We start from the raw sequence: 288,358 nt of genomic DNA on the forward strand, positions 1-288,358 counted from the left end.
ACTGGTCCCAGGATGCTTGTTTCTGGTCTAGGGAGGACCTGGTCTGGTAGTTCGGGCTGGACTGTTCCCATGGGGAACAGGGTCAAAACTGATTTGCATATGACTGGGTCCAAACTGGAATGGCATGGTGGGCAAAAAAACTGATGGATTAAACCCAGATCTGTGACTGGGGTGAATGTTTGATTTGTTCTACATTCCGTCCATCAACTGTTCTTTTTGTGTTTGTTGCATTTTAACAGCTGCCAACCTGGATAACGACCAACTCCGTGCCTTTCAGAAGAGGGCAGTGCGCTAAAGGTACATATTGGCAGTGAAATCTGGGTTCAGCAGGATGGCACGCCGCTATCGCTCAGAGCCATCCACTAATGAGCGGTGGGCATCCAGCCAAGGGGTACACACGCTCCCCAGGCAGGCTGAACCAAGCACCACAGCTGTGCAGGGGCCCACAGCAACCAACATAAATATTTTTACAGCTGCTGCACCCTCTAGGACCATCTCAGATCCAACCACACCTGCTGCCATGGGCATGAGTGCCATCACTGATTTACAGAGGGATGTACAACAGGTCCTCCAAAAGTTGGACTCCATTGAAAAGGAGGTGGCAAAGAATACAAAGGCCCCCAAGAACATTAAGAAAAGACTGAAAAGGGCCAACCTCCGAATGGCATTATGTTACTCCTCCCAAGTTCACTCCCCTGCCTCCTCTTTTTTCTAGTTTTTTTGTGGGCATTAGGGGGTTAGTTGTAGGTTAGAATAGGTTAGTGGGTTAGTTAGGATAAGTAGGTTTGTGGCTGGGTTTTCTACTTTTTATGTTTCACTCTGTGGGTGGGTGGGTGTGATAGGGCTTTTATGTGTTTATAAATAAATATATATTTATATGTATGTATGTATATCTATCTATCTATCTATCTATCTATATATATATATACCCAAAAAATATATATTTGTTTAGTCATAGTTAGGTGTGCGGGGCGATTGTTTAGAGTGGTCGTTAAATGTGTTAGGTAAGGGTAGCATGGAGTAGTTAGGGTCCGTGGTGGGTTATGTATGGTTAGGATATTTTAGATTAGGATAGGTGGTAATAACTTTTTTAAATTCATTTCATGAACATAATAAATAATATTGGGTACTCCCTCACTTCATGTGTCATATGCTTGGGTCTCAGGGTCTTCCCATGGGTATACAGTGAAAATTGTGTGTTGTCCTGGGGACTCCATCCTGCATCCAAATCCCTCTCTTGACATGTTCAACACCTCCTTATGTCTGAGCTATCACATTGGCAGCTACAACACATCTATTTACCTGTGCACCTGCCATCCATTGTACCCACCACCCAAGTTGACTATGTTGACCATGTATAGGACAGGAGAGGTGTGGGAATTCAGCTGACATTGTATGGGTTTTGTTTTAGAATGTTGGGCACTGTGGGACATTTTACAACAGCCTACTTGTCATCCCTATCCTGCTAAACTGATCAGTGGCAATAATAGATGAGTTTGAGTCCCTCTGTTTCACACCAATGTGTTCTACTGGTACTCCCGGCTGACGATATTGCCCGATTACTGTTTCACACCCATTTCTGCAGAATGTAGTGGGTGTAGCATACATGTGTTCAACATGTATCACATATTCAGTGAATTGCTCATAGGGGATGAGGCCAACAGTGACGTACAATGTGCACAGATATGTGCCCACATATTCATGCACTCTTGTACTGACACTCTGTGACCTGAGACATGTTACACCATCACAAATACTAGGCATAGTAAAAATGTCACAACACACATAAACATGCTGGTTGTGTAGGTGGTGTTTATTAACAAGTGTAACAGTGCTAAATATATCCAATGTCCAGGTCTGTGAAGACATTCGTGGATCCATCCAATAGGGACACACCACAGGCCCACGGTTGAGGGACACGTCATGGGACATGTTTGGGTAAAGTGTCTTTCAGTGCAGGAGAACATAAATTGCCAATTGAAAAGTTAGCGACAATAGCAGTCCATAGCAGAAAGGTCAAAAGTGTGTTGAGGAAGAGTGCATATCTGTAACAGTGCTAACACTGGCATGATGTCAAGCAAAGGAGTAAGGAAAACACTGCCCATGTGGCATGGGCTGGTGCTAGCAGGAACTCCTACCGCTGAACATGATCTGTTCCACATCTTCATCCTCCGATGTGTGTGGTGCCTCCTCTACCCTTGATGGTGGTAGTGGGGAGGTAGAGGGGACCACACACACCTCAGTGGTTGCAGATGTGGAGTCCCAATTCCCAGCAGCTGCCATCTGTGGCACTACATATAGCATCTCTGCAGCAAGGAGAAGCTGCTGGTTTTTAAGTATAGCTGCAACATCCCTGTGGTAGGCAGCCATGTCTGCCCTGAGGGAGACCATGTGCATGGAGTCCTTTTTGTCCTTCAGACACTCCTGAACTCCACGCATTGGGGAGTGTGTGCGTCGATTGGCTGCAGTCTGTTCTGTTGCCGTGACCATGCACGTCCGCATACCCTCAAGGCTGGCTGCCATTGCTTGCATCCCCACCTGCACCTGATTGGTCAGCTCCCGCTGGACTCCTACCACTGTCCGCTCAAAGCTGGTGTCTGGGTCCTCAGAGTCCTCTGCTGTGTCGGTGCTGGCAGGTCGTACTATTGGGGTGCTAAGTGGAGCCTGTGGGATGTCTGCTACTTCAGTACTCCTCTTTGTGACTGGAGGTGGAGTCTGCAGGTTTACAAGGACTTCTTGGAGGGTCTCTTGGCTGATATTTGCCAGCTGGTCATCCAGGTCATCAGGGAACACCAGGACAGGCAGATCCGCAGGAGAGACATCATCCTCTGCAATTAGATGGTGTAAAAACAGTCTATCTGTTTTTTGGCAGTTGACAAGTCACGTCACAGACTTGATATTAGAGGTTCATTGTCATACTAGGCCCATGTTGATGTAAATGTGGTGCAGCACGGTGCTGTGCAAAAATAATCAGCGCCACACCTCATCACTTTGGTAATATAAGAATGCACCATATGTAAGTGAATACGGGGCACCCCTGTGTTGTCCCCCACGCTTGTGTAAGATTCAGCTGCCAGCGTCATCGCAGGCATCCTTGCACCATCATGAAAGGATGTATGCATTGAGGGGTGTGACTGTTTATGTGCATGAAGGTGTCCCTTCTTGCACATTAAGAATCACTAAAGGCGCTTTGGAACTTCTGTGTGAGCTAAAGAATAGAGCACATACAGAAGAGACAGATCATCATGTACATATGAATGTTTATGTGCATGAAGGAACACCTTCATGCTCATAAACAATCATTTCTGGCATTTTGCTCTTTGCAGAATGCAGCACACATTGGAAAAGCAGAAAAGAAGGAGGTATAAATGTATTCCTCTTCTTTGCACCCTGCTAATGCCACCCCTGGGGCTGGCGTTAGAGTTTTGTCCCTACCTCAAGTTAACAATATTCCATTTATCTGAGGCAGCATCAAAATTTAATGTGTGTTGCTGTGGCACGCCCACAGCAACACCCACTGCACCACTTTCCACGCACAGTCATGATCAGGAGGGTACGTATTGACAAGTTGACATAATGCCACAAAAAGTGGCTTAACGCTACCCTTGTCAATACAGCGCAGTGATTAGCACCACAGGAGCACTACTGAAAGTGACGTTCCTGTGGCGCTAGAGGCCTGTGATGAGCGCATTAGTTCCTAAGGATTGGTCCAGTACATCATAGCTGCGGTCTACAGCCCTATGCCCCACCTGCATGTCACTTTAATGGAAGCACAGTTGCCACTATTGGCTACGTCATAGCTTCTAAGTGTTTTGTCTATCCTTATTGTGTCTTGACGCCCTCTTATCTTGTCCTACCCTCCCTTTGCATCCATTTGCATGCTGAGGTCTTGCAATGTGTGGTGCTGTGCTCATGCCACAGCACACACATGGCAATTTTCACCTGTCACAGTCTTACATGTTTCACATACACCCATGCTGTGCTGAGACCTTGCACCACCCCTGGGATGGCATTGTCAGGACACTGTGCTCTTGTAGCCATTGATGTCTCATGTTGTCATTTGTGTTTGTGTGCTACTTTGCATAACACTCATGGACCTGGCAGAGTACTGTTTCAACTCCTGTCTACCTTACTAAACACCTATGTCCTCCCCCCCAATGCTGCCCTCCTTGCACGATGATACATGAGTGCAGCATGGTGACACTATAGCTCATGTGACAAAATCACAGGGTTGAACCCACGGATGGGCAGTATGAGTATGAAGTTTCTGCTGTGTACATCATTCTGTATGTGACAGTGCCTGATGGTAAATGTGTCTATGGACATAGCCAATTCACAGGAGTTGTACTTAGGTCAGGGCCTGAGGCAAGTTCATATTTAATTTGCATCAGTCAAAGGGGCACCTGACTGCCACTGTGTAATTGATCACCCCCTACAGCCCAGGTGTTAGTGGCAACTGTTGTCAATGTGTAATGCCCGTGGACCAATGGCCTGGACATGGCAGGTTACCAGCAGCTTACAGACTGGCTATGGCATCTGTCCTGTGACACCATACTAGTGATACATTTAACACTACCCTCCAGGTATGTTTCCACGTTTCCTTCAGCCTTTGCATGGGGGTGAACCCTCATGAAATGATTGTTGGTGAAGTTGTGTGGTGTGCCCCTGGGTGCCCCTGCACAGCCCATGCACTTGGTATGGGCAGTGCAGGGTGCCCCATACCTTGGCCCTTTGCCCTTTCCACTGCCTGATTTGCAGGGCTGAGGGCAGCGTGTCGTGTTGCACCCAATGCAGGCCACAAGTGGCACTGACTCTATTTGATCCGTCAACGTATGACTCATACTGACGAGTGCAATGGGTACACTGCACTGGCAGTCTTACCAACACCAGGCTTGCCCATGCACCAACCCCTGCCCTTTGATGTGGAATTAACCGCCATTATGTGACAGCCATACCTCATGTGTTGTAAGTGTGTGTTTATTTCCCCATTCCCATGTGTCTGACATGGTTGTGTCAAAATAGTTGTTGGCTCAGCCTGTGACTGTTGTGATCTACTGTTTGCTATCTGTCATACATATTTTCTGTAGTGGCACATTTCAGTTCAGCATCAATATGTGTGGCTGAACACAACTTCAGTTTAGTTGGTTTGGGTAGTGGCATGTTACCAATGATACCAGTCCAGCCTGCTATTCCCCCAGCACTTGTTGAGTTAATTGTTCCAATGCACCCAGGGGACACCCTGGCTGTGTGATGTAGGGATGGCTGCCTCATGTGGATGTGTTGCCTAAGTGTGATGTGGTAGTGCTATTGGCACATGCCTGGATATGTTAGGACAGTTGCAATGACTTGTGTGCTGTGAGATGCAGCACAAAGGCGTTTGGGCAATGAGGCAAGGCAGTTGCAAAGTGTTACTGCAAGGGACACCACTATGAAGTAACCCCAGGAATTATGTTGACTGACTACCTGGTCTCTGAGGTCTTGGTCGTGTTAGTGGTGCTGATGTGACTACATGCAAGGGATATTGTGATGTCACAACCAGTGGCCTAGATTATACATGCTATTCATCCCATGTGCTGCATTTGTACAAGTAGGTGTTTACGCCTGGTGTTCTTAATATGTTCAGGTTGTGTATGTGTGAATGGTGCATGGCACTCCCAAGGCGTAGGTACATGTGTAGCTTACGTAGGCATGGTGCAACTTGCTTAATGTGCATTGTATCCCTCTGAGCTCCTTTGACATGCACTGTGTGAGTCCTATGTGCCTCCCACTTCTTGCACTTGACATTTAAGCATATAGGGCCAGATGTAGCAAAGTTGGGAATTGCGACTCGCAAATTGCAAGTCGCAATTTCCAATGCAGAACGGTGTCTCAGACACCGTCTGCGACTCGCTATGGGGTCGCAATGACCCACCTCATTAATATTCATGAGGTGTGTCGCAAATTGCGGCCCCATAGCGAGTCTAGGCACTCGCAAACATGGAGGCCTGCTGTAGTCAGCAGACCTCCATGTTCGTGACTGCTTTTAAATAAAGCAGTTTTTTTTTTTAAGTGTAGCCCGTTTTCCTTAAAGGAAAACGAGCTGCCCCTAAAAAAAAATCCGAAACCTTTAGTTTCGTTTTTTTTTCAGGGCAGGTAGTGGTCCCTTGGACCACTACCTACCCTGAAAATATATTTGTGGGTCCATTCACAAAGTGGAAGGGGTCCCATGGGGACCCCTTCCAATTTGTGAGTGGGTTACCATCCACTTGAAGTGGATGGTAACTGCGACACCATTTGCGACCGCATATGCGGTCGCAAATGGTATTGCATACCACTCCGAATTGCAAATAGGAAGGGAACACCCCTTCCTATTTGCGATTCTGAAATGCATATTGCGAGTCGGTACCGACTCGCAATATGCATTTCTGCATAGGGAAACGCGATTAGCGAGTCGCAAACGGCAATTTTTGCTGTTTGCGAGTCGCTATCCGTTTCCTGCATCTGGCCCATAGTTCCTCCATGCAACTTACTCTGCATTTGTGGTGTTTCCTGGTATTCTGCGCTGTCCTGTCTTTGTATCCCTGTGACTATTTCCTCCGGTATGACCGTTGCAGCCATCTCCTCCATCTCATCCAAGTCCTTTTGCGGTCCTGGACTCCCACCTCCTGTTTGCAGTGCTGCCTTCCTGTTCCGTGCCATTTTTTCCTTGCTTCTTCTCTTGCAGTCATGCCAGTGTTTCTTGCACTCAGTCACAGTTTTCCTGACCTCTGCCACACTGTCAATCTTATCCACAATCTGCTGCCAGATTGCCTCTCTCCTTCCAATTGCCAATTGTGAGGTGACGAAGAGTTGATTTTGATGCTTCGTCACCTCTCTCACCAGCATTTCATGCTCCTCTGCGCTGAAACCACACTTCCTCTTTTTGTTCTCCCTCCTCTGGGTCTTGTCTGTGTACTCCTGGCTGGGTCCTGGTTGAATGGGGTCTCCCTGGGGTCTCTACTGGCTTCTGGGATCCATTTTGGGGCTACTTTGCACTGTTTGCTTCGTTAGCATCTGTTTTTGACACTATTGCGGGCAAAGATGGTGCATTTCCGTTTTGCAATGTGTTTACATGTCGTAAACCGGATTAGAGTCATTTTTCCTCCTTTAACGTAATTTTGCCTTACGACAAGGTGCAATGGTTAACGTGGGAAAATGACTCTAAACATTTTTTAGCGCCACCCAGCGTCAAAGTATAAATTTGATGCCCGAGTGGCGCTAAAAATGTCGCTAGTCAGCGCCAACCTTTTGGACGCAAAAGTGCGTTAGTGCAGTTTTGCATCAAAAAATATAAATCAGGGCCTTAGAGTGACAAAAGCAAACAAAACAGAGGATGGATGGAATGCGGAACAAATCAAACATTCACCCCTAGTCACAGATCTGGGTGCCAGTGCACTACATGGCAGCTTCTTTGCATCTGCACCCGAGTCTATAATACGGTGATTGCTCTGCCATTATTTGTGTGCCAGTGCTCCCTATATTAAAAAAGGCGGCCCTTTCTACATTATCATGGTGCCCCGGGAGTGCGTAAAGCGAGTGCACATGCCCCTTGCTCCCTCATGGCACTTTTCATAACACAGCCCCAGGTGCGATAAATACCGCCTATTATGAGTTCCCCGTCCAAAATCGGGAGAATCGAGAATCTTGGTGCTTTTCGCCCTGAAATCTGCTTGTACTGCTAGCATGTTCTGTCTCGCGTGATCTGTCAATATCGTAGTGTGCAATTTTTGAAGCACTCATAACTCAGAATTCCAATGTGTGTAAGAATTCCAGTGTGTGGACAAAAACACCCCGAACCATTGAAGTTCTATGGGACACTCGTAATTAGCCCGATAACCTTAATGCTTCCATTTTTACCATCTGGGAACAGGCAATCTTGGCAGAGAATGTTTTACAAGTAAAGAGGACATCCACCGAAACGTCCATAAAATAACTGAAGCCATCTTCAAGAGCAGGGCGCCTGCTTCCTTGTACCCTTGTATGGACAACACGATTATTCATATTATGTTTGTTTTATGTGCAGTAGAAACTCCTTTATGTCACAGAAGCAAAGGATTGCTGAAAGCAAAGAATCTGTCAAGCCTAATGAAAATAACTTGCCTTCATTCAAGTGCAAGCATGTTAAGCAGACTAGTGAGCACGATCTGTTGTGACATACAGTTCTGGAATTTAGGTCAAAGGCTGTCATAATGACCCAGATTAGAATAAATAGGAGTTATGTTTTATTTTCTTACCGCATAAATTAAGCTCATGCATACCGCTTTCTATTGCACTAATACTTCTGCCAAACGATGTCAATGTGATCACGGTCTTGGGGGGAAAAAAAGAACACATAAGATATATATGTAAAAGCAAACAGGTCTAAATATACTGGTTTTAAAATAAGGAACTTTGCTTTCACTTTACACTTTGTATTTTTTTATCGAAAATATTCCTTCGTACATTGTGGGTTTTTTGGTGCCGACAGTCATAGGTGCAAATGAGCACTTCACATTTTACATTCCTTCTTGTTTAGACATCGTTTTCTTCCAATTCTTTTTTGTTTCTACTTTTGTTGTATGTAAGAACACATCGCTCCCCTTTGAAAAATGTTTCTTTGAGGAATATTGTTTTAGCGTTTGCAGTCAGAAATAAAGAACAGAAAAACAAGCACTGGCAATGCCAATCTACCTAATCAGTCACTGACGATTTAGGTACTTAGGGCCAGATGTACGTACCTTTTTTCTTGTCGCATGTACATACCCTATTTTGTGATTCGGTAATCTATTTACTGAATTGCAAAGTAGGTTGGTACGGGCAAGATGTATCATGTTATCCAATAGCGATTACCTAATTGCGAGTTTTTGCAAATCGCAATTAAGTAATCGCTATTGGAATGTGTGAAACTCCAGGAGTTTCATATAGAGATTGACAAGGACTCGCAAATGGACCTACCTCATCAATATTCTTGAGGTAGATTGCAATTTGCGAGCCATTGCGAATGGCTACAATCACAGGGATTGTGGTCTGCTGGGCTCAGCAGACCACCATGTCTGTGATTTCTTTTCAATAAAGCAATCTTTTTTTAAAAAAATGCAGCCCATTTTCCTTAAAAGAAAACAGGATGCATTTAAAAAATGAAAAATTAAAAGTTTTCTTTTCATTTTTTAAGAGTAGTCAGTGGTCCGCGGGACCACTGCCTGCTCTTCAAAAACGTTTTTGCATGCATTCACTAAGGGGAATAGATCCCTTGGGATGGGTTACTACCTACTTGAAGTAGGTGGGAACTGCGATTGTTTTGCGACCGCATTCACAGTCGCAAAACAATCAAACATACCTCTGCGATTCGGTATTAGGAAGGGACGCCCTTGACATGCTCCTTCCTAATACCGAATTGGTATGTAGTTGCAAATCGAATTTGCGATTCGGTAACAAGTTACCGAATCGCAAATTGGACTTGTTACATATCAAAACGCATTTTTGCGGGCCGTTTGCGATTGCAAACATGTTTGATACATCTGGCCCTTAGTCACAATTAGGAAGGGGAGCTCCCTTCCTAATTGCAAGTCGCAGTGCGATGTAGGATTGTTTTGTTGCCATGAATGCAGTCACAAATATTTATGAGGTTGGTCATTTGCGACCCTATTGGGAATTGCAAACAGTGTCATTGACACTGTTGTACATCAGGTTTTGCGACTCGCAATTTGCGAGTCGCAAAACCTAATATTTGTACTTGTGGCTCTTAGTCACATATCCTAGATCCAGTTTGACACTCACCCATGCACCCATACACCCACTCGTCCACTCATGGACTTATTCTTGTATTAAACCACTAATCCTCTCACTTACAAACTTAACAAGCACATACAAGAGAAATATAAATAATACAAATAGAAAAAATGAAAGAAAAAGCTGTTAGCTGAAGTTGGTGTGCATGCAATAAAAAGGAATAACAGCAATGAAGATCGTAGAGCCTGTAGGCATACCCCTTGTGCCAAATACCATAAGAAGCACTCTAATTTGTGCAGAAGAATTTTAAATAATGAAAAATGAAAGTAAGTAAACATAGAAATTAATGCGTCTGCCTTAAACGAAAAGCTGTATTTTAAATGGAATGGCAAGCACTAGGCTCTTGCAGTTACACGTTTTAATTTCTGTAGAATGTTTCTTCATGAATAGGTTGTGTTAGTTGATGCGTTAAAACTATATGATTTCACTTAGAAATGCAGAGGCTTAACCATGAATTGTTTTTGTCTTGTAGTAAGTGAATGGTGGAAACCTACATCAACAATCAAAATGTAACTATAGCATTTCTTGTTAGAAGTTAAATATTTAATAGCAATTGTCTTCAGACTGCTTAGATGGCAGAAGCTTTTCTGTTACCACGATGACACTAGTGCCTGATTGGATGAGCTGCTGAGAGATGGCAACAAGTTTAGCGAACTGTTGATATGAGACTATAAAAATGCATGGTCCTGAAGTAGGCTGGAGGGACAGATTATTTCTAATTTCAAGACTCTCTGCAGAGCCCTTTGCAGATCTATCTCAGATTTAATCTGGGAGACTCTTTTTATTTTCCGTGCCTCAATCTGTGTGACTCAGAGACTCTAATGAGTTCTTGCACCTCTCTTTATGTGAAGTTCTGCTTTATAATATGAGATTTTATGTTAAAATCTTCATGCTATCACTTCTCAAAATTAGAGCTCTTTATGGGTTCTGACTAATGCTTTTCTCTCATTCTCCATAGATTATAATAGGGACTTTCCCTTATGGAACAAGCTTAATGCATTTGCTCTGAGATTAATTTTATTCATACTGATGAACATTTGATTGATTTTGTGACTGGCCAATAAAGATATACTTATGAAAGATTTTAAATACAGCTTTGAAGGTCACACCTACTCTCATCATTGACTCCCAAAGACTGAAATTGAAACTGTGACAAATGAATTGATTTTGATGCGCAGTTCTTGATCAATTCTTACTTTCATCCAAGGTCGCCTACCTTGGGTCCAGTAATTTGAGCGGGGATTTTATGTCCTGGATGAGTTGGTAAGATTTACTCCATAAACCCAATATTTATTCAAAGTCCCTGCTACACCAATATTTATCTAAACAAAACAAGACTAAAACGACAAACATCCACAATACACAAGTCAAGTTATCAATTAAAAAGCAAAAAGAGTCTTCAGGTAGTTTTAATCACGCACTAACACTTTTAGCGTGAAAATGTAACTTGGGTGTGTCAAAAATAACCCGCACGGGCGAGTGTGCATCAAAAAGGGCTTGGAATGCGTCAATTTCACTCACGAGCGAGACCTTGCGTCGTTCTCCTTTTGTCGGGTCGGGGCGCGTCGTTTCTTCTCTCTGCAGGAGAGTGATGCGTTGATCCGGTCAGCACTCTTGGGTCCGGGCAGGCCTTGCGTTGTTTTTACACGCCCAGCGGTGTTTGCGTTGGAAATCCAGCCGCACGATGATCCGAAAACCACACAGCGCGAGTGGCGATCTCACCAGCCTCCGTCAGCGATGCTGTGCTTCGTTTCTCCAGCCCTGGACATTGATCTTTGGGATGCGTTGCAGGCGAGCATCGATTTTCAGCCACGAAGCCGGCAGCGCGTCGATTTTTCAGCCGCAGATCAGAGTTGCATCGATCTTTTCCCCGCACGCCGTTCTGTGCGTGGATTTCTCACTCTTGGGCTGCAAGCTTCTCCTTTCAGAGTCCCAGGAACTGGATGGGTACCACTTGGCAGGGTAGGAGTCTCTCCAAAGACTCCAGGAGCTGGCAGAAAGAAGTCTTTGCTGTCCCTGAGATTTCAAACAAAAGGATGCAAGTTCCAAATCCAGCCCTTGGATATCTTCACAGGAAGGAAGGCAACACAAAGTCCAGTCTTTGTCCGCTAGCACTGGCAGAAGCAGCAACTGCAGGATAGCTCCACAAAGCGCAGTCACAGGCAGGGCAGCTCTTCGTCCTCAGCTCTTCAGCTCTTCTCCAGGCAGAGGTTTCCTCTTAGTTTACAGAAGTGTTCTCTAGTCTGTGTTTTTGGGTGCCCTTTTTATACCCATTTTCTCCTTCGAAGTATGGCTACTTCAAAGTAAAGTCTCTCTTGATTGTGAAATCCTGCTTTGCCCAGGCCAGGCCCCAGGCACACTCCAGGGGGTTGGAGACTGCATTGTGTGAGGGCTGGCACAGCCCTTTTAGGTGTGAGTGACCACTCCTCCCCTCCCTCAGGAAGTAACTCTACCATCATTTGATACAACTTTCTTTAAAACAATCGAAACAGTATTACTTATACCCTTACCCACCTACTAAATGCTTTGGGATACACTGTATTTAAAAAATAAAATTTGCTTAAATGATTGAAAGATTAGCATTGCATGAATGATGCAAAAAACATAGGCGTTATACTTATGTTTGTAAAAATTATTCTTACAGAAGTGAAAGTTGTATGGGAAAGGAAGCTAAAGTATCCGATCCTTTCTATATAACAAGACAATGCATTGTCTATTGTTGCAACATTTCAATAATTTCATAACAGTGTTAACAATTGTATCAATCAAATTTATTATTAAAGGTAGCCTAGGGAAAGAGAAGGGGGCAAATCTTCTAGAGAGGATGATCGAGAGAGGCTGAGAGATGACCACTGTGCCCTTTGCCTTGAGCCACTATTTCTTGGCTGCTGCTGCTGTTGGAGCTGAGAGCTACAGGTGACTGGGAAGCATATATGAACTATAGAGGTACTGAGATGAGAGTTTTTGCGAGAGACCATACTGAGTGGATCACAGTAGCTTAAGGAAATAGAATTGAGTGTAGAGAGCATAGTAATAACTGTTCAGAGCTACTAGATACAACTGAGTCATTCATTTTGCTGCAGAGATTGTATTAGGTCTTAGAGAGAGAGTGATATATTTTTTCAGAATAGTATGATAGCTGTAAACACATGAGACAGATAACTATAAGAATCTTGGTTAATGTAACTGACTGACTGTTCTTTTCCAACTTTCCTAGACTAAGAAAGAGTATATGGACAGAGGTACTACGTTTGTGTGATGTAGGTAAATAGAGTAGGGACAGATTGAGGACACTCTTCATGTGCGTTTCTGTCACTTGATATTTTGGTTAATAAAACAATATTAATTCTAAATATTTCAAAACTAATACAACCCTCTTTAATGGCCCTAAGGGAACTCATTGACCAAATAAGTGATTGTTGCTGCAGCATTATGATTTTTTTTTCAGCCACTCTCAGATAAAGATCCATATTGAGGGTCCTGATAAAAGTAAATAAGATAATGAAAAGGAGATGGTGCACCTAGCAGTAATTCTGGTAGAAGAGGAAATTGTTGAGTGCTAAGGAAAAATTAAGCTGCAAAAGATTAAACAGACATTGGAAGGTAGGTAAAAGATAAAGTAATGATTGAAGCCCAACTTCAGTAGGCGGACGAAGAGGAGCCAGTGGTGGTCACAAGTGGCAGCTGCTGAACCGAAAAAGACTTTCAATGGACGTGAGTATTAATATGGCTGCTGTGCCAATGAGTATAAAAAAAATTTATTATTGTTTTCTTGTAATAAGAAAAGAGATTATCAGACTGAGAAGTAGTCTAAGACCCAGGGATAGATAGTAAAATTTTGTCTGCTAAGGTAAAATGTAAATTGTGAGACGTTGTCGATTACACAAGATTAGGGAAACCAATTTTGTTTTGTGTGGATGTACTTAAAGGAATTGGTGATTAAGGAACCTAATGCACAAAGAAGGCTCATTGCTAATTAGGTGATTTCCTGCAGATCGAGAACTCACTTGAATGAATTGTGGATTTAAAACTCAAGGAGACTCCTTTTTAAAAAAGTGTCTTACTCTGAAAGGGTGAGAGACTATGGCGGTCATTATGAACATGGCAGGAAAGACTGCCGACCGCTGTGGCGGTGGTGAACAGAATCCCGCCGTTGGCGGTGAATGGAAACCCGCCATATAATGAATGAAAATCCTAACCCAGGCAAAAATCACTAGTCCACCACTCCCTGCCATGACTCTGTGGGCGGGAATCCCGGACCTCCCCACCCCACCTCCGCCAAGCACACCCACAACCCGCCCTCCAAATAGTGATGCAGAAATCACCTCGGCGGACAGTGGAGGCCGGATGACCATTGGCTGCTGCGACCGCCACGGGCGGCAAGTGGACTCAACAGCAAGAAGTGCACCAATTGGTTAGGCGTATGAGCCCGCCCACATGACACACATCCAGAACCCCATAATACACCCCCAGACACACCCCACAATTTCTTGCAACGAAAGCAGGACAAGAAGACGGAGAGCACCAGAGCCAGACAGCGAACGCCAGCATACAGGACACGCACACCGACCCACAGGAGAGCACCCCTACCTCGTTCCCAGCCCCAACACCATTCCCCACACTCACCATGCCCCCCCAAACATCCACGCTTCACCGAAAGGGAGTTAAGGACCATGGTGGATGAGATCTTGAAGGTGGAGCCACAAATAATCTGGGCCGAGGTGCAGCACACGCCCATCTCAAGGAAAATGGAGCTGTGGCAGACCATTGTGAACAGGGTCAATGCAGTGGGACACCATCCACGCACCAGGGACGACATCTGGAAGAGATGGAATGACCTGCGGGGGAAGGTCCGGGGCATGGCATCAAGGCACCACATCGCAGTGCAGAAGACTGAGGGAGGACCGCCACCAACACCACCCGACTACACAGACTGGGAGGAAAAGGTACTGGCCATCCTGTACCCAGAGGGACTCACTGGACTCACTGGAGGAATGGACTTGGGTAAGTCATCTACAATTACCCCATATCCACCACACCTGTAATGCATGCACCACCCCGCCCCACCCACACCCACCAGGACCTACACCCCACCCAGGCATCAGCCACTACATCCACCCCCCTGCATGACCACAAACCCACTAACAGGCCCACATCCCTCCCCCTGTGCACAGTCACCCACCACTGCACGTACCCACAATGGAACAACACCCCCACCACAATGCAACCCCACACTGGCGCAAAATGCAATGTCAGCCACACAAAGGCACCCTGGAAGGCCACTGAAAGTAACACTAACACAAAATAGCCCAGTCCTGTTCACCTCAAATGTTCATGCACATATAACAGACATGTCTATGTCCCCCAACAGGCACCACCACCCATGCAACCCTAACGGACGGGACAAGGGGTGCCAGTGCCCCCTAGGGAGACAGAGGCACCTCACAGGACACTGGTGAAGGATCCTTGGCCACCGATGAGCAGGCAGGCCCCTCCCACCACAGTCCTGGACTCTCACCGTGCAGCAGCCCCACCCAGGAAACCACTGTCACCCCTACCACCCAGTCAAGACCAGTAGTCCAGGGCAGGCATCACCACACCAGTGTACCCAGGGCACAGACTGGTGGAACACAGGTACAGAGGCCACAGTCTTCCACTCCCAACATGCAGGAAGGTGAGGGTCCCAGTACAAGTGGTACTGCCAGACCTGTGCAGGGGACACAGGCACAGAGGGCTAGGGCAAGTGCAAGGGTCGCAGTGGGCCAGAAGGGAGGCCACAGGATGGATGCAGCAGCCCAGGACGTCATCTCTGAGGTATTGGGGGCCTACCAACATGCCCATGACAGGTTGGCACAGATTGTGTCCACCCTGAAACACAGTCAGAGGATGGAGCAGGAACACTACCAATAGGCCATGGAGTAGTGAAAACAGCACAACACCACAATGGCCACCATAGCAGGGGCCACCAGTGGGGAGCCCAAAAAATTATCTAGAAAAATGTACTTATTTTTCTGGGCATGACACAAGAAATTCAGAGTTATATTTTTTCAAATTGCCTCGTTCAAAAATTAGGAAAGTTTTGCTAATAGATACAAAACTGATATATTCAGATGCCTTTGTTTCCCGTCTTACCATTGAAGGTTACGATCACTGGAAGAACAATATTGATTTAAAGAGTGTATGGGGGACACAGGATTGGCAAATACAGGGTAGGGAGGCCTTGTTTAGAGCATGCCTGATTCCTGTACAATTTTTTTTTTTTAAATGACACTGTTCAACAGACGTCCTGCCTCGGGTTAGCAAAAATAAAAGAAATGAACACGCCCAGTATCCGCATACTGGCTAAATTCAGTGGTTGTCAATTCTTTCTGAATAACACCGAAGAAAAGCTAGATGCAAAAGTTCAGGCTGGTACCTATAATTCTTCACTTTCAAGTCCCGGCAGGTGGTTGGTTTGGCCAATAGACACCAATGGATGTCAGGCTCGTTTTTTAAACTCCTCGGGGGGTTTTAAGATTAGCCAGCCAGATCCTTGCTTCATCTTGGGTCAACACACTGGGATAGTTACTACATACAGTGTGGGTAAACTGTGTCAACAATGGGTACAGTCCAACACATTGGCCGCAGTTAAAGAATATCTGAAACACTTTCTGAAGATATAGACTTGCAGGACTTCCTGTTAGGTTCTAGGAAACAGTGCTCTAAAAGATTTGTATATGCTATGTATAATGAGATATGGAAACTTTCTCAGATAGAGGCCACTGCACGTTTATGGCAGTTAGATAAGGAAAGCTTGGAAAAAGCTTTGGCTGTTGTCGATAACAGCATAAACACCTTGTCCAACAGAATTTATTTACTCACAAATATAGTGTTGTCTACGATTGATATCATTCAGTCAGACATGTCCTGTTTATACCATGGACAAAGTCAGCTGCGTTCTATTATGCAGCTTGGTTGGACGGTACAAACATTGAAAAATGGCTGCGTTCCATGGAGAAACATTAACGGTAGTGAATTGTTTGCTGCCTTTAATTTGTCCGAGAAACAACAGACAATGGCAAAAGGGAAGTGAGTTTCACCATGCTTCATATAGTGAGGTTAGAAAAGTTACCTTTTACGATTGCAGAGTCCTTCGACTGTCTGGCTCAAACATGGTATTATTAATCTGCCCATATCCACCTTTCGTTTTTCGAAATGCCTGAAACATCTTGCTGTGGGCAGGTATGAGCGTCTGGGCAATTTCTATATTAAAGAAGAGTGGGAGTTTCCTTTTGATTATAAATGTCTGAACGGTGGAACAGAGGTCTTTCTTAGCAGAAGCGACTGTGAGACTACTGTTATTCATCCAATGATCTGTAAGCAGGTGCTCCTTCATGGCCACTGCAATGCGAGGGTCGCAAACTTGGCCTGTTTTCTGAAGGGTACTCCAGTTTCTTTGATTCGACTGGCATTTCATTTGCTTTCCAATGGCAGTTATATGGTGCTGAGCGATCAAAGCTGTTGCGGTATGCAACCGGGCATTGCCCACACAATTTCGGTCTCTAAGGTTATTATGTGCTGTGGACATGTTTTATTCCCCCCCACACAAGAGATTAAGGTATCAGAAATGTGGCCTCACATTGATACTATTAATGTAATTTATGAGAAGCTGAGTAGGCTAAAGGTGCTACTGGGATGATCCCAAGGTTGATCCCAAGGTTGTGAGCCTGGATGGAGGGTCTGGGTGGATTGCCGAGGGCGGCAGGCCACCACGAGTCATCCTTGGGGATGGTTTGTTGCAGAAGATGAGGATTTCTCTTTTGTCATAGTTTAGTTTGAGGCAGTTGCCTCACATCCAGTCAGCGATGTTGGTCATGGTGTGTTGAAAATTGGACCATACAGTGGTGGTGGCATTTTTGAGGGAGAGAAGGAGCTGGGTGTTGTTGGTGTAGGAAATGATGTTGAGTCTGTGGGTGCAGGAGAAGTTGGCTAGGGCGATAATGTAGGTGTTGAAGATGGTGGGACTGTGGGAGGATCCTTGTGAAAGGCCACAGATGATGTCTTTGGGTTGGAGACATAAGGTGGGAGATGGGTCCTTTGTGTTCAGCCAGAGAGGGAGGAAGATATCCAGTTGAGTGCATTCCCTTGTATGCCAATGTTGTGGAGTTTGGTGATAAGGGTGTAGTGGAATACGGTGTTGAAAGCTGCAGATAGGTTGAGGAGGATGAGGGCGCTGTTCTCCCGAGGTCAAGAAGGTATCTGATATTGTCTGTTGCTGTGGTTTAAATGGAAGATGGATTGGAAAGAGTCAAACAGGTTGCTATGTTCGAGGTAGTCCATGATTGATGGCTTTATCCAGGATATTGGCAGGAAAATGGAGGAGCGAGACGGCAAGTAGCTCTTGAGATCGTTGGAGTCTGCAGAGGGTTTTGTAAGGAGGGGTTTAATATTGGTGTGTTTCCAGGCATTGGGAACAGTTGCTGTGGTAATCGAAGAGTTGAGGGCTTCTGTGGAGGATGTTCTGATTTTCTTTTTCCTAGGTTGTAGAGGTGGTGAGAACATGGGTCAGGGGGGAATCTGGAGTATATGGAGGTCATGATGGTGATGGTTTCCTCGGAGGAGAGCTGCTTCCAGTCGGTGATCTGGTAGGGGAGATTTTCCTGCTGGTTTTGTTTCTGTTGGTGCTCTTTAGGGGTGCAATGATGTCGGCAGTGGAAGAGAGACAGCTGGTGTGGTTTTGGACGTGTTGTTCAACAGTGTCTGCTGGGATGAGCTTGGGGTCCTTGAAGGCGGCAATCCGGGGGTTTCTATGACTTTGCTCCAGTTGCAGTGTGGGAATGTGGGGGCTTTCTTTGAGGAGTTCTGTGGTCGGTCGATGACGAAGTGTACAATGTTGTGGTCGGTCCAGGTTAACTCAGTGGTGTGTGAGAATTCGACAGTGCTTTTGGTGAGAAGATGGGGTCCACAGAGTGGCCTGCACAGTGGGTAGGGCTGGTGACCATCTGGCAGAGGTTGATGTTGTTCATGTTTTCAAGGAATGAGGTAGAGTTGGAATTGTTCTGGTCTCCTAGGTGGAAGTTCAGATCTCACAGGAAGGTGTAGTGATTGGAGTCAATGGCCAGGGGGGCAATGAAATCTGGAATGTGGTTTCAGAAGTTGGTGCACACCGCTAGGGTCATTTAGGTGAGGGTTTCTCTGATAGTGGTGTTGACGTCTGGCTTCATCTGGAAGTTGAGGTTCCATTATCTGAGCTGGGGTGACATCTGGAGTGGTGCAGCATAGGTAGTCCTTGTGGATGATGGTGATGCCTCTGCCGCATCTGTTGGGGTGGGTGTGGTAGATTATCTTGTATCCAGGGGGAGTTGCAGTTGCGATATCTGGAGCAGAGTCGGGGTGAGTCAGGTTTCAGTGGTGAACATTATGGCCCTCATTATGATACTGGTGGTAAACAACCACCTACCGCCGCAGCTACGGCTGCCAAAAGACCAAAAACTGTTGCCGTGGCTACCAGCCGTCCGCTGTATTATGACCACAGCTGGATTTCCACCAGAAGGATGGTGAAAATCTGGCTGTGGCCATGCCGGCGGATGGCGATAAGGTGGCACTGCTGTCATTATGAAAATAATACGGCCTGGTGGTATTCTGCTGACGGACGCTGCTGCTGGCAGCAGCGCCCCATCCCGTCTCCTCCCGGAGGACCCTCTACACAAAGGTAAGTGGGTACTCCGACAGGGGAGTGGGGTATTGTGTGTGTGTGTATGTCTGTGTGTACGTGTACGGGTGTGTGTTGCATGTTGTATGTGCGTGCATGTCTGGAGGTGTGAGTGCGTGTATGTTGTGTTGTGTGAATGCGTGTCTGTAAGTGTGTGCGGATGTGTGTGTGTGTGTGTGGATGTATGCATGCATGGATTAAGGTGGGAATGGGTGTATGTATGCGTGTTTGAAGTGAGGGGCATGTATGGGGGGAGTCTGAAGAGGAAGGGGGTGGGGAGGAATCTGGGGAGGGGCCTGGGATAGGGAATACCCCTATCAGTGACAGGGAAGAGATTTGTGGCGGTAAGGAAGCCACGAAAACCATGGCGGTCGGTGGGGTCATAATCCCACAGACAGTAAAGTGACGGCCGTCGGGCTGGAGATTGATATCTCCAGCCCGGCGGCCATTACCGCCATGATGGTCGGTGTGGTACATTGGCGGTTTGGCTTCAGCCAAACCGCCAATGTCATAATATGGTGGAAAGTACTGCCAGCCTGTTGGCAATACTTTCCACATATTACCACTGACCGCCAGGGTCGTAATGAGGGCCTGTGTGTGGTGCAAAGGTGGTAATGATGTCCCAGATCTCTATGGCATGTTTGCAGAGCGATCGGACATTGAGTAGTAAGCAGGTGAGTTGTGTTTCACAGCAGGTGGTCTGTTTTACCAGAGTTGAGGTAGTTCCTAAGTTGCAGGAATAGCGACAGTTGCGGCAGGACAAGGGTCCTTTTGTCGACTGAGGTGAACAGAGGATGAAGAGGTGTTCTGGGTGTTTGACATGAGGCTTCAGAGTTCATCCGGGGTGTAATGGAGCCAGGCTGTAGATCCAAGGGTCTTGGCACTGGGCACGGTCAGGCGTGGACAGGCACAGATGGGCTTGCCTTTGGCATGCTTTCAGCACGCCGGTGGTGTACCCGATGCGCGCACCCGCTACACGGTTGCATAGTGAGCCCCATTAAATAGGTCCTGGGGGGCATGGCACAGTGAGAGTAGGGCGGGCGAATCAAAAAATGTCGGGAAGCAGGTGGTGAGGATGGGGTAAGAGGAAAGTGGCAGACAGAAAACTAAAAACAGCAACTCATACAAGAAAATAGATGCAAGATCACAAGAGTAGATAACAGAGACAAGATAAAAGGCAATCTGATGATGATGAACAGAAATGTGACCACACGGCAGAGCCAAGAACAGACAGCGGGATTGCACAGGAGAAGGACAATATGGATGGCAGTAAAGTGCAGAACAGTACTAAACAACTACAGAACAACTATTAAGTGGCATCAATAGCATGGTGCAGACTCAGAACACGTGAACAGAACACAGAGAAGCACGAAGGGGTAAGGCAGAACTCAGGGGCAGCAGCAGATGGAGCAAGGGCTCCTAGGCAGCTGGAAAGGAACAGTCAAGATCTGAGGAAGAGCAAGGTGCAGGACATTCTTGTTGAGCCAGTATGAGTGAAAGTTAATCCAGATGTGATTTTTCCAAGAACACCTTCTCATCCAATGACACCAGAAACAAAAGCAGAAATTACACCCATAATAAATGAAATGTTGGAGAAAGGAATATTAAAAGAACTGATTGTGAGCCCATGCAACTCACCAATCATGGGATTATGTAAACCAAATGGCAAATACAGATCAGTGTAGGATTTGAGAAAAATCAATGAAATCGTAATCCCATGTTGTCTCGTGGTACCGGATCCAGCCAACATATTCTATCAGATAATGTGTACACCTGAATGGTTCATGGTGATTGACCTCCGTAATGCATTCTTCTCCATACCTTTACATGAAGCCAGCGTTTCCATTCTAAAAGAAGGTAATCTTGTGGTGTCATGTCCCAAAGGTGTATACTGAGGGTCTGTCACTTTCTAATCAGATTTTGGTGACAAATTGGAACTTTTGAAATTGCCAGGTAGGTCAGTCCTACAATCAACAATCTACTGATAGCATCAAGTACTGAAGAAAAATGTCAAAAAGATTGCCCACTACCTGAGATTGGGCACAATGTGCCACCCCAGAAACTGCATTATTATCAAAAAGAAGTACAATATTTTGGACACATAATTGAGAAAGAGGCAAAGAAAATGTCCAAACACAACATCGAAATTAATTTAAAAATGAATACGCCAAGAACACAAAAAGAGGTCAGAATGTTTCTTGGAATGGTTGGCTACTGTAGACAGTGGATGCTCAACTTTCCCTGGTGACAAAACCTTTGTTGAAAATGACGAACAAGGATATTACTGATCCGATTCCATGTGACAATGAATGCATGAAAGTATTCCTGGAATTGAAAGAAAGTCTCTGTCATGCACCTGCATTGGGAATGCCAGAATATACTAAAGAATACATTCTGTTCTGCAGCGAGAGGAAGGGTGGGCTCTATCAGTGCTAACCCAAATTCATGGAAGTTACAAAAGACCAATTGCATACTTCTCTGTGACTCTTGACCATGTAGTGTCTGCTTTGCCTAGATATTTTAAAGCAGTAGCCGCAGTGAAGTTGAGTCTCAACAACCATGACAACAGTGTGATGCGATTTTCCTTAACTGTTATGGTCCTGCATTCAGTTGAGGTGTTACTAACTAAAACTAAAACACAGCAGCTCATGAATTTGTGACTTACTAAATATGAGCAACAGATATTATTTTCAAACAATGTGGTACTGAAAGGGTGTATTGTTTGAAACCCCTAGCCAATACTTGAAGAAAATTAATCTGATCATTACAAGCATGATTGCCTTGATGTCTCCGATTTATGCACCAAACCCAGACTACACATAAAAGATAAGGCTTTGATTATTCCATATCATGTGCTTTTTATGGATGGCTCATGTTTAAGAACAAATGAAGAATGATTAAGAGCAGCTTATGCAGTTTGCGCTTTATAAGAAGTAGTAGAAGCATCTTGGTTACAGGTAATTACATCTGCACAAGTTGCAGAATTAATTGCTCTTACTAGAGCATGAAAATGGACCAATGGAGTAAGAGTGACGATTTTCACAGGTGTGGGTTAGGTGTTGTCCCTGACTATGGGCAATTGTGGTTGCAGCGAGGTTTCATGACCTCTACTGGAACACCTATTAGAAATGGGCAACAAATGAGAGATCTATTGGAGGCTTTACAAGAATCCATTGAGATAGCTGTTGTAAAATGCGTGGCCCATAATAGTGACTGTAGCTATGTCACAATCGGCAACAGGGATGCTGATGAAGTGGCACATTACTGTTCGACTATATCATGCACTTACAATGGATCATAAATGATTGGAAATCAGGAAGGGAGCCTTCTTGCAGTGATTCTGAGAACTGCAGACAATTGGGATGAACTGAGACAAATGCAAGAGAATGCACCAATTGAGGAAAAGCAATGTTGGATCAAGGCAGGATGTGGAATTGATGACAATAACATTTGGATTTCACTGGAAGGGCAACCAATATTAGCAGATAGCTTACTGATTCCAATGACAGAACATCTCTGTGGTCAGCACATTTCGGTAGGAATGCCATGATTTGAACATTCAAGCAGTATTGGTACAATCCAAGGTGTAGAGCAGAAAATGTTCACAACAGATATGTTGAATGTCAGCAAATTAATGTGGGATAAAGGACACACGTTACACAGAGTCATGTAAGAGGACCCTTAAACAGAAAGCAGATGGATTTCATTGAAATGCCAACGTGCAAAGGGGTAAGGTATATTTTAGTAATTGTCTCCATCTTTTCCCGGTGGGTGGAGGCATATCCACCTAGAAGAAAAGACAGTCTCACAGTGGCTAAATAACTATTGAGAGAGCTGATACCATGGTACGGTTTGCCTGTTTCTTTTGAATCAGATGGAGCATGGTTGTCTTGAGGTCCCAGATGTATGCACCAAACCCAGTCAGATTATAAACATGTTGGTGGTCAGAATCAGCAAAGAGAAAGTTTGGGTGCAGAAACTCTAACAGATGAAGTGGTCCAATTGCTTGACATCTCACAGAGTGGTGACAATTATCAGTTGCATACTGTAATTGTCAGAAACCAAGGTTTAGAAGGAAACACAGAAGCACCAAGAGAACTTGAGGATCCAGGAGAAGGCACAAGTTCAAAAGACAGCCACAATAACAAAAGAACAGTATCTAAGATCTTGAGATCTGGTAGAGGAGTGTCAAAAAGAATCTAAGATTGAGAGTGAGCAATAACCTATCACCACTGGAAAGAATCAAAGAGGAAGAACAATCAAGTAGTGCTAGTGAAACAGAAGAATTATCAAACACTCTCAGAAGGTCAAAAAGAGCATGAGTACCTTGTTGAAGATATTAATCACCAGAATGAACATACTTCCCGGGACTAATACTGAACATACCAATTTCTGACATACGTGAATGGAGCACAGATCAGCCTGAACCTTCTTGAAAGAAAAGAGGATATCTGAAAGAGAAAAATGAAAGGCTTGAAATAGCAAAAGACAACTGAATGAATAAAGAATAAGAAATAAGAAATAATGAGAAGAAATTTACCTAGAGCCAAGAATAAGAAGAATACCTGTAGGGATAACAACTCAGAAGAACATTGAGTAATGTTCGGCAAAGCTATTACTAACAAAGAATTTGAATCTTTTTTTAAATATGTTTTCCTCATTGCTGGCATTAACAATTGGTATGTTAGTAGATCTGATTGCAGGGTGTAGAGAAAATGTGTACTGTAACTAGAACCAGAGTTAAGCTATTCCTAGGAATTCTTCTTATATTAAAAGTAGTAATACCTATAGCAATTTTACTAGTGATCTATTTTACACCAGAGACCAAGAAGACAGTGTCTTTACTACAGAATGCAACACATCATACTACTACAGACAAAGACAGACTGAAAACATCCTTTGTAAACTATATGAAAGATGATTATGCAATGAATGCTTATTCAAGATTAGTACAAGAATACGCTAGAGCTTTAGATGTTAAGGATTTCTATTTTTATCCACACATGCCTTCTTCAGCAGATGAACAAGTCTCATACCATCACATACCACTCATATATGCTACTTCCTGCAGTATATTGCTTAGCCTCGTACACAGATTACAAAATTTTGAGTATTATTTTTCAAATTATGAAATGGTGCTTTCAAAGACACCAAAAATGAAAGACATGAATCTACACCCAAAGGCTAAAGAAATTGAGACAGGCTGGCACTATTTTAGACCTTAGTTCCCTACAAATACTGTTAAGGCACATCACATTTGTTTAACATGCCCAGGGAATATTCAAGATCAAGTTTTTATACAAATGTTAGAGGAAAGAAATAAAAGGCTTACAAAGACAGAGAAAAACAAAAATGACGTGCAAACGAATGTGTGGAAAAGAGAGGAAGGTGAATTCAGGAAAGAGATAACTGTAACTTAACTATGGTTGGAAGAGAGATTGAATGGAGAGATATGTGTATACCAATGACAAATACAAGAAAAGAAAATATTTGTGGGAAAAGTAAGTGTGAGAACACTTTTGAAGAATTGTCATGAGGTGAATGGCACATTTTGCAAGAAGATGATCAAACAATAACAGGAGTGTATTTTATTTGTTGAACAAATGTTTACTTCAAATTAATTGCATTTTGGGAGGGAATATGCTGATTCTTTGGATGAACTGACAATGACGCCTGCAATAAAAAGATACACAAGAGCTCTGAAAGAAGGACACAAATGGTGGGAGACATATTTGGAGCAGTTGTTCTAGCTGTGGAAGTGGTACTGAATGATGAGAAAGTAAGAAAACTCTCCACAGTTGTGAATAGATAAGCAATGGGTACACCTGGAGCTAAATTATTGCAAAACAATGAGCCTATTGCTGTTAGAACAATGTTTTTTACAAAATTGATATGCTTTAGACACCCTTTTAGCTGAAAAGGGCAGAGTCTATAAAATGTTTAGTACTGTAATTTGATGCAGTTATATCCCAGATGAAAGTAAAAAGATAGAAGCATATACAAGCAACATTACTGGTTTGAAACTAGATTTAAAAACCTCTGGAGACTTCAACTACAGCTGAAAGTATCTCTAAAGGTTTGGCTAAAGTGGTAGCATGGTAAAAGGACGGGGAGGAGGAATACTGTGGGCCATATTTATACTTTTTGACGCAAAACTGCGCTAACGCAGTTTTGCGTCAAAAAAATTAGCGCCGGCTAACGCCATTCTGAAGCGCCATGCGGGCGCCGTATTTAATCAATGACGTTAGCCGGCGTGGAAAAAAACGACGTACACCAGGCAGCGCCGGCGTAGGGGGATATGGGGCTTGGGCGTCAAGAAATGGGGCAAGTCAGGTTGAGGCAATTTTTTCGCCTCAACCCGATTTGCGCCATTTTTTTCGACTCCCAACCCCCATAGAAATGACTCCTGTCTTAGCAAAGACAGGAGTCATGCCCCCTTGCCCAATGGCCATGCCCAGGGGACTTATGTCCCCTGGGCATGGTCATTGGGCATAGTGGCATGTAGGGGGGCACAAATCAGGCCCCCCTATGCCACAAAAAAAAAAAAGAAAAAAAACACTTACCTGAACTTACCTTAATGTCCCTGGGATGGGTCCCTCCAGCCTTGGGTGTCCTCCTGGGGTGGGCAAGGGTGACAGGGGGTGTCCCTGGGGGCATGGGAGGGCACCTCTGGGCTCCTTCAGAGCCCACATGTCCCTTAACGCCTGCCTTTTGCAGGCGCTAAAAAACGGCGCAAAAGCGGCCGTATGTCATTTTTTTTGACCCGCCCACTCCCGGGCGTGAATTTTGCCCGGGAGTATAAATCCGACGCACATGCCTCGGAGTCGATTTTTTAGACGGGAACGCCTACCTTGCATATAATTAACGCAAAGTAGGTGTCCACGCTAAAAAATTGCGCTAACTCCATTGACTTTTGCGCTAGACGCGTCTAACGCCAAAGTATAAATATGGAGTTAGTTTTGAATCGAAATTGCGTCAAAAAAAACGACGCAATTCCGGCGCAAACAGAGTATAAATATGCCCCTTAGTTATATACTAATCTCTTTTGTAGTAGAGATAATGGGGGTCATTACGACCCTGGCGGAACAAGTCCGCCAGGGCCGTGGGACGCGGTGGCACCGCCGACAGGCCGGCGGTGCCCCGCGGGGCATTCTGACCGCGGCGGCTCAGCCGCGGTCAGAGAAGGGAAACCGGCGGTCTCCCGCCGGTTTCCCGCTGCCCCAAAGGAATCCTCCAAGCCGGCGCAGCATGCTGCGCCGGCATGGGGATTCCGACTCCCCCTCCCGCCATCCAGTTCCTGGCGGTTCTCCCGCCGGGAACCGGATGGCGGGAGGGGGAGTCGCGGGGCCCCTGGGGGCCCCTGGCGTGCCCATGCCTATGGCATGGGCACGGCAGGGTCCCCCGTAAGAGGGCCCCTAAAAGTATTTCAGTGTCTGCAAAGCAGACACTGAAATACGCGACGGGTGCAACTGCACCCGTCGCACCTTCCCACTCCGCCGGCTCTATTACGAGCCGGCGTCATCGTGGGAAGGGAGTTTTCCCCTGGGCTGGCGGGCGGTCTTGTGAAGACCGCCCGCCAGCCCAGGGGAAAACTCGGAATACCCTCCGCGGTCTTACGACCGCGGAGCGGTATTTCGGAGGGGGGAAGCCTGGCGGGCCAATGTGTATTATTTCTTTTTCTTGCTTCTGTGCAATAATACGATTTCTACTGAAGAAACAGAGAAAACTAATTAAAAAGAAGAACGAAAAAGGATATAGAAATGAGTGAAAGAGTGAGTTAAGAATATAAGAAAATAAAACAAAAAGGACAACTAAAATGAAAAAGACAAGATCTGACACAATTGAAGAATAATTATTGAAATAGGATTATGATGGTTTCAAACCATCACAGGGGGGTTGATAAGGATCCAACAGAAAATTAGAAAATGAATAATCATAATGCTAATGAATAACATGAGAATGAATAGCAAGGCCCAAAACTGTCATTGTTCCAACTTTTTGAAGCATACTCCGAAGATTGACTAAACTGTGCTGCATCACTTGCAAAACTTGCTAGGCTGGCACACTTTTTTTCTAAAATTAGTTTATTTTATAACCTCATTTGGGATTGTGATAAAATACAACTTTCTTTAAAACAATAGGACCAGTATTACTTACACCCTCACCCAACTACTAAACTGCTTTGAAATAGCTGCCGTACTTAGAAAATAACATTTGCTTAAAGAATTGATACATTAACATTGCATGTACGATGGCCAAAAAGTAGGCATTATAGTTATGTATGTAAAAATTGTACTCAGAGAAGTAAACGGCGTATGGGAAAGGAAGGTTAAGTGTCCGATCCTTGCCATCTAACAACACAGTTCATTGTCTATTGTTGCAACATCTCAAAAATGTCACAACAGTGTTAACAATTGTAGCAATCAAATTATTTATAAAAGGTGTCCTAGGGAAAGAGAAGGGGGCAGATCTTCCTAGAGAGGACCTACTGAGAGACTGAGATGACCTCTGTCCCATTTGCCTTGAGCCACTTTGCAGCTGCTGCTGTTGGAGCTGACAGCTACAGGTCACTAGAACACATATGTGAACTATGGAGGGACTGAGATTACATTTTAGGAAGACCATACTGAGTGGATCACCTTTCCGTAGAGAAATAGAATTGAGTGTAGAGAATGGTGTGAGAACTGTCAAGTTACAAAAGCTACTATATATAACAGTCATTCATTCTGCTGCAGACACTGTATTTGTTCTTACAGAGAGTTGATAAATTGTTTCAAAATAGTATGATAGCTGTAAGCACATGAGATGGATAACAGTTAGAATCTTGGTTAATGTAACAGACTGAGGCCCTCCTTACAACTGTGGTGGTCTTAAGACTACCACACTCGCGGTGTCAGTCTTATTGCTGCAGTCCTGGCAGTAAAGACCGCCACATTACGAGTTCAGCACTTTGGCCAAAGCCAAACCACCAAAATGCCTCCAGTCCCGCCGGTGCGAGGCAGCAAACCGCCTGACTTTTCGCAGCAGTCACCCCTCCATAAAAACCCTGGCGCTAATGCACCCGGTGACAGGAGTCCCCATTCCTGCTGCCAGCACACGCACCCCCACATGTCCACATACTTGCAGACACACATCCCCGCTTGCCCACACACTTTCTGACACACCCCCCCACATGCCCACACACTTCCTGACACCCCCCACCCAACCGCACACATACATACAGACACCCCCACCCAACGGCACGCAAACATACAGATAATCCCACTCGCTTGCACACTTACATCCAAACACCCCCACCCAACCGCATGCATAAATAGAGACTCCCCCACTCGCTTGCACGCATATATCCAAAACTCCCACCCAACTGCACGCATACATACAGACACCCCACTCAACCGCACGCATACATCCAAACACCCCCACCCAACTGCATGCATACATACAGACACCCCCACCCAACTGCATGCAGACATACAGACACTCCCACTCTCTCGCACACAGACATGCACCCACCACTCGCTCATTCACACATAGACATGCACCCTCACTCGCTCTCACACAGACATGCAACCCACTCGCTTGCACACAGACATGCACCCAACTCGCTCGCACACAGACATGCACCCTCACTCGCTCACATGCATACACACCCCCTCCACATTCATACGCATCCCACCCTCTGCATTCAGACACCGCCCCAAACTCTGCATTCATGCACACACACCCCACCCTCTGAATTCATGCACACACCCGCCCCCACACTCTGTATTCATGCACATTCTCACCTTCCGGATTCATGCACACCCCAAGCCTCTGCATTAATTCACACCCCCACCACCATGCACACATACAGTCAGACACACACACGCATGCACACCCATTACAACACACACACAAACATGCTCACACACATACATGCACATACCACACACATGCACCTACCACACACACCCACCCACCCCTTCTGGTCGGTCCATCTACCTGTCGAGGTGGTCATCTGGGAGGGGGTAGATTTCGGCTGTTCCACTGTCAATGCTGCACCGCCGTGCAAGGACCACCATGTCATATTACTACTCGTAATATGGTGGGCAGAGTCCTTCCAGAGGGGAACTTCCTCTCACCCGCCGTCTGTCAGGCCGACAGTGTCAGATTTCTGCCTGCTTATGGGCGGAAATCAGTAGGTGACACGGCAGACTTCGGACTACCAACACCAGCGGTCTTTTGGCACCTGCTTCGATGGTGGTCTTCGCAAAGGATTGCCGAAGTCATAATGAGGGCCTGAATGTTCTTTTCCAACTTTCCCGGACTAAGAGACATTATAATGGACACTCTTCATGAGTGTTTCTGTCACCTAATATTTTAAATAATAAAACAATATTAATTCTTTAAAATAAATATTTAAAAACTACTGAAAGTCTCTTTATTGACTCTATGGGAACTAATTAACTAAATAAGTGGTTGCTGTTGCAGTATTATGATTTTTTTCATCCACTCTCAGATAAAGATCCATACTGAGGATCCAGATAAAAGTAAATGAGATATTGAAAGGGGGACAGTGCACCCAGCAAAAACATAAAGAAGCCTTTCAGTACTATAAAGGAATTTCCAAAAAGAGAAATATATATATATCTATGCAAAAAACAAGAGAGAACTCTGGGTAGCTCCCAAATGTAGGTGGAGAGCAGCTCCTGTAAAAAACACTCTACAACACCTGCAACACTCTAGATTTGCTCACCTTAAATGTCTGTTTATCTAGCAAACTTTTTAAGCATAGGATCAGCACAGTGCTATCCACACCGAGTTAGATAGGGACAAAGGCGGTCATTCTGACCGCCGCGGTCGGCGCCCGCCAAGCGGTTCCCGCCGAAAGACCGCGGCGGCCATTCCGGCTTTCCCGCTGGGCCGGCGGGAGACCGCCAGAAGACCGCCGGCCGGCCCAGCGGGAAAGCCCCTTCAACAATGAATCCGGCTCAGAATGGAGCCGGCGGAGTTGCAGGGGTGCCACGGGTGCAGTGGCACCCGTCGCGATTTTCACTGTCTGCACAGCAGACAGTGAAAATCTTTGTGGGGCCCTGTTAGGGGGCCCCTGCACTGCGGGCCCCTGCACTGCCCATGCCAGTGGCATGGGCAGTGCAGGGGCCCCCAGGGGCCCCACGGCGCCCGTTCCCGCCATCCTGATTCTGGCGGTGGACACCGCCAGAAACAGGCTGGCGGGAAGGCGGTCGGAATCCCCATGGCGGTGCTGCAAGCAGCGCCGCCATGGCGGATTCCCTGGGCCAGCGGGAAACCGGCGGGAAACCGCCGGCTCCCCTTTTCTGACCGCAGCTTTACCGCCGCGGTCAGAATCGCCCAGGAAGCACCGCCAGCCTGTTGGCGGTGCTTCCGCCGCCCTCCGCCATGGCGGTCATGGACCGCCAGGGTCAGAATGACCCCCAAAGTCTTTTGCCATTTGTACAGCAAATATTTTAGGCATAGGATTGACACAGTGTCATCCTTGCCAAGCTGTAAAATGAAAAAAGCCATTTACCACTCCAGGCACAATAATACAGCTTTGAACTGGTCAAATACCATCCAAGCCAACCTGGAATGAGTAAAGCAATTCCTGACACGTGTTTCACTCTCATTAGAGCTCATCGGAGGGCTGTAGCTTTGACCAGAAACAAGGGAACACCCAGTATAAGTCAAAACAAGACCCTTTCAGGGTTAGGGTGATGCATTAATTATGCAAAAAACAGGAGAGAACTCTGGGTAGTTCACAAATTTAGGTGGAGAGCAGCTGCAGTAATATATACATATGAAAAAAACTGAACATGACTGATATTGAAAGAAACCTGCATAAAAAGATATATAGTACTCAGTTGAGCCACTGCGTGTTTATTCTAATTGTGCTAATGTTATTTGGCCAGTTTGAAATGCAAAGAAGGTTTTTGGAAATGCAGGGTCTTTATGTTTATGGGAACCCACATTATATAGCATCTGTCCTTAACTTTGCGAACTTTGCATGCCAAGAGGAATTGTTTTCAGTTTCTGTAATAGTCTAATACGGCCCAGTTAACTTGTACGAATTGATATATTGTAACCTTAGCTCCGTGGATGATGAGCATTGCCAGACATTTTAGCATTTTTACCATACTGCAATATGGCCCTGTGGATTAGTACATGTGAGGGGATCATTGGTGCATACACCGCCTCCCGATGCCTGCCATATTTGTAGATAAACATCAGTTACCATTGCAGCGTGCAGGCTTACTTGGCTTGCCGCATCTTCTTTATCTAGCTGGATTCTTGTGCCTCGGTCATAACATTGCTTCAGCGTGCAGAGAATCACCAACTCTTGTGAATGACTTGGGTATCTGAAACAGTTAGCAGGAGGGGAGCCTCAGTGATTAGCTACACTACTTAGCAGGTAATACTCCAATTGATTTAGATTGTTTTTGACACATATTTAATATTCCATAAGTGTCACTCTCCACTGAGGACTGTCTTTTGAATAGAGTGTGGCAGCGATTAATTCTAGGCCTGGGTGGAGTTTGCAGAGTTCTGCTATGCGGAACTCCTTGAAGTGCTGAAAAAACTATGCTGTGCTATGCGGAGTTCTGCGAGCGCCAGAGTTTGGGTAAATTGCACTGTCCTGCTAATTTTCAGTGACAGCAATTTCTCCTGCACTGTCAAATCAACGCGAACGGCATCATGCGGAGTGCCAGAGGGTGCTAACTTCTTCCTGCTTCTTAAGTAGATTTTCTACTCGAGCTGCAGCTTCCGCAACATTAGCAGCAGCTTTCTCAATGTGAGTGGTAGCATTCTGCCGCAACCACCTGCGTTCAGAAATCTTGCTCACCAAATTAGCAATTTCTGTCGCTCACCAACGTAACATTGGCGAGCTGCGGAAGAGAAAAAACTCCACTCTGCATCACTTTGTGGAGTTTTTCAGAACTCCATACAGAGGGCAGAGCGCAGAGTGGGAAAAACTCTGCAACCCCGCCTGCGAAGTGGAATTCTTCACCCATCCCTAGTCTATTCTTGACCATGAAGGTTTCCATGCAGCACATTAATTAAACCTTTTTGGAGCCAAGGTTTTGTGAGCAGTTCCTCTACAATTTGTCAGTTTTGTTTGCTACTGATGAATGAGTTCCTAAAGTTTAGATTGAAACAGATAATCTACCTGTCTCCTTTATATGGCAATTGATATACATGTGGCTTTTGCAGGAGTCATCCTCTATTGAGGACTATCTTGAAATGAGCATCTTACTGGTGCACTTTTGACCCAGGAGGCCTCCGGGGAACACAATTATTTGATTCCATTAAAGACGTAATTCGATTCCAGGTGAGTCATTTATGTACTTATATGTTCTTTTATTTCCTTTTATTTGAGTTCAAAAGTTTTGTACACCAATACTTGAGATCTAACACCAATATTATATTTCGTTACACAGGCTGCTTTCTTTCCTAGCACTAATGAAGACCCATATTGGTGTTCTTTAGCAACCACGTCTTACAAGGGTCGAAACGTGGAAGATGTACATAGTTTGTCGTGTAGGTTTTCATTATCCTAATGAGGCTACTGGAATTGGGCTGTAGGATTGCAAGGATTGTGGGGTACTCAGTACAGTTCCACACAATGTGACACCTGTCAGCCTAATCCAGGTTTTCCGGCTAACTAGCAGCGCCTCACCTCTGTCCTATAACAGGGATGATTTTGGCAACCGGGCGCATGAGAAGAAAGACTCCTCAGGGGAAACGTGATTGATCAGATCTCATCCCTTTCCCTCAGTTACGTTAGTCTCACACAGGCAAGGATAAACTGAGGCAGAATATAGTTCAATAAGGATTTATTGAAGTAACTGCATCTTAGATTAAATGGCATGTATTGCAATAACTAGGATGATAAAGCACAATAAAAGCAAAATTTTGACAAGGGGAGTGAAACACAAAACAGTCCCACCATACTGTCACCAGGAGTGATTTATAGTTCTCCTACCTAAGCTATGTTAGAGCACAGCATATTAAGCCCTAATGTGCCTTTCAGGGTTCCCCCCGGGAAGACATCATCCCTCAGACCTGTATAAGGAAGCCTGTAGACTAAAGAGACACTGTCCCCATGTAGGCCAGGGTTTCGGCAGTCCAAGCAAGCAGCTGTAGCGAGGCTATCAGCAATATATTGATGTTTAGTGCCCATAGCTGGTTGGGCTGAAGCATCAGTGTACATAATTGTTTGATATTGTTCAATAGGCAATGCGTATGCAGGAACTGGATATTCAAGTTCATATTGCAAAAAATCTTGGGTTTGTAATTTTGAGTCAAGGATTTAGGCCCTCGTTATGACTTCAGAGGTCTTTTTAGAACACCGCCAAAGCTGGTGGTCTTCTGACCACCATATTATGAGTACTGAAGGATTTCCGTCACACTTTGGGTGGAAATCCTCCAGTAGTCGTGCTGGCGGTCAGAGGCGCATGGGTGGTTCCACCACAGACCCTGCCAAAAGGACTCAGCCAGCAGTATTATGACCTGTAATACGGCCTGGCGGTCTCCTGAAGGAGGGGCACTGCTGATGGTGGAAGCACCTGTTCCCGTTTCCTGCCGCACAACCCTGTCATCGGACAAGTTGATCGTCCGATAGGGGTGGGGTGTGGGAGGGTAGGGGGTGTTGTATGTGCGTGTGTGAGTGGGTGTTGTCTCCGTGTGTGAATGTAAGTGTGCATGCGTGTGTGTGTATGCGTGTGTGAATGGGTGTTTGAATGCATGTTTGAATGCATGTTTGAATGTGTGTGTGTGTATGTATGCGTAGGTGCGTGTGCGAATGGGTGTTTGAATGCGTGTATGATTGCTGAAGTGAGTGCGCTTTGGAATGATGGTGTGCATGCGTGTGAGGGAATGCGAGTAGGGATGCGTGTGAGTGAATGTGTGTATGGATGCGTGTGTGTGATGCGTGTATGTAAGTGTAGGTGAATGAGTCGGTGTGTGTGTGTGTGCACGTGTATGTGGGGTAGGGGTGCTGGTATTGAAGGGAGGTGCTGGTATGGAAGGTAGGGGTGGGGGTATTGGGTTTGCAGGAGGTTTTGGGGACTCGTCTGCCAGTGACAGGAAGGACATTTCCTGTCACTGGTAGCCTTTCCACCAGGGTTTTTGTAGTGGTGCTACTGCAGCAGAAACCCTGATGGAAAGCCGACTTGTTAAACCGCCGGTGGTCTTCAGTGGACTGCCAGGTCAGAGATGCTAATCTCCCACCCGGCTGTCCAACCGCCCTGGCGGTATAAGCGTGGATGTAGTGGGTTGGCAGAGACCAACGCGCCACACTCATAATGTGCCAGTCTTCACCGCCGGAGGTGAGACTGCCACTGTGGCCCTGGTGGTCTTCGGACCGCCAGGGTCAAATTGAGGGCCATAGTCTACATCAGTGGCCATCAGAGACATTGCTTATTGGATCCAACGTGGATGTAATGCTTTGGCATTAGGAACGCTAGCTTTAGTAACAGCCTCAAGGGCTGGAATCGGGGATACAACAATAATACGTTTTCCCTGAGCCAGAGATCTCTCTTTAATGACAGCCATCTGGACAGCAGTGAAAATTTTCCCAGTGGGAGAAAAGGGTTGTTCAGCTGTAGAGTACAAATATGATTTATATGTAATCAGGACGGTCTCACCCTCATTGAATGTTACATAGGTGAAACCAATGGCACCAGCAATTACTCTGATGATCAGGTGTTTTTTGTTGTTCCTTGTATGTAGGTGTTTTGCTTCAAGCATGTCTTTTTGTAATGCCCTGAGAATGCGTGTATGTTCAACTGTCCAGTATTTACTGGTAAAGTCAGGACGTATTAAGTCAGGACGTTTTAAGTCATATAGGGCCTGATTCTAACTTTGGAGGACGGTGTTAAACCGTCCCAAAAGTGGCGGATATACCACCTACCGTATTACGAGTCCATTATATCCTATGGAACTCGTAATACGGTAGGTGGTATATCCGCCACTTTTGGGACGGTTTAACACCGTCCTCCAAAGTTAGAATCAGGCCCATAATGGCTTAATGCGTTGTGCATAGTCTGGAATGTATGTTCTGCCAAAATTTTAAAAGCCCAATAAAGACTAGAGCTTTTTGATAGTGTTTGGAGGTTGTATGCAGGAGGCTGGCCTGGCTTATAGTGGGTACCTGATGGTATGTACACCTTGTGCCAGGTCCAGTTATCCCTTATTAGTAGATTAGTAGTGTTCTAGCAGCTTAGGCTGATGGAGGTAGCTATGGCAGAGCAGCTTAGGCTGAACTAGGAGACATACAAAGCTCCTACTATACCACTTATATCATATAGCACTATATCATAAGAAACACAATACTCAGAGGTACTAAAAATAAAGGTACTTTGGGCCATATTTATACTCCGTTTGCGCCGAAATTGCGTCGTTTTTTTTGACGCAATTTCGACGCAAAACTAACGCCAACTAACGCCATATTTATACTATGGCGTTAGAGGCGAATAGCGCCAAAGTTCCCGGAATGTGCGTCATTTTTTAGCGTGAACCCCTTCCTTGCGTTAATGATATGCAAGGGAGGCGTTCCCGTCTAAAAAATGACTCCCAGGACTTTACGTGGTATTTATACTCCCGGGCAAAAGAGACGCCCGGGAGTTGGCGTGGCTAAAAACGGCGCATTTGAGCCACTTTTTAACGCCTGCTCAGGGCAGGCGTTAAGGGGCCTGTGGGCTCAAAATGAGCCCACAGGTGCCCTCCCATGCCCCCAGGGACCCCCCCTGCCACCCTTGCCCACCCCAGGAGGACACCCAAGGCTGGAGGGACCCACCCCAGGGACATTCAGGTAAGTTCAGGTAAGTTTTTTTTTTTTTTTTTTTAATAATATTTTGTGGCATAGGGGGGCCTGATTTGTGCCCCCCTACATGCCACTATGCCCAATGACCATGCCCAGGGGACAGAAGTCCCCTGGGCATGGCCATTGGGCAAGGGGGCATGACTCCTATCTTTACAATGATAGGAGTCATGTTGATGGGGGATGGGCGTCGTTAAAAAATGGCGCAAGTCGGGTTAAGACGATTTTTTCGACGTAACCTGACTTGCCCCATTTTAAGACGCCCATGCGCCATTTTCCCCCTACGCCGGCGCTGTCTGGTCTACGTGGTTTTTTCCCACGCAAACCAGGCAGCGCCGGTCTGATTGCGCCGTCTAACGCCATTCCATAAATACGGCGCCCGCTTGGCGCTTCAGAATGGCGTTAGACGGCGCAAAACTTTTTGACGCTAAACTGCGTTAGCGCAGTTTAGCGTCAAAAAGTATAAATATGGGCCTTTATTTTAGTGACAATGTGTCAGAAATATATCAGAGGATATACTCCCTTAGGAGGTAAGTAAAATACACAAAATATACACACAAACTAAAATCAGGTAAGTAAACCGTTAGAAAAGTAGTGCAAACACTGTAAAATACAATAGGATGCAATAGGCCTAGGGGCAACACAAACCATATACTCTCAAAGTGGAATGCGAACCCCTAATGGACCCCAGGCCTAGTGTAGTGTGTAGATGGTCGCTGGGAGTGTCAGAAAACACTAAGGGTGTCCTAGATACCCCACCCCAAGACCCTGAAAAGTAGGAGTAAAGTTACCCTACTATCCCAGAAAAACACTAAAGTCGTGATAGGAGATTCTGCAAAGGCAACAACTGGCTGCAAAGCGCTGAAGATGGATTCCTGGACCTGAGGATCTGTAAAGGAAGGGGACCAAGTCCAAGAGTCACACAATTGTCAGGGAGGTTGGAGCCCACTAAATCCTGGATGAAGGTGCAAAAGGGCTGCCTTCAGGTGGAAGAAGCTGAAGATTCTGCAACAACGGAAGATGCCAGGAACTTCTCCTTTGCACAAAAGAGGTACTACGGTGTGCTGGAGGATGCAGAGTAATTTCCACGCAGAAAAAATGCAAACAAGCCTTGCTAGCTGCAAGAGTCACAGTTAAAGAAAATGGATGCTGCCTGGGCCCAGGAAGGACCAGGAGGTCGCCCATTGGAGAAGAGACAGAGGGGGTGCTCAGCAGTACAGAGAGCTCATGCAGAAGCAGGCAGTACCCACAGAAGCACCTGAACAGGCATTCAAGAAATCTGAGCACAGCGGTCATCTCAACACTACAAAAGAGGGTCCAACGAAGCTGGTGGTACACTCAGCGAGTTGAGCAATGCAGGACGGAGTGCTGGGTACCTGGGCTGTGCTGTGCACAAAGGATTCCTTTCAAAAGTGCACAGAAGCCCTAGCAGCTGCAGATCATGCAGTACACAGGATTGCTGTCTGGCGTGGGGAGGCAAGGACTTACCTCCACCAAATTTGGACAGAAAGACCAATGGACTGTCGGGGTCATTTGGATCCAGCTCCTGTGTTCCAGGGACCACACTCATCAAGGTGAGAGGGGACCCAGAGGACCGGTGATGCAGAGGTTTGGTGCCTGCGTTAGCAGGGGGAAGATTCCGTCGACCCACAGGATTATGATTATGGCAAACGGGCGCATGACAAGAAAGACTCCTCAGGGGAATCGTGATTGCTCAGATCTCATCCCTTTCTCTCAGTTATGTTAGTCTCACACAGGCAAGGACAAACAGAGGCAGAATATAGTTCAATAAGAATTTATTGAAGTATCTGCAACTTAGATAAAATGGCATGTATTGATAAAACAAAATAAAAGCAAAATTGTGACAAGGAGAGTGAAACACAAAAGCAGTCTCATCATACAGTCACTAGGAGTGATATATAGTTCTCCTACCTAAGCTATGTTAGAGGACAGCATAATAAGCCCTTATCCTCCCCCTAGGTTTCCCCCTGGTAAGACATCATCCCTCATATCTGAGTAAGTAAGCCTGTAGTCTAGAGAGACACAGTTCCCATGTAGGTCCGCGGTTCGGCAGTCTAAGCAAGCAGCTGGAGCAAGGCAAACAGCAATCAGCATGCAGTCGTGGTCATCTGGCGGGATTCTCCCTCTAACATGTTTGGGACAAAAGAGTGTTTTTTAAAAAAAACAGTTGACATTCTAAGGAAGGGTCCCCACGGAGGAATATGTGTGTTTATGTGAATTTTGGAGACACAGGGGGTCATTCCAACCCTGGCGGTCGGTGTTAAAGCGGCGGCCAATCCGCCAACAGGCAGGCGGTAAAAAAAATGGAATTCTGACCCTGGCGGGAACCGCTAACACAGCCCGCCACTTTAACACTCCGACCGCCATGGCGGGACAAACAAACAGCACAGCGGTCACCGCCAACAGACAGGCGGCAGACAATGTACCGCCCACACTATCACGACCCACCAATCCGCCACCTTTTCCGGGGCGGGAGCCCCGCCGATAAAAACACGGCGGAAACAGACTACGCACGGGAAAACGCTCACCTCTATACACTCCACGAGGAATCTGGACAGCATGGAACCCGAATTAAACATCCTACCAGCTATTGTCTACCTGCTCCTCTACCAGGAGCACGAACGCCGGCGCAGACGACAATGGTGAGTACTGCACCTACGACACAGGGGAGGGGTGCTTGAGATGAAGGGCCCAGTGGAGCGGTGCTTGACAGGAAGCTCCCAGCGGAGCGGTGCTTGAGATGAAGGGCCCAGCGGAGCGGTGCTTGACAGGAAGGGCCCAGCGGAGCAGTTCAGAGACGGCGGTGCCCAGCGGAGCGGTGCTTAACAGGAAGGGCCCAGCGGAGCAGTTCAGAGACGGCGGTGCCCAGCGGAGCGGTGCTTGAGATGAAGGGCCCAGCGGAGCGGTGCTTGACAGGAAGGGCCAAGCGGAGCAGTTCAGAGACGGCGGTGCCCAGCGGAGCGGTGCTTGACAGGAAGGGCCCCGCGGAGCAGTTCAGAGACGGCGGTGCCCAGCGGAGCGGTGCTTGACAGGAAGGGCCCAGCGGAGCGGTGCTTGAGATGAAGGGCCCAGCGGAGCGGTGCTTGACAGGAAGGGCCCAGCGGAGCGGTGCTTGAGATGAAGGGCCCAGCGGAGCAGTTCAGAGACGGCGGTGCCCAGCGGAGCGGTGCTTGACAGGAAGGGCCCAGCGGAGCAGTTCAGAGACGGCGGTGCCCAGCGGAGCGGTGCTTGATAGGAAGGGCCCAGCGGAGCAGTGCTTGAGATGAAGGGCCCAGCGGAGCGGTGCTTGACAGGAAGGGCCCAGCGGAGCGGGGCTTGACAGGAAGGGCCCTGTTCAGCGGTGCTTCTCACGGCGGGGCCCTGTTCAGCGGTGCTTGTCTTGGTGGGGCCCTGTTCAGCGGTGCCTCTCACGGCAGGGCCCTGTTCAGCGGTGCTTCTCACGGCGGGGCCCTGTTCAGCGGTGCTTGACAGGAAGGGCCCTGTTCAGCGGTGCTTGACAGGAAGGGCCCAGCGGAGCAGTTCAGAGACGGCGGTGCCCAGCGGAGCGGTGCTTGACAGGAAGGGCCCAGCGGAGCAGTTCAGAGACGGCGGTGCCCAGCGGAGCGGTGCTTGAGATGAAGGGCCCAGCGGAGCGGTGCTTGACAGGAAGGGCCCAGCGGAGCAGTTCAGAGACGGCGGTGCCCAGCGGAGCGGTGCTTGACAGGAAGGGCCCCGCGGAGCAGTTCAGAGACGGCGGTGCCCAGCGGAGCGGTGCTTGACAGGAAGGGCCCAGCGGAGCGGTGCTTGAGATGAAGGGCCCAGCGGAGCGGTGCTTGACAGGAAGGGCCCAGCGGAGCGGTGCTTGAGATGAAGGGCCCAGCGGAGCAGTTCAGAGACGGCGGTGCCCAGCGGAGCGGTGCTTGACAGGAAGGGCCCAGCGGAGCAGTTCAGAGACGGCGGTGCCCAGCGGAGCGGTGCTTGATAGGAAGGGCCCAGCGGAGCAGTGCTTGAGATGAAGGGCCCAGCGGAGCGGTGCTTGACAGGAAGGGCCCAGCGGAGCGGGGCTTGACAGGAAGGGCCCTGTTCAGCGGTGCTTCTCACGGCGGGGCCCTGTTCAGCGGTGCTTGTCTTGGTGGGGCCCTGTTCAGCGGTGCCTCTCACGGCAGGGCCCTGTTCAGCGGTGCTTCTCACGGCGGGGCCCTGTTCAGCGGTGCTTGACAGGAAGGGCCCTGTTCAGCGGTGCTTGACAGGAAGGGCCCTGTTCAGCGGTGCTTGTCTTGGCGGGGCCCTGTTTAGCGGTGCTTCTCACGGCGGGCCCTGTTCAGCGGTGCTTGACAGGATGGGCCCTGTTCAGCGGTGCTTGTCTTGGCGGGGCCCTGTTCAGCAGTGCTTCTCACGGCGGGGCCCTGTTCAGCGGTGCTTGACAGGAAGGGCCCTGTTCAGCGGTGCTTGACAGGAAGGGCCCTGTTCAGCGGTGCTTGTCACGGCGGGGCCCTGTTCATCGGTGGTTGTCACGGCGGGGCCCTGTTCAGCGGTGCTTGTCACGGCGGGGCCCTGTTCAGCGGTGCTTCTCACGGCGAGGCCCTGTTCAGCGGTTGACAGGAAGGGCCCAGCGGAGCAGTTCAGAGACGGCGGTGCCCAGCGGAGCGGTGCTTGACAGGAAGGGCCCAGCGGAGCAGTTCAGAGACGGCGGTGCCCAGCGGAGCGGTGCTTGAGATGAAGGGCCCAGCGGAGCGGTGCTTGACAGGAAGGGCCCAGCGGAGCAGTTCAGAGACGGCGGTGCCCAGCGGAGCGGTGCTTGACAGGAAGGGCCCAGCGGAGCAGTTCAGAGACGGCGGTGCCCAGCGGAGCGGTGCTTGACAGGAAGGGCCCAGCGGAGCGGTGCTTGAGATGAAGGGCCCAGCGGAGCGGTGCTTGACAGGAAGGGCCCAGCGGAGCGGTGCTTGAGATGAAGGGCCCAGCGGAGCAGTTCAGAGACGGCGGTGCCCAGCGGAGCGGTGCTTGACAGGAAGGGAACAGCGGAGCAGTTCAGAGACGGCGGTGCCCAGCGGAGCGGTGCTTGATAGGAAGGGCCCAGCGGAGCGGTGCTTGACAGGAAGGGCCCAGCGGAGCGGGGCTTGACAGGAAGGGCCCTGTTCAGCGGTGCTTCTCACGGCGGGGCCCTGTTCAGCGGTGCTTGTCTTGGCGGGGCCCTGTTCAGCGGTGCCTCTCACGGCAGGGCCCTGTTCAGCGGTGCTTCTCACGGCGGGGCCCTGTTCAGCGGTGCTTCTCACGGCGAGGCCCTGTTCAGCGGTGCTTGTCTTGTGTTCCTAGGGAACCAGATCTGGCCAAGAATTCCCGCTCAGTCGACATCCGACCTTTCGCTTGCGGGGCCCTCCTGTGCTGGAGTCCTGGGCCCGTGGGTGTCCTCCGTCACACCAGAAATGGGGCTGGTGGGGCCCTCCTGGGCAGCTCGCCTGCTGCCGGACTTGTCCGCCCTGCTGCCCTTGCCCTCCTTCGCCGAATCTCTGGGGCCCTTGCCTCCCTTTGGGGATGTGCCAGGTGATGGTGCAAGGGTAGTGTCCTTGGGGGCTGCCGTCTCTGGCCTCTCGCGCCGGCCCTTCCCTTTTTTAGTTCTTTTCCCAGGGGGTGGGCTGGCTGTCCCCTTGCTGCTGGCCGATGTTCCTGCCCTAGGTGCTGGTGGACTCCAATAGCCCTGAACTATGGTCCTAGTGGGTGCAGGGCTTGTGGTGGCTGTGGTGCTGTTTGGACTCTTACGAGATGGATGGGGTGGGTCAGGTGATGCAAAGAGGTTAATTTTGGAGAGGAAAAACTTTTTAGGAGCAATGGGAAGGGTAGGTGCAGTGGGTATGGGAGTGCGGTTGTAGGAGAGTCAAGTGTGCTGTCTTTGGGTGCAGGTGCTTGTGCTGGAGGCTGTCGTGAGGTGGATGGCTGTTGGGTGGGTGGCTGCCTGCGTTTGTGTGGTTTGGAAGAGGGGGTGACAGACACACTGGGAGAGGACACAGGGGACGTGTAAATGGCAGTGGGGGTGGTGACTGCACGTGTGCGGAGTGTTCTGATGGGTGTGCTGGTGATGGACCTACTGGCTGATGGTGGTGTGCAAGCAGGTGTGAGTGGAGACGTCACAGGGAGGGAGGAGGGAGACGAGGAGGAGGGGGACACAGAGGAGGCAGTGGCTGTTTGCATGTCTGCATGTGGATGTTGCTTGGGTGAATGCTTGTGTGATCTGTGGTGCTTATGTCTGGATGAGCTGCCCTTGGGTGTTGAGGTGTGTGCAGGCTGGTCTGTAGGTGTGTCTGGGATAGGCAGAGGAACAGGGGAGTGGGACTGGGTGGAGGGAGTTGGAGGAGGGAGGCTGGAGACAGGGACAATGGCTGCCGTCAGTGCTGAGGCCAGAGCGTTGAACGATCGCTGATGGGCAGCCTGACCCGAATGAATGCCCTCCAGGTATGCATTGCTCCGATGCACCTCCCTTTCCACCCCCTGGATGGCATTCAAAAGGGTAGACTGCCCAACAATGAGCGTCTGGAGGAGGTCAATGATCTCCGCACTGAGGGCAGCAGGGGTAACTGGGGCAGGGCCTTAGGTGCCTGGGGCGCAGGAGATGCCCGGCTTCCTGGCCGAGCGGGCACGGGGTGAACGCTGAGGTGCTGCTGGGAGGGCCGACTGGTGCGCTGGGTGGCGGCTGTACCTGTTGTTGCGGTGGGCACGGATGTTGCCGCCACCACAAGGTAGCTCCCTTCCGAGGACGTGTCGGTGTCGCTGACGTCTCCACGGGTCCCCGTTGTGGAGCTCCCCTCGCCCTCCGTCTCACTGGTGTACTCGGAGTCGGTTGCATGGCCCTCCGGGGCCATGTGAGATGCAGCTCCCTCGTGCGCCGATGCCACTTCTCCTCCGCCTGATGATGCTAATGCACACATGAACAGGAAAACCAAAAAAAAGGGAGGGGAGAAGAAAGAAAGACATGTTGAGTGCATGCATTGGCGACACCGTTGGCCGAGAGGACAGACACAGGGTACACTACTCAATTATTGTGACTTGGCCTACAAGTCTATGGACGACAAATGCACACATAGGTGAGCCCGGGCCATGGATAGCTGTACTTAGCACCCTACAGAGGTGGGGGGCGGGGGCACAGGGCCATGCCTTATGGAGGGGCCTAGCCTACAGAAACCGCCCTGGCCTAGAGATAGCCACAGCCCTCCTCCCCCACCCAGACACCTCCACTGTGCGCTAATATAGCAGAATGTGCTGATACTCACCCCCTTGTGTCTGCTGTGATGTCCTCACGCGCCCATCCAAATCGGGGTAGGCCACCGCCAGGATCCGGGACATCAGGGGGCTCAATTGCCGTGTGGCACCCCTCCTAGGTTGGGAGGCCATCCCCATCAGAGCCTCGGCGGTCTTTCTGCTCCCGCGGCGGATGTCCTCCCACCTCTTGCGGCAGTGGGTGCCCCGTCTGTTGTGGACCCCAGGGCCCGGACGTCCTTGGCGATGGCACGCCAAATGTCGATCTTCTGATGGGCGCTGACCTGTGTGACATGTACAGGGTGGGAAAAGAAATATCAGCACTTTTCTGCATGGTCGATGTGAGTGGCCCCCCCTCACCAACCTTGCCATGTGGCACATGCTCTCATCTGTCGTGCGTTGCATTCCTCATTCGCTCCCCTCCCCACCATCTTACATCCACCCCACTCAACACAGGCATAGCCCATACAACGTGCTCCCTGTGTACTTACCTGTTGGTCTGGAGGACTGTAGAGTAGCGCATACTGGGGGAGGACCCCATCAACAAGTTTCTCCAATTCCTCAGATGTGAAGGCAGGGGCCCTTTCCCCAGTCGCAGCAGCCATTGTCTCTTCCAGACCGAGGTCACAGCAGCACTTGCAGTATAGGTCCTATCCTGTGGATGATCAGGTCTCGAGTGATTAAGCAGATAGAAAATGGCGGTCACGTCCGCGGCGGTGCGTACCGCGGCGGTGCGTACCGCGGCGGTGCGTACCGCGACCGCCGGCGCACTTCGTCATTGGCTCCTGAAACCCATAGGGTTCAATGTTAACCAATGCGGCTTTGCGCCGCGGTCTTCGTCCGCCTACCGCCACGGTGTGCCACGCCAGCGCATTGACCTCACATCCCATTGTCACACTTCACAGGTCAGGCAGCCGCCATTTCAAGGGCCCACATGGCTTAATTTCTACTGCGTCACACAGGCCTAGGCCTTGCATTGCCAATCATACAAGCCATTCAATGCATAGCGAATCGTGTACTGTGCAAGCTGTGGTTACGTACCTGTGGGTTGCTTGACTCTGTGCTCCATGTTGTCCTTCCTAGGCACCGTCCGCTGGGACTTGCGAGGAGATGGAGGAATCCTCCCGTGTACAGACCGCTGGTGGACCTGTCAACAATGGAAGAAAGACATGTCATACTGACATACAGACTTGACCGAGCCACTATACAGGAACTGTGTGCCCAGCTGGAGCCAGACCTGATGTCCCCCATTCGCCAACCCACAGGGATTCCCTCTCTGGTGCAGATTCTGTCAGTACTCCATTTTTTGGCAAGTGGATCATTCCAAACAACAGTGGCCATATCATCAGGGATTTCTCAGCCTATGTTTTCTAAGGTTTTGTCCAGAGTGTTGTCTGCCCTGATGAAATACATGCGGAGCTACATTGTTTTCCCTGAGGTGGGCGATTTGGCTACAGTGAAGGGTGATTTCTATGCCCTTGGCCATATCCCCAACATCATTGGTGCCATTGATGGGACACATGTGGCTTTGGTTCCCCCCAGCAGGAGTGAACAGGTGTACAGGAACAGAAAAAGTTATCATTCGATGAATGTCCAGGTGGTCTGTTTGGCTGACCAGTACATCTCCCATGTAAATGCCAAGTTCCCTGGGTCAGTCAGTGCATGACGCCTACATCATTGGCCTTGGCCTACGCCATTGAAAGCATCCCTTATGTGATGGGATAGCTACAGAGACACCGTGTGTGGCTAATAGGTGACTCTGGTTACCCCAACCTGTCGTGGCTACTTACCCCAGTGAGGAATCCCAGGACAAGGGCAGAGGAACGCTACAATGAGGCCCATGGGCGAACTAGGAGGATTATAGAAAGAACCTTCGGCCTCCTGAAGGCCAGGTTTAGGTGCCTGATTATGACAGGTGGATCCCTAATGTACTCACCAAAGAAGGTGTGCCATATCATCGTGGCCTGCTGTATGCTTCACAACCTGGCTTTGCGACGCCAGGTGCCTTTCCTGCAGGAGGATGGTCCAGATGGTGGTGTTGTAGCAGCTGTGGAGCCTGTGGAGAGTGAAGAGGAGGAAGACGACGGGGACGACACAGACAACAGGGACACAGTGATACAACAGTATTTTCAGTAGCACACAGGTATGAATCAACCCCGCCATTTTACATTTACTTAAAGTCTCCTGCCTCTCTACTGTCTGTGTTTCCCCCCAGTTCCTGTTCACTGAGTTATGACTTTCCCTTCCGTTTTCAGAGCTGTGGGCCCCACTGCGTGACCTCTGCTTTGTTTGTCCATGGACTACAGCTGTGTGACAGTGGTATGTTGTCATCACAATGTAACTGAACATTTTGGCACCGTTATGTCTAATACATTTGTTCAAAATACAAGCAGACTCCAGATTTTTTAAGTGCAAGAAGTGATTTAATTAAAGTGCTAAATTTAGGAACATGATTGTAAAACGGTGATGGGTGATGGTGGAGTAATATCCATGGCAGAGTCCAGTTTTCAGTCTCACAGGTGCATTGTCCATATGCCTGTGGAAGGATGGAGCAGGGGCAGTTTAAGTTTGGACAGGGTGACAATGTGGGACAGTAGGATGACATCAGGGGGTATCCTTTGCTGGCGGGGGTCTTGGCATCCTACTCTGTCTTCTTGTGAAATCTCAGGGACCGCTTGCGGGGTGGTTCTTCTTCTGCAGGAGGTGGGGTTCTGGTGGCCTGTCGTTGTGTGGGGGCCTCCTGTCCACTAGCGCTGGCAGAGGTGGTAGGCTGTTCCTGGTCCATGCTAGTGACAGGGGCCCTTTGTGGTGCCACATGGTCCCGCAATGTGGTGACTATCTGGTTAAGGGCTACGACGATGGTCCCCATTGCGGAACTAATGTTTTGCAGTTCCTCTCTGAACCCCATGTACTGTTCCTCCTGCAGTACCTGGATCTCCTGGAACATGGCCAGTACCGTAGCCATCGTCTCCTGGGAGTGGTGGTATGCTCCCATGATGGAGGAGAGGGCCTCTTGGAGAGTCGGTTCCCTGGGCCTGTCCCCCCCCTGTCGCACAGCAGCCCTCCCAGTTCCCCTGTTTCCCTGGGCCTCTGTCCCCTGGACCGTGTGCCCACTACCACTGCCCCCAGGTCCCTGTTGTTGTTGGGGTGGTGGGTCAACCTGGGTGCCCTGTAGTGGTGGACACACCGCTGATTGACGTGTCCTGGAGACAGAGGCATGGGCCCGCTGGGTGGGAGCTGTGCTTGTGTTCCCAGAGGGGGTTAGGTCTGCTGTAGCCTGTGGCTGTCTGTGGGGAACCGACTGTCCCGAGGTCCCCGATGGGCCGGGCTGGTCATCTGGGTCCAGGGAGACAGAGCTGCTGTCATCACTGGGGGCCTCTTCTGGGGGTGGGATGGACATCTCTGGACCCTCCGTGGTGGTGTGGTGGCGTTCGGGTCCTGCAGGGGTATAAGAGTATGGTTATTGCTTCTGTGTGTGCCATTTCGTGTGATGGGTGGGTGGCCGTGTCCCCCAGTGCTGGCATTCCCTTGTGGGGGCTTTTGTGACGGTGCCTTGTGGGGGTGATGGGTGTGTGCAGTGGGCATGCTTTGGTGATGGGTGTCCATGCTTTGGGGACGCATGCAGGGCTAGGTTTTGGGATGGATGGGTTGTGATGGTGAGCCATTAGCAAGGAGTTGGTGTGATGGGGGTGGGGGTGAGGGTGGGGGTATGATTTGGCATGCAGGTGGGGTGGGGGGAATGAAGTAGTGAAGATTTGACTTACCAGAGTCCATTCCTCCGCCTACTTCTGCAAGGCCCTCAGGATGCAGGATGTGCAAGACTTCCTCCTCCAATGCTGTGAATTCTGGGGGAGTAGGTGGGGGTCCGCCGCCAGTCTTCTGCACCGCAATGTTGTGCCTTGATACCATGGAACGCACCTTCCCCCGTAGGTCGTTCCACCGCTTCCTGATGTCGTCCCGATTTCGTGGATGCTGTCCCACAGCGTTGACCCTGTCCACTATTCTTTGCCATAGCTCCATCTTCCTGGCAATGGTGGTGTGCTGCACCTGTGTCCCGAAGAGCTAGGGCTCTACCCAAACTATTTCCTCCACCATGACCCTGAGTTCTGCGTCAGTGAACCTGGGGTGTCTTTGGGGTGCCCTGGGGTGGTGTGGATGAGGTGAGGGGTGGTGTATGTGTTGTAGAGTGTGGTGAGTGTGGTGGTGTGTGGTGTTTTGTGCGTGGATATTGTGTAGGTGATGTTGTGATTTGCCTCTGTGTGATGGTGTACTCTATTCTGTGCTGTCTCTCTCTGTCCTTCAGTCGCAATTGTGGTCGTAGGGGTTTGTGGGTGATGTGGGTGTGTGTTTTATATTTAATTGGGTGTGTGGGAGTGGTGTGTGTATGTGTCTCAGGTGTGTGTATTTTGAATTATCCAATGTGGATGTGTTTTGTAAAGGTGTGTGTATTTTGAGCGCGGCGGTGTGTACCGCCAATGGAATACCGCGGTTGAAAGACCGCTGCGGGGATTTGTGGGTCGGAATGGTATGGGCGTATTTCTGTTGGCATGACGGTGGAGGTTTGGTCATCGCCAGTTTCCCGCTGACCTTTGGTGTGGTGGACTTTTGTTGAAGTCGGGTTTTTGGCGGTTTGTCAGTTGCGGGTCAGAATGACCGTGGCGGTTTACCGCGACGGCGGCGGTGTTATGGTGGTCTTCTGACCGGCGGTAAGTGCCTTTTACCGCTGAGGTCAGAATGACCCCCACAGTGTACCACTTTTGCTTGCAACCTTATCTGACTGCAGCCGTGAGGAAAGCACAAAGTGAAATGAATGTCCTGCTGAGAATGTAATGCTTTCATAGGCAAAAGAACAACTAGATAGAGAATAATAAAACAGTACCGTAAATGTGGCTACTGCTAGAAAAAAAAAGCAATGCTGAATAAAATGTAACTGGGCTAAAGTGCACACCAGCAGGCCTAGTTTGCTAAAATAATCGGGGTCATTTTGACCCTAGTGGTCAATAGACCACCAGGGTCACGGTCGTGGTCGGATCGCCTCCAAAGTGGTGGTCAGACCACGACATTTTGACCGTGGCAGAGCTGCCACGGTCAAACCGCAGACACCGCCAGCCTGCACCCTGGCAGTCCAAGTGAGCAGCGCTGCCCTGGAGATTATGAGTCTCCATCTGCCAGTCTGTCCATAGAGGTAAACACCGCCATTGAAAGGTTGGCGGTAAGGGGGCCTCAGGGGCCCCTTGGGGGTCCCTGCACTGCCCATGCACTAGGCATGGGCAGTGCAGGAGACCCCATACACAGCCCCATTTTGCATTCCTCTGTCTGAATTATGGGCAGTGGGTTGCAGGACAGGTGCTGCTGCACCCGCTGCAAAGCCACATTCCCGCCGGCCCCATTAAGAGCCGGCTGCAATGTTAAGGCTTTGTTCCCCACTGGGCCCGCGGGCAGAAACTCTGTATGGGAAGCCATAATAGGGCCGGCGAGGTTCACATGAAGGGGCAGGTAGGACAGCTTCCGAGAAGCCTGTGTCTTTGTCACTATAGGAAACCAGAAAAGCTGTAACTTTACTAGAACTAGTGAATGTTCCAGGGCCTGATAAAATTCCTGGTGACTTGTACAAATCTGAAAAACGTATTTGGGTCAGTTATATTAATATGGTTTCTAATGCTGTAGCTGCGGATGGTGCTATCCCTGGTACTTGGAGAGGGACAGAAATTATTCCTGTTTACAAGAAGGGCGACACAAGTATTCCTTCAAAATATAGACCAATCAGCTTGCTTGATAACCTGCAAAATGTTTTGGCACAGCAGGTTCTTGACAAGCAGTTATCCTGGGCTGATTCAAATCTTGTAATATCTCAGTTCCAAGCTGGTTTCAGGCCTAAGACCAGTACCTCCGACTGAGTATTTTGCTTGGCTCTTCTTTATTGGAAATATGTGTTTCTCTCTAAACAGAATCTGTATGTGGCTTTTGTTGACCAGCAGGCCACATTTGATCTGGTCCGTAGGGAAAAGTTGTGGTGGGCTCTATGTAGTATGGGAGCCCCAAGAAAGTTGGTGCGTTTATTAACACAGTTACATGAGGAAACTTATGTCCAAGTTAGGTATGGCAGAAAGGGTGAACTTACCAATCGTATCACTCTCCAATGTGGCATCAGACAAGGTTGTGTTTTGGCACCTACCTTGTTTACATTGTATAATAGCAAGGTGGTGCAATTATTGCTTACCTGCCAGAATGATGCACTCATCTTGCTTTTAGTGACAATTCCCTTTTGATTTCCAAAACACCTAGCATCCTTTAGACTCTTATAGATAGGTGTTTAATGTTTTGTAGATCAAGAGGATTGGGCCTGAATGATGCTAAAACCAAGTTTATGGTTTTGAGTTTAGGTTGTGTTAAAAATTGCTCTATTAGAGGGAATAATGTTCCCCTTGAAAGAGTCAGTTCTTTTGACTATTTGGGTGTTAGGGTATCTGATAGATTTTGATGGGGCAACCAGCTTTCTAAGAGTTCCCTTCTTATTCAGCATAGATCCCATGTCATCCTGTGCTTCTGCAGAGATACAATCTCAAGAGTAGTATCTCATACACTTAAAGTTTATCAGGCAAAAGTTCAGAATGCAGCAATTTTTGGAGCTGAAAATTATTTTGTTAGATCGCTGCTTGCCTGCCAAGTCAGTACCCCACTAACCCCAATTTATTTTGATTTAGTTTTAAATCAGATCTCAGACTTGGCTGCCTTGAGACCTCTGACACTTTGGATTTGTCTTTGGTCCACTGCAGAACTTGCTGAATACAGAGATTGTCTTAGGAGCGCGGTCTCCCTCTGCAGACCTCCCACAGCTGGGTGAAGCGCACCACACTGTGTGTACCTTCCAACTCCAAGCAGGTGCTCCTCCACCGCACCGAGTGCTCTTTAGGGCCGCACCTGTGCAACTTGTTTGTCCGGTGGAAATTGTTCTTTCGCTGGTGCTTACTGGGCGCTGTGGCTGCCCCGAAGGTTGTCCGGGTGAAGACGGGTGGTGCACTCTCCCCCGCAGGCCCTGGATCGCCAGTGACAGCGTGCAAAGATACTGAGTTGAGCCCTGTCCCCCACTTACTCTGCTGCTGGATGCGGGGCAGGTTAGAGGTGGGCAGCTTGTTACACAGGAAGTTTTGGACCACAGGCTCACCTTGGACTGAGGCAGCGGCAAGTCAATAGAAACTGGTCTGCCAGCGATGCGCTGCTTTTCGCTGGGCACTTCCTTGGTGGCACTCCTGGGGTGGGACCACATCCCCAGGCTCCACTGCTTCCTCAGGCACTCATAAGCGCATTAGACTTGCGCAGTTCGGGATGCGCTGCTTTTTGCTGGGCACTTCCTTGGTGGCACTCCTGGGGTGGGACCACATCCCCCAGGCTCCTCTGCTTCCTCAGGTTCTCATAAGTGCATTAGACTCGCGCCTGACAGAGGGTGGGCTGGGTGCACCCATCTAACTCCTGGGAAGTAAGCCTTTGTTTTTGGGAGTTGCCTTGGTTACGCTCATTGTTTCTGATTATATCATCGACTGAACAGATATGGGGAAATGTAAGGCTGTGGATGTACCCGCACATCCCAGTGGAATAAAACATAAAATAAAATGGTCTAATAGTAAAACGAGCTGCCTGTCTAACAAAGAAAGTAACCCTTTTGAAGACATTGATATATTATTTGAAGGTGGAAGCCATGTTGAGAAGTAATTCCAACATACCATCCACAAAACATGGTACTTCTGATACGTCTGCTAAAAAGATTCTTGATATATTTAGGAAAAAGCCACAACTGTCCAATCCCCCAATAGAGGATGAACTAAACATGCACCTCAAGCTTTGAGACCTAATTCTCCATCCGTGTCAAGCATTCCCCTGCGCAATCATCTGGCCATCATAGGTGGCTCTCCGTCCTCCATTAAGTCCTGAGTTCTTTGTGACTTCCAATATCCCATGTTTTCATCATTATAGGCTTCTGTTAGAGATTGGGGTGTCTTATGACTGTGATCTACACTTACATTCTGGAGCTTGTACTGATGACAACGCTGTGACTAGTTTACCCGTGGACCTGGACAGACTGTCACAGCCTTGTGGGAAACCTGATCTGGCCTCCATCCTTCAGAAATTAGACAAACTAAGGAGCGTGGTATTGTTGATGATGGAAACATTTACAGGTGAACTGGCACAGAGGTGTGCGTTCAAATGCTTGAGGGCAAACAGGGGTGGGATATTGCCTGCTCCAGGGGGCTTGCCCACTTCTCCCCCTGTGTCTGAAACCAGCACTTGAGTGGACAAGCTTCCCCTGGGGCCGGCTATTATATCCCCTCCTGAAAGCTCGCCTGTACCCCATGTAGAGGGTCTCCCGGTTGTGCCAGCAACTGTAAGCCGGAAGTATAATTCTGGTTTTAAGGACAGGAACATATGTGGGCCAGAGAGGCCGTATAAAGCCCAGTCTGCCAATCATGTTAAGGGCCTTCGGAGGACTACTGGTACCCAGGTGCAGGCTGGAACAACTATCTCCTCTACTGATTTTATTAAGCTATCTGATGATGCTTTATATCGGGCTGGAACGAGTCAACCTGTTGTTAAGAACCAGGGTCGAGGTTTGTGGAGCAAAGGAGGTACTATTTATATGGTTGGGGTACCAAAGCTGCTCATTGGCTCTCTGGAAACCCAGGATTCCCTCATAAATAAGGTCATCTATTGGTTACGAGTCCAGCGAAACCTCCTCTCTGTTGTCCGTGCAGATATTCTTGAGGTTTGCAGATACAGTCAGCTTGGTTCAAACTTTGATTTCATCTCTATTCGTTTTGTAGATAGGCTGCTGGTGGATAACCTCATTGATTTTGAACTGCGCAGCTGTTATCTCAGGAATTCCAGGGGGGTTGGTATTAGATTTAAACTCCATCCGCCCTCTTGTAGGTCACCAATTTTATGTGATGGCCCAGCGGGCGGGATATGTGATCCTGGTCAAAAGTGTGCTTTGGTCCCACATGCAAAACATCTTCATACACTATCAGAAGTAGATTGACTACTTACTGATCCTCACCTAATGTCCCCAACTGCGATTCCTGGGACTAGTTTTGGAGAGGGGTCTGAAAATCATAGAGAAGCCCAGTGCTCTAGGCCTAGTGTTTTGATAACTAGTTCAGAACTTTCTATTATGTCTTGAAATCTGGCTGGGTTAGGCAGAAAGTTGGGAGACCCGAGTGGGTCAATTATATAAATCAGCAGGACATATGCCTATTCTATGAAACTTGGACCGAGGACCCGGTTTACCTGGATGGGTTTCTGTCATATTTTTCTGCGGCCCAGCCAGCAGCGGGGGGCTTTGGCCGTGCTAAGGGGGGGGCTCATGATCCATTTAAACAAGAAATTACAGTGTGTTCATTTTGCATTTAATATAGATCCCCCCTACTTATTGGGTGTCCAGATTGTATTTGACCATGATTTTAAGATGACTACAACTAACGTATATGCCAGGTCTGTCTCCGACACTGGCTCAGCTGTCTGATTATATGGACACCCTGCATTCTTCAACCAAATTAGTGGTCGTAGGGAATATGAATTGTACTTTGAACCTCTCTGTTCAAGTAGTGATCTGAAGGCCGAAGAGGATGAATTCTGGGGCATTCCTCAATTGATGAATAAGCCACAGTGTACTCGCTCACGTGCTGCCTTACAATCAATCAATCAAAAAATGTATTAAGCGCGCTTCTCACCCGCAAGGGTCTCAAGGCACTGGGGGGGGGACAAAACAGAGGGTGGGATGCCGTTTTACTGTTCAGTTCCCTTACAGTTGACTTCCCTATGCTTTAAATATGGACTTAGGGCCTGCGATGGATGCACCTGGTCTGATTTAGATATTGCACCTACTTTTAAGCGAGGTTTGTTCTCCAGAGTTATTGACTATTTATTAGTGGATGTTAGGCTTTGGCCATTATTAATAGACATGAAGGTGGATTTTCGTCAAAAGAGTGACCACAATCCCCTGCTTCTTACCCTACATAGTAACGTATTTAGGAGATCGCAGAACATCCATCTCACTGTGGTTCCAGGTCTTTTTTTTAACAATAGTCATACTCGTGTCAGCTGGCCAAAAGTAATGTCTAATCCTTATTTGATCAAGAAAATTTATCAACTGTTTATTGATGTTATGGCTGATTATGAGGAGCGAGAGGTCAGTGACATTCCAATCCTCAGCATTCATGAAGAAGTGATAAGGAATATACAGGATATTTTCTATAGGAAGACTAGTACTAGGCAATCTCCTGATAATTACAAAACTAGGGAGTGGTTTAATAAGGATTGTTCTAACGCCAAATCAGCTCTAAAATCAGCCATTTTCGCTCGCTCACAGGGAGTGATTAGAACAGCTAGATTTGCCTATAATAAAACCCTAAAACAGGCAAAGAAAAGCTGGGAAGACATAACCTGGCAGAAATTGCTTGATGCAATGAAAATACAATGATAATGTGACTTTCTGGAAGCTATTGTCCAATGGACATAGAGGGGGCAAAGGCATAATCCGCACTTATATCCAACCCGAAAGTTGGGTGGAATATTTTTCCAAACTTTTTGTCCCACCTAGTACTTTAGTGATGCAGGAATCCCCCCCACCTCACGCAGCTGGCTAAAACGTGCTAGCTGCCTGACGATCAAGGAAAATACATTTCTAGTAAGATGATTTTATTGTTTTTTATGCTGGCGGAAACCACAGCTGCTATTAACTCTCTAAAATCTTCCAAAGCAACAGGCCCTGACAAGATATTAGGGGATATTTTTAAATCTGAACCAGTAATTTGGTCCTGGTACATAAATATGATCTCAAATGCCATAGCTGCAGGAGGCCCAATTCCTAACACCTGGAAAGGGGCCGAAATAATCCCCATTTACAAAAAGGGAGATGTGAGCTCCCCTGCCAACTAGAGGCCAATTAGCCTTATTGACAACCTTCAGAAAATCTTTGCCAAACAGCTTTTAGATAGGCTATTGGACTGGGCACAGGACCATCAGGTTCTATCCCCACTTCAGGTGGGCTTTCACCCGAAAACCAGTACGGTGGACCAGGTTTTTAGGCTGACCCTCCTATATTGGAAATATGTAGTCCTGGCGAAGCAAAACTTATATGTTGTTTTTGTGGATCTTCGGTCTGCCTTCAACATGGTCCCCAGAGAAAAACTATGGGATGTTCTGCAAAGAATAAGTACCCTTGCCAATATAATTTATTTACTACAACGGTTGTACGAGAACACATATATCCAGTCGAGATGGGTTAGTCTGGGAGAATTAACCGACCATAAAGCCATTCAGTGGAGGGTTCGTCAAGGATGTGTTCTTGCACCAACTCTATTTACTTTATTTATAAATGAGGTGGTGCATGCTGCGTCCTCCTGTCAAAATGACACCCCCTCCCTTAACGCGCAGACAATTCCCATAATACTTTTTGTAGATGACTCCCTCCTCATCTCTAAAACTCCTATGGGTCTTCAGATTCTTGACATGTTGACTGGTTAAATGCTTCATTTTTTTTCAAACGTGGCAGTTTTTGCATGGCTCTGATGTAGCTGTGCAGGTCAGAAAACACCAGGAGGAGTATCATGAGTAAGCGGCCATCATGGCGTATGGCTAGGTCCATCCTGTTATTTAAATTTAAACTGGTCAATTGCAACAATTGACGTTTTCTTTCAAGACATGATATATGAACTTTATCTGTAAATGTCTGAATGGCTGCCTACTGTTCAAATTGTGTGGGAGGAATAAGAGCAATGCAGCAGTATATAGCATCCGTTTCACCTTAAATTTCACATTGGACTATTGATTGCTGCATTCATTCATCTGCTGCAGTAGCCTGAATGTAACCTCCACAGGTTTGAATTCAGGCTCCTACTTAGTCTTTCATTCTGATGCAGATAATGTGAGTGCTACTGACATAGGTAATTTCAGTCTACCCCCGAATTCCCCAGATTGTGTGAAGTCAGCAGGCAGCGCCAGGATGTTTCACAAGTGGGTCTACATGTGATGCAAACTAGCTTATGTGCAAGTATTTGAATTCCATGTGGTTAGACTCCTTAGCTGCAGCAGCTCACCTATGGCAGCAGTGGCCAAGCAGTTGAAAACCTAAACTCTGTAGGAAATGCAGGAGTGTCGGTACCAGACTACGTACAACAGTCATCATTAGTCAACGAATAGGAATGTACGATCAGTTATTTACTTTTTAAGGATATGGGGGTCATTTCGACCTTGGCCACGGCCATTATGAGATCCCCGCTGGGCCGGTGGGCGGAAACCTGGTTTCCGCCCACCGGCCCAGCTGGGATCTCGGCCGCAACACAGGAGCCGGCTCCAAATGGAGCCGGCGGTGTTGCGGCCGTGCGACGAGTGCAGTTGCACCCGTCGCTCTTTTCACTGTCTGCATAGCACACAGTGAAAAGCTGCACAGGGCCGTGGCAAGGGGCCCGCTTCTCCCCTTTCCGCCAGCCTTTTCATGGCGGTGCAAACCGCCATGAAAAGGCTGGCGGGAGGGGGACTCGTAATCCCCTGGGCAGCGCTGCCCTGGAGGATTACTCCTGCCGGGACTAAAGTGGCGGGAAACCTGCTGGTGGTGAAATCCACCAAAACAACCCTGGCGGTCAATGACCGCCAGGGTTGTAATGACCCCCATTTTCTCTTTTTATTCATACCAGAATTAATGTCCAGATAGAAGGAGATTCTTGCAAGAATAGCATATCTCTTACTTCACAGATATATCTGCATACAGGTCAGAGAAAGCTATGTGCCATATGAAATCATGCATTATCCCCTGTGTCAATTGTCAGTCACTTTGATGATTTGATGATGTTTACCAATTGGCTAATGCTTTGGGAGCAAACCACACGCAGGACTGGACGAGGCATTCATGTCTGTAAGCATGGGAAGCAGTATATGTGGTGAATGGTTGCTTGCAAAAAGTCATTAGAAGGGGAGCAGGTACTGTGGTGACTGCTCCCTGATGGTAAGGCATCCCTGTGGTGACTGCTCCCTGATCATAAGGGGTGTGAGACAGCAGTGGGAATTGTCCACCAGGCTGCATTGCCACTTTGGACTTGGCTAAGAATTAAGGATGTACTATGAGGACCTGATTAAGTTATTTGCTAGGCAGGATCACTATTTTCATCCTTACCACTTCTTAGTTCTAGTTATGAGTGACTGTAACAATGTAGCTTTATTAGACTTGGGCAGAACGTTTGTGTCTCAGCATAGGCAGCAGGCTGTTGGCGCATGGATAATACAGGCACCTGTCAGTTCAATTAGCAGGCAGATGCAAAATTCATAATTGACAAGGCATCAACTGCCCTGTTGTAGAAGGAAGTTTTCACCAAAGCCTGACCCTATTCTGTAAATTTCACAAGAATCTTGGTGAGTCACCAGTTTTGCTTAAAGGCCCAGATTTGTAGCTCCTGGGGTTATAGAACTTAGGCATTGCTTTATTGAAAGATTCAAGGCCAGATTTACTGAGAATTTGCTTTGTGGTTATTACATTTTTCCGCACAAAATCCATTTTGAGATTTATGAAGCCATACAAATTTGATGTGCGTAGCCTTGCTTGGCTTAGTAAATGAAATTGTGCATGAGTGCAGCCTTGTATTACCTTACATCAGGGAGGCATTCCATGAGTGATGCAAGGGCATTCTGGTACATTCACCAATGGCCACTGACACAAAACCAGATTAATAAAGTTCAGTAGGCCTAGGGTTGCATCAAAAAGATGCACCTACCCAAGGCTGGCGTAATGAAGAGAAATATCTTTATTTCTATTCTTTACTTCCTCTTTGCATGTGTGCTGACTTCTGCACACCATTGCCTTTTTTGTGAGGAAGAATATTAAATCTGGGCCTCAAACATTACCTTGCATTAAAACATTAGAGTCACTGCTGGCCGTGAGCATTTTTCAGTGAAAACGTGGAAAATGCCCAGACTGTTTGCAGGAAAGGTTTGTGTAACATCCTCCATGCAGAGGACTTTCACATTCTCCTGCTCTCTGTAGGCTGGAGGAGGAGAAACAAAGGGCATTATTTTGTCTCTGTGAGACAAGAGTACTTGGCGGGGGTAGGTGTACTAACTATAAGTGGCACCTTTGCTTCCCTTGATGTATGCATACATGGAGGCATACAACCAAGCTAAAGTGGCACCCACTAGTTTCCAGGCTGACTTCAAGGTAATATAACTATTAGCGGAATCTATGTCAGTGGTTCTCAAAGTGCGGCCCGGCACACCTTCTCTTGCCGCCCACAGATCTTCCTCTGAGTCCCCTGGAAAAACGAGAGTTGCTTCAGCAGAGAAAACTGTTCGAGTGTTGTTTTCTTTGTTGCTGGTGTTAACCAAGCAATATGGTTTTGAAAATCTGGGCTTGTTTCTTTAGTTAGTGAAGCTTGTTTTATTAGCAGGGATGACCTGCTCATAAAGCTAGCTGAAATGACTGTAAAAAATGATTTTTTGAGGGCATGTTTTGTGCTATTTTGCTATTAGGGCCCAGTGAATAGCTGGACGCAGTCCAGTCTATTCATGGGAGCTCTCGGGCCAGAAGTAGATGGCCTGGGAGTGGATAGGTGGCTTGCTGGGCAGGGGTGGGACATTAATGGTGGGTAGGGGGGGAATGGCCTCTTTCGGCACCAGAAAATCATGCTGTGCGGAAGTTGGCCGATCGGGAGGGTTTTAATAGCGGGCGAATTTGTAGAGTGGCAGGCAAGTGTTGTTAGGTCCCGACGTCGGTTACACCACAGTGTTTTTCTTTCTAATTTAGGATGGACATTTTTATTTCCAATTTTCAGTCATCTAAATTTAGTTCGGGTCGGGCGCGCGTTTAAGTATACGCGCGCCCGAGTGTTTCTGATGTGCGCCATGGCCGGGGGGCCATGATATTGAGGCGGTAAAGGCCGCCTTGCGAATCCTCGGAGAGGCGGGCGCGGGGACCTCCTGCGGCCTGGCATTTTAGAGGAAGCCTGGGTCAGCATGACGCGCGCCGTGCGCAGCGGCGCGGGGCTTTGCAGCGGCGACTGCTGCTTGTTTTTCCCCGGTGAAGGGAAGTAACAAGAAAGGCAGGAAAGGACGGGGGCACGGTGCGGCTACCCCTCCTCCTTTGTTGCTGCATCAGGGCCACAAAGGGGAGCCCCAACTGGTTTCAGACCAGGTGGGGGGGCACAGATGGGGAGGGACAGCAGGAGTCCAGGGCAGGTCCTTCAAGGGTGGCTGAAGTGGGACAGGGTGCCCCACTGCAAGCAGTGCAGGCGATAGTGGGGCCAGTGGAGGCAGAGCAGCCCCTTGACCTTACCATGGTGGGGCCACAGTGGAAGGGACCAGTTTGGGCACGCTAGACAAAAATGGGGACATTGCAGGACAGGTGCAAGGGGGAGGCAATGCAGCAGCAGCCAGGGGGAGCGCAGTTTGCGCTGGAGGTAATTCAGGTAACTTGGGTGATGAGGGATGTTCGGTCAAGTTTGGGTTCTCACAAGACAGTAAGGTGGCCCACCATCAACCGTCTACGGACTGGGCGGCTGTGGATATTGAGGCGCGAATTCAAGAACAAAGGCAACTGGTGGAGGAGACAGAGTGCAGGTGGGAACAGTTGTGTATAGATAGGGGCGAGGCGTAGGGCAGGTCCAAGAAGGCAAAGAGGAAGGCAGGGGAGGTGGGTGGTTGCCCAGACGAGGGTTTTGGGCCAGAAAAGGGTAGTTGGATATGGATTCCGCAGGAAGAGCAGGGGCCAGTGCAGGAGGCTGGTGCGGCCAGAGGGTCTGGCAGCGTGACGGCAGCGCCTGGCGCCCACGGCCAGTCGTAGCGCAGAGAGTCGATGCCTGCATCTGAGACAGGCAGAAAGGTGGCGAAGCCAAGGGGGCGCACTACGGCCCCTGGACGTTGGTCAGAAGCATTAGAGGGGTCCTCGGCGGCCTCCTCTACATCGTGGGACCGCAAGAAGGACATGACTGGTTTGCGCCAGAGGGGCCCCAGTACGGGGGTGGAATACTGCATGGAGGAGGCGAGTGGCCTAAATGAAGGTATGGGAATGGATGGAGAAGTTGTGCTTGAGCTCGATTACGATGAAGAGCTGGATGATTGGGAGGAAGGCGAGATTCAGGAGAAAGAGGTGAGCGGGGTACAAGGGAAGGGGCAAGGGCGCAAGAGGGGCGCAACCCACTCTTCTGTTTCTGTTTTACAGGTGCCTACGTCGGTGCAAGGACATGTGGTCTCACACAAGGAGGGCGGCAGGCGCAAGCTAGCGACAGACGTTGGAGCAACGGCTCAGGGGCTACAAGGTAAAGGAGAATGGTGGGCACCATGGGAGGCCAAGAAGGGTCCAGGGTGCGCAGCCCAATATAAATCAGTAGGTGTAGGGGAGGATACCGTGCACCTTCATTTGGAGTCAGGAGTCGGTGTTGCAAGTGGAGCAGATAAGGGGACAGATAAAGGAGCAGCAGCAAAAGAGGGGAGTGAAGATAAAGGGGAAGAGGGGAATAAAGAAGATGAGGATAAAGAGTTGGCTGGGCACAGGAAAAGACTACCTTACATGGGTCTCGCAATGGCGTTAGGGTACCATGTGGCAGAAAAGACGAAGGCAAGGATTTGGAAGCACAAGTATGTCGATGTTTTCAAACTCCTGCATAGGGATATACAGGCTAAAGAGGGTTCCAAGCAAGAGGAATGGGAGTTGGCACGGAGGCCCAGAGTTCCGATAACCATGGACAATTGGACTTCGGCTTTCCTCATTTATGCCAGTGTCTATTGTGAGAGATCCCTTGACCGGGCATTGCCATGTTCAAATACATGGACATAATTCGGAAAGCTCAGCTACATTTTGGGGGTTTTGCCTGGCTGAACTAAGATGAGGAGTGTCGAGCCAGAGTTAGTATCAACCCGGAGAAGCCATGGGGAAATGTGGACTCTGAGTTATGGATGCAGTGGATGGCCTTGTCGCATTCTGCTGCAGCAACACATACAGTTAGTGGTCTCCCAGTGGTGTATAAGCCGTTTTAGCAGTATCCCGCTCAGGGAGGGGTGGGTGTGCCTCAGACAGCGCTGGGAGCTACATCAGGAGCCTGTTGGAATTTCAACAAGGGATTCTGCTCTAGGCACTCTTGTAGGTTTAAGCACGAGTGTTCCAAATGTGGGGGCAAACATCCAGTCATGCAATGTTTCTCACTCACTAGTCCTGCAGAACAGTGGAGAGCGACAAGGGGTAGAGGAAGTCAGGACACTACTGCACCAAAGGGCACCTACTCCTATTAGACTCAAGACATTAGTGCATTGGTTGGGCGTGTACCCAGACAGAGACACAGCGCTCAAATTGGAGTGGGGTTTCAGAGAAGGTTTTCGAGTGGGTTATCAAGGTCCACTGCAGAGGAGATGGGCATAGAACCTGCAGTCAGCAAAATCTATGCCGGAGGTAGTGTCAGAGAAATTGCAGAAGGAAGTGGCGGAAGGCAGGATTGTGGGCCCCTTTTACGGGTGGCCATTGGAGGACTTGATGATCTCACCATTGGGAGTAGTGCCGAAAAAGACCAGAGGGGAATTTAGGCTGATACACCACTTGTCTTGGCCCGAGGGGGCGTCGGTGAATGACTTAATCGCACCAGAAGACACCAAGGTGGTATGCGCCACAGTGGATGATGCCATACGGATCATTCGGGGGTTTGGGAGGCATGCGGAGATGGCAAAATGTGACATCAAGGCAGGTTTTCAGCTGCTCCCGATCCATCCAGAAGACTTCTCTTTGCTAGGAATGCAGCTGGGGGGACGAAATATGTGGACAGAGTCCTTCCTATGGGGTGCGCGATCTCATGTGACCTTTTTGAAGCCTTCAGTACGTTCCTGCAGTGGGTTTCTGTGCAGCTGAGTGGGCATCGGACGGTGTTACACTACCTGGATGATTTTCTGTTTGTGGGAACAGCACAGTCAGGTTCCTGTGGCAGGGTGCTTAGGATTTTTGAACAGATGGCACAGGATTTCGGTGTGCCTCTGGTGCCGGAGAAAACAGAGTGACCCAGTTGTGTTTTGACCTTTTTGGGGATTGGATTAGACACACGGGTTTTCATTGCTCGCTTTCCGGCAGAGAAGGTGGAGGAGATGCTGTCTTTCTCAAGGGAGGTCAGGGTGAGGCGAAAAATTGAACTTCGAGTGGCACAACAACTGCTGGGTTACCTAAATTGTCAGGTGGTCCGAGGGGGCAGGACTTTTTGTAGGCGCAGGGGCATCGCTCCTGCACCACAGGATAAGATTGACGGTAGGATTGCGGGAGGAGATAAAGATATGGGAAATGTCCTTGATGCAGTTTAATGGGGTCTCCATGGATTTTCGAGAGGAGGACACGGTGTGGCAGGTACAGATTTTTTCGGATGCGGCTGGAGCAGCTGGTTTTGGTCTGTTCTGGGATGGGCGTTGGTGTGCAGAGCCATGGCCTGTGCAATGGCTCAGCCAAGGTAGGAGCATTGCGTTCTTGGAATTTTTCCCTCTGTTGGTGGCACTGGCGGTATGGGGAAATGAATTGGCAAACAGGACGGTGATTTTTCATGTGGACAATTTGACAGTGGTAGAGTTGGTTAACAATCAGAAAGAAAGGGATGTGAGAGTACTGAAATTGCTCCGAATTTGTATGTTCCGTTGTTTGATCCTGAACATAATATTTAAGGTGGCACATATTCCTGGGGTAAACAACTCCATTGCAGATTCCTTATCTCGTTTGCAGTGGCAGCGTTTCTGACAGTTGGCACCCGGTGCGGACAAATTCAAGACAGCAGTCCCAGCGGACATTTGGGAGTGGGGGGCGTGAGGTCAGGAGACTGGTGGAGAGGTCGCTGGCAGAATCCACCCTTAGAAGTTGCCGCCTGGCTTGGTTGGAGTTTCAGGACTTTGAAGCTTACAAGGGGCAATTTTGGAGCCAGGAGCGGGTAGTATTGGAGGCGCGAGTAATGCGTTTTGCTCTGTTATTGATTCGCATAGGTTTATCGCCCACTACGATTGGGGGCAAGTTGGCAGGAGTGTCTTTCTACGGGAAGTTGTTTTTTGGTTGGTGTTAGACTTTTCATCCTTGGCGTGGTCTCCCTTAACTTTTTGCTTCTGTTCCCCAGGTTGTTGATGTGTGCTGGACTCTGATTTTATTGTGTTTGTTACTCTGGGCACTTTACCACTGCTAACCAGTGCTAAAGTGCAAGTGCTCCTGTTTAAAATGTGTACGTAATTTGTTCTCCATGATTGGCATATTTGTTTTACTGTTAAGTCCCTAGTAAAGTGCACTAGAGGTGCCCAGGGCCTGTAAATCAAATGCTACTAGTGGGCCTGCAGCACTGGTTGTGCCACCCACATAAGTAGCTCTGTAATCATGTCTCAGACCTGCCACTGCAGTGTCTGGGTGTGTATTTTTACACTGTAAATTCGACTTGGCAAGTGTACCCACTTGCCAGGCCTAAACCTTCCCTTTTCTTACATGTAAGGCACCCCTAAGGTAGGCCCTAGGTAGCCCCAAGGGCAGGGTGCAGTGTATGGATAAGGTAGGACATATAGTAATGTGGTTTATATGTCCTGACAGTGAAATACTGCTAAATTCGTTTTTCACTGTTGCAAGGACTGTCTCTCTCATAGGATAATATGGGGGCTACCTTTAAATATGATTAAAGCGTAGATTCCCCTAGAGAGTAGATGGACAGCGACCTTTGACCCAAGGTTAGGTCGCTCCCCCTGCCGCTGCAGCTCCTCCAGGTTCCTGAGTTCCTGAGACCCACCCCACAGTAAGTACCTCCCAGCCCCTCGTTCTGCCCCGCGCTACTCACCCTCTCTCCTGCTCCTGCTTCTTTTCCTCTTTCCTTCTTCTCTGTTCTTCCTCCTCGCTCCTCGTCTGTATTCTTCTTCTGTACTCCTCTTCTCCCCGTCTTCTCTCCTCTTCTCTTCTTCCTCATCTTCTGCTGTGGTATTCTGCACCCTGTTTCTTCGTTTTTTGTATCTCCCTCCGTGTTCTTCTGTGTTCCTCTGTCTTCTTCTGTCTTCTTCTGTCTTCCTCTGTCTTCCTCTGTCTTCTTCTGTCTTCCTCTGTGTTTTTCTGTCTTCCTCGGTGTTCTTCTGTCTCCCTCTGTGTTCTTCTGTATTCTTCTCTGTTCTTCTGTCTTCTTCTGTCTTCTTCTGTCTTCCTCTGTCTTCTTCTGTGTTCTTCTGTGTTCTTCTCTGTTCTTCTGTACTCCTCTCTGTTCTTCTGTGTTCTTCTGTGTGTCTTCTGCTCTTCCAGTCTTCTGCTCTTCCGGTCTTCAGTCCTTCCGGTCTTCTGTTCTTCTGTTCTTCTGTTCTTCTGTTCTTCTTTTCTTCTTGTCTTCTGCCTTCGGCTCTTCTGCCTCCTCCGTCCTCTTCTCCCCGCGCCTGCCCTCCTGCTCCTGTCTCATCCCCCTCCCCCACTCGCATCCCCCCCTCTATCTCCCCTATCTAACCCGTTCACTTTCTACCTCCCTCACTCCTCCTATCTACCTATCTCTCCATCTCTCTATCCCACTATCCAACTCCCTCACTCTCCACCTCCTCCGATCTTCCTATCTTCCTATCTCTCTATCTTTTTCCCTATCTATCGATTTCTCTATCTACCTTTTCTCTCTACCTATTTCTCTATCTCTCCCCCCCTCCCGCCACCCCCTCTATTACCTATCTTCCTATCCCCTCACTCTACCTCTCACCCTCACCCACCTCTACAACCCCCCCTCCCCTATCTTCACAACCCTACACCTATCTTTCTCCCTAATCTCCTAAACCTCCTAACACTCTCCCCCCTCCACCCTTAAACCCCCCTCCCCCAGCTCTTCTCACTCTACCTGTCCCCCCCTCCCTCGCGCTTTCCCGCTTCGACCTCCTGCACACCCCCGCCCCCCAGCTCCCATTCGCCCCCAGCTGACCCCTCCCCCCCTCCTACCTCATATGGCGGCCGCTGTGCGACCGCGCAGCGGGCGCGTGCAGCGGGTGCGCCGCGGGCGCGCCGGAGGCCCACCAGAGGCAAGCCCGTCTGCGCCCGTCTGCGCCTGGCCCGCGCCCAGCGCCATGACCCCTGGTCCCCAGCGCTCCCAAGCCCCGATGATCCGCTATGACCCCACCACCCTCCATGCCCTCAACCCAGGACGCTCCAACACCTGCTTCCAAGCTCACCCCAAACGCACCCATGGACCCTTCGCCTGCAACTCCTGCAAACGCATCTTCCACCACGCAACAACTACGACCACAAGCCCACGCGCCATCAACCACCTCAAGTGCATCCTAGTCAACGCTCGCTCCGTTCACAAACACGCCGTTGAACTCTGGGACCTCCTAGACTCCACAGCACCGGACGTCGCCTTCATCACGGAGACCTGGATGAACGCCTCCTCTGCTCCAGACATCGCCACCGCCATCCCCGAAGGCTACAAGATCTCCAGGAAAGACCGCACCAACCAAGTAGGAGGAGGCATCGCCATCGTCTTCAAAGACTCCATCAGCGTCACCACCTCCACTGAAGACTCCCCTCTTGCCGCTGAACACCTGCATTTTCAGATTCGCACCGACCCGAGGACCACCCTCAGAGGATCCCTCGTCTACCGTCCTCCCGGACCTCGCGCCCCTTTCAGCGACACCATCGCCGACTTCATCTCCCCGCACGCCCTCGCCTCACCGGACTACATCCTCCTAGGCGACCTCAACTTCCATCTGGAACAAAACAACGACCCCAACACCACCACCCTGCTCGACAACCTCACCAACCTCGGCCTCAAACAACTGGTGAACACTGCCACCCACATCGCCGGACACACACTCGACCCTATCTTCTCCGCCAGCAAACACGTCTTCTTCAGCCACGCCTCCGCCCTTCATTGGACCGACCACAGCTGCGTCCACTTCACATTCCGACGCGAGACCCGCCACCTCCGCACTCAACCCATCCCTCGCCGACAGTGGAACAAGATCCCTGAAGAGCAACTGTTCGCCGCACTCGCCACCAACCAACCCACCCTCACCACCGACCCCAACGTCGCAGCCCTCAACCTCACAAACTGGATCTCCAACTGCGCAGACAACCTTGTTCCCCTCAAACGCTCGCAGCGACAGAACAACACCAAGAAACCCCTCTGGTTCTCTGACACCCTCAAAGAATCAAAGAAAACTTGTCGCGCACTTGAGAAAGCCTGGCGCAAGGACCGCACCGCTGACAACATGACCGCCCTCAAGAACGCTACCCGCAAACACCACCACCTGATCCGCACTGCCAAAAGGAATTTTTTCACCGACAGACTGGACAAAAACAGCCACAACAGCAGAGAACTCTTCAGCATCGTCAAGGAGTTCTCCAACCCCAGCGCCAACGCCAACGCCGTCACGCCCTCACAGGATCTATGCGAATCCCTCGCCACTTTCTTCCATCGCAAGATCAGCGACCTCCACGACAGCTTCGGACACCAGACCCAACCTAACACCACCGAACCCACATCCCCGACCATCACCCTCAACAACTGGACCCACATCAGCACGGAAGAAACCAAATCCATCATGAACTCTATCCACTCCGGCGCCCCTTCGGACCCCTGCCCGCACTTCATCTTTAACAAAGCCGACAACATCATCGCCCCGCACCTCCAGACCGTCATCAACTCTTCTTTTTCTTCTGCTACCTTCCCCGAATGCTGGAAACACGCCGAAGTCAACGCCCTACTAAAGAAACCTACGGCTGACCCGAGCGACCTGAAAAACTTCCGCCCCATCTCCCTTCTGCCTTTCCCAGCCAAAGTATTAGAGAAGACCGTCAACAAACAGCTGACCACCTTCCTGGAAGACAACAACCTGCTCGACCCCTCACAGACCGGATTCCGAACCAACCACAGCACTGAAACCGCCCTCATCTCAGTCACAGACGACATCAGAACCCTGATGGACAACGGTGAAACAGTCGCCCTCATTCTTCTTGACCTCTCGGCTGCCTTTGACACCGTCTGTCACCGTACCCTAATCACCCGCCTCCGCTCCACCGGGATCCAAGACCAGGCCCTGGACTGGATCGCCTCCTTCCTCGTAAACCGCTCCCAAAGAGTCTACCTCCCTCCGTTTCGCTCAGAACCCACTGAGATCATCTGCGGCGTACCTCAAGGCTCATCACTCAGCCCGACACTCTTCAATGTCTACATGAGCCCCCTCGCTAACATCGTACGCAAGCACGACATCATCATCACCTCCTACGCCGACGACACCCAACTTATACTCTCCCTCACCAAGGACCCCGCCAGCGCCAAGACCAACCTACAAGAGGGTATGAAGGACGTCGCAGATTGGATGAGGCTCAGCCGCCTAAAGCTGAACTCTGAAAAAACTGAAGTCCTCATCCTCGGCAACACCCCGTCCGCCTGGGACGACTCCTGGTGGCCCACGGCCCTCGGCACCGCACCGACCCCCGCAGACCACGCCCGCAACCTCGGCTTCATCTTGGACCCCCTTCTCACCATGACCAAGCAAGTCAACGCCGTGTCCTCCGCCTGCTTCCTCACCCTCCGCATGCTCCGCAAGATCTTCTGCTGGATCCCCGCCGACACCAGAAAAACCGTGACCCACGCCCTCGTCACGAGCCGCCTGGACTACGGCAACACCCTCTACGCTGGGACCACCGCCAAACTCCAAAATCGCCTGCAACGCATTCAAAACGCCTCAGCCCGCCTCATCCTCGACGTACCCCGCAACAGCCACATCTCCGCACACCTGAGACACCTGCATTGGCTCCCAGTCAGCAAAAGGATCACCTTCCGACTTCTCACCCACGCACACAAAGCCCTCCACGACAAGGGACCGGAATACCTCAACAGACGGCTCAACTTCTACGTCCCCACCCGCCCCCTCCGCTCCTCTGGCCTCGCACTCGCCGCCGTCCCTCGCATCCGACGCTCTACGGCGGGTGGGAGATCTTTCTCCTTCCTGGCGGCCAAGACCTGGAACTCCCTCCCCACCAGCCTCAGGACCACCCAGGACCACTCCGCTTTCCGGAGACTCCTAAAGACCTGGCTGTTCGAGCAGCGATAACCACCCCCTTTGTCCCTAGCGCCTTGAGACCCGCACGGGTGAGTAGCGCGCTTTATAAATGCTAATGATTTGATTTGATTTGACATGTGGAGTTTGGGGTCCCTGAACTCACAATTTAAAAATACATCTTTTAGTAAAGTTGATTTTAAGATTGTGCGTTTGAAAATGCCACTTTTAGAAAGTGAGCATTTTCTTGCTGAAACCATTCTGTGACTCTGCCTTGTTTGTGGATTCCCTGTCTGGGTCAGTTTGACAGTTGGGTTGTTTTTCACCTCACCCCAGACAGTGACACAAAGGGAGCTGGAGTGTAACCTGCATTTCCTGATTAGCCATCTCTGCTAGGAGGGAGGGGTGGAGTGGTCACTCTCATCTGAAAGGACTGTGCCTGCCTCTAACAATGCCGGCTCCAACCCCCTGGTGTGTGTCTGAGGCCTTGCCTGGGCAAGGCAGGATTTCACAAGTAGGTGCGAGTCCCCTTTGAAGAAAGGTGACTTCAAAGACTAAAATGGGTATAAGAAGGGCACCCAAATCTACAGACTTTAGAAATACTTCTGGAACCAAGAGGAACCTCTGCCTGGAGAAGAGCTGTTAGCTGAGGAAGAAGTGCTGCCCTGCCTGTGACTGTGCTTTGTGGAGCTTTCCTGCAGTGCTGCTTCTGCCAGAGTAAGAGGGCAAAGACTGGACTTTGTGTGTCTTCCATCTTGAGAAGAAATCTCCAAGGGCTTGATCTAGAGCTTGCCTCCTGTTGTTTGAAGTCTCAGGGACAGCAAAGACTTCTCTCTGCCAGCACCTGGAGTCTCTGGAGAGACTCCTACTCTGCCCTGTGGTACCCATCCAGTTCCTGGGACCCTGAAAGGAGAAGCTGGCAGCCTAAGGACAAGAAAATCCACGCACAGAGCGCCGTGCGGGGAAAAGATCGACGCAAATCCGATCTGCTGCTGAAAAACGACGCGCCGCCAGCTCCGCAGCTGAGAAACGATGCTCGCAGGAAACGCGACCGAAGAATCGACGCACGGAGCAGGAGAAACGACGCGCTGCATCGCTGACGGAGGCTGGGAGATCGCAACCTGCACGGCGGGATCTTCAACTCATCGTGCGGCTGGATTTTTGACTCGAGTACCGCCGTGCGGAGTTATTTTCGACGCACACCCACCCGTGCGGGGTTATTTTTGACGCACACCAGGTACATTTTCACTCTAGCAGCGCTAGTGTGTTTTTAAAACTACTTAAAGACTCTTTTTGATTTTTAATTAATAACTTGACTTGTGTATGGTGGATTTTTGTCGTTTTGGTCTTGTTTTGTTTAGATCAATATTTCCTATTTTTCTAAACCTGTGTTGTGTCATTTTGTAGTGTTTTCATTGAGTTACTGTGTGTGTTGGTACAAATACTTTACACCTAGCACTCTGAGGTTAAGCCTACTGCTCTGCCAAGCTACAAAGGGGGTAAGCAGGGGTTAGCTGAGGGTGATTCTCTTTTACCCTGACTAGAGTGAGGGTCTTTGCTTGAACAGGGGGGTAACCTGACTGTCAACCAAGGACCCCATTTCTAACATTGGTGATCAGCGGTTGGGATTTGCACTTGTATTTGTACTTGACATACAGTGATTAAGTGTACACTACTGTTTTGAGTTCAGACCACTACGTGACCACATACTACTAGTCTTGTGATTTTTGTTTTTCTCTATTTGGACTGTTTTTGCTCTGCATTCAGTTTCCTTTTTCGCTGATCCGGTGATTGACTTTTCTGGAACTTCATTTGAGAACTTGCTTTTCTGCATTTGGAACTTTGCACTCTTTTAACCTTTTATCATGTCTCTACTTGGAGATGCACCAGTTGAAGCTGTTTTTGACCTGAAGCAATTGTATAGTTATAACAAGGCTCAGCTAAAGCAGTTTTGTAAAAATTTTGGTTGTCCCATTAAGAGCTCTTCCAAGAAGGATGAGCTGAAAAAGGCGCTGAGGGCCTGGGTGACAACCAGAAGCACTGGAGGGCTCACTGAGGATGAGGAGGAGGATGAGGATGAGGAGGGAGAGCAATCAGTACATAATGGTATATTGGGGGGGCCTGTTATTTCCAGGGAAAGAGTCTCTAGGGCAAGTAGCAGTGTATCCTCCAAGGGTCTGACACCTGAAGAGTTACAGGACAGACAGGCAGAAAGGGAGTACCAATTGGAGCAGAGAAGGCTAGCCCTTGAGGAGAAGAAGATAACAATGGCTCATGAGCTTAGCTTGAAAGAGATAGATCATAGAATCCAGTCCAGTAGAGATGGTGGCAGCAATCCTACAGTGCAGCCTGAGAGAAGGGTACACATCCCAAAAGACCTTGTGAGGGATTATAAGAGGGAGGATGATATCTACTTGTGGTTCAAGGGTTATGAGTCAGCTCTCCACATGAACCTGGTCCCTGAAGCTCATTGGGGGGCAGCCCTGTGGAAGCATTTTGAGGCAGAGGGGAGGGACACACTGACAGCCTTAGGGGATGTTCAGGATCTCACCTACCCTGTCATGAAGGAGGCCTTACTTACCAGGTATGGTCTCACCCCTGAGCAGTACAAGGAGAAGTTTAGGTCCTACAAGAGAAAGGAATCCCAAACATGGTTGGAATGTGTTGATTCTTTTTGCAGGTCACTGGATGGTTGGGTGAAGGGCAGTAAGGTAAACACGTATGAGGGGCTTTACAATTTAATTGCTTGGGAGCACTTGTACAGTTTATGTTTTCCAGAGCTGCGCCAGCACCTCATTGACAGCAAGCTGACTGACCCCAGGAAGCTTGCACAGGAAGCGGACCGCTGGGAGACCACCAGGGTCCAAAAGAGGTATGGGGGAGACCACGCCAAGGGTGGGCAGGGTCCCTCTCAGAAGAAAGGGGGGGTAAGGGCAAACAGGGGGAGTTCTCTAAAGGGCCCCAAACTGATTCCCAGGGTAAGGATTCCCAACCCCCCAGTGAAAAGAAGCCATGGTTGTCCAAAGGGAAGCCAGTGGCAGGTGGTCCCCCACGTAAGTGCTATGCATGTGACCAGGTGGGTCATGTGAGGGGGGACCCCAAATGCCCCAAAAGTACACCGGCACCCACTGGTGCACCATCCCAGGGTTTGGCCAGTGTAGCGCTTGGGGAGGAGTTGGTTTCAGGTGGGTGGGAACCAGCAGAAATGACCCTTGTCTCACTAGGGGACAGTGAGATGGTCCAGAGAAACCTAGTGCCTGATAACACTAAGAAGTACAGGCAATGGGTGACCATCAATGGACAGAGGGTAGAGGCTCTGAGAGACACAGGAGCCAGTGTGACTACAGTGAGGAGTCACCTGGTGTCTGAAGAGCAGATTGATCCCCGGGTACTTCACCAAGTAGTTGCGGTAGACAACTCTGAGCGCCTCTGCAGAGTGGCGCAGGTTCCCTTTGAATGGGGGAGGGGGGTCTCAGGTTCCTGGAAAGTAGCTGTGAGTCCAACCATGCCTGTTGATTGTTTGCTAGGTAACGACCTGGAGGATTCCCCTTGGAAGGAGGTGGAACACAGGTCTCACTTGGAGATGTTGGGTCTGCCTGGGTGGGTATGCGTATCCACCTGGTCTATGGCAGCCAATCAGGGTAGTCAAGAGCCCCTGGAGCCTGAAACAGTGGCCCAGGGGACCGCCAAGAAGAGGAAGGGCCGGGGGCGCGGGAAACCGGCCCCAGAAGTTCCCACGGTCCGGGAGGAGGCAGAGCCTGAGGGTGATGCCCCGGAGCCTACAGGGGAACAGGTGGCTGAACTGGGGGAGGTCCCTGAGCTGTCACAGTGGCAGCAGGAAGGGGGACCCACCAGGGAAGCATTCTGCACAGCGCAGAAGGAGTGCCCTACTCTTGAGGGGCTGCGGCAGCAGGCTGCAGCCCAGGCGGCTGGCGAGGCGCCAGGTACTCACCTGATTTACAGGGAGGATGGCCTCCTGTATAGTGAGCCTAAGGTTCCTGAGCCTGGGTCAGCTCGTATGCTGGTGGTACCCCAGTGCTTCAGGGCCTTCCTACTGGGTTTGGCTCATGATGTGCCTTTGGCAGGACATCTAGGGCAGGACAAGACCTATAAGAGGCTTGTCTCCCACTTTTACTGGCCCTTGATGCACAAGCAGTCAGCTGCTTATTGTAGGTCTTGTCAGACTTGTCAGGCAAGTGGCAAGAGTGGGGAGAAATGCAAAGCTCCCCTCCAACCTTTACCTGTAGTCAGTACTCCCTTTGAAAGGGTAGGAATAGACATTGTGGGACCTCTGGATCCCAAGACAGCCATGGGCAACAGGTTCATCCTGGTCTTGGTGGACCATGCCACGCGGTACCCAGAAGCCATTCCTCTAAGGACAGTCACTGCCCCCGTGGTGGGACGTGCCTTGATGGGGGTTTTTACCCGCATGGGGTTCCCCAAGGAGGTGGTATCTGATAGAGGTACAAACTTCATATCCACTTATATGAAGTCTCTGTGGAAGGTGTTTGGGGTAACCTACAAGTTCACCACCCCTTACCACCCCCAAAGTAATGGTCTGGTTGAGAGATTCAACCACACCTTGAAAGGCATGATTCAGGGCCTGTCAGAGCCCTTGAGGCGTAAGTGGGACGTTCTCTTGCCATGCCTTCTGTTCGCTTACAGGGAGGTGCCTCAAAAGGGACTTGGCTTTAGCCCCTTTGAGCTCATCTATGGCCACGCTGTGAGGGGACCGCTCAGTCTGGTGAAGGAGGCTTTGGAGAAAGCTCCTAGTAAACCACCCCAGGATGTATTTAGCTACATGCTGGCACTAAGAAACCAGACTGCCCGCTTCAGGAGTCTCGCTCAGGAGAACCTGGAAGCAAGCCAGGAGGATATGAAACGGTGGTACGACCAGAATGCCACTCTGGTTGAGTTTCAGCCTGGACAAAAAGTGTGGGTCATGGCACCAGTGGAGCCTAGGGCTCTCCAAGATAAGTGGACTGGGCCTTTTCAGATGGTGGAAAGAAAGAGCGAGGTCACCTATCTGGTAGACTTGCAATCCCCCAGGAACCCTTTGAGGGTCCTCCATGTCAACCGCCTCAAACCACACTTTGAGCGAACTGAGCTATCCATGCTCCTAGCGACAGATAACAGGGTGGAGGAAGAGAGTGAGCCTCTTCCTGACCTCCTGTCTGCAGGAGAGAAAGATGGGTCTGTGGAGGGAGTGATCCTCTCCCCCTCCCTGACTGAGGAACAGCAGAGGGACTGTCGCAACGTGCTGGGACAGTTCGCCTCGCTGTTTTCCCTGATCCCAGGAGTCACACACCTGTGCACACATGATGTGGACACTGGGGACATTACACCTGTTAAACATAAGGTTTACAGGGTGACTGACAGGGTCAGGGCTTGCATTAAGGAGGAAGTCTCCAAAATGTTAACCCTAGCGGTTATTGAGCACTCCAGCAGTCCTTGGGCCAGCCCAGTGGTCTTGGTCCCAAAGGCTGCTGCTCCTGGTGCCACTCCAGAACTTAGGTTCTGTGTGGACTACCGGGGTCTCAATGCGGTCAGCAAGACTGATGCACACCCCATCCCCCGAGCTGATGAGCTCATTGATCGGTTAGGAGCTGCCAAGTACCTCAGTACGTTTGATTTAACATCTGGGTACTGGCAGATTGCCTTAACTGAGGGGGCAAAGGAGAGGTCAGCATTCTCTACCACAGATGGGCACTTCCACTTCAATGTGATGCCCTTTGGGATGAAGAACGCCCCTGCCACCTTTCAGAGGTTGGTCAACCAGGTGTTGGCAGGACTGGATGAGTTCAGTGCCGCCTACCTGGATGACATTGCTGTGTTTAGTTCCACATGGGAGGAACACCTGCAACACCTCTGGAGAGTGTTAGAGGCCCTGCAGAAGGCAGGCCTCACTATTAAGGCAAGCAAGTGCCAAATAGGGCAGGGTTCTGTGGTGTACTTAGGACACCAGGTGGGGAGTGGCCAGTTGGCACCCCTACAGCCTAAGATTGACACGATTCTGGCTTGGGAGCCTCCCAAGACCCAGACGGAAGTGAGAGCCTTTTTAGGTCTCACAGGATATTACCGGAGGTTTGTTAAGGGATATGGTACCATTGTTACTCCCTTAACTGAGTTGACTTCTAAGAAGCAACCCAGGAAAGTGATCTGGACAGAGGCTTGCCAGAGCGCTTTTGATGCCCTGAAGGCTGCCATGTGCACAGCACCCGTGCTGCGGGCACCTGACTACTCCAAGGAGTTTGTTGTTCAAACAGACACCTCAGAGCATGGTATTGGAGCAGTACTCTCACAGCTTAATGAAGAGGGCCTAGATCAACCCGTAGCCTTCATTAGCAGGAGGTTACTACCCAGGGAACGTAGGTGGAGTGCCATAGAACGCGAAGCGTTTGCTGTGGTCTGGGCACTGAAGAAGCTAAGACCCTACTTGTTTGGGACTCACTTCTGAGTTCAGACCGACCACAGGCCCCTCAGATGGTTAATGCAGATGAGGGGTGAGAATCCAAAACTGTTGAGGTGGTCCATTTCCCTACAGGGGATGGACTTTACGGTGGAACATCGTCCTGGTACAGAGCACGCCAATGCTGATGGTCTGTCCAGGTTCTTCCGCCTTAGTGACGAGAACTCCCATGAGGTTGGGTAGTTGCTCCCCACTTTTAGCTGGGGGGGACACGTGTTAGACTTTTCATCCTTGGCGTGGTCTCCCTTAACTTTTTGCCTCTGTTCCCCAGGTTGTTGATGTGTGCTGGACTCTGATTTTATTGTGTTTGTTACTCTGGGCACTTTACCACTGCTAACCAGTGCTAAAGTGCAAGTGCTCCTGTTTAAAATGTGTACGTAATTGGTTCTCCATGATTGGCATATTTGTTTTGCTGTTAAGTCCCTAGTAAAGTGCACTAGAGGTGCCCAGGGCCTGTAAATCAAATGCTACTAGTGGGCCTGCAGCACTGGTTGTGCCACCCACATAAGTAGCTCTGTAATCATGTCTCAGACCTGCCACTGCAGTGTCTGGGTGTGTATTTTTACACTGTAAATTCGACTTGGCAAGTGTACCCACTTGCCAGGCCTAAACCTTCCCTTTTCTTACATGTAAGGCACCCCTAAGGTAGGCCCTAGGTAGCCCCAAGGGCAGGGTGCAGTGTATGGATAAGGTAGGACATATAGTAATGTGGTTTATATGTCCTGACAGTGAAATACTGCTAAATTCATTTTTCACTGTAGCAAGGACTGTCTCTCTCATAGGATAATATGGGGGCTACCTTTAAATATGATTAAAGCGTAGATTCCCCTAGAGAGTAGATGGACATGTGGAGTTTGGGGTCCCTGAACTCACAATTTAAAAATACATCTTTTAGTAAAGTTGATTTTAAGATTGTGCGTTTGAAAATGCCACTTTTAGAAAGTGAGCATTTTCTTGCTTAAACCATTCTGTGACTCTGCCTTGTTTGTGGATTCCCTGTCTGGGTCAGTTTGACAGTTGAGTTGTTTTTCACCTCACCCCAGACAGTGACACAAAGGGAGCTGGGGTGTAACCTGCATTTCCTGATTAGCCATCTCTGCTAGGAGGGAGGGGTGGAGTGGTCACTCTCATCTGAAAGGACTGTGCCTGCCTCTAACAATGACGGCTCCAACCCCCTGGTGTGTGTCTGAGGCCTTGCCTGGGCAAGGCAGGATTTCACAAGTAGGTGTGAGTCCCCTTTGAAGAAAGGTGACTTCAAAGACTAAAATGGGTATAAGAAGGGCACCCAAATCTACAGACTTTAGAAACACTTCTGGAACCAAGAGGAACCTCTGCCTGGAGAAGAGCTGTTAGCTGAGGAAGAAGTGCTGCCCTGCCTGTGACTGTGCTTTGTGGAGCTTTCCTGCAGTGCTGCTTCTGCCAGAGTAAGAGGGCAAAGACTGGACTTTGTGTGCCTTCCATCTTGAGAAGAAATCTCCAAGGGCTTGATCTAGAGCTTGCCTCCTGTTGTTTGAAGTCTCAGGGACAGCAACGACTTCTCTCTGCCAGCACCTGGAGTCTCTGGAGAGACTCCTACTCTGCCCTGTGGTGCCCATCCAGTTCCTGGGACCCTGAAAGGAGAAGCTGGCAGCCTAAGGACAAGAAAATCCACGCACAGAGCGCCGTGCGGGGAAAAGATCGACGCAAATCCGATCTGCTGCTGAAAAACGACGCGCCGCCAGCTCCGCAGCTGAGAAACGACGCTCGCAGGAAACGCGACCGAAGAATCGACGCACGGAGCAGGAGAAACGACGCGCAGCATCGCTGACGGAGGCTGGGAGATCGCAACATGCACGGCGGGATCTTCAACTCATCGTGCGGCTGGAGTTTTGACTCGAGTACCGCCGTGCGGAGTTATTTTCGACGCACACCCGCCCGTGCGGGGTTATTTTTGACACACACCAGGTACATTTTCACTCTAGCAGCGCTAGTGTGTTTTTAAAACTACTTAAAGACTCTTTTTGATTTTTAATTAATAACTTGACTTGTGTATGGTGGATTTTTGTCGTTTTGGTCTTGTTTTGTTTAGATCAATATTTCCTATTTTTCTAAACCTGTGTTGTGTCATTTTGTAGTGTTTTCATTGAGTTACTGTGTGTGTTGGTACAAATACTTTACACCTAGCACTCTGAGGTTAAGCCTACTGCTCTGCCAAGCTACCAAGGGGGTAAGCAGGGGTTAGCTGAGGGTGATTCTCTTTTACCCTGACTAGAGTGAGGGTCTTTGCTTGAACAGGGGGGTAACCTGACTGTCAACCAAGGACCCCATTTCTAAAAGTTGGGATCCGGCAAAGAATGATATTCTGGGAAAAATGCTGAAGAGTTGAGGGAGGGTTCGCTCTAGTTCAGTTTCTGTTCGGAAAGCCATTACTTTCGATTTGTTGTTAGAAATTCTGCATGTTTTGCCGGTGTGCTGTTTTAATGCAAAGGAGGTGGCACTATTGAGGCTATGCATGATATGGATGTTTTTTGGGGCGTTTCGAGTGTCTGAATTGTTGGGGGTGGGCAAATCATGCGGGGTGAGGAGATGTAAGGTGCAGCGCCAAGGTGGCAGATTGGGGATATGGCTGAGGCGCTCCAAAACGGATCAGTTGGGTAAGGGTAAGTGGATTTGGTTGGAAACAGGGGGAGTGTTGGAAGCCTGCCCGGTGAGAGAATGGGACAAGTTTGCAGCATACAGTGAAAGTCAGGGTGACTGGGTTTTTCAGCATAAGAATGGCCCCAAGGTTACAGCTTTTCAGTTGTTGTGTGTTGAGGATGGCTTTGAGGCGACTGGGAAGGCAGGCATGTAACTTTGGTACACACTCTTTTCGAATAGGGGCAGCAACAGAGGCAGCCAGGTTGGGGTGGGACTGGGATAAGATCAGGCGCATTGGACGATGACGCTCAAAGTGCTGTGAACGATATGTCTGAACCTAGTTTCGTAGAGGGAAAGAGTGAGATGTTTTTTAGGCCAGGGCAGTGAACGGGAGGCCTGGGATCCTTTGGCAACGGGGCTAATTTTGTTTCTCGTTTCAGGTTGCGCAAGGGTCCCAGAGCATATGAAGTCAATCACGTGGCTGGTTGGACACTCCTTCATGCAATGGGTGGCCAAGTATGCGGAAAAACAGATCTACGGATGATCTTTGGGACTGACGAGTAGCCGGCATGAAGTGCTGTGGTGGAGAAAGAGCGGCCTGAGGTGGGGCAATCTGCTTCCTTTTCTCACTTCACATTTCCCGACTTGGGGATTTCCAGATGTGCTGGTCATACACGTTGGGGAAAATGATTTGGTACGTCTTTCAGGGCTTACCCTACTGCAACACATGCAGCGAGATCTGGTCCTGATGAGGCGCAACATGCATGGGACTTGCTTGGTGGGGACGGAGTTTGTGCCACGAAGGATATGGTGTGGGGCACAGAAACATGGGGCAATTGAGAGAGCAAGGAGAAAACTAAACAGGGCCATGCGACTTTTTTGCGGAACCCATGACATTAAGGTTTTGAGGCACGAAGGATTGAAGGAGGAAGAGCAGGTGCTTTTCAGGGGTGACGGTGTGCATCTCTCCGATATGGGGAATGCACATTATCTGATGGAACTTCATTTTTTGCTCACAAATTTGTGGGGAGAAAGTTTTTGGCAGGGAACATGAATGGTGAAGCATGAGTTGCAGTGGGGTCGTTGGTGGGGCAGCAAAACGCCAAGTGGGTTTTGCTGAGTGGCAGTGGATGGGGGAGGGTGGAGAGTCAGATGCGGGCTTGTCCACCCTTCCGGGGGGGGGAGAAAGAAGCAGGTGAAGGATGACAGATGGTGGGGAGGTCAGAGTCAGGCAAGGGGTAAAAGGGAAAAGGGAGATGTGTGGAAATAGAAGTGGAGTTGGTGAGATGCGAAGGATAAGTGGAGGTTTGAAATGCGAATGGATGAAAGGAAGTTACACGGTTAAAATAAATGTTCTTATAAAGTTCTGTATATATTTGACATGGTATGATCGTTGAGCAAGCCTGTCCTAATAAACGGCCTTTTACACTAAATAAGGGTGTTGGAGTCTATGTCCCTATAGGGCCCCGTGAATAGCTGGACGCAGTCCAGTCTAGTCACAGGAGCTCTCGGGCCGGAAGTAGACGGCCTGGGAGGGGATAGGTGGCTTGCTGGGCGGGGGTGGGACATTAAGGAATCTACAAAAAGGGTGGGTTGTGGGGGAACGGCCTCTTTCGGCACCAGCAAGTTACGCTGCGCGGAAGTTGGCCACCCACCCGCCCTACACGTGAAAAAGGGTTGGATGCAAGGATAGGGATTGTGAATGAGAGACAAGGATGGGGGGGCGGGAGTCGGTCAGTTATTTTGCCAGTTTTAGGGCAGGTTGCTCGGTACTGGCAGTGGATGGCGAGGGTGGAGAGTCAGGTGCAGGCTTGTCCACCCTTCCAGAGGGGGGAGAAAGAAGCAGGTGAAGGATGACAGACGGTGGGGAGGTCAGAGTCAGGTAAGGGGTAAAAGGGAAAAGGGAGATGCGTGGAAATAGAAGCGGAGTTGGTGAGATGCGAAGGATAAATGGAGGTTTGAAATGCGAATGGATGAAAGGAAGTTACAAGGTTAAAATAAAGGTTCTTATAAAGTTCTGTTTAGTATTTGACAGGTTATGATCGTTGAGCAAGCCTGTCCTAATAATTGGCCTTTTAAACTAAATAAGGGTGTCATAGTCTATGTCCCGATGAGCTTTGTTTCTGTCTAGCTTCTCATTCCTGCAAGGCAGCCCTGCTTGTACCTGAAAAGTGCATAAAAAGTATGAGTACTAAGATTGTGAGTAAGATGGACAAGGGCCAGTGAATGTGGGGAAGGAGTCAGTCAGGTAGCTAAAACAAACAAAATAGTCTGAAGGTAAAATGGGGTCTTTCACCTACATGTAACAGGATATAAAATTTTATACAGACACCTTAATCGAACAAGCACCGACAAAGCCAATAGGTCTAATTTGTGAGACCTATTGGCGTTGGCAATGATTTATAACCATGGTGTATATGAAGCATGGCTGAAAATAATGTACAAAATGTACAATGACCCTGCAGTAGTGTCATTTTGTAGGCACATGGCAAAATGATTGCATGTGCCTGAAAATGAGGTGAGCATTTTGTCTTTAAATTACCAGTCCCAAAAGGATTAGTAAACAAAAGTTGCACTTTTTGGTATTGCGCTCGTGTTTTTTTTTAACAGGGCTAATGCGCCTTTTTTTAATTTAAATAAAAAAATCAAAGCAAAGAAGGGAGTGGGCTGAGGGTTGGGAGTGCCACTGCATAGATGCAGCCCTCTGGCACAACCGTAACTGTAATTTATGGCCCCTGAGAAAACGCTAGTGAGTACCCATTATATATGGGACATGGAGAGTGAGAACTGAGCAAAAACAGGTCTCTAAACTTGATGAGACAAAGAGAGGGACTAGAGTTATTTGAGTCTTTGGGCATACTTCTGGGCTTCTTTTTTCACCTCTTTTGTGAACACTGCTGTGGCCTATTGGGACAGACCTCACAGAAGTCTAGAATAAAATTGACTTAATGTGCATATATGCTAGAATTACAGCAACAGCTGTTGATTGTGGAAGGAAAGTTAAGGGACTGTTGTGTGAGTTCAGAGCAGAGACAGAGTACTGCTGAGGGGAGCTTGTTTTTTTAAATGAAGGCCGCAATGCCTTGTATCAACACTACACTGGAACGGAAGGGGCCAGGTTCTTTATCCAGATTCATTTAGTTGAACAGCGCACACAGCAATATCCATGCCAGCACTGTGAAGTGATAGGAGAGGAGGTAGACATGTAGGTGATGGAGCTAGTGGAAATTTGAGACTAAAGATACCTGAAATTGCTGATGTATGGTGTCAACATGTGGTGGGAGTTATGTGAGTGGTTGTGGGTATACAGGTGACCGGTTGAGGGGGTAAATGAAGTTGTCAAGTGAAAAAGAGTTAAGTGGATTTGACTCTGAAAGAGAGTAAGTGGAATGACATTAATTGAAATTACTGTTAGGGTAACAGATGAGTAATCCAAGGGTTCACTGTAGTGATGATTTAGGAGACTAATTGGAGTGGCTTCTTGAGTGAAAAATGAAGTCACTTGTTCATAAGGATTAATGGAGTGATTGTTTGAGGTAGTACTGGACAAGGGGAATACTGGATTGACATTGTTGACAGAAAGGATTAACTTGAATAATTGTGAGGTAGCAAGAGGTTCAGGGTGATTATGTTTGAAAAGGTTCAAGAATATCATGAGACAGTATAAGAAACAACATGTGGAAGGACTTAGAGAGATTGGTTGACAGATTTTAAGGGGAAACTGGTGTAACAGCCCTGTCACATGTCTCTCCTGGTTGTGGTCCTTTGCAGATACTTCTTGTTTCCTCTTTTCCCAGAGTCAACAGGGTTGCCAGTCTGATGGCTATTTTTGTAGATTGGGGGAAAATGTATTTAATAAATAGATGAGACTTGAGCAGGAATGATCCAACTAGAAAAATCCTATTTAAATTGCACATTTGCGAGATGCACCAATCAACTTCTGGTTTAACCCTTAAATGTCCTGAGGAAATCTGATGGTGTTAATAAAACATCACACTTAGATCTATACACCCTTATGTAAAGCATACACTGTTTAGGGAATTGGGAGTACTTGTGGAAAATAATCTCTACCGTTGTCAATACCTCTTCTACTATTAAACTATTCACTTGCACATTTCTAATAGTGAAGACAATTTACTGTTGTACCAGACTAGTATTTAGACTCATTGATTTACTCTCAAAGCATTACAAAAGAAAGTTTTATCAGATTATCTCTGACTTTGATGCCATCACACAAAGTGTTGCCCCTGATTGCATCTCAGGAAGTAATAGATGAAGTGGCAAAACTAATGTCAGCAATTGTAAGATCAGACTTAGGTAGATATACCTAAATATAATTATTCCAAATTATACTTCAAATGGACCCGTCAACTGGGCAAAATTAAGGTGGTCATTATGACATTAGTGGCGATACCTCCCATATACAGCCAAATTACCACCCGAACCGCCAGTGGGGTCAGTCCACTGACCATGATGGTTTCTATCTTCATGCTGGCAGAACACCACACCCTGCCCACCATATTATGACATAGCAGACCGCCAGGATTTTCCAGGGCGGGCCTCCCACCTCAAAAAGCCTGGCAGAAAAGAATCATATGAAAGAGACACTCACCTCCAGGGAAACAGAAGAGTCTGTGGCCGCCATGGAATCTGAACTAGAAGTCTTCTCGATGCTGTACCATATGATGGCAGTCCAGGAGCAGCAACACCGACGATGACAGTGAGTACAGCCTCCCAGCACACAAGGGAGGGAGGTGAGAGTTACACACCCACACGCACAACACACACCATACACACATACCACACACCGAGAACTATCTGCAGAGAAATTCAACAACAACATAAGCCAGGAGTAAAGAAAGCTAGGACACATACCTTTGGTCCAACCACTGTAATTTGGTGGGAACAGCGACAACAATAAAATAAATGGAATATATACAGAAAGGGCCATTGGCCGGTTCAATGTTTGGGAAAACCCACAGGGCAACGTCCAAGGCCTAACTTGTCTCCTGACAGCCCAAGTCACTCCACTGGGCAGGGGCATCATGCTGATGGTAGGTAGGCACCTCGGGGGGCGAGGGGTGGGGGTTTCTTTCAAAGGGGGGCCTTGGACTTGGGTTTGGGAGGGGGTGGTTCTTGCTCCATTGGTTAGGGGGTGGAGGTGTTGGCTTGGAGCGGGGGGCCGGAGTGCCACTGTTGCGCCCCTTAGTTGCAGGTTTAGCTGCAGGGGGAGGGACATGAGTGGACTGGGAGCTGGAGGTACTGGGCAGTGGGAGAGAGAGCTTCCTTTTTGGGGAGGATGGGAGGCAAGGAGGAGGGAAGTGGTCAAGGCGGGAAAGGAAAAGTTTCTTAGGTCCAATGGGGCAGGTTGTGGGATGGAGGTTTGGGAGTAGAGGTGGAGGGAGTGGTTGTAGAAGGAGTAGGTGTGCTGGACTGGGTTGCAGGTGCATGTACAGTGTGCATGTGTGAGGTGGATGACTGTTGAGTGTCTGAGTGGGAGCGTTTATTTGTCTTTGAGGGGGTGGGTAGATAGAGTGGAAGAGGAAAAACAGGATGTGAGGATGTATGGTGGTGTCTGCAAGTGAGGTGGGTGTGCTGCATGTGGTAGTGATGGTGGTGGTGGTGACTGTGCATGTGATGAATGGGGTGCTAGTCTTCGTGTCTGCTGTTGTGGTGACTGTGAGCATGTCTGTACAGGTGGAAGGACCTGCATTGCTTGCAGGTGTGAGTGTTGATTTGACTGAGAGGGAGGAGGAGGGGGAGACAGTGGAGGCAGTGGCTATTGTTGTATGTGCTTCTGTGTGTTGGCTGCATGTGTGCTTGTGGTGCAAAGTGTGGTGCTTCTGCGAGTCCTGTCTGTTGTCTTGGGTGCACGCTGGTCTGATTGTGTGCGTGGGATGGGTGGGTGTAGAAGACTATGGGACTGGGAACAGGTCGTTGGAGGGGGACAGAAGAACCAGGGACACTGGCTGCAGTCAAAGAGGAAGCCAGAGCCTGAAACCATCTCTGTAGGACAGCCAAGCCAACGTGACTGCCCTCCAGGCAGGCATTGCATTGCTGCATCTGGGATGCCAGCCCCTGGATGGTATTCACTATGGTTGACTTCCCTACAGAGATGGATCTCAGGAGGTCAATAGCCTGAGGTGCCTGAGGTGAAGGAGACGCCCACCCTCCTTGGTGAGCAGGCATAGACAACTCGGTGGAGGGCTACTGGGAGGGTGGTGCTGGTATGGGGGCGGCGGAAGATGTTGTAGCTGGGGTGGTCCCAGAGGGGTCCGCCACTACAAGGGAGCTTCCATCAGAGGAGGAATCAGAGTGTGATGTCGTAGCTCCTGTCTCCCCTGTGGTGCTCCCCTCACCCTCCAACCCAATGGTCCCCTCGGCGTTGGTGGACTCTGCCTCCTGGGTCCTGTGGGCTGGAGATCTCCCACTCACAGGTGCCCGTGCTCCTTTGCCAGATGATGCTAATGCACATAAGGACAGGATGAGAAAAGGAGAGAGGGTGGGGGAGAAAGAAAGGCAGCACAGGGTCAATTACAGCAACAACAGCACATATGGCATACACATCACAATCACTCACTGGGACTAATACTATGCAGTATGAACAACAAAGACAAACCCATGCCTGGGAACAACAGCAGAAATTAACCCATACACTACCATCTGCACACCTACTGGGACTCACTAAGCCATGTCTGCCATGGTATGTCAGTTACATGCCAATACCAAATATACATACCACCGTACATTGCTAAACAGGACTCCACAAGATTAGCTAATCTGGCATATTTGGGCATCAACTGACTAGAACCTTGCACCCAAACACCATGGCAGGCACCAAAAAAGAATACCACACAGTGTGTACTCACCCCCTTGTGGCTGCTGTGCTGCCCCCAAGCGTCCATCCAACTCCCGATTGGCCACCGCCAGTATACGGGCCATTACGGCGGTCAGGGTCCAACGGGCACCCCTCCCTAATTGGGAGGCCATCCCCAGCTGGGCCTCTGTGGTCTTCTTGGCCCAGGGTCTCAGGTCTTCCCAACATTTCCTGCAGTGGGTGTTCCGCTGGCTATAGACCCCAGGGTCCGCACTTCCTTGGGAATGGCACAACACAACCCTTTCTTCTGATGAGTGCTGACCTGCATAGGCAACACAGATGAATGGACACCATGAACTCAACACTCCATTCTGTTACAGAAATGGCTTACATACTGCATAGATCCCACATTAATCCCACACATGACCCGTACCTCTGCATACACAGTGCATGCGGTAAAAATACATTCCCCAGTGACACACTGCCAGCACACGCATACATCTTCATACAGCCATGTTGCATGCAATGTACCCATAACCTGTTGTTCTGGAGGCTCATACAACTGCCCATACAAGGGTAGGACCCCATCCACAAGCTTCTCCTACTCCTCTGATGTGAAGGCTGGGACCCTTTCCCCTCTCGCAAGGGCCATCACAGGTTCTAGACACAGGAAACATCAGCACATGCAGTGGAGGTGTTGATCTGTAGAGAGTCAGGAATCACGTGAAGTGGTACACAGAAAATGGCGATCATGTCCGCAGCATGAACACCGTCACTGCCAGCAGTGATCATCATTGGTTCCTGTGCTCCATAGGCCTCCTTGTTAACCCATGAGGAGTTGCACAGCAGTGCAGACTGCCTTCTGCCATCACGCCAAACGCCTGGGGAGTGAGGTCACTTCCACCTGTCCCTGCATACAGGACAGGCAGTTGCCAATTCCTAATGCTGACACTCTTGGCAGACAGTTTAATATGTGTCATAGGTGCTACTAGTACACACCAAGTAAATTCCAGTCTGCTACATACTTTGGCTTGCTTGTAAACTCTGGCACTTAAATTAAATCTCATACCAGTTCACTGCTGGCAAAAGAGTAGTTGACAGGACATTTATAATGGGACCATACTAATCACAACACACAACTCTGACTACATCTGTTAGACACAATGGCCAATGAAAAGTATTGGTATATTTGAGGAAGTCCATTTGCATGTGGAGGGCCCCAGTACACTTTACAATCTTGCTGGTGTAATCGGATGTGACTGCTCTGTGCACTGTGATGTTGTATGTCTATAATTCCTGTAGTCACACACTTCTCATGCTTGGTCTACTTAGATACTCACCACTGTGGAGGAGGAGGCAAGCACCTGTGTACAGAACCCTAGTGGACTTGGCTACACTAGAGGAACAGCACATCATTATCACCTATTGCCTGGACAGGGCCACAATTACTGAGCTGTGTCAACAATTGGAGCCAGATCTGAATCCTGCTATCCGTAGCACTACAGCAATAACCCCTGCAGTACAGGTCTTGTCAGAGCTCCACTTCCTGGCAAGTGGTTCCTTCCAGGTGACTGTGGGCTTGGCTGCAGGAATGTTACAGTCAATGTTTTCGATTGTGCTTGGAAGAGTTTTGGCTGCCTTGCTAAAACACATGAGCAGCTACATCTCATTCCCCCGGAGTGAAGGCTGGTATCTACGCCACGGGACACATACCACATGTGATTGGGGGCATTGACGGGACCCATATTGCCTTGGTCCCTCCCAGGACAAATGAGCAGGTCTACAGGAATAGGAAGAGTTACCGCTCTATAAATGTCCAGATGGTATGCCTTGCTCATGAATATATCTTTCACATCACTGCCAAGTTTCCTGGATCCGTGCATGATGCCTATGTGTTGAGGAATAGCAGCGTCCCACAGGTGATGGCATGACTACAGAGGCAGAGAGTGTGGCTCATAGGTGAGCTTCAGTCTTCACACAATGTATGTCACTGTATGCCACATGAAGTTGTACTCTGTGCCATTGTGCATGAGTAATGTGTGTCCCTCACTACTTCCAGATGACTCCGGCTATTCAAACCTGTCCTGGCTGTTGACACCAGTGAGGAATCCGAGGACAAGGGCAAAAATGTGGTACAATGAAGCACATAGGGGTACCAGGAGGGTTATTGAAAGTACATTTGGGCTACTAAAAGCCAGGTTACGGTGCCTCTATGTAACTGGTGGATCCATATTCTACGCCCTTAAGAAGGTCTGACAGATAGTGGTGGCTTGCTGCATGCTGCACAATTTGTCAGTCAGACACCATGCACCCTACCTGCAGGAGGAGGGGGAGACAATGCACCTGTGGCAGCAGAGGACACTGAAGACAGTGATGTGGATGAGGAGGAGGGTGTGTGGATAACAGGACACATATGATACAGCAGTACTTTCACTGACACTCAGGTAAGACTGTACTTCTGTTTGTACCTCCATCACAGTTAAGTGTTGTGTGGCTGCTGTGTTGTGTCAAGCACTACTTTTACTTCTCAACTGAATCCCACTTATGCTTTCCCTTTTTGAAGATGTTGGTGTGGTCACAACTGTGTACTGATGTGATGACCACAGACTGCTTACACACATTTGTTCGATGGATTCACACATTACAGGACATTTGCACAGGATAATGCAGGTCAAGACATTGCATATTATTGTATGATAAAGCACAGATACTTCCTTTGTGTTCAAGGGTGTTTATTGAAGTGACAAAAAGGATAGGATAGTGCAATAGAGTGGGAAGAGGGTGGATGAAAACTTCAGTGTAGTGGCCCAGTTGGTTTGCAGCACAGGTCAAGTATCCATTTGGACATAGGAAAAGGAGCAATGGCAGTGCACAGTGAACAAGGTGTCTAAGTGGCACACAAGGGAGACAATCAGGAGGGGTTCATTTAATGGTGTAGGATTTGGTCTTGGAAATAGTCTCTGTGTCTGTCTGGGTCGCAGGGAACGTTTGCGGGGTGGTTCACCTTCTACAGGTGGAGGGGTGCTGGTAGCCTGTGAGTGATGTGGCTGGTCATCCTGACCACTAGAAGCAGCAGATGTTGTTGGCTGGCGAGTAAATTGGCTAGTGGAAGGGGCCCGCTTGTGTGCTGGGAACCCATGCATCGTGTTGGCCATGTCACCCTGCACCCCTGCAATGGAGGCCATGTTGGCATTTAATCCCTGCAACTGCTAAATGACCTCCTGGTGGTGTACACCCTGCAGCTGCTGGTTCTCCTGCAAGATGGTAATTGCCTGGCCCATCCTGTCCTGGGATTGTTGGTAGGCACCCGGGACATGTGTGAGTGCCTCCTGGGCAGTCGGTTCCCTGGGTTGGGCCTCCCCCTGGTGCACAGCTAACCTCCTACTGGCCTTGACCCATGGGTGTGTATCCCCTAAACGGTGTGCCCACTTCCACTTACACCAGGACCTTCATTGTCTTGCTTGTGTGGTGTTGACTCGAGCCCCTGATCAGCGTGCCCTGGGTACAGAGGTTTGGGACGTTGGGTGGCTGCTGTGGTGTTGGAGTCGGATGGGGGGCCCACTAGGTGATTGGGAATGGGATCTGGAAGGCGACTGACCAGTGGTCCCAGATGGGCCAGGGACGCCATCCAGATCGGGACATCCAGAGTTGCTGTCATCACTGATGGAATCTTCTAGTGGAGGACTGGGTTGCCGTGGCACCTGCTTGCCGCTGACATTGGCTGGGGTACCTGCGGACATGTAAAAGATTTGTTACAGTCATTGTCTGTCACATATTCAGCATTTCTGGCTTTCCCTGTGGGTTGGGTGTTGTCCTCCCACCTTTGGTTAGTGTAGCTGATGGATTGTGGGATTGGTAGTATTACATGCTGCCCATGCATTACTGTTATGTGTGCATTCAGAGCTGGAAGGGGTGTGCTTGAAGTGGGTAGGGCATGCAGGGGTACACAATTAAGGGTGGTTATGGGAATGGTTCACTGTAGGGGATGGAGTGGGGTGAAGGGAGTCAGGTGAGGGGGTGACATGCCATGCAGGTATTGGTGGGGGTAGGGTAGTAATGGTGACTTACCAGTGTCCAGCCCTCCAGTGACTCCAGTGAGGTCCTCAGGATTGCCAAGACTTTCTCCTCCCATGTTGTCAACTGTGAGGGAGGGGGAGAGGGTCCAAAGCCAGTCTTCTTGATAGCAACTTGATTCCATTGAGGCCACTGCACGCACCTTCCCCCGTAGGTCATTCCACCTCTTGCAAATGTTGTCTTTGTGTGTGGATAAGTTCCCTCAGAGTTCACCCTGTCCACGATTGTCCGCCATAGCTCCATCTTCCTGGTAATGGATAGCTGCTGGACCTGTGCACTGCACAGCTGTGGCTCAACCTTGACAATTTCTGACACCCTCACCCGCAACTCCTCATGTGTGAAACTAGGATTCTTCTATGGGGGCATACCTATTGTGTGGTGGGTGTAGTGGGTGTTGTGCAGAGTGTGAACGGTGTTGGTGTATGGTGTGTGGTGTGTGATGTGTGGAAGGTGAATAGGTGGCTGTGGTTTGTGTTTGCAGTTCTTGTATTATCTTTTGCTGGCAAGGTGAAGTTAGTTTTTCGTGTTTGCAAAGGACTGTAGGCTGTGTGGGGAGGTGTTTTATAGTGCTGTTGGTGGGTGTGTATGGTGTGTATATGTGTCAGGTGTGGTTTTTTCAATCTGGCCAGTGTTGGCTTTTGTTGGTGTTGGGTGCCCAATTCTACTGCGGCAGTCTGCACTGCCAATGGATGATCGCCGTAGAGTGTCCGCTGTCGTGATTCATGGTCCAGGACGGTGTATTGCTAGTGTGGCAGGGAGGGTGGTAGGTCGCAATTTTTTTTGCCTCTGTTGGGTCTGGCGGAATTGTTGCTGTGGCTGGTTTCTATCTGTTTCTTGCTTGTGTATCATTATCTAGTGGGTGGATTGCTGCCTCTGCGGCAGTCTGTTGGTGGCCGTCACCATGGCAGTCTTTGGTAGAGATCGCCAATGTCATAATGACCACCTGAGAGTCCACAAAAGATTAATGTGGCAGGTAATCAATTAGCCATGGTAAATGTGCCAGCTACATTAGTTTTAACCCCCAGCAGTCTGAACAGGATCTCCCAGAGACTTTATAGGAGCTCTTAGAGGGCTTGGCATCAGCGCATGTTCAACTGGATACGAGTTATCAGCTGGGTGACTTGACCACTCACATGCTAGGCAAGAGCCTTCTGAAAGACCGAGGGGAGCCATCACAATGTTGGAAATGGAGCTCCAGAGGCCAATCAGGAGTTCCCACTGGGATGAAAAGAAAGCTGCAACACTGCAGACTGGCCTAGGACCATCAGCATGCATAATATTAGACCTCATTCGGCTGAATATCAACCCACAGCAGACTGCACAAGTCCTCAAATGGCTGGATAGGAGTACTCAGTCCTCTAGACAGATGTCACTGCTGCATAAACATCAGCAGGCTGGGCAAGAGCAGTGGGTGGCACAACCAGTTCTGCTGGTCCACTAGTAGCATTTGATTTACAGGCCCTGGTCACACAAACTGCACTTCACTAGCGACTTACCAGTTAATCAAATGTGCTATTCATGGGGAAGCCCATGTTACCATTTTTTAGATACTGAGCACATGCACTTTAACACTGTCCTAAAGCCAGCAAAGACAAAGGGGGTTATTACAACTTTGGAGGAGGTGTTAATCCGTCCCAAAAGTGACGGTAAAGTGACGGATATATCACCAGCCGTATTACGAGTCCATTATATCCTATGGAACTCGTAATACGGCTGGTGGTATATCCGTCACTTTACCGTCACTTTTGGGACGGATTAACACCTCCTCCAAAGTTGTAATAACCCCCAAAGTTCAGCGCACAGTCAAAACAGGGGTCAGAAAAAAGAGGAGGAGGAAGGCAAAAAGTCTGTTGATGACCCTGCGGAAAGGGCGATTTCCAACACTGCCCTTTCGACCTGGCAAAATAAACCTTTTGTCTTTTGAAATTCCTTTTTAATACTTATGAATCACCCTTAAGGTATGCCCTAAAGGCTCTTAGGACAGGCGCATTGTTTTTAAAACATAGGGCATGAGTGGTTAAGTTTCACATGTTCTGGTAGTGCAAAAACCCCTAAAGTAATTTGTCACTACGATAAGGCCTATCTGTCTCATTGTCTAACATGGGATTACATTATTATATTGATTGTCATTATTAAGGGACAGCATTTGATTGGGAACGGATATAGATATGGTGTTTACATTCAAATCAATTTTAACTTAAAATTCTGATTAATGGTAAAGTCAGAATATGAGTCACAAACCTTAATATGGCACTACTAGAAAGTTGCCATTTTCTTCGTGTAGCCATTTGTGCCTTTTGTCAGTATTCTGGTCACATGATTTTAAGTGGCTCTTCTTTTGGGGTTTGTGCATTGTTTACAGACAGTGACATGAAAGGGGGTTAGGTGTGGGCAGGATGGCCCAAACTGCCATGATGGTTGGGGCAGAACTGTATACTGCCCCAGTTTTGTTTGAAAGGGCTCTGCCTCCTGCACACAAAGGAACCTGACACTAGTTAATTTTCATACCTGACTTCTTGCAGCCTAGACAAGGGAAGGAAAGAACTTTCCATAACCAGATGTGGGGGTAATATAGAGAATCCTCACACTTCAATTGCTGGCACTAGATATAAATAATGGTCCTTCAGAGCCACACAAGACTACTCTCCTAGATCTGTGGGCATTAAGAAGAAGGACCTCCGTGTTCCCCAGAGGACTGCCCTGCTGCTTGAGGTCTGCTTTGCCTCCTCAGAGGACTGCCCTGCTGCTATCAGAGAACTGCCCTGCTTCTTAAGGACTGCCCTAACTCCCAGAGATGTGCCCTTCTGCTTGAGGACTGCGCTGCTTCCTGGGAAGGAAGATTGGACCTGCTCCATTCATCCCAGGATACCTGAGTGACTCTAACAGCCAGTTGGCTGACCTCGTGTCTATGCTACAGTGACCCAACAAGCCCCAAAGTCTTTCCTGCAACTGCTCAGCTGACTTCCTAAACTGTACCTGCTGCTGGACCTTCCTGAGCCCTGCCTGACCAAGTCCCTGATGCCCAAGAGGTGCCTCCCCGGTCCTTAATCCTTGATTGGCTGGCATGAGAGACTCCTGCTTGCCTAACTGAAGGTTCTTGAAATCCAGCATGAAGTGATGCAAAGCCCAGGAAAGCCTCATCACATAGGTGGTAGCTTCATCTGAACCAATGCCAAGTAACGCAATACAGCACAAAGCCTCGCCACAGAGCTGAAAGCTTCATCTGAACTGATACCGAATGGCAGTCATTCCCTAACTTTTTCAGCCTGCGGCTCCCTTGACTTATTGGCCATTAGCCGTGGCTCCGAGTTATGTCACTCCTGTTTTTTATAGGTCAGGGGATGTAAGCCAGGCCTCTTGAGCACTTCCATTTTACTCCCTGAAACTAATTGGGAGGAAGCCCATAAAGAGCTTCTGTGACAGGTGTGTCTTCCATAACTCCCCCACATGGCAATCCCACATGGGTTACACAGGGCCACAAATGTACATTACAAAAAGCTAACAGGTTTGATTTATTTGCACTGTGATTCTTTATTTTTCATACTACCATACAGCTTTGTTCTAAACGTAACGTCTTTAAAATGGAGCAGTATGGTAATATGAAAGAGAAAGAATAGCAGTGCAAATAAATCAAAGATGTTAGGTTTTTGCAATGTTAAGATGTAAATTGTGAAACCCATCAAGTTTAGTTTGTTTACACTGTGAGTCCTCCTCTTTCATACTACCGTGTGGCTTTGTTAGCTGTACAGTAGTAAGAAAGAGAAAGATAAAGACTTGTGGCTTATATGTGTTCCCTGTGTGGTGCCTAACTGTATCACTGAGGCTCTGCTAACCAGAACCTCAGTGTTTATGCTCTCTCTGCTTTAAAAATTGTCACTGCAGGCTAGTGACCATATTTACCAATTCTGATTGGCACACTGGAACACCCTTATAATTCTCTAGTATATGGTACCTAGGTACCCAGGGTATTGGGGTTCCAGGAGATCCCTATGGGCTGTAGCATTTCTTTTGCCACCCATAGGGAGCTCAGACCAATATTACACAGTACTGCCACTGCAGCCTGAGGGAAATAACGTCCACATTATTTCACAGCCATTTTACACTGCACTTAAGTAACTTAAAAGTCACCTATATGTCTAACCCTGACTTAGTGAAGATTAGGTGCAAAGTTACTAAGTGTGAGGGCACCCTGGCACTAGCCAAGGTGCCCCCACATTGTTCAGGGCAATTTCCCCAGACTTTGGGGGTCATTCTGACCCTGGCGGTCCAAGACCGCCAGGGCCACGAATGACGGAAGCACCGCCAACAGGCTGGCGGTGCTTCCAAGCCCATTCTGACCGCGGCGGTAAAGCAGCGGTCAGAAAACCGGGGCCGGCGGTTTCCCGCCGTTTTTGCCCCGGCTGGGCGAATCCGCCAGGGCAGCGCTGCAAGCAGCGCTGCCCTGGGGATTCTGACCCCCTTACCGCCAGCCTGTTTCTGGCAGTTTTCACCGCCAGAAAGAGGCTGGCGGTAAGGGGTGTCCTGGGGCCCCTGGGGTCTAACAGGGCCCCATGAAGCTTTTCACTGTCTGCCTAGCAGACAGTGAAAAGCGCGACGGGTGCAACTGCACCCGTCGCACCGCCGCAACACCGCCGGCTCCATTCGGAGCCGGCTCCTGTGTTGCGGCCCCCATTCCCGCTGGGCCGGCCGGCGCTAACTTGGTTAGCGCCCGCCGGCCCAGCGGGAATGTCAGAATGAGGGAAGCGGTATTTTGGCCGCATGGCGGCCAAATGCCGGTTCCCGCCTGGCGGACGGCTACCGCCACCCGCCAGGGTTAGAATCAGGGCCTTTGTGAGTGCGGGGACACCATTACATGCGTGAACTACATATAGGTCAATACCTATATGTAGCTTCACAATGGTAACTCCGAATATGGCCATGTAACATGTCTAAGATCATGGAATTGTCCCCCCATGCCAAATCTGGTATTGGGGTGCCAATCCCATGCATCCCCAGGGCTCAAGTATGGACCCCGGATACTGCCAAACTAGCTCTCTGGGGTTTTCTCTGCCCACCCTCAGACAGGTTTCTGCCCTCCTGGGGTCTGGGCAGCCCAGTCCCAGGAAGGCAGAACAAAGGATTTCCTCTGAGAGAGGGTGTTACACCCTCTCCCTTTGGAAATAGGTGTTAAGGGCTGGGGAGGAGTAGCCTCCCCCAGCCTCTGGCAATGCTTTGAAGGGCACAGATGGCGCCCTCCTTGCATAAGCCAGTCTACGCCAGTTCAGGGATCCCCCAGCCCCTGCTCTGGCGTGAAACTGGACAAAGGAAAGGGGAGTGACCACTCCCCTGTCCATCACCACCCCAGGAATGGTGCTCAGAGCTCCTCCAGTGTGTCACAGACCCCTGCCATCTTGAATGCAGAGATGTGAGGGCACAGTGGAGGCCTCTGAATGGCCAGTGCCAGCAGGTGACGTCAGAGACCCCTCCTGATAGGTGCTTACCTGGTTAAATAGCCAATCCTCCTATGAGGGCTATTTAGGGTCTCTCCTGTGGGTTTCTCGTCAGATAACTAATGCAAGAGCTCACCAGAGTTCCTCTGCATCTCTCTCTTCGACTTCTGCCAAGGATCGACCGCTGACTGCTCAAGGACGCCTGCAAAACCGCAACAAAGTAGCAAGACGACTACTAGCAACATTGTAGCGCCTAATCCTGCTGGCTTTCTCGACTGTTTCCTGGTGGTGCATGCTCTGAGGGCTGTCTGCCTTCACCCTGCACTGGAAGCTAAGAAGAAATCTCCCGTGGGTCGACGGAATCTTCCCCCTGTTAATGCAGGCACCAAACTTCTGCATCACTGGTCTTTTGGGTCCCCTCTCATCTTGACGAGTGTGGTCCCTGGAACACAGGAGCTGGATCCAAGTGACCCCGACAGTCCAGTGGTTTTTCTGTCCAAATTTGGTGGAGGTAAGTCCTTGCCTTCCCACGTCAGACAATAATCCTGTGTACTGCGTGATCTGCAGCTGCTAGGGCTTCTGTGCACTTTTGCAAGGAATCCTTTGTGCACAGCACAGCCCAGGTCCCCAGCACTCAGTCCTGCATTACTCAACTCGCTGAGTTGCCCACCGACTTCGTGGGACCCTCTTTTTAGTGTAGAGATGACTGCTGTGCTCAGATTTCTTGAACGCCTATTCAAGTGCTTCTGTGGGTGCTGCCTGCTTCTCAGTGTTGCTGAGCGCCCCCTCTGTCTCCTCCTCTGAGGGGCGACCTACCGGTCCTTCCTGGGCCCGGGCAGCACCCATTTTCTTCAACTGTGTCTCTTACAGCTAGCAAGGGTTGTTTGTGGTCTTTCTGCATGGAAACAACTCTGCATCCACCCCCACGCTGTGGAACATCTTCTGTGTGAAGGAGAAGTTCCTGGCACTTTCCGTTGTTGCATAATCTTCAGCTTCTTCACCCAGAGGCAGCCCTTTTGCACCTTCATCCAGAGTTTAGTGGGCTCCTGCTCCCCCTGGACACTTGCGTGACTCTTGAACTTGGTCCCCTTCCTTTACAGGTCCTCAGGTCGAGGAATCCCTCTTCAGTGCTTTGCAGTCAGTTGTTGTCCTTGCAGAATCCCCTATCACACCTTTAGTGTGTTTCTGGGGTAGTAGGGTAACTTTACTCCTACTTTTCAGGGTCTTGGGGTGGGGTATCCTGGACACCCTTAGTATTTTCTTACACTCCCAGCGACCCTCTACACACTACACTAGGCCTGGGGTCCATTCGTGGCTCGCATTCCACTTTTGGAGTATATGGTTTGTGTTGCCCCTAGGCCTATTGTGTCCTATTGCATCCTATTGTATTATACAGTGTTTGCACTACTTTTCTAACTGTTAACTTACCTGATTTTGGTTTGTGTGTATATTTTGTGTATTTTACTTACCTTCTAAGGGAGTATATCCTGTGAGATACTTTTGGCTTATTGTCGCTAAAATAAAGTACCTTTATTTTTAGTAACTCTGAGTATTGTGTTTCTTATTATATATAGTGCTAGATGATATCAGTGGTATAGTAGGAGCTTTGCATGTCTCCTAGTTCAGCCTAAGCTGCTCTTCTATAGCTACCTCTATCAGCCTAAGCTGCTAGAACACTACTAATCTACTAATAAGGGATAAGTGGACCTGGCACAAGGTGTAAGTACCATTAGGTACCAACTATAAGCCAGGCCAGCCTCCTACATCAGGTGAATTGCTTTTGGAATGTATACTACTGATAATGTGGTAGCCAGTCAGGAGGTCATGAAATTCTGGCATGAACAGAAGGCCACTATGGTTAAGTTTCAGCCCAATAAAAAAATGTGGGTGATGGAGCCAGTGGAGCCCTGGGCCTCACAGGACCGGTGGTCTGGGCCCTTAGGAGGTGAAGGAGTGCTTGGGGAAGGTTACCTACTTGGTAGACCTCAAGACCCCCAGAAACCCCTTGAGGGTCCCAAATCGCCTCAAGCCTCACTATGAAAGGTCCAAAGTCACCATGCTGCTGTTGACAGATGATGGAGTGGAGAAGGAGAGTGAATTTTTCCTTGACCTCATATCTTCCAAGAAACAGGATCGGTCAGTGGAAGGTGCCAACCTCTCTCCTACCCTGAACCCACGGCAACTAAAACTCATGTCTCACCAATGCACAGTTTTCTCATCAATCATTTAATTGCAAATGCTTCAATGATATTATTAACAATGTCACAGAAGATGTCATAAGTTATGTAACGTGGGGTAACAAGAAGCGCATGGAAAGGATGTGATTTATATTGACATAGCTATAACTGTTGAATGTCTGTGGTTTTTAGAGTTTAAAACATTACATTGTTACTGAAAATTTCACCTAGCTATAACATTACTTTAACCTTTGTTTTTTCAGTTTCAGTTATTCTAGAGTTTTTTTTAATGTAAAGTACTATTTTATTGCCATACTTAAAGGCAACCCACTGCCTGTGGCAAACCTTGCTGTGTAGCCCTGTGTCACAAGGAAAGGGCAGGAATGCACTGTATTTATGGCAATGCAGCACATTCCTGTCCTTTCTCACTCTGCTGTTGCCCTTTTGACAGCCTAGCTCCAACTTAGGCACCATAGCACCATGGGCATAGTAATACAATGCAACGATTTGCGCAGTGTTGCCTTACTCCATATTTTTGAAGTCATTCAAAGCTATGCAAAGTGGCTTTGCGTGGCTTCAAAAATATGGCTTAGTAATTTGCTCCATGCTTGTACAACATTGCATGGTGCAAGCATGGTGCAAATCACTCATAAATATGACCCTTGTTGTTTCGCATTTATAGAAAAAACACATAAGTTCTCTTACCATCATTTTTTAAATTATGGTAAAGTTCACTAAAAAACAAAAGTTACAGGAAATTTATAGGTAGGAAATAGCATTTAAAACCATAGAAATTCACTGAGAAGCCAAAGGTTACACCAAAGATTTATTTAGGAAATAGAATTTTAAAAAACGGACATTAAAGTTAGTTTCAGATTTTACTCACAAAAACCGTAGAAATTCAGCAGTTTTAGTTACCTGAGCTAACTATAACTTTTGCCCCCCCTCAATGCCCAGTGGCGAACTCACCCCCAAAGGTTGGAGTCAGGCAGGGTAAGCCTATCCTGGACTCTTACATACATTTTGTGCAATTTTTGAAGGACAGGGGACCGAATCCCCAAGTCCTGCAATGACTACCACATTTCTTTTCATGTTGCAGCCAGCCTGTGAGGGCACTTCATCTGAAAATGCCCCTTCATACAATTTAACAAAAGTGTTCACAATGTTATTATTCAGTAAGTAGGAAGTCAAAGGATATTGGCCCTCATTCTGACCCTGGCGGTCTTTGACCGCCAGGGCGGAGGTCCGCAGGAGCACCGCCGACAGGCCGGCGGTGCTCCAATGGGGATTCCGACCGCAGCGGTAAAGCCGCGGTCGGACCGGCACCACTGGCGGGCTCCCGCCAGTGTACCGCCGCCCCATTGAATCCTCCACGGCGGCGCAGCTTGCTGCACCGCCGCGGGGATTCCGACCCCCCCTACCGCCATCCAGATCCCGGCGGTCCGACCGCTGGGATCCGGATGGCGGTAGGGGGGGTCGCGGGGCCCCTGGGGGCCCCTGCAGTGCCCATGCCACTGGCATGGGCATTGCAGGGGCCCCCGTAAGAGGGCCCCTACATGTATTTCACTGTCTGCTGCGCAGACAGTGAAATACGCGACGGGTGCAACTGCACCCGTCGCACAGCTTCCACTCCGCCGGCTCGATTCCGAGCCGGCTTCATCGTGGAAGCCTCTTTCCCGCTGGGCTGGCGGGCGGTCTGAAGGCGACCGCCCGCCAGCCCAGCGGGAAAGTCAGAATTACCGCCGCGGTCTTTCGACCGCGGAACGGTAATCTGACGGCGGGACTTTGGCGGGCGGCCTCCGCCGCCCGCCAAGGTCAGAATGAGGGCCATTGAGTCATTGTGTTGTGTGCTCTAATCATATGGTTGGCTGATTTCAAAACTGTGAACTGTACAAAGCTGAATAGCTGGTATATCAACCAGGGGGCTATAACTTTCACACAGAATGACTCAAAACAGTTAGTGAAAGACTCAGCAATGCTGTGGAAGTTGGTCATATGTGGAGGAGCAGTCACTTCTGCACCATACCACAACTTAATCCATCTCTGAGCTGGAGTAAGTTGTCATATGATCATAAATTGTTGCCTGTTATAGCTCCTTTAAGGCTGTAGTAATGTTAGAAGTGCAGTTTGTGAAATTAATGGACATACTCTTCTGCAGGTGGGCACACGTTCCTCCCAGCGCCCTCCCTAACCATTCTTTACTCCTCTGTTTTCCCTCCCATTCAGTAGTAAGTATTCCCCATTTTCCAGCCACTCCATCCTGTCCCTCCCACATTTACTACTAAAATGTATAATTACACATACAGAGATACAACAGTCAGTGCGGAGACATCTGCACAGAAAAAGATGAAGTGGCAGAGGTGGTACCTTGGCACATAATTTTGCAAATAATGTTTTGTCGTATCTTAGCAATATTAATGTACTACTACTGAACATGCTGAAATAATGCAGTTTTATAATAGGCCTATTAGTTAGCCAGGCAATTTTTCACCCATCCATGAAGTAAAAAAACAAATTAGGGCCTGATTTAGATATTGGCGAACTGGTTACTCTGTCACAACAGTAACCGATATACTGGCTGCCGAAATATAACTCCCATTAGTTTCTATGGGATTTAGATTTTGGCAGGCTAAATATTGATCACCGCTGTGACAGAGTAACCTATTTGCCCATATCTAAATCAGGCCCTTAATGTCCCAAAATTAACTCTTTGTGAAAAGGTGATCTAAAAGGTGTAAAAAGTGCATGCACTCTCTGTCACCAGGTGTTGCTCTCCTTAGGGACATCAGGGATCATAAAACATTTCAGGGCAACGCAGCCAATTGAGTTATCTTGTGAGGTAGTGCAAAGAAAGAGAGCAAACAGGAAGATGTTCCCGTAGAAGTTGACCAGAAGAAGCCGATTTACAACTGCGGAAAAAATCATTTGTTCAGGATAGCAAAACTAATGGATCATCTCAACTTATATTTAAGTAAAAGAAAAAAATAAGACTCAAACAAAAATATGTTACAATTAAAAAAAGTTATTAGGATAAAAAAAATAAGGTAGATGTAAAAGGTTTGTTAAAAAAAATATCACAAATAAATATTATTGATGGATACTTATCCACAAGGGTGGACACTCTGGGTGTTGGCCTCCCATAGCAGGTTGGGAGCAGTGCGGTTGCGGACAACCCTTGATCCATATAGCTCAAAGCTCAGTGCTTTGTGTGTTGACCATAGTATTTTGCAACTTCCAGTATACAATAATGGGGGTCATTCTTCCCGCTGGGCCGGCGGGCGCTAACATTGTTAGCGCCCGCCGGCCCAGCGGGAAGGGGGCCAGCGGTGTTGCAGGTGTGCAACGGGTGCAGTTGCACCCGTCGCGCTTTTCACTGTCTTCTAGGCAGACAGTGAAAAGCAGGCTGGGGCCCTGTTAGGGGGCCCCTGCACTGCCCATGCCAGTGGCATGGGCAGTTCAGGGGCCCCCAGGGGCCCCTAGACACCCGTTACCGCCAGCCTCTTCCTGGCGGTGTAAACTGCCAGAAACAGGCTGGCGGTAAGGGGGTCAGAATCCTCATGGCGGCGCGCTTGCTTTACCGCCGCGGTCAGAATGGGCCCCCATCCCCTGCTGTCCCTCTTGTGTGGGTGGGGGTGTCCCTGGTGCCTGGGGAGGGTACCTGTGGGCTTATTCAATGGTGTTCCACCATGGAAATAGGCCCACAGGTCCCCTTACGCGTGCCCTGACCCAGGCGTTAAAAAATGGGGCAAAGCCAGCTTTGCACCATTTTTTGACCTCTCCTCCCTCCCATGCACCATTTTTGCACAAGAGTATAAATATGGCGTTAAGGCCATAGAGTCCTTTTTTGCACGGGAACGCCTACCTTGCATCTCATTAAGGCATGGTAGGTTTCCACTTCCAAAAATGACTTTAACTCCATAAATTTGGTGCTAGGCAGGTCTAGCACCAAAGTATAAATATGGAGTTACTTTTGCACCGAATTAGAGAAAACAAAATGATGCTAATTCGGTGCAAAAAAGTATAAATATGCCCCTGAGTTCATAAAGATAAGCTCTGTGGCTTTAGATGCGTCTGTCCTTCACACACCCCAGAACATTATACAAGCTTAATCTTTACATTTTTGACATGACATTGCTGCTGACATATATAAAATAGATTGGGCAAATCTGTGTTAACCATTCAATGGCTTCGGACCCAAATATCATGATTTTAGAATACATATCGAGCATCGGAAAAGAAATTGCAACAAAAGGATGGCAGAAAAAAAAGTTGGGACAAAATTACTATGATCAAAATGAGCACAATTATTTTTTTGTTTGAAAGAAAATGATCACAGCAGTACACAATGGCAGAGAATTTGAAGAGTTCTGTATTCACGCCACATTTCTGTAATACAGTGGCTGCTTATTGTGCCATCGGTCAAAGAGTACATACTTTCAGCAGTTTCTCAAGCAGCTGGCAACTTTGTACATAATCTGTGCTATTTAGCTTGTGGAGGGTTAAATAAATGAAACTTCACTGTTTGTCCAACCACAGGCTAAACAGAAGAGATCCGGCAGGATCTTTGACCGGCGTCCAGATAAATATTATGATGACAGACTTTATTTAGTTGAGCATCAAGTGGAAAGGAACTCCATTGTCAGGCTGGTGACCATCTTGTAATGGGGGTACTGGTAAGTGTGTGAAGCATGTGAAAGTAAGTACATATGCAAATGGGGACGCGCCAACAAAGACTGGACCTGTCGAGGGGCGGGACGTAAAGGCCCCTATAAATCTGAAATGCGTGCCCGCTTCCGCGGGACGCGCCAACAAAGACCGGACCTGTTGGGGGGCGGGACCGCCCCTCCCCCCTTTCAACTTTGCCATGAGATGCTCGGTGGGTAAGACTGATAAATGGAGAGCTGCTGACGCTAGGAAGAGCTAGCACCATTTTGAGTTTTAAAGCCATTTTTATCAAGCACTTCTTTGTGCATTGTTGCCTCATATACGCACTAGGAGACGGCGAGAAATTACAGTATCATACTTTCAGGGCATCTGTGCCAGAAAGCTGTGACTGGAAACATACAAATATAAAATAATAGTTTTATTCTTATTTAACACTGGACACAGGATCTTGTTTAGAATCATTTGGCGTTTTTCCTTTGTTAAAAGATCAGTCCGTTTTGATGGGGAAGCGCAAAGGAGACTGTGGGGAAGGGATCCCACTCAGGAGGCCCCCCCAGGTTGATAACCAGCTACCTAACCTCAGTGATGGGTGCTATTGAGTTGGAGATAGGGAGAGTGGAAGCTACCCTCGAGTCATCCCTCGAGAAAATAGGGAAGAGTGGGGGGGAGGAAAGGACTCCTCCTGCAAAATTTCCATCAGGCAAGACAATAAGAAAAAATCCTTGCGCAATAACGGACAAGGACTCTCAAATTAATTTAATCACTCCTAAGACCCCAGAGAGTCCACCCTCAAAGAAAAGCAGGCAAATAATCCCCCCCCACACTGCTGCTCCCTCCCCAGATTCAGCCCGGCCTTCTATAAATGGCCACGAGGTCGTAAAGGATTCAGTCAAAACAGAGAAGAAAAAGGGGTTAGTTTACCTAATTTATTTTAAAAAACTACAGGAAAACAGATAAAGGATAGAAAGATCTTGGGCCCTTCCAATAATTGTCTTTCCCAGATTGAGGACCAACTCAGGGACATAAAAAAGTTATGTTCCCTGGTTCTAGAGAAAGTGGCCGCTCTTGAGGAAAAGGTCGATTTTATATCAATATCAACGACAACGAATCCCACACTTCCGAGGGTTGAATCTCAGAATACTCATATTGCCTCTGCATGCTCACCCGTCTCGGCAACTCACCAATATCAAAATCTCAGGCCGACTCTTGTCCAGAATTCAGTCCTAAACACCCCGAATCTAGAGGCAAAACAAAATTCCACAAATGTACAGCATCAGTGAGGCACAAATAAATGGGAGGGTCCAGTGGTCCAGTTAATTCCATGAACCCAAACACCTTGCCCAAGGATCCCGTTGGCATGTGCTCCCTGTATCTTAATCCTGGAAAACGTTCCTATATTAGGAAACACCCGTCATGAGTCTCATTGACGCACTGGGTAGGAAAGTACTCGTGAGGGAGGGCAGATTTCCACCGGGACATCTTAACCGTAAGACAGGTCCCCTGGATCGGCCCATCTCCTAAAGCCTCAAAGGGGGACTGCATTATTATAAACTTTAGGAGTCCCTGGATAGCCAATGATTTGTATCACATTTTTTCAACTATAAGGCTACCTGCAGGGTCTATAAGAGTGCAACGATTATCTATGTTCATCCCCCCAACACCAAACCTATGTCACTTTAACTCAAACCATTCAAGGAAACAGAATTCTAGTAATCTCGGTGTCTCCAATTCTTTTAATGTTTTCCTGCCACTGTCCAACAGATTTGAGCCTTTGGCTTCACTGGAGCAGATAGATTGACCACCAGTAACTGGGCCCCTCTTGCAAGCCCCTTCGGGGATAAATACACCACATCAATCTGTCTTGCAGTCCAAGGGAACCTCTGATACACACAATACACGCGGTTTGACACCCTCAGGGATCATTTCTTGGAATGTGGCAGGCTTAAAATCAAAAATTGGAAATCCCGACTGGTTAGAATTAGTGACGGAAAATCTTTTTATCTGCTGTCAGGAGACTTGGCCTGTAGAGCCCCTGTATATTAATAGATATACCACATATAGCGTCCCGGCAAGTAAGACCTCCGTAGGCAGGGCTAAGGGAGGCCTGGCCACCTTTGTATCAGTAATGGCTAGGGGGGTAGACGCGTGTGTTGTGGGCACATCCCCCTTTTTTTGGCTTTGTTATTGAAATTAGCAGAGCCATTTGACATATTACTGATTAATTATTATAATAACACCTTTGATAATTCAGACACTAGGGAGGTTGGTAGTCTGGAGATGATAATATATAAGACAAGAAACACCAGCAAAAAGGACTTAAGAATAATCTGGGTCGGTGACTTTAATGCTCATCTGTGTGAGCCAACATATTTGGACTGCTGTGGACTTTTGGATGAAAATGATAGCCCCAACCAGCATTTTAAGCACTCTCCATATGGGAATGCTCTTAACTCCTTGATAATAGCCAATTCCTTACTGTTCCCTATACCAGCTTTTAGAGGGTTACCAACGTTTATAAGAGGAGATGCTTATACTACTATTGATTACATCATCTACTCCAGAGAATTATCTTCTCTTGTTGGGCAGTTTAGGGTGACTCCAACTTCTGTTAGTGACCATAACCCTTTATCTATTGAAATACGTTTTGACCTGAAGAGTGACTCCAGAAGAGAGAAGCAACACCTTGATATGAAGTTTTCAGCCCAAAAAGGCCTTACAACCAAATGGGGAAAAATAGATAGCAAAAGTTTTTTTAAAGATCTAATGGTGAAAAGATGGCCAGATGTCATGATAACTTTGGACGAAGACAGGCCCCCCCACGAAAGTGTTTTTGCATTTTCTTCTTTGACAAAATATATGGCTGAGAAATTACAGTCCTCTGGCACTAATAAAGCATATGGTCCGAGATGGTTTAATCATGCATGTACTGCATCCTTAAATAACTTAAAGAAAATAACTAACACATCCCCCGTAGATCGACAAGCAGTTAAAGTTGCTAGGAAGAACTACAAGGAAACCCTTGTCAAGAGGAAATCCGAATTAAGTGAATCTGCTTGGGAGGAATTGATGGAAGCTAGCAAAACTAATGATACACCAGCGTTCTGGCGTGTGGTCAAGTCTCCACTGTTCAACGATAAGCATGAGACGTCTATGGACACTGTTATTCCAGCCCAAACCGGGTGAACTATTTTACAAAAAGTTTTCACTAGAGTCTAACCCTCAATTAGACAAGACAAACTGTTCAAAGATAAGAGGAATTGATCAATTTTGCGTGGCTTTTGGCAATGCCATAAGTGTGGATGATGTAAAGTAAGCTATACAAGACTGCCCATCTGAGAAAGCCCCTGGCCCAGACAAAATCCCTGCTGACTTATATAAAGCGCTTCCAGACTTTTGGGGGCCATTGCTTACTAACGTTCTGAGATGTGTTGTGACAGGCCCCTTAGTAGACACCTGGAGAGAGGCGATTATCGTCCCGATTTTTAAGAAGGGGGACAGGGCAGATCCTTCATGCTATCAACCAATTTCTTTATTGGACAGCTCAGTTAAAATTCTAGGCCGAGTGATTCTAAATAAGTTGGAAAATTGGGCAACAGAATCTCACTCTCTTTCAGAAGTCCAATTTGGCTTTCGGCCCGGTGTGGGCACAGTAGAACAAACTCTCAACTTGACTCTCATTATACAAAAATATACTAAAGTCAAAAGGGGGTGTATACATTTAGCATTTATGGATCTGTCTTGTGCCTGTGATACAGTTAACAGAGAAAAATTGTGGACGGTCATGCTGAACATGGGTGTGGACAAAGATAATCATTTTACTTAGTAGACTCCACGCCAGCACAGTGGCGCGGGTCCGCTACTCCCGGGAGGGTGGTTCAACAGAGAAGTTCTCCTCATTAAAGGGGGTTAGACAGGGCTGTGTGTTGGCCCCTTTTCTTTTTCTTGTATATATAAATGGGCTTGAGAAATGTCTCTGTAAATCGGGGAAGGACTCTCCAGTTATCAACAATTCCCCAATTCCTGTTTTACTGTATGCGGACGACGATGTACTCATTTCATGGACAGCAAATGGCCTCTAGATTTTATTGAATGCTTTTTAATACATTTATGGGGAACCTTGGACTCAAAATAAATAGATCTAAGTCATATGTGATGAAGACCGGGCCCTAGCTAGCAAAAACTAAGAAAATTGTTTTAGAGGGGCATGAGATACTCAAGGTCCCACATTTTACATATTTGGGTGTCCCCATTGATGTAGATTTTAACTGGAAATTTCTAGTAAATATACGCTCAATACAATTCCAAAAAGCTATAGAAGCAGTTGTTAGGTTTGCGAAAAGACTGCGACACAAACCTGTTAAAGAAATGACAACTGTCTTTTCTACCAAATGTCTTTCTATCGCGACATTTGGAGCCAGGGTCTGGGGATATGCAGAATGTTCGAGCCTTCAATTGCAGAAAACAAGTTTTTAAGAAGGCTATTAGCAGTCCCTCAATCTACATCAACAATGTTTTTCCACAAAGAAGAAGGCTTGAGACATATATCCAGTTACATTAAGCTTCAACCTGTATTATTATGATTAAAAATCTGGACAAAGCCAGAAGCTTCTCTATGCAGAAAGGTGATTCAGGACTGTCTCCTCTTATCACTATCCTCGGATATACCTTGGCTTGGATATGTCCACTTCTCCCTACTATCTTTAGGATTAGGAGAATTTTTTCTCAAACCTGATATTTTAACAAAACGGGATATTAAAAAGGTAAAAGATATATACTGGCAGAAATACCGTGACCCGGAGTCAACTCCGGGCATAAGTAGAACACAGGTGAGAAATCAGATACAGCAAATGCATCCAAAGCTATATCTGACTACCATTAGTCTTGAGCGACAAAGGTTCCTACTTACGAGGTTACGCCTAAATACATTATACTTCTTGGTAGCATTCCCAGAATGAGGAACCTGGTTCAAGAACCTTCCTCCATGTTGCTGCGATGGAAAGACACCCCAGAGCACATTGCACTTTATGCTTTTTTGCACTCTCTATGATGTCCCGAGAAAAAGGTTTTTACGCCCGTTATTTTTATTAAAAAGTATTAGAACTAGCCAGATTGCTTATTCATACATACATAATCTGGGAAATGTGGATATAATTCAGGCCGTGTCAAATTTGATAGTTGTTGCTTATGGAATTCGAAATATGTATTAATAATGTTTTTAGTAATTTTATGACAAAGAAACTTGTATGATTTATTTATTGGATATCTTTTATGGTCTTTTTTGTACCGAATAAAGTTAATTGATGATGATGATGACATATGCAAATGTTTAAAAGTATGTACAAAAGCGAGGGCCTGATTTATATGTTGGCGGTATGTATACTCCATTGTGATGGAATATACACGACACAAACATTATGGGCAACTTGCCCGATTTAAATACAGGCGGTCGTTAGATTTGAAAACAACTGTGAATACTCTGTCACCACCATAGCTAAACCTCTCCGCCAGCCCAACAGGGAAAGTGCCATCAGAGAAATGGCTACATATCCATCCATTTAATCAGGATGGACAGACACGTGTCTTTTTTACTGTCCATCACCTCCAGGCACATCCTGGCAGTGATGGACAGTAAAAAGGAAATAATGATCGTCCCCCCCATGGGAGACGGATCACATGGTGAGGGGTGCATTTCCTTCCAAAAGAAAATCAGGATTTTCTTTTTTAAAATAAAAAAAACTATTTGGCAAAGGCCCTATACCAAACAGACGATTCCTGCCAATTCTTTATAAATGACCACCTGCTTACCGGTCATTTATAAATTTCAACGGTAGCCCCTCTGATGGGGAAGGAATAATGTACCCGCTGACCATGGAGGAACGGCTGGCCTTCCGTCAGGATTGAAATCATGCCATTAGTTTGCAAAATAAACTAAGTTGTGGGCACTAGAAAAGTAAAATTAATTTGGAATGAAAAAGTGTACGTTAATATAACATTAAAATAAAAATATTAATGCAAGCTGTCTGATATGGCACACACATACACTATACTGCAGTCTAAAAATATCTGCCTGTCTGCATAGAATAATAAGTATGCTTTTAACACGTTATATTATTGTTTTCTTCACTTGTGATAACATTGCGTTTTTTAATGTTCACTGTCTGGGCTGGGTTTATTTTCAGCTTCCTATGAATGATGTTTCTGTGGAAAAGCAGAAGTGAAAACAGGGGATAGGTAAGCAAATCATCTGGGTAATTGACAAGTGAAGTATCTATCAAGTCTGCTGCCACATGAATAAACACAGTTTTTCATACTACTCACCCAGCAGAATCAGATCTGGAGGTCAAGCCTTTGTCTACATACCTCTTAAGACATTGGGGAATCTGCCTCTACACATCAGAGCCTTCTCCTCACTTGATGAAATTTCATAAGAAGCTGCAGACCTGCCTTTTCGAGTAATCCAACTAAGACCCTAGGTTTAGCTAGACTCACACTTGCTCAGTGCCAGGATATGTTCCACATGATTTAATATAACATAACATAACATAACATAACATAACATAACATAACATAACATAACATAACATAACATAACATTATAGATGGCTTTGCTGCTCTATTCCACATCTTTTCCCATGCATCAGCTGGAGTTTTGTGACTCAGGTCCCCTTCCCATGTGGCTATGTATCTATGTTTAGTGTTATTACCTAGGTCTGTCCTACCATGTTGTAGCAGGGTATACCCCTTCATGTTAGTTTATCTATGAATATGGCTTCCAGGCCAGGTTTGTCCACACTAGCCTTGTGTTTCATTCCCCATGGACCTGCAAAATAGAGTAATATCATGAGGTGAAAGTCGACCTCTTTATCCTAGTTCCCTTCCACCTGCAACTCTTCCTGAGAGCAGGGCTCAAAGTAAAAATATAGGTCAACCAGAGTAGGAGGGCTCCACGCAACGAATGAGCAAAGCCCGGGTCTGTGTGACCTAGGAGGAAATCTGGGTTACTGAATATAGGTGTAATTGACAATAGGAACAAGGTAGATTCTCCTATGATTGTGATATGCTGCCATAATTTAGCAACATTAGAGTGGTACTGAGTATGAGCCTTTTTGCGGGCCTGGCTCTTTGTGAAAGCCACAGTATTGCCTGAAGGCTGTGGGGGAGAAGTGCTTCATCCTCTATCACTCACATTAGAGTTCAAGTCTAAAGATAAGATCTAATGTTTTGGAACCCCAGATCCTCATCACTGGAAGAGTTATAGAGGGTTGCTCTGTGGACCCTGGTAGTCCAATTCTGCCTCATGAAGGATAAGAGCTTTTTTTGGATAAGGTCCAGAGCAGTGATGGGACATTGAAGCGTAAGGGATAGGGTCAGGTAGAGGAGCCTCAGAAAGATGTTCATTTTTACAGAGATCATCTGGCCTAGCCAGGAGACCTTTATAGTGAGGTAAAGGAGGTCCTTTGGCCCCCTTACCAGAAGGTGCCTTGTGTGCTACGCTCTCCCTAGATTATAAACCTATAAATAAAATAGTATACCCCAGCCAAGTATGGGAAATTAATATACTTCATGACTAAACACAATCTCTGTAAGAGATGGGACAATTTTTTTTAATCCTTTTTAATATATGTAACCCTCATCCATTCTACTAGTGGCATGCTTCATAATCGGGTTCACCCTGACCCCTAAAAGTAAGGGTGGGCTCAACAATGTTTCAGGAAGCTCTTAATATATTAAAACATCTATAGGAAGCTAACTGTGGATAAAAATTCCTCCTCCACACCCAAGGTGTCCCTTTATTAGAAAGGTGGATGGGAAATCATTAAATTCCAACTATGTAGAGGAAGCCAATTGGATGTAATGGTCCTATGACCCTTCTCCTGGAGCCAACATGATTCCGCCCTACACTTAAGGCCATAAAAGGACATAAAAGGTCCCGGGCATTTATCAGGGTCGGAATGATTTTTTAATGCTCCACCAGTTATATTCACCATAATGCGAAACATTTAAAGTGATGGCATACACTTTTAAATTATAAGTCATGAACAGGCAGTAATTGCGGCACCTGTAGATAGATACATAATCACACATAGGAGATATATAACCATGCTCATATGTAAAGTGTTAAGACATACAACATGATGTGTTTTCCAACTTTAATTCCCAAAGTAGTACACCGCTGCAAATCATATTTTGGTGTGGGCTTCACATATCTGCTGCAGCCTTAATTGGATCACGCACCAAAACTAACAGTAGTACCACATTTGTGAGCCCCAACCAAAACATCTACACAGTCAAACATCAAAGGTAACATTCCAGAGACCTACCGGAGCTGCAATTATGTGAGACTAGTTGCTAGCATACCCAAATCATGAAATTGAGTGAGACTAAGTGTTTGGTTATACACCGAAAAAAGCCGCAATTGTGAGGCACTTACACTTAACATTGGAAGTATCTAACCCCACGGGGGTGGAAGAAGATGGCTCTGTAGTCAAACACTACAGATTCACTGAAATGAGCCACCAAAGGCCAGCCACAAAAGGAACCCAGCACAACAAATTAAAATCATTTAGATGAATCATCTAAATAAACAGAGAATGCTTAAAACGTGCCAGCAGGAAGAAAATCCCCACGTTAATTATGTCTTCAAGGGTCCAGACTGTGATACAAGTAAAGGGTGCTTGAGTAGGGATATTTATCTTCTGAAGCTCCCTCAGCTGACCTGTGTCAGAGGCGCTAGTTAGCGCAACCCGGTGGAACATGGGAAAGGCCTAGGAACGAAAGACACGGCATGATGGGAATTGTAGTCTGGGCTAGGTTATGTCTATCTAGATACCGGGTTTTTTAAACAAAAGTCAGTGCTTTTGGCCAGAGACATCTTAAGGTTGGAACAGGTTATAAAATACCCCAATACAGAGATCAGCCTGGTAACATTTACAAGGATTTTCATGTCATGTTGCCAGTACGCATCCTACGGTACGGGAAAACAAAACAGAAACAAGGAAAAACAGATGGGGCCTTGGAAGGTATAATAATTTTGGAAAACATAATTTTCTTCCTATGGAACCCCCACTATATTCCACTTAAGCATATGTAATACACAACTCCAACACACAAATGGTCCCACCAATATTGGAGGAGTATTTAGTTTTCTTACGGGTATCAGGGTACCATTAACCCTTTCAGGTGGAGGAGTCTCCACAACTGCATACTTTGACAGGAAATGTACCTAACATTGAGTTACTGTTGACCCAATTGGTTCCAGGGGTTCAGATCATTGAGTCCCACCAGATTGTTCCGTAGTCTATAGACTCACCCCTGTTCTTTCTCCAAAAGTGTGTCAGTGACCCATCATTCTGAGTAAGTTTCACAACAACAGACCACCACATATCTTTGTCGCTATGATTCTTTCCTGGTAATGCGCAGTGAGTTTTTTTTATTTTCTTTCCCTGTATTGTGCTCCTGTGCTCATTGATCCGAGCTTTTATTTTCCTTGAAGTCATTCCAATGTAAGGGAGGTCACATGAACATTCGATGACATACACCACATTACTGCTATTACAATTTATGTGTATTTCATGTTCCCACAGTGTGGTAAGACCTAGGGCAAATATTTTTGACTGTCTTGTGAGGGGACATTCAGAACAGTTGTCTCAGGGACAGTGTCTGGTTACTCAAAACAAGTCCCACAGTATATTCTGTCTTTCTGTTGCCCTGGACCACGATTTGGCATGGACCAGCCTACCTCTAATGCTCCTATGCCTTTTAAAAGTGTTAGAGAGCAAACATTATTAATAAAAATAAATCACTAAAACACAATGTAAAATAATGTGTGTTTAGAGATCTAACTTGAAAACGTGTGTAAGAAAAATAAATTTGCAGTTTTAAAATTACTGACATGGTGGACACCACAAACAACGTGCATTATATGAAATAATAAATGCTAATCAAAATGTATTTTGTTTAGTCATAAGTACATGCACTGACAAAAGATTATGTATGGGTATTACAAAAACTAATAGTTTGAAATTATTAGAAATGTTTTATTCTTCCCTTTCAGCATTAGTTAAAAGGCCTACATTTTAGTAATTTTCAAGAAACACAGGCCTGTATTTATACTTTTTGACGCTAAACTGCGCTAACGCATTATTTTGCGCCGGCTAACGCCATTCTGAAGCGCCATGCGGGCGCCGTATTTATTGAATGGCGTTAGCCGGCACAAGCAGACCGGCGCTGCCTGGTGTGCGTGGAAAAAAAACACGTACACCAGGCAGCGCCGGCGTAGGGAAAAATGGCGTTAGGGCGTCTTAAAAATGGTGCAAGTCAGGTTGACGCAAAAAAATCGCCACCACCCGATTTGTGCCATTTTTAACGACGCCCAGACGCCATTTACATGACTCCTGTCTTAGTAAAGACAGGAGTCATGCCCCCTTGCCCAATGGCCATGCCCAGGGGACTTATGTCCCCTGGGCATGGTCATTGGGCATTGAGGCATGTAGGGGGGCACAAATCAGGCCCCCCTATGCCAAAAAATAATAATAAAAAAAAAAAAATTATACTTACCTGAACTTACCTGAATGTCCCTGGGATGGGTCCCTCCATCCTTGGGTGTCCTCCTGGGGTGGGCAAGGGTGGCAGGGGGGGTCCCTGGGGGCATGGGAGGGCAGCTGTGGGCTCATTTTTAGCCCACAGGTCCCTTAACGCCTGCCCTGACCCAGGCGTTAAAAAGAGGCGCAAATGCGGGGTTTTTTGGCCCGCCCACTCCCGGGCGTGATTTTTGCCCGGGAGTATAAATACGACGCATTTGCGTCGCAGTCAGTTTTTTGGACGGGAACGCCTACCTTGCATCTCATTAACACAAGGAAGGCGTTCACGCAAAAAAACGACGCTCTATACTCATAGTTTGGCGCTAGATGCATCTAATGCCAAAGTATAAATATGGCGTTAGTTTTGCGCCGAATTTGCGTCGAAAAAAACAACGCAAATTTGGCGCAAACAGAGTATAAATATGCCCCACAATGTTTAAATGTGTACTAACTTTGCAAATAATGTTTCATCAAACACTCTGTGAGACTTGCATTTTCATGTATTATGCTCATGTTTCATTTCCTGTACTTTCCTGGAGTTAATAGTTGCAACATTTACAATAGACCTGGGTCTTTGGCAGGAAGCAACATGTCATGTTTCTGAGGAGTTTAAATTGTAATTTTTGTATGATAAGAAGAACTAAAAGAGATACATCTGAAGCTCAGATGATATTTTATTGCCGGTACACTAAACCACCTCATGGCCTTGTCCAATAGAAGCCTTGCTAGTAACATTTTTGGACTTTAATATAGCAGAGTTTCAGGTGAAGTAAGTTAGTTCAGTTTTAGTTATGTTTCAGTGCATGTTAAAGTCAGTTCTGTGCTGAGTTAGATGTGTTTCTGTCTTTGCCTATAATTCTATCAGTACAGATACATTAAGGCCCATTATTACTGAACTGTTGCCCCATTCATGATGCCACTGTCTGAAGACTTGCAGTTCCTGCACTCTGCTGATGAAAATACTGCTGACTGCTGTTTCATTTAGGAGAGATATAACCAATGTGCATTTATTTTCCCTTTGCAGATTTTTCTCTTTTAGAAATTCCAACCGCATGTTTTTGTTTAGCGCCATAGTTAGATGTTTTCCAAATTAATTTTTGTCTTATTTTTATTTTTGCATGAAGCTCTTTCCAATTAGAGTAATAGTTAGGGATGCCAGATCCAATGTCTAATTTTATTGTTTATTAATTGATTGTGATTAATTCAACTGCACAAACTAAATGTACGCTGTCTCTATTTTTCACTTGATTCTGTTGTTATTCTGCATTGTTCTTTTGGAGTGTCTAATGATGAATGGTTTGGCTAAATTGAGATTCTTTAGACGCTTTTGACAGCCTGTGATGTTTTATATTTTTATCATTTGGTTTTGCGCATGATTTACATGTGTTAGAAATGGGGTCTTTGGTTGGCAGTCAGGTCACCCCCTGTCCAAGCAAGGACCCTCACTCTAGTCAGGGTAAGTCACACACAATCCAAATTGTCCTGTGCCTACCCTCTGGTAGCTTGGCACTGAGCAGTCAGGCTTAACTTAGAAGGCAATGTGTAAAGTATTTGTGCAATAAATCATACAGTAACACCATATAGCACCATGAAAATACACCACACAGTGTTTAGAAAAATATATAATATTTATCTGGATATTTGCAGGTCAAAACAATCAAAAATGCAATAAGAAAATGTAAAGGTATCACTGAAAAGTGATATAAAGTGTCTTAAGTCTTTTAAAAGTAAACAAAGTCTCTTTCAAGCACAAAGGACCTGGTTTGAGTGAAAAATCTTGATGCGTCGTTTAGTTTCCACGCAGGGACGGCTGGGCGTCGATTTCTGGCACTCGGTCATGGATCCTCTTTGGGTTGCGGGGTTTTCAGATGCCCCAAGGTCTGTGCATGGAATCCTGGGCTTGTGACAATCTCTGCGTCATTCCGGTGGGCGGTGCAGGGAAATTTCTCCCTCACGGCAGGCGCTGTGTCGATTTTCCCTCTGGAAGTCAGGCGGCATTGTCCCAGGTCGTCTGTGCGTCGATCTGGTGGGCCATGCGTCGAAGTTCCGGTTGCACCGCAGGCGCCACATCTATCTTTTCCTTGCAAAGTCGAGCGTCATCGTCCCGGTTTGGCGTGCAGTGAATTTTTCACCGTGGGTCAGGCTGTGCATCGTTTTTAGCAAGCTGTGCGTCGAATTTTCGCCGCACAAGGAGTCCAGTTGCAAAAGGGAAGTCTTTTTGGTCCTGAGACTTCAGGGAACAGGAGGCAAGCTCTATACAAGCCCTTGGAGAGCACTTCTTCACCACAGCCAGGGAGCAGCAAGGCAGCAGGGCAACAGCAAGGCAGCAGTCCTTCACAGAAAGCAGCCAGGTGAGTCCTTTGGGCAGCCAGGCAGGATGCAGGTTCTTCTCCAGGAAGTGTCTGAGGTGGTAGGGCAGAGGCCCTGCTTTATACCCAAATGTGCCTTTGAAGTGGGGGAGACCCCTTTCAGTTCAATCCTGTCTGCCAGGGTCCCAGTAGGGGGTGTGTCAGTCCTTTGTGTGAGAGCAGGCCCTCCACCCTCCCAGCCCAGGAAGACCCATTCAAAAGGCAGATGTATGCAAGTGAGGCTGAGTACCCTGTGTTTGGGGTGTGTCTGAGTGAATGCACAAGGAGCTGTCAACTAAACCCAGCCAGACGTGGATTGTAAGGCACAGAAAGATTTAAGGGCAGAGAAATGCTCACTTTCTAAAAGTGGCATTTCTAAAATAGTAATATTAAATCCAGCTTCACCTGTCAGCAGGATTTTGTATTACCATTCTGGCCATACTAAATATGACCTTCCTACTCCTTTCAGATCAGCAACTACCACTTCAATAATGTATGATGGCAGCCCCAATGTTAGCCTATGAGGGGAGCAGGCCTCACAGTAGTGTAAAAACGAATTTAGGAGTTTTACACTACCAGGACATGTAAACTACACAGTTACATGTCCTGCCTTTTACCCACACAGCACCCTGCTCTAGGGGTTACCTAGGGCACACTTTAGGGGTGACTTATATGTAGAAAAAGGGGAGTTTAATGCTTGGCAAGTACTTTTAAATGCCAAGTCGAAGTGGCAGAGAAACTGCACACACAGGCTTTGCAATGGCAGGCCTGAGACAAGGTTAAGGGGCTACTTAAGGGGGGGGGGGGCACAACCAGTGCTGCAGGCCCACTTAGTAGCATTTAATCTACAGGCCCTGGGCACATACAGTGCACATTACTAGGGACTTATAACTAAATTAAATAGTCCAATTGGGTATGATCCAATGTTACCATGTTTAAAGGGAGAGAGCATATGCACTTTAGCACTGGTTAGCAGTGGTAAAGTGCGCAGAGTCTAAAAACCAGCAAAAACAGTGTCCAGAAAGTGGAGGGAGGATGGCAAAATGTTAGGGGTGACCACCCTAAGGCTGGCAGATCTAACAATGTGACTTTAGCATTCTTAATTTACGGGCGATAGATGATTAAATTTTACTAAACTGGTGTGGTGATTCATGGCCACATAGGTCATGGTGTGTATAAATGACTAACTCTAAATTTAATAGTTTGATTATTGGGTGATGTATTTGATCTTTATTGGTTCTCAGTGTCTGATTGGATGTTCTCTAACTCCTGCCTGAGTCCAAAGATTCGACCTCTGAGGGTGGCAGTTGTCACTGTCCTTTCACATGTCACCTTATTATAATATTATAAAATAATATAGGGTCTGACACATCCACAAATAAAAAGAGGGGTTTGGATAAGGATAGCCGGTTGGATGTAAGGATGTCCCAGTGTTTATTTAAGATCTTTTTCACGGCATTGGATGATGAGTTGTACATGCTTACAAAAAGCAAAGCTTCTGTTTCCTTTTTTGTGGAGGTTTCCAATAGGGCATCCCTTGGTATGTTTTGTGCCCGTTTTTTTACTTTTTCAATTACCCTTATGAGACAATCCTATGATTGTAGTTTGTTGGTCAGATTTAGTCCTCAGAGATGGGAAATTGAAGCATACGGGTTTGGGTCAAGTAGAGAAGCCTCCGAAAAAAAGTTCATTTTTACAAAGATCATCTGGCCTAGCCAGGAGAGCTCAAGTTTGACCCCTTGGTACAAATACTTATTGAGAGTGAGAAGTAGGGATGGGACATTGCACTGGTACATTTGCACTTTCGAAGTAGGGATATGAACAAAGGTATGGGATGAGTCAAGTACTTGTGTAAAGCCAAAACAGGTGAGAATAAGATGAGAATCCACCACATTTGTGGCCACTCCCATTCAATAAGATTTCAAATAATTAAGGGAGAAGCTGAAGTCTTTGTGATATGTGCCATTTCCTCCTTTAACACTGGAATTGAGGTGGTGGTGTCAGTAATGAGGCAAAGCACATTGTCTGCAAAGAGTGCCAGTGTGAATCCTTTGGTTCTCACCTGCAGGCTTCTAATGTTGGGATTTTTCAGAACCCCTTTAAGAGGGCCATAGGACACATAGGGATTACCTGGCTCGACTGTGGTGTTTGAGGCTTTTTACTCCCTATGTCTGGGACCTCATCCTACCATGGATTCCGCTCATCTGGGCCAAGTACTCCTGATGTACTGGACTCTCAGTGGTAGCTGTGGCCAACCAGTCAAGGGTTCCTCTGGGTGATGTAGTTACAGGTCAGTGAACACGACTCATAATTCAAACTATGAGCACAATGAGCATAAGTCAATATCCAACCAAATTCCTGCTTTTATTAGAAAAAATTGCATTTTATTTCTAACACCACACATGCAAAAGAATATGGCATTCTAAAGCAATAATACAATCCTCCTTGTGGTTGAGGCTCTAGTAGTTATCAGGCAAATCCATGCCCTACACTCCTTTGTGTAACTTGTTTGCGGTTCTTCCACGTTCACTGGCGGACACAACCAGGGAATACACACTTTTAGACCATACTTAAGATTACCATTTGACTCTTCAGGTTGTCAGTGAAAGTGTTGATGATGCTGCAGCACCATAGGCAGCTAGAACCCTGGGGCCTAACTGGCTCAGTTCACATATTACCCATTCTCGCAGAATGGAAGAGTTTAGCGTTATGGCAGGTGCCCTCAACAGGAGCACCTGTGAGTCCTGCTCAGATCTGAGGAGTTAGGCTATTTGCGGCCCACACTACAGGACCCAGTGGCATAGGCTCTCTCTCCTGAGTGGTGGTTCCAGACTTGTCAGAGTAGCTCCAAGCTCAGGAAGCCATATTAAGTTAGCTTTACACAATGGTGGTAAATCCTTTCTTTAACTCATGACTGGAGACAGTGAGGGTACAACATTGTCCACAGCATCTCTGGCAGTCCTCAGTGGTGAACTGGGGGCAGTTGCCTACAGGTTTGCTGCAGTACATGTTACAGGTAATACAGTCACAGGCTCCTCCAGCACGCGTGCCTTGATGATCACAAGTCTTGGCACTCCTAAAAGTAACAACTTTACTAGTGGCCCCATCTGGCGTATGTGGTCTCCGCAGCTCAGCCTTACAGGCTTAGCAAGACAAATGACAAGTGCTCAACAAATGGCTCAGTCTATGGCCGCCCTCTCCTGATATATCAGGGGCACCCTGGCTACAGCTCGATTGATGCACAACTCAAACCTCACACCTCTCACAGGAAGTTCTGAGGGTAGCTCTCCCACTGGACCTTGCTCCCTCCACTGCTCTTATCTTCCTCACAGGCTACACTGTTCTTGGCAACTAGACAGGCGCTGGTGCTCCAGGCCCCAAGGAAGGTGATCTTGGTTTCCCTGGGTGATGTCCCTCACCCAGCAGGGAGACTATCAGGCCAAAGCCCCCAGTCCTGGCCACAGGGAGAAGTCTTGCAGGGCCAGTCTGGCTGCTTGGCAGATGATGAAGTTTGGGGTCTCAACATCTCCTTCTCATAGTTCATTTCCAGACTCTAAAATAGAAGTGAGTGTCTCAGTCTTTTGAGTTTGATGTTGGGGTTCTGCTTCTTTTGAAGTGGACACTTCTCTTTGTCTTCTTTCCTCATGAATGACCATCTGTAACAGCATGCATGGCTCTAAAGCTGATTGTCCCACAACACAATTCATGAGTCACCAGAGATCACATCTGGATGTCAGCGACAATGATATGTGTTTCAAAAGTTTGATACCAGCTTCCTGCCCAATATTTATTCCCTTATCAGCCCCATCTCTCTTTGTGAGATGTGTCCAGACCCCTTACTTGTGATCTATCCCTGAATCAAATAGCATTCTCTGAAATGTAAAGGGAGTGCCTTTCTGTTCCCTCAACTGTGTGTCCCACACAGCTACCAGGAATGCAGCAGTACACAAATCTATCTGGGGGTATTCCTTTCCTCCTCATGTCTTCACCTGGCATCCCTGGGCTTCCCGAAATTTAACTGAGGGTCCTACATGTAATGTACCATTGCAGACACACTGTCTCAGTATACATTCACAGCACAGTTTCTGTCTATCACTGGTACCTCCATGCATTGTACCCTTAAATTTACACATACATTCAGCACACACACTCAGCCTGCACGCACTGTTAACTAGGGTGTGGTATTTCAAATATAAACACTGCCAGCACACAAGCTCGCCATGTGCACACTACACAACACTTCACCCTTCGTGTATTGCACTTCACACAAGCACACATATACTTAATACATGATTTTCTTACACACACACTCACTAAATCATTACATCTCTCATGTACTGTATTCCACACAGGCATACATACAACCAGTACACTCACTAACCATGCATGAACTGCATAGTGTTGCTCTGTCCCTGTACTGTACCCTTCCCAGGCTCACATACAACAGTGCAGAGTCACTACCAGTGGCGGCCGGCAGCTTTAGGAGGGAGGAGGGGCGGGCGGGACACACACACACGCACACACACACACACACTCACTCATTCTTTCACACACAGACACGCACACATGCACGCACATCCATTAACAACACTCATACCATTCAAACATGCATGCACGCACCAAACATTCATTTTAAAAGATCGCGCACACTCATTCTTTCACACACACACACGCACGCACGTACATCCATTAACAACACTCATAACACTCAAACATGTAGGTGCGCACCAAACATTCAATTTAAAACATCACACACATACACACACTTACCTTCAGCTTCCAGATTCCAGGAGGGTTGGGACTGCTTGCCAATGAGGGAAGGCATCAGTCACAGCCTCGTCACAGAGTGGGATGGGGTCAGTGAGACTGCTGACCCCACCCCACTGTGACGAAGTGTCACTGATTGACACTCGCCCTGCGCACTTCAGGGCTTAAACGTGAAGCGCCCAGGGAGAGTGTCAATTGGTGACGCTTTCCACGTCACCCAGAGGAGGGCCTCGAGGCACCTTTGCTGAGCCCAGGAGGTCACGCCCATAGGAGCTGTGACCTCCTCAGCCGAGCAAAGTTCAACTCAGGCAGCCAGGAGTCTGCTCAAATCGCGCATGTCTGCTCCTGGCTGCCTGAGCTGAACATGAAGAGTGTCTGTCAGGCTGACCTTTGTTCAGCCTGACAGACACTCTTCATGAGGGGAAAAAGTTGGGGGGGCGTGGCCCCTCCACCCTAAAGGATGGGCTGCCACTGGTCACTACTACTGAGCAACACTCTACAGCTCCCTGATGTAGGCCCAGGGTAAGTTAAGCACACAGCAGTAGACCTTTTAAAAACGTGAGTGAGCCTGTAGGCTTCACTTCAGTGATACAGAGTAAAAAAGTTCCTGTTCACTACTATTGACCACTACATGGTAGGCTGTCACCACCAAACTTGTATTGCCCCTTCAAGTCCAACAAGACCGCAATCTGTGAGACAGGTCTATGTCGTGGCACACGTTCATGATCCGTGTTCATCTTTGACAAAAAATTTGTATTAGGGATCTAGATGACAGTATAGTTGGGCACTCAGGGCAGGGGAAGAAGTCTCTTACTATGTAGAGGATTTTTCTGTCCCAACACTCTTTGGACAAGGGATTCCATCGAAAAGGTGAACACTAACTGAGACAATAAACATCCTTTCCTTGTGCCTCTTGTGATTGATATTGATGAAGAAATGAAGAAAGCTCCCCATTTATTTTCAAGTTCACTGCTGGGTTTTGGTAGCTGGCTAAGAAAATACATTCTAGTTTCAGACCCAAGGGAGTCCTATCTGGCAACTTGGATATAAAAGACAAATTGACTCTGCAGAAGGCCATCTCCACATCCAGTGAGAGAAAGGACCATTAGTGTTTTGGCTGTTTCACTTGCTTTGATGAGAGCAGTATCTAGCCTGCTATTCTCTCTTGCATGGCTTCTGCGAACAAATCCTGTTTGCGGTGTAATAGGATGTGCCCATATTGAGTGGAGATGAGAGACTTTTATGGATGTAAATATTTTGGTGTCAGTATTGAGTTCAGTGGGTCGGTATGATAAGCAAATGGTTGGCTCCTTCTAATGTTTTAATTATAAAACAACTTTTGACTTTAGGATGGTATCTGTAACTATGCTGCATGTAACAATGTCATTATAGACAGCAGACAGAGGAGCAGTTAAATGTGCAATGAAAACCTCTTGGAATGATGCCAGGAGGCCATCAGGGCCAGGGAAATATCTCTTCTTCAAGAGACAGGAAGTCCTTGTGCCTCACTGGGCATTGATAGGACAGGTGAGCATAATTTGCATCTAGTGAGTAACCATTGCTTGCAAGGAGTGAATCGTAGTACGTGCCAAAGCAGACAAGAATATTCTTAGTGTTTGTCTTGGTTGTTTCCTGTTTGTCGTGTATACTATAGATACGGTTACTGTGTGCATTTGTTTCAATTTGTAAGGCAACAAGCCTCTATCTTTCATATGGGATATGGGTTCTTCTGTTATTAGGCTTGTGGAGCATCCCACAGGACACCCTGGTTAATCTCACTCTTTTCATTATGATGGTGTTTGATGACATCTTTTAATGTAATCCTTCACCACTGGGACCCTGAACGCAACTTTGTTGCAGAGCCATACCCTTGTAGTCTGCAAATTCATAGAGGACTATGAGGATGGGGCTAGGGCAGTATGGTGTCTAGGGTCATCCACATTGCCATGTGGTCCAAGAGTGTTTTGGGGCCTATGTCAGTGGAAATAATCTGAGACTGGAGAGCTATGAAATTAGGAAATAGTTTATACTTGTTATGACCTGTGAACATTTTAATAGAGAATGAATCCCCTCTCTTTCTGGTGCCACACTCTCCATATGTCCTCTAAGTTTAGTTCTGAGAGTCTCCAGATCAGTGAAGGTGGAGCTCTCACCTGGCCAGGACATGTTGGAGATAAGTCAAGCTCGGAATCAAGTGTTAAAGTCCCATAGGGATGTGGCCTAGTGAGAAGTGTGAAGTATTGGGCATCATAACTGTAGAACTGTTCCTCTCTTCATGGGGAGCATACAGGGACTAGATAGTGAGTTTAAGTCCTTAAGTCTGCCCTGGGTCCCAACCAGCCTCCCCCTTTGTCATGAAATTTTGATTCCTACTTAAAAGGTAAGTTCTACCTAAGCAATATAGTAAGTCTCTTGTATTAGAAGTGGTGACTGTGTGATATTGGAAGGAGAACCAATAGGAGAGGAGTCTTGGAACATGGTCCAGGGGAAAGTGAGTCTCTTCGAGGAGGGCCATATTCACCTACTTAGACTGAAGCCATTGCAATAAGGCTCTCCTTTTGACTGGGGAGTTGAGCCCTTTTACGCTGAGTGTGACCACAGCTAGGACTGTCATAAAGAAAGAGGAATATGCCCTTGTGAGTGCAATTGCGATGAGCAATGAACCTCTTTGAGCAGCGAATCCCCTCCCTATCCTGAAGAGGGCCTTAATAGAACAAAAGAGTAGATCATGACATTTCATGTGACACTTTTTTATGCTGTTCAGTTTGCAGCTTTATGTGTAGTGAATGAGTAAGAAACAGAGAACAATACAATGACAAAACCATAATCATGAACTGAGTATGCCAAACCACACCTTGGTGGGAGCTCAAATAGTAGAGCTAATGCAGGACATATCTTTATAGGTTCACCCTCTTGCCGTGTCCTGTAGTTTTGTTTTCAACATGCAAAACTGTGTTTTCAATAGACTGGGTCCTGTCGTCACCGGGCTCTAATTTCTGTCCTTGCAAGTGCTGACTCTGTAAAAGAAATTTGAAAGTCCACAAACAAAATATGAGTGACAAGCTTTGAGGCTGTACCTGACTAAAGTAATTGAGGATGAGATCTGGGAAAGGAAGGAGGGCAGGTATTCGTAGGTTGATGGCCAGTAAGAGGAAAAGGACCAGGAAGGGGACCACCAGGAGGACTAGGATGTCCAGAGACATGAGTACCAGATGAAGATGAACCAGGGCTAGAGAAACCTAATCCACAAGAACCAGAGTGAGTAAGTCTGAAGGGGTTCAGGAACAAATGAAACAGGAGTAACAAAACTTGAAGAAACAGGGATGAGTGGTACCAGGATCAGGGTGAGAAGGAGGATGTGCAACAGGGATATTAGGTATAAGTAGTAGAGGATCCATGTGGACAGAACCAAGGAGACTAGAAGCAGGAGAAAATGAAAAAGGGTCACCAGGGACAGGAAGGCCAGGACTACAGGGATCAAATAATGAATGACCAGAGGATCAGAGGCAAAAGGACTAGGACTGGGGAGACCACAACAGAAAAGTAACATTGCTAGAAAGACAAGGAGGTTCGAGGTCAGCAGGACCAGGAGGACTAGAAAAAACCAGGAAGTCCAGGCCCAGTGGCACCAGGCTCAGAGGGCCCATGCGAGGACCTAACCCAGGATGACAAGGGCTACATGGAGAAGTAGAAGAACAAGTAGCAGGGGGACATGAACAAGTAAGATTAGATCGGGGAGGACCACTACTAGGAGGACCATGACAGAGAAGACCAGGTTCAGATGGACAACAAGAATTGAGTGAAACAGGCAAACAAGGGGGCCAGGAGAATTAATAGAGCTAGGGTGGGGCAGAATGACTGAGGGACTAGGAAAGGAAGAACAATCAAGGTCACTGGGAGCTGAGGAGAGCAGGAGCAGAAGGATGATAAGCAGGAATTTCAGGGGCACTAGAAAACAAAGGAGGATGAATTAACCAAAATTAGGGTAAGAAGGATAAAAAGGGCCTGGACCAAAAGTCTGTGAAACATGAGAATGAGGATCCAGAAACCAGAGGTGAGTATCTGGGAATGATGACATTCTAAGGCTATCATGAACAAGAGGTCCTGGTCGATCATCAGAAATAAGAAAGAAAAGGTTGATCAGTGGTGGGTCAGGATATAATACTGTTGAACCATAAGAACAATGAGCAGGAAGACCAGGAGAACTAGAAACAGGAGATGAGGATAAGCAGGACAGGGACTAGGAAGACCAAAGGGACCTGGACCACAGGCACCAGCAGAACTAGAGGAAAAGGGGACTGGGTGGACTAAAAGGATAATGAACAGGATTAACTATAAGAGGGCTGAGAAGCCCATGAATATCATTCACTAGTGGAACAGATAGATGATCTTAGGTAGCAGGACCAGGTGGTAATAAGGACCAGATATAACAAGACAAACCACAGTCAGAAATACCAAGGGGACTGGATTAGGATTGTCAGGAGAGCCCAGGCCAAAATCACCAGGGACAAGGTGATCCAGATAAGCAGAACCCAGATTAAGAGGTGTACGAACAGTTGTTGCAGTACCAGGAGGATTGAGAGGACAAAGAATAGAGCCCAGATGATCAGGACTCACCACACCAGGAAGACAATGACTAATAGGGTCAGGACACGACCTATGGGATGGACCAAGGCACTCAACAGGAACCGTGATCTCCGATACATGAAGTAGGAGGTACTATGTGAGGAAAACCAGGACAAGGTGATGAGGGATTGGAAGGGTGAAAACATGGGAATCAAGAAGAAGCAGGAAAGGGAGGAGACAATGTTTATGAGGACCAGTATTTAATGGCTAAGACAATTGTGACCAAGGAGAATAGAGCTCAGATAGTTAGTAGGGCCATTTCCAGAATTGAGCCCAGGCGAATCCAAAATATAGGGACCAGGAGAATCAGGCCCAGGGGCACAAAATCATGAGAAGGACAATAACTATAAAAAGAAAGACTAGGAGGACCTGGGTAAAGAGGACCAAAGGAGTGAGACCAAGGACCCAGGCAACCAGAGCCAGAAGGATAAACTATAAGAGGACCTGGAAACAAGACACCAGGCCAAGGGGACCAGGAAGATAAGGGAAAAGAGAACTAGATACTGGTGCACTACTACTAGGAACACAAGGCCATAGGTCTAAGAGCAGGCTTGCCAGAAGGACGAGGAATATCTTGGCAAGTCCTAGAAGGACCAGAACAAGAAGGAACATAACCTGTTAGTGCAGACAATGAGCAGGAACACTAGGGTCAGGAGGATTAGGACTAGATTCATGAGGACCAGGAAGATCAGGAGCATTGAGACTGTAGCCCACAGAACCTGGGGGATCAGAATAAGCAGGGATAATGGGGACAGCACCAAGGATACCAGGATGACCAGAACCCAGACAACTAGTACCAGGGCAAGGATTGCTAGAGGAATCAGGCCCAAGAGGACCGAGAAGAGGCCTCAGAGTCCCCGGGGGCCAGGACCTCAGGCCTAGAGTACCACATTGAGCAGAAACACCAGGACCTGCATGAGGAAGATCAGGACGACAAGGACAGGTAGAGCCAAGATGACCAAGGCGACTGGACCTGGATAGCCTGGGAAACAGGACCAGGATGACCAGGCTCAGAAGGATCCAAACAAGTATAAAGGGGAACAAGATGTCCATGGTCATAGGATGCAGTGTCAGAAGGACCATAAAGACAGGGCACACAGCAAGAAAAAATCCAGTTGATCCAAACTATGAGGATAAGGACTAAGATGACCAAGTCTCATGTGTCTAGGACCCATTAAGCCAGGTTAGCCGAATAAACCAGCAGCACCACAAGCTGGGGTACCAGAAATAAAATTAAGATGGTGGTGGGATCAGAAGGACCAAGTAAGGTTGACAAATGTCAAGAAGACCAGAAGTAGCAGGATGTCTTAGGAGAAGGGGTGCTAGAAGGGCCAGGATGGCTAAAAAGACCAGCCACTTCTTGGGTTAGGCACACAAAGACCCCAAAAAAGAGGACCAGGATCCAGAGGCTCAAGCTCAGTGGACCCAAAACCAGAAGGAGTACAAGGACTGTGAGGGCCAAGAAGTCAGATCAAAACAAGTGTGAGCAGGACCTGGGGAACAGGTAATAAATAAGGAGCATATTGACCAGGCAACCAGAGCGAGAAAGAAAAAAAGCTAAGTGGACAAGGACAAGTGGGGACATTACCAAGGGGACTAGGAGGATCACGACACAAAGGCCCCAGTGGAGTAAGACTTGCCATACAATGACAAGGCGGTCCTGGATGAGGAAGAAAAGGAGGACGAAGACAATGAAGGACAAGATGACCAAGGCAGGTTGCTAGAAACAGGATGATAAGAACAAGGAGGTAAAGTTATTGGACTAACAGGATGGCGATGAACAGAAGGACTCGGAAGACTAGGAAAAAGATGGAGGATGACCAGGAACAAAGGTCAGATAAAGATCAAGTGGAGTCGGGCCAAAAGGACTAGGACCAGATAGGGGAGGAATAGGTGGAATAGAAGGACTGGAATACGAAGTAACAGGCCTAGGAAGGTTAGTGGGCCAGAATCAAAGGGACCAGGATCTGAAGACCCAAGTGGAGCTGGGGAAGCAGGACCTAGTGTAGCAAAACCACAGTGATGGGGATGACTATAACCACTACAACCAGAATCAGGAGTACCAAAGGGGCTAAACCAGGACCATAATGGCTAGGCCCAGAGCAAGAGGCCCAGATAACGAAAATCAGGCTAAAGGTGGACCAAGGAAACAGGGTCAATAGGATAAGGATGACCCAAATTGGGAGGACTAGAAGTGCCAAACACAGAAGGACCAGGACAAAAATGCCAGGTGGAGGAGAACCCAGGTGACCAGCAGGATTAGGGTAGGTAGAATCAGCAGGACAAGAAGGAAAGGAACTGGAAACAGGAGGTCCAAAAAGGGCCAATACATGGAACAGACTTTTCAGGGACATCAAGGCTGATGTCACTGGAGACAGTTGAAAGTGAAAGCTGGCAAAACTAAGAATTTGAGGGCTGACAATGCAATTTGAAGTCTGGTGAAGTGCTGGAGGAAGGTCTGAATGGCAAGATCAACTAATGGGATCACAGGATAGCTAATTTGCAGTGAGGGTCAGTAAAGGATGGCTTAAGAGGGCCAGAAAAGGTGGCAATGAAATGTAACAATGAGGGAGGCTCTGAGTGCTGACAAAAAGGTGCCTGAAAGTGTGAGGGCTAAGTGAAAGGTTGTTGTGCTAACAGAGAGAGCTTGATGCATTCTTCTATCCACCGAAGTAAAATCATCCTTCACAAAGAGTACCATATGTGTTCTTAGGGGTAAAGTTGCAGAACTGAGCTAATGATTTGAAGACAGATCTAAGGCCCAGCATAAGGCTGTAACATTTAGTAGAGAGAGCTGAAGCTATGTGAAATGGCATAGGGTAGGTTCTGGAGGATTCTATGGGCCAGTGTTGTTCACCAAGGAGATTCCAAGAGCCAGTGGTTGCTGACCTACAAAGTGGCCAGAGAGATGGTGGAGGCCATGAGGGCTGATAATGGAGTTGTGAGATCCAGAATGGAGAGGCATTTAGGCACCACAGGCCAGATTTGAGAAGAAAGTGGCTCATCGACCCGATACACTACTTTTCTTGCATCTCCCCTGCCCTACCTAATGAAGGCTGCACCATATTCACAATACAGCACACCATGGTGGTCATTTCCAAAATAGCATCATAATTCATGACGGTATTGTGGTGCTTTGCTGGATGAGCTCCATATATAATGGCCTAGTACAGCAAAGCACTAGGGAGGCCCATAAGTTACTATGGGCATGTCACTTTAACGCCTGCTAGGGGCAGGCATTCAAAATTACAGAAAAAAATGTTGCAGTGAAATCTTGGAGCTTTCACTGGGCCATTTTGTGCGAACTCCCTGCGTGGGAATGCCCTACTTGCATACATTATGCCTAGCGCAGGTATAATGTGGAATAAAGGGTTACAAAGTGGCACAATGCAAGCATTGCTCCACTTTGTAAATATTATCTAGGTAAATGGCCTCCTTATATCCACATTAGCCCACAAACAATGATGCTAGTGTAGCGCAAGGAGGCATAATGTCCTTGTAAATCTGGCCCCAAGTTTCATCAGAGAAGTCAAAGTCTACCAGTGGCTGTGGAGGAAGTGAAATCTCAAGATGCTAATGATCTGAGGGACACTCGTGGGGGATATTTGATGTGGTTCGAGAGGTCTGGGAACTGCCGGAGGTATTATGGATTAAAGTCAGATGGCGATCAGAGAAGTTAGGAGGTAAGAGCATGCCAGAAGTATGTGGAAGGCTTTAGGGTCATCTGAAGGATATGGAGGCCATCAAAATGGATATGAAAGGCTCTTAGGCCCTCATTCCTACTTTGGCGGGCGGCGGTCGCCGCCCGCCAAGCGGGAACCGCCAGAAGACCGTACCGCGGTCAAAAGACCGCGGCGGTCATTCTGACTTTCCCGCTGGGATGGCGGGTGATCGCCAAAAGGCCGCCCGCCCGCCCAGCGGGAAAGCACCAGCAACGAGGAAGCCGGCTCCGAATGGAGCCGGCGGAGTTGCTGGTGTGCGACGGGTGCAGTTGCTGAAATCAATGTGGGGCCCTGTTAGTGCATGGGCACTGCAGGGGCCCCCACGACACCCGTTCCCGCCAGCCTGGTTCTGGCGGTGAAAACCACCAGGACCAGGCTGGCGGGAAGGGGGTCGGAATCCCCATGGCGGCGCTGCTTGCAGAGCCGCCGTGGAGAATTCACAGGGGCAGCGGGAAACCAGCGGGAAACCGCCGGCTTCCCTTTTCTGACCGCGGCTTTACCGGCGCGGTCAGAATAGCCCCAGAAGCACCGCCAGCCTGTTGGCGGTGCTTCCTCCGTCCCCTACCCTGGCGGTCTTGGACCGCCAGGGTAGGAATGACCCCCTTAGTCTTTGCAGAGGAGCGCTGAGGGGCTTGCCCAAGGTAAAGGTAATAATAGCAGTGGCTGGATCATTTAGAGTCCAGAAGTGGAGACTAAAGAACCAACAGGCAGTGTAATGGAGGTCTGCACACTTGGCAGAGAGGTGTCAGTGGCCTGTGTAATGGGGTTCAGATGGGATTGCACAGAAGAAGGCACTGAAAAGGTTGTGATATAGTTATGAAAATGGGATGAGTGAATTTGAAGGTAGTTTGAATGGATTCTATGGCTCTGAGCTACATTTTGCAGAGGGACTGAATTGGATTTGTCAATAAAAGAATTTACACAATGGTTGGATGGGAATGTTCCCCTGCCCTGAATGCCTGACTCCTTGTAAAACTGATATCCTGACTTTTTTGTTGGCCTGGCTATGCTTGGGCAAAACATTGAGTCAAAAATATCATGTGGACAAAATATGGGGGTCATTCTGACCCCGGCGGTAAAATGCACTTACCGCAGGTCATAAATCCTCCATAATCCCGCCGCGGTCGCGGAAACCCGCCACGGTCATTCTGACCCGCAGAAGGCAAACCTCCGAAAATCCGACAGCCACAACCGACCGCCAGACCAGCGGTCGGCGGAAAAGTGGAGGTGACAAAACCTCCCCCGCCACGCCAACAGAAATACGCCCATGCCATTACGACCCACGAATCCACGCGGCGGTCATTCAAACGCGGTATTCCATTGGCGGGACACACGCCGCGGTCAGAATACACACAAACGAACAAAACTCAGCCACATTGGACGATTTGAATCCCACACACCTGATACACATACACACACCACTCCCACACACACAATACAATATAAAACACCCACCCACATCACCCACAAACCCCTACGCAAAACAATTCTGAAAGAAGGCCAGAGCGAGACACCACCATCCGCAAACTAGCAGCCACAGCCACTCCACACCATCACCCACACACTATCCACACACAAAACAACACACACCACCACACTCAACACACTTAAATACACATACTCCACCCCACACATCATACACACCACCCCATGGCACCCCAAAGACAACCCCGCTTCACAGACGAAGAACTCAGGGTCATGGTGGAGGAAATCGTTCGGGTAGAGCCCCAGCTGTTCGGCACACAGGTCGAATACACCAGCATTGCCCGGAGGACGGAGCTATGGCAGAGGATTGTCGACAGGGTCAACGCTGTGGGACAGCACCCCAGAAATCGGGAAGACATCAGGAAGCGATGGAACGACCTACGGGGGAAGGTGCGTTCCATGGTATCCAGGCACAACATCGCCGTGCAGAAGACTGGCGGAGGACCCCCACCTCAACCCCCACAATTTACATCATGGGAGGAGGAAGTCTTGAACATCCTGCATCCTGACGGCCTCGCAGGAGTCGGCGGAGGAATGGATACTGGTAAGTTGAAGCTTCGCTACTGCTTCCCCCCCACCTGCATGCCAAATCATACCCCAACCCTCACCCCCATCCTCGAACCCCACCCTCACCCCCACCCCCACCACCATCCTCACCCCCACCCTCACCCCCACCACCATCCTCACCCCCACCACCATCCTCACCCCCACCCCCAGCACACCTATTCCCCGCCAATGTCTCACCATCACAACCCACACATCCCAAAACCTAGGCCTGCATGCGTCCACTAAACATGGACACCCATCACCAAAGCATGCCCAATGCATATACACATCCCCCCCACAAGCCACCCTCACCAAAGCCCCCACACACGAATGCCAGCACTTGGGGACACGGGAACCCACAGATACACCCATATGCCACACATTGAAACTATAACCATACCTCTATACCCCTGCAGGACCCGACCGTCAACACACCGCCGCGGAGGGCCCAGAATTCTCCACACCCCCCACCCAAGAGGCCGTCAGCGATGACAGCAGCTCTGTCGACCTGGACACCGATGACCAGCCCGGACCATCGGGGACCTCTGGACAGTCGGTTCCCCTCACACAGGCCCAGGCCACTACAGACCCAAACCCCTCTGGGAACACCAGCACAGCTCCCACCCAGCGGGCCCATGCCTCTGTCTCCAGGGCGCGTCAATCTGCGGTGTGTCTACCACTACAGGGCACCCAGGATAACCCACCACCCCAACAACAACAGGGACCTGGGGGCAGTGGCAGTGGGCACACCGGCCAGGGGGCAGAGGCCCAGGGAAACAGGGCAACTCGGAGGGCAGCTGTGTGACAGGGGGGGGACGGGCCCAGGGAACCCACTCTCCACGAGGTCCTCACCACCATCATGGGAGCATACAACCGCTCCCAGGAGACGATGGCGACGGTACTGGCCCGGTTCCAGGAGATCCAGGTACTGCAGGAGGAACACTATCGGGGGTACAGGGAGGACATCAGAGCCCTCACCTCCACCCTGGTTACCATGGTAGGGCTGCTGCAGGACCTCGTCAACACCAGGGCGGACACTCAACAACACCCAAGGGCCCCTGCCACTAGCCTGGACCAAGAACAGCCAACCACCTCCGCCGGCGCTAGTGGACAGGAGGCCCCCGCACAGCAGCAGCCCACCAGACCCCCACCTCCTGCAGGAGAAGAACCACCCCGCAAGAGGGCCCTGAGATCTCGCAAGAAGACAGAGTAGGATGTCAAGACCCCCGCCAGCAATGGATACCACCTGATGTCATCCCACTGTCCCACATTGTCACCCTGTCCATCCTTGAACTGCCCATGCTCCATCTCTCCACAGGCCTCTGGACAATGCACCTGTGTGACTGTTACTCTGGACTCTGCCATGGACATTCCTTCACCATAGCCCCCACCCACTTGAAAGCACCCATCCCATTTTGAGCACTTCAATAAACACCTATTTTGCACAAAACTATCTGGAGTCTGGCTGTGATTTCAATATATTGTAATTGACATGACAGTGCAAATATGTCCTTGTACATGGTGAAGTCAACAAACAGCTGCCACAAAGCTGTAGTCCATGGGGAAACGAAGCACAGGACTCGTAGTGGGGACCCCAGATCTGAAATAGGGAGGGAAAAGCCACAACTCAGTCATCATACACTGGGGCAAATAGACAGGCAGCAGAGATGCAGGAGAGTAGTTCACATTTACTAAATTATCTTTGAATTGTTACCTGTGTCCTATTGGAAGTACTGTTCAATGATTCTGTCCCTGTTGTCTGTTTCAGCCCCGTCGTCTTCCTCCTCGTCACTCTCCTCAGGTTCCACAGCTGCCACAACACCACCGTCTCGACCATCCTCCTGCAGGAAAGGCACCTGGCGGCGCAAAGCCAGGTTGTGAAGCATGCAGCAGGCCACGATGATGTGACACACCTTCTTAGGTGAGTACATTAGGGATCCACCTGTCATATGCAGGCACCGAAACCTGGCCTTCAGGAGGCCAAAGGTGCGTTCGATCACCCTCCTAGTACGCCCATGGGCCTCATTGTACCGTTCCTCTGCCCTTGTCCGGGGATTCCTTACTGGGGTCAGTAGCCACGACAGGTTGGGGTACCCAGAGTCCCCCACTAGCCATACACGGTGTCTCTCTAGCTGTTCCATCACGTAAGGGATGCTGCTATTCCTTAGGATGTAGGCGTCATGCACTGACCCTGGGAATTTGGCATTTACATGCGAGATGTACTGGTCAGCCAAACACACCACCTGGATGTTCATTGAATGGTAACTTTTTCTGTTCCTGTACACCTGCTCCCTGTCTCTTGGGGGAACCAAAGCCACATGGGTCCCATCAATGGCACCAATGACGTTGGGAATATGTCCAAGGGCGTAGAAATCACCCTTCACTGTAGCCAATTCGCCCACCTCAGGGAAAATGATGTAGCTCCTCACGGATTTCATCAGGGCAGACAACACTCTGGATAACACCTTCGAAAACATGGGCTGAGACATCCCAGAAGCAATTCCCACTGTTGTCTGAAATGACCCACTTGCCAAGAAATGGAGTACTGACATGACCTGCACCAGAGGGGGAATCCCTGTGGGTTGGCGGATGGGGGACATCAGGTCGGGCTCCAGCTGGGCACACAGTTCATGTATAGTGGCACGGTTAAGACGGTAGGTCAGGATAATGTGGCGTTCTTCCATTGTCGACAGGTCCACCAGCGGTCGGTACACGGGAGGATTCATCCGTCTCCTCGCCAAACCCAGCGGACAGTGCCTAGGAAGGACAACATGGAGCACACAGTCAAGCAACCCACAGGTACGTACTCACAGCTAGCACAGTAAACGATTCTCTATGCAGTGAATGGCGTGTCTGAGTGGCTATGCAAGGCCTAGGCCTGTGTGACGCAGTTGAAATAGAGCCATGTGGGCCCTGGAAATGGCGGCTGCCTGACCTGTGAAGTGTGACAGTGGGATGTGAGGTCAATGCGCTGGCGTGGCACACCGCGGCGGGCGGCGGGCGAAGACCGCGGCGCGAAGCCGCATTGGTTAACATTGAAGCCTATGGGTTTCAGGAGCCAATGGCGAAGGGCGCCGGCGGTGGCGGGACGCACCGCCGCGGTACGCACCGCCGCGGACGTGACCGCCATTTTCTATCTACTAATCCACTTGCGACTTGAACTTTCACAGGAGAGGACCTATACTGCAAGTGTTGCTGTGACCTCGGTCTGGAAGGGACAATGGCTGCTGCGCCTGGGGAAAGGGCCCCTGCCTTCACTGGAGAGGAGTTGGAGAAACTTGTGGATGGGGTCCTCCCCCAGTATGCGCTACTCTACGGTCCTCCAGACCAACAAGTGAGTTTAATTCAATCTGGATTTGGGGCCACTGGCTGGCTTGGGGGCCTGGCGGGGGGCCTGGCGGGGGGCCTGGCGGGGATGGGGGGCATGTTGGGCCTGGCGGGGGGCATGGCGGGGATGGGGGGCATGTTGGGCCTGGCGGGGGGCATGGCGGGGGGCATGGCGGGGATGGGGGGCATGTTGGGCCTGGCGGGGGGCATGGCGGGGGGCCTGGCGGGGATGGGGGGCGTTGGGCCACTGGCAGGGAAAATGCAGACAAACTTGAACGTGGTATTTCTCCCTCCCTGTACGTGTCACATAGGTCCGCGCCCATGAGAAGATCGGGATTTGGCGTGCCATCGCCAAGGGAGTCCGGACCCTGGGGGTCCACCATCGACGGGGCACCCACTGCCGCAAGAGGTGGGAGGACATCCGCCGCGGGACCAAGAAGACCGCCGAGTCTCTGCTGGGGATGGCCTCCCAACGTAGGCGGGGTGCCTGCCGTCAACTGACCCCCCTGATGTTCCAGATCCTGGCGGTGGCCTACCCTGATTTGGATGGGCGTGTGAGGGCAGCACAGCAGACACAAGGGGGTGAGTACAAGCATTATCTACTCTGTTGTCGCGCAGTGGAGGTGTCTGGGTGAGGGAGGAGGGCTGTGGGTCCCCCTAGGCCAGGGCGATATCTGTAGGCTGGGCACCCCCGTAAGCCCCTGTGTCCCCAGCCACCACCCTCAGTAGTTTGTCAGTACAGCCATCCCTGGGTCGTGTCATCCATGGGTGCAGTTGTCAACTCTAGGCGTGTAGGGCATGTTCCACGGAATGCGTAGCGGACCACAAGTGCCTAACTTAGTGCAGGGGGCATCTGTGTCTGTCATGTCCGCTAACTGTACCGGAGATCCATGTACTCAATATCCCTTTATTTCTCTCTCCCCCCCCCTTTTTGTTTGTCTTTCTGTGCTTGTGTGCATCAGCATCATCAGGCGGAGGAGAAGTGGCATCGGGGCAGGAGGGAGCTGCATCTCACATGGCCCAGGAGGGCCATGCCACAGAGTCAGACTGGACCAGTGAGACGGAGGGCGAGGGGAGCTCCACGACGGGGACGACTGGACCCTGCAGCGACACGGACACGTCCTCGGAAGGGAGCTCCCTTGCGGGGGTGGCACCATCCGTGCCCCCCGCCATTACAGGTACAGCCGCCACCCAGCGCAACATCTCCGCCCTCCCAGCAGCCCCTCAGCGTTCGCCCCGTGCCCGCTCTGCCAGGAAGCCGGGCATCTCCTTCGCCCCAGGCACCTCAGGCCCTGCCCCTGTTACCCCCGCTGCCCTCAGTGAGGAGGTCATTGACCTCCTCCGAACGCTCATTGTTGGGCAGACTACCCTTTTGAATGCCATCCAGGGGGTGGAGAGGGAGGTTCATCGCAGCAATGCGTACCTGGAGGGCATTCATTCGGGTCAGGCTGCCCATCAGCGATCGTTCCAGGCTCTGGCCTCAGCACTGACGGCAGCCATTGTCCCTGTCTCCTGCCTCCCTCTACTAACTCCCTCCTCCCAGTCTCCTGTTCCTCTGCCTGTCCCACCCACACCATCAGACCAGCCTGCACACACCTCAACACCCAAGAGAAGCTCATCCAAACATAAGCACCACAGATCACGCAGACATTCACACACGCAACATTCCGATGCAGACATGCCAACAGTCACTACCACCTCTGTGACCCCCACCTCCTCGTCTCCCTCCTCCCTCCCTGTGACGTCTACACTCACACCTCCATTCACCTCACCATCAGCCAGTGTTTCCATCACCAGCACACCCTCCACTCCAGTCCGCACACGTGCAGTCACCACCCCCACTGCCATTTACACGTCCCCTGTGTCCTCTCCCACTGTGTCTGTCACCCCCTCTTCCACACCACACAAACGCAGCCACCCACCCACCCAACAGCCATCCACCTCACGACAGCCTATCCCTCCTGCACCTGCACCCAAAGACAGCAAACGTGACTCACCTACAACCACATCCTCTCCCTCCACTCCCATTCCCACTGTACCTACCACTCTCCATTGTCCCAAGAAACTCTTCCTCACCACTGCTAACTTCTTTCCTGACCCTGAGCCCCCCCCTCCTTCTCGTCGGGGTAAGAAGAGCACCTCAGCCACCACCAGCCCTGCAGCCCCCTTGACAAGGGTGCAGGGGTATTGGAGCCCGCATGTCTGGATCTTCGCCCAGCAGCAAGGGGACAGCCAGCCCACCCCCTGGGAAGAGGAGCAGAAGGCGGAAGGGGCACCGCAGGAGCCCGCCTTCTACATCCCCCCCGGACACCACCCAGAGACAGTCACCAGCCACAGCTCCAAAGGGAGGAAAGGGCCACAGACTCACGACTAAGGAGGGCAAGGGCAGCAAGTCGGAGAGGTCAGGCAGCAGCCATGCTGCCCAGGAGGAGCCCACAACCCCCATAGCCGCTGCCCCGGGAGGAACCGGCACAGCTGCCCCGGGAGAGCCCACCACCCCCATAGCCGCTGCACAGGGAGGACCCAGCCCAGCTGGCCAGGAGGGCCCCACCACCCACAGCCCAGGTGGGCATTGAAGGAGCACCATCCCCGCTGCCCAGGAGGGCACCACCAGGCAATGAGCAGTTGGCCATAGACCGGCCGCCGTCTCAAGCACCGCTGAACTGGGCCCCGCCGTCTCAAGAACCGCTGAACTGGGCCCCGCCGTCTCAAGAACCGCTCTGCTGGGCCCCGCCGTCTCAAGAACCGCTGAACTGGGCCCCGCCGTCTCAAGCACCGCTCCGCTGGGCCCCGCCGTCTCAAGAACCGCTGAACTGGGCCCCGCCGTCTCAAGAACCGCTCCGCTGGGCCCCGCCGTCTCAAGAACCGCTGAACTGGGCCCCGCCGTCTCAAGCACCGCTCCGCTGGGCCCCGCCGTCTCAAGAACCGCTGAACTGGGCCCCGCCGTCTCAAGCACCGCTCCGCTGGGCCCCGCCGTCTCAAGAACCGCTGAACTGGGCCCCGCCGTCTCAAGCACCGCTCCGCTGGGCCCCGCCGTCTCAAGAACCGCTGAACTGGGCCCCGCCGTCTCAAGCACCGCTCCGCTGGGCCCCGCCGTCTCAAGAACCGCTGGACTGGGCCCCGCCGTCTCAAGCACCGCTCCGCTGGGCCCCGCCGTCTCAAGAACCGCTGAACTGGGCCCCGCCGTCTCAAGAACCGCTGAACTGGGCCCCGCCGTCTCGAGCACCGCTCCGCTGGGCCCCGCCGTCTCAAGAACCGCTGAACTGGGCCCTTCAAGGCAAGACCCGCTGAACTGGGCCCTTCAAGGCATGAGCCGCTGAACTGGGCCCTTCCAGGCAAGAACCGCTGGCCCTTTGGCAGACGTGGCAGGGCAGGATCTATCTCGGGCAGGGCTGCAGGATGTCCTCTGGCCAACATGCCTCCTCCAGTGGCAGTGGGGTCTGTTATGGACTGTATGGACTGTGGCTTTGCACTCCCCAGGATGGCCCAGTGGGCAGGCCACCCACTGTATGGACTGTATGGACTGTGGCTTTGCACTCCCCAGGATGGCCCAGTGGGCAGGCCACCCACTGTATGGACTGTTTGGACTGTGGCTTTGCACTCCCCAGGATGGCCCAGTGGGCAGGCCACCCACTGTATGGACTGTATGGACTGTGGCTTTGCACTCCCCAGGATGGCCCAGTGGGCAGGCCACCCACTGTATGGACTGTTTGGACTGTGGCTTTGCACTCCCCAGGATGGCCCAGTGGGCAGGCCACCCACTGTATGGACTGTTTGGACTGTGGCTTTGCACTCCCCAGGATGGCCCAGTGGGCAGGCCACCCACTGTATGGACTGTATGGACTGTGGCTTTGCACTCCCCAGGATGGCCCAGTGGTCATGGAGTCCCCTCGTGGATCTGGCGTCGTGTACTCAAGTGGCTGAGGTGCCCCCCCTTCCCTTCCCCCTGAGGTGCCTGTCCTATTTTCTTTCTGATGCCCCTGCAGTGTTCTCTCCGTGGAGTTCTTGTCGTGGGACTGGGCCTTGCCCCTTTGCACAGGACCCCTGTGGTCCACGGACAGTGGTTGGACTACATTTAGTAGCTGTGTATATTTTGTACATAGTTTATTTTTTTATTGGGATTACTGGTGTCCATATTTCAATATATCTGCCCGTTTATGATCTCTTCTTTTGGTCTTTGCATTATTTCGGAGGGGGGGGTTTGTGGGTTGTGACAGTGATCTGTGGGAATGCATTGATGTGTGTGTTGTAGTGGGTATGGGTGGGTGGGTGTGTGCCGGTAATCTTTTCCCTCCCCTGTGTCGTAGGTGCAGTACTCACCGATGTCTTCCGCGCCGCCGGGCGTGCTCCTGGTATATGAGCAGGTATAGGAGTGCGGGGATGACCTGCAACTCTGGTTCCATACTGCCGGAATCTCGCGTGGAGTGCGTAGAGGTGAGCGTTTTCCCGTTCGTAGTCTGTTTCCGCCGTGTTTTTATCGGCGGTGCTCCCGCCCCGGAAAAGGTGGCGGATTGGTGGGTCGTGATAGGGTGGGCGGTACATTGTCTGCCGCCTGGCTGTTGGCGGGGACCACCGCGCTGTTTGTTTGTACCGCCGTGGCGGTCGGAGTGTTAATGCGGCGGGCTGTGTTGGCGGTTCCCGCCAGGGTCAGAATTGCATATTTTGGACCGCCGGCCTGTTGGCGGCTTGGCCGCCGCTTTATCACCGACCGCCAGGGTCAGAATGAGGGCCTATGTGTCAAGAATATTGAGGCCGAAAATATTGTGAAGAAAAGTTTCTATGGGTAAGCAAAGTTTTCCTCTACTTAATTCCACGCATATATGTCTTGACGATATATATATTATCAAGGTATATACCTTGTAGTTAAGAATAGTAAATCTATACTTACCTATTTGCACTTACCGTCTCAATATTTTAGTTCTCTATATTTTTGAAACAATAACCTTTCAACACAATATTTTTAACATCAATACTCAACGAGACAGTGGCCCTACTGCCATTCTAATGTAGCTTGTGCTCAGAGGCCTACACCTGACAATGGAAACTCCAAGGGGCATATTTATACTCCGTTTGCGCCAAATTTGCGTTGTTTTTTTCGACGCAAATTCGGCGCAAAACTAACGCCATATTTATACTTTGGCGTTAGACGCGTCTAGCGCCAAACTATGAGTAAAGAGCGTCATTTTTTTGCGTGAACGCCTTCCTTGCGTTAATGAGATGCAAGGTAGGCGTTCCCGTCCAAAAAACTGACTGCGACGCAAATGCGTCGTATTTATACTCCCGGGCAAAAATCACGCCCGGGAGCGGGCGGACCAAAAAACCCCGCATTTGCGCCGGATTTTTGCGCCTGGGTCAGGGCAGGCGTTAAGGGACCTGTGGGCTCGGAAGGAGCCCAGAGGTGCCCTCCCATGCCCCCAGGGACCCCCCCTGCCACCCTTGCCCACCCCAGGAGGACACCCAAGGATGGAGGGACCCATCCCAGGGACATTCAGGTAAGTTCAGGTAAGTATATATATTTTTTTTTAATATTTTATTTTTGGCATGGGGGGCCTGATTTGTGCCCCCCTACATGCCTCAATGCCCAATGACCATGCCCAGGGGACATAAGTCCCCTGGGCATGGCCATTGGGCAAGGGGGCATGACTCCTGTCTTTACTAAGACAGGAGTCATGTAAATGGCGTCTGGGCGTTGTTAAAAATGGCGCAAATCGGGTTAAGACGATTTTTTTGCGTCAACCTGACTTGCACCATTTTAAAGACGCCCTAACGCCATTTTTCCCTATGCCGGCGCTGCCTGGTGTACGTGGTTTTTTTCCACGCACACCAGGCAGCGCCGGTCTGCTTGCGCTGGCTAACGCCATTCAATAAATACGGCGCCCGCATGGTGCTTCAGAATGGCGTTAGCCGGCGCAAAGATTTTTGGCACTAAAATGCGTTAGCGCAGTTTAGCGTCAAAAAGTATAAATACGGGCCCAAGTGTGGTGAACATCTGATGCTGTGTCAGTGGGATGTGTTTTGGATGGCCTCTGGTTTAGCACGATGGAGAGTAGTTACTGCTTCCCTAATGAAGCGTATTAACTGCATTCCCATTGCTGGTTGGGTAGATCTCCCAACACTGAAGTGGGGCGTGATGGAAAAAAGGCCCACCACATCAATTCAATAAGATTCTTGTTAGCAAAGAGCTGTTGAATAATTCTTCTGATCAATTACATTTAGTAGATGGTAGGAGTGAAGGGCCATTCAGCAGTTTCTGTTATTAAAAGTGAAGAAGTTTCTCATCAGAGCCTGCCCTATTGTTGTGCACAGACCTCACATTGCATAGTCCCTTTTTTTTAATACTGTTTTTCCACATAGCACCATTGCTGCCTGCTGTGAGACCCATCACTATGCATAAAGGCTGTGTCTGAGCCACAGCCAAAAAATTACATTTGAAAGATAACCACTCAGACTGGTTCTGAAATATTAGACAGTGGATTCACTTGCCCTGTCTGGAAAAGGAGCACAAAAGTGGGACTGTAAAATTATTAATTAGTTGATAAAAAGAATAGATATAACAAAAATGTCAGTCTATTCTGAGTGTCTTATTTTCTACCATATTTGTGATAATGAAATGAATAAAATATCTTTCAGGTTCTGTTCAACATTCACTCAACTCACTTGCATAACTTGCAAACTCAATGTTCTAGTCAACATTTGTTGTCTTTGATGCCTAAATGCCTTTATCATGTTTACTTTGAATATTTTGTCATATACCAATAGAATTCAGTTCAATAAGTGTTAGTACTACTAGTTTGCTAGTAAATAAGACATTATCCATTAGTCAACCATATGATGGGAATTAGTTAACACCCCTAGGTCCTTCCTTATTTAACCTCCCCCGCGAAATTGTTCCTCATTCTGAGAGAAAGAAGAGACAGTATTGATTTATCATGTATAGCCTGAATGCTCATCCTCCTCCCTTATGAATAACCTCTTTTTTTTTCCAATGGTGATTCCTACCTGAGAGAAAGAAGAGGCAGTAGTCATCTCTGGCATGTAGCTAGAATGTACCTCAATTTACCATTACTTTCTCTATCCTTTATTAAAATAATTATGAAGGACCCAAAGCTTCTGGTTCCCAACAGATGTAATTCCATCTAGAAGGAATGGACTTAACATCCCCAGAATTCTGATGGGGTGGATAGCCGTAAGACCAGTGTTGTGTTATAAATAACATTTGCTCTTTTTTGGACCATTAACATGCAAGTGTGTCCAGGATTCCAGAACAAGTCCTCTAAGGTTGTCAGTTGAGGCTGGGGAAGGAACCTGGACACACCGCTGGTACGAGGCTTGGCCTGTTACAAGATTAAAGCTTACTTCATGAATTTACAGTGTAATTGACCTTCTTTTGATGGAACAAATTGGTGATGGGCTCTAGTCAAGCCCCCATCCATGCTGCAGCCACCTCTTAACGCTGTTGTCGCTATTTGCCGGACCTGATTATTAAAGATTGAAGGAGCTGCTCCTGTTGCACTACTTTGGAGCTGTCTTTCCACAGTCGATGGCACCCTGGTAAAGTAATTTTCAGCTCCAGCACTTTATTTAGGAGCAGATCTATCTTCGCACAATCCAGCAATCAGCATTACGCATGTTCCTGCCTCATCAACACTAGAACGTTCACTGCATGTTTGCAGCATTCTGTTTCAGGCAGATCATTTCTCCTTTCACTGAACTGCAATCTCTCATGGTATGTGTTCCTGCAGTGGCCCCACCTCCTTGACACGAGAAGGTGCTCTACATGTGTTTGGCCTACCCAGTTACGCCTTGGTGCACACAAACAGCGTCCATATTAGACTGGGCAGAGAACTAAAATTTTGGGGTCTGCAGTTTCAGTGGCAATTTTGGACTGGACAAGAATACTGTGTTACTCACAATTTTCAGTGGCCATTTTGGATTGGGAAATTGTTCTGTATTTTTACCATTTTGCTGCCTTGTGCTGTTTCCTGTTATTGACCTCCATTTTTTTCTCTCTGTCTTCTTTTCTTTATTATGGATTCAATTAATTTTTCACAATAAGCAGACTGAATCTGCCAGCTCCTCAACCTTTCATGACTTAAGAGGATGAACCCAATTTAAAAAGGGAGGAATGGGGAGAATATTTTAACAATGGTTTTTGAATTTTGAAGATGAAAATTTTTCCCCGAAAAGAAAAAAAAAAAAAAACAGTTCTATTGTCTGGGTCCAGGTGGTCTGAAAATGTACATTAGCATTAATAAAAAACCCAAATCTGGGGATGAAGGTGATGTATTCACCAATGAATCGGATGATCGTAATACTTATTTTTCCCCCACTGTATGCAAAGTCATTGAGCTCTATAATTCTTTCAACCAAAAACAGGGAGAAAAAGAGAAAATCGAGAACTATGCTTCAGCACTCAAGACATTGATTTCAAGGTGTAACTTCAGCAACTTGCATGATGAGCTTGTAAGGGATCAGGTCATCATGCATTGTAATAATCCCAACATTCAAGACTGATTGTGGGTCATGAGTGATTCCACACTCAAAGAATTGTAGCTACAGCGGAGCATACCACTAGATGTGCTAAGGCTGTTACTGATACCAGCAAAGGGGAAAGCATATGAGTGGTTCATAAATCTACTTCTAAGTAAAACACAGACCAGAAAACGGAAAATGATTCCTGCAAAAAGAAAGCACCTCATTACAACCCTGGTGGTTGGTGTTAAAGTGGCAGTAATGCCACCAACAGGCTGGTGGTAACTACTGCCAAATTATGACCATGGTGGAAAGATCTCCGAAAGACAGCCAATGTACCACACCGACCGTCAGCACGGAAACAACTGCCACCACGGCGGTATCCGCCAACAGCCAGGCGGAAGTCAATGTTCCGCCCACCATATTCTGACCCAGGAAACCGCCACCTTTGCCGGGGCAGTACCAACGACATCAAAAGCCTGGCAAAAACTGAGCTCAGAAGTCAAAGGACTCACCATTGGAGACAGAGGGAACAACCACGCCGCCATGGAACCTGAACTGCATGTCTTTCCCATGATCTTCTAAGTTCTGCTCCACCACAAACACCAACATTGGCAAAGACGACGACGGTGAGTACAGCCGCCTAGCACACAAGGGAGGGAGGGAGGAAAAAGAGAGTGACACACACATGGACAACACCCCCTCCCCCAACACCATACACACAACCAGCTGCATTACAAAAACAATTTCACCCTGTATCCCGGATGAATAATGCAAGGACAAAATTATTTTGCAAAAGTGAATGCAATGAGATCAACAGCATGAAAAATAAGTTAGGCAAGATAATAGATATATACATAGGTACAGAAAAAGGGACACAACCCAGTCCACTATTTGCGTAATCCACATGGCCAGAGGCCAAAGTTCGAAGGCCACACATGTCACCTGCTTTATCATGGAGAGAACACTGCAGGGGCATCAGTTGGTAAATAGGCAGGCACCTCAGGGTGACAGGGGACGTGGGGGCACCTCAGCCAGGAGATGTAACAAGACCACTGGTTCTAGAGGGGGCAAAATGCCCTGTGCTTGGTCCTGTGGAGTGCAAGGTCATAGTCTCTCATGTGGGTGTCTCACCCACTGGTTCTGGAGGGGGCAACGTAAACTGTGCTCTTAGTCCTGGGGAGTGATGGGCCACAGTCTCTCGAGTGGGTTTCTTGCCCACTGATTCTGGAGGGGGCATCGTGCCCTGTGCTTGATCCTGGGGAGTGTTGGGCATATGGGTGTCTTACCCACTGGTTCTGGAGGGGGCAACCTGCCCAGTGCTCTTGGTCCTGGGCAGTGATGGGCCACAGTCTCTCGAGTGGGTGTCTTGCCCACTGGTTCTGGAGGGCGCATCGTGCCCTGTGCTTGATCCTGGGGAGTGTTGGGCATGTGGGTGTCTTACCCACTGGTTCTGGAGGGGTCAACATGCCCTGTGCTTGATTCTGGGGAGTGATTGGCCACAGTCTAACAGGTGGGTGTCTTACCCACTGGTTCTAGAAGAGGCAACATGCCCTGAACTTGATCCTGGGGAGTGATGAGCCACAGTCTCTCTTACTCACTGGTTCTGGAGGGGGCAACATGCCCTGTGCTTGATCCTGGGAAGTGAAGGGTCACAGTCTCTCAGGTGGGTGCCTTGCCCACTGGTTCAGGAGGGGGCAACATGCCCTGTGCTTGATCCTGAAGAGTGATGGGCCACAGTCTCTCTGGTGGGTGTCATACCCACTGGTTCTGGAGGGGGCAACATGCCATGTGCTTGATCATGGGGAGTGCTAAGTCACAGTCTCTCAGGTGGGTGTCTTACCGACTGGTTCTGAAGGGGGCAACATGCCCGGTGCTCTTGGTCCTGGGTAGTGATGGGCCACAGTCTCTCGAGTGGGTGTCTTACCCACTGGTTCTGGAGGGGGCAACATGCCCTGTGCTTGATCCTGGGGAGTGCAAGGTCACAGTCTCTCATGTGGGTGTCTTACTCACTGGTTCTGGAGGGGGCAACATGTCCTGTGTTTGATCCTGGGGAGTGATAGGCCACAGTCTCTCAGGTGGGTGTCATACCCATTGGTTCTGGAGGAGACAACATGCCCTGTGCTTTATCCTGGGGCTTGCAAGGTCACAGTCACACAGGTGGGTAAGGTGGGTATCTTACCAACTGGTTCTGGAGGGGGCAACATGCCCTGTGCTTGATCCTGGGGAGTGTAAGGTCAGGGTCTCTCAGGTGGCTGTCTTACCCACTGGTTCTGGAGGGGGCAACATACCCTCTGCTTAATCCTGGGGAGTGATGGCCACAATCTCTCTGGTGGGTGTCATACCCACTGGTTCTTGAGGGTCAGCATGCCCTGTGCTTGATCCTGGGGAGTGCAAGGTCACAGTCTGTCAGGTGGGTGTCTTACCAACTGGTTCTGGATGGGGCAACATGCCCTGTTCTCTTGGTCGTGGGCAGTGATGGGCTGCAGTCTCTCGAGTGGGTGTCTTGCCCACTGGTTCTGGAGGGGGCATTGTGCCCTGTGCTTGATCCTGGGGAGTGTTGGGCATGTGGGTGTCTTACCCACTTGTTCTGGAGGGGGCAACATGCCCTGTACTTGATCCTGGGGAGTGATGGGCCACAGTTTGTCAGGTGGGTGTCTTACCCACTGGTTCTGGAGGGGAAACATGCCCCGTGCTTAATCCTGGGGAGTGAAGGGCCACAGTCTCTCAGGTGGGTGTCATACCCACTGGTTCTGGAAGGGGCAACATGCCCTGCGCTTGATCCTGGGGAGTGCAAGGTCACAGTCTCTCAGATGGGTGTCTTACCCACTGGTTCTGGAGGGGGCAACATGCCCTGTGCTTGATCCTGGAGAGTGATGGGCCACAGTCTCTCAGGTGGGTGTCTTACCCACTGGTTCTGGAGGGGGCAACATGCCCTGTGCTTGATCCTGGGGAGTGTAATGTCACAGTCTCTCAGGTGGGTGTCTACCCACTGGTTCTGGAGAGGCAACATGCCCTATGCTTGATCCTGGGGAGTGATGGGCCACAGTCTCTCAGGTGGGTGTCTTTCCCACTGGTTCTGGAGGGGCAACATGCCCTGTGCTTGATCCTAGGGAGTGATGGGCCACAGTCTCTCTGGTGGGTGTCATACCCAGTGGTTCTGGAGGGGGAAGCATGCCCTGTGCTTGATCCTGGGGAGTGCAAGATCACAGTCTCTCAGGTGGGTGTCTTACCAACTGGTTCTGGATGGGGCAACATGCCCTGTTCTCTTGGTCCTGGGCAGTGATGGGCCACAGTCTCTAGAGTGAGTGTCTTTCCCACTGGTTCTGGAGGGGGCATCGTGCCCTGTGCTTGATCTTGGGGAGTGTTGGGCATGTGGGTGTCTTACCCACTTGTTCTGGAGGGGGTAACATGCCCTGTGCTTGATCCTGGGGAGTGATGGGCCACAGTCTCTCAGGTGGGTGTCTTACCCACTGGTTCTGGAGGGGCAACATGCCCTGTGCTTGATCCTGGGGAGTGAAGGGCCACAGTCTCTCAGGTGGGTGTCATACCCACTGGTTCCGGAAAGGGCAACATGCCCTGTGCTTGATCCTGGGGAGTGCAAGGTCACAGTCTCTCAGATGGGTGTCTTACCCATTGGTTCTGGAGGGGGCAACATGCCCTGTGCTTGAACCTGGGGAGTGATGGGCCACAGTCTCTCAGGTGGGTGTCTTATCCCCTGGTTCTAGAGGGGGCAACATGCCCTGTGCTTGGTCCTGGGGATAGCAAGGTCACAGTCTCTCAGGTGGGTGTCTTACCCACTGGTTCTGGAGGGGCAACATGCCCTGTGCTTGATCCTGGAGAGTGATGGGCCACAGTCTCTCAGGTGGGTGTCTTTCCCACTGGTTCTGGAGGGGCAACATGCCCTGTGTTGATCCTGGGTAGTGCAAGGTCACAGAACTCAGGCAGGTGTCATACAAACTGGTTCTGGAGGGGGCAACATGCCCTGTGCTTGATACTGGGGAGTGATGGGCCACAGTCTCTCAGGTGGGTGTCATACCCACTAGTTCTGGGGGGGCAACATGCCCTGTGCTTGATCCTGGAGAGTGCAAGGTCACAGTCTCTTAGGTGGGTGTCATACCCTCTGGCTTTGCAGGGGGCAGGCCACACAGCAGCCCATGGAGGCAGGATTACCTACCGTCCACCGGTAATGACGGCTGCACAGTGTTGGTGGTGCTGCTAGTGGGAGGGAGGCTCCTGCCAATACCCTACAACCTTGGACGGATGCACAACTATGGTTGGTGTTGGGGACTCTGTCACAGTTCCTGCCCCAGGCCCCTTGGGCTTCCTGTCTACTGGTGCAGGCTCTGTGGTCCTCCTGGCAGCTGGGGCAGGGTCCTTTCCCTTCTTGCCTGCTGGTGCAGGCTCTTTTCCCTTCATGCCTGCTGGGGCAGGCTCTTTGGTCTTTCTGGCACCTGGGGCAGCTCCTTTAACCTTGAGGCTGCCTGGTGCAGGCTCCTTCACCTTCAGGACATGTGGCCTGGATCCTTTTCCACCACGAGTGGGTGTGGTGACGACTGGGCCCGTGGACTATGTGGCTGGGGTGCTTGCTGGGTTTTTCCTACTCTGCCACCTGTGCAGGACGGGGGAGGGGGAGGGAAGAGGTAAATGGTGGATAGGAACAGTTTTTTAGGGACATTGGGTTGGGAAGAGGGAGAAGGAATGGGAGTGGAGGGAGAGGGATTGGTTGTTGGAGTTGTCTATCTGCTGCTTTTGGGTGCAGGTGCATGGGTTGTATGGGTGCTTGCGTTTGTGTACTTTAGGAGGGGGGACAGACACAGTGGGAGAGGACACAGGGGAAGTGTGCATGGCTGTTGTAGAGGTGTCTGTCAGTGAGGTGTGTGTTCTGCTTGGTGTGGTGATGCTGGTAGTGGGTGATCATGTAGTGCATGCAGGTGTGAGTGTGGATGGAGCTGGGTCGGAGGTGGTGGATGAGGAGGAGGGGAGGCAGTGGAAACAGTGGATGTTGTTGTGTTTGCAACTGGATGGTGTTTGTGTGAATGCCTGTGGGATAAAGTGTGGTGCTTGTCTTTGCCTGTGACACTCTTGTGTGTTGTCTTGTGTGCATGCTCATCTTCCTGTGTGCTTGGGATGGGTTGGGGTTGAGGAGAATAGGGCTGGGCAGTGGATGTTGAAGGGAGGAGGGTAGAAACAGGGACAATGGCTGCCATCAGGGAGGAGGCCAGAGCCTGAATCGATCTCTGTTGGGTCACCAATCCAGTGTGAATGCCCTTCAGGAATGCATTAGATTGTTGCATCTAGGCTGCCAGCACCTGGATTGCATTCACAATAGTTGACCGCAATTCAGAGATGGATCTCAGGAGGTCAATAGCTTCCTCACTCAGGGCAGCAGGGCTAACTGGGGCAGGGCCTGAGGTGCCTGGGCCGAAGGAGATGCCCACCCTCCTGGGTGAGCGGGCATGGGCAACTCGATGAGGGGCTGCTGGGAGGGCAGTGCTGGTACGGGGGTGGCAGCTGTACCTGTGGCTGGGGTGGTCACAGAAGTGTCCCCCACCACCAGGGAGCTTCCATCAGAGGAGGTATCTGTGTCAGAACTGTCCCCTTCAGTCTCCGCCATGGTTCTCCCCTCGCCCTCCTTCCCACTGGTGCCCTCATCATCGGTGGACTCTGCCTCCTGGGTCCTGTGGGATGCAGTTCCCTCCGTCGCCGGTGCCTCTGCTCCTCTGCCAGATGACGCCAATGCACATAAGGAAAGGATGACAAACAAAAAGGGGGGAAGGGACAAAGGATACACTTGGTCAATAGCTGCACCAACACCACCGTTGGCGTACACAGCACCCTCACACACAGGGAACAGTCCTACGCAATATGCCTTAGCACTACCAGAGAAATAGTTAGCAGCCAAGGCATGGGGAGGGGCACACACCGCCAAATGTAGCACACTTGGGACCCATGCAGCCTTGACCAGTTGTGGATGCCTAAGAGCTAGGTAGCAAGATTTTCCCTCTGAACCCTAGCCACAAGGGGACCTACGCTGTAATGTCAGGCCTGGCCTAGGGGCACCCAGTGACACACATCCTCCACCCAGATACCACCCTACCATGCGTAAGTTGTAATGATGGGTACTGTACTCACCCCCTTGTTGCTGCTGTAATGCCCTCAAGCACCCATCCAGCTCAGTATAGGCCACTGCCAGTATGTGGGCCATCAGGAGGGTCAGGGTTTGACGGGCACCCCTTCCTCATTTGAAGGCCATCCCCAGCTGGGCCTTCACCATGTTCCATGCCCAACGTCTCAGGTCATCCCACCGTTAGCGACAGTAGGTGCTCTGCCTGCCATAGACCCCTAGGGTCCACACCTCCTTGGTGATGGCACGCCATATACCCTTCTTCTGATGGGCGCTGACCTGCAGAGGCAATACACAGAGGAAAATTGAATTACACAAACAGCCTTGCCTGTTACACGTATGGCCCACCATACCCATTTCCATCACCACTGACACACACATGGCCCAGTAAACAACCTATAGGCTTCCCAGAGGACATTTACCACCCCCTTACACGAGGCCTTCACACACACAACTCCATGCATTCGCGCCACATGCATCGTGCCAACAGTGTGCTCACCTGTTGGTCTGAAGGCCCATACAGAAGTCCGTACTGGGGTAGGAACCCATCCACCAGTCTCTCCAACTCCTCAGAAGTGAAGGCTGGGGCCCTTTCTCCGGTCTCACGGGCCATGGTAGGTTCCAGACACAGGTCACAGCAGCACATGCAGTGTAGGTCCTCTCCTGTGGAAGATCAGGTAGCAAGTGAGGAATCAGATAGAAAATTGCGGTCACGTCCATGGCAGTGCATACTGTCACCGCTGGCGTAGATCACCATTAGCCACTGTAACCCATAGGGCATAATTATAACCAATAAGGAGTTGCACAGCGGTTCCCGACGCCTCCCGCAGCGGCACCCAACATGAGTTGAATTACCTCACTTCCACCTGTCCCTCCACACAGGACAGGCGGATGCCATTTCAGTGGGGGGAGCAGGCCTTGGAAAATTGCAGTTACTGGTAAAATTAGGACATACTGGACAAATCACACTGTCCCATTACAAGTTAGCAGCATGCAAAGTTCTGTTGTAGCTCCATTGTTCAGTTTATGACCGGCTCCTCACTCTTTTGTCCCATAGAATCCTACCTCTGTAGATGAATAGGAGATGGAGACATACCCCGTGTACAGACCCCTGGTGGACTTGGTAAAACAGGAGGATAGGCACATTATCCTCACCTATAGACTTGACAGGGCCACAATCACAGAGCTGTGTGCCCAATTGGAGCCTGACCTGATGTCTGCTATCTGTCACCCCACTGGGATCCCCCCTTTTGTGCAAGTTCTATCAGTGCTTCATATCCTGGCAACTGGTTCTTTCCAAGTGACAGTGGGCTTGGCAGCACGAATGTCACAGCCAATGTTCTCAATAGTGCTGACAAGAGAGTTGTCTGCCCTGATAAAACACACGTGCAGCTACATTGTTTTACCCCAGGTTGAAGATTTGGCCACAGTGAAGGCTGACTTCTATGTGATGGGACATATCTCCAACATAATTGGGGCAATTGATAGAACACATATTGCAATAGTCCCCCTCCACCAGAATGAACAGGTGTTCAGAAATCGGAATCTTTGAATGTACAGATGGTGTGCTTGGCGGACTAGTACATCTCCCATGTCAATGCTAAGTATCCTGGGTCGGTGCATGATGCCTTTGTCCTGAGGAAGAGCAGCATCCCAAATGTGATGGGCCAACTACAGAGGCACAGGGTGTGGCTAATAGGTGAGCCCTGGTGCCCACCCAGTAGATGTTGGTGTTTGGGTATGGTGTGGGCCATATGGGATAGTGTGTGGCTAAATGTTGTTCCTCAATATTTCAGGTGACTCTGGTTACCCCAACCTCTCATGGCTGCTGACCTCTGTGAGGAATGCCAGGACAAGGGCAGAAGAATGTTATAATGAGGCACAAGGGCGAACCAGAAGGATAATTGAAAGGATCTTAGGCCTCCTGAAGGACAGGTTCCAGTACCTCCCTCTGTCAGGTGGATCCCTGTGCTACTCACTCAAGAAGGTCTGCCAGATAGTGGTGGCATGCTGCATGTTGAATAACCTGGACCTCAGACACCATGTCCAATTCCTGCAGGAGGAGGAGGCTGGAGATGCCTGTGTGCCAGCAGTGGACCCTGTGGACAGTGAGGATGAGGAGTCAGAGGATGAGGATGAGGACAACAGAACATCAGTGATCAGACAATACTTCCAATGACACACAGGTAGGACAGTGTTACTTACCATTTCAATGACACTTGTTTGAATTTCTGTGGCACTGGCATGCTGATATTTCCCACCTCTGTGCCCACTTACTGTTCTCTCTGGCAATTCATTTTGCAGATGTTGGTGACCTCACATATACTCCTGGTGTGATCACGTCAGCCAGCTGCAGGTCATTAATCTATGCTCATTTTCTGTACAGTTGTAATGTTTGTACCTGTTTCAATTAATACATAATTATATACATGACATACTCCAAACTTCTTGTTTTCCCAAGGGTGTTAAAATATAGAGGGGCAATGGGATGGGGTGATGATGATGAAAGTCTAGGGTATTGTTCCAGTCTGTTTGTAGCACAGATGCATTGTCCTAGGGGACATAGGAAAGGGAGCAATGGCAGTTCAAGGTGGACATGGTGACTGAGTGGGACACAAGGGTGACAATCAGGAGAGTCTCATTTCCTGGCCTGGGTCTTAGCAAGTGTCTCTGTCTTCTGTGTGGATCGCATGGAATGTTTGTGGGGTGGTGCTTCTTCTGCAGGGGGAGGGGTGCTGGGGGCCTGTGAGTCCTGTGGTGGGGCCTCCTGTCCACTAGCGGTAGCGGAGGTGGACGGCTGATCAGATGTCTGGCTAGTGGCAGGGGCCGCTGTTGTGTGACTGCCTCCCTCATAATATTGGCCATGTCTGCCAGCATCCCTGCTATGGAGATTAGGGTGTTGTTGATGAACTGCAAGCCCTCCCTGATGCCCTGGTACTGTCCCTCCTGCAGCTGCCTGTTCTCCTGCACATTGTCCAAGATCTGGCCCATAGTGTCCTGGGAATGTTGATAAGCTCCCAGGATCTCAGAGAGTGCCTCCTGGAGAGTCGGTTCCCCGGGCTTGTCCTCCCCCTGGTACACAGCACTGCTCCCAGTTTCTCTGTTGGCTTGTCCGTCTGTCCTCTGAACTATGTGCCCACTGCCATTGGCCCCAGGTCCCTGATTGTCTTGGGTATGAGGTGTGGCCTGGGGTCCCTGTAGAGGTGGACACACTGCTTATTGACGTGTCCTGGGACGGAGGTGTGGGTATGCTGGGTGGGTGCAGTGGTGGTGTTTGCTGATAGGGGAGGCTTTGTGGTGGTGTGTGAATGGGCCTGAGTAACCAGCTGTCCAGAGGTCCCTGATGGGCCAGGTAGGTCATCCAGATCCTGAAGACCAGAGTTGCTGTCATCACTGTGGGCCTCTTCAGTTGGGGGACGGGATGGTGCTGGCACCTCCTCTCCGCTGACATTGGCTGGGGTACCAGTGGGGATCTAAATGATTTGTTATGGTTTCTGTGTCTGACATATTGTGCATCCCTGGCTTCCCCTCTTTGGTTGTGTTTTCGCTGGCAGCTTTCACTTGTGTATGTTGGTGTATGGTGGGATGATTAGTCCTCTATGGTGTGCATGCTTTAGTGATGAGTGTCCATGCAGAGCTGTGAGGGCTGCCATGCATTGGTAGAGCATGCAGGGCTTGGCATTGGGATGAGTGAGATGTGATGGTGGAGTGTGTGGGAAGTGATGAAGTGATGGGAGTTTGAGGTGAGGGTGGGGGTATGTGATGGCATGCAGATAGAGGGGTGATAGTAGTAGAGAGTTGACTTACCAGAGTCCGGTCCTCCTCCTACTCTGGCCAGGCCCTTAGGATGCAGGATTGCCAAGACTTGCTCTTCCCATGCTGTTAGTTGTGGGGGAGGAGGCGGGGCTCCACCGCCAGTCCTCTGTACAGCGAGCTGGTGTCTTCCTGCAATGGAATGTATCTTCCCCGTAGGTCGTTCCACCTCTTCCTGATATCATCCCTAGTTCTTGGGTGCTGTCCCACGACATTCACCCTGTCCATGATTCTCCACCACAGCTCCACACTGTCTTACATTTGGAAGGAAAAAATTTAGAGAAAGACAAGGGGCAGTAACACATGCTCTTCTATTCTGTGTTCCCCTAAGTCTTCCAATAAAAATGGTACCTCACTTGTGTGGGTAGGCCTAGTGTATGCGACAGGAAATGCAACATGAACACATTACATTTTTACATTGAAATCTGACATGTTTTTTGGAAAGTGCCTAGCTGTGGATTTGGCCTCTAGCTCAGCCAGCACCTAGGAAAACCTATAAAACCTGTGCATTTTTAAAAACTAGACACCAAGGGGAATCCAGGATAGGGGGACTTGTGGGGCTCTCACCTGGGTCTGTTACCCAGAATCCTTTGCAAACCTCGAAATTTGGCAAAGCAAACACTTTTTCCTCACATATCGGTGACAGAAAGTTCTGGAATCTGAGAGGAGACACAAATTTCCTTCCATCCAGCACTTCCCCCAGTGTCCCCATTAAAACGGAGTAACCTGTCTTCCAAGTTCTAAATCAGGCCCTTTATTTTTAAAAGTGATAGATCTAAAAAATATTAAAAGAAACATTCATGTTTCGCCCACCCTGGGAATGATGTCAATTGTGAACTAATAGGCAAGTCAGTTATGCTCACCTTTTGGGTGGCCGTGGTTGCTATTATACACGAACACCAATATAGTTTTTTTAAATATGTACAAGAAAAAGAAAATGTTTTGTGTAGTGCAAATCCTAAAGTCATGTTTTTGGAGGTCCTCTTTAACACGATAATGAAGAAAAAGGAGGGAATGTGAAATAAAACAATTGCTTAAGATCACACAATTTGGTCAAATGGGGAAACCAAGATTGATCCCAGGTTTTATAGTTTCACCTTGTGCAATACAGCCACTAGATGTACATACTTCTCTTCCCCCTGCCACCCTGCTTACCCTCGATCCCATCACAGAACAAACTTTTTAGCCCCTGGAAAAATGTTTGCAAGTACCAATGGAGTAGACAGTTGTTGTGTTGTTGGCAGCGGCTCCAGAGGTGAGTGTCAACCTGACAGGGAGGGATTTGACACTCGTGAACTGCGACTGCCCCACAGTAAATACAGAGGAGCTGTGTAAAAAAAACACTTACACTTCTCTGAAGAAGTAAATGTTGCGGTGCAGGAGTAAGACACTCTTCGGAGGACCGTGACTGTTGCGGTTCTATGCTTCACAGAGGGGGTGTGACCAAGATCACACAACACATGGTGATAAAAAGAGACAGACTTTGAAGAGAAACAATATCTGCCTCATCCAATTAGCTTTCACTACTAAGCTCCATGTCATATATATGACAGGGATTCATTCAGATAATATACCACAAGAACTGCACTTAAAGAAATTGGAACTCTACTATCGCCATCGGGGCACAGACAGCCTGACTGAAAGTATGGGTCATGCAAAAGAAGGCTACATTATAACCAAATGAGACACTAGCTTATGCATGGAGAAAGTAGATTATCCATCAAACGAGAAAAAAAACAGTTTGTGTAAAACTCCTTGTCACTATTAAAAGCTAAAACCGATCCTAAATGACCATTACAAAATAAATGGGACAAGGACCTCGGCAGAGAAATCATATGTAAAGATTAGGAGATCCTGTGGAGAGATATTAACAAGATCTCCCTAAAACAATAGAAGTATATTATTTGCTTCTCTATGGATGGCATCATCATCCTAAAAAAGTGAGCAACATGTTCCCAACTGCGAGCCCCATGTGCTGGCGGAAATATGGATAGTGAGGTTCCAAAATTCATATATGGGGAGATTTCACAAGATCAAGAGATCTTGGAATATCTAAAGAGATAGCATGAACACTTAAGGAGATCTTGGAATATCTGTTCCCATTAACACCTGACTCATTCCTGTTAGGCTAAGACAACTCGGCTTAAAACCCCTTACCAAGACTGACAGGATTACACTGTGGAACTGCCTGGAGCTCCTGAAATGACAATAGTTCTTTTGCAGAAAAAGACAGATTGTCCCACGAATTTCCACTAATGTAGCAAGCTCTGGTGTATAGTTGTGTTGAAGCAGATATGCTAATTAAGAAAATTATTAATGATTCATATGTTGTTACTAATGAGAAAATGCATAGAGAAATTAATCGTAGAAAATTAATGTGCAGGTTTGAAAAATGTGCCCTCGTGGTATGGTCACCATAAGTACTAAAACGACTGAAAATGCGAAAAATAATTAAGATATATGAGAAAAATGTAATAATATGTCATAATGAGACTCATAACCTCTGTTTTGTGTTATTAAGTTAGCTGAACTAAGGGCCTAGTTCCACTGGGCCTCGCACACTCTGAACATGGAGGACTAGGACGCCTTGCAAAGGACTGGAAATCGTGAACTGCAGCCTTGACCCGTTCGAAGTTTAAGTTACTTAGCTAGAATTTTCTGCAATGTACCGGCAGACAGGAGATGATGAAGACAATTTGATACAATTATGTGTAGAGCAGGCTAAATGTACTTTCCCAGGACTTGAACAATAAAGGCACTGACTGGAGAGCTATATGCAACAATTTTGATAAATGAAGGTCCAGATGATGAGGGCATCGCAGGAAGAACCAATCCATTTCGTGTAACTTGAAATTTATGAAAATTAGTAGATTCGGTAAACAAAAACTTTAGGTTAAAGTCAAATCTGCTGACTGACTAACCAATTAGCAATTAGGGGGATGGACTGGGAGACCCTAATAAAAAGTCATGACAAGGGGCAAGGAATCAGAATTGCGGGGGAAAATTGATGACGTCAGGAGACGCTGTCCGAGGTGCTGATATTGGGTTCATACTCTGTGAGCCTGATCCGTAACTGACTGATTGATGACCTGAAGACGAAGACTGACTTGTTGCTGATACATCCTGGACAGGTAGCTATAAAACGTGACTGATGATTTTATGCCTTTTCTTCTAGGTACCAACTGTGCTGTTTATAGACATTTCTTACTTAAGGAGATTTTTCCAAATTAAATTGTTTTCGCATGAAGACCCACATGCTAATGCCAATCTTGGCTAGGTAGGCTGTTAGGGGGACGTTGACAGTGACAAATGACTGACAAACTTAATTGCTGAATTACATTATTAATGATGGCATTCATAGCTTATGGTATTGCATTGTCGTATATGTTTTCTTTAAGAAATAATGGGGGTCATTCTGAGTCTGGCGGGCGGCGGAGGCCGCCCGCCAGACTTCCCCCCTCCAAAATACCCCTCCGCGGTCGAAAGACCGCTGAGGGTATTTTGGGTTTTGCACTGGGCTGGCGGGCGACCGCCAAAAGGCCGCCCGCCAGCCCAGTGCAAAACACCCTTCCCACGAGGACGCCGGCTCAGAATTGAGCCGGCGGAGTGGGAAGGTGCGACGGGTGCAGTTGCACCCGTCGCGAATTTCAGTGTCTGCAAAGCAGACACTGAAATTCTTTTTGGGGCCCTCTTACGGGGGCCCCTGCAGTGCCCATGCCATTGGCATGGGCACTGCAGGGGCCCCCAGGGGCCCCGCGACACCCACAGGATGGCGGTATGGGGTGTCAGAATCCCCATGGCGGCGCAGCAAGCTGCGCCACCATGGAGGATTCAATAGGGCAGCGGAAAACCGGCGGGAGACCGCCGGTTTTCCCTTTCTGACCACGGCCAAACCGCCGCGGTCAGAATGCCCTGCGGGGCACCGCCAGCCTGTTGGCGGTGCTCCCGCCGACCCGGACCGCCGGGGTCAGAATCACCCCCAATGTCTTTTAACAAATGATTTAATAAGAAGTTGATTTGAATAAAGTTTGAACTAATAGATGATTTAGAATTGTAAGCAATAGGGAATAAAACTTGTTAACCTTTTCCTGAGTAGTGGTTATTCTTCATTAGTATGGTTTAACGTGTTATTGACTTTAGTTATTGATTCTATACGCGTCCCCTTGTAAGTTTACTTACTAAGGACCAGGCGCACTAGCAGTTGCATGAAGGAACTAGTGACCAATGTATGGGGAACACAAGAGCTTTGAATGGGTTTGGGGCCCAATGGCGAAGATCTTATCACTTGGGCAACCCCAGTATTTGTCACCAAGATTAAAGGCTGTGCAACTCTTCAGATAAGATATACAGGCAGCTACGTACTCTACATGTTTCGAAATGTGAGGTGCACAGGGGAACCACTTTAAACTATGCAAGGTGATACTTGTAGCTAACCTTAGCCATAATTATCCACAATTAGCCAGGTTGACTCAGTGAATAGGGGGTGATAAAATCTGTTAATGCTAGAACAGTGTTGCCATGTATTCTTTCTGTTTAACCGTTAAAACATTGGGAAAATATTTGCATTAATGCTAAGACACAACTGGGCCCTGCTGTACACGCTATGACACTGTGAATATCAATTATTTTCAGCTTTTAAAAAAGCAGTTATTCTTTCTCTATAGTTGCATCGTCGCTATGAAATGCAGCTTCCGTTTTTGGCAACTATTCAAATTCAGGAAAATTCTGGAGTCTTGGATTTCCTCCTCCCTTACTTTTCTGACTAGTTTTTCAGTTTTTTTCTCTATAATACTGTGGACAACGTTCACTCTACACAAAGTTTCAACTCAACACCTGGTAATAGTATCTGGGATATTTGGTGTTGAAAAGGAGAGGGACTACTTTTAAAATAGGTGAGATTTGGGAAAGTAGATTTTTTCACAGTGACAAGTATTGTACCCAAGGAGACACAAAAAATGATAAAAGTGCACATATAAACTCTGCATTCCATTTTCCGAAACTGAAATGTAAACTTGATATGTATCCGTGGGGGTATATGATTACATAAGTAAGAAGTCTGTGGAGTCCGTGATCCCAGAAGTATTACTGAAATCATTGGAGAATTTCTAAAACGTCATAGATTTAGGGCCTGATTTAGAGTTTGGCAAATGGTTTACTCCATCACAAAGGTGATGGATATCCCGTCGCCATGTTATGATGTCCAAAGAATATATTTAATTTGTAATATGGCAGACAGGATATCCGTCATGTTTGTGACAGAGTAATCCCATCCTCCAAGCTCTAAATCAGGCCCTTAGTGAGATATTAAGGCCAAACGCAAGCACCAATCTTCAGTTGTTCAACATTAAAAACAACTTTTCAAACTAACAAAGCCACTGAAATTCACTAGTTGTAGTTAAGGTAAAGCATTTGCCAATGTCATGAAAGGATTTTTAAAGGCCAGCCTACAAACGAGTGACAGTGATGGGTAGTAGGTGGGCATGGTGAAAAGCCCACATAGATACCAACACGTTGGAAAAGCAGTACTTGCACGTTGCCATGCTCGACCTAAAAAGAACTGGCCAAGGAGGTTTGCCATCTGCAGCAGAGTAGGCACAGCGCATGCCTTACGTCCAGAAGTCTTCACTGCTGAACACTATTTTTCTATGGAGTAGTTTAGTGTAATTTACTACATATATTCGTAGGCAAGACTACCTTAATTGTGAAAAAAGGGCGGAAAGATGTATTAAAGGTTTTGTCACACAGCGCAGAAAGCATCGGTGCAGTGTGCAGTGGCAAAAGCACTGTGCTGAGCCATAGCTACAAAGATATGGCACTGTTGTCATTCCCTGGGCTGATGCTCAATTAGGCTGCCTAAAGCCGTCCACGCAACTTTGCTCCATACTGCATCACCCTGCAATGGCCCAAGCAGTCTTTCTGCCCCCCTCATGGACAGATTTCTACTCAAAAACTGCTCCTCTCCCCCAGAGGGGAGGCAGAAACCCCACTTCACTGGTCCAAATGAGAAAGATAAAGAGAACTGCAACATGAAAGGAGATGTAAAAGCGTCTTTTTCATACTACTCCCATGCGGGATAGGTATTTGGATTCTTGGCATCTTGATTGAAGATTTCATTCACCTACCCTTGCAGATGGTGCTGATTGTTCGGTTTCTATGAACTGGAAACTAATAGTCTGGATTGCGTGAAGAGGCATGCATTATAGAAACAATCGGTGTTTTGCATCACCAGTTTAATAGTCTGCAGAAGCTTCAGCATCTGTGTCGTATTTATCTTGATAGTACTTTCCTTGCAAATCGAGGAAATATTATATTAGGTAAATCTACACATATGCAAACCATGGTAAGGCTGTTCAATAGTCTGTAGAAGCATCGACATCTGTGTCTTATTTATCTTGATAGCACTTACCTTGCAAATCGAGGCCATATCATATTAGGTGAATACACACATATGTGAACCATAATAAGGCTGTTAAGAAAGATCTCAATTCTTTGCTGAAAGGAAAAGTTTAATTTTAAATATTGCAGCTCTCTTTATGAGCAGTTGTCAGCACGAGCATTTAGTTCATTACAAGTGTTGAGGTGTGTTGTGGTAGCAATTTGCCCCTCTGAGATTCCATTGTTTTAGTAATCTAGGGCAGAGTAGATGTCTAAAGATCAGAGCAGGGCATAAGGGCAGTAAAAAATGTTTACCTACTGTGAAAGAAATGTTACGTTATATGTAGTTAAGACGTGTGCTTTTAACTTTCTTCTTCATCTGCTGCCAAATGTATAAACAGTATTGAACACAATACCCTTCCATGACTCTAGAACTTAGGAATGTAGAAAATCACATCAGCAGCCAATCAAATAGACAGACTCCTAAAAAATCTCTATAGGTAACCATATTACCCTCTTTGTGTTATGCATACAATAGTTAACTCACTGTCTTTTTACAGAAGGATTAATTTGTTCCTGCGTCTGCTCAGACTTTGTGACAAAAGAGACAGCATCCCAGGAGACAAAAGGACTAATTTACAAAAATCTGACGCACTGGCTGAGATGCTTTACATTTCTTGCGCTGCCCTGCACCCACCTAACGTTGCCACGGATGCGCTGTATCTACAATACAGAGCTGCATGGAGCACTTTCCACAGAATTGTCAGAAATTCTGACGCATTGGTGGCGCTAAAGTAACGCATTGCTGGACTAGTGAAAAAAAAAATGAAGCTACTCCAGCAATGCAAGAATGCCCCCCCCCATTGAAAAAAGCCCTGTATCAGTTTAACACCTGCTCTGAGCAGGCATACATTTTTTGATGCACTGGAGGTGCAGAACGAAGTAGTCTTGCAATCTTGTAAATTTCACTGCACCAGTTCAGCGTGGCTTTTAACGGGGAAACGCCTACCTTGCACACATTATACCTGGAACAGGTATAATGTGGTAAAAGGCTTTACAAACTGGTGCCATTGCACCAGTTCGTAAATGTGGCGCACTCTAGGGGACTGCTTTGTGCCATTGCAGCATCAAAAAAATGTATACAACATTGGTGCAGGAGGTTTATAACTAAGCCCCAAAGTACAAGATATACAAATATTTTTAGTGGCCATAAACTCTCTAAGTTTGTAAAAAATACACAACTTGTAAGTTCAAAAACACTTTTACATTTGTAAAAAACCCATTTCTTGAGAATCGCAAAATTGGTTTAGAAATGAGTGCAGAATTGCAATTTGGAAAAAGTGAGTTTTGGGCCTTCCTTCCAAACTCTGAACCAGTAAGCTTTGTATCAATGGTTTGTGACCATAATTCCAGTTGCAAGTCATTAATCAGTTACTTAGTAGGTGCGGTAACTTATTGGCAGAGGGGAAGAATCCTATTTGAACCCTTTCTCTTTTGGAAATCAGGATGGCAACTTCAGAGAGAGTAGGAAGTTTAACCCTTTCGCTGCCAGGCCTTTTTCCCCTCAGGTGCCAGGCTTTTTTGTTGGCTATTTGGGGCAGTTCACGCTTAGGCTCTCATAACTTTTTGTCCACATAAGATACCCACAGCAAATTTGCACCCTTTTTTTCCAACATCCTAGGGATTCTAGAGGTACTAGCCAAAATACAGCAAAAATGTATTTAAAACAAAATGGTAAAAAAGAGCTCCAGAAGAAGGCTTGTGTTTTTTTCCCTGAAAATGGCATCAACAAAGGGTTTGCGGTGCTAAAATCACCATCTTCCCAGCTTTCAGTAACAGCCAGGCGTGAATCAGAAAATCAAAATTTTCAACACAATTTTAGCATTTTACTAGGTGTGCTTTCAGCCTCCTTCCATTTAGTGACAGAAATGGGAGAGAAAACAATGCTGGATCCCAGAGAGCTAAACATTTCCGAAAAGTAGACAGAATTCTGAATTCAGCAAAGGGTCATTTGTGTAGATCTTACAAGGTTTTTCTACAGAAAATAACAGCTGAAATAAAAATATTGCAATTAAGGTGAAAAAAAGAGCCATTTCTCTCCACCTTTTACTCTATAACTTTTTTCTGCGATGTCAGATTTTCAAAAACAATATACCGTTACATCTGCTAGACTCTTCTGGTTACGGGGTATATAGGTTTTGTAGGTTCATCAAGACCCCTAGGTATCCAGAGCCAATAAACGAGCTGCAACTTTTTATTGTACACTGGATATGCAGCAATTCTTTTGGTGAAATATAACGAGTGAAAAATAGGTATCAAGGAAACCTTTATATTTCCAAAATGGGCACAAGATAAGGTGTTTAGAAGCAGTGGTTATTTGCTCATCTCTGAATTCCAGGGTCCCCATACTAGCATGTGAATTACAGGGCATTTCTCAAATAGATGTCTTTTTTACACACTGTCTTACATTTGGAAGGAAAAAATGTAGAGAAAGACAAGGGGCAATAACACTTGTTCTTCTATTCTGTGTTTCCCTAAGTCTCCCAATAAAAATGGTACATCACTTGTGTGGGTAGGCTTAGTGCCCGCGACAGGAAACGCAACATGGACACATCACATTTTTACATTGGAATCTGACGTGTTTTTTGCAAAGTGCCTTGCTGTGGATTTTGAGCTTCAGCTCAGTTGACACCTAGGGAACTTACCAAACCTGTGCATTTTTCAAATCTAGACACTTAGGGGAATCCAAAGTGGGGTGACTTGTGTGGCTCTCACTAGGTTCTGTTACCCTGAATACTTAGCAAACCTCAAAATATGGCAATAAAAACACTTTTTTCTCACAATTCCTTGACAGAAAGTTCTGGAATCTGAGATGAGCCACAAATGTCCTTCCACCCAGCATTCCCCCAAGTCTCCCAATAAAAATGGTACCTCACTTGTGTGGGTAGGCCTAGTGCCCACAACAAGAAATGCCCCAAAACACAACGGGGACATATCATATTTTCCCAAAGAAAACTGACCTGTTTTTTGCAAAATGAGTAGCTGTGGATTTTGGCCTCTAGCTCATCCAGAACCTAGAAAAACCTGCCAAACCTGGACATTTCTAAAGACTAGACACATAGAGGAACCCAGATGGGGTAACTTGGGGCTCTTGCACCAAGGTCTGTTACCCAGAATCCTTTGCAAACCTCAGAATTTGGCAAAAAAGCACTTTTTCCTTACATTTTTGTGATAGAAAGTTCAGGAATCTGAGAGGAGCCACAAATTTCCTTCCACTCAACATTCCCCTAAGTTTCCCGATAAAAATGGTACATCACTTGTGTGGGTGGGCCTAGTGCATGCGACAGGAAATGCCCCAAAACACAACGTGGACACATCAAAATGATCAAATAAAAAACTACCTGTTTTTGCGAGGCACCTGCGTTTTTGGTCCTGGGCTCAGCAGCCCTCTTAGAAAACCTACCATACCCAGACATTTCTGAAAACTAGACACCCAAGGGAGTCCAGGGAGGTGTGACTTGCATGGATCCCCCAGTGTTTTCTTACCAGAATCCTCAGCAAACTTCAAATTCAGCCAAAAAAATCTCATTTTCCCACATTTCTGTGTGGCATCACTGCACCGGCACAAATTTCCTACCACCTAACGTTCCCCTCAGTCTCTCGACTGTGTAGGTGGGCTAAGTACTCGTGACAGGGAAGAGCCAAAAACAGGCCGAAATTGAGGGGGAACCAAAGCGGGTCCAAAAGGACAGTTTGAAAAAAAAGATTTTTAGGCCTACAAGTGGGGCAGAATTGTTATAGATATGGATGCGACAATGCTGGGTGGTAGGAAAGTTGTGGATTCCTGCAGATTCCAGAAGGTTCCATCACAAAAATGTAGGGAAAATGCGTGATTTCAAGCAAGGTTGGACATTTGCAGGGCATTGTGGGTGGGAAATTGGTGCGGGTGTATGTGAAGCACACCACCCTAGAATCATTCAAATGTTTAGTGTTCAGATGTGTTTAGGTCTCATAGATTTTTCTACATGGCAGCCTCCCAAAGTCCAAAAAGTGCAGCCCTCATTATTCCAAGTGGGACGATTTTGAGAGTTAGACAAGCTCTCATGGCACAAATGTAAAACCAAAACCAAAAATAATCAAATGTCCTCTTGCTTGCCATGGGATGAGATGGTTTAGAGTGCGGGGGAGAGCTGAAAGACTGTTACCCCCTTCAGTTGGGGTGGGGGCATAACCATGCCCATACTGGTTGGTAGCCACCACCACACTATTTTTTTGTTTTTTGAATTCCCTTGCATCTAGTAGACTTTCTGCCCCCCCCAGAACTACTTTGGCCCCATTAATTTGGGGTGGGGGTATGGCCATATCCCCACCCTCCTATTTTGAAAAAGAAATCTTCCCTGGTCTCTAGTGGGCTTTTTGTCCCCCGTGGGGGCAGATGAGCCTTCCAAAAATAGGCCGATCTGCCCAAAAGAGGGGCAAATATGGCCAACAGTAATGTGCCCCCATGGGGAGCGACCCTTGCCCAAGGGGCAGCCCCCCTAAACAAAAACACACACCAATCTGTAGTGACTAAGTGGTTTCTGCCCCCCGGGGGCAGATCTCCTAATAGAAATAGGCCGATCTGCCCCCAAGGGGCAGAAATGGCCTAAAATAAATGTGTCCCCTTGGGGAGCGACCCTTGCCTAAGGGGTCACTCCACATCTGTAAAAAAAATATATATATCCCTGGTGCCTAGAGGTTTCTGCTCCCAAGGCAGCAGAAGTGGCCTAAAATAAATTTGCCTAAGGGGTCGCTCATCTTACATGAAACTGACGTTAAAAAAAAAATCCCTGGTGTCTAGTGGATTGGCCTATTTAAAATAGCCTATCTGACCCCCGGGGGGGGGGCAGAAATGGCCTAGTAAAAATCTTCCCCCCAGGAGAGAGACCCTTGCTCAAGAGGTTGCTCCCCTTCATTCTCAACATAAAAAAATCCTCCCTGGCGTCTAGTGGATTCTGCCCCCAGAGGGCAGATTGGCCTAATTAAAATAGGCTGATCTGCCCCCAGTGGGGGCAGAAAAGGCCCAATAATAAATTGCACCCCAGGGGAGCGACCCTTACTCAAGGGGTCGCTCCCCTTCATTCATAACATTAAAAAAAAAAACTCCCTGCCTTATAATGCCTTATCAGCTGAATTAAAATAGGCAGATTTGCCCCCAGGGGGGCAGAAAAGGCCTAATAATATATTGCTCCACTGGGGAGCGGCCCTTGCCAAAGGGGCTGCTCCCCTTATACATAAACAGAATTTTTTAAACAAAGAACCCTGGGGTCTAGTGCGCATTTCTGCAGCCAGATCGCTTCACGATCAGGCTGCAGAAATGCTCAAAGAGACATGAAAGGAATGGAAATGCCTTTCCTTTCCTTTCATTTCTCTGTGTCACCTCCAGCCCCAGGATCGGAAGAGAAATGCAAAGTATTCCTCTCCAATCGCGCTGGAAGATGAGCTTCCAGAGTGGTGGGGGGGCCTCAGATGAGGTCAATGTGTGATTGTGCACTGACGTCATCAGACATCACTGTGGGGTCAGGTGGAAGGGGAAGTGAATCCCCTTTCATCCCTGCCCATGGGAGGGGGTTGCGAGGCCCTCGGGCAGCACTAGCGCTTCCCCTGAGGGCCTATAGGAGGAAGAGGTGGTTACGTCCCTGGCGCCTGAGCGCCACGACAGAGGACGTAACCACCTAGTCCTCATCACCAACGGGTTAAAGAAAATGTCTGCTTTAAAAAATTCTGTTCTTAAATGCAGGGGACAGTAGATCATTACAGCCAATGAGGGACTGTCACCTGTGTCATCTGTCTTGGACAAAATACGTTATTCAATGATTGCCAAACCCTGATCACACCACCATCCATGTCAGGAATTTGTCAGAACCGTAAATACAAACTACTGATGCTTAACTTATGTAGGCTGACTCAGAGGATTCTGTCACTCTATTTTATTGCTGCAACCTGTGCTCCTATGAGCCTATGCTTCTGCAAGGAAAAACAATAGGTTAAGGTCTCATTGGTTGTACATGGGTTCTAAAAAATCCTTTGCATCATCTGTGAAACTCAAACATTCCATAAAAGGCACTGCGACTTGTGAAAAAACATATGCGTATTGTCCCTCAAGTTTAGTTGGGAAAAATTAAAGCAAATCATCTGAATATAATCATATGAAATTGTTCATGATTAGCTCTGCTGCCAACAGAAAAACAGTTGCTAAAGGTTATTTGGTTTTGCCAATACCCCCCTTGTGGGCACTGGGTTGGCGTGTCCCAGAATAATCACGAGTTTACAGGCTTCATTTGTGTTAATTGAAGACTTTTATCTCTGGTGTACTTATACTATTGGACCAGATTCTGAACATCTAGGGGCAAATTTATCATGTTATGATGTGCCACTTTTCTTGCTCCTCATTGCGGCCCCCTAACGCCACCATGTGTGCAAAAAACCTATAATACGGCCCAACATGGCACATGTTAGAAAACTAGCATCAAAAATGTTCATACTAGTCTGGCGCTTTGCAGAATTAGCACCAAAAACATTGATGCTAATACTGCAAAGTGACACGAGGCCTACTGAAAACAAAGGGAGCCTCATTTTAACACCTGCCTAAGGTAGGCATTAAAAATGACACTAGAAATGGCACAGTAGAATCTCATAGATTTCACTGCACCATTTTTCTGGGCCTCCTATTGCTAGAACGCCCCTCTTGCATACATTATACCTGGTGCAGGTATAATGTGGCACAAGGGTTTACACAGTAGGGCAATGCATGCATTCCGCCACTTTGAAGCATGGTGCAGCATTTTTGCCAACCTAACACCACATTAGCATAAAGAAATTATGCTTTTGTGGCGCAGGGTGGCTCTAGGGCTTAATGAAATCTGGCCCCTAGTACTTCTTTAGAAAATGACCCTCAAGATTGCATGGCAGAATGGTCTAATACTTTTCCAGGAGATTCGAAACCCACCATTGTACAATAATAGTAAGTAAAGTGATTTGTCTTCAAAAAATAAAAATACTTTATTCTACATACTGCCAAAAGTAACAGGTATAAGTAGGACACGTGCTAAATGAGATCATAATTATTATGCCCTGGCCACCCACAGAACCAGAATATTATGCGGTCAACCACAGAAAAACTCCACTAAATAAAGATTTAAATGTATATATCTCAACAACTGCTGGACAGATTTACTCATGGTTTACCTGGATATGTTCCTGTATATTCCTCACTGATCTACCAAAGGAATGGGGACCAATAATGCACAAGGTCCCTTTAGTGGAACCTTCAAACACACATGTTTGGCATCAGGGACAAAGGCTCATGACACAGGTCTTGTAGAGCAGGTATTCCAGCAGTCCCACGTATTGTTTATGACAGTGCTTCATCCTGCCTGCACAGATTTGTCTCCTCTTCTAGATTGCATCCAGTCTACAGATTAAGGATTTATCTTACTGGCGAGTTGGACTCTTCCGTTGAGACAGATGCAGTGTCCCCAGCAAGGTTAGGACCCAAATCCAGTGCACAGTCATTAGGCAGTTGTGCTGAAAACTCAAAATGGCAAACACTCCTCTGGGTGATGTAGTTCAGCAATCTTATGGATTCAACAGCCATTTCTCCATCTTCCAGGCAGAATTGAGCTCTCTTTGCAGGACCTTGTTCCATGTTTGTTCCAAATCTGAAAATCAAGTATAGCAGTCAATGATCCTAGCCTGGCATGCAGTAAGTATCTCCTCCAAACTGTATGAAGCCTGGAGCTGGTCATTAAAACTCCCTGTAACCCATCTGCTCGATTTGGACCCTTTATTTATCCCTGACTGTCGATGTAATTGTGAATTCCAGAATGCCTGGGAGTCTTGTAGGAGATGAAAGTCACAGTGACCATCTCAATGCTTTGTACTGTGGAACTTGGAAGTGGTTGCATGGGGCATTTCACTGTATGCCCTGATGAACAGCAGATTAGGGCTCTCCCTTTCTGAAGTTAGGATCATTACCATGGATTTGTATCTACCCTTCCAAGTGGAATCTCAGGTATAAAATCTGATGCATAAAGAAACTCCTGTGTCACCACATATTACTGAAGGCAAGAATCTTTGCAAGAAGGGAAAACAGGCTTTTTGAAGAGAGATTTTCTAGGAGACAGTCTCAGAGAGGTTCAAGGTGAAAGCATTATAGATGGGTGTGAGAAATTGCTGGTCTTAAGCTATTTCTGGTGCACAAGGATGACTCCTGTTTTTCTATTTGCTTTTAGTGCAGATGAGAGCCAGAAAGCCCTTACAATTTGAATAATAAAAGTGGTCGGAAAAGACTGGAAGGACAAAAGCAGTTGATAACATCTCACCAGCTAGGTAGGTGAATATCAAACTCAAATAGCCTCAATGGTTAGCTAGGGTAGGATAGTAGTTCACAAGACAGGTGAGTAATAATTTCATGTGTCTTCTCTTGCAAGTGAACATACTTGTTTAAGTTGGTATTTTAGTTTATTGTTTGTTCCCAATCCCTTTGCCCAGGGCAGTAGCTAGAGCCAGATGATAACAGGTGTATTGTGGATTCATGCTGCCTTTGAAAGTCAGAAGAATGTGTTCCAATATTTATTTGACCAAAATGCAAATGTGCCAATAATAAAATATAAATAGGCCTGGGCTGAGTTTGCAGAGTTCTGCTATGCGGAACTCCTCGAAATGCCAAAAAACTCTGCAGCGCTATGCGGATTTGTGTGAGAGGTGGAGTTTGGGTAAGTTGTGCTGTTCACACTGATTTTCAGCACCAGGAGTTTCTCCCACGCTGTAAAATCAGCGTTCAGGGCATCACATAGAGCGCCAGAGGGTGCTAACTTCTTTCTGCAGCTCAAGCAGATTTTCTACTCTAGCAGCAGCCTCCTCAATGCAAGCGGCAACTTTCTAAATGTGGCAGCATGTGCTGCGACTGTCTGCATTCAGAAATCTCGCTTGTGCTCACCAACATAGCATTTTCTCTTGCTCAACAACGTAACATTGGGGAGCTATGAAAGAGAAAAAACTGTTCTGTGTCACTTCCCTGAGCTTTTTTTCGAAACTCCGCATTCCAGGCAGAGCACAGAGGGGGAAAATCTCTGTGAACATCACTGGTGGAGCGGACTTCTTCACCCACCTCTAAATCACCCAGGGAGTATGGGGACAGTGTCTTGCTAACTCTCTTCTTTAGAAAGTTTGTTGTTAAAAAAATAACTGAGACAATCTGAGCTATCATTTATTCAGACCTTACAAAAGCATATGATTGGGCTGTCCAATGAGGTTGACCTTCTGCAGAATTCTCAGAGGAATGGGCAGGGTTTCATACCCTTGCCACCCTAGGTAGCAGTCCGACCTCAGGTACCATTCCAGTCACAGACCATACCACCTCAGTTGCATATGTTACCACTTCAGGGACAGGTGCACATCTCTCAGGCAGTGGTGAAACAGATGGCAAGGTGGCTAACAGCCCCAGAGAGATATGCTAGGGATCCAAGTTCAATGTTTTTGAAGCAATATAGATTGCATTTCCTATGTCAGGAGTCTGCATTTTCCATACCAGTGCAATGTGAAGCATTCATCCTCTTATATCTAACAAAGGATGGGCAGCCTGCTCAATTCCCTTGGACACAGAAGATAGACCAGTATTTTGTAGTCTTTATTTATTTATTGCTTAGCTATGCACATTTTTTTATAAAAGGACTTTTAATCAAATAGTAGAGAATGATCTGCTGGAGTGGTAGCTCAGTAACTAGGTCTTACTGAGCTACTTCACATTTAATTGTATGAGTATTGAAGCTGATTGTCCGGAACCCAAATATAGACTTGTTTTTCTACAGAGGCCTCAAGTATGAATTGAAAGACATGCTTGCTCAGGTGATTGACAGATCCAGTGATTGTTATGCTCTGATCAACTTTGCTTTTCAGCTTGATCGTCATCTTTCAGCATAAAAGGTAAAGACAATTTCCCTGGGGCTACTAGTTTCATAATATGTTCTTGTACACAGTGGCAGAGGACAAAAGATCAAGTGGATCATGGATGTACACTGCTTCTGCGAATTCCTCAGCAGAGGGAAGAACATATTAGAATTTTAATTTTAACAACTACTTTCTCAGAGAGAGACCAATCTTTTCATTTAGGGTGCTACGTGTGTTAGAATTAAATAATCTCTCTTCATCATCATGAACTTCTTAGATATTCTCTGTAGTTGGGTCCGCTAACTCAGTTTATGTCTTGCAGTGACCCTTCCAAGCCATATCCTCTGGTCACCAGTTTGGTGCCCTCTCTAAGCCTTCCTCAGACTTCTCTGGAGACCTCCCAAATCTATCATTCCTCTCCTTGTTGTTCCACTGCATAGTCTCAAGGCAACCCAGGGGTCAGTTCCCCCCCCCTTAACAAATTCTTTCTCTTTACCCGAAGTGGAGTGAGACTGACCCCCCCACTCTTCCATTCGAACGACGAATGAGAAAGGTGTAAAACTAGACAGCATTGTGCCTCCATTGCCTAATGTCTTCAGTGCGGTTGCCACCACTTTGTGACCTGAATCATCAATCAACTCTGAAGGGCCACCATTTATAGTAAAAAATGTTTGATCACATTACACCAGTTTACATTGCATTTATTTTTTGATTCAATATCTTAATGAACTCTTCAAATTTAAAATTAATGGGGCTATTTTTTAAAATATAGTTCAATTATTTCAAATTAATTCTGCACATAGCTTCTTTGTAATTATTAATACATGATAAATAAATATTAACATTTTACATTATGTATATATATAAAAATATATAGATATCTATACATATAGATATGAACAAGTATCTTTTAATTACAGTGATATTTAGCATGAAAATATTTGTACACATTTTTTCAAGTCTAAAAAACTTTTTACTTATACTTAACTATAGCAAGATCTCCACCATGGTGGCATAGATCACCTTAGGTTAAATTTTAAGGAAAAGGAAAAAAGTTTATTAAAGTAGAAAAAACATCATAAAAGTATATGTATTCTAAATATTAATGTTGTTAATTTTCAATATAATATTTTGAAATGTAGAACAATATAAAAATATGCTACTGCACTACTAACTTAATTTTAATTTAAAACGTAATTATTTTGAACTTATTACATGAAAAGATAATTGTTTTTCTGAAGTTTAAATTTTAAAATCAATTCCATCAAAATTAAAAAATATACATTTTCTCATTCTGAAAAGAGATGTATAGAATTAATAAATAGTAATGTTACATTTTAAATTCTAAAATGTTTACTCAAATATTTAGAATTAAATGATAAATATGTTTTTAGATCTTTTTTAAATATTAAATAAAATGTATTTACATTTTCCACTATTTTACTAGCTTAATGTAATTTAATATTATTTCCTATGGAGTTATATTTTAAGCACCTACCATCTTTATTTTCTAGGCATGGGTATTGGAGGACCAGTGGATGGCGATGTATGGTGCTGGACTTTCTTCAACTCGGAGCTGGAGTAAATTTATAACTGTTTAGGGTCTCTATTGGCTGTAGTAATTTTAGATGTGCTATGTGCGAACAGCAATTGGTTTACTCTTTTGTGGGTGGGTGAATGTTCCTCCATAAACCCCTACCTAAACCCCTCCAGAATCCTACTTAAATCCATCCTATTTAGTAGTATGTCTCCTTTTCCAGTCACCCCTGGTCTTCCCTGCATGTACTACTAAGTAGTAAACTTAAAACCTGTGAGGAGCTCCCCATAGGCAGGATAGGAGAAGTGGAGGTCAAGATTTACACTTGTAGGTTTGTGAATTGCATTTTGTAGTATGTCATAATAAGAAGCACTATTGTAGATCTACCTTATGTACTACGAGGTACAGTTTGTTAACTGGGCCCAATATCTAAGGAGAATACAAAAATGTATTGTGAGCAGGGAAAACATAGCACACACTAAGCATACTGTTATGCCCTTTGTGCAATTGCCACACCAGTGGTTGGGGTGAGGGAGAAGAGATCATGGCCAGATAGCAAAGGACTTTGCAGTATGGCAGGCAATCTTCTGAAAGGGGAGTTGTGGATGGGCCTCTGATTTCCTTGAATGCTAGAGGGCCTTCAAGATGCCCCTGATTCTCTTGCAGTGGTATGGAGCAATACATTGCTCTACACTTCAGACGTATTTTTCAATTTACTCTGTCTTACAATATCACTACCGAGACTTGACCCTTTGGCTACTGCCTTTCAATGTAGTGCAAAATGCTTAAGGAGCTATTGTCCTATTGTATTTACTCTACGCATAACTGTTGTCTGTCAAACGACAGCCTAACAGCTTTTGAGCAGTCCTGTTGTCCCTTGGGGGCAGGACTAGTCTGTCCTTTAGGTTGACCTTAGAGTAGTAGTACAAGGACTTTATTCGACTTTCAACAAGTCATAAAAGTAACAATAATTTACATTTTGATAAACAATAAATAAAATACAATAAGATAAGCTAAAATCTTAGAGATTAAAAAATAATAAATAATCTAAAATAGTTCAAGTTATGTTGGTAGCCCCCATGCACTTTCTTGTGCTTAATACAGAGCATAAAAAATTGGCCAAGGTTCTGCACATCTCGATAGATGATAATACCTGAAGGCAAGTGTACGCGGTGCGGCACTGAGGGAGATTGATTAGCCTTAGGAGAGGGGCTACTAGACGCTTTCTTTGCTTAGCGTAGAATTTGCAAAATAAAACCACATGGAATGTGGTTTGTTGTGCCTTTGTGTCGCATGGGCAGGCCTTCAGGGTGGTGCTCCAATCATTCATGGTTGGGAAGGTCACCAAACGATGGAATATATCCAGCCTCATTCTAGTGAGCACAAAACGATGGCGAGGATTTATCACGTTCATCAGATAAGGCTGAATAGCCTCCATTGACAAGATTATTTGATTGTGACTGACGGTGGACTTTTTTGATTCAACCTCCCATCGTAGATCTTCTAGATATTTTAGTGCCATAGCACTCAGGTCTTTCCTAGAGATTGTTTCCAGGAGAGCTGGATTTGTGTAATAAGCTTTGTTGCCCATGTTTTCAAAGAAAGTCATGATGAATTTTAGCCATGGCACCCTTGTTGCGTATGTAGACTCCATGCAGTCGGTCAAAATGGCCTTATTTAGTTCAGTGTGTTCCGAGGTCCAAATTTTGTGCCATAGCAGTAAGGGTTGGATCTTTATCAGGTCGGTGATAAAGGGGGATCCTAGTTCTGAATGAATTATGTATGATGATGTGCCTTTTGGTACCATCAATATATATCTTAAAAAGTCATTTTCAGCCGTCTGTAGCAGATTACAGTCTGTGTATCCCCAGATACCGGACCCATACTTGACTGCTGGGATGCACTTAGCTTTGTAAATTTTTATCATGTTTGGCGGAGTACCAGAAGGGCTGGGCTAACAGGTCAGCGTTTGGGTTGTTTTGTCAGTTGTTTGTGGGCCTTTTTGTAGTCTACGTAGTTGGGATGGTTTTACTGTTGATTATCCTGATATTCCCACAAATAATGCCACAACAAGGAAAAATGCATGTAGTCTTCCTTAGCTTGCAAAACAGCTATACATCGTGTCTGTACAGGTTCAAAGCCGTTCCGATTTGCCGATGTGGCCATCTTATTTAGCTATCTGATTCGCTCACTTTTATTTTGGCACCAAGGCAAAAGCCCTTCCATTTGTGTAGAGGACTCAGCCACGTTTGCAAAGTTTTTACATCCGTAAATCCCGATGAGCAGGAAAGGGAGAGTTCAAATATCGTATATCTTCCGGGTCTAAAGGTCCCTTTAAATCCTTCATGAAAACTGTTTTCACTTCTGCATACCCGGTAGCAAACGTATACACCACATTCAAAGCGCATAGTTATGCATTAAAATGCAAATATGAAACACATAAATAGTTAAAGTTTAGAGGAGTTTCTGGAGAAAAAAAACGTGTGTAAATCCTACAGATCACAAGGATATTGTGCATCACCTTAAGTTTGAGTTTTTAGGAAGCACAAAGCCTCAATTTCTGTTGTTCCGACCATATGCTCTATCTTTCTCGGTGACTGAAGCCTGTAGTCATTTCTTATTGGAATTCGCTTTAGGCTTAATTTGATGTGAGTCTAAATTCCTCATGCAGGTTTTATAATCCAATGTTTCCTTCTGAAAGGAGGAAGCAATGACGCAGAGCTCATTGGCCCAGTTAACCACACCAAGCAACCTTCTGAAAAGACTCTTTTGATACTCTCAGCTTTCAAAAACGTTAAATCAAACATTTGCTCTTCGAGCTGCCTCGCTTATTGTCTTAATGAGAATTTTCACTTTAGTAAATTGCTTTTTTTGCTCCCTTCTGTTCTGATTTATCTTTTCTGGTGTCAAATTTAACCAGTTTAGCAACCGACAATTCGTCACGGCGCTCCCTTTGACAGGTTTCATCTCAGAAATGTATAGAGGGTCATTTAATTATAATCGGCAAAGACCCTACACCACACAATTACCGACGAGTGCTTTATGGTTTAGCCCCCATGGCCGGAAGTTGTTTAGTTAGGGCTCGCTGCAGTATACTGTCCATTCAATAGCTATGGGGTGCATTCTGCCTGGGATTTGATCCTTGACTCAAAGAATATTTCGTTTAACTAAGTCCGACACTATTCCGGACCTATGATAGGGTAAAACAAATAGTTCATGCATTACCCTTGACTCAGGGCTCACAAATGCAGTAGTGTAACAAGGTTGCCCTGGACCCTGGTGCAAGTAAGGAAACTGGTATGTTTTACTGTTGGGGTAGTAAAGTGCAGCAATTATCAGGGCTCAGGGCTCTGGGCCGTGGTACTTTGCATCTGCTGCACTAATGGTAGCTACATCACTGCTCAAATTTTCAAAATTCCTAGACCTGAGACCTAATTTGAATATTGATAAGGTCACAAGAAAGGCTGTCACACAGCCTTCAGCTCACCACCCTTGTACCCCACTCCCCAGAGGTCACCAATAAGTGTGGAGCACAGAGAAATGGCTTGCAGGCTTGAGACGCTTGACATCTGTTCTGGGAGCCCCTACTTGACACCAAGTCAGGGGATGAGGCTTGCAAGCAGGTGCTGTATCTGTTGCACGATCTTAAATGTCCGCACAACAATCAAGGAGGACAGGGCAATATCAAACAAGGAGTGGCGTGTGATTATGTGAATTGCTTTTGTGCTGTCTAGATAACCGTTACAGTATTCTGGAAGAAAACGGTCTCCCCAGGTATTTAAATCTTGTATCTACAACTATGGATGCACTCTGGCCACAGAATGTGTATGAAATTAAGTTACCAGTTCTAAAGAAGTGTGTCCCCAATCGTATTTTTTATGGGAACCAAGTATCCCAATGTAACACTTGACGCTCTCAAGGTAACAAAGCGGAGCAGTCGAAGACGTACTCTGGGGAGGTGGTGGGGTAGTAACCTCAGTTCGCTAATGTGCAAAACAACAATACTCAATAAATCATTAGTCAGTGCTTTTTCTTTTATAAATTAAAGTACTTTTGTTACACAAATCTAACTCCTAACTAATATGCATTCAATTGCAAATACATCCATTACGTAGAAAGAAATACCTTTGGTGGCATCCTCATATTACATTACACCCTTATTAGGACCTGAAAGCCATAATCACAATACTCCAACCCATACCAGATGCAATATTACAGTATAAGAAAGTATCAATTTACATGAGGCAGGGTATCACCACTTTGGAGAGGCTTTATATAAATATGCAGTGAAGCCAATGGGTCCCAGAGCTTTGTGGAGTTTAAGAGTTTCAGCAGCTACCTTTACCTCATCCTTGGACATAGAGCATTTGAATATATCTCATTGATCCGCGGTTAGAAATGGCACCTCAATGGATTGCAGCTATGCCACTTGGGGTGCCACCAGTGGAGGATCCTTAGAGTAAAATACTGTAAAGTGTCCGATAAAAGGCACGGAATGCATTTAGTTTGTCAGAATCAAAATCCGCTGTTTAGACCACAATAGAATATTATCTCTTATGTACTTGCAATCTAGTTTTTGTCACAATTGTCTCACCAAATGAGTACCTACCTTGTTACCCTGATCATAAGAGTTATTTTAAATCTGAGGACAGACTTGTTTATATTAGGTGGATATAATATCTCCCACAGGGACATTGCAATCCTCTGCAACATCCTCAAGGCCTTCTTTTTATGCTGTGTCTCAGTTCTACTGAGTCAGTCCTCAAAGAGGGAGAGCTTCGCATGCCTTGGTTTCTCTGAGCCAGCCACAGCTCCGATACATCAAATTCGGATAGCAGCATTGAATGCATCCCAGGTATAAGCCCAATTAATGTCTTGTGGGGAGTTGTGGGTGAAGTAACAATACACATAGCCACAGAGTTCTCATTTTAGAACCAGGGCCCATATTTATACTTTTTTAGCGCTGCATGTGCGTAATTTTTTTGACATAAATGCGGCGCAAACTTACAAAATACAATTGTAAGTTTGCACCACTACTGCGTCACAAAATGACGCAAATGCGGCTCTAAAAAAGTATAAATATGGGCCCAGGTCCCTCAGAATTGAGAGGTGAACATTCTTCTTCTTTGGGCTATGAGATTAATTATTCCAAGAGAGACAGACCTCCATTTGGGTTTGGTCAGAAAATGAAATTGGATGTATCACAGTTTCCTATATACACTGAATCAGCCCATTGCTAAACCGAATATGATCTGTCCTATAGTAGGAACTGGGTTCAAGGGAGAAAAAGGGATAGTCCCTCGCATTTTCATTGTGTCCTCTCCATGGGTCTTTAGGTCAAGATCTTGTGTTTTCTAACCTTTTAGAAAAAAACTCCCTAGTTGAATGGGGACTGGAATGTTTTGTCTACGGTGGAGACTTATACCGAGTTAAAATATCCAGTGAGTTATATGTCCCTCGATGCAAACTCCCCGAGGGCGATAGGGAAGGCTTTCTTAATGAGTCTTGATTCATGTTTGCAGCATAGATCGTAGCCACCTTGAGGGATCTATCTTGTAACACACCTGTTACTTTAATGCATTTGTCTTCTCTATCAGTACTAGGGACCAGAGATTTAAACCCCAGTAATCTATGAAAAAATAAGACTACCCCATTGTTTTTCACAGTAGTGAAGCAAAAGACATTAAGGTAAATCTTATGCCGCAGGCAATGCTCCTCTCATCTAGGGCCATATGTACCAAGGCATTTTCCCATCGACACAGAATGGGTAAAACCCTTTGATACATCTGGCCCCTAGTGAGGTGGGTTTCTTATAAGAGCACTACATCATAACACCCCTCCCAGATGTATTGCCATGTCTTTTTTTTATCTATTGTGGGAGTTTAAGCCTATTAAATTTAAAGAAAGAACCTAAGCATTTTGTTCCACAACTCTTGAGGTCCCTCAAAGTCCCCATGTGGTGATTTTCTGTGGCAATGTGTACCTATATATCCGGATCTCTAGATGAGCATGTCAATATAGAGAATACAAAATTTCGAATGCACTTACCACCCAAAACAAATACAAATAAACAAGAACATAGCAACAAAAGAAGTAACTCTCAGAGTGAATACTGTGAAGGGAAGTTCAAAGTAGTGTGTTGTTTGCTGGTGGCCCCAGAAGGGCCCGGCCCTCGGACACAATTCTCACGGCTGTCACAGTATGTTAACGCGTGGCAGAGGTATCAGAGCACCAATGACTCGCCCATCTATGTTAAGATGAATATTTTCCCTGTAGCTTACTATTATCAAGGTGAAAGTACACACTAAGAGGCAAAGAGGCTGTCACTTCCCATCAACAGAAAACAATCAATCAATCAATCAATCATTGGATTTATAAAGCACACTACATACCCGTGAGGGTTTCAAGGCGCTGGGGGGGGGGGAGGGAAGCTGGAGTTACTGGTCGAAGAGCCAGGTCTTGAGGATTCTTCTGAAGGTGAGTAGGTCTTGGGTCTGTCGCAGGTTGGTGGGGAGGGTGTTCCAGGTTTTGGCGGCGAGGTATGAGAAGGATCTGCCACCGGAGGTCTTTCTTAGGATGCGGGGGACGACGGCGAGGGCGAGGTTAGAGGAGCGGAGCTGACGGGTGGGGGTGTAGAAGCTGAGTCTGTTGTTTAGGTAGGCTGGTCCGGTGTCGTGGAGCGCTTTGTGAGCGTGGGTAAGAAGCTTGAAAGTGATCCTTTTGTCCACGGGGAGCCAGTGAAGGTTTCTCAGGTGGTGGGAGAGGTGGCTGTGGCGGGGTACGTTGAGGATCAGTCGGGCGGAGGCGTTTTGGATGCGTTGGAGGCGTTGTAGGTCTTTCGCTGGGATGCCTGTGTAGAGTGCGTTGCCATAGTCCAGTCTGCTGCTGACGAGGGCCTGTGTCACTGTTCTTCTTGTTTCTGTCAGGATCCACTTGTTGATTCTGCAGAGCATGCGGAGTGTGTTGTAGCAGGAGGAGGAAACTGCGTTGACCTGTTTAGACAAGGTGAGGGAGGAGTCGAGGATGAAGCCCAGGTTGCGAGCGTGGTCGGTCGGTGTCAGTGGGGTTCCTAGTGCGATGGGCCACCAGGAGTCGTCCCAGGCAGAGGGGGTGGATCCGAGGATGAGGACCTCCGTCTTATCCGAGTTCAGTTTCAGACGGCTGATTCTCATCCATTTGGCGATGGATTTCATCCCCTCGTGGAGGTTGGTTTTGGCGGTGCGCGGGTCTTTGGTGAGTGTGAGGATGAGCTGGGTATCGTCGGCGTAGGTGAGAATGTTGAGGTTGTGTTGTCGGCCACTTGTGCGTGGGGGGCCATGTAGATGTTGAACAGCGTCGGGCTGAGGGATGAGCCTTGGGGAACGCCACAGATGATGTCGGTGGCTTCGGAGCAGAAGGGGTGGAGGCAGACTCTCTGGGTTCTGCCGGAGAGGAATGAGACGATCCATTCGAGGGCTTTTCCTTGAATTCCGGTTTCGTGGAGGCGTGATTCCAGGGTGCGGTGGCAGACTGTGTTGAAGGCGGCAGATAGGTCCAGGAGGATGAGGGCTGATGTTTTGCCGTTGTCCATTTGGCGTCTGATGTCGTCTGTGGCGGCGAGAAGGGCGGTTTTGGTGCTGTGGTTTCGTCTGAAGCCGGACTGGGAGGGGTCTAGGATGCCGTTGTCTTCGAGGTGGCTGGTTAGTTGTGTGTTGATTTTTTCAATCACCTTTGCTGGAAAGGGGAGCAGGGAGATGGGTCGGAAGTTTTTGAGGTCGTTGGGATCTGCTTTGGGTTTCTTGAGGAGGGCGCGGATTTCGGCGTGTTTCAATTTTTCAGGGAATGTCGCTGTTTCGAAGGGGATGTTGATGACCTTCCATAGTTGGGGGGCGATGGTGGCGTCAGCTTTGTTGTATACGTGGTGTGGGCAGGGGTCTGACAGAGATCCTGAGTGGATGGAGTTCATGATCTTGCGTGTCTCTGTGTCGCTCACGTTGGTCCAGGAGGTCAGGTGGGTTGCACAGGTGGAGTGTTTGGGGGTGGGGTCTGGCGTGGGAGTGGCGTCAAAACTGTTGTGGATGTCGATGATCTTCCGGTGGAAGAAGGTGGACAGTGCGTTGCAGAGTTCTTCGGATGGAGGGATGTCGTTGACGTTGGCGCTGGGGTTGGAGAGATCTTTCACGATGCTGAAGAGCTCTTTGCTGTCGTGTACGTTGTTGTCCAGGCGGTCTTTGAAGTGGGATCGTTTGGCTTGTCTGATGAGTTGGTGGTGCTTGCGGGTGGCGTCCTTGTGGGCTGTGAGGCTGTCAGGTGTGCGTTTGAGGAGCCATTCCTTTTTTAGCTTCCGGCAGTCGCGTATGGAATTTAGCAGCTCATCGGTGAACCAGGTGGCTTTTCTTCTGGCTTGGTTGTAGGTGGGTTTTTGAGTGGAGCGAGGGTGTTGGCGCAGTCGTTGATCCACAGGGTGAGGTTGTTGGCGGCAGTGTCTGCGTCGGTGGAGTCGGGGGGTGGGTTCTGGACGAGGGCGTTGGTAAGCTGGTCTTCCGTAACTTTGTTCCAGCATCGGCGGGGTGGTTGTTGGGTGCGATGGTGCTCGGTATGTTTTTTGTAGGTGAAGTGGATGCAGTGGTGGTCAGTCCAGTGGAGTATGGTGGTATGGTTGAAGGTGATGTGGGCGCTTGAGGAGAAGATGGGATCAAGCGTGTGGCCGGCGATGTGGGTTGGTGTGTTGACGAGTTGTCTGAGGCCATGGTTGGCGAGGTTGTCGATCAGAGTAGTGGAGCTGGTGTCGTTGTTCTCCAGGTGGAAATTTAAGTCTCCAAGGAGGATGTAATCCGTTGAGGTGAGTGCGTGGGTGCTGGTGAGGTCAGTGAGGGATTCGCTGAATGGTGCTCGTGGTCTGGGGGGTCTGTAGATGAACGTACCTCTGAGAGTGGTGTTGGAGTCGGTGTGGATGCGGAAGTGTAGGTGTTCGGCGGTCTTGAGGGAGTCGTCGGTGTGGGTGTCAACTTTGAGGGAGGATTTGTGGGCGATGGCTATGCCTCCTCCGGTTCCGTTGTTGCGGTCCCTACGGATGATCTTGTAGCCGTCCGGGATGGCTATTGCGACGTCGGGCGCCGAGGAGTCGTTCCACCAGGTTTCGGTCAGGAAGGCTACGTCTGGGGCGGTGGAGTCGAGCAGGTCCCAGAGCTCAATGGCATGCTTGCGTGCGGAGCGGGTGTTGAGGAGTATGCAGTGAAGGTGGGTTGTTCTGGTCTTTGTAGGTTTCCTTGTTCTGTCGCAGGTGAATTTGCAGGCGCGGCATGCGAAGTGTCCGTGGGTGGTCCTAGGTGATGACTGGGAGCAAGCTGTGGTGCAGCCGGGGTTGAGGGCATTGAGTTGGTCAGCCGTGTAGCGGCGTCTGGAGGCGCAGGGGTCTTGTTGACCAGGGGGGGTGGCGCTGGGCACGGTCCAGGCGCGGACGGTAGCACTGCGGCTGCCATAAGAGGAGGGGAGGGGAGGGTGGGAGTGGCAGCTGGAAGGTGGGAGGTTTCGTCCAATGAGAGGACTGGGGGGTGGGGCCGCAGGGGACGCAGCGGCGGGAAAGACGGAAGCAAAAGACGGTGAGAGAACGAGGGAGGAGGCGGGAGGGAGCCACAGGGGACACAGCGGCTTGAAAAAGAGGGAAGCAAAACACGGTGAGAGAACGAGGGGGGAGACCGGAGGGGCCGCAGGGGACGCAGCAGCGGGAAAAAGAGGGAAGCAAAAGACCGTGAGAGAACGAGGGGGGAGGCGGGAGGGGACGCAGCGGCGGGAAAAAGGGAAGCAAGAGTGAATGGCAATAGGTGGTGGTGGCGCGGAGGGCAAAAGCGGGGAGCGGCCTACCTGCAAGCAGGGCGAAAGGTTGCTCCCTGCTAGCACGCCACAGCTGCCATAAGAGGAGGGGAGGGTGGGAGTGGCAGCTGGGAGGTGGGAGGGTTCGTCCAATGAGAGGGCTGGGGGTGGGGCCGCAGCGGCGGGAAAGACGGAAGCAAAAGACGGTGAGAGAACGAGGGGGGAGGTGGGAGGGGGCCGCAGGGGACGCAGAGGCGGGAAAGAGGGAAGCAAAAGACAGTGAGAGAACGAGGGGGAGGCGGGAGGGGCCGCAGGGGACGCAGCGGCGGGAAAAAGAGGGAAGCAAAAGACGGTGAGAGAACGAGGGGGGGAGGTGGGAGGGGCCACAGGGGACGCAGCGGTGGGAAAGAGGGAAGCAAAAGACGGTGAGAGAACGAGGGGGGGAGGTGGGAGGGGACGTAGGGGATGCAGCGGCGGGAAAAAGAGGGAAGCAAAAGACGGTGAGAGAACGAGGGGGGAGGCGGGAGGGGCCGCAGGGGATGCAGCGGCGGGAAAAAGAGGGAAGCAAAGACGGTGAGAGAACGAGGGGGGAGGTGGGAGGGGACGTAGGGGATGCAGCGGCGGGAAAAAGAGGGAAGCAAAAGACGGTGAGAGAACGAGGGGGGAGGCGGGAGGGGCCGCAGGGGATGCAGCGGCGGGAAAAAGAGGGAAGCAAAGACGGTGAGAGAACGAGGGGGGAGGCAGGAGGGGCCGCAGGGGACGCACCGGCGGGAAAAAGGGAAGCAAGAGTGAACGGAAAAAGGTGGTGGTGGCGCGGAGGACAAAAGCAGGGAGCGACCTACCTGCAAGCAGGGTCAAAGGTTGCTCCCTGCTAGTGTGCCGCGGCTGCCATAAGAGGAGGGGAGGGTGGGAGTGGCAGCTGGGAGGTGGGAGGGCTCATCCAATGAGAGGGCTGGGGGGTGGGGCCGCAGGGGATGCAGCGGCAGGAAAGAGGGAAGCAAAAGATGGTGAGAGAACGAGGGGGGAGGCGGGAGGGGCCGCAGGGGATGCAGCGGCGGGAAAAAGAGGGAAGCAAAAGACGGTGAGAGAATGAGGGGGGAGGCGCCGCAGGGGACGCAGCGGCGGGAAAGAGGGAAGCAAAAGACGGTGAGAGAACGAGGGAGGAGGCGGGAGGGGCCGCAGGGGACGCAGCGGCGGGAAAAAGGGAAGCAAGAGTGAACGGCAAAAGGTGGTGGTGGCGCGGAGGACAAAAGCAGGGAGCGACCTACCTGCAAGCAGGGTCAAAGGTTGCTCCCTGCTAGTGTGCCGCGGCTGCCATAAGAGGAGGGGAGGGTGGGAGTGGCAGCTGGGAGGTGGGAGGGCTCATCCAATGAGAGGGCTGGGGGGTGGGGCCGCAGGGGATGCAGCGGCAGGAAAGAGGGAAGCAAAAGATGGTGAGAGAACGAGGGGGGAGGCGGGAGGGGCCGCAGGGGATGCAGCGGCGGGAAAAAGAGGGAAGCAAAAGACGGTGAGAGAATGAGGGGGGAGGCGCCGCAGGGGACGCAGCGGCGGGAAAGAGGGAAGCAAAAGACGGTGAGAGAACGAGGGAGGAGGCGGGAGGGGCCGCAGGGGACGCAGCGGCGGGAAAAAGGGAAGCAAGAGTGAACGGCAAAAGGTGGTGGTGGCGCGGAGGACACCTGTTATTCCCCCTTGCCTACAGCTATGTTATCAATCTTTCTCAAATATATATGTAAATATCGTTTGCTCTGCCCTTAATAAAGTAGACCACCTCATAAAGAGAAGGGGACAAAGTTTAAGTATTTCTCTGGAATTGTGGCACAAAAGTCCTTGCAGGAAGCATACGAGGGGAAAAGTCATTGGGCATGTTTTTACATAACCGGCATCAAGTGTACCTCCTCGCCATCTCTTTGTATGTTGTTTTTCCATTGTCTTCACTGGTCAACCTGCAAGGTGGCTTCATTGTGTGGCTCCTGTTCATTCTGAACCCTCTCATCATCTGGCAAAGGAACATCTAGCAGTTGAGCAGCTTGGTCTTTGTCAATAAAATGAAAGAATATTTTTGCCAGTCGAAGATGATGCCAAATGGAAATGTCGATCTGTATTTAATATTGTTCTTCCTTGATTTGTGCATGATTGGCGTGAATGATTGTCATCCTAAGAGAGAGGTAGAGGCTATATCTTTGTACCATTCACACATGTAGTCCTTGAGAGTGAACCATTTCTTTAGCTGCTAACAAGATACATTCTTTGACTCTAAGGTCAATCATTTATCAGTATATCCCTGCTAGAAAAGCCACAAATCAACCCCCTGTTTTCCCTAGACTATATCAAGACATGCAGATTCCAGAACACCTAAGCAATACACAAAACAGTTAACACTTCCTCCTATTTGACAATCACAAAGAGAACAAGATAATAATCATATTTGAAAAAAAAAAACTCCTAAAACTAAGCCAATGTGAAACTAATATAATCCTCATTTATGCACTACTCTCAAACAAAGCGCTACCTAACATAAACATTTAAACCACATCAAAGTAAAAACTAACAACTACTCTCCACACAAAATCATAATAGACTTTAACACCTTCGTTGCCAGGCCTTTTCCCCCTCATGTGCCAGGGCCTTTTTTTGGCTATTTGGAGCAGCTTGCGCTTACTCTTTGCCCTCTTACTTTTTGTCCACATAGACTACCCACGCCAAATTTGCATCCTTTTTTTCCAACATCCAAGGGATTCTAGAGGTACCCAGAGTATGTGGGTTCCCCTGAAGGAGACCAAGAAATTAGCCAAAATACAGCAAACATTTTTTTTTTTTTTTTTAAATGGGAAAAAAGAGCTACAGAAGAAGGCTAGTGGTTATTTCCCTGAAATTGGCATCAACAAGGTTCCTAGCTTTCAGGAACAGGCAGACTTGAATCAGAAAACCACATTTTTCAATACAATTTTGGCATTTTTACTGGGACATACCCCATTTTTACTATTTTACCCTCCTTCCAGTTAGTGACAGAAATGGGTGTGAAACCAATGTTGGATCTTGGAAAGCAAAACATTTCTAAAAAATAGACAAGATTCTGAATTCAGCAAGGGGTCATTTGTGTAGATCCTACAAGGTTTTCCTACAGAAAATAACAGCTGAAAAAAAGAAAATTGAAATTGAGGTGAAAAAAACAGTCATTTTTCTCCACGTTTTACTCTGTAACTTTTTCCTGAGATGTCAGATTTTTGAAAGAAGTATAGCATTACGTGTGCTGGACTCGTCTGGTTGTGGGGATATATAGGGCTTGTAGGTTAATCAAGAACCATAGGTACCCAGAGACAATAAACAAGCTGCACCTTGCAATGGGTTTTCATTCTGTACAGAGTATACCACAATTCATTTGCTGAAATATGAAGAGTGAAAAACAGGTATCAAGAAAACCTTTGTATTTCCAAAATGGGCACAAGATAAGGTGTTGAGAAGCAGTGGTTACTTGCACCTGTCTAAATTCAGGGGTGCCTGTTGGACTTTTTTCCTTATACAGCGTCATCCCCAATCTTTTTGCCTCCTGCCTCCTATTTTTTCTGACTTGTTTTTGTTGGCTTTAGAACTCTGAGCACTTTACCACTGCTAACCAGTGCTAAAGTGCATGTGCTCTCTGGGTAAATTGTATTGTCGATTGGATTTCCATGATTGGCATATTTGATTAACTGGTATGTCCCTAGTACAGTGCACTAGAGGTGCTCAGGGCCTGTAGATCAAATGCTACTAGTGGGCCTGCAGCACTGGTTGTGCCACCCACATTAGTTGCTCTGTAATCATGTCTCAGACCTGCCACTGCAGTGTCAGTGGGTGTAGTTTTTAACTGCCAATTCGACCTGGCAACTGTACCCACTTGCCCGACCTAAACCTTCCCTTTCTTACATGTAAGGTAAGCCCTAGGTAGCCCCATGGGGAGGGTGCAGAGTGTGTTTAAGGTAGGACATATATTAAAGATGCTTTATATGTCCTAACAGTGAAATATCGCTGAGTTCGGTTTTCACTGTAGCAAGGCCTATCCCTCTCAAAGGTTAACAGGGGGGCTGTCTTTAAATATGATTAAAGCATAGATTCCCTTTAGGAGCAGATAGACATGTGGAGTTTGGGGTCTCTGAGCTCACAATTTAAAAATACATCTCTTAGTAAAGTTGATTTTAAGATTGTGTGTTTGAAAATGCCACTTTTAGAAAGTGAGCATTTTCTTGCTTAAACCATTCTGTGACTCTGCCTGTTTGTGGATTCCCTATCTGTGTCAGTTTGACAGTTGGGCTGTTTGCACCTCTCTCTAGACAGTGACAAAAAGGGAGCTGGGGTGTATCCTGCATATCCTGATGAGCCATCTGTGCTAGAAGGGCGGGGAGGAGTGGGCACTCACACCTGAAAGGGCTGTGCCTGCCCTCGCACAATGCAGCCTCCAACCCCCTGGTGTGTGTCTGGGGCCTGGTCTGGGCAAGACACGATTTCACAAACAAGTGACACTTTCCTTTGAAGTAAGCCTACTTCAAAGGCCAAAATGGGAATAAGAAGAACACCCAAAACCACAGACTTTACATCACTTCTGGAAATCAAGAGGAACCTCTGCCTGGAGATGAGCTGCCCTGCCTGTGACTGTGCTTTGTGGAGCTATCCTGCAGTTGCTCCTTCTGCCTGGTGACAGGGGAAAAAGACTGGACTTTGTTGTGCATTCCTGCTTGTGAAGAAATCTCCAAGGGCTTGTCCTGAGCTTGCCTCCTGTTGTTGAAGTCTCAGGACCATCAAAGACTTCCCCTCCCCTCCCAGCACCTGGACTTTCTGCTGAGACTCCTGCCCTGCCAAGTGGTGCCCTATCCAGTTCCTGGGGCCTTGACAGGTGAAGCTGGCAGACCAAGATTGAAAATCCAAGCACAGACCGCCGTGCGGGAAAATTTCCGATGCAACCTCCAAGATGCGGCTGAAGAAACGATGCACCACCTGTTCCGTGGCTGAAATTGATGCACCACCTGCAGCGCAGCTGGAAGATCGATACACGCGGCTGGAGAAATGACGCACCACACCGCTAACAGAGGCTGGTAATATCTCAACCCACACAGCTCGGTATTGCTGATACCGTGTGACAGGATTTTTTACGCAATCCTTGCTGGGTGCGGAATAACGACGCAAAGCATGCCCGGACCTGAGTGCTTGCCTGGATCGAGGCATAGCTCTCCTGCGGAGAGGAGAAACAAAGCACGCCGACCCGCCCGGAGAAGGAGAAACGACACACGGTCTTGCTTGCAGGTAGAAATCGACGCTTCGCTAACCTTTTTTGTCGCACACTCGCCCATGCGTATTATTTTGATGCTTCCCAGGTACTTTTCAATGTTAACAGTGTTTTTACTGTTTACAAAAGGATTTAAGACTCTTTTGCTTTTAAAATTATTAACTTGACTTGTGGGTGGTGGATATTTGTCGTTTTGGTCCTGTTTTGTTTAGATAAATATTTCCTATTTTTCAAAACCTGTGTTGTGTCATGTTGTAGTGTTTTCACTAAGTTACTGTGTGTGTTGGAACAAATACTTTACACCTAGAACTCTGAAGTTAAGCCTACTTACTCATGCCAAGCTACCAAGGGTGTGAGCGGGGGTTAGCTGAGGGTGATTCTCCTTTACCCTGACTAGAGTGAGGGTCCTTGCTTGGACAGGGGGTAACCTGACTGCCAATCAAAGACCCCATTTCTAACAGTGCCCATACTAGCTTGTGAATTACAGGGCATTTCTCACATAGATGTCTTTTTTACACACTGTCTTACATTTGGAAGAAAAAATGTAGAAAAAGACAAGGGGCAATAACACTTATTCTGTGTTCCCCCAAGTCTCCGGATTAAAATGGTACCTCACATGTGTGGGTAGGCCTAATGCTGGCGATAGGAAACGCAACATGGACACATCAAATTTTTACATTGAAATCTGATATGTTTTTTGCAAAGTCCCTCGCTGTAGATTTTGGCCTCTAGCTCAGCTGGCACCTAGGGAAACGTACCAAACCTGTGCATTTTTTAAAACTAGACACCTAGGAGAATCCAAGATGGGGTGACTTGTGGGGCTCTCACCTGGTTTTGTTACCAAGAATCCCTTGCAAACCTCAACATTTGGCCAAAAAAACACATTTTCCTCACATTTTGGTGATAGAAAGTTCTGGAATCTGGGAGGAGCCCCAAATTTCCTTCCACCCAGCATTCCCCCAAGTCTCCCGATAAAAATGGTACCTCACTTGTCTATGTAGGCATAGCGCCCATGACAGGAAATGCCCCAAAGCACAACATGGACACATCACCTTTTCTCAAAGAAAACAGAGCTGTTTTTTTGCAAAGTGCCAAGGTGTGGATTTGGGCCTCTAGCTCAGCCGGCACCTAGGGAAACCTACCAAACCTGTGATTTTTTTAAAACTAGACACCTAGGGGAATCTAGGATGGGGTGACTTGTCGGGCTCTCGCCAGGTTCTGTTACCCAGAATCCTTTTTAAACCACAAAAATTGGCCAAAAAACACTTTTTCCTCACATTTTGGTGACAGAAAGTTCTGGAATCTGAAAGGAGCCACAAATTTACTTCCACCCAGCGTTTCCCCAAGTTTCCCGAAAAAAATGGTACCTCACTTGTGTGGGTAGGCCTAGTGCCCGCAAAAAAAAGTGCCCCAAAACACTATATGGACACAACAAAATTATCAAATACAAAACTACCTTTTTTTGTTGGGGGCACCTGCATTTTTGGTCCTGGGCTCAGCAGCCATATAGAGAAACCTACCAACCCCAGGTATTTCTCAAAAATAGACACCTTACGGAGTTGTGACTTGAGTGGATCCCTCTATGTTTTCTTACTCAGAATACTCTGCAAACCTCAAATTTAGCTAAAATATCACATTTTTCTCACCGCACCAGGACACATTTGCTACCACCCAACGTTCCCCTCAGTCTCCCGGTAGAAATGATACCTCACATGTGTAGGTGAGCCAAGTGCATGTGACAGGGAAGAGCCAAAAACCTCTCGAAATTGAGGGGGAACCAAAGCGGGTCCAAAAGGGCAGTTCGAAAAAAAACATTTGTAGACAAGTGGGGCAGAATTTTTATCGGTATAGATGAGACAATGCTGGGTGGTATGAATTTTGTGGATTCCTGAAGATTCCGGAAGGTTCTATCACAAAAATGTGGATAAAATGTGTGATTTCCAGCAAAGTTGGAGGTTTGCAGGTCACTATGGGTAAGAAGATGTTGCGGGGTGCATGTGAAGCACACCACCCTGTACTCACCCAGATGTTTAGTTTTCAGATGTGTCTAGATCTTGTGGAATTTTCTACATGGCAGCGTCTCAAAGTCCAAAAAGTGCAGCCCTTACCATTCCAAGTGGGCCGATTTGGAGAGTTAGCTAAGCTCTCATGGCCCAAATGTAAAACCAAAACCCAAAATAATCAAATGTCTTCTTGCTTGCCATGGGATAAGATGTTTTAGTGCGTGGGGGGAGAGCTGAAAGTCTGTTACCCCCTTCAGTTGGGATGGGGGCATAACCATGCCCATTCTGGTTGGTAACCACCACCACAATTTTTTTTTAAAATTCCCTGGCATCTAGTAGACCCTCTGCCCCAACCGGGGTGTCGATAGGGGGTAATTGGCCCATCTGTCCACTGGTTGGCGGAACAACTTTGGCCCTATTTATTTCTGGTGGGGGTATGGCCATATCCCCACCCTCTTATTTTGAAAAAAATAATCTTCCCTGGTGGGCTTACTGCCTCCTTGAAGGCAGATGGGCCTTCAAAAAATAGGCCGATCTGCCCCCAAGGGGGGGCAGATATTTACAACAGTAATGTGCCCCCATGGGGAGCGACCCTTGCCCAAGGGGCTGCCCCCCAAACAAAACACACAAATACACACACACCAATCCCTGGTGCCTAAATGGTTTCTGCCCCCCGGGGGCAGGTAGGCCTTATAGAAATAGGCCAATATACCTCCAAGGGGAGCAGAAATGGCTGAAAATAAATCCCCCACCACGGGAGCAACCCTTGCCTAAAGGGTCGCTCCCCTTGCGTGAAACTGGCACAAAAAAAATCCCTGGTGTCTAGTGGTTTCTGCCCCGCTTGGGGGTGGATTGGCCTAATACAAATAGGCCAATCTGTCCCCAAGGAGGGCAGAAATGGCTTAAATACAATTTGCCCCCCAGGGGAGCGACCCTTGCCTAAGGGGTGCTCCCCATATATAAAAAAGTAAAGTAAACAAAAAAATATATATATCCTTGGTGTCTAGGGGTTTCTGCCCCTCCCGGGGGCAGATCAGCCTAATTATAATAGGCCGATCTACCCCCAGGAGAGCAGAAAAGGCCTAAAAATTTCCCCCCACCCGGGAAGCCGCCCTTGCCCAAGGGGCCGCTCCCCTCATTCAATAATATAAAAAGAAATTCCCTGGTGTCTAGTGGTTTCTGCTCCCCTTTGGGGCAGATTGGCTGAATAAAAATAGGCCGATTTGCCCCAAAGGGGGGCAGAAATGGCCTAAAAGTAATTTTGACCCCCAGGGAGTGACCCTTGCCTAAGGGGTCGCTCCCTACATATATATTAAAAAAATATTTATCCCTGGTGCCTATTGGTTCCTGCCCCCCTGGGGGCAGATCGGCCTCATTAGATTAGGCCGATCTGCCCCCGGGGGGGCAGAAAAGGCCTTAAGATAATTTTCCCCCATGGGAAGTGGCCCTTTCCCAAGGGGCGGCTCCCCTTATAACATAAACCCCCCAAAAAAACAATTTCCCTGGTGTCTAGGGGCATTTCTGCTGAGAAAGACATCAAAGGAAAGGAAAGGCCTTTCCTTTCCTTTGATGCCTCTCTGGGCCCCTCCACGTGATCGGAAGAGTAATGCAAAAGCATTTCTCCTCTGATCGGCGCTCGAAACTGAGCTTCCAGTGCGGAGGGGCAGGCCTTTGATGAGGTCAGCGAGCGATCGCACGCTGATGTCATTAGACGCTACGAAGGGAATCAGGGGGGCAGGGGTGGAAGGGGAAGCGATTCCCCTTCCATCCTTGCCCAGGGTAGGGGGGTGCCAGGCCCTTGGGGGAGCTCTAGTGCATCCCCCGAGGGCCAGTAGCTGGACGAGGTGGTTGCATCCCTGGTGCATGAGCACCACGGCAGCAGACATAACCATCTCATCCCGGGCACCGGAGGGGTTATAGGAAGGGCAATGCTGCTAACAATATTTACATTTTGCCCACATACAGTCATGTCTGCTTTTAGCATGTCAACCAAAGCCTTTGAAAACATTTGCAAAAATCTTCACTAAGTGTAGAATATGCAAAACCAGTCAGCCTGTTTACAAATTAAAATGTGAATATCCCTAACATAAGCATCTCTAACAGATACAGTTAACCACTGCAACATGCTAATAGAATTCCCATTTTACTAAACAAATGAACAAAAAGTACCTCTACGAATGGACTACTTCACAGACTCTTGGATAGCAGACTGCAACACTCTGAGCACAAACACCAACATATATTCCAAAAACTATGATGGAATTTGTACAAGAGCACCATTGCACAACAAGCCAAAACCAATAACTCAATGGAAGGGTGATACAGTGCCTTCCATGCCACCATGCCACACTAGGGAGAACCCAAACATCACTCTACAAATCGAACAAATTGAAAAAAAAGGCAAAGCTACCTACAACTATGGACAGAACATTAAGTAAAAAAATCAAACCTGAGCTAAAAAAAAAAAAAACAGCGTACAAAATGCAATAATTCAAAATAGGCTCACACTCTTTATAAATAACAAACAACTAGAAATCAAAGCTCAATCATTAGTATAAACCACCTCCCAATATACTCACAATGGAATACAATAAAAACCAACACCAGTTTAACATTGTAAATAAATATTTCAATAGTTATTTTTATAAATACGTCTAGACTAAAAATATAGCAAGAAATTACAAGTTAAGAGCCTGATTATGAGTTTGGAGGTTGGACCGCCAAACCGCCATGTTGGTGGTCCTGAAAAGACTGCCATGCAGGTGGCCCTCCAGACCACCTTATTATGAGTTATACAGGCAGAGGCACTGACCGGCAAGCAAAAAAGGCAGACCGCCAGCAGCTCGGCGTCCTGCATATAGGCAGTCTGACCTCCAGCGGAGACAGCACCGCAGTCACTCACAGAGCTTATGAAACTCACACAGTCGCTGTGGTGGTCCCCTCGTGGTGGTGGACCACAGTGGTTCACAGTCAGCAAAGTAACAGGCTACAGTACATTGGATGAATTTAAAAATGACTCAGCTGACACACATTGGCCAAGTGGACACACCTGCAAGGGACACTATAAAACACACCCCTTCACAGACCACAATCCTTTGCATGAAAATGAAGACAACAAAGCCTCTGCACCTTTTTTGTAGCATACATAAATTAGGCACCCCTTTTTCTCACCACCCCATAGAACACCCTGCATACACTTTTGTTCATTCACACCCTCTTGCACTTCCCTTGTTAAATAAATCAGCGTCGCCCTTTTTCTTTTCTTTTCTACCATGTCATGTAAAACTGTCAATGTGTATCATTGGACCCAACATCACAGTTACCAAGGCCCATCACATGCCATGAGTCCAAATGGGGCCTGGAAATCTCACAATAACAAAAACACATTCCAGGATCCATTGTATGTCCCAAAATATAAATGTATGTTCAAACCTAAATGGAGCCTGCATGCAGATATGTAATACACAACAGGTGTCAAGTGTTGGGGAGTAGAGGGAGTTACTTTATTGCAGCTCCCAGCAGGCCCTGTTTCAGGAACTCAAACCACCAGCCAAGTGTTCTCTTGTCCAAAAGCCCTTGCTTGGCAACTCTCAGATGAAGTGTACTCACCTGGGGGAATAACTTTTGTCAAGATTTGGGGAGTAGAGAGAGCGACCTGACTGCAACTCCCAGCAAGCCCTGTTTCTGTAACTCCAACTGCCAGCCCAGTGTTCTCTTGTCCAAAGATCCCTGTCTGTCAACTCCCTAATGAGGTTTACTCACCTGGGTGGATACCATTTGTATAGTGTGTGTAGTAGAGACAGTTACTGGACTGCAACTCCGAGGAGGTCTTGTGTGAGTACCTCCAACCACCAGCACAGTGGTCACTTGTCCAAATACCCCTTTTTGTGAACTCCCATATGAAATGTACTCACCTGGGAAGATACCATTTGTATAGTGTGTGTAGTAGAAAGTATGATCTGATGCAAAGCACAATAGACCCTGTTCTAGTAACTCAAAACACCAGCCCAGTGGTCACTTGTCCAAATACCACTGTTTGTGAACTCTCAGTTGAAGTGTAGTTACCTGGGGGGATAACATTTGTCAAGTGTGGGAATTAGAGGGAGTGATGTGACTGCAACTCCCTGGAGGTATATTTCTGTAACTCCAAGCACCAGCCCATTGTTCACTTACCCTAATACATCTGTAAGTGAACTCACAATAAATGTTACTCACCTGAGGGAAGAACATTTGTCAAGTATTGGGAAGTAGAGAGTATGACCTGACTGCAACTCCCAGCAGGCCCTGTTTCTCTCACTCCAAACACCAGCCCAGAGTTAACTTGTCCATATGCCCCTGTTTGTCAAATAATAAATGAAGTTTACTCACCTGAGTAAAAAAGTCCTGGGTCTACATGCATCACACTCAACCAGGCCTCAAAATGGCAAAATCATAGCTTAACTCTCCACTGAGTTGGCTGCACTGGTGGCAAGATGTCATTTTCAGGCCACCTTAAAGTGCAACTGATCTGCACATCTCAGCTGCTGCTCGAGTCAAATTGGGTTGCCATGCTTCACACACGTCTTGTCAAATCACCCAATACCATGGTTACTTGCCACAGCTGGACTAACCACAACTTCACTTTGTCCAGGGTCTCTGCTTACTGTAACACTAAACCGTTGGAGGTAAATGTCTTAATGCAACCAGTAACAATGTATGATTTACACCAACAGGTGGATCTTCTGCTGGGCACACAGAGGCACAGAACAGACTGCCTTTGCCCCCCAAGAAGAAGCCCTCATTGACGACAACACTCCTAGATGTCTGGATGTGGAGGACGGTTCAGGCCCATATGGGCAACCTGGTCCGACAGCAACTGTGAGTCTCACTGTGCCCACAACATTTCTCCCAGCCCTGTTGCTCCCCAAACCTGTGCCCCTAGCACAGTGTCCACCATCTTGTGCCCCTCAGTCCTGGTTCCTGAGTTACAACACTTCAGACAATGAGGGTCCAGGAACACATTGGAGAGGGCACCCTGTAGCAAGGGCACAGGTCGGTGTGGGGAAGGGTGTGTGGGAGGGATGCTGTGGGCCAGCAGGGTGAGGCCACTGGGACTGCTGTTGGCTAGGACACCATCAGCCACGTCTCGGGGGGTCTATCAGGAGTCCCAAGGCCGGATGAGCCAGGTGTTGACCAAACTCCAGGAAATCAAGCAGTTACAGAGGGACATGAATAGGGACATGTGGGAACAAATGGAGGCCCACAATACCAATATGGCCTCTCTAACAGGGGTGTTGAAGGACATACTCACCATTCTGAGCAGGACTTTTCAGCACCAGCCTACCCCTTCCTTTGGCACATCAACAACCGGTGCATCAACATCGGTGCCAGCCACTGGAAGTGAGGCCTTGCCAGAGGAAAAATAAGCCCCAGAAACCCCTGCCTCTGTAGCAGCAGACCTCCCCGCATACACACGGGGACATCCAGCAAATAATCCAGGAGGTGTGGATGGCAAGACACTCACCACTGCCAGTAATAACCTCTTCCTTAAGGACATCCTTTGTGTGTTACACATTCACTCTGGACTGATGTTGAACCACCTACCATTTCCAATAGGAGGAGCACGCTGGACTTTAGACTTCCAATGGCGTGGCATCTACTTCGATGACTTCGTTCACCATGAGTAACCCCTTAACATTTCAACTTTTGTTGTGTCATATTACACATATTTTATGTTAATCATTGCTGCCCAAAAAAATCACCCTTCACACACTAATTGTCTGCTGATTTTGATTTCACAATTTAGCCATGTAGGTATATCAGACCATGTAAACCATTCAACGATGATCCAAGGTACTTGTTCAAGGTGGGATATGTTGCATGTACACAGTGTCCAGCTCTGAATTACAATCCTCCAACACAAACACATACATACAAGTGTCTGCTCAAACAAAAAAATGTATTAGTCTTTACCGTATAGGGCAACCTGGTCAGACGGCAACAGTGAATCTGAACTATTGAAAATCATCAAGGGTTGACTCATGCTGCGTATATTAACATATTGACAGGTACAGACCCCAAACCATGGAAGGAAGGGATTTGTAAGACATTGGGGCAGATGTATCAAGAATGCATTTTGCGAGTCGGAAATAGCGATTTTTAAGAAATCGCTATTTCTGAATCGCAAAATGCGATGTATCACATTTGCGAATCGGTAATAGCAATTTCTTAAAAATTGCAAATGCTATTACCGAATCGCAAATTGCGATACTGGCCCTGATTCGCACCTATGGGCCTGTAGGCCCATATTTTCAAATTTTTTGCATTTCCAAAATTGCGAATTCCAATTTTTGGAAATGCAAAGTCTAGGGTGCTGGGGGCCTTAGGCCCCCTCTGCTGCACACCAAAATATTTTTTTACAACATGTAAGGTGCACACATGCCAAAAGGGCATGTGTGCTTTACACGTAAATTTTAAAAATGCATTTTTAAAATTTGCACATGGTTACACCAAGTTCAACTTGGTGGTAAACAGCGATTCCTTAATGCCCAATTTGCACAAGGAATTGCTTGTTACATGTGCTTTAGAATTCACAAATAAGGATTCCTTATTTGCGATTTCTTATTTAGAGAGTCGCAATTTGCGACTCTCTAAACAGGGTCGCAATTTTAAGGAATCACTATTTTAGCGATTCCTTAAAATTGCATTCAGAATGCCTTTGATACATTCTGAAATGGCTTTTTGCATTTGCAAAAAGCTTTGATACATCTGGCCCGTTGTCCTGTAGAATAGGCAAAGATTGATGTGTTTTTTTGTCTCCAACTTGGCCTTATCAAATACCACACAAAGTAATTCAGCATCACATAATCCAAGATACAGACAGGTGACAGTACAACAGGTATTGATCACAGGGCCATCTAAATCCAATGCCCATGCATCTGGTGGCATGACACAAACATATGCCAGTGCTGGTGCACATGCACTGTGGCTTATAATGATGAAACATCTCTACAGCCACAAACAAGTCATGCAAAAAGAGTCTTTAGCCAATGTGAATGAAAGTGAATGAAAAATGACTCGGTCGCAAGCTATGACCACATGATGACACTCATGATGCATCAGGCTCACTGCAGCACACAAAACAAGTCCAAAGGGCACTTCTAACCTTCTCTCCAATCGCTATGCAAGCTGTCTTGGCACAGGTCTCATACACCCAAACGCTGTGACTTACATTACCTGGGACACTGTGGGCCATATTTATACTCCGTTTGCGCCGAATTTGCGTTGTTTTTTTCTACGCAAATTCGACGCAAAACGAACTCCATATTTATACTTTGGTGTTAGACGCGTCTAGCGCCAAAGTTCATGGAGTTAGCGTCATTGTTTTGCGTGAACACCTTCCTTGCGTTAATGATATGCAAGGTAGGCGTTCCCGTCTTAAAAAATGACTGTGATGCATATGCGTCGTATTTATACTCCCGGGCAAAAATGACGCCCGGGAGTGGGCGGGACTAAAAAACCTGCATTTGCGCCGGATTTTAGCGCCTGGGTCAGGGCAGGCGTTAAGGGACCTTTGGGCTCAGAATGAGCCCAGAGGTGCCCTCACAAGCCCCCAGGGACACCCCCTGCCACCCTTGCCCACCCCAGGAGGACACCCAAGGATGGAGGGACCCATCCCAGGGAAGAAAAGGTAAGTTGTGGTAACTATTTTTTTTATTTTTTTTTGTGGCATAGGGGGGCCTGATTTGTGCCCCCCTACATGCTACTATGCCCAATGACCATGCCCAGGGGACAGAAGTCCCCTGGGCATGGCCATTGGGCAAGGGGGCATGACTCCTGTCTTTGTCATGTTAATGGCGTCTGGGCGCCAAAAAGAAATGGCGCAAATCGGGTTAAGACGATATTTTTGCCTCAGCCTGACTTGCCCCATTTTTGGACGCCCAAACGCCATTTTGCCCTACGCCGGCGCTGCCTGGTGTACGTGTTTTTTTTTCACGCACACCAGGCAGCGCCGGTCGGCTAACGCCATTCAATAAATACGGCGCCCGCATGGCGCTTCAGAATGGCGTTAGCCGGCGCTAATTTTTTTGGCGCTAAACTGCGTTAGCGCAGTTTTGCGTCAAAAAGTATAAATATGGCCCTGTATGTCCACTTTATATGCCAGAACAGCATCCAATACCTGCAAATGTCACAATTCTGAAATGCCCACATGAAGATGTCATGGTGAAGGTACCTCTACAACAAACACATAAAGGAGTAAAGGCTTGGAACTATACATGTGTCAAAAGTCACATAGTGGGCATCTGAAAAACAAAGTACATTGCAAGGATATTGACACAAACAAAGCAGCATCATCAAGGTGGGGATGTGTCAAAAGCTATCATGTCAAGCAGCCTTTGTCTGATTATTGCAGAGTATCAACTCCCTAGCTGCATCCAAAACACTCAACTCTACAGATTCTCAAAATGACAGTTCATTGTACAGTCACATTCCTGACATTACATGACATAGTTACACTCATGAGCTGTAGATAAGATATGGCTGTGGATTACACTCATGAGCTGTGGATGAGATCTTCTCGCAAGTCAGCTCCTTCCCTTCACCACTGTCATCTTCAGTGGGCATGTCAGGATTCTTACCTGGTGGCACTGCAGGCTCACCCTCCTCTGGGATGTATGGGAATTTCTTCCCCAGGGTGATGTTGTGGAACATACAGCATGCCACATTGATCTGACATACTTTCCCAGGTGAGTAGAGGAGGGCTCCACGAGTCCTGCCCAGATACCAAAATCTGGCCTTCGGAACCCAAAAGCCTGCTCCCGTGCTCACCATGGGCCAGATGTAGCAAACGTTTTGTGACTCGCAAATGGCAAAATTTGCCGTTTGCGAGTCGCAAAACGCGTATCCCAATGCAGAAATGCATTTTGCGAGTCGTTACTGACTTGCAAAATGCATTTCAGACTCGCAAATAGGAAGGGGTGTTCCCTTCCTATTTGCGAGTCGCATTGGGATGCAATACCATTTGCGACCGCATATGCGGTCGCAATTGGCATCGCAGTTACCATCCACTTCAAGTGGATGGTAACCCAATCGCAAATTGGAAGGGGTCCCCATGGGACCCCTTCCAGTTTGTGACTGGAGCCCAAAATATTTTTTCAGGGCAGGGAGTGGTCCAAGGGACCACTCCCTGCCCTGAAAAAACCCCGAAACTAAAGGTTTCGGCTTTTTTTTAAGTGCAGCTCGTTTTCCCTTAGGGAAAACAGGCTACAATTCAAAACAAAAAAACTGCTTTATTTAAAAGCAGGTCGCTAACATGGAGGTCTGCTGACGTCAGCAGGCCTCCATGTTAGCGAGTGCCTATACTCGCAATGGGGCCGCAATTTGCGACCCACCTCATGAATATTCATGAGGTGGGTCATTGCGACCCCATTGCGAGTTGCAGTCGGTGTCTGAGACACCGTACTGCATAGCAATTTGCGACTTGCAAATTGCGAGTCGCAGGGACTCGCAATTTGCAAGTCGCAAATTGCTTTTTTCGTACATCTGGCCCCATGTTCTTCCATGGGCCGCATTAAAGCAGACTTACCCTGGCATAGTTGGATAACTCAGCAGTGTCAACTACCAAGGATGGATTGGATATACTGAATTTCAGGCTAGAGAATGGGACATAAGTAAAACAATGAGCACTGACTTCATGATTGTAGCACCTGACATTGCTCACACACAATCAGGACAGGCATGACTTACCAATCAGCCAGGACCTCTCTGGGTACAGTTGTGAAATCAGCTGGGGTGCTGTTCCGCATTACGAAGGAATCATGGGCTGATCCAGGATGAAGGGCACACACATTTGAGATGTAGAGATCCGCCAAACAGACAACTTGTATGTTGATGGAATGTGAGTTCCTTCTTTTGTGATAGACTTGTTCAGTGGCATATTTATACACCGTTTGCGCCGGAATTGCGTCATTTTTTTTTACGCAATTTCGACGCAAAACTAACTCCATATTTATACTTTGGCGTTAGACGCGTCTAGCGCCAAAGTATATGGAGTTTGCGTCATTTTTTAGCGTGGACACCTACTTTGCGTTAATGAGATGCAAGGTAGGCGTTCACGTCTAAAAAATCGACTCCGAGGCATGTGATTTATACTCCTGGGCAAAATTCACGCCCGGGAGTGGGCGGGTCAAAATAAATGACGTACGGCCGCTTTTGCGCCGTTTTTTAGCGCCTGCAAAAGGCAGGCGTTAAGGGACCTGTGGGCTCTGAAGGAGCCCAGAGGTGCCCTCCCATGCCCCCAGGGACACCCCCTGTCACCCTTGCCCACCCCAGGAGAACACCCAAGGCTGGAGGGCCCCATCCCAGGGACATTAAGGTAAGTTCAGGTAAGTTTTTTTTTTTTTTTTTTTGTGGCATAGGGGGGCCTGATTTGTGCCCCCCTACATGCCACTATGCCCAATGACCATGCCCAGGGGACAGAAGTCCCCTGGGCATGGCCATTGGGCAAGGGGGCATGACTCCTGTCTTTGCTAAGACAGGAGTCATTTCTATGGGGGTTGGGAGTGAAAAAAAATGGCGCAAATCGGGTTGAGGTGAAAAAATTGCCTCAACCTGACTTGCCCCATTTCTTGACGCCCAAGCTCCATTTTCCCCTACGCCGGCGCTGCCTGGTGTACGCCGTTTTTTTTAACGCACACCAGACGGCGCCGGCGGCTAACGCCGGCTAACGTCATTCAATAAATACGGCGCCCGCATGGTGCTTCAGAATGGCGTTAGCCGGCGCTAATTGTTTTGACGCAAAACTGCGTTAGCGCAGTTTTGCGTCAAAAAGTATAAATATGGGCCTAAAAGTCAGATTTCACATTGGCAATCTTCACGTTGGGGGAACCTGATATAGCTCTCAATCTGTTCTAACATTGCTGAGAGGAAATCCTTCAATACCAGATTGAACATAGGTTGGGACATACTAGCAAATGGGGCTATAGTATGTTGGAAGGACCCTGTGGCCAGAAAGTGCAATACTGACATGACTTGTACAATGGGTGGTATGCAGGATGGATTATTGCTAGCTGGTATCAGATCTGGCTCCAACTGACCACACAAGTCCATTATTGTTTGCCTATCCAGGCAGTATAACTGGATGATGTGGCATTCCTTCATGGTCTGAAGGTCTGGCAGTGAATGGTAGACAGGATGTTGTTTCATCCTCCCTCTCCCAGGGTACATATGTGTCACAAGACATGGTTTGGAACATTAGTCCGTGTGTCCATAGCACCATACATAAGGTGAAGTCTGTACTATTGTCGTAGTTTGATTCTTGCTCTAGGCAAGACTGCTGGTTTAAGGATGACAGTACTTATGTTTGTAGGCGACTATGCCAGTCCTACAACAAGTCACAACTGTCGTCCGAACCATCCCGGCTCACAAGCAGCACCTTACCAAAAACCCAAACAGTAAAAGGTGATTTGTGGCAGCCTTTACGGATGGACTCAAGAGTGTGACATATCAGGGGGTGTTGTGGTTAAATGGAGATTCCCCTTTCTCACATAAACACCATGTCTCAATCAAACACAGGCAATGAAGAAGATGCAGTGAAGTTTCAATAGGTTTTACTTAGCAAAACTGTAATCTGCGATACGTTGTATGGACTGCAATCATTAGGATAATGAACAGTGCAAGAAGCAGAATGGTAAAGACAAGAGTCGTGAATACAAAGACCCCCACCATCTTGCACTATTATGAAATGACATGAGATGTGAAATATGTCCTAATACCCTACATAATGAGCCTGACCTCGAACCTAAAAGAGAGCTAGGTATGTTAAACCTAATCTGCCAATGTCATGTCCATGAGAAGAGCCCCCAACCCTTGTTACCTTGGAATGAGGTCTCTAGCTCAGACTCCATAGGGATACGAAGACTGGGTCAGCGTCAAGGCGACGTGCAGCATCGAGAGCAGTGATGGCATCTGGTCGGAATCCCTCTGACTATATGTTTAAGTGAGGAGCATTTATACAGATCTGCTTGGACCCCTGACGTAGGTCTGTTCCCAAACAATAGATAACAAGGCATGTTTGGGATGGGAATTTATATAAACAATTCCCTCAAAAGCGTGAAGAGGGATAGTACCTAATGTGAACACCTACAGTTTGTTTATCTTTGTCGCTTGATATTGATGCCTTAGCCCGGTTGCATTGATAAAAACAAAACTAAAACATGGGCCTAACTAAAAACAAGGCAGCCATCTTAAAAGATTTAATTAAATAAATGCGCTAAAACAGAGCAAGCTAAATTGGGTAAAAGTCACTAGGTGACGGGGGCACGAGTCTGCAAGCCAAAGGCTAAGCTCACTCCTGTATCCCATTAAAACAAACTAGGATTCATTACACCCTCACCATTGCCTTAATGAGTATGACACCATAACCTGACGCCACCGAAGATGAATGAATCCAAATTCTAAAAATGCTCTGGACTGAAAGCTAAAAGCATCCAAACTAGATTTAAAAAATCACATTTTAAAACCGTGTTAAAAATCAGTAGCCAAAAAACATACAAAGAGACATAACATTGATCATGACAAGCACAGTAGGCCAAAGTAAGGGCATTTAATGCAAACTTTGATTTTAGTGCAATAAGCCAATCATCAAATCATTCTAACAATAGTCATGATCTTGAAGAGCATCTTCGAAGCCATCAAATGGAAAGGACCTCAGGAAAAAGGCCACATCATCAGATGTTAGATCGATCACAGGATAGGCAGACGGATCCATGGAGCAGTAGTGCATAGTAGTCTCTTGAGCAGGTCCACCTGCAGGAGTGGCACTCTTCACAGCACAAAAAAGAGCCAGATCATTCACCAATAGTGGCTCATAAGTGGTCCCGTGAATCAGCCTTAGTCTCAAGGGGCACGACCGTGAATGAACCCTCATCGAGGACATCAGCAGTGCTTGGTCCACAGGAGGCACTGGCGTAAGAGCAAGACACAATACCGGAGGCACCATAGGAGTGGTCGGAATGACGATGACCAAACACGCTCTAATTCCTCCAGCAACGAAGCATTAAAGACCTGAACCATACGTTCATGGCACAGTTGCGCTTATGGCAGTGGCTCCATTGCTTCGCGTAGCTGGAAGGACACAACCACTGTGAATCAGAAGAAATAGCAGCAGTATTCCGCCAATCAATGCCAAAATTATAGGAAAACCGCCAAACACACTGGAAAAGAGTGAATGGATGGCCGATGGAATGACTCTGAAGGCAGTCTGGAAAATGGACACAAATCCAGACCCAACAGCTTTAAAGAAGTGGACAATCTCAGTAGTGCTCGAGGCGTTGAACCTTCTGGAAATCAGCTCTCCAAGGCGCAGGGGGAAGTTGGTATTTAATAGGGATTGTATCTCCGCTGATGATCTCGCAATCTGGTGTCCATATGTCTCTCTAGCGGATGTCAACGCAACTTGTTTTTGGAACAGTAGCGCCTTTAGTCTGCTCAGCTTGTCATAATTTACATTAACAGTATCATTGTGAGGCCACATTTCTGATACTTTTATCTCTCGTGTTGGGCGGAATAAAACTTGTCCACAACACGTTAACGACCTTAGAGACTGAAATCGCGTAGGCAATTCCTGGTCGCATACGCAACAGTTTTGGTTGCTTAGCACCAAATAACTTCCATTTGAAAGTACATGAAATGCTAGTCGAATCAAAGGGACGGGAGTACCCTTCAGAAAATGCGACCCCGCATTGCAAAGGTCATGAATATAGCTATCGCCTAGTCTCTCGTACCTGCCCACAGCAAGATGTTTCAGGCATTTCAAAAAACAAAAAATGAAACTGGGCAGATTAATGATGCCATGTAGGAGCCATACTGTTGAAGGACTTTCTGCGACTGCGACTGTGAAGGGCAACTTTTCTAACTTCTCTATGTGAAGCATGGTGAAACTTGCTTCCCTTTTAGCCATTGTCTGTTTTTCCCTGGATAAATTAAAGCCGGTGAATAATTCACTACCGTTTTCAAAGTCTGTAACGTCCAACATAACTGCATGATTGAACGCAGCTGACCTTGTCCATGATATAAAAGGGACATGTCTGTCTGAATGATATCTATTGCAGATGACACTATGTTTGTTAGAGAATAAATCCTGTTGGACACAGTGTTCATGCCGTTATCGACAACAGCTAAAGCCTTTTCTAAGTTTTCCTTGTCTATCCGCATTAAACGAGCAGCAGCTCTATCTGAGAAAGCTTCCAGATCTCAGTAAACATAGCACAGATTAATCTTTTAAAGCGTGGCTTCCTAGGACCTAGCAAAAAGTCCTGTAAGTCTATATCCTCAGAAAGACTGTTAAGATGTGCCTTAACTGTGGCTAACATGTTAGTTTTTATCCATTGTTGTCGCAGTTTACCCACACTGTATGTTGTAACTATACCTGTGTGTTGACCCGAGACAAAGCGAGGGTCTGGACGGCTAATCTTGAAACCCCCTGAGGAATTCAGAAAACGTGCCTGACATCCATTGGTGTCTAGTGGCCAAACCAACCACCTGAACCAATCCATCTAGCTCTTCCTCAGTGACATTCAGGAAGAATTGCCAATCGTTAAACTTTGCCGATGTGGGGATAATGGGCATGTTCATTTCTTTTATTTTTGCTAACCCCAGACCAGATGCCTGTTGATGGTGTTATTTAAAAAGATAATTTGCCCAGGAATTAGGAATGTTCTAAATAAAGCTTCCCTAACCTGAATTTGCCAATCTTGTGTTTTCCATAATCTCTTTAACCCCTTCTGTGCCGCGGGAGTAACCGTTACGTCCCGCGGCACAGTGCTCCTGTGCCGAGGACGTAACCGTTACGTCTTTGGCTTGGAGCTCGGAGGGAGCGCTCCCTCCGTTGGCTTCCCTCGCACCCCCCCCAAGGCAGGGATGGAAGGGGAAAACATTCCCCTTCCACCCCCGGCCCCCCTGGCCCCCCCAGTGACGTCTGATGACATCAGCGCACATTTGCCCGCTGACCTCATCAGAGGCCACTTCCCCGCGATCGGAAGAGAAATGCAAGAGTGGGCAGATCGGCAGATTTTTGTTAGTCCAATCTGCCCATAAGGGGGGCAGAAACCACTAGGCACCGGGGATCTTTTTTTTTTGCGCCAATTTCACAAATGGGAAGCGACCCCTTAGGCAAGAGACGCTCCGGGGGGAAGGAATTTATTTTAGGCCATTTCTGCCCCCCCAAGGGCAGATCGGCCTATTGTTATTAGGCCAATCTGCCCCCAGGGTGGGCAGTAACCTCTAGGCGCCAGGGGAATTTTTTGGGGGATGGGGGTTTCTTGTTTTTTAGAGGTGGAGAGTGACCCCCTAGGCAAGGGTCTCTCCCCTGGGGGCACATTGTATTTAGACCATTTCTGCCCCCCTTGGGGGCAGATCGGACGATTTTTGTTAGGCCAATCTGTCCACAAGGGGGTCAGAAACCACTAGTCACTGGGGATCTTTTTTTTTGCGCCAATTTCACGCAAGGGGAGCGACCCCTTAGGCAAGGGTCGCTCTCCGGGGGAGGAGGGGGCACATTTATTTTAGGCCTTTTCTGTCCCCCCCCCCCCCCCCGGGGGGCAAATCGGCCGATTTTTGTTAGGCCAATCTGCCCCCAAGGGGTCAGAAACCACTTAGGCACCAGGGATTGGTGTGTGTGTATGCGTGTGTTTTCTTTAGGGGGGCAGCCCCTTGGGTAAGGGTCGCTCCCCATGGGGGCACATTACTGTTGGCCATATCTGCCCCCCTTGGGTGCAGATGGGCCTATTTTTGGAAGGCCCATCTGCCCCCAAGGGGGCACACAAAAAGCCCACCAGAGGCCAGGGAAGATTTTTTTAAAAAATAAGAGGGTGGGGGTATGGCCATACCCCCACCCCAAATAAATGGGGCCAAAGTTGCTCTGCCCACCAGTGGGCAGATGGGGCAATTACCCCTGATCCAAACCCCGGGGGGCAGAAAGTCTACTAGATGCCAGGGAATGTAAAAAAAACAAAAAATATTGGGGTGGTGGCTACCAACCAGTATGGGCCTGGTTATGCCCCCACCCCAACTGTAGGGGGTAAAAGTCTTTCAGCTCTCCCCCACACTCTAAAAAATCATATCCCACAGCAAGCAAGAAGACATTTGATTATTTTGGGTTTTAGTTTTACATTTGGGCCATGAGAGTTGGCTAACTCTCAAAATCGTCCCACTTGGAATGGTGAGGGCTGCACTTTATGGACTTCGGGCCGCTGCCATGTAGAAAAATCCACAAGACCTAGACACATCTGAAAACTAAACATTTGGGTGATTCCAGGGCAGTGTGTTTCACATGCACCCTGAACCATTTTTGTACCCACAATCCCCTGCAAACCTCCAACTTTGCTGGAAATCACACATTTTTCCCATGTTTTTGTGATGGAACCTTCCGGAATCTGTAGGAATCCACAATATTCCTACCACCCAGCATTGTCTCATCTACACCGATAAAAATTCTGGTGCACTTGTCAGCCTAAAAATGTTTTTTTTTTTGCAAACTGCCCTTTTGGACCCCTTTTGGTTACCCCTTAATATCAACATGTTTTTGGCTCTTCCCTTTCACAAGCACTTAGCCCACCTACACAAATGAGGTATCACTTTTACCGGGAGAATGAGGGGAACATTAGGTGGTATGAACTTTGTCCCAGTGCGGTGATCCCACACAGAAATGTGGGAAAAATTTGACTTTTCAGCTAAATTTGAGGTTTGCTGAGGATTCTGGGTAAGACAACATTGGGGGACCCACGCAAGTCACACCTCACTGGACTCCCTCGGGTGTCTAGTTTTCAGAAATGTCTGGGTTTGTTAGGTTTCCCTAGAAGGCTGCTGAGCCCAGAACCAAAAACGCAGGTCCCCCCGCAGAAACAGGTAGTTTTGTATTTGATAATTTCGATGGGTCCAGAAAGTGTTTTGGGGCATTTCCTCTTGCGGGCAGTAGGCCCACCCACAAAACTGAGGTACCATTGTTATCGGGAGACTTGGGGGAACACTGGGTGGAAGGAACTTTGTGGCTCCTCTCTGATTCCAGAACTTTCTGTCACTCAAATGGGAGGAAAAGGTGTTTTTTGGGCCAAATTTTGAGGTTTGCAAAGGATTCTGGGTAACAGAACCTGGTCAGAGCCTCACAAGTCACCCCACCTTGGACTCCCATAGGTGTCTAGTTTTCAAAACTGCACAGGTTTGCTAGGTTTCCCTAGGTGCCAGCTGAGCTAGAGGCCAAAATTCACAGCTAGGCACTTTGCAAAAAACAGCTCTGTTTTCTTTGTGAAAATGTGATGTGTCCATGTTGTGTTTTGGTGTTTTACCTGTCGCGGGCGCAAGGCCTACCCCCACAAGTGAGGTACCATTTTTATCGGGAGACTTGGGGAAAGCTGGGTGGAAGGAAATTTGTGGCTCCTCTCTGATTCCAGAACTTTCTGTCATTGAAATGAGAGCTAAAAGTTTTTTGGGGCCAAATTTTGAGGTTTGCAAAGGATTCTGGGTAACAGAACCTGGTCAGAGCCCCACAAGTCACCCCATATTGGATTCCCCTAGGTCTCTAGTTTTCAAAAATGCACAGGTTTGGTAGGTTTCCCTAGGTGCCGGCTGAGCTAGAGGCCAAAATCCACACCTTGGCACTTTGCAAAAAACATCTCTGTTTTCTTTGTGAAAATGTGATGTGTCCATGTTGTGTTTTGGTGTTTTACCTGTCGCTGGCGCTAGGCCTACCCCCACAAGTGAGGTACCATTTTTATCGGGAAACTTGGGGGAACGCTGGGTGGAAGGAAATTTGTGGCTCCTCTCTGATTCCTGAACTTTCTGTCACTGAAATGAGAGCTAAAAGTGTTTTTTTTTCAAAATCTTGAGGTATGCAAAGGATTCTGGATAACAGAACATGGTCAGAGCCCCACAAGTCACCCCATCTTGGATTCCCCTAGGTGCCTAGTTTTCAAAACTGCGCAGATTTGCTAGGTTTCCCTAGGTGCCGGGTGAGCTAGAGGTCAAAATCCACAGCTAGGCACTTTGCAAAAAACAGCTCTGTTTTCTTTGTGAAAATGTGATGTGTCCATGTTGTGTTTTGGTGTTTTACCTGTCGCAGGCGCTAGGCCTACCCCCACAAGTGAGATACCATTTTTATCAGGAGACTTAGGGGAACGCTGGATGGAAGGAAATTTGTGGCTCCTCTCTGATTCCAGAACTTTCTTTCACTGAAATGAGAGCTAAAAGTGTTTTTTTGGCCAAATTTTGAGGTTTGCAAAGGATTCTGGGTAACAGAATCTGGTCAGGGCCCCACAAGTCACCCTATCTTGGATTCTCCTAGGTGTCTAGTTTTCAAAACTGCGCTTGGTTGCTAGGTTTCCCTAGGTGCCGGCTGAGCTACAGGCCAAAATCCAAAGCTAGCCACTTTGCAAAAAACAGCTGTTTTCTTTGTGAAAATGTGATGTGTCCATGTTGTGTTTTGGGGCAGTTCCTGTAGCGGGCGCTAGGCCTACCCATGCAAGTGAGGTACCATTTTTATCGTCAGACATGGGGGAACACAGAATAGCAAAAAAGTGTTATTGCCCCTTGTCTTCCGCTACATTTTTCCTTCCAAATGTAACACAGTGTGTAAAAAAGACGTCTGTTTGAGAAATGCCCTGTAATTCACATGCTAGTATGGGCACCCCTGAATTCAGAGATGTGCAAATAACCACTGCTTCTCATCACCTTATCTTGTGGCCATTTTGGAAATACAAAGGTTTTCTTGATACCTATTTTTCATTTTTTATATTTCAGCAAATTAATTGCTGTATACACGTGTAGAATGAAAACCCATTGCAAGGTGCAGCTCATTTATTGGCTCTGGGTACCTAGGTTTCGTGATGAACCTACAAGCCCTATATATCCCCGCAACCGGACGTGTCCAGCTGACGTAATGGTATATTGCTTTCAAAAATCTGACATCACAGGAAAAAGTTACAGAGTAAAACGTGGAGAAAAATGGCAGTTTTGTCACCTCAATTTCAATATTCTTTTATTTCAGCTGTTATTTTCTGTAGGAAACACTTGTAGGATCTATACAAATGACCCCTTGCTGAATTCAGAATTTTGTCTACTTTTCAAAAATGTTTAGCTTTCAGGGATCCAGCAACGGTTTCTCACCCATTTCGGTCACTAACTGGAAGGAGGCTAAAAGCACAAAAAATAGTAAAAATGGGGTATGTCCCAGTAAAATGTCAAAATTGTGTTGAAAAATTGGGTTTTCTAATTCATGTCTGCCTGTTCCTGAAAGCTGTGAAGATGGTGATTTTACCACTGCAAACCCTTTGTTGATGCCATTTTCAGGAAAAAAAACACAAGCCTTCTTCTGCAGCCCTTTTTTCCCATTTGTTTTAAAAAAGTGAAATTTTTGCTGTATTTTGGCAAATTTCTTGGTCTCCCTCAGGGGAACACCCAAAGTCTGGGTACCTCTAGAATACCTAGGATGTTGGAAATAAAGCACGCAAATTTGGCTTGGCTAGCTTATGTGAACAAAAAGTTATTAGGGCCTAAGTGTGAACTACACAAAATAGCCAAAAAAAGGCTCGGCACAGGAGGGGATAAGGCCTGGCCGCGAAGGGGTTAAATAAACAGTTTTCCTCCAGTATTCGTAACCTTCAACTGCAAGACGGGAAACAAAGGAATTTGAATAAATCAGCTTTGTATCAGTTAGCAAAATTTTCCTAATAGTTGTAGAAGGTAATTTGAAATAATATGACTCTGGATGTTTCGTGTCATGCCCAAAAAAATAAGTAAATGTATCTGTATAACGTTTTGGGCTCTTGTAAAGAAATGGCTTCCTGTTGCAGTTACCCCCCACTTTTTGCTTGATACTGATGCTGACTTGACTGAGAAGTGTGCTGGGACCCTGCTAACCAGGCCCCAGCACCAGTGTTCTTTCACCTAAAATGTACCATTGTTTCCACAATTGGCACAACCCTGGCACCTTGGTAAGTCCCTTGTAACTGGTACCCCTGGTACCAAGGCCCTGATGCCAGGGAAGGTCTCTAAGGGCTGCAGCATGTCTTATGCCACCCTAGGGACCCCTCACTCAGCACAGACACACTGCTTACCAGCTTGTGTGTGCTGGTGGGGAGAAAATGACTAAGTCGACATGGCACTCCCCTCAGGGTGCCATGCCAACCTCCTACTTCCTATGGCATAGGTAAGTCACCCCTATAGCAGGCCTTACAGCCCTAAGGCAGGGTGCACTATACCACAGGTGAGGGAATAGGTGCATGAGCACTATGCCCCTACAGTGTCTAAGCAAAACCTTAGACATTGTAAGTGCAGGGTAGCCATAAGAGTATATGGGCTGGGAGTCTGTCAAAAACGAACTCCACAGCTCCATAATGGCTACACTGAATACTGGGAAATTTAGTATCAAACTTCTCCGAATAATAAACCCACACTGATGCCAGTGTTGGATTTATTAAAAAATGCACACAGAGGGCATCTTAGAGATACCCCCTGTATTTTACCCAATTGTTCAGTGCAGGACTGACTGGTCTGTGCCAGCCTGCTGCTGAGAGACGAGTTTCTGACCCCATGCGGTGAGAGCCTTTGTGCTCTCTGAGGACAGAAACAAAGCCTGCTCTGGGTGGAGGTGCTTCACACCTCCCCCTGCAGGAACTGTAACACCTAGCAGTGAGCTTCAAAGGCTCAGTCTTCGTGTTACAATGCCCCAGGGCAGTCCAGCTAGTGGAGATGCCCACCCCCTGAACACAGCCCCCACTTTTGGTGGCAAGTCCAGGGGAGATAATGAGATAAACAAGGAGGAGTCACTGGCCAGTCAGGACAGCCCCTAAGGTGTCCTGAGCTGAGGTGACTCTGACTTTTAGAAATCCTCCATCTTGTAGAAGGAGGATTCCCCCAATAGGAATAGGAATGTGACCCCCTCCCCTTGGGAGGAGGCACAAAAAGGGTGTACCCACCCTCAGGGCTAGTAGCCATTGGCTACTAACCCCCCAGACCTAAACACGCCCTTAGATTTAGTATTTAAGGGCTCCCCTGAACCTAAGAATTTAGATTCCTGCAACTTACCAAAGAAGAAGACTGCTGAGCTGAAAACCCCTGCAGAAGAAGGAAGAAGACACCAACTGCTTTGGCCCCAGTCCTACCGGCCTGTCTCCTGCCTTCTAAAGAAACCTGCTCCATCTACGCTTTCTCCAGGACCAGCGACCTCTGAATCCTCAGAGGACTGCCCTGCTTCATGAGGAACAAGAAACTCCCGAGGACAGCGCCCTGTTCCAAAAAGACTGCAACTTTGTTTCAGAGGAGCAGATTTAAAGACCCCTGCAATCCCCGCAAGAAGCGTGAGACTTGCAACACTGCACCCGGCAACCCCGACTCGACTGGTGGAGAACTAACACCTCAGGGAGGACCCTCCGGCGACTCCGAGACTGTGAGTAACCAAAGTTGTCCCCCCTGGGTCCCCACAGCGACGCCTGCAGAGGGAATCCCCAGGCTCCCCCTGACCGCGACTGCCTGACTCTAAAATCCCAACGGCTGGAAAATACCCTGCACCCGCAGCCCCCAGCACCTGAAGGATCGGAACTCCAGTGCAGGAGTGACCCCCAGGAGGCCCTCTCCCTTGCCCAGGTGGCAGCTACCCCGAGGAGCCCCCCCCTTGCCTGCCTGCATCGCTGAAGAGACCCCTTGGTCTCCCATTGATTTACATTGCAAACCCGACGCTTGTTTGCACACTGCACCCGGCCGCCCCCGCGCTGCTGAGGGTGTACTTTCTGTGTGGACTTGTGTCCCCCCCTGGTGCCCTACAAAACCCCCCTGGTCTGCCCTCCGAAGACGCGGGTACTTACCTGCTGGCAGACCGGAACCGGGGCACCCCCTTCTCTCCATTGAAGCCTATGTGTTTTGGGCACCACTTTGAACTCTGCACCTGACCGGCCCTGAGCTGCTGGTGTGGTGACTTTGGGGTTGCTCTGAACCCCCAACGGTGGGCTACCTTGGACCCCAATCTTAACCCCGTAGGTGGTTTACTTACCTGCAAAACCTAACAATACTTTACCTCCCCCAGGAACTGTGAAAATTGCACTGTGTCCACTTTTAAAACAGCTATTTGTGTTTTATGTGAAAAGTATATAAGCTACTGTAATTATTCAAAGTTCCTAAAGTACTTACCTGCAATACCTTTCAAATGAGATATTACATGTAGAATTTGAACCTGTGGTTCTTAAAATAAACTAAGAAAAGATATTTTCTATAACAAAACCTATTGGCTGGATTTGTCTCTGAGTGTGTGTTCCTCATTTATTGCCTGTGTGTATGTACAACAAATGCTTAACACTACTCCTTTGATAAGCCTACTGCTCGACCACACTACCACAAAATAGAGCATTAGTATTATCTCTTTTTGCCACTATCTTACCTCTAAGGGGAACCCTTGGACTCTGTGCATGCTATTCCTTACTTTGAAATAGCACATACAGAGCCAACTTCCTACAGCTCTCCACAGTTGGTGTTGGACAGGGTTCCCACTGTGTGTAGTTAAGTACTGGTCTGTGTCGAGTGGCACTGTGCAGGTAGTAATGTCCCAAGTAACTGCAGCAAAACATTTTCCCATAATTCATTGGATGTCTATATACATCATTACTTTCAAACACTGAATAGTCCTTCATTTTAGTTAACATCAAATAAACTGTCTGGACATCCAATTCATCAGATACAATACCAGGTGTAATTACATCAGTCATAGAAATTTTGAAGACCTATGGAATTTGAATGACCTCAGTAGGCCCGTATATATCAAATAGAACGTTGTCCCACACAATTCCATCAGGAATTGGTACAGCCAAAATGTTCACAAGAGACAAATCTCTTCTGACCTTATGTGAGAAAAGATATGGAGTTAAGACCTCATCCACAGGTGCAACAGAGGAGTGTTCAGGAAGGTATTGTCCATTTATGAGCAAAAAGAAAACAGTCACAAAACCAATCCATAGAAACAATGCAAAAAATGTCAAGCAGAACCATAAATAGTTCCAAGGGTGAATTAAATTATTATTTTTAAGCCATAGGTACAGCTTACGCATCTTTGAAACATTTTCAATTACTGGAGTGGATGAGTCTGAAGAAAAGTAATCAATGTTGATGAAATAGCCAGAGGCAGTGTCTGCAAAAGTAGGAGCAGGTGCATCACCTGCAGATGGATCCACTTCACGTGGAGGCTCATAGTTGATGGTGTCGTCAGTCTGTGTAGTGTTGGTGTAGAAAACAGCCAAATCTTGGACAGGTGCTGTCGTTGAAGTGGTAACTGGAATCAGCATGTGCTCATTTTCCACCATCCCCATAATTGAGGAGGTAGTTGTAGCATCGTTGGACATAGTTGTACAGTCCAAAGTAGTGCTGTTTTTTCTACTTGGAAGCGGTATGTCCTGTTGGGTTGTGAGAGGGGACCGGGAACTACCCAAGGGACCTCTGGGTCTCCTGTGCAGGATTGGCCACATGGTGAACTTTGAGGTCGGCAATGGAAATGAATCTATTTGCTCTGGAACCAGTCAGGGGTGGTAAGAAGACAGTTCTAGTACCTTGTACTCCCAGGACTGGGACTAGTGCTCTGTAGGATGGACCAAATTCCTTCTTCACAGCGAACTTCTCACGAACCAGATCCCAGAGTTTAGGAATCCAGCCAATGGAAGTTGTTGGTAAATCCCTTATTCCTAAGGTGGCAACACTGGCAGATGATTTATCATCACAGAATTGCTAAAGCTCCCGTAATTCAGTGAGATGTTCATTCATGTCAAAAGGTGTGTCTGCTGCCACCAAACCAGGGCCATCAAGATCTCGGACATACATAGGTATCCCAAAGAGAACCTCATACGGAGTGCATCCACCCAAGGAATGTCTTGGCAGAATATTCAGTGCTCTCTGGACTCCATAAAGGTGATGAAGCCAGCTGCGGCCAGAACCTAATACTCTCGCTGTTGCTTTAGACCACGGTTCCGCCTCTCCTCAACCAAATTTCCCTCAGGATGGTATGGTGAGGAGTAATGGAGTTTAACACCCATTGTCCCCATGGTCACCCTGAACGCCTTAGAGGCAAATGCAGGGCCCTGGTCTGAATGGAATGCTGCAACAACATATGTACCGATAAAGATAATCACGTCTTTTATAACAGTTCCAGCGTCAGCCGACCGCTGAGGCTATGCCCACAGGAATCTAGAACAAGAATCTACAGCGACTAAGATGTATTTGTATTCACCATCAGGTTGAAGTGGACCGCAATGGTCCAGGTACCCACATTGTACTGGCCTGCTGGACAATAAGAGGGATGTCTGCGGTGGGCGTTTGATGTTTGAGCCCTTAAGTTGTTGGCAAGTGTCACAACAAAGGACGTTCTGTTTTGTCTGTTTGTATAGACCTGGCCACCAGAAGCGTTTATGTAAGAGCGTTACTGTGGCTGAAATACCAGCATGTGCAGAAGCAACTCCCTCACGTGCTGCTTTTATTAGATCTAATCTCTGGTCTTCGTTTTGGATCGCTCGATCTTCAACATCAGGAATTGTTGCATAGGCAACATTCTGTGCACTGATGTGGTAAGAGTATTTTTTAGGGTATGCTTTTGGAAGGCACTTGCCTTCAGCCGTAGCTTTCACGTCATTCAGAATTTCATTATCCAATTTTGTCTGAGAACGAGTCGTAGCTACTGCCAATGTGGCTGCTTCATCAGCCAAAGTGTTTTGCCGATAACATGTACTCCTACATATTGGTGGCCCAGTGTATGTACTACATGGACACACTGTAGCTTATTCTTGAGATCAGCCACCCTCCCCCACAATGTTTTGTGTTTTTTTGGTGTTCTCTTTGGAGTCTCCAAACCTGTTCAGCTTCCAATGATTGAGGTGATCATTGTAGGACTGGACGCAGTAGTATGAGTCACAGACAATCAAAGTCAGCAGTCCTGGCTCTGTGTGGTCTAGCGCTAAAATTATGGCTTTGAGTTCAACCAGTTGAGCTGTGCAGTCCCCGAGGGTCGGCATGTAAGTATTGTGAGGGTGGAAAACTCCATCCTTCATCACTCCACTAACGGCTGCGCAAGCGGCTGAATATTGATGTTTCGTACCTACAGCTGGTTGTGCTGAACCATCAGTGTAAATGACAGTATGGTATCTGTCAAGAGGCAAGATAGCTAGAGGAGCCATGATGGCATCAGGTCTGAATCCCTCTGACTATCTGTTTTTTATACAGATCTGCTTGCACCCTGACATAGGTCTGTTCCCAAACATTAGATAACAAGACATGCTTGGGACAGTAATCTATATAAACAATTCCCTTGACAGCGTGAAGAGGGAAAGAGGGAAAGTACCTAATGTGAACACCTACAGTTTGTTTATCTTTGTCACTTGAATTTGATGCCTTAGAGCGGTGGCACTGATAGTGCAAAACTAAAACAGAGGTGTTAGACTTTTCATCCTTGGCATGGTCTCCCTTAATTTTTTACCTCTGTTCCCCAGGTTGTTGATGTGTACTGGAATCTGGTTTTACTGTTTTTGTTACTCTGGGCACTTTACCACTGCTAACCAGTACTAAAGTGCAAGTGCTCCTTTACAAAATGTGTATGTAATTGGTTTATCCATGATTACCATATTTGGTTTACTAGTAAGTCCCTAGTAAAGTTCACTAGAGGTGCCAGGGTCTGTAAATCAAATGCTACTAGTGGGCCTGCAGCACTGGTTGTGCCACCCACATAAGTAGCCCTGTAATCATGTCTCAGACCTACCACTGCAGTGTCTGTGTGTGCAGTTTTAACTGTACAGTCGGCTTGGAAAGTGTACCCACTTGCCAGGCCTAAACCTTCCCTTTTCTTACATGTCAGACACCCCTAAGGTAGGCCCTAGGTAGCCCCAAGGGCAGGGTGCAGTGTATGGTTAAGGTAGGACATATAGTAATGTGTTTTATATGTCCTGACAGTGAAATATTGCTAAATTTGTTTTTCACTGTTGCAAGGCCTGTCCCTCTCATAGGTTTACATGGGGGCTACCTTTAAATCTGATTAAAGTGTAGATTCCCTTTGGGAGTGGATGGACATATGAAGTTTAGGGTCTCTGAGCTCACAATTTAAAAATACCTCTTTTAGTAAAGTTGGTTTTAAGATAGTGTATTTGAAAATGCCACTTTTCGAAAATGGGCATGTTCTTGCCTATATAATTTCTGTGACTCTGCCTGTTTGTGGATTCCCTGTCTGGGTCAGTTTGACAGTTGGGCTGATTGCACCTCACACTAGACAGTGACACAAAAGGAGCTGGGGTGTAGCCTGCATATCCTGATGAGCCATCTGTGCTAGTAGGGAGGGGAGGAGTGGTCACTCACACCTGAAAGGGCTGTGCCTGCCCTCACACAATGCAGTCTCCAACCCCCTGATGAGTGTCTGGGGCCTGGCCTGGGCAAGGCAGGATTTCACATTCAAAAGAGACTTTACATTGAAGTAGGCCTACTTCAAAGGAGAAATTGGGTATAAGAAGGGCACCCAAAACCACAGACTTTAGAAAACCCTTTTGGAAACAAGAGGAACCTCTGCCTGGAGAAGAGCTGAAGACCTGAGGAAGAAGAGCTGCCCTGCCAGTGACTGTGCTTTGTGGAGCTATCCTGCAGTTGCTGCTTCTGCCAGAGTAAGAGGGCAAAGACTGGACTTTGTGTGCCTTCCATCTTGAGAAGAAATCTCCAAGGCTTGATTTAGAGCTTGCCTCCTGCTGTTTGAAGTCTCAGGAACAGCAAAGACTTCTCTCTGCCAGCACCTGGAGTCTCTGGAGAGACTTGTACTCTGCCCTGTGGTGCCCATCAAGTTCCTGGGATCCTGAAAGGAGAATCTGGCAGCTTAAAGACAAGGAAATCCACACACAGAGCGCTGTGCGGGGAAAAGACCAATGCGACTCCGATCTGCGGCTGAAGAAACAACGCACCGCCGGCTCCACAGCTGAGAAACTACGCTCGCAGGAAACGCGACCGGAGAATCGATGCACAGAGAAGGTGAAACGAAGCGCAGCATCGCTGACGGAGGCTGGAGATCACAACCCGCGCTGCGGGGTTTTCGGATGATCGTGCGGCTGGATTTCTGACTCAAGTACCGCTGTGCGTGAAAAAACAAAGCAAGGCCAGCCCGGACCCGAGAGTGCTGACCGGATTGACGCATCGCTCTCCTGCAGAGAGAAGAAACGATGCACCCCAACCCAGCGAAAGGAGAAACGACACACGGTCCCGCTCGTGAGTGGAATCAACGCATCGAAAGCCCTTTTTGATGCGCACTCGCCCGTGTGGGGTTATTTTTTACACGCCCCTGGTACTTTTTCATGCTAACAGCGTTAGTGTGTGTTTAAGACTACTTAAAGACTCTTTTTGCATTTGTATTGATAACCTGACTTGTGTATTGTGGATTTGTGTTGTTTTGGTCTTGTTTTGTTTAGATAAATATTTCCTATTTCTCTAAACCTGTGTTGTGTCATTTTGTAGTGTTTTCATTAAGTTACTGTGTGTGTTGGTACAAATACTTTACACCTAGCACTCTGAAGTTAAACCTACTGCTCTGCCAAGCTACCAAGGGGGTAAACAGGGGTTAGCTGAGGGTGATTCTCTTTTACCCTGACTAGAGTGAGGGTTCTTGCTTAAACTGGGGGTAACCTGACTGTCAACCAAAGACCCCATTTCTAACACTGGTGATCAGCGGTTGGGATTTGGACTTGTATTTGTAGTTGACATACAGTAATTAAGTCTACACTACTATTTTGAGTGCAGACTACTACGTGACCACATACTACTTGCATGGTGATCTTTGATTTTTCTCTTTTGCTTGGATTTTTCCCTACATCCATTTTTGTGGTAATCTTTGATTGACTTCTGAACTTCATTTGGGAACTTTGCTGCTTTTTGGAACTTTGCACTTTTGTTGACTTTTCATCATGTCTCATTCTGGAGATGCATCAGTTGGAGCTGCTTTTCACCTGGAGAAATCGTATATCTATGCCAAGGCCCAATTAAAAGAGTTCTGTAAAAGCTTTAACTGTCCCATTAAGAGCTCATCCATGAAGGAGGGGCTGCAAAATGCACTGAGGGCCTGGGTGACAGCCAAGAGCACTCCAATCACATTGGTATTGTGGGTGGGCCTGTTATGTCCAGGCGGAGGGCCTCCAGGGCAGGTAGCAGTGTCTCATCTAAGGGTCTGACCCCTGAAGAGATGCAGGACAGACAGGGAGAGAGGGAGCACCAGAGGGAGTGTCAACACCAGGACAGTGCGCGCTCTACGGGCATCTAGAATGCAAAAACCCAACACTCGCAAGACAATGTAATTTATGCATTGTGATGATATGTTATTGTTTAACCTTTTGCATTGCAGAATTCCATCCAAAAGATTCATTTTTAAGGTGCTTATAAATACTGTACATTTGCAATGTATTGCTGCAGACATTCAGAGTGTGTTAGGGTGTGGTCCCTTTCCAGGTTTCTTCTAGAGACTTTCCCTGCAACATGCCTGGGCGTGGTTCTAGGCTGGGCCAAGACTCTATAAAAGAGAGTCAGCCCAACTTCCAGTGCTCACTATTCAGAGGTCCCGGTGCAGAGCAGCAGCTTCTTCCTGAGCTCCTGTCCAGGCGGCCTATTTGGATTTTCCAGTCTTCTGCACTCATCTCTCATTGGTGATCACTGTTTCCAGGCGGTAAGACAGTGTTTGGACATTTCCCAACACCGTAATTGAGAATTTTCATATTCTTGCTTTTAATTCTTAAATGAATTACAGATTACTTGTGCGCTGCCATTTTTGACATTTGTATGGTGGTTTGCAAATAGGGAGGACGTGCAATTTATTCCATAAAGATTTGACTTCGTTATTACATGGTTGTTCATTGCGCGCTGTATTTCTTGACATTTACATGATGTTTTACGAGTTGGCAAGACGTGCAACTCGTTTCATGAGCATTTAACTTTGTTGTTCATTGCGCTCTACCTTTTCTTGACATTTACATGGTGGCATTCGAATCGGCGAAACGCGCGATTCACTTCTCGTGTGTAATTCATGCTGTTCATTGTGCGCTACCATTTTCTGGCATTTACATGGTGGTATTCGAATCGGCAACACGCGCAATTCTTTCCTTGAGTGTTTTTTCATGTTATTCATTGTGCGCTACCATTTCTTGGCATTTGCATGGTGGCATTTGAATCGGTAAGACACGCAATTCTTTCCTCGTGTATAAATAATGTAAATTACTGTGCGCCACTATTCTAAGACATTTTCTGGGTAGCATTTCAAGTTGACACGTTGCGTGATTTATTCCTTCAATCTACGTTGTGTGATTTCATGGTGCACAATCCTTTATGGTGTTTAATACTCATATAAAAATCTGCAATGTGCGCAATTCACTTCCCAATGTTTTTTCTGAGATGAACACAACAATACCAGAGTTCTAGATGTAATGCTGTGTGTTCCTGATATGTATTCTTAAAAAGAGATTCATATGGTTGTTTAGAAATTGCTCAGAGTGTTTCCTGATTCTCATGCTAAAGAAAGTACTCGAATCTGAAAGTCCTATTTAACTTTTCCTGTTTCCTCCTCAGGTATTCGGTCATCTAAAGCCTAGTCAGTTTTAGGACTATTCTAGGGTTGTTCATGTTTTTCGGAAAAGACGAAGTTTAGAGTTGTAGCATGGTACTGAATTCATGAGATGTAATTTTGATGTTGTGTTTTAACCTTTTGCTTCCTACAGGTCTCCTTCCCAGCTGTTCCCGTCCTAATCCCCTTTTCCCCACTTGGACTCTCTTAGACTCTGTGATAAATCTAATTAGAGTATTGGAGCTGTCTTGTGGTGGAAGTGTTGAGAACGTGCACAGACCCCGAGGATCTGGTGACTCTGACAGAATAGTGAGCCCACAAATTATTATCCTCCTGGTTTGTGTATGTTCTCAGCATGGCCACACTGGATGAGCTAGTCAAGGCTATCACCCAGCTCCAGTCAGAAGTGGTATCATCAAAGGATTTGACAAATAGTCTAGCTGAGAGGTTGAGTCAGTTACAGAATAAGGTTGAGAAGAAAGAACAAAGTCCCACAGATGTGTCTTGGCCAGGTACTTCTTCTCAGACTTCTGGAGGTAATCCGACTAACATTTCCCTCAACGTTACTTCAACCATTCCTTTAGCTCCCCCAGAACGCCTCCCAGGTGATCCCTTGATAGCGCAATCTTTTCTGGTTCAAGTGGAACTTCACTTCACCTGCAGACCACATACTTTCCCTGATGCCCAGTCTAAAGTAGCTTTCTTGTTGTCATATCTGTCTGGAGATGCAGCTACCTGAGCTATTCCTCTTGTGCGTAAAAATAGTCCCCTGTTGTACAACTGGAAAAATTTTGTTTGTGAATTTGAGAGAGTTTTCGATCGTAGAACTGTAACACAGTCAGCAGATCGTGAATTATTAGACTTACGCCAAGGGAGTCAGGACTTAGGTGGTCATTACAACCCTGGCGGACGGTGTTAAAGCCGCGGGAATACCGCAAACAGGCCGGCGGACGAAAAAAAGGGAAGTATGACCCTTGCGGAAACCGCCAACAAAGACAGCCACTTTAACACTCCGACCGCCACAGCGGTACAGACAAACAGCGCGGCGGTTACCGCCAACAGACATGCGGGAGACAATGTACCGCCCACACTATTACAACCCGCCAATACGCCACCTTTTCTGGGGCATATTCACTGTGGATAAAAACACGGCGGAAACAGCTTTTGCTACGGGAAAACGCTCACCTGAACACATCCCACGAGGAACGACGACTCCATGGAACCAGAGCTGCAAATACTCCCTGCCCTTGTCTTTCTGCTCCTCTACGAACAACAGCTACGTAGGCGCAGAAGACACCAGTGAGTACTGCACCTACGACACAGGGGAGGGGGGAGGCAAAAGTTAGGGGGACACCCACCAAACACCCCCACCCTCACCCTCGCATATCACAACATACACACCAATGCATTCACAAAAATCACAAGAACAACCCACAATCCCCCCGGAAGAATGAAAACACAATGCGAAATTCGGTCGAACATTATAATGTGCCAATGTACATGTCATACAAAAATATACTGATAAATATTATAAAATCACTCATAATTATATACAATACGAGAAGTAGTGCAGATATGTACACAACAATGTCCGTGTACCAACAGTCCAAAAATGCATGGCCGAGGTCCACAAACGACACCTGACCACAATCGGAGAGAACACTGCCGGGGCATCAGATAGAAATACTACAGGCACCTCAGGGGGAAGGGAAGGGGGGGCACCTCAGCCAGATGAATGCGAAGCCAGATCCACGACGGGGCACCATGCCCATTGACGTATCCTGGGGAGTGCAAAGCCACAGTCTCTCAAGTCTCTACAGTGGGTGGCTTGCCCACTGTGCCATCCTGGGGAGTGCAAAGCCACAGTCTCTCAAGTCTCTACAGTGGGTGGTTTGACACTGTGCCATCCTGGGGAGTGCAAAGCCACAGTCTCTCAAGTCTCTACAGTGTGTGGGTTGCCCACTGTGCCATCCTGGGGAGTGCAGAGCCACAGTCTCTCAAGTCTCTACAGTGGGTGGTTTGCCCACTGTGCCATCCTGGGGAGTGCAAAGCCACAGTCTCTCAAGTCTCTACAGTGGGTGGGTTGCCCACTGTGCCATCCTGGGGAGTGCAAAGCCACAGTCTCTCAAGTCTCTACAGTGGATGGGTTGCCCACTGTGCCATCCTGGGGAGTGCAAAGCTACAGTCTCTCAAGTAGATGCAGTTCTCTACTGGTACTGGGTGGGACTGGTGCCCATACTGGATGAGTCTCCATGTGAAAGTTCCTGTGCTGTCACTGTCCCAGCTGCACATGGGATAAGGATGCCTGATGTGGCGGTCCATTCATTCCTACATGGTGCCTGCCCTGTTCAGCGGTGCTTTGCCATAGCGGTCTTTGCCCTGTTCAGCGGTCTTCACCATGGCAGTCTTTGCCCTGTTCAGCGGTGCTTTGCCATAGCGGTCTTTGCCCTGTTCAGCGGTGCTTTGCCATGGCGGTTCTGGTATGGACATTGGTGTGTGGCATGACGTTCCATCATTGCCCAGCGGGGCTGTGGCAGCCGGTGCCCTCCTGGGCTGTGACTCTGGCGGTGGACTCAGTACCAGTGACGATACTTGGGCCCTCCTGGGCTGTGACTCTGGCGGTGGTCTCTGGACCAGTGACAATACTTGTGCCCTCCTGGGCTGTGACTCTGGCGGTGGTCTCTGGACCAGTGACGATACTTGGGCCCTCCTGGGCTGTGACTCTGGCGGTGGTCTCTGGACCAGTGACGATACTTGGGTCCTCCTGGGCTGTGACTCTGGCGGTGGTCTCTGGACCAGTGACGATACTTGGGCCCTCCTGGGCTGTGACTCTGGCGGTGGTCTCTGGACCAGTGACGATACTTGGGCCCTCCTGGGCTGTGACTCTGGCCCTCCTGGGCTGTGACTCTGGCGGTGGTCTCTGGACTAGTGACAATACTTGGGCCCTCCTGGGCTGTGACTCTGGCGGTGGTCTCTGGACCAGTGACGACGGTGCTGGCGGTTGTGTCTGGACCGCCGGAAATGATGGCGCACTTCTCCGCCGTGACACTCACAACAGGCTGGCAAGACTTCCTCTGGACCTTCCCCACCTTTGGTGGAGTCACAGTTGACTCTCCAATCCCCTCCGAACCCAGGTCAGTTGTTGTCCCACCAGGAGTCTTAACACGGTCCCGTCGTCCACTCTCCAATTTTAGAGCCTTTACAGGGGGTGGGCTGCCAGTGCCTTGGCTCCGGGTCCTACTGCCTGCCCTAATGGCCGGTGCACTCCCACTCCACAATCCCTGAACTTGCACCACTGGTATTGGAGGCTTTTTGGCTGAGGCGCTACGACGGGACTGATGAATTGGAGGGGGGGGGGCAAAAAGGTCAATTTTACACAGGGACAGTTTCTGACGAACACTGGGATGGGTAGCTGGAGGGGGTCTGGGAGTGGAGGAAGAGGAGGTGGTTGTAGGAGGTGTTACTTTAGCTGTTTTGGGTGCAGGTACAGGAGGCTGTCGTGAGGTGGATGGATGTTGGGTGAGTGATTGCCGGCGTTTGGGTACTTAGGTAGGGGGCGTCACAGAAACACTGGGAGAGGACACAGGGGATGTGTAAATGGCAGTGTAGGTGGTGAGTGCAGGTGAGTGGCTTGTGGTGCTGGGTGTCCTGGTGCGATTCCTGGTGCCTGTAGATGTGGTGCATGCAGGTGTGTGTGTAGATGAGACTGGGAGGGAGGAGGGAGAAGAGGAGGAGGGGGACACAGTGGAGACAGTGGATGTTGCTGTGTCTGTATGGGTGTGATGCTTGTGTGAGTGCCTGTGGTATGTGTGGTGCCTATGTTTGCTTGAGCTACTTTTGGGTGTTGACTTGTGTGCATGCTGGTCTGTAGGTGTGCTTGGGATGGGCTGGGGTACAGGGGATTGGGTCTGGGTGGAGGAAGTTGGAGGGGGGAGGCTCGACACAGGGACAATGGCTGCCATCAGTGCTGAGGCCAGAGATTGCAGGGTTCGCTGAAGGACAGCCTGACCAGAATAAATGCCCTCCAGGAATGCATTACCGTGTTGTAATTCTCATTCTACACCCTGGATGGCATTCACAATGGTAGACTGCCCAACATTGAGTGACCTGAGGAGGTCAATGGCCTCCTCACTGAGGGCAGCAGGGGTGACTGGGGCAGGGCCTGAGGTGCCTGGGGCGAAGGTGATGCCCACCCTCCTGGGTGAGCAGGCACGGGGCGAACGCTGAGGGGCTGCTGGGAGGGCGGTGCTGGTAGGGGAGGTGGCGGCTGTACCTGTAGAAGTGGTGCGAACAGATGGTGCCGCCACCACAGGGGAGCTCCCATCGGCGGACGAGTCCGTGTCTCTGGTTGGTGATCCAGTGGCCGACGCGAAGCTCCCCTCGCCCTCCGTCCCACTGGTGCATTCAGAGTCCGTGGTGTGGCCCTCCATGGCCATGTGGGATGCAGCTCCCTCGTGCTCCGGTGCCACTGTACCTCCGCCTGTTGATGCTGATGTACAAAAGGACAGGGAGAGCAGGAAAAGGGGGGGAGACAGAAGAACGAGAGTTTTAGTGCATGGTATTCCGCTACCGTTAGCGGACAAGACAGACGCAGCAGCCCCCTGCATTACGCCGTGCTCCTGCACTCTGCACACGCAATTTTTGGGTTATGGCCTACATGGCAATGGTGGACATCTGCGCACATGGATGCCACGGGGCAAATATACCTCGACTTGGCACTCTGCTGAGGTGGGGTTGAGTGCCACATGGCCTACATAACGGAGGGGCCTTGCCTACCTAACTCGCCCTGGCCTAGGGACACCCATAGCCCACCTCCCCCACCCAGACACCTCCACTGCACGCAAAGTCCACAGAATGAGGTTTTACTCACCCCCTTGTGTTTGCTGTGATGTCCTCAAGCGCCCATCCAACTCCGGGTAGGCCACCGCCAGGATCCGGAACATCATGGGGGTCATGTTGCGACGGGCACCCCTCCCACGTTGGGAGGCCATCCCCAGCTGAGCCTCCGCCGTCTTCTTACTGCAGCGGAGAATGTCCTCCCATCTCTTCCGGCAGTGGGTGCCCCGTCTGTGGTGGGCCCCCAGGGTCCGGACCTCCTTGGCGTTGGCACGCCAGATGTCCCTCTTCTGGTGGGCGCTGACCTACATGACATGCACAAGGGAAGAGGAACAGTCATTACCAACTGCACCGTCGTTGTGAGTGGCCCCCTCCCTACTCTGGCCATGTGGCCCATTCATTCGCATGCATTAATGTTCAATCAACTCTGCCCACTTCCCTCTTCCACCCAGCCCTTTCCACCCAGGCCTAGCCCATACAACGTGCTCCCTGTGTTCTAACCTGTTGGTCTGGAGGACCGTAGAGTAGCGTATACTGGGGGAGGACCCCATCCACAAGTTTCTCCAACTCCTGTGCAGTGAAGGTAGGGGCCCTTTCCTCAGACGCAGCAGCCATCGTCGCTTCCAGACCGAGGTCACAGCAGCACTAGCAGTGTAGGTCCTCTCCTGTCGAAGGTCAGGTATCTAGTGATTGAACAGTTAGAAAATGGCGGTGACGTCTGCGGCGGTGACGTCCGCGGCGGTGCACATCATCACCGCCGGCACACCTGTTCATTGGCTCCTGGGACCCATAGGGTCCACTGTTAACTAATACAGCATTGCGCCGCGGTCTACGACCGCCTACCGCGACGGTGTGCAACGCCAGCGCAGTTACCCCACAATCCCATTGTCCCAGTTTAGAGGTCAGGCAGCCGCCATTTCAGGGGCCCACATGGCTTCATTTACTACTGCATCACACATAGCTAGGCCTACACTCAACACACATACAGGAAGGGTTTCGTGAGTGGTGTAGTCTTGTGTGTAACTGTGGGTACATACCTGGAGGAATAGTGACTGGTTCTTCGCTGTTGTCCTTCGTAGGCACCGTCAGCTGGGACATATGAGAAGATGGCGGAATCCTCCGGTGTACCGACCGCTGGTGGACCTGTTGACAATGGAAGAAAGACATTTAATCGTCACCTACCGGTTTGACCGTGCCACTATCCAGGAACTATGTACCCAGTTGGAGCCAGACCTGATGTCACCAATCCGCCATCCGACTGGAATCCCCGCTGACGAACAGGTGCTGTCAGTGCTCCATTTCCTTGCAAGTGGGTCTTTTCAGACAACAGTGGCCATGTCATCAGGGATGTCCCAGCCCATGTTTTCCAACGTGCTGTCCAGAGTTTTGTCTGCCCTGCTGAAACACGTAAGGAGATACATCATTTTCCCTCAGGTGGAGGATTTGCCTACAGTGAAGGGGGACTTCTATGCCCTTGGACATATCCCCAACGTCATAGGTGCCATTGATGGGACCCATGTAGCTCTGGTCCCCCCCTCCGCCGGAGTGAACAGGTGTACAGGAACAGGAAGAGTTATCATTCCATGAATGTCCATATGGTTTGTTTGGCAGACCAGTACATCTCCCAGGTAAATGCTATGTTCCCTTGCTCAGTGCATGACGCCTACATCCTGCGGAATAGTAGCATCCCTGATATGATGGATCAACTCCAAAGGCACCGTGTATGGCTACTGGGGGACTCTGGTTACCCCAACCTGTCCTGGCTATTGACCCCAGTGAGGAATCCCAGGACCAGGGCAGAGGAACGGTACAATGATGCCCATGGGAGGACTAGGAGGGTGATCGAACGCACCTTCGGACTCCTGAAGGCCAGGTTCAGGTGCCTCCATATGACAGGTGGATCCCTATTCTACTCACCGAAGAAGGTGTGCAACATCATCATCGCCTGCTCCATAATTTGGCTTTGCGACGCCAGGTGCCTTTTCTGCAGGAGGATGATCCAGATGACGTTGTTGTAGCAGCTGTGGAGCCTGTGGACAGTGATGAGGATGAAGCTGAGGAAGCAGAAAACAACAACAGGGAGTCAGTCATACAGCAATATTTCCAGTGACACACAGGTGAGAACATTTTCAGATTTTACATTACATTCACTGTCACACGTCTACCTCTATCCTGTTTGTCTATTTCAATCACAATTTGTTAACTGAGTTGTACCCTTCCATTACGGTTTCACAGGTGTGGTAACCTACGTGTCAACTGCTTGCATCCTAAAAGGGCTTGTGATTTGCGACATAGGTATGTTAGCCTTACAATGGTACAGTCATTATGACACTGTCATTGATAATACAAAGTACGAAATCATAGACTGACTCCAGATTGTTTCGTGTTTCAAGGGTGTTTATTTAAGTGCAAATTATTGGAGGGGGTGGTAAAATGGAGAGGGGGGATGGTGGAGGAATGTCCATGGCAGAGTCAAGTCTATTAGTCTCACAGGTGCACTGCCCATCTGGGCATAGGAAGTGGAGCTGGGGCAGTTCGAATATGGACCGGGTAACAAAGTGGGACAGTGGGAGGACAATCAGGGTGGTCTCATTTCCTGGTGGGGGTCTTGCCATCTTGCTCTGTCCTGTTCCTGGATCTCAGGGACCGCTTGTGTGGTAGTTGTCCGTCTGCATGGGGTGGGGTGCTGCTGTGTTGGTCCTGTGGCAGGGCTTCCTGTCCACTAGCGCCGGCGGAGGTGGTGGGCAGTTCGTCGTCCTGGCTAGTGTCAGGGGCCCCATGGAGTGCCACGGTGTCCCTCAAGGTCTGCTGTATGTCCTTCAGCACCCCTACGATGGTGCCCAGGGTGGAGCTGATGGTTCTGAGCTCCTCCCTGAACCCCAAATACTGCCCCTCCTGCAGCCGGAGGTGGAGAACTAACACCTCAGGGAGGACCCTCCGGCGACTCCAAGACTGTGAGTAACCAAAGTTGTCCCCTCTGAGCCCCCACAGCGACGCCGGCAGAGGGAATCCCCAGGCTCCCCCTGACCGCGACTGCCTGACTCTAAAATCCCGACGGCTGGAAAAGACCCTGCACCCGCAGCCCCCAGCACCTTAAGGATCGGAACTCCAGTGCAGGAGTGACCCCCAGGAGGCCCTCTCCCTTGCCCAGGTGGCGGCTACCCCGAGGAGGCCCCCCCTTGCCTGCCTGCATCGCTGAAGAGACCCCTTGGTCTCCCATTGATTTACATTGCGAACCCGACGCTTGTTTGCACACTGCACCCGGCCGCCCCCGCGCTGCTGAGGGTGTACTTTCTGTGTGGACTTGTGTCCCCCCCGGTGCCCTACAAAACCCCCCTGGTCTGCCCTCCGAAGACGCGGGTACTTACCTGCTGGCAGACCGGAACCAGGGCACCCCCTTCTCTCCATTGAAGCCTATGTGTTTTGGGCACCACTTTGAACTCTGCACCTGACCGGCCCTGAGCTGCTGGTGTGGTGACTTTGGGGTTGCTCTGAACCCCCAACGGTGGGCTACCTTGGACCCCAATCTTAACCCCGTAGGTGGTTTACTTACCTGCAAAACCTAACAATACTTTACCTCCCCCAGGAACTGTGAAAATTGCAGTGTCCACTTTTAAAACAGCTATTTGTGTTTTATGTGAAAAGTATATATGCTACTGTAATTATTCAAAGTTCCTAAAGTACTTACCTGCAATACCTTTCAAATGAGATATTACATGTAGAATTTGAACCTGTGGTTCTTAAAATAAACTAAGAAAAGATATTTTTCTATAACAAAACATATTGGCTGGATTTGTCTCTGAGTGTGTGTTCCTCATTTATTGCCTGTGTGTATGTACAACAAATGCTTAACACTACTCCTTTGATAAGCCTACTGCTCGACCACACTACCACAAAATAGAGCATTAGTATTATATCTTTTTGCCACTATCTTACCTCTAAGGGGAACCCTTGGACTCTGTGCATGCTATTCCTTACTTTGAAATAGCACATACAGAGCCAACTTCCTACATTGGTGGATCAGCGGTGGGGTACAAGACTTTGCATTTGCTGGACTACTCAGCCAATACCTGATCACACGACAAATTCCAAAAATTGTCATTAGAAATAGATTTTTGCAATTTGAACTATTTTTCTAAATTCTTAAAAGTCCTGCTAGGGCCTTGTGTTAGTCCCTGTTTAGCATTTCCTTTTAGAGTTTAAAAGTTTTGTGAAAGTTTGAATTAGAACTTAGAATTAGTTTTAGATTCTTAAAAAGTATTCCAACTTTTAGAAGCATAATGTCTAGTACAGAGATGAATGTGGTGGAACTCGACACCACCCCTTACCTCCATCTTAAGATGAGGGAGCTAAGGTCACTCTGTAAAATAAAGAAAATAACAATGGGCCCCAGACCTTCCAAACTACAGCTCCAGGAGCTTTTGGCAGAGTTTGAAAAGGCCAACCCCTCTGAGGATGGCAACACAGAGGATGAAGATAGTGACTTGGAGGAAAATTCCCACCTACCAGTCCTATTTAGGGAGAACAGGGCCTCTCAAGCCCTGTCTCCAAACATAATAGTCAGAGATGCTGTTTCCCTCACAGGAGGGACCAACCTCTCTGAAATCACTGAGGATAATCCCAGTGAAGAGGACATCCAGTTAGCCAGGATGGCCAAAAGATTGGCTTTGGAAAAGCAGATCCTAGCCATAGAAAGGGAAAGACAAGAGATGGGCCTAGGACCCATCAATGGTGGCAGCAACATAAATAGGGTCAGAGAGAATACTGACATCCTAAAAATCCCCAAAGGGATTGTAACAAAATATGAAGATGGTGATGACATCACCAAATGGTTCACAGCTTTTGAGAGGGCTTGTGTAACCAGAAAAGTAAACAGATCTCACTGGGATGCTCTCCTTTGGGAAATGTTCACTGGAAAGTGTAGGGATAGACTCCTCACACTCTCTGGAAAAGATGTAGAATCTTATGACCTCATGAAGGGAACCCTGATTGAGGGCTTTGGATTCTCCACTGAGGAGTACAGGATCAGGTTCAGGGGGGCTCAAAAATCCTCGAGCCAGACCTGGGTTGATTTTGTAGACTACTCAGTGAAAACACTGGATGGTTGGGTAACTGGAAATGAAGAGCATGACTATGTTGGGCTTTATAATTTGTTTATGAAAGAACACATTTTAAGTAACTGCTTCAATGAAAAGTTGCATCAGTATCTGGTAGACCTAGGTCCAATTTCTCCCCAAGAATTGGGAAAGAAGGCAGACCACTGGGTCAGGACTAGGGTAACCAAAACTCCCAATGGGGGTGACCAAAAGAAAGGGGTTACAAAGCCTCCCCAGGAGAAAGTGGGTGACACTAGAAATAAAGAAAAAGAGTCCTCTGTAGGCCCCCAAAAACCAGAACAGGTGGGTGGGCCCCAAGACCCAACCCAAAACAAAGGTGGGTACCAGGGTAAGAACTGGGATGCCACTAAGGCATGGTGCCATAATTGTAGACAGACAGGGCACTACACCAAGGACACTTCTTGTCCCAAAAACAAACCCCCTAGCAAAATCCCAGGGGTGATCAGTGTAGCCATTGGGGATGACTCCTCAGATGAGGAGATCTTCATAGCCTTCAACTGGAAAAAGGGCCCAACAGGTGAGTTGGAGATTCCAGAGGGAAGTAGACACTTCCACCACCTACTGGTGAATGGAATCCCAGCTACTGCCCTGAGAGACACTTGTGCCAGTCACACTATTGTGCATGACCGGCTGGTGTTCTCAAACCAGTACATCCCAGGTGAGATGGCCAGAGTAAGAGTTAGCCCAGACAGGGTCACTGATAGGCCTGTGGCTTTTGTGCCCATAGAAGTGGGTGGGACTTCTAGCTGGAGAAGGGTGGTAGTCAGTACAGACCTCCCCCTTGATTGTCTCCTTGAAAATGACTACCCAGAGGTTAGTTAGAGCCCAAGAGAGGAACTGGTCCAGTGCCAGTCCTCTCCCAAGGATTCTGGAGGTCCTGCCCCTGCAGTAACTGCAAGCAGGCCCCAGAAGAAAAAGAAAAGAAAACAGTGTAGGAAGGGTGGACAACCTTTAGCCAAGGTTCCAGCAAGCCAAGGAGATTCTGCTCCAGTAGGGGAGAACTCCAAAAGTGGCTCTGATAAAGTCCAACCTGACCCACAAGAAGTCCTGGCTAGTCAGGCAACTGTTAAGCCTGAGTGGATGGCTCCTCAGCTAACAGAAGAAAGAGTGGAAGAAGGGTGTTTACTACAAGATGTGGTAACCCCCCATTCTAATACAGCAGACAGGAACCCTGAACCCAAAGAAGCCTGTAACTTAGCCCCTTCCCTTGTAGGTGAAGAGCTAAAGGTGTAGTTCTGGGCACTGACAGCTGTCAGTGGCCTCTGCTGGGTGTTAGTCTTTATGGCTGCACTATCCTTGGCATGGTGGTCTGACCCCATGCCAAATAGCAAGTTAGGCCCCCTGACCCTGTTGGTCATGGTGGGGTTACTCCAGCTATGGGTAACCTCTTTGGGTAAGCTATGGGTGACCCTGGCTAAGATAAGATTAGCAGAGGTGGATACCTCTAACCCCAAAATAGAGAGAATGGGTGGAGACAATAAAGACACAGACAAGAGGCAATTCAGACTAGGTCCGATCACTGTGGAAGTGGGTCAGTTCCCCAGAGGGAATGACCTGGACAGGAGGATGTAAGGCAGAGTAGGCCCTGCAACAAACCAGCCTATTTCCTCTACTCTTCCTCGCCTGACAGACTAGGAATACTCTCCCAGCTTTGGCTGAGTCTCCTAGCCTGTGGGCTGGGGGGGGCTTGTGTAAAGAAATGGCTTCCTGTTGCAGTTACCCCCCACTTTTTGCTTGATACTGATACTGACTTGACTGAGAAGTGTGCTGGGACCCTGCTAACCAGGCCCCAGCACCAGTGTTCTTTCACCTAAAATGTACCATTGTTTCCACAATTGGCACAACCCTGGCACCTAGGTAAGTCCCTTGTAACTGGTACCCCTGGTACCAAGGCCCTGATGCCAGGGAAGGTCTCTAAGGGCTGCAGCATGTCTTATGCCACCCTAGGGACCCCTCACTCAGCACAGACACATTGCTTACCAGCTTGTATGTGCTGGTGGGGAGAAAATGACTAAGTCGACATGGCACTCCCCTCAGGGTGCCATGCCAACCTCCCACTTCCTATGGCATAGGTAAGTCACCCCTCTAGCAGGCCTTACAGCCCTAAGGCAGGGTGCACTATACCATAGGTGAGGGAATAGGTGCATGAGCACTATGCCCCTACAGTGTCTAAGCAAAACCTTAGACATTGTAAGTGCAGGGTAGCCATAAGAGTATATGGGCTGGGAGTCTGTCAAAAACGAACTCCACAGCTCCATAATGGCTACACTGAATACTGGGAAGTTTAGTATCAAACTTCTCCGAATAATAAACCCACACTGATGCCAGTGTTGGATTTATAAAAAAATGCACACAGAGGGCATCTTAGAGATACCCCCTGTATTTTACCCAATTGTTCAGTGCAGGACTGACTGGTCTGTGCCAGCCTGCTGCTGAGAGACGAGTTTCTGACCCCATGCGGTGAGAGCCTTTGTGCTCTCTGAGGACAGAAACAAAGCCTGCTCTGGGTGGAGGTGCTTCACACCTCCCCCTGCAGGAACTGTAACACCTAGCAGTGAGCTTCAAAGGCTCAGGCTTCGTGTTACAATGCCCCAGGGCACTCCAGCTAGTGGAGATGCCCGCCCCCTGAACACAGCCCCCACTTTTGGTGGCAAGTCCAGGGGAGATAATGAGAAAAACAAGGAGGAGTCACTGGCCAGTCAGGACAGCCCCTAAGGTATCCTGAGCTGAGGTGACTCTGACTTTTAGAAATCCTCCATCTTGTAGAAGGAGGATTCCCCCAATAGGGATAGGAATGTGACCCCCTCCCCTTGGGAGGAGGCACAAAAAGGGTGTACCCACCCTCAGGGCTAGTAGCCATTGGCTACTAACCCCCCAGACCTAAACACGCCCTTAAATTTAGTATTTAAGGGCTCCCCTGAACCTAAGAATTTAGATTCCTGCAACTTACCGAAGAAGAAGACTGCTGAGCTGAAAACCCCTGCAGAAGAAGGAAGACGACACCAACTTCTTTGGCCCCAGTCCTACCGGCCTGTCTCCTGCCTTCTAAAGAAACCTGCTCCAGCGACGCTTTCTCCAGGACCAGCGACCTCTGAATCCTCAGAGGACTGCCCTGCTTCAAGAGGAACAAAAAAACTCCTGAGGACAGCGGCCCTGTTCCAAACAGACTGCAACTTTGTTTCAGAGGAGCAGATTTAAAGACCCCTGCAATCCCCGCAAGAAGCATGAGACTTGCAACACTGCACCCGGCAACCCCAACTCGACTGGTGGAGAACTAACACCTCAGGGAGGACCCTCCGGTGACTCCGAGACTGTGAGTAACCAAAGTTGTCCCCCCTGAGCCCCGACAGCGACGCCTGCAGAGGGAATCCCCAGGCTCCCCCTGACCGCGACTGCCTGACTCTAAAATCCCGACGGCTGGAAAAGACCCTGCACCCGCAGCCCCCAGCACCAGAAGGATCGGAACTCCAGTGCAGGAGTGACCCCCAGGAGGCCCTCTCCCTTGCCCAGGTGGCGGCTACCCCGAGGAGCCCCCCCCTTGCCTGCCTGCATCGCTGAAGAGACCCCTTGGTCTCCCATTGATTTACATTGCGAACCCGACGCTTGTTTGCACACTGCACCCGGCCGCCCCCGCGCTGCTGAGGGTGTACTTTCTGTGTGGACTTGTGTCCCCCCCGGTGCCCTACAAAACCCCCCTGGTCTGCCCTCCGAAGACGCGGGTACTTACCTGCTGGCAGACCGGAACCGGGGCACCCCCTTCTCTCCATTGAAGCCTATGTGTTTTGGGCACCACTTTGAACTCTGCACCTGACCGGCCCTGAGCTGCTGGTGTGGTGACTTTGGGGTTGCTCTGAACCCCCAACGGTGGGCTACCTTGGAACCCAATCTTAACCCCATAGGTGGTTTACTTACCTGCAAAACCTAACAATACTTTACCTCCCCCTGGAACTGTGAAAATTGCACTGTGTCCACTTTTAAAACAGCTATTTGTGTTTTATGTGAAAAGTATATATGCTACTGTAATTATTCAAAGTTCCTAAAGTACTTACCTGCAATACCTTTCAAATGAGATATTACATGTAGAATTTGAACCTGTGGTTCTTAACATAAACTAAGAAAAGATATTTTTCTATAACAAAACCTATTGGCTGGATTTGTCTCTGAGTGTGTGTTCCTCATTTATTGCCTGTGTGTATGTACAACAAATGCTTAACACTACTCCTTTGATAAGCCTACTGCTCGACCACACTACCACAAAATAGAGCATTAGTATTATCTCTTTTTGCCACTATCTTACCTCTAAGGGGAACCCTTGGACTCTGTGCATGCTATTCCTTACTTTGAAATAGCACATACAGAGCCAACTTCCTACAGCTCTCCACAGGTGGTGTTGGACAGGGTTCCCACTGTGTGTAGTTAAGTACTGGTCTGTGTCGAGTGGCACTGTGCAGGTAGTAATGTCCCAAGTTATTGTAGCAAAACATTTTCCCATAATTCATTGTATGTCTCTATACATCATTACTTTCAAACACTGAATAGTCCTTCATTTTAGTTAACATCAAATAAACTGTCTGGACATCCAAATCATCAGATACAATACCAGGTGTAATTACATCAGTCATAGGAATTTTGAAGACATATGGAATTTGAATGACCTCAGTAGGCCCGTAAATATCAAATAGAACGTTGTCCCACACAATTCCATCAGGAATTGGTACAGCCGAAATGTTCACAAGAGACAAATCTCTTCAGACCTTATGTGAGAAAAGATATGGAGTTAAGACCTCATCCACAGGTGCAACAGAGGAGTGTTCAGGAAGGTATTGTCCATTTATGAGCAAAAAGAAAACAGCCACAAAACCAATCCATAGAAACAATGCAAAAAATGTCAAGCAGAACCATAAATAGTTCCAAGGGTGAATTAAATTATTATTTTTAAGCCATAGGTACAGCTTACGCATCTTTGAAACATTTTCAATTACTGGAGTGGATGAGTCTGAAGAAAAGTAATCAACGTTGATGAAATAGCCAGAGGCAGTGTCTGCAAAAGTAGGAGCAGGTGCATCACCTGCAGATGGATCCACTTCACGTGGAGGCTCATAGTTGATGGTGTCGTCAGTCTGTGTAGTGTTGGTGTAGAAAACAGCCAAATCTTGGACAGGTGCTGTCGTTGAAGTGGTAACTGGAATCAGCATGTGCTCATTTTCCACCATCCCCATAATTGAGGAGGTAGTTGTAGCATTGTTGGACATAGTTGTACAGTCCAAAGTAGTGCTGTTTTTTCTACTTGGAAGCGGTATGTCCTGTTGGGTAGTGAGAGGGGACCAGGAACTACCCAAGGGACCTCTGGGTCTCCTGTGCAGGATTGGCCACATGGTGAACTTTGAGGTTGTCAATGGAAATGAATCTATTTGCTCTGGATCCAGTCAGGGGTGGTAAGAAGACAGTTCTAGTACCTTGTACTCCCAGGACTGGGACTAGTGCTCTGTAGGATGGACCAAATTCCTTCTTCACAGCGAACTTCTCACGAACCAGATCCCAGACTTTAGGAATCCAGCCAATGGAAGTTGTTGGTAAATCCCTTATTCCTAATGTGGCAACACTGGCAGATGATTTATCATCACAGAATTGCTAAAGCTCCCGTAATTCAGTGAGATGTTCATTCATGTCAAAAGGTGTGTCTGCTGCCACCAAACCAGGGCCATCAAGATCTCGGACATACATAGGTATCCCAAAGAGAACCTCATAGGGAGTGCATTCACCCAAGGAATGTCTTGGCAGAATATTCAGTGCTCTCTGGACTCCATAAAGGTGATGAAGCCAGCTGCGGCCAGAACCTAATACTCTCGCTGTTGCTTTAGACCACGGTTTCGCCTCTCCTCAACCAAATTTCAATCAGGATGGCATGCTGAGGAGTAATGGAGTTTAACACCCATTGTCCCCATGGTCACCCTGAACGCCTTAGAGGCAAATGCAGGGCCCTGGTCTGAATGGAATGCTGCAACCACATATGTACCGATAAAGATAATCACGTCTTTTATAACAGTTCCAGCGTCAGCCGACTGCTGAGGCTATGCCCACAGGAATCTAGAACAAGACTCTACAGCGACTAAGATGTATTTGTATTCACCATCAGGTTGAAGTGGACCGCAATGGTCCAGGTACCCACATTGTACTGGCCTGCTGGACAATAAGAGGGATGTCTGCGGTGGGCGTTTGATGTTTGAGCCCTTAAGTTGTTGGCAAGTGTCACAACAAAGGACGTACTGTTTTGTCTGTTTGTATAGACCTGGCCACCAGAAGCGTTTATGTAAGAGCGTTACTGTGGCTGAAATACCAGCATGTGCAGAAGCAACTCCCTCACGTGCTGCTTTTATTAGATCTAATCTCTGGTCTTCGTTTTGGATCGCTCGAACTCCAACATCAGAAATTGTTGCATAGGCAACATTCTGTGCACTGATGTGGTAAGAGTATTTTTTAGGGTATGCTTTTGGAAGGCACTTGCCTTCAGCCGTAGCTTTCACGTCAGTCAGAATTTCATTATCCAATTTTGTCTGAGAACGAGTCGTAGCTACTGCCAATGTGGCTGCTTCATCAGCCAAAGTGTTTTGCCGATAACATGTACTCCTACATATTGGTGGCCCAGTGTATGTACTACATGGACACACTGTAGCTTATCCTTGAGATCAGCCACCCTCCCCCACAATGTTTTGTGTTTTTTTGGTGTTCTCTTTGGAGTCTCCAAACCTGTTCAGCTTCCAATGATTGAGGTGATCATTGTAGGACTGGACGCAGTAGTATGAGTCACAGACAATCAAAGTCAGCAGTCCTGGCTCTGTGTGGTCTAGCGCTAAAATTATGGCTTTGAGTTCAACCAGTTGAGCTGTGCAGTGCCCGAAGGTCGGCATGTAAGTATTGTGAGGGTGGAAAACTCCATCCTTCATCACTCCACTAACGGCTGAGCAAGCGGCTGAATATTGATGTTTCGTACCTACAGCTGGTTGTGCTGAACCATCAGTGTAAATGACAGAATGGTATCTGTCAAGAGGCAAGATAGCTAGAGGAGCCATGATGGCATCTGGTCTGAATCCCTCTGACTATCTGTTTTTTATACAGATCTGCTTGCACCCTGACATAGGTCTGTTCCCAAACATTAGATAACAAGACATGCTTGGGACAGTAATCTATATAAACAATTCCCTCAACAGCGTGAAGAGGGAAAGAGGGAAAGTACCTAGGCCCGTATTTATACTTTTTGACGCTAAACTGCGCTAACGCAGTTTAGCGTAAAAAAATTTTGCGCCGTCTAACGCCATTCTGAAGTGCCATGCGGGCGCCGTATTTATGGAATGGCGTTAGACGGCGCAATCAGACCGGCGCTGCCTGGTGTGCGTGGAAAAAAACCACGTAGACCAGGCAGCGCCGGCGTTGGGAAAAAATGACGTTAGGCCGTCTTAAAATGGCGCAAGTCAGGTTGACGCTAAAAAATCGTCTTAACCCGATTTGCGCCATTTTTTCGACGCCCAGACGCCATTTACATGACTCCTGTCTTAGTAAAGACAGGAGTCATGCCCCCTTGCCCAATGGCCATGCCCAGGGGACTTGTGTCCCCTGGGCATGGTCATTGGGCATAGTGGCATGTAGGGGGGCACAAATAAGGCCCCCCTATGCCACAAAAAAAATAAAAAAAATAAAAAAATTATACTTACCTGAACTTACCTGTACTTCACTGGGATGGGTCCCTCCATCCTTGGGTGTCCTCCTGGGGTGGGCAGGGGTGGCAGGGGGGGTCCCTGGGGGCAGGGGAGGGCACCTGTGGGCTCATTCTGAGCCCACAGGTCCCTTAACGCCTACCCTGACCCAGGCGTTAAATTCAGGCGCAAATGCGGGTTTTTTTGACCCGCCACCTCCCGGGCGTGATTTTTGCCCGGGAGTATAAATATGACGCATTTGCGTCGCCGTCATTTTTTTAGACGGGAACGCCTTCCTTGCATCTCATTAACGCAAGGAAGGCGTTCACGCAAAACAATGACGCTCTTTCTTCATACTTTGGCGCTAGACGCGTCTAACGCCAAAGTATAAATATGGCGTTAGTTTTGCGCCGAATTTGCGTCGAAAAAAACGACGCAAATTCGGCGCAAACGGAGTATAAATACGGGCCCTAATGTGAACACCTACAGTTTATTTATCTTTGTCGCTTGAATTTGATGCCTTAGCGCGGTGGCACTGATAGTGCAAAACTAAAACAGGGGTGTTAGACTTTTCATCCTTGGCATGGTCTCCCTTAATTTTTTGCCTCTGTTCCCCAGGTTGTTGATGTGTACTGGAATCTGGTTTTACTGTTTTTGTTACTCTGGGCACTTTACCACTGCTAACCAGTACTAAAGTGCAAGTGCTCCTTTACAAAATGTGTATGTAATTGGTTTATCCATGATTACCATATTTGGTTTACTAGTAAGTCCCTAGTAAAGTTCACTAGAGGTGCCAGGGTCTGTAAATCAAATGCTTCTAGTGGGCCTGCAACACTGGTTGTGCCACCCACATAAGTAGCCCTGTAATCATGTCTCAGACCTACCACTGCAGTGTCTGTGTGTGCAGTTTTAACTGTACTGTCGGCTTGGAAAGTGTACCCACTTGCCAGGCCTAAACCTTCCCTTTTCTTACATGTCAGACACCCCTAAGGTAGGCCCTAGGTAGCCCCAAGGGCAGGGTGCAGTGTATAGTTAAGGTAGGACATATAGTAATGTGTTTTATATGTCCTGACAGTGAAATATTGCTAAATTTGTTTTTCACTGTTGCAAGGCCTGTCCCTCTCATAGGTTAACATGGGGGCTACCTTTAAATCTGATTAAAGTGTAGATTCCCTTTGGGAGTGGATGGACATGTGAAGTTTAGGGTCTCTGAGCTCACAATTTAAAAATACCTCTTTTAGTAAAGTTGGTTTTAAGATTGTGTATTTGAAAATGCCACTTTTCGAAAATGGGCATGTTCTTGCCTCTATAATTTCTGTGACTGCCTGTTTGTGGATTCCCTGTCTGGGTCAGTTTGACAGTTGGGCTGATTGCACCTCACACTAAACAGTGACACAAAAGGAGCTGGGGTGTAGCCTGCATATCCTGATGAGCCATCTGTGCTAGTAGGGAGGGGAGGAGTGGTCACTCACACCTGAAAGGGCCGTGCCTGCCCTCACACAATGCAGTCTCCAACCCCCTGATGAGTGTCTGGGGCCTGGCCTGGGCAAGGCAGGATTTCACATTCAAAAGAGACTTTACATTGAAGTAGGCCTACTTCAAAGGAGAAATTGGGTATAAGAAGGGCACCCAAAACCACAGACTTTAGAAAACCCTTCTGGAAACAAGAGGAACCTCTGCCTGGAGAAGAGCTGAAGACCTGAGGAAGAAGAGCTGCCCTGCCAGTGACTGTGCTTTGTGGAGCTATCCTGCAGTTTCTGCTTCTGCCAGAGTAAGAGGGCAAAGACTGGACTTTGTGTGCCTTCCATCTTGAGAAGAAATCTCCAAGGCTTGATTTAGAGCTTGCCTCCTGCTGTTTGAAGTCTCAGGAACAGTAAAGACTTCTCTCTGCCAGCACCTGGAGTCTCTGGAGAGACTTGTACTCTGCCCTGTGGTGCCCATCAAGTTCCTGGGATCCTGAAAGGAGAATCTGGCAGATAAAGACAAGGAAATCCACACACAGAGCGCTGTGCGGGAAAAGACCAATGCGACTCCGATCAGCGGCTGAAGAAACAACGCACCGCCGGCTCCACAGCTGAGAAACTACGCTCGCAGGAAACGCGACCGGAGAATCGATGCACAGAGCAGGTGAAACGAAGCGCAGCATCGCTGACAGAGGCTGGAGATCACAACCCGCGCTGCGGGGTTTTCGGATGATCGTGCGGCTGGATTTCTGACTCAAGTACCGCTGTGCGTGAAAAAACAAAGCAAGGCCAGCCCGGACCCGAGAGTGCTGACCGGATTGACGCATCGCTCTCCTGCAGAGAGAAGAAACAATGCACCCCAAACCCAGCGAAAGGAGAAACGACACACGGTCCCGCTCGTGAGTGGAATCAACGCATCGAAAGCCCTTTTTGATGCGCACTCGCCCGTGTGGGGTTATTTTTTACATGCCCCTGGTACTTTTTCATGCTAACAGCGTTAGTGTGTGTTTAAGACTACTTAAAGACTCTTTTTGCATTTGTATTGATAACCTGACTTGTGTATTGTGGATTTGTGTTGTTTTGGTCTTGTTTTGTTTAGATAAATATTTCTTATTTTTCTAAACCTGTGTTGTGTCATTTTGTAGTGTTTTCATTAAGTTACTGTGTGTGTTGGTACAAATACTTTACACCTAGCACTCTGAAGTTAAACCTACTGCTCTGCCAAGCTACCAAGGGGGTAAACAGGGGTTAGCTGAGGGTGATTCTCTTTTACCCTGACTAGAGTGAGGGTTCTTGCTTAAACTGGGGGTAACCTGACTGTCAACCAAAGATGCCATTTCTAACACTGGTGATCAGCGGTTGGGATTTGGACTTGTATTTGTAGTTGACATACAGTAATTAAGTCTACACTACTATTTTGAGTGCAGACTACTACGTGACCACATACTACTTGCATGGTGATCTTTGATTTTTCTCTTTTGCTTGGATTTTTCCCTACATCCATTTTTGTGGTAATCTTTGATTGACTTCTGAACTTCATTTGGGAACTTTGCTGCTTTTAGGAACTTTGCACTTTTGTTGACTTTGCATCATGTCTCATTCTGGAGATGCATCAGTTGGAGCTGCTTTTCACCTGGAGAAATCGTATATCTATACCAAGGCCCAGTTAAAAGAGTTCTGTAAAAGCTTTAACTGTCCCATTAAGACCTCATCCATGAAGGAGGGGCTGCAAAATGCACTGAGGGCCTGGGTGACAGCTAAGAGCACTCCAATCACATTGGTATTGTGGGTGGGCCTGTTATGTCCAGGGGGAGGGCCTCCAGGGCAGGTAGCAGTGTCTCACCTAAGGGTCTGACCCCTGAAGAGATGCAGGACAGACAGGGAGAGAGGGAGCACCAGAGGGAGTGTCAACACCAGGACAGTGCGCGCTCTAGGGGCATCTAGAATGCAAAAACCCAACACTCGCAAGATAATGTAATTTATGCATTGTGATGATATGTTATTGTTTAACCTTTTGCATTGCAGAATTCCATCCAAAAGATTCATTTTTAGGGTGCTTATAAATACTGTACATTTGCAATGTATTGCTGCAGACATTCAGAGTGTGTTAGGGTGTGGTCCCTTTCCAGGTTTCTTCTAGAGACTTTCCCTGCAACATGCCTGAGCGTGGTTCTAGGCTGGGCCAAGACTCTATAAAAGAGAGTCAGCCCAACTTCCAGTGCTCACTATTCAGAGGTCCCGGTGCAGAGCAGCAGCTTCTTCCTGAGCTCCTGTCCAGGCGGCCTATTTGGATTTTCCAGTCTTCTGCACTCATCTCTCATTGGTGATCACTGTTTCCAGGCGGTAAGACAGTGTTTGGACATTTCCCAACACCGTAATTGAGAATTTTCATATTCTTGCTTTTAATTCTTAAATGAATTACAGATTACTTGTGCGCTGCCATTTTTGACATTTGTATGGTGGTTTGCAAATAGGGAGGACGTGCAATTTATTCCATAAAGATTTGACTTCGTTATTACATGGTTGTTCATTGATCGCTGTATTTCTTGACATTTACATGATGTTTTACGAGTTGGCAAGACGTGCAACTCGTTTCATGAGCATTTAACTTTGTTGTTCATTGCGCTCTACCTTTTCTTGAGATTTACATGGTGGCATTCTAATCGGCGAAACGCGCGATTCAGTTCTCGTGTGTAATTCATGCTGTTCATTGTGCACTACCATTTTCTGGCATTTACATGGTGGCATTCGAATCGGCAACACGCGCAATTCTTTCCTTAAGTGTTTTTTCATGTTATTCATTGTGCGCTACCATTTCTTGGCATTTGCATGGTGGCATTTGAATCGGTAAGACACGCAATTCTTTCCTCGTGTATAAATAATGTAAATTACTGTGCGCCACTATTCTAAGACATTTTCTGGGTAGCATTTCAAGTTGACACGTTGCGTGATTTATTCCTTGAATCTACGTTGTGTGATTTCATGGTGCACAATCCTTTATGGTGTTTAATACTCATATAAAAATCTGCAATGTGCGCAATTCACTTCCCAATGTTTTTTCTGAGATGAACACAACAATACCAGAGTTCTAGATGTAATGCTGTGTGTTCCTGATATGTATTCTTAAAAAGAGATTCATATGGTTGTTTAGAAATTGCTCAGAGTGTTTCCTGATTCTCATGCTAAAGAAAGTACTCAAATCTGAAAGTCCTATTTAACTTTTCCTGTTTCCTCCTCAGGTATTCGGTCATCTAAAGCCTAGTCAGTTTTAGGACTATTCTAGGGTTGTTCATGTTTTTCGGAAAAGACGAACCTTAGAGTTGTAGCATGGTACTGAATTCATGAGATGTAATTTTGATGTTGTGTTTAACCTTTTGCTTCCTACAGGTCTCCTTCCCAGCTGTTCCCGTCCTAATCCCCTTTTCCCCACTTGGACTCTCTTAGACTCTGTGATAAATCTAATCAGAGTATTGGAGCTGTCTTGTGGTGGAAGTGTTGAGAACGTGCACAGACCCCGAGGATCTGGTGACTCTGACAGAATAGTGAGCCCACAAATTATTATCCTCCTGGTTTGTGTATGTTCTCAGCATGGCCACACTGGATGAGCTAGTCAAGGCTATCACCCAGCTCCAGTCAGAAGTGGTATCATCAAAGGATTTGACAAATAGTCTAGCTGAGAGGTTGAGTCAGTTACAGAATAAGGTTGAGAAGAAAGAACAAAGTCCCACAGATGTGTCTTGGCCAGGTACTTCTTCTCAGACTTCTGGAGGTAATCCGACTAACATTTCCCTCAACGTTCCTTCAGCCATTCCTTTAGCTCCCCCAGAACGCCTCCCAGGTGATCCCTTGATAGCGCAATCTTTTCTGGTTCAAGTGGAACTTCACTTCACCTGCAGACCACATACTTTCCCTGATGCCCAGTCTAAAGTAGCTTTCTTGTTGTCATATCTGTCTGGAGATGCAGCTACCTGAGCTATTCCTCTTGTGCGTAAAAATAGTCCCCTGTTGTACAACTGGAAAAATTTTGCTTGTGAATTTGAGAGAGTTTTCGATCGTAGAACTGTAACACAGTCAGCAGATCGTGAATTATTAGACTTACGCCAAGGGAGTCAGGACTTAGGTGGTCATTACAACCCTGGCGGACGGTGTTAAAGCTGCGGGAATACCGCAAACAGGCCGGCGGACGAAAAAAAGGGAATTATGACCCTTGCGGAAACCGCCAACAAAGACAGCCACTTTAACACTCCGACCGCCACGGCGGTACAGACAAACAGCGCGGCGGTTACCGCCAACAGACATGCCGGAGACAATGTACCGCCCACACTATTACAACCCGCCAATACGCCACCTTTTCTGGGGCATATTCACTGTGAATAAAAACACGGCGGAAACAGCTTTTGCTACGGGAAAACGCTCACCTGAACACATCCCACGAGGAACGATGACTCCGTGGAACCAGAGCTGCAAATACTCCCTGCCCTTGTCTTTCTGCTCCTCTACGAACAACAGCTACGTAGGCGCAGAAGACACCGGTGAGTACTGCACCTACGACATGGGGGAGGGGGAGGCAAAAGTTAGGGGGACACCCACCAAACACCCCCACCCTCACCCTCGCATATCACAACATACACACCAATGCATTCACAAAAATCACAAGAACAACCCACAATCCCCCCGGAAGAATGAAAACACAATGCGAAATTCGGTCGAACATTATAATGTGCCAATGTACATGTCATACAAAAATATACTGATAAATATTATAAAATCACTCATAATTATATACAATACGAGAAGTAGTGCAGATATGTACACAACAATGTCCGTGCACCAACAGTCCAAAAATGCATGGCCAAGGTCCACAAACGACACCTGACCACAATCGGAGAGAACACTGCCGGGGCATCAGATAGAAATACTACAGGCACCTCAGGGGGAAGGGAAGGGGGGGCACCTCAGCCAGATGAATGCGAAGCCAGATCCACGACGGGGCACCATGCCCATTGACGTATCCTGGGGAGTGCAAAGCCACAGTCTCTCAAGTCTCTACAGTGGGTGGCTTGCCCACTGTGCCATCCTGGGGAGTGCAAAGCCACAGTCTCTCAAGTCTCTACAGTGGGTGGTTTGACACTGTGCCATCCTGGGGAGTGCAAAGCCACAGTCTCTCAAGTCTCTACAGTGTGTGGGTTGCCCACTGTGCCATCCTGGGGAGTGCAAAGCCACAGTCTCTCAAGTCTCTACAGTGGGTGGTTTGCCCACTGTGCCATCCTGGGGAGTGCAAAGCCACAGTCTCTCAAGTCTCTACAGTGGGTGGGTTGCCCACTGTGCCATCCTGGGGAGTGCAAAGCCACAGTCTCTCAAGTCTCTACAGTGGATGGGTTGCCCACTGTGCCATCCTGGGGAGTGCAAAGCTACAGTCTCACAAGTAGATGCAGTTCTCTACTGGTACTGGGTGGGACTGGTGCCCATACTGGACGAGTCTCCATGTGAAAGTTCCTGTGCTGTCACTGTCCCAGCTGCACATGGGATAAGGATGCCTGATGTGGCGGTCCATTCATTCCTACATGGTGCCTGCCCTGTTCAGCGGTGCTTTGCCATAGCGGTCTTTGCCCTGTTCAGCGGTCTTCACCATGGCGGTCTTTGCCCTGTTCAGCGGTGCTTTGCCATAGCGGTCTTTGCCCTGTTCAGCGGTGCTTTGCCATGGCGGTTCTGGTATGGACATTGGTGTGTGGCATGACGTTCCATCATTGCCCAGCGGGGCTGTGGCAGCTGAGGCCCTCCTGGGCTGTGACTCTGGCGGTGGACTCAGGACCAGTGACGATACTTGGGCCCTCCTGGGCTGTGACTCTGGCAGTGGTCTCTGGACCAGTGAAGATACTTGTGCCCTCCTGGGCTGTGACTCTGGCGGTGGTCTCTGGACCAGTGACGATACTTGGGCCCTCCTGGGCTGTGACTCTGGCGGTGGTCTCTGGACCAGTGACGATACTTGGGTCCTCCTGGGCTGTGACTCTGGCGGTGGTCTCTGGACCAGTGACGATACTTGGGCCCTCCTGGGCTGTGACTCTGGCGGTGGTCTCTGGACTAGTGACAATACTTAGGCCCTCCTGGGCTGTGACTCTGGCGGTGGTCTCTGGACCAGTGACAACGGTGCTGGCGGTTGTGTCTGGACCGCCGGAAATGATGGCGCACTTCTCCGCTGTGACACTCACAACAGGCTGGCAAGACTTCCTCTGGACCTTCCCCACCTTTGGTGGAGTCACAGTTGACTCTCCAATCCCCTCCGAACCCAGGTCAGTTGTTGTCCCACCAGGAGTCTTAACACGGTCCCGTCGTCCACTCTCCAATTTTAGAGCCTTTACAGGGGGTGGGCTGCCAGTGCCTTGGCTCCGGGTCCTACTGCCTGCCCTAATGGCCGGTGCACTCCCACTCCACAATCCCTGAACTTGCACCACTGGTATTGGAGGCTTTTTGGCTGAGGTGCTACGACGGGACTCATGAATTGGAGGGGGGGGGCAAAAAGGTCAATTTTACACAGGGACAGTTTCTGACGAACACTGGGATGGGTAGCTGGAGGGGATCTGGGAGTGGAGGAAGAGGAGGTGGTTGTAGGAGGTGTTACTTTAGCTGTTTTGGGTGCAGGTGCAGGAGGCTGTCGTGAGGTGGATGGATGTTGGGTGAGTGATTGCTGGCGTTTGGGTACTTAGGTAGGGGGCGTCACAGAAACACTGGGAGAGGACACAGTGGACGTGTAAATGGCAGTGTAGGTGGTGAGTGCAGGTGAGTGGCTTGTGGTGCTGGGTGTCCTGGTGCGATTCCTGGTGCCTGTAGATGTGGTGCATGCAGGTGTGTGTGTAGACGAGACTGGGAGGGAGGAGAGAGAAGAGGAGGAGGGGGACACAGTGGAGACAGTGGATGTTGCTGTGTCTGTATGGGTGTGATGCTTGTGTGAGTGCCTGTGGTATGTGTGGTGCCTATGTTTGCTTGAGCTACTTTTGGGTGTTGACTTGTGTGCATGCTGGTCTGTAGGTGTGCTTGGGATGGGCTGGGGTACAGGGGATTGGGTCTGGGTGGAGGAAGTTGGAGGGGGGAGGCTCGACACAGGGACAATGGCTGCCATCAGTGCTGAGGCCAGAGATGGCAGGGTACGCTGAAGGACAGCCTGACCAGAATGAATGCCCTCCTTGAATGCATTACCGTGTTGTAACTCTCGTTCTACACCCTGGATGGCATTCACAATGGTAGACTGCCCAACAGTGAGTGACCTGAGGAGGTCAATGGCCTCCTCACTGACGGCAGCAGGGGTGACTGGGGCAGGACCTGAGGTGCCTGGGGCGAAGGTGATGCCCACCCTCCTGGGTGAGCGGGCACGGGGCGAACGCTGAGGGGCTGCTGGGAGGGCGGTGCTGGTAGGGGAGGTGGCGGCTGTACCTGTAGAAGTGGTGCGAACAGATGGTGCCGCCACCACAGGGGAGCTCCCATCGGCGGACGAGTCCGTGTCGCTGGTTGGTGATCTGGTGGCCGACGCGAAGCTCCCCTCGCCCTCCGTCCCACTGGTGCATTCAGAGTCCGTGGTGTGGCCCTCCATCGCCATGTGGGATGCAGCTCCCTCGTGCTCCGGTGCCACTGTACCTCCACCTGTTGATGCTGATGTACAAAAGGACAGGGAGAGCAGGAAAAGGGGGGGAGACAGAAGAACAAGAGTTTTAGTGCATGGTATTCCGCTACCGTTAGCTGACAAGACAGACGCAGCAGCCCCCTGCATTACGCTGTGCTCCTGCACTCTGCACACGCAATTTTTGGGTTATGGCCTACATGGCAATGGTGGACATCTGCGCACATGGATGCCACGGGGCAAATATACCTCGACTTGGCACTCTGCTGAGGTGGGGTTGAGTGCCACATGGCCTACATAACGGAGGGGCCTTGCCTACCTAACTCGCCCTGGCCTAGGGACACCCATAGCCCACCTCCCCCACCCAGACACCTCCACTGCACGCAAAGTCCACAGAATGAGGTTGTACTCACCCCCTTGTGTTTGCTGTGATGTCCTCAAGCGCCCATCCAACTCCGGGTAGGCCACCGCCAGGATCCGGAACATCAGGGGGGTCATGTTGCGACGGGCACCCCTCCCACGTTGGGAGGCCATCCCCAGCTGAGCCTCCGCCGTCTTCTTGCTGCAGCGGCGAATGTCCTCCCATCTCTTCCGGCAGTGGGTGCCCCGTCTGTGGTGGGCCCCCAGGGTCCGGACCTCCTTGACGATGGCACGCCAGATGTCCCTCTTCTGGTGGGCGCTGACCTACATGACATGCACAAGGGAAGAGGAACAGTCATTACCAACTGCACCGTCGTTGTGAGTGGCCCCCTCCCTACTCTGGCCATGTGGCCCATTCATTCGCATGCATTAATGTTCAATCAACTCTGCCCACTTCCCTCTTCCACCCAGCCCTCTCCACCCAGGCCTAGCCCATACAACGTGCTCCCTGTGTTCTAACCTGTTGGTCTGGAGGACCGTAGAGTAGCGTATACTGGGGGAGGACCCCATCCACAAGTTTCTCCAACTCCTGTGCAGTGAAGGTAGGGGCCCTTTCCCCAGACGCAGCAGCCATCGTCGCTTCCAGACCGATGTCACAGCAGCACTAGCAGTATAGGTCCTCTCCTGTCGAAGGTCAGGTATCAAGTGATTGAACAGTTAGAAAATGGCGGTGACGTCCGCGGCGGTGATGTCCGCGGCGGTGCGCATCATCACCGCCGGCGCACCTGTTCATTGGCTCCTGGGACCCATAGGGTCCACTGTTAACTAATACAGCATTGCGCCGCGGTCTACGACCGCCTACCGCGACGGTGTGCAACGCCAGCGCAGTTACCCCACAATCCCATTGTCCCAGTTTAGAGGTCAGGCAGCCGCCATTTCAGGGGCCCACATGGCTTCATTTACTACTGCATCACACATAGCTAGGCCTACACTCAACACACATACAGGAAGGGTTTCGTGAGTGGTGTAGTCTTGTGTGTATCTGTGGGTACATACCTGGAGGAATAGTGACTGGTTCTTCGCTGTTGTCCTTCGTAGGCACCGTCAGCTGGGACATATGAGAAGATGGCGGAATCCTCATGTGTACCGACCGCTGGTGGACCTGTTGACAATGGAAGAAAGACATTTAATCGTCACCTACCGGTTTGACCGTGCCACTATCCAGGAACTATGTACCCAGATGGAGCCAGACCTGATGTCACCAATCCGCCATCCGACTGGAATCCCCACTGACGAACAGGTGCTGTCAGTGCTCCATTTCCTTGCAAGTGGGTCTTTTCAGACAACAGTGGCCATGTCATCAGGGATGTCCCAGCCCATGTTTTCCAACGTGCTGTCCAGAGTGTTGTCTGCCCTGCTGAAACACGTAAGGAGATACATCATTTTTCCTCAGGTGGAGGATTTGCCTACAGTGAAGGGGGACTTCTATGCCCTTGGACATATCCCCAACGTCATAGGTGCCATTGATGGGACCCATGTAGCTCTGGTCCCCCCCCGCAGGAGTGAACAGGTGTACAGGAACAGGAAGAGTTATCATTCCATGAATGTCCAGATGGTCTGTTTGGCAGACCAGTACATCTCGCAGGTAAATGCTATGTTCCCTTGCTCAGTGCATGACGCCTACATCCTGCGGAATAGTAGCATCCCTGATATGATGGATCAACTCCAAAGGCACCGTGTATGGCTACTGGGGGACTCTGGTTACCCCAACCTGTCCTGGCTATTGACCCCAGTGAGGAATCCCAGGACCAGGGCAGAGGAACTGTACAATGATGCCCATGGGAGGACTAGGAGGGTGATCGAACGCACCTTCGGACTCCTGAAGGCCAGGTTCAGGTGCCTCCATATGACAGGTGGATCCCTATTCTACTCACCGAAGAAGGTGTGCAACATCATCATCGCCTGCTCCATGCTCCATAATTTGGCTTTGCGACGCCAGGTGCCTTTTCTGCAGGAGGATGATCCAGATGACGGTGTTGTAGCAGCTGTGGAGTCTGTGGAGCCTGTGGACAGTGATGAGGATGAAGCTGAGGAAGCAGAAAACAACAACAGGGAGTCAGTCATACAGCAATATTTCCAGTGACACACAGGTGAGAACATTTTCAGATTTTACATTACATGCACTGTCACACGTCTACCTCTATCCTGTTTGTCTATTTCAATCACAATTTGTTAACTGAGTTGTACCCTTCCATTACGGTTTCACAGGTGTGGTAACCTACGTGTCAACTGCTTGCATCCTTCAAGGGCTTATGATTTGCGACATAGGTATGTTAGCCTTACAATGGTACAGCCATTATGACACTGTCATTGATAATACAAAGTACGAAATCATAGACTGACTCCAGATTGTTTCGTGTTTCAAGGGTGTTTATTTAAGTGCAAATTATTGGAGGGGGTGGTAAAATGGAGAGGGGGGATGGTGGAGGAATGTCCATGGCAGAGTCCAGTCTATTAGTCTCACAGGTGCACTGCCCATCTGGGCATAGGAAGTGGAGCTGGGGCAGTTCAAATATGGACCGGGTAACAAAGTGGGACAGTGGGAGGACAATCAGGGTGGTCTCATTTCCTGGCGGGGGTCTTGCCATCTTGCTCTGTCCTGTTCCTGGATCTCAGGGACTGCTTGCGTGGTGGTTGTCCGTCTGCAGGGGGTGGGGTGCTGCTGTGTTGGTCCTGTGGCAGGGCTTCCTGTCCACTAGCGCCGGCGGAGGTGGTGGGCAGTTCATCGTCCTGGCTAGTGTCAGGGGCCCCATGGAGTGCCACGGTGTCCCTCAAGGTCTGCTGTATGTCCTTCAGCACCCCTACGATGGTGCCCAGGGTGGAGCTGATGGTTCTGAGCTCCTCCCTCAACCCCAAATACTGCCCCTCCTGCAGCCGCAGGGTCTCCTGAAACTTGTCCAGGACCGTCGCCATTGTCTCCTGTGAGTGGTGGTACGCTCCCATGATGGAGGAGAGGGCCTTGTGGAGAGTTGGTTCCCTTGGCCTGTCCTCCCCCTGTCGCACAGCAGCCCTCCCAGTTCCCCTGTGTTCCTGTGCCTCCGTCCCCTGGACCGTGTGCCCACTACCACTGCCCCCAGGTCCCTGTTGTTGTTGGGAGGGTGGGTTACCCTGGGTGCCCTGTAGTGGTGGACACACTGCTGATTGACCTGTCCTGGGTAGGGAGGTTTGGGCCCGCTGGGTGTGTGCTGTGCTGGTGTTACCAGAGGGTGGAAGGTCGGTGTTGGGCTGTGCCTGTGCAAGGGGAACCGACTGTCCTGAGGCCCACGATGGTCCGGGCTGGTCATCAAGATCCAATAGGGCAGAGCTGCTCTCGTCACTGTGGGCCTCTTCTGGGGGTGGAGTGGTGTTGTCTGGACCCTCTGGTGTGGTGACGGTCCTTCATGTTCCTGCAGGGGTATAAGATCATGATTATTGCATGTGTGTGTGTAATGGTGTGCAATGGGTGGCTGTGCATGAACCCCAGTGCAAGCATTCCTGTGTGGGGGCTTGTGTGATGATGGTTGGGGGGGTGTTCTGGGTATGTGCAGTGAGCATGCTTTGGTGAGGGGTGACCATGCTTTGTTGTGTCATGCAGGGCTTGGTGTTGGGATGTGTGGTTTGTGTTATGGGTACATTAGTGATGAGTTGTAGTGATAGGGGAGGGTGTGAGGGTGGGGGTGTGTGATACCATGCAGGTAGGGTGGGGGATCTGATAGTTGAGATTTGACTTACCAGTGTCCCATCCTCCACCGACTCCTCCGAGGCCCTCAGGATGCAGGATGGTCAAGACTTGCTCCTCCCATGTTGTTAGTTGTGGGGGAGGAGGTAGGGGTCCGCCGCCAGTCCGCTGTACCGCAATGTTGTGGCTGGAGACCGTGGAACGCACCTTCCCCCGTAGGTTGTTCCACCTCTTCCTGATGTCCTCCCGATTTCTTGGGTGCTGTCCCACAGCGTTGACCCTGTCAACTATTCTGCGCCATAACTCCATCTTCCTGGCTATGGATGTGTGCTGTACCTGTGAGCCAAATAGCTGTGGCTCTACCCATACGATTTCCTCCACCATGACCCTGAGCTCCTCCTCGGAGAAGCGGGGGTGTCTTTGGCGTGCCATGGGGTGGTGTTTGTGATGTGTGGGGTGGTGTATGTGTTGATGAGTGTGGTGAGTGTAGTGGTGTGTGGTGTTTTGTGTGTGGAAATTGTGTGGGTGATGGTGTTGTGTGCCTCTGTGTGATGGGGTTGTCAATTGCTGTGCTGTCTCTCTGGCCTTCTTTCAGAATTTGTGGTCGTAGGGGTTTGTGGGTGATGTGGGTGTGTGTTTTATATAGTGTTGGGTGTGTGGGAGTGTTGTTTGTATGTGTATCAGGTGTGTGTATTTGGAATTGTCCAATGTGGCGGTATTTTGTAGATGTGTGTGTATTTTGAGCGTGGCGGTGTGTACCGCCAATGGAATACCGCAGTTGAAAGACCGCCACGTGGATTCGTGTGTCGTAATAGCATGGGCGTGTTTCTGTTGGCGTGGAGGTGGAGGATTTGTTTCCGCCAGTTTATCACTGACCTTTGGTGTGGCGGTGTTGTGTGGGTGTCTGAATTTCGGCGGATTCCGAGATGTGTGTCATAATAGCTGTGGCGGTCTACTGCGGCCGCGGCGGTGTATTGGCAGTCTTCTGCACGGCGGTAAGCGCCTTTTACCGCCAATGTTGTAATGACCACCTTAGTGTCCTATTTAGCCAACTTTAATCGGCTGGTCGCTGAGACATCCTGGCCTGAAGAAAAACAAGCAGCCTTGTTTTACAGGGGACTCAAAGAGGAGCTAAAAGACATCTTAGCGCAAATCGACCCACAACCTGCAAACTGTCAAGATTTAATAAACCTTGTCTTGAGGCTTGATCATCGTTTAAATGAACGAAAAGGAACGCGTAAAAAGACTGAAAAACATTCTTGGCATGCTCATGATAACAAAGACTCAAGAACTCTGAGAGAAAGAACGTAGGAACCGATGGTAATTGGAACCATCAGGAGACCTTTGACCAAAGATGAAAAGGACCTACGCAGAAAAAATGGGCAATGTCTCTATTGTGGGCGGAAAGGTCATTTTGCCAAAGATTGTCCAATCAAAACAAAGAGCAAGCGAGGCCCAGTTCAGAAAGTTGCAACCAATGCATCAGTCGAGTCGGAAAATCTAAAGCACCCAAGTTGCAGAGAAGGGTTGCTCTTGGGTGTCAGCGTGGATCCTTCACAAGCCAAACATCTAAAATTGGTAATAAGAGTTCAGGTCAAGAAAAAGACCTATTTCAAGAAGGCTCTAGTCGACTCTGGGGCTACCGGAAACTTTGTTGACGCCCAATTGGTTCGTGCATGGGGGATCCCATGTATTGAAAAGAAGACCCCAGAAACCATCCAGGCAGTTGATGGAAAACTCTTGACTGGAGGTCCGATAACTCTTCAGACTGTCCCCTTGACAATAATTTGTGAAGGTAAAAATCAAAGAAAGAAACATAAAGAGGAACTCATCCTTGACGTGATCCATGCTCCCCAGTATGGGAAAACCCTTGGCTTGCCATGGTTAACTCATCATAATCCAGAGATTAATTGGGAAGAACGAAAGATCGTGTTCTCATCAGTGCTATGTAAAGAACATTGTCTCCAAAGGACTCAAGAATCGGAAGTTCGCCATTCTTACATAGCTACCGCCGCAGAGAAAGAAGTTCAGTTGCCCAAACAGTATTCATCTTATGAAGATGTATTTGATGAGAAGGAAGCAGAGAACGTACCTCCTCATAGATCTTATGACTGTCAAATTGATCTAGTCCCAAGGGGGATACTCCCAACTGTCGTGTGTATGCCCTGTCAGAACATGAAAATCAACATTTACATAAATACTTGGATCAATTCTTAGAGAATGGTTTCATCCGCCCCTCTAAGTCTCCCACAGCTTCTCCTTTGTTTTTTGTTCCAAAAGCGAACGGAGAGCTTCGAACTTGTATAGACTATAGGGGCTTGAATAAAATCACCATCAAGAACAAATATCCTTTGCCTCTAATTCCGGTCTTACTGAAACAAGTAAAGAAAGCAAAAATCTACACGAAGCTTGATCTTCGAGGTGCTTACCATTTGGTCAGAATGAGAGAGGGTGACGAATGGAAAATGGCATTCAAAACAAGATATGGCCTTTTTGAATACACCGTCATGCCTTTTGGTCGGTGCAATGCTCCAGCAGCATTTCAATTTTTCTTAAATGACGTTCTTAGAGAGTACCTCGATATCTTTGCCATAGTTTACATTGATGACATTTTGATCCACTCAGACAATGAGAATGAACATGTTCAACATGTCAAGAAAATTTTGGAAGCCCTTCGTAAACACCATTTATATTGCAAGCTAACCAAGTGTGAGTTTCATGTTACCACAGTTGAGTTTTTAGGGGTTATCCTTACCCCTCAAGGTATGGTAATGGCAGAAAGGAAAGTAAAAGCCGTATCTGAATGGCCCATCCCAAAGACTGTTCGTGATGTACAATGTTTCCTGGGCTTTGCAAATTTTTACCGAAGATTCATCAATCATTTCTCCCAGACAGTGGCTCCAATTACTAAGTTATGAAGAAAGAAAGAAAAATTTGTATGGTCCCCAGAAGCAGACCAAGCCTTTTCAACTTTGAAAGAAGCTTTCTCCTCTGCCCCAGTCTTGACTGATCCAGATGCGGATCGACCTTTCATAGTGGAAGCTGATGCTTCAGATGTGGCGATAGGAGCAGTCTTGTCACAACAAAACAAAGACACCGGTCAGCTTCATCCTGTAGCTTACATGTCTCGGAAGTTGAACGAAGCCGAACAGAACTATGTCATTGCTGATAAAGAGCTTCTGGCGATTCGTGACGCCTTTAAAGAATGGAGACATCATTTGTTGGGAGCTAAATATACTGTCACAGTATATACTGATCATCGCAATCTTCAATTCATGAGTTCTGCTAGACTTTTGACTCCTCGGCAATTACGCTGGATGCTGTTTTTTGCAGAGTTTGATTTTGTGGTAACCTTCCGGCCTGGTAAAGATAATCGCAAAGCTGACGCCTTGTCCCGCCAAGAGTCTACCACATTGCCTGGAGTTCAAACCTCCAGAGCTATCATTGCTCCTTACAAGGTCCTATGTATCATAAAAACAGAAGATTTCTTTGAAGACATCTGCAATTCATTCACTGTTGAAAAATGGCAGGCGTGGGCCCAAGCAGATCCGAAAAGATCAATCAAGCAAGGATTACCCTTTCATGATGCTCGTTTGTTCGTGCCCACTACCAAACTTTGCAAGATAGTGTTTCATTGGTTGCATGTTATACCTACAGCAGGTCACCTGGTACTCCTAAAACTCTTGAATTAATCCAACGCTATTTTTGGTGCCCTACCTTAACAAAGGATGTAAAAACAATGGTAAACAACTGCGAAGTCTGTGCTCGCACTAAAACAAGTCATTCAAAACCGAAAGGGTTGTTACACCCACTCCCAACCCCAAGTCGTCCGTGGGAACACATCTCTTTAGACTTTATTACAGGTCTGCCAGTGGTTCAACAGCATTCAGTAATTCTGGTGGTAGTAGATAGTCTCACGAAATATGGACATTTCATTGCCTGTAAGAAATTACCCACCTCTAGTGAACTGGCAACTATCTTACTGAATAGAGTGGTTCGTTATCATGGACTGCCGAAAGTGATCCTCTCCGATCGGGGATCGCAATTTGCCTCCAACTTCTGGAAGACATGGTGTAAAACACTCCAAGTGACATCTACCCTATCTACTAGCCACCATCCTCAAACAGATGGTCAAACGGAAAGACTAAATCAGACTTTGAAGCAATACCTACGTGCTTACGCTGAAAAAGCACTTAATTCATGGACATCAATGCTATGGTTAGCTGAGTTAGCCTACAACAACTCCTTCCACACTTCTACTGGCGTTACACCCTTCTTTGGTTTGTTTGGCTATCATGCTGACACCTTGCCCATCACAATTCCTCAAGAAAATTCTCTCACTCCAGCTGTGTCAGAAATCATTCAACATTTGCATCAGACTCAGAAATCGATTCAACATCATTTAGAAAAAGCCAAAAAAAAATACAAAAAGCATTATGACAAGAAACATTGTGAGGGACCGCAGTATCAACCTGGTGACAAAGTGTGGCCACAAAACATATAGACTTCAAGAAGAAGCACATGTTCAACCCCAAATTTATAGGTCCTTACACTGTTCTTCAGCAAATCAATCCTTTGACCTATAAACTACAATTGCCAAAATCATTACGGATTCATCCAGTGTTCCATACTTCCCTCTTAAAAAAGGCAGTCCAAAAGGTCCTCCCTCATCCAGCTCCTGTTCTAGTACAGGGGGAAGAAGAATATGAAGTCAAGAAAGTGTTGGACTCTAAACTGAGAGGGCGTAACCTATGGTACTTAATCTCATGGAAAGGTTATGACCCTGAAAGTAATTCATGGGTTTCCGCATCTGATGTTCATGCTCCAGTACTTGTGAGACACTTTCATCGTCTCAATCCAGATAAACCAGGCCCTAGAGCGCGCCTGGGAGAGGGGAGTACTGTCAACACCAGGGCAGTGCCCGCTCTACGGGCATCTAGAATGCAAAAACCCAACACTCGCAAGATAAAGTAATTTATGCATTGTGATGATATGTTATTGTTTAACCTTTTGCATTGCAGAATTCCATCCAAAAGATTCATTTTTAAGGCGCTTATAAATACTGTACATTTGCAATGTATTGCTGCAGACATTTAGAGTGTGTTAGGGTGTGGTCCCTTTCCAGGGCCTTCTAGAGACTTTCCCTGCAACATGCCTGGGCGTGGTTCTAGGCTGGGCCAAGACTCTATAAAAGATAGTCAGCCCAACTTCCAGTGCTCACTATTCAGAGGTCCCGGTGCAGAGCAGCAGCTTCTTCCTGAGCTCCTGTCCTGGCGGCCTATTTGGATTTTCCAGTCTTCTGCACTCATCTCTCATTGGTGATCACTGTTTTCAGGCGGTAAGACGGTGTTTGGACATTTCCAAACACTGTAATTGAGAATTTTCATATTCTTGATTTTAATTCTTAAATGAATAACAGATTACTTGTGCGCTGCCATTTTTTGACATTTGTATGGTGGTTTGCAAATAGGGAGGACGCTAAATTTATTCCATAAAGATTTGACTTCGTTATTACATGGTTGTTCATTGCACGCTGTATTTCTTGACATTTACATGATGTTTTACGAGTTGGCAAGACGTGCAACTCATTTCATGAGCATTTAACTTTGTTGTTCATTGCGCGCTACCTTTTCTTGACATTTACATGGTGACATTTGAATCAGCGAAACGCGCGATTCACTTCTCGTGTGTAATTCATGCTGTTCATTGTGCGCTACCATTTTCTGGCATTTACATGGTGGCATTCGAATGGGCAACACGCGCGATTTTTTCATTGAGTGTTTTTTCATGTTATTCATTGTGCGCTACCATTTCTTGGCATTTGCATGGTGGCATTTGAATCGACAAGACGCGCGATTCTTTCCCTGAGTGCTTTTCATGTTGTTCATTGTGCGCTACCATTTCTTGGCATTTGTATGGTGGCATTTGAATCGGCAAGACGCGCAATTCTTTCCTCGTGTATAAATAATGTAAATTACTGTGCGCTACTATTCTAAGACATTTTCTTGGTAGCATTTCAAGTTGACACATTGCGTGATTTATTCCTTGAATCTACGTTGTGTGATTTCATGGTGCACAATCCTTTATGGTGTTTAATACTCATATAAAAATCTGTAATGTGCGCAATTCACTTCCCAATGTTTTTTCTGAGATGAACACAACAATACCAGAGTTCTAGATGTAATGCTGTGTGTTCCTGATATGTATTCTTAAAAAGAGATTCATATGGTTGTTTAGAAATTGCTCAGAGTGTTTCCTGATTCTCATGCTAAAGAAAGTACTCGAATCTGAAAGTCCTATTTAACTTTTCCTGTTTCCTCCTCAGGTATTCGGTCATCTAAAGCCTAGTCAGTTTTAGGACTATTCTAGGGTTGTTCATGTTTTTCGGAAAAGACGAAGCTTAGAGTTGTAGCATGGTACTGAATTCATGAGATGTAATTTTGATGTTGTGTTTTAACATTTTGCTTCCTACAGGTCTCCTTCCCAGCTGTTCCCGTCCTAATCCCCTTTTCCCCACTTGGACTCTCTTAGACTCTGTGATAAATCTAATCAGAGTATTGGAGCTGTCCTGTGGTGGAAGTGTTGGGAACGTGCACAGACCCCGAGGATCTGGTGACTCTGACAGGGAGTTGGAGAAAATGAGGATGGCACTAGAAGAGAAAAAGATTTTGTTGGCTCATGAGTGTAGCTTGAAAGAGCTGGATCAGAGGAGCCAGTCTAGTAGGGATGGTGGCAGCCACATCCCAGTGCAGCCTGAAAGAAGGGTGCACATTCCTAAAGATCTTGTGAAGGATTATAAAAGGGAGGATGACATATACTTGTGGTTTAAGGGGTATGAGTCTGCTCTCCATATGAATCTGGTCCCTGAAGCTCATTGGGGGGCGGGTCTGTGGAAGCACTTTGAGGTACAGGGGAGGGATACACTGACAGCCTTAGGGGGTGCTCAGAATCTCACCTACTCTAGCATGAAGGATGCCTTGCTTACAAGGTATGGTCTTACCCCTGAGCAGTACAAGGATAAGTTTAGATCCTACAAGAAGAAGGAATCCCAAACATGGTTGGAATGTGTTGATTCTTATTGCAGGGTGAAGGGCAGTAAGGTAACTACGTATGAGGGGCTTTACAATCTGATTGCTTGGGAGCACTTATACAGTTTATGTTTTCCAGAGCTGCGCCAGCACCTGATTGACAGCAAGTTGACTGACCCCAGGAAGCTTGGGCAGGAAGCAGACCACTGGGAGAGCACCAGGGTCCAAAAGAGGTATGGGGGAGACCACCCCAAGGGTGGGCAGGGTCCCTATCAGAAGAAAGGGGGGTAAGGGTAAACAGGGGGAGTTCTCTAAAGGGTACCAAACTGATTCCCAGGGTGAGGATTCCCAGCCCCCCAGTGAGAAGAAGCCATGGTTCTCCAAAGGGAAGACAATGGCAGATGGTCCCCCACGTAAGTGCTATGCATGTGACCAGGTGGGCCATGTGAGGGGGGGACCCCAAATGCCCCAAAAGTACACCGGCACCCACTGGTGCGCCGTCCCAGGTTTTGGCCAGTGTAGCGCTTGGGGAGAAGTTAGTTTCAGGTGGGTGGGAATCAGCTGAGATGACACTTGTCTCACTAGGGGACAGTGAGGAGGTCCAGAGAACCCTAGTACCTGAAAACACTAAGAAGTACAGGCAGTGGGTCACCATTAATGGACAGAGGGCGGAGGCACTGAGAGACAGGAGCCAGTGTGACTACAGTGAGGAGTCAGCTGGAGTCTGAAGAGCAGATTGATCCCCGGGTACTTCACCAAGTAGTTGCAGTGGACAACTCAGAGCACCTGTGCAGAGTGGCGCAGGTTCCCTTTGAATGGGGGGGGGTCTCAGGTTCCTCGAAGGTAGCTGTGAGTCCAACCATGCCTGTTGATTGTTTGCTAGGCAATGACCTGGAGGATTCCCCTTGGAAGGAGGTGGAACACAGGTCTCACTTGGAGATGTTGGGTCTGCCTGGGTGGGTATGCGTATCCACCCGGTTAATGGCAACCCGTCAGGGTAATCAAGAGCCCCTGGAGCCTGAAATAGTGGCCCACGGGACCGCCAAGAAGAGGAAGGGCAGGGGGTGCGGTTAACTGGCCCCAGAAGTTCCCACGGTCCAGGAGGAGGCAGAGTCTGAGGGTATCGCCCCAGAGCCTACAGGAGAACAGGTGGCTGAACTGGGGTAGGTCCCTGAGCTGTCGCAGTGGCAGCAGGAAGGGGGGCCCACCAGGGAAGCATTCTGTGCAGCACAGAAGTCATGCCCTACTTTGGAGGGTTTGCGGCAGCAGGCTGAAGACCAGGTGGCTGGCAAGGAGCCAGGATCACACCTGATTTATTGGGAGGATGACCTCCTGTATAGGGAGCCTAAGGTTCTTGAGCCTGGGTCAGCCCCTGTGCTGGTGGTACCCCAGTGCTTCAGGGCCTTCCTACTGGGGTTGGCTCATGAGGTGCCTTTAGCTGGACATTTGGGGCAGGACAAGACCTTTGAGAGGCTTGTCACCCACATTTACTGGCCCCTAATGCGTAAGCCCTCAGAGGCACATTGCAGGTCATGTCAGACTTGTCAGGCAAGTGGCAAGAGTAGGAGGAAATGTAAGGTTCCCCTCCAGCCTTTGCCTGTTGTTAGTACTCCCTTTGAGAGGGTAGGTATTGGCATTGTGGGGCCTCTGGACCCCAAGACAGCCTTGGGCAACAGGTTCCTCCTGGTCTTGGTGGACCATGCAACACGGTACCCAGAAGCCCTTCCTCTGAGGTCAGTCACTTCACCTGTGGTGGGTCGTGCACTGATGGGGGTTTTTACCCACATGGGGTTCCAAAGGGGACTTGGGTTTAGTCCATTTGAGCTGATTCATGGCCACCCTGTGAGGGGACCTTTGAGTCTGGTTAAGGAAGCTTTGGAGAAAGCTCCTAGTAAACCTCCCCAGGATGATTTCAGTTACATGCTGGCTCTGAGAAACCAGACTGCCCGCTTCAGGAGTCTCGCTCAGGAGAACCTGGAAGCAAGCCAGGAGGACATGAAATGCTGGTATGACCAGAATGCCACTCTGGTTGAGTTTCAACCTGAAAAAAAGTGTGGGTGATGGCACCAGTGGAGCCTAGGGTGCTCCAGGATAAGTGGACTGGGCCATTTGAGGTGGTGGAGCACAAGAGTGAAGTCACCTACCTGGTGGACTTGCGGTCTCCAAGGAACCCTTTAAGGGTCCTGCATGTCAACCGCCTCAAAACGCACTTTGAGCGGACTGAACTGTCCATACTCCTTGTGACAGATGATGGGGTAGAGGAGGAGAGTGAGCGTCTTCCTGTCCTCCTGTCTGCAGGAGAAAAAGATGGGTCAGTGGATGGAGTGCTCCTCTCCCCCTCCCTGAGTGAGGAGCATCAAAGTGACTGTCGCCACGCGTTGGGACAGTTTTCCTCACTGTTTTCCCTGATCCCAGGAGTCACACACTTGTACACACATGGTGTGGACACTGGGGACAGTACACCCATTAAACAGAAGGTTTACAGGGTGACTGACAGAGTCAGGGCATGCATTAAGGATGGGGTATCCAAGATGCTTGCCATAGGGGTTATTGAGCACTCCAGCAGTCCTCGGGCCAGCCCAGTGGTATTGGTCCCATAGGCTGCTGCACCTGGTGCCACTCCAGAACTCAGGTTCTGTGTGGACTACCGAAGACTCAATGTGGTCAGCAAGACTGACGCACACCCCATCCCCTGAGCTGATGAGCTCATTGACCAGTTAGGCGCTGCCAACTACCTAAGATTGACACAATTCTGGCTTGGGAGCCTCCCAAGACCCAGACTGAAGTGAGAGCCTTTTTAGGTCTCAGAGGATATTACAGGAGGTTTGTTAAGGGGTATGGTACCATTGTTACCCCCTGAACTGAGTTGACTTCTAAGAAGCAACCCAGGAAAGTGATCTGGACTTAGGGGGTCATTCCGACCCTGGCGGTCCATGACCGCCATGGCGGAGGGCAGCGGAAGCACCGCCACCAGGCTGGCGGTGCTTCCTGGGCTATTCTGACCGCAGCAGTAAAGCCGCGGTCAGAAAAGGGGAACCGGCGGTTTCCTGCCGGTTTTCCCCTGGCCCAGGGAATCCTCCATGGCGGCGCTGCTTGCAGCGCCGCCACGGGGATTCCGACCCCCTTCCCGCCAGCCTGTTTCTGGCGGTCTTCACCGCCAGAACCAGGATGGCGGGAACGGGTGTCGTGGGGCCCCTGGGGGCCCCTGCACTGCCCATGCCAATGGCATGGGCAGTGCAGGGGCCCCCTCACAGGGCCCCATACAGATTTTCACTGTCTGCTTAGCAGACAGTGAAAATCGCAACGGGTGCCACTGCACCCGTCGCAACCCTGCAACTCCGCCGGCTCCATTCGGAGCCGGCTTCCTCGTTGCAGGGGCTTTCCCGCTGGGCTGGCGGGCGGCCTTTTGGCGGTCGCCCGCCGGCCCAGCGGGAAAGTTGGAATGGCCGCGGGGCGGTCATTCGGCGGTAACCGCATGGCGGGCGGCGACCGCCGCCCGCCGCGGTCAGAATGACCGCCTTAGTCTTGCCAGAACACTTTTGATGCCCTGAAGGCTGCCATGTGCCCAGCACCTGTGCTGAAGTTACCTGACTACTCCAATGAGTTTGTTGTGCAAACCGATGCCTCAGAGCATAGTATTGGAGCAGTACTCTCACAGCGTAATGAAGAGGGCCTAGATCAGCCCATAACCTTCATTAGCAGGAGGTTACTACCCAGGGAACGTAGGTGGAGTGCCACAGAACATGAAGCATTTGCTGTGGTCTGGGCACTGAAGAAGCTAAGACCCTACTTGTTTGGGACTCACTTCAGACCGACCACAGGCCCCTCAGATGGTTAATGCAGATGAGGGGTGAGAATCCAAAACTGTTGAGGTGGTCCATTTCCCTACAGAGGATGGACTTTACGGTGGAACAGCTTCCTGGTACAGAACATGCCAATGCTGATGGTCTGTCCAGGTTCTTCCACCTTAGTGATGAGAACTCCCATGAGGTTGGGTAGTTGGTCCCCACTTTCAGCTGGGGGGACAAGTGTTAGACTTTTCATCCTTGGCGTGGTCTCCCTTAACCTTTTGCCTCTGTTCCCCAGGTTGTTGATGTGTGCTGGACTCTGAGTTTACTGTTTTTGTTTCTCTGGGCACTTTACCACTGCTAACCAGTGCTAAAGTGCAAGTGCTCCTTTACAAAATGTGTATGTAATTGGTTTATCCATGATTGGCATATTTGGTTTACTAGTAAGTCCCTGGTAAAGTGCACTAGATGTGCCAGGACCTGTAAATCAAATGCTACTAGTGGGCCTGCAGCACTGGTTGTGCCACCCACATAAGTAGCCCTATAATCATGTCTCAGACCCTCCACTGCAGTGTCTGTGTGTGCAGTTTTAACTATAAATTCACCTTGGCAAGTGTACCCACTTGCCAGGCCTAAACCTTCCCTTTTCTTACATGTCAGACACCCCTAAGGAAGGCCCTAGGTAGCCCCAAGGGCAAGGTGCAGTGTATGGTTAAGGTAGGACATATAGGGGGTCATTACAACATTGGCGGTAATGCCGCATCCCGCCATGCAGAAGACCGCCAACACACTACCGCGGCCGCGGAATACCGCCACAGCCATTATGACCCACATATCGGAATCCGCCGAAATTCAGACACCCACACAACTCCACCACACCAAAGGTCAGTGATAAACTGGCAAAAACAAAACCTCCACCATCACGCCAACAGAAACACGTCCATGCTATTACGACCCACGAATCCACACGGCGGTCTTACAACCGCGGTATTCCATTGGCAGTACACACCGCTGCGCTCAAAATACACACACATCTCCAAAACACCGCCACATTGGACAATTCAAAATACACACACCTGATACACATACACACACCACTCCCACACATCCAATACAATATAAAACACACACCCACATCACCCAGAAACCCCTACGACCCAAATATCTGAAAGAAGGCCAAAGAGAGACAACAGCAATAGACAACCCCACCACACAGAGGCACACAACACCATCACCCATACAACATCCACGCTCAAAACACCACACACCACCACACATCACCACACTCATCAACACATACACCACCCCACACATCACCTACGCCACCCCATGTCACGCCAAAGACACCCCAGGTTTTCCGAGGAGGAGCTCAGGGTCATGGTGGAGGAAATCCTACGGGTAGAGCCACAGCTATTTGGAGCACAGGTGCAGCACACCTCCATAGCCAGGAAGATGGAGCTATGGCGAAGAATTGTCGACAGGGTCAACGCTGTGGGACAGCATCCAAGAAATCGTGAGGACATCTGGAAGAGGTGGAACGACCTATGGGGGAATCCAGGCACAACACCTGTGGGGGAATCCAGGCACAACATCACGATTCAGCGGACTGGCGGCGGACCCCCACCTCCTCCCCCACAACTAACAACATGGAAGGAGCAGGTCTTGACCATCATGCATCCTGAGGGCCTCGGAGGAGTCGGTGGAGGATGGTAAGTCAAATCTTCACTATCATATCCCCCACCCTACCTGCATGCTATCTCACACCCCCACCCTCACCCCCTCCTCTATCACGCCAAATCCTCACTAATGTACTCAATACACAAACCACACATCCCAACACCAAGCCCTGCATGCAACACCAAAGCATGGTCACCCCTCACTAAAGCATGCCCACATCACATATCCTTAACACCCCCCCAACCATCATCACACAAGCCCCCACACTGGAATGCTAGCACTGGGGTACACGCTCACCCACCCATTGCACACAATGACACACACACATGCAATAATCATGCTTTTATACCTCTGCAGGACCACTACCCAACGTCACCAGACAGGAGGGTCCAGACATCTCTACCCCACCCACAGAAGAGGCCCACAGTGATGACAGCAGCTCTGGCCAACTGGATCCAGATGACCAGCCCGGACCATCTTGGGCCTCGGGACAGTCGGTTCCCCTTGCACAGGCACAGCCCAACACTGACCTTCCACCCTCTAGTAACACCAGCACAGCACCCACCCAGCGGGCCCATACCTCCGTACCCAGGACACGTCAATCAGCGGTGTGTCCACCACTACAGGGCACCCAGGGTAACCCACCACCCCAACAACAACAGGGACCTGGAGGCAGTGGTAGTGGGCACACGGTCCAGGGGACGGAGGCACAGGAACACAGGGGAACTGGGAGGGCTGCTGTGCGACAGGGGGCGGACAGGCCAAGGGAACCCACTCTCCACAAGGCCCTCTCCTCCATCATGGGAGCCTGCCACCACTCCCAGGAGACAATGGCGACGGTCCTGGCCGAGTTTCAGGAGACCCAGCGCCTGCAGGACGAACAGTATTTGGGGTTCAGGGAGGAGCTTAGAACCATCTGCTCCGCCCTGGGCACCATCGTAGGGGTGGTGAAGGACATAAAAAAGACCATGAGGGACACCGTGGCACTACAAGGGGCCCCTGACACTAGTATGGACGATGAACTGCCCACGACCTCGGCCGGCACTAGTGGACAGGACGCCCCACCACACGACCACCACACCAGCACCCCACCCCCTGCAGACGGAGAACCACCCCGCAAGTGGTCCCTGAGATCCAGGAACAGGACAGAGCAAGATGGCAAGACACCCGCCAGGAAATGAGACCACCCTGATAGTCCTCCCACTGTCCCACTTTGTTACCCTGTCCAGATTTGAACTGCCCCAGCTCCACTTCCTATGCCCATATGGGCAATGCACCTGTGTGACTAATAGACTGGACTCTGCCATGGACATTCCTCCACCATCACCCATCACCATTTTGCCACCCCCTCCAATAATTAGCACTTCAATAAACACCCTTGAACCACAAAACAATCTGGAGTCAGTCTGTGATTATGAAAATGTGTATTAACTATGACAATGGCAAAATCTGTTCGAAAATGTAATGTCAACATACCTATGTCACACATCACAAGTCCATGAAGGATGCAAGCAGATGACACACGTTGGTAACCACACCTGTGAAACCGTAATGGAAATGTACAACTCAGTTACCATATACTGCTACTAATTGACAGACATGATAGAGGTAGAATTGTGAAAGTGAATGTGATAGTTAAAAAATTGTTCTCACCTGTGTGTCACTGGAAATATTGCTGTATGACTGAGTCCCTGTTGTCTATGTCTTCTTCCTCAGCTTCATCCTCATCACTGTCCACAGGCTCCACAGGCTCCACAGCTGCCACAACACCGTCATCTGGAACATCCTCCTGCAGAAAAGGCACCTGGCGTCGCAAAGCAAGATTGTGCAGCATGGAGCAGGCGATGATGATCTGGCACACCTTCCTTGGTGAGTAGAATAGGGAACCACCTGTCATATGGAGGCACCTGAACCTGGCCTTCAGGAGGCCGAAGGTGCGTTCGATCACCCTCCTAGTCCACCCATGGGCCTCATTGTAGCGTTCCTCTGCCCTGGTCCTGGGATTCCTCACTGTGGTCAGTAGCCATGACAGGTTGGGGTAACCAGAATCCCCTAATAGCCACACACGGTGCCTCTGGAGTTGACTCATCACAGTAGGGATGCTGCTATTCCGCAGGATGTAGGCGTCATGCACTGAGCCAGGGAACATAGCATTCACCTGGGAGATGTACTGGTCTGCCAAACATACCATATGTACATTCATGGAATGATAACTCTTCCGGTTCCTGTACACCTGTTCACTCCTGCGTGGGGGGACCAGAGCTACATGGGTGCCATCAATAGCACCTATGATGTTGGGGATATGTCCCAGGGCATAGAAGTCACCCTTCACTGTAGCCAAATCCTCCACCTGAGGGAAAACGATGTAGCTCCTTACGTGTTTCAGCAGGGCAGACAACACTCTGGACAGCACGTTGGAAAACATAGGCTGGGACATCCCTGATGCCATGGCCACTGTTGTTTGAAATGATCCACTTGCAAGGAAATGGAGCACTGATAGCACCTGCACTTGAGGGGGGATCCCTGTGGGATGGCGGATTGGTGAGATCAGGTCTGGCTCCAACTGGGTACACAGTTCCTGGATTGTGGCACGGTCAAACCTGTAGGTGATGATTAAATGTCGCTCCTCCATTGTTAACAGGTCCACCAGCGGTCAGTACACCGGAGGATTCCGCCATCTCCTCAAATGTCCCAGCTGACGGTGCCTAAGAAGGACAACAGCGACCACAGAGTCAACAAAATCACAGGTATGTACCCACAGCTACATAGAACACGACACCAAATACAAAACTCATCCTGTATGTGTGTTGAGTGTAGGCCTAGGTATGAGTGACGCAGTAGTAAATGAAGCCATGTGGGCCCCTGAAATGGCGGCTGCCTGACCTCTAAAGTGGGACAATGGCATGTGAGGTATCTGCGCTGGCTTTGTACACCGTCGCAGTAGGCGGTCGTAGACCGCGGCGCAATGCTGCATTGGTTAACATTGGACCCTATGGGTCCCAGGAGCCAATGACGAAGTGCGCCGGCGGTGATGATACGCACCGCCGCGGACGTGACCGCCATTTACTATCTGTTCAATCACTCGATACCTGATCTTCGACAGGAGAGGACCTATACTGCAAGTGCTGCTGTGACCTCGGTCTGGAAGAGACAATGGCTGCTGCGTCTGGGGAAAGTGCCCCTGCCTTCACTGCTCAGGAGTTGGAGAAGCTCGTGGACGGGGTCCTCCCCCAGTACACGCTACTCTACGGTCCTCCAGACCAACAGGTTAGAACACAGGTAGCATGTTGTATGGGCTATGCTGGGTGGAGAGGGCTGGATGTCAGTAGCAAGGGTGCAGAGTTAAGCGACCATGAAGGACTGTGAATGCATGTGCCACATGGCAAGGGTAGGGATTGGGGCCACTCACTTCGACGGTGCACTTGTTAATGACTTCTCTTCTTCCCCTGTACATGTCATGTAGGTCAGCGCCCACCAGAAGAAGGGCATTTGGCATGCCATCGCCAAGGACGTCCGGACCCTGGGGGTCCACCAGAGATGGGGCACCCACTGCCGTAAAAGATGGGAGGACATTCGCCGCTGGAGCAAGAAGATGGCGGAGGCTCAGCTGGGGATGGTCTCCCAACGTGGGAGGGGTGCCTGTCGCACCATGACCCCCCTGATGTTCCGGATCCTGGCGGTGGCCTACCCTGAGTTGGATGGGCACTTGAGGGAATCACAGCAGACACAAGGGGGTGAGTACAACATCATTCTGCGGACTTTGCGCACAGTGGAGGGGTCTGGGTGGGGGAGGAGGGCTGTGGGTTCCCCTAGGCCAGGGTGAGTTAGGTAGGCTAGGCCCCTCCGTAATGCATGCCATGTGGCACTCCACCCCACCTCTGTAGAGTGCCAAGTACAGGTATACATGCCCCTGTGTCATCTATGTGTGCAGAAGTCCACTATAGCCATGTAGGCCAGATCCCAGGAATTGCATCTGTAGAGGCCAAGAGCACGACGTAGTGCAGGGGGCTGCTGTGTCTGTATTGTCCGCCAACGGTAGCGGTAAGCCATGCACTCAACCTGTCTTTCTTCTGTCGTCACCCCCCTTTTTGTGCTCTCCCTGTTCTTTTGTGCATCAGCATCATCAGGCGGAGGTACAGTGGCACCGGAGCACGAGGGAGCTGCATCCCACATGGTCATGGAGGGCCACACCACAGACTCTGAATACACCAGTGGGACGGAGGGCGAGGGGAGCTTCACGTCGGTCACCAGATCACCAAACAGCGACACTGACTCGTCCGCCGATGGGAGCTCCCTTGTTGTGGCGGCACCATCTGTGCCCCCCACTTCTACAGGTACAGCTGCCACCCCCCCTACCAGCACCGCCCTCCCAGCAGCCCCTCAGCCTTCGCTCCCTGTCCGCTCACCCAGGAGGGTGGGCATCACCTTCGCCCCAGGCACCTCAGGCTCTGCCCCAGTCACCCCAGCTGCCCTCAGTGAGGAGGCCATTGACCTCCTCAGGTCACTCACTGTTGGGCAGTCTACCATTGTGAATGCCATCCAGGGTGTAGAAAGGGAGTTGCAACACGGTAATGCATTCCTGGAGGGCATTCATTCTGGTCAGGCTGCCCTTCATCGAACCCTGCAATCTCTGGCCTCAGCACTGATGGCAGCCATTGTCCCTGTGTCTAGCCTCCCCCCTCCAACTTCCTCCACCCAGACCCAATCCCCTGTACCCCGGCCTATCCCAAGCACACCATCAGACAAGCATGCACACAACCCAGCACACAAAAGTAGCTCAGGCAAACATAAGCACCACACATCCCACAGGCACTCACACAAGCATCACCCACATACAGACACAGCAACATCCACTGCCTCCACTGTGTCCCCCTCCTCGTCGTCTCCCTCCTCCCTCCCAGTGTCGTCTACACTCTCACCTGCATCCACTACATCTACAGGCACTAGGACTCGCACCAGAACACCCAGCACCACACCCCGCTCACCTGCACTCACCACCCCCACTACCATTTACACATCCCCTGTGTCCACTCCCAGTGTGTCTGTGACGCCCCCTCCCAAAGTACACAAACGCGGGCACCCACACACCCAACATCCATCCACCTCACGACAGCCTCCCGTACCTGCACCTGCACCCAAATCACCTAAAGTGACACCTCCTACAACCACCTCCTCTTCCTCCACTCCCAGACCCCCTCCAGCTACACATCCCAAGGTTCGTCAGAAACTCTTCCTCAGCGACGTTGACCTCTTTCCCCCCACCCCCACCCCTCCAATTCATAGGTCGCGGAGTAGCACCTCAGCCAAAAAAAGTCTGGTACCAGTGGTGCGTGTTAAAGGTGTGTGGAGTGCACCGGCCACCAGGGCAGCCAGTGTGACACGGAGCCAAAGCACTGCCAGTCCACCCCCTGTAAAGCACCTTAAGTTGGAAAGTGGCCGACGGGAGAGGGTGAAGACTCCTCGCGGAAAAACAGCTCACAAGGGTCCCGGGGGGAGTGCTAAGTCTGCTGTGACTCCTCCCAAGGTGTTGAAGGGGCAGAAGAAGTCTCCAAAGTCTGGGAAGAGCAGCACGGCGGAGAAGGCCGCCATCCTCCCCGCCAGCCGGGACGCCACCGCCAGCAGTATCGTCACAGGTCCGGAGACCACCGCCGGAGTCAGTGCCCTGGAGGGCACCAGTATCGTCACAGGTCAGGAGACCACCGCCGGAGTCTGTGCCCTGGAGGGCACCACTATCGTCACAGGTCAGGATACCACCGCCGGAGTCAGTGCCCTGGAGGGCACCAGTATCGTCACAGGTCAGGAGACCACCGCCGGAGTGAGTGACCTGGAGGGCCCCGGCAGCCACAGCCCCGCTGGGCACTGAGGGACCATAATGCCACACACCGCTGCACAGGTCAGAGACAGCAAAGGCAAGCACCGCTGAACAGGCCAAATACCGCCATGGTGAAGACCGCTGAACAGGGCAAAGCACCGCCATGGCAAAGCACCGCTGAACAGGCCAAAGACCGACATGGTGAAGACCGCTGAACAGGGCAAAGCACCGCCATGGCAAAGCATCGCTGAACAGGCCAAAGACCGACATGGTGAAGACCGCTGAACAGGGCAAAGCACCGCCATGGTGAAAACCGCTGAACAGGGCAAAGCACTGCCATGGCAAAGCACCGCTGAACAGGGCAAAGACCGACATGGTGAAGACCGCTGAACAAGGCAAAGCACCGCCAAATCAAGCATCGTTAGCCCATGTGCAGCTGGGACAGTGACGGAACAGGGTCCGTCACGGGGAGCGTGATGAACTCCGGGCACCAGTCCCCCTCCAGAACCAGTGGAGACCTGCATCCAGTCTGTCTGTCCTTCACAGGATGAAGCACTCTGGGCACCAGTCCCCCTCCAGAACCAGTGGAGACCTGCATCCACTCTGTCTGCCCTTCACAGGATGAAGCACTCTGGGCACCAGTCCCCCTCCAGTACCAGTGGAGACTGTTATCCACTTGAGAGACTGTGGCTTTGCACTCCCCAGGATGGTACAGTGGGCAACCCACCCACTGTTATCGAGTTGAGAGACTGTGGCTTTGCACTCCCCAGGATGGTACAGTGGGCAACCCACCCACTGTAGAGACTTGAGAGACTGTGGCTTTGCACTCCCCAGGATGGTACAGTGGGCAATCCACCCACTGTAGAGACTTGAGAGACTGTGGCTTTGCACTCCCCAGGATACATCAATGGGCATGGAGCCCCGTCGTGGATCTGGCGTGGTGCTGTAATCTGGCTGAGGTGCCCCCCCTTCCCTTCCCTTCCTCCTGAGGTGCCTGTTGTATTTCTATCTGATGCCCCTGCAGTGTTCTCTCCGTTTGTGGACAGGTATCTAGTGTGGGCCTCGCCCATGCATTTTGGGCCCTTTGGTCCACGGACATTGAAATGTGCATACTTGCACTTCTAATCGTGATGTATATATTTGGAAAGTGTATATCTATCTGTATATAGTAGGTTACTGTATTTTGATACATTACAATGTTTGAACTGATTTAGTTTTGTCTTTGCATTCTTCCGGGGGTGTTGGGGGTTGTTACTGTGCTGTTTGGAACTGCATTGGTGTGTGTGTTGTAGTGTGCGAGGGTCGGGTTGGGGGTGGGGGTGTTGCGTGTGTGTCCCCCTGACTTTTGCCTCCCCCTCCCCTATGTCGTAGGTGCAGTACTCACGGTTGTCTTCGGCGCCTACGTTGCTGGTGATCGTACAGGAGCAGGAAGAGAAGCGCAGGGAGTATTTGTAGTTCGGGCTCCATGGTAGCCTCCTTCTGTCGTGGAGTGTGTTCAGGTGAGCGTTTTCGCATTGCAAAAGCTGTTTCTGCCGTGTTTTTATCCACAGTGAATCCGCCCTGGAAAATGTGGCGGATTGGCGGGTTGTGATACTGTGGGCGGTACTTTGTCTTCCGCCTGTCTGTTGGCGGTGACCGCCGCGTTGCTTGTCTGTACCGCCGTGACGGTCGGAGTGTTAAAGTGGCTGTCTATGTTGGCGTTTTCTGCCACGGTCATAATTCCCTTTTTTTGTCCGCTGGCCTGTTTGCGGTATTACCGCAGCTTTTACACCGTCCGCCAGGGTTGTAATGACCACCATAGTAATGTCTATAATATGTCCTGACAGTGAAATATTGCTAAATTTGTTTTTCACTGTTGCAAGCCCTCTCCCTCTCTTAGGTTAACAAGGGGACTACCTTTAAATCAGATTAAAGTGTAGATTCCCTTTGGGAGAGTTTGGGGTCTCTGAGCTCACAATTTAAAAATGCATCTTTTAGGAAAGTTTATTTTAAGATTGTGTGTTTGAAAATGCCACTTTTAGAAAGTGGGTATTTTCTTTCTTATACCATTTCTGTGACTCTGCCTGTTTGTGGATTCCCTGTCTGGGTCAGTTTGACAGTTGTGCTGGTTGCACCTCACACTAGACAGTGACAGAAAGGGAGCTAGGGTGTAGCCTGCGTATCCTGATGAGCCATCTGTCCTAGGAGGGAGGGGAGGAGTGGTCACTCACACCTGAAAGGGCTGTGCCTGCCCTCACACAATGCAGTCTCCAACCCCCTGGTGAGTGTCTGGGGCCTGGCCTGGGTAAGGCAGGATTTCACATTAAAAAGAGACTTTACTTTGAAGTAGGCCTACTTCAAAGGAGAAATTGGGTATAAGAAGGGCACCCAAAACCACAGACTTTAGAAAACCCTTCTGGAAACAAGAGGAACCTCTGCCTGGAGAGGAGCTGAAGAGCTGAGGAAGAAGAACTGCCCTGCCTGTGACTGTGGTTTGTGGAGCTATCCTGTAGTTGCTGCTTCTGCCAGAGTAAGAGGGCAACGACTGGACTTTGTGTGCCTTCCATCTTGAGAAGAAATCTCCAAGGGCTTGATTTAGAGCTTGCCTCCTGTTGTTTAAAGTCTGAGGGACAGCAAAGACTTCTCTCTGCCAGCACCTGGAGTCTCTGGAGAGACTCCTACTCTGCCCTGTGGTGCCCATCCAGTTCCTGGGACCCTGAAAGGAGAAGCTGGCAGCCTAAAGACAAGGAAATCCACGCACAGAGCGCTGTGCGGGGAAAAGACCAATGCGACTCCGATCTGCGGCTGAAGAAACAAAGCGCCGCCAGCTCCACAGCTGAGAAACACTGCTCGCAGGAAACGCGACCGGAGAATCGATGCAAGGAGCAGGAGACATGACGTGCAGCATCGCTGATGGAGGCTGGAGATCACAACCCGCGCTGCGTGGTTTCGGATTATCGTGCGGCTGGATTTCTGACTCAAGTACCACTGTGCATGGAAAAACAACGCAAGGCCAGCCCGGACCCGAGAGTGCTGACCGGATCGATGCATCGCTCTCCTGCAGAGAGAAGAAACGATGTGCCCGACCCGGCGAAAGGAGAAACTACGCATGGTCCTGCTCGTGAGTGGAATCAATGCACTGCAAGCCCTTTTTGACGCGCACTCACCCATGCGGGGTTATTTTTGACGCGCCCCAAGGTACCTTTTCACGCTGACAGCATTAGTGTGTGTTTAAAACTGCTTAAAGACTCTTTTTGCATTTTTATAGATAACTTGACTTGTGTATTTTGGAGTTTTGTTGTTTTGGTCTTGTTTTGTTTAGATAAATATTTCCTATTTTTCAAAACCCATGTTGTGTCATTTTATAGTGTTTTCATTAAGTTACTGTGTGTGTTGGTACAAATACTTTACTTCTAGCACTCTGAAGTTAAGGCTACTGCTCTGCCAAGCTACCAAGGGGGTAAGCAGGGGTTAGCTGATGGTGATTCTCTTTTACCGTGACTAGAGTGAGGGTCCTTGCATGGACAGGGGGTAACCTGACTGTCAACCAAAGACCTCATTTCTAGCAATGGGCCTAACTAAAAACAGAGCAGCCATCTTAAAAGATTTAATTAAATAAATACGGTAAAACAGAGCAAGCTAAGTAGGGTAAAAGTCACTAGGTGACGGGGGCACGAGTCTGCAAGCCAAAGGCTAAGCTAACTCCTGTTTCCCATTAAAACAAACTTGGATTCACTACACTACGGAAGTTGCCTTAAGGGACTGTATGCAGTGAGTCAATCTCATAGAGTGTAAATGGGATGGTCCAGTCAGGCCTTAGGAGTTTACCCTTCAGAAGCCACATAGGTGTGCAGTGTTTCATTGTGGCTCACATCACAGTACATGTTGCTGGAGCATTGTCTACCTGATGTCAGTAGGCTTGATAAATCATTGTAGGCCATGAGCATGATAGTGGGTTAGTCTGCAGAAGGATACAAAAGTATTCAGTCATGTTCCTGTACTTATTGGCTTGTCTGCTTTATACATGTGGTCTGTTGACAAATTAACAGTATTTTCCTTGGTGTTTTGGACATGTCTGACACAAACATTTGGGCAAAAACTTGTGATTGTAATCACTTGATTTGTCTCTTGCATCCACACAGGTAAACGCTCATCAGAAAAAAGAGATACGTAGAGCCATCGCCCGGAAGCTGTGGACCCTGGGGTCCACAGCCGGCAGAGTGCCCAGTGTTGCAAGAGGTGGGAGGTCCTGAGATGCTGGGCCCAGAAGATCACAGAGGTCCAGCTGGGGTTGTCCTCCCAATGTGGGCGGGCATATGTGGAACCATGACCCCATTGATTTGCTTTTGAGGGGAACACAGCAGACACAAGTGGGTGAGTATAGGGCATACTCCTGCCTGTCACATTGTAAAGTTAATGTTTTAGATTCTGACATCTGCCCCTGACGATTAGGGATGAGTCATGTATGACACAGTAGATGAGTATGTTTGTGTAGATATGTAATGTGGTGCATACTGATGTGCCTCGCCTATTGGCCCAGAGACCTAGGACACAACTGAGTATAATCTACTAAGAATTTGGTGTCCAGAGACAGCACATGGCTATGGACATTGATCAATCAAGTAATGTTTGTGGTTGTAGGAGTAAATTCTTACCTACAGACCGCTACTCCTCAGAGTTACAGGCCAAAGAAAAATAAGTTTTGGATCACTGTCCTCAGTCATGTGTCTGGTGAAATGACTAAATTGGTATCTGCCACCCAGAGGCCACTTGCCTTCAGTGTGCTGATGCCTCACTTCTGACTGCAATGGGACAGATGGTCATCATACATGTGATAGAGAAAACATTGTACTTTGGGTCAAATATAGATCAAAACCTTCCCTTGGTAAGTGGGGAATGTCCATTGACATGATGTATGTGCCATCACTGTTGCCAGTATTCCTTGTGCCAACATGTTAGCATATGCCCCTTCCTCTTTTGACAAAATGTGTACACTTGTGTTTCATGCATGGTCTGCCTCTGATCATGGAATGATTTCTGTATTCCCTCACATATATGTGCATGACAACCTGTGTTTGGAGTAGGACATTTGCAATGGGGCTACATTTCATGTGGTGCACAGACAGGAGTGTGTCACCATTGATTGTTGGCTCACACATACCCTCTCCCATCGTGGCATGTCATTTGGCATTTACGATTGCAGTAGCTATGAAGGACATGACGGGGAGGACATTTTACACACAATGTGCATTTCCATGCCATTGGTGTGGCATCCTGTGGAACAGTGCACTGCACATGTGTAATGGGTAATGTTTGTTACCTCACTGTTGCCATGCATCATGGATTGATTTGCAGTTATGTTGGAAACATATGTGGTTGGGTACAACCATTCATCCACAGACATCTGGGTTTGCAGGACCAACATGGAGACATTAATGCAGTGTCCCATTGGGAAACATGTTGAGGGCCATCTACAAGTACAGGCAAATAGTTGGGCCTTTCCAACATGCAAAGCACTAATAGTGTCTATTGATGCAATCAGAATATGTCATTGTAAGGGCTGCCAGACACTAGTGGTGATTTCCATGGGCTTGCTGATTCAATGTGTTGTGGATTTTAGAGGCATATCTCCCTTACAATTTGCACATTTTGTCTACAGTGTACATTTCCATGCCAAATGTGTAGCATATCTGAGCAACATTAGTACTACCTCCATGACCTCCATGACTCCATTAGGACAAATGTCACAGTGCATTGTTGATATGTTTCCAGTGTGACATGAGTTTTTCCATGTCAACTTCTCCAGGCTGCTGTACTGTTGTCAGCAACATGGCAGGTTTTAAAACCATCACTTCTTATTGTTATGTTATTGTGTATGTGTATGTGACAAATAGATGTCTGCATGACCTTGTTTGGGATCTGTGGAAATGAAGTTGGCATTGGCCTAATTTTATGACAATAGGTAACTGAGGTATGCTCCATGAGGCAAAGCATGAAGGTGAAGTGCCCCCCTACATGTTTAATGGTTATTCTGATTGTACAACTTCATCCATGCAATTGTAGTTGTCTGAGATCCTGATTTTCCTGTGGGCAACTGTTGACAGTTCAGATGGAATGCATGCATATGCTATGGTACATGGAGGAGGCACTTCGATGTAGTTTGTTGCTGGGCCAACTGTAAGTTATGGTAATGTTTGCTAATCACAACTGTTGTTCAAGTGTGATCAGGAACATGTGGTGATGCTTTTCCTCTTTGTATTTGCAGCATCAGCCCAGGCAAGTGATGGAGACAGGGCACAACCAAGTGGGGAAGCATCTGGCGACGGTACCTTCAGTCATGACACCACTGACAGGGAGGGACCTAGTCGCTCAAAGGGTGAGGGGAGAGCCACGGAGGAGACAGGGTCTACTTCATCATCATCGAATTCTACCTCCAGTGAAAACTCCCTAGTGGTGGCAGACCCATCAGGACCTACTCCTGTACCATCTTTGTCAGCCACCCCCAGTTCTATTACCACCCTCCCTGTGTCTCTCCACCCAGTTGTCCCTCCCTACTCACCAAGAGGGTGGACATTTCCTTTGCCACAGACACCCCCATCCCCTATTACCCCTGTTGCCCTGAGTTAGTAGACTATAGACCTCCTAAGGAGTATCTATGTGGGGCAGACTGACATTGTAAATGCCATTCAGAAGTTAGCCAGCCGACTTCAGCAGACCGATGCTTTCCTGGAAGGCATTCATAGTGCCATGTCTGGCCTACAGAGATCTTTTCAGGCTCTGGCCTCCTCACTGATGGCAGCGAGTCATCCCCCACATTCCTCCCCACACCTCCCTCTTCCCGAACCAAATCCCCTATTCCCCTACCAGTCCCAAGCACACAGACACATCTGCACACACCCACCTCAACACACACAAGCAGCACAAATTCACACAAACACCACAAGACACATAGGCACGCTGACACTCAACAAACACCCACAAATATGACATCAGCCACCATTTCACCAGCTACCCCCACCACCTCCACCAACCCACACACCACATCCACCACACCCAGACACCACCACAACAGCCAGTGACACATCCGCAACTACCATCAAAGGTCAAGACACCAGCACAACACACACAAACACATCTACCACATCCATCATACGAGCAGACACCACCACAACACTCACAGGCACATTCACCACATCCAGTATATCCAGAGACACCACATCAACAGACACACAAACATCAACCACATCCAGCATACCTGCTGGCACCACCCCAACAGACACACAAACATCCATAACATCTAGCATACCCACAGACACCATCCCAACAGACACACACATCCACCCCTTCATCACTAGCACCTCCCAGCCTCCCAAGACACACAAACACCCACGTTCACACATGCACACACCCAAAGCATCTGCACCCAAACTCAAGACAACAACTTATTCAACCTCGAAATCCCGAACCCCGTCTGCAGACCCTCCACATGTTCCCAAGGAGATTTTCCTTTTTGAGCTTGCCCTTTCCCCTGTCTTCCAAACCACACTCCCAAACCCAAGAGGCCCCAACCCATATCCCAACCCAAACCTTCCAAATGGAAGTCCTCCCCTGTCACACCTGCCTCCCCTGCAAGCAACCCTCCCCCTCCCCCAAGAAGAAGCCCACCCCTCCAAAGAAAAAGACACCCCTCCCAAACCCACTCATCCCAAATACAACCCAACCCCACCCAAGGATGATCCCTTTGGTGCCCATCAGCCCACTTAATGCCCTTTCCTGTGAAGGTTCCTTGACAGTCATTGGAGTCAGGTTTGGGCACAGTACTGTGCAGAGACTTTCAAGTGGACTGGACAATGGTGTTTGAGTCTTCTGGATTAAATAAACCCAAGATATTGTTTTGTTGGGTACACATTTGTCCTGCCATTATTTTTCTACCTTTTTGTTGTTTGTTCCTGAGTAATTTGTTTTGTATTCATACAGGTGTATGTGTTTTAGCCTAGTTGCTCATCCATTTGCTATTACTTGCAATATCTGACTTTCTGGGCAGTGCTGGTGTCACCCAAGAGAAAGGTAGATGTTGGCTGTGTGGATATGTGGGTGTTAATCCAATTGGGATGTCATTGTATTGTGTTATGTTTGATATGGTGAGCATTTCATCTTGTGTTGTCCAATGTCAGCATGTGTGGTGTTAGATTTGTTCCCCTGATATGGATTGAACATTTGTCTCATGTATGGAAGCTTGAGGTTTGTTTATCCAGCTATGGAGGATGTTCAATTAGGTTAACTTCCTTTGCATTTGACTGACCATTTGCCCATTTTGAAGTGTGTACCTTCATCTGGATGTATGGCCCATGCTGTTGCTGTTGTATTTGCTTTTTTTGACTTGCACTTATACATTTTGCAGATAGGCATGTCACTTGGCTCTACTATTGTGTGCCCCTGAGATACATGAAGGGCCAGTTCCAGTGCAAATTTTGTGTTAGGGGCATGTGCAAAATGTAATGTGTCCCAGGGCAGCATCCGTCCAGGAGTGCTCCTGATGCCGCCATCCCTATTGTGCAGGCATTGTTTGCATGGTGAGCTTTGGCTATTTGTTTCTCAACCTATTATGCATCCCATTGTCCTTCCATTGTGCTGCAATGTGGTTGATGTGTGGTCCATTGGAGGGATGTTTCATGGGAGGGGTGCTTGTGTTCTATGACGCATCCATACTTATGTGTGCTCAATCTGGCGACAGTCCATGGCATGTGTGCAATGTGAGGGTGTCAGTTGTATTGGTAGATGTGATGTTGCTGTTGTGTGACACAATACTTCTGTAAACTTCACTTCGCGTTACAAGTGAAAGGACTGTTAGAGAAGATCTGCGTTCTCTTAGGACTACCCGGTAATCAGTGGCATGGTGTACAAATTCCGAAACAAAATTTACAAACAATAGTGAAGGTAAGGGCAAAAGAAATAGATCTGAAGTATTTGGAGAGTAAAATTTCAACACAGGCTATGTTAGGGTGATGGAGGAACCCGGAAAATGTCCCCTATATAGAGGCTCTACATAAGCAAAGACTAAGGGACACAGTGTTAAAGTTGCAAATTGGGTTGAACCCAGGCTATAGGGACCCCAAAGCAAAAGCCATTCTCAAGGATACCCAGGGCCTATGTACATGTGGCTTACAAAAGAAATTTAGCATGCAACACCTACTTTTGGATTGTTATTGGTTTTTAGTGGTGCGTAAGAAGTTTTTAAAACCAATTTTTAAGTAATATAATATTATTAATCAGGATCAAGCGCTTAGGTTAGTAATAGATATGAGATTTTTTAATGTAACCTGTGCGCTAGGCCAATTTCTAATAGCTTCAAGAGAGGATTTAACTGAACTTATAGGGCCTGGTGTAATGTGGGGAGCAAAGGCCAATGAAGGGTTTGAAATGGTTTAAACTGATTATTTTAAAATTACATTGGTTGATGGAAATATTGAAAATTTGCCACATTTTAAAGAGGCGTGAACAAAATGTAGAGCACTTTATATTGGAAATTGCACTTTATGTCATTGTAAGGATCTGAGTCTCATTAGAATAGTATGTGGGATAATTTAGTTGGCACGCTGCACTTTTAAGGATTGGTAGGAAATGAAATTGGTGAATAGTTGAAATAATTTAATGAATTATGTAAATAGAGCTGGTTAATAAGAATCAGAATGAATTATGAATTTTGTATGTGAATGCACTATGTAATGGGGAATCCTTTTTAAATGAACCTTGTATAATTGATTGTCTATGTATAGGATTTTTTATAATGAACTTTGTATATTTTATTGTTTTATACTTTTAAGGTTTAAGACAAATAAAAGAATTGATGACTGACTGACTGACTGACTGACTGACATTAAATCCAGCAAATTGTTCCACAGGATTAAGAAACCATAAAAATTCAAAGTAATAACAGCTTCAGGAAATCTGAAAAACCAAAGGAAATTAAAAAAAAAATAATGTTGGTTTCAAACAATTTAATTTCCTTTCTTAAATAAAAACATTACAAGACGTTTGAAATGTTGCACTGATTTTAAAACCAGTAACAAAATATAACATACCCACCCTCACAATGCACACATCCCAAATATAATACAAACATAACATTATAACTCTGCAAAGATAGTGGAACACATGACAATAGCTACAATAATATAATATAGCTGGCGAAATATAGTTAGGACTAAGGGTCAGATGTAGCAAAGGGTTTTACCCATTCTGTGTCTATGGGAAAATTTGTTGGTACAAATGGCCCTAAGTCAATAGAGTACATGAGAGTGAAACTCAAACTACTATTAAACAAGCATACCAAATAACAATAACACTATAACTCATATTAGCTATAAGTACCTACCCTGCCCCAACCACAAAAATTCTAAATAAAACATTTTAAAAGCTTATGCTTTGTGAGTGTCAAACAGCAACAGGGAACCATGAGTGCCACAAATAAAATCCATCTCAAAATGACACTTACAGAGTACTAAATACAGGTACAGGTAGACAACTGAGTGCTAAATGACAACAAAAAAATACTATTATGCTATAGAAATGTTATAAACAGGGGGCAAGATGGTGTTGGAGTAGCGGAGAGGCTCGGGAAGCCCCGCCCACCGGAACCAAGCACCGAGCTGCCTGCTGTCTCCCTCGCGTCGGAGGAAACGCTGTGAACGCCGTGCTGTAGCAGCGAGGATTCCCCTCGTTAGAGGAACCCAGCCGCTGCCGCTTCCGAATAGATTCCCCTACTCCCTCGTCGGAGATCGCGGGGCGGTGCGGGGGACGCCTTGCTCTCTCGCATTGTTTATGGATTTATGAGAGACACATCAGACGCTGTTGGCAGACGCTGTGTGCAAGGCTGAAACCACGCCTTGAAAGAGACTTGGGAATTGCCGTGTGTCTCGTTCCGGTAAGAGGGGAATACGTGAATGGGCATTTTGGAAAGTGGACAATCTCACATACTCACTCGGAGGAAATAGGGATCAATGGATATTGTCGTACACACAGGGAAAATGCTGTGGAGTTATACTGTAAATGTTGCAATGCCAAAGCTGCACTAAAAGGGAAAAAAAAAAAAAAAAAAACATTAGAAAGAGAGCACAGTGAGTGCAATACAGTGCTTATTGTGCTTTTTTAAGCACATGGTGATTCCTGAACTTTGCTGCTGTTCCCGGAGGACCTTTTGGGGGGGGGGGGAAAGACTCTCTTTTCCCTTGGTTGTATTTAAGGAAAATCTGACTATTTTGTGTAAACAGTGTGCAGTAACAGTCGGCGGTCCTATCCGACTATTATTAAAGCGCTCAGAAGGCAGGACTATGATCAGTAGCTAAATGTATAAGATCCCCACATTCGACAAAGCTCTCAGGGAAAACTGAGGAGTGAGGCTAAAACAGTTAAAGTGTCAGGAGGGGTAATTGAAAAGCCTCAGGTGTGCATGGAGTGTAATGTAATGCAGCTTGGTATCAGTATATCCCCTCATGGCTCTTTAAAGAGTGTTATTGAACGATCAATATCGGACGTACTAATTGCAGTGGCCGGAGTCACAAGATTTATCAGATTATTATTTTACGCTGTCAAAATAAAAATGGCACCTAAAACCATCCGGAATCTTGGAGATAAAAGTGGGGGGGCTAAGATGACACATATCGGTAAGGATAAAGGAGAGGCAGCAGGGGCAAATAAACGCCTGACCTCAACAACTGGCAAAGCGGCTGGGAACAACGTGTTCGGATCATCGAGAGACGCCAAGACGGGTGACAGCAATACCCCCCCAATGGAAGCAAGACCGATAGGCAAAAACCAGTCAACTATCACAGCCTTCCTTGCAAGCGGGGTGCAAAATAGTCTTCCTGCACGTATAACCCCCCCCTTTGGAAAGCAGAGGGTCAGGGGTGGAAGTCCCTCTTCCATGCGCCAGTATGGCGGTTGAAGACAGTAATAAAGAGAAAATACCCGACATCTCTGGGCTCAGGCAATCCCAAAGACAACAACTTGATCAAAATGAAGAGTCGGAGCTTCAAAATAAGGTGGGAGCTATAAAAGCATCAGGACCTGCATTAGAAAAGGATGACTTAACTATCCCTCTAGGAAATGGGAAACAATGGGATAAACCAGCTGGAAAAGACCCCCAACTCATGGACTGGGGTAAAGACTGCAGTGATAAATTCTACTCTTTTACAGAAGAATCTGATCTCAGCAGTGGGGACCACAGTTTTAGTGAATCAGAAGGGAGTGAGACATCTGAGGCTGACAATAAATCTCCAAGTAATGAACTCACAGTGCGGCAATACCGACAACGGAAAATGGTCAGAACACGCCCTGGGTCTCAGGAGGGAGTTGAAAAGGCAGCATCTATGGGCAGCAGGACTTTAAAGTGGGACTAACCTGGTATTGGCTTAATAGATGTTCCTTCCAGTGGCTTCCAGGGTCCTGATAATGAGAAAGCAGAAATTGGAGCCTCTGCAGGCATCCCTGTCAACGCATCTGTGTTGTGCACTGAGCCAGGGATCCTGCAGTCAATATATAACTCAATTAAAGAACTGCAAACTGAGACCAGGATCGAAAGCCGGCGCGCAAGGATCGCTACTAAGAGACTACAGGGGACGGTTCGCAAAGTCGCGAAATCATGCACAGAGATTGAAGCCAAGCTATGCTCAATGGAGGAAAGGATTGTGGCGGTCGAGGAGGATGTGGACACTCTGAAAGAACAGAACGCTGTGGAAAAGGGAAGATTTGGAAAATAGACAGAGAAGGAACAATCTTCGATTTCTGGGCATACCGGAGGGGCTGGAGGGAAATAATATACAGGCGTATATGGTCAATCTCCTACGTGGGGCCTTCCCAGAGCTTGGGAACTGGGACTGGCACAATGAGCTACAACGGGTCCATAGGTTTCCAATAACTCAACGGGAGGGGGGCGAGCGAGCAAAATCAAAATATCCAAGAGCGATCCTGGTCTATTTTGGGAATTATTTGTTACGACAAGAGATAGCTGACAAAACCCGTCCTAATACCCCACGTTCTCTGGACGGGGTTACTTTCTTTACCCGCCCCGATTTTTGCCATGCTACCGTGGAGCGGAGATGGCGGTTACGACAACTTATTAAAGCATTCTCAGACAAAGGAGGGGAAGCTTATTTGTTGGCCCCTGCTAGACTAAAAACAATAATGAATGGAAAAGTAAAAGTCTTTACCTCAGAAATTAAGGCAAAAGAATACCTGATGGGGGACAAGCAATAGAATATAGAAATATAGGGACAAAGTGGTGCTTGGGAGACGGATGGGTGGGTGAGCCGCTGTATGCACGACACCAATATTCAGGCCATAGGTGGTCTGATTGCCCAACAAGGTGGGGGGCAGTCTCGGGGGGGGTGGGAAGGAGATGAGGTGGGGGAGGGCGGAGACTGGCTCAGGGGGGTGGAGGGGGGGACGGGGGGGAATAGGGAGGAGGGTAAGGGCAAGGGGGGAGGGAGGGGGGAAAAACGAGGGAAGAAAATGGAAAGGAAAGGTTTAAGAGAAGCGAGAGAAATGGAGTGGGAAAACAAGAAATGTCGAGCAGTCGGAATGGAGGATTCGAGAGAAAATGAAGCTAATTGTAAGGATTCTATTGAGTAGAAGGAGGGGAAGGGGAAGGAGTAAAAAGGGGGAATCAACCAAAATAATGAATGGCTAGGCTGAGACTTGTCTCAATAAATATATGTGGATTAAATGACCCCCGTAAAAGAAGGGGTGTGGCCGAGGAATTGAAAACTTTTAAGGCAGATATGTTTTGCTTGCAAGAGACACACGTGGAATATAAAAATTCTGGGATCCTTGGTTCACTTGGTATGAAAGTGATCGCCCGAACGGAACAAGAAGCCAGAACCAAAGGAGTAGCAATATTAGACCGGACTAACAAATTAAATATTACCCGGCAGAAGGCAGATATAGGTGGAAGATGGGTAATAGTAGAATGTTGTTACAGGCATAGTAGTTTTACATTATGTTCTCTGTACGGGGTGGTTACGGACCATCCAGTAGTGGTAGACACTCTTGCCATTGAGTTAACAGATTGGGCCCCTCCCTATATTATATGCGGGGACTTCAACTTCAACGGATCTTGGGAGGGATTGCAGGATTTATTAGCACCTACAACCAAGAGGTATCGGGGGCGCAAACCCCGGGTAAATAGGGCAATGGTTGCTTTCCAGCAAGAATTAGGATTGGTGGACGCTTGGGTGAAGCTGCGTAAGCCAGACCCTGGATATACCTATTATTCATCCCCTCATGCAAAACTTGCACAACTAGATTATTTTTTAATCTCTCCCATACTTTTGAAGCAGGGTAAGATTGAGCTATATCCACGGATCATATCAGATCATAATCCTTTAGTTCTAGATTTAGAACTTAGTAGGCTAGAGCCAAAGGTTAGTAGATGGACATTTGAACGTGGGCTCCTTAAGGACCCGGAGTACTGTGAGCATATGAGAAAGTGGTTAGTGGAATTTCTGGGGTTTAACCAGGGGTCAGCTTCAGTAGAGATAATCTGGGACACTTTGAAAGCAGGAGTTCGAGGCGAAACATTGAGGTTTAGTATTAAAAGACAGAAGGATATCCAAGGCAGAATAAAAGAGCTCCAAGGGAAGCTGCAGGAGGCAGAGAGGCAATTTATTATAGCTATAGAAGCTGGAGCCGATGTACGGAGGGTTCAAGAGGAGGTCGCTATAGTAAAAGCAGCAATGAACATGGATACGGCCCAAAGAATAGCGGAGAAATATCTAGCACAGCGCGCACAAGGGTTTGAGTATGGAGAAAAAGTCGGACGACTGCTAGCGATACGGGCAAGCCAGAAAATAGCATCTGGGGTCATCAGAGAGATTAAAGACTGGCAAGGCCAGACAGTAACTGAAGTAGATGAAATTAGAAAGGTGTTCCATAGATACTATCAGGAATTATATAATGATATATCTGGACATCCGGAGGAAGAGATCTCGGAGTTTTTACACCCCATTAGGGTTGAGAAATTAGCCAAGAGTGATATATTACGCTTGGGGGAGCGGATAGATATCTCAGAAATTGATAGGGCGATGAGCGATCTACCTACCGGGAAAGCTACAGGGCCCGATTCGTTACCTTTAGAATTTGTCAAAGTTTTTAAAGCATTTTTATTCCCCGTGATGGCAGAGCTGTTCATTCAGGTTCAGAATGGAGGGGAAATTCCCCCATCTTGGGATCTGGCCAATATAGTTATCTTTTTGAAGAAGGGGAAACCTTCGACAAGCCCGGCCTCATATCGCCCGATCACATTAATAAATAGTGACGTCAAAATATACTCAAAGATACAGTATTGGCTGCTCGATTATCGCGGGTGATCAAGGAGCTTGTTTCCCCTAGGCAGCATGGGTTTGTCCCAGGAAGAGACACTACTAACCATATCCAGAGAGTCATAGCACTCTTGGATGCTACGGAGGTAGCAAAGGAGCCCATGGCGGTTGCTTTATTGGATGCAGAAAAGGCACTCGACCGGGTAAATTGGAATTATCTGTGGTATGTTATGGAATACTACGGGTTAGGGAAGAAATTTATTACAGCAGTAAGAGCTCTATATAGATCACCGGTCGTGAAAATACAGTTAATGGGAGGACAATCCGAGAATATTATGATCAGGAGAGGCACTAGGCAGGAATGCCCATGCTCCCCCCTCTTGTTTGCATTGTATATAGATCCTTTGCTCAGACAGTTGGAGGCAAATAGTAAGATTCCACCAGTACATAGGCAGGGATGGGATACAAAAGTATTAGCATATGCAGATGATATAGCCATTTTAACGCCCTCCCCCGACTTAGCACTGAGAGAGGTTGAAGAGGTGACTACAAAATTTGGAAAGTTCTCTGGATACTTGTTAAATAGCGCTAAAACGCAGCTGCTGGCTAATCAATACACAAACACCGAAGACAGTCGGAGGGTGGATCAGGCAATATATTTAGGTATCAATATTACACCAATGATAAATGAAATTGTTAATCTGAATATAGATCCTAGACTGAAGAAAACTAGAGAAGATATGTGCAGATGGAATAATTTACATCTGACTATTGTGGGAAGGTGTGATATGGTAAAAATGATCCTCCTTCCTAAATTGCTATATCTTTTTCGGGCCATACCATTGAGCTTTAATAATCTTATCTTTAAAGAGATAGAAAGAGTGATTATGAGATTTATTTGGGCATATGGTAAGTGTAGAAGAGCAAGCAAATTTTTGTCTCTCTCTCGAGAAAGGGGGGGTGGTCGTTACCGAATATAAAATTGTATCAAATTGCAGCAGCTTTTCAGTACATGCGTCCATTATGGGGCCCCAAGAAAGAAGGAAGTACGGAGGTAGACGGCCCTAGTATTTATGAGCTGCAGATAGGAGTAGATGCCAATGGGTGTCTTGTAACGTATCATGAACCTGGTTATTATAAGAAAACTAGATTTAAGGTTTTGGGAGCAGCATATAAGTGCTGGCGAGTATGGTATAAGAAGAAAGGATTTGGTAGATATAATTATTATACCAAGATTGAGAAGAATCCATTGCTCCCTGAGATCTTTCAGGATAGATATATGGCAAACTGGGTCTCTTTAGGCATAAGTAGGCTAGGGAATCTCTTTGATAAGTTCGGGGTGAAGGCATTCGGAGATTTACAGGAGCAGTATGGTCTTGAGCAAAGGGACTTTTTTAAATATTTACAGATACGGGATTTTTTATGGAAAAAAACAGGAGGGGCGCAGGGATTCTGAAGTAATCAACTGCTGAACGATATCCTGGCCATTCCTAATATAACCATCAGATCAATTTACCCTTTAATGCTGGCAGATCAGCCAGACGATCTAGAGAAGTATAAGGAGAAGTGGAATAAACTACTGGTGGATGGAAGTAATAATTTTTTGAGGTCATTGGAGTTGGGATGTACCATCTTACTATCTTCCTCCTTGCAAGCGCAGCATTATAAAACTATATTTGACCTGTATCATACTCCAGCTCACCTTGCCAAATGGGGGTGTACGGCAGGAACAAATTGTCCAAGATGTGGGAGGTACGGTACGGATATCGTACATATGATGGCTACATGTGGGGAACTGGAGGCCTCAAGGGAAGGTATTCAATCGGTCTTGAAGGAGGTTCTGGGATGTGATTTCATCCTTACTCCCGAGATTATGGTTCTAGGGGTAGCTGGCGATCTGGATGGTTCACATAGAGCATTTATTTTTGTAGCCATGGCAGTGTATTGAATATGTATAACATCCGCATGGCTGAATGTACGACCCCCATCCTGGCAGCAATGGCTGGCCAGGCTGCTCGCTGTATATCATCTGGAGATGGCATTATATGAACGCAAGGGGAAACATGCCAGGTGGAAAGGGAAGGCAATATGGGAGCTACTTCAGGTCTGGATTCGGACTCACAGTGAATAGCGTATAAGTGAATAAATCCCCCCCATCCTCTTTTTTTTTTTTCTTTCTCTTTCTCCCCTGTTTGTTTCTCTACTGTCGACTTAGAATGATACGTTCGCAATGTAAAGTGATGTAAGAATATATTTGCTTTATGATTCTTTCCAATAAAAAAAAAAAAAAAAAAAGAAATGTTATAAACAATCACAAAAGCATAAATCAGTAAGTACAAACTGTAAAAATTATTAGTAAATGCTAAACAATGTATTGGACAAATACAAATGAATATGTAAATTATGAATTAAGTAGTCTTAAAAAGATAAAATGTGCATACTAAGTAGTATTAACTAATATATACAAATAACGTTTAGAAATGTAGGAATACAATGTGCTATGTGTGAAAAATCCATGTATAAAAATAATCATTATTTACCATAAGCGTACACATGTTTAAAAATACACATGGCTTAAAACTGTGCTAAAATACAATACATTTGATGCTATACCAAAAATAAGATATAAAAATATTGTACCACTGTAACATGAAAATTATGTATTTTTATATATATATATATATATATATATATATATATATATATATATATATATATATATATATATATCAAAAATAAAAATAATAAATGTGTATTAAATAAAACATTTGCAAAACATTTTAAAAACATTGACATGTATAATGTATTATTATAAAATAAACCCCTTGCTATACACAACTACACACTATGAATCTTTTTGATACTAAAATGCTATGATTTACAATTCTCACTCCAATTTAAATCATTTGGAAAATACTGGCACTAAAATGTTCACATTTAATATTCCCACTGCACTCTGAACCATGTTAGGGAAGATGTCAGACACCAAAGGGGTCAGATTTACTATTCCCACTCCAATGTAATACATTTTGGGGAAGGTGTTGGACACTGAAAGGGTCGAATTTGCACCTCACACTACAATCTAATCCATTTTGGGGAAGGTATTGGATACTTAAAGGGTTGTATTCACTATTACCACTCTAATCTAAACCATGTTGGGGAAGGTGCTAGACACTAAGGCCCATATTTATACTTTGTAAGTTTGCGCTGCTTTTGCATCAAAAAGCAGCACAAATGCGGCCCTAAAAAAGTATAAATATGGGCCTAAATGGGCCAAAGTTACTTTTCTCATTCCAAACTAAACCATTTTGAGGAAGGTGTTAGGGACTAAAGAAGTCAGTAATTACTGTCCCCACTCCAATCTAAACTCTTTTGGGAAAGGTGTCAGACATTGAAGGGGTTAGAAGTACTACCTTGACTCCAATTTAATCCATGTAGAGGAAATATTGAACACTGAAAGGGTCAAATTTACTGTTCCCACTCCACTCTAAACCATTTTGGATAAGTGTTAGACATTAAAAGTGTCAGATTTACTATTCCCACACCAATGTAATTCATTTTAGGGACACATTGGACACTAAGGGGATCAGATTTACTATACTCACTCAAATCTAAACAATCTTGGAGAAGGTGTTGGACACTTGAAAACTTACATTCATTATTCCCACTGTAGTCCAAACCAATTTGGGGAAGGTGTTGGACACCATAAGTACATATTTAAGAATTCAAAAAATTAAAAACTAACTTAAAAATTGAAATGCACATCATTATAAATAAGTTAAAACATTTTACATTCATTTAATTCTTATAAGTTAAAACTATATTACATTTTTTTCAATTATTTAACAAAAAACAAAATTTTCAATATCAAATACTACATTTTAAAATGGAACATCAAACCAGCAGTTTAAAATACAATGCTTACAATTACAATCGAAAACATTAATGAACATATAAATATATTAAAAAAATTAAAATCTCACCACCCTTTTCTGCTATAAACACACATCCCACTGAACCCAATCTTAATAAACCTTTCAATACAATTAAAACAATGATCACATGAAATCACATAAAATTATTTTAACTTAAATATTTAACAAATGCATATTAATAATTAACAAAACAAAATTTTAAAATATGAAATGTATAGAATAAAAAAAAATGTATTTTATTGTAAGATGAAACTTAAATAAGTAATGCACTAATAAATAAATACATCAATAAACTATTTAAATAGTATTAAACATTAACACAATATCTACCCAAGAATAGCTTTGTAAACCTAACATAAGTAATAAATACATTTGGAAAACTATCACAACCAAATTATTAGACATAGAATAATAACTTAAATTAGATAAATAAAACTGAAACTTTATTGAAAACAACAAAAGCTATTTTAAACATTACATATAAATGTGTAAACTTTAACATTTCTAAAATTTAAAATGAATAATTAAATGGAATTGTAAATTAAAAAAATACATACAATAATAATTTAGACAAACATACTTTGAAAATCTCCCCACATTTTTCTCTTATAATCCCAACATCCAGCTCCTACAAATGTTAGTAGACATAAATTTGAAATGTTTTCACATATTAATATTAAAGTAAAATATAAAAAAACCTATGATTAATGTTCTATATAACATCAACCTAAATTGAAATTACTACATTAAAAACATTGAAATCTAACTCAACAATTTAACAAAAATATCACAAAAACTGCAGTATATACAACATTATTTTACTATGCAAAATATTTTACAATAATATTAAAAGCAAAAATAAAGACAATGGGCGTGATTACGACCTTGACAGATGGGATAATCCATCACAAACGTGATCGATATCCCACCATCCATTTTAAAAGTTCCATAGAATATAATGGAACTTGTAATACGGCGGGCGGGATATCCGGCACATTTGTGACAGTTTATCCCATCTGTCAAGGTAATAATCAGGCGCAATATATCATCCTATGATATTTATGTCCACAATATGTTTGTCATCATGCTATTTCCATAATTATATCTTTAACGAAAATATTTTTTTGGATAGCCTGTCCAAACACCACTTTTTCCTATGGTCCTTCAGGGTGGATTCAGTTATCATGGAACAACCAGCAGTATTCTTTATTTGACAGAGCAGTGTTCCTCAGGACATGGAAGTGCTGCAAGGGGCTAGGCTCATATCAGGGCACAGTGAGTTTGTATTTATTTATCTTACTTTCAATTCTGTTAAGCAAGTTGAATATGATAATACACTCCAATAATTCACTTCAAATTCATAGTTATATATTCCAACCAAGATAATTGTTTTCTTTCCTAAATAATCTGCGTAACAGCACAGTTGATCTATAGTGCCTCAGGTCAAACCATTTTTTTTCATAAATCTTCAAACAAATTTTTACTTAAAACTTTACATTGAACTGTAAAACAATTATGATGTTTTGGAGGCAGGGTTACTGGAGGTAGACAGATGCTCTTCATCATTCCATGCACCCAGTTTATAATTAATCCTGGCTGCAATAGTGGATTGCAATGGAGCAGCCCTCATGATGTTTACTATCATTCGATTCACAATGACAAACCCCTTCTCATGATAAAGATGTTTTTGTCAATAGTATCCTAGAAATGTCACTTCTAGAAAGTGGGCATTTCTATGTTCTAAAACGTCTTTGTGTGTGTTTTTAATTAAGCTCCATTCCAATAGAAATGGGAAAGAAAGCACATTTGCGCATTCCACAGCGACCACTATAAAACTTACCCAACTAGAACTACAGACCTGTTCCATTTGGGGGCCTTGCTGGATGGATTGGAGGGAGATGTTCTGACACTTGGACTCTTGGAGCCAGAACATGGCACCACTAAAGATGAAGATCTGCATTCCACTGCCCCATGGCAGACAAGACCAAAATTTGTGGGAGACATCTGTGGTTCAGAGTGGTACCCTTTAAACCACCCCCAACTTCAAAGGCATACTTGACTATAACTATATGTACCACACTTCAGCAACAGAGAGATACCTAGGAGGGACATGGGACCCATAACGCTGGACCACGTGGTGCACAGTGCCAGAGGAATCTGTTTTGGACAGGGGCTATTTACTGTTCTTGGAACTGATCCATGTACCCTTTCTGCATCGTAGCTGGCCTGGGCGGATTACCTTCTGCTGTGTGGCACTCTGAAGTGTGCTCTTCAAGGGCTTGCTGGCTTGCCCCCTGTTCTGTCTGGAGGTCTCATAGACATCAAAGACCTCCTGTGAAGGACCTAGACCATTTACAGGTGTCATCTGGAGAGTGGTGCCTTCCTATGGGCCAAAAAGAGAAACGGGGCAGGGCCTGAGAGGGATAATGCAACATTTGATTGGATTTGCAAGGACTTAACAATTTGGGTTCCAGAACCTACTTACTATGTTCATCAATTTCGATTTGACTGACAAGTGTCATAAATTATTCTCTTGTACAGAATGAGGAATTATTGTTATTTACGACTGAATATCAGAAGATGCGGTTCAATTTCCTGATTCCTTTTTGATCATTGAAGGCATTTGCACTGCACCTGGAGGAACGGTAGAAGGGGTACAGTGCTCCTCATCTGTAGACCACCTATAATAAATCTTATGTCCATTAGTGCTCACATGCACAGTTTGGAAGCGAATTGGTCTTCGCATGTTACCGCTGTGCAGTAAGCACATTGTATTGTGGTCCTGAAGAAGGTGATTGGCTTAGTAATTTCTTTCTACAATGAAATGTGTGTTGACCGATCTTTGGGAAGGCTCCAGCTCACAACAGTGCAGTGGCTGAAAATCAATATTGTTTTTCTGTTGTATGGTGTATTGGATGTGTAGAAAGGCTAGAATGGGATATGAATGGTAAGGAGGAGAGGTAATGTTGTATGTGAGTAAGAGTGTGTGAACAGTGGAGTGCATTTGTATTTATTTCTATGTATATATTTTTTCATATTGTCTGCTGTCTATTATCAATTGTTGTATACTTTGTTTATAAATAGTGGCACAAAAAAAGAAAAATATTGAGAAAAAGTATGTGAGATATCCATATATATATATAAATATATATATATTAACTCCAACAGGTCCAAAGAGGCGCGCACAACTCACATCGGTGCCTGCAACAGGGAGGGACCTACTCCCATCAATATTCTTCACACCAAGTTGACACTTAAGTCATGGATGCGGCACTCACAGGATTGAATCAGAATTCTTTTATTCCAGAACAGGACCCCAAACAAACTGACACCAACGCATTTCGACCTTCCCGGTCTTGATCACGGTGAATAACCAATCCATTACAAGTACTATTTATACTATTCCTCTAAGCCATGCCCTTATGTGACATTCTGGGATATGTAGTCTTAATAATGTATACTATTTCTAATCACACCACCATGCCCTTTTTGGACATCCTACTGTGTACTTCTAATACCAAAGAAAAGACTGAAAAATAATGACAATTAACCAACCTAGTGCACATAAAGGACAATGAAACAATAAACAACAAACATAACCACAGCTACTCTACTAATCATTAAACTTTGTTACTATGTTGCACTAGTTGCAATGTTTGTATTTCCAACTCCGCAATATCTGTTACCATTATTCAAATTTACAATTTATATTCTCTCATTTGATTGTGGGGATACACCTCCCAATTGTTTTTGAATAAAGCAATTTGACTTATTTCACTTGATATGCTTCATTGTTGTTTTTTTGTTGGTAATGAGAGCTAGTCCATACTATTTAACCAAGCTTAGAGATGGCAATACAGTTCCTCGTCATTATTAATCCCATATGGCATCTTGGTCTTTAACCTAATGATATATCTCGAGTCCAAATGGCGTAATCTCTGAACCCTGTCGCCACACCGTTCATGCTTTTGTATTGTTGCAACACCATAATACATCATGGACAGCCAATCAAATGCTAAGTGAGTTTTTAAGTGTTTAGTCATTGCATACGTATTGTTCTCGTTTTGCACCGCCCTTATATGTTCCAAAATGCACTTTTTCAAAGGGCATATAGTGCTGCCTACGTACCTAAGACCACATCGACATTCCAACACATATACCACAAAAGATGTTTCACATGTAATTCTGTCTCTAATCTCTATTTCTCTTCCTCTAAAGTCTGTTACGACTTTTTTGTTGCATCCGATTTTACATGCTTTACATTTCCTGCAGCAAAAGAAACCCTTACTGCCTTCTGATAGCCAGTTTGGAGATTTTGGTATCTCTAGATTACTTTTAACTAACATGTCTTTCAAAGATGGTGCTTTCCGATATGTAATTGAGGGGTGGATGCCCACTTTTTGTCCAATATCATAATCTTTTTGGATGAAATGCCAGTATTTATTCAATATTTTCACAAATTGTTGGTTCTCTTTGCTATAATCTAAGATTAATCTAATCTCATTCTTTTCCAACGTTGATTCATCTGGTACAATTCTGTTCTTCATCATTACCTGTGCTCTAGTCTTATTCCTTGCCTTAATCTCTCCCTGTTTGATGCATTTCAGTGTATATCCCCTATTCAAGAATCTCTGTCTGGTCTCATCAAATTTAACATTCATATCTGGTTCATTTGAGCAGTTTCTTTTAATACGAATAAACTCTCCATAAGGAATGCTTTTGATTAATGAGCTTGGGTGAAAGCTAGTTCCATGTAGGATACTGTTAGTTGCTGTGGGCTTCCTATGTAATGTGGTCTGTAATTCTCCATCTACAATGTACACTAATACATCTAGGAATTCAATAGAGCTTTCACTAATCTTATGTGTAAAATGTAATCCAACATCATTTTTGTTCAATATACCACAGAATTCCTCAAATTCTTCCACGGTTCCCTGCCAGATTAGGAACAAATCATCTATATATCGTAACCACATGATCACTTTATCCATGTATCTGTCATTCTCTTGACTCCAAGCTATGCATCTCTCCCACCACCCCATTGTGAGATTTGCATAGCCTGGAGAAAAGGACACTCCCATTGCTGTCCCACAAATCTGTTTGTAAATCTGATGGTTAAACAGAAAAATATTGTTGTTGAGACATAGTTCTATCATTTCCAATAGCATCTCAGAATGTCTTAGGAAATGAATACTCTTCTGCCATAGAAAGAATTTCACTGCATTAATCCCCACTTGATGTGAGATCGAAGTATACAATGAGACCACATCTATCGTTACCAACAAATAATCAGGCTGCCACACTACCCCATTTATTGCTCTCAAGAAGTCTCCCGCATCTTGTATTTATGAATTCAAATCTTTCACCATAAGGGCTAAATAGTGATCTACATAGTTCAAAACACCTTCATACAATGAGCCACAACTTGATATTATTGGCCTACCCGGAGGTTTCTCTAAGGTTTTGTGAATTTTTGGCAAGAAATATATTGTTGGCATAATTGGATTGCCATTCATCATGAATAATTTTTCATCACAGCTAATCAAACCTTCTGCGTACCACTTCTCCAGTCTTTCATTCAAATCCCATACTAAGGCGGTCATTCTGACCCTGGCGGTCAAAGACCGCCAGGGCGGAGGACCGCGGGAGCACCGCCGACAGGCCGGCGGTGCTCCAATGGGGATTCCGACCGCGGCGGTAAAGCCGCGGTCGGACCGGCACCACTGGCGGGCTCCCGCCAGTGTACCGCCGCCCCATTGAATCCTCCAAGGCGGCGCAGCTTGCTGCGCCGCCGAGGGGATTCCGACCCCATCTACCGCCATCCAGATCCCGGCGGTCCGACCGCCGGGATCCGGATGGCGGTAGGGGGGGTCGCGGGGCCCCTGGGGGCCCCTGCAGTGCCCATGCCACTGGCATGGGCATTGCAGGGGCCCCCATAAGAGGGCCCCTACATGTATTTCACTGTCTGCTGCGCAGACAGTG

The sequence above is a fragment of the Pleurodeles waltl genome, chromosome 2_1, assembly GCF_031143425.1.
Source record: "Pleurodeles waltl isolate 20211129_DDA chromosome 2_1, aPleWal1.hap1.20221129, whole genome shotgun sequence".
NCBI lineage: Eukaryota > Metazoa > Chordata > Amphibia > Caudata > Salamandridae > Pleurodeles > Pleurodeles waltl.